The 288,358-nt window shown below is 35.4% G+C and overlaps 1 protein-coding gene and 1 non-coding gene across 2 annotated transcripts; one reads left to right on the top strand and one right to left on the bottom strand.

The window, feature by feature from the left end:
• Positions 1–58,092: 58,092 nt before the first annotated feature.
• LOC145681868 (uncharacterized) lies at positions 58,093–255,911 on the bottom strand. Its single transcript, XM_081753474.1, has 20 exons — positions 255,576–255,911; positions 215,274–215,384; positions 210,173–210,370; positions 203,290–203,440; positions 181,321–181,445; positions 152,371–152,473; positions 130,107–130,392; positions 126,406–126,459; positions 120,905–120,989; positions 115,380–115,471; positions 109,070–109,325; positions 106,719–106,838; positions 104,480–104,662; positions 92,057–92,179; positions 89,437–89,524; positions 85,603–85,900; positions 78,388–78,441; positions 67,219–67,324; positions 61,723–61,838; positions 58,093–59,249 (listed from the first exon to the last, which is right to left on the bottom strand). Exons 2-20 carry the CDS (start codon positions 215,360–215,362, stop codon positions 59,134–59,136), a joined length of 2,643 nt encoding a protein of 880 aa, XP_081609600.1. The 5' UTR covers positions 215,363–215,384; positions 255,576–255,911; the 3' UTR covers positions 58,093–59,133.
• On the top strand, positions 142,725–142,798 carry TRNAR-CCG (transfer RNA arginine (anticodon CCG)). The gene has a single exon. It is a non-coding gene; the product is annotated as a tRNA-Arg (tRNA).
• Positions 255,912–288,358: the final 32,447 nt, after the last annotated feature.

Below are 288,358 nucleotides of genomic sequence, written 5' to 3'. Positions count from 1 at the left end.
TCAATAGTTACTGTAGATCGCTACCGGTAACATCTACTCGATTTGAAATTAGCTTTGAAGGAAAATTGCATAGAATTAGGCAATAGAGATGACAGAGTCGTGTTCTTTTATGACAATCCTCAACAACATGCACTTAGCCTGTCCGGTAAACGTTGAGAGCACTGGGTTGGGCTGCAGCATAAACTCTCAAGAAACCGCTTCGATTCTTATGAAGGAGTGAAAAGTTTGCTAGTTAGCTAGATTGCCGCAAAGGATGAAGAATACTTGCAGCAAGAAATCCGTAATTTTATCTTAAAGACGTACAAATGTTGTAGCCAACGTTTGGCAATATCTTAAATATTATTTTCATTTTATAAATTAACTAAGTGTTCCACATGTCGATAAAGTCCGCAAGTCCTCTATATAAACCAATTTTTCGGAGAGAATTTAAAATATAATTATATTCCTGCTACTTTTAAACGCTACGTTCCACTAGTCTCGTGGAATATGTGTTCACAAGTACACAACATGTACAGAATATGTACAAGATAAAGGGAATGATTTTAAAGAAAGACACAGTGGGTAGTGGATTAACTTAGCTGGATATAAACAGGGGCGGACTGGCAACCATAGGGCCCACCCTGCTAAACTGAAATGAGGGCCCACTGTAAAAAAAATGTAAAAAATGTACTTGGCATTCTTCATATGTATTACATATAAAAGTCCATCTTCAAACCCATAAATAGTATCCCATATATTCATACAAAAACAAAACATTAATTACAAAATGTAATTGGCATTATCATTTTTTATTGTAAACACACGCAATACCGGAATTGGTGCTTTTCTGTTATTTATATAGTGCTATTGTTTTTTTTATGTAATGAATTTAAACCATTTATTTAAATAAATGAGTGTCATGTTTTAGAAAACCCAAAATATATACATGTGCAATAAGTAAAAACTAATCTCAAGTCAACTTTGAAACACTAAATAATTAAAGCACTGACAGAAAGTTTCTTTCCTCATAACTCAGTTCTAATATCAAATTGGTTGAAATTTTCTACTGAATTGCATACTGTAACCTAATATAATATAATATTAATATGAATGCCAGAAATGTATCCTAATATTAATATCCTCATTATGCCCCAGCTACACTCACAATTTCAAATATCTACCTAATTCTTTGGAGCTAGATATAAGATCGTCATGAGTCGGGTCGGGTCGACGTTCAACTAGACCCGACCCTCTCGACCCGAGAAGGATTTAGCCGAAACGGCGCATAAGAAAGTTGACCCGAGCCGAACCGTGGCTAGAGCAGCCCTGACCCTAGCGTAGGTGACCTGACCCGACCCGTGTCTCAAGCAGGCTTGACTCGACCCCTGACCCATGAAAGCCTGATCTGACCCGTTTGAAAGCACTACGCGGCAGCAAACAGTTCAGTTAATTTCGTGTTCGCCTATTAAAGTTGTGTAATTTCAAGTAAAAATAGACATAAAAGATAAGCTAAAATTGACTGAAATCATCCAAAGACGTGGTGTATACATTATAATTTTTAAACACTTTAGACAAAAAAACAAAAAAATACCTGGCAACTGTCCTGTAGTACTCGAATGAGTCACATCACGCGCATTTGTTTCTTGGGGCTTCACATATTCAAATAGCCTACATTGTTTTGGGCCAGATGCAGCTTTTTGTAAATAACATCTTCGTTTGTGTTCTCGCTTTTTAGCACCACTTTTATATTTTTTATTTACAGTAATCTTACAATCACTCTTACCGTCCATAATGACACAACAACATCTGTCTTCCACGACAAACGACACGTAACTGGTGTTCCAATAATTGAATTGCTGCTATCGGATTTGCTCTTGTATACAAATAAAACACGAGCCGAGTTGAGGTTTGTATAAAACTATCGTTGATAGTGGCGATTAATTTATTTTTGCTTTACCACACTGAAAAAAAAAACGAAACCTGATCCGATTTCTTTCTTCGAAGCTTGGCCTGAGGACAATGCAGTTCAAAAGCGTTCCGGCTCCACCTCCACTTTCCACAATAACAATATCTACGAAACTATTGTTTCTTTAAAACATCGCCACTCGCCGGCTTGTAAAAGGACCGGAGTAGGCAATGGTATCCAAATCCAATAACAGCCTGAAATCTACTGTGTTTCTTATATTTTAAAAAGTAGTAGTTAACGTGCTCGTTTTTAACAGCTGCTGTATCACAAACCCCGTAATGTTTTAGGGCCTGATTGTCTCATAGACGGAAACTTTTCAAGTCGATAAACGTGAAGAAGAATAAGGTCTGTTCATGAAAGTTTAACTTTACGTCTTTTTATGCAAAACACAAGTTTGCGGGAGTTACCCTCCCATATTTTTGATGCTGGTAGGTTTAATTGAGTAGATCTTTTTAAAATTGGTGCAGGGGGCCACCTGTTTGGGGGGCCCACCCTGCATTTGCAGGGTAGCAGGGTGGGCCAGTCCGCCCCTGGATATAAATATTATTATTGTGCTGTAAGTGGGGCACGGGAAGATAGTTAGGATGTGACATTTTTTCGTGGGTTTGGAAACAAAGTAAAAAAGAATGTACAGAAGTTTTTTTTAAGAAAATTGATATGAGAAACATAACAGTGGTAGTATAACAAGAATTTGAGGCAAATTCATAGAAATGAGAAAAGAGTTGTAGATAATTATTATTAATTATTATTTCTGATGTGCGCCAATATATGCGTCTCTCTCAATTTGAAAGTTTAAAGAAACAATGAAATACACGATTACTTCAATAGACGCAGATGTTCGAAATAACGAATTGACTATATCAATTAATAGTTAAATATATCAAGTAACACTATTGTGGGAAAGGAATAGTAATGGACGTAGAGGTTTATTTATTTAATTTATATAAAGTGAATCTTCCAAAGTTCATAGTGTTAGATGAATCTATAATATAGGATAGATTAAATTTTTACTGTACGAAAAATACTGAGAATACCAACACTTAACCTCTTCACGGATACGGCATCAAATGATGCCACGTATTTATCGGGAAAATAATCCGAATTTTTGTCACGAAGAAGAATGCAAACTGAAGGTAAGTAAAAGTAATATTCTGAAGCACTTGTTTTACTTACCTTCAGTTTGCAGTCTTCTACGTTAAAAAAAAATCGGATTATTTTCCCGATAAATATGTGGCATCATTTGATGCCATATCCGTGATGGGGTTAAGAATCATATTCTTAGAAAGAGCAAGGACACCGATAGTAAGATTTCAGAAACGTATCAATGGCCAGAACAATTTGAAGTTACTGTTCTCATTTTATTTTGAAGCATATGCCATGAGTATAGAGCTTAATCCTAAGAAAAGCAAAAATTTTGTAGTTAAAAGGAAACAGAAAAGTGTGTATATACTGGAAACGTGGAAACGTTCTCTGAGAACCTTAAAGTGTATTTTAATTAAAAACAAATTTTTGGAAGCTATGTATTAAGTCTGATTTTTTTAAAAAAAATGTGTTGATTTCTGTCAAAAAGAATGAAGTATCTTGATAGATTTGCGTCTGTTACCCTTTCTAAGAATATAATTAACATTTATATAAATTTCGAACGCACAAATGTAATATAAATATGTTATTTGTTTTATTCAGCATCGAAAATCTAAAAAACACGCAACAATTTGAAGAAATCAAGTAAGGTATTATTCTCTCTCAAATTAGTCAGTTTCTTTTTCCTATGGAGCGTGGTGCTTTACGATCAGAGACGTGGATATTGAAAAAAATTAAAATATACTAGATGGAAGCATTTGAAATGTGGTGTTAATGTAGAATGCTGTGCATATCATGGATCGAAAGGAAAAGGAATGAAAACATACTAAAGGAAGCTAATGAAGGACGACAGATCATGAAGATAATAGGAAAAAGAAGAAACTGCGTACTTGGCAATCTTATTCGGCACTCCGATTGGATCACCGTACTGATAGAGAGAAAAGCGGAAGGAAAGCCAGGAAGAGGAAGACCAAGGATAGAATATCTAGATGCAAATACGAAGAAGAGACCTTATGAAAGTGTAAAACAGCTCTTTAAAAGGAGAGAAAAGTTTTAAAATATCCATATTGCCCACCACCCTATGGTTGAGGTGAACAAGAAGAGAAGACATTCCCCATGAAAATTATATTCCATAAACATTCGCTTTAGATACATAACATGATTCTGATACCACCAAAAATAATTTCTGGTCAATTACCCAGAAGAAATCATTTTCCTCATCAATTTATGTAAATTGAGTATTCCGAGTACACATTTCATTGTAATCACTTTGATTTTTTTAGTTTGTATCATTGCTTATTTTTAGTCGCACACACATATTTGTTAAGAACTAAAGAAAGATAAAACTATGTAAATTAATTTTCTTCTGATATTTAACAGTATTTCTGAGTTGGTAATGACTTTTCACTTACCATAGTTATAAAACAGAGGAGGTGAGCAATTACAGGATTCGATTGCTTCCTTATATTTACATTCCATTAGACAGGCCATTCGTGTATAAATAGGGCTTACACTTAGACTTTTTTCGTCCCTGAAATAGCACTTTCTTTGATATGGATAAAGGCGTCTTAAACTCGGAGAGCTTACTGTCTGAATGACTGCAAAGTCCAGTACGTAAGCATTTATTTGTTCTGATTTCTCATACAGAAAACCTTTACGTATCTTCTGAGGATAATCATATGGAGACGTTACGTGTACCTGTATTAATAAAGTAAATATGACATAACTATTAGTAATTTGAAATGGGAAATAAGATGTTTAAATGAAAAGATCGCGAATAACTATTTTATTTTATTTTCTATGTGAATAACATATTTTTGAATAATAATTTTAAGTCAAATGCTATGTTATCAGTATAATGTTTGTTGTTTATATACAAACCTGCAGTAAGTAATACCAATTCTTGGTTTAAATATCTCTGCTTTCAAAACTTACACCGATATTCTGATTAAGGAGGTCTAATATAACGTTAAATTTGAATATACATAAAGACTTGTTTTCTCTCTGAGAACAACTTTTGATTTGTACTTTTAAACTATTCAATTTGCATATGCAAAACAGTTTAGTGAAAAGCTGTGTGATTTGTATTTATTCGTTAAGACGTGCTTTGATAGATTAGTTTAATAAATTCGAGAGAACACTATAAATAATTGATAAATGCATTTAACGATCGTGAAGGTTAGAGTCACGAAGCATAGTGATTTAAGTCCGTGAATATATAGAACCCAAAACAGCATGCGGATTATTTCATGACATAGCAGTTAACCCTATGTTTCTGCCATCATGAGCGTTTGAAAATGTAGTTTGTAAATGTCTAGCGGATTATTAGATATGAGGCTCACTAAACATGTAAGGCGCTACGGAGAACGCCTATTTCTTGTCTGTATCTGTGGCAGTAGTGCAAAAGTTCCATTAATAACTCGGCAAAGGAAACAACAGAAAAGTGAACCTGTTATATTGTTGATCGTCCCCCAGAGTAACAAAACGCTAGCTTAAACGTGAGATAACAGCCACGCAGTACAAATACGTACAATATAATCGCAAGAATGAGTCAAGCATGACGTACTTCTACCAGTTCTATTACTTGTTTTCGATGGGTTTCAAAATTATGAGTTACATATGGTACTTGCAATGGTTATATTTTGATTGATGTATAAACAATATAATGAAAGAGAGAATTGCAATTTTTAATTACATATCCGAAAGAATAAGCTTTAAAGAGCAAGCTTATCAAAGATAAAGAAGGTTGGTAAACATAATACATGAAAATAAAGTAAAATAGATACCGGTCTGTACTTTCTTTACTTATAGATGTATTGTTTGGAATAGACAGTGCAAGTTCTGGAACCTTGCATTTAGAGCGAATGTATCGAAATTACTAGACTGAATTATGCATCACATATCTGAATTATACATTGTAGATATATAAGAGATGTATAAATAACATATAGATTACGTATAGTAGACGTGTAATAAACTAAAATGTCACCCTTAGATATGGAGCCAAGCGTATAATAAGCACCTACCTACATGTTTCCTATAGGATAATTTAGGAACATTTCGACACGTTGAGAAACAACTCAACACTACTCTGAAAGTTACGATAATTTTATTCTGCAAAAGCGATAATACTTGGCAATAATCCTTGCCCTAGCTATAAAACACAAAATACCCTTGAATGCAGCACTTGAAAATGCAGGAACACATAAACGGAATGGTGCGGATTTTGAAAGTCTTGCGGGAGAAGTTGACACTTACTATGGAAGGTGTCAACACTATATAAACAATGGAATCCTTCACATCTTTGAAACCAATGTCTTTTACAACAAATATAAAACGCAATGAAATACATGTAAGTTTTCTACTACCTACATATGACTTATTTCCAAACTTTGCTGCAATTCATTACAACTAAGTTGTAATAAAATATGACTCAAACAATGTAGGCTCGTTAATAACAAACTTTGTTTTCAATCTGTTTTGCAACATATTCCTGCTTTCAATATTTTACTATGCATAATAATCAATAATCGGAAATCACTATTTAACACAATCATTTTCGGAATCCATATACTCAGAATTCAACTGAGGCTGATTTCTTCCAACTGAAACTGACTTTCTCATAGCCTTCTTCCACACTATTTTGCCAGGATTCCTACGAACAAAGTTGCCGTAAGATAAGTTGAAATTGTTTTTCAAACTACAAAAGAAAGATACATTAAAGATTGACAATTTTGAGTACTGTGTAGTGGGAGCAATAGAGGTTTCCTTTAATACATCGGAATTTTTGACACATGTAGTCTGCTAATCTAAACCAAAGATACTTTACCATTAGGCTTATACTGGACTAAATGACCTAGAAGCTGAGAAAGCGTGTTTGTTATGTAACTGAAACCTATGATGTATACACTAAGATGAGCAAGACGGTAGTCTTTTGGTCTGGTGACCTTCCTTATAACCAAAGAACTACATGTCGAAATCTCCCTACAATCACTGTCGATTTATCTCCTAAATGCATTGATTAACAAAAGCTAGCACGAGTTGTTACTGTAACAAGCAATGTGTGTTAGACTGACACACGTGCATACAGAGTGTATACTCTATCATAATACCAATCCTTTGCCTCCTTTCATCAACATACTTTACTTCTGTGTCTTATTTTTCACTTTCTAAAACTTATAAGATGGATATTTTTTTCTTAAATAAAGCTTTATGTACCTAGTTTAGAGGCTTCTGCTTTCTTTGCATCAGGCATAATTAACTTCTCTGCATATGCAACTTGTCACTGAGAACCGACACTAACCTTAGACGTACTGAATGTTTCTTCTCGTGTGCGCGTATGATCACTAGCTTTGCCAGACATTAAAAGTGTTGAGATCTCCTGAGAGTCGAGACCACCCTAAATGACCAAGCGTGTGTTAGGTATTCGTGGAATAAATCCGTATGTGTATTAAAGTACATCATGCACATCATTTATATCTACTTTACAAGCTCTTCAGTTGTGTGTTGATATACATGCGTTTCTGAAAATATTTCGTAAAGAACTGCCGATATCAACTTATTTTTAGTGGTAAGTGTATTTTTATTGTTAATTATTATTTTATTATTTATTTAATGACCATAAAATGCAAGGCTTCAAACATTAAGTAGACGTGGAAGCTGTGAATGTTCATTGTAAAAGGTCACTTCTCTGCACAGGAAATAGTTTACAAACGGGACGCACTACAGCATAGATTTATGCCGATTCCAAGAGCTTCAGTATTCGCGTGCTACTTTATTATTTTTCGCGCGCTACCCTGGCCAGCTGTTTGAAGTTGGTCATGTAAAATGTACAGAAAATTTTGGGCAAAAGATTAGAATCCAACCTACCACTGCGGGGCTTCTAACCCGTTCCTACTACTACTACTACTACTACTATTATCATTATTTTATTATTATTATTATAATATTATTATTATTATTATTATTACTAGGGGTCTACTACTACTACTATTGCTTCTGCTACTACTACTTTTACTTTGGATCCGTATAGTAAAACTGCAAGGTTATTTTAATGAAAAAAGTATTATGAAAATTTAAAAAAAATCGGTAAATAACTTTTTTGAGTACTAATTTTATCTTATTTTAATGAAAAAAATGTTACGAAAATTTAAATAAATAAAAAAAGTTGGGCAGGGTTCGAACCCACGCCAAAAACGCCTTTCATTACTAGTTCGTTGCGCTAGCACACTCGGCTACGAGGGCCGACAGCCGTTGACGTTTACCTTTTTACTATATGTAGGTCATGACTTTTGATTTATTAACTGTATCGGGCAATAAGATCAGAGGATATCTGAAACTCTTGGGATCCGCGAAAATGCCTACAGTATCAGATTGAAAATAATTAAATGAAATATTTTAGTTTAACGTTCGACGATTATGACTTTAGGCAAATGGAAACGGATTTGCAATTAAAATGGCGGCAATTACAAATAACATTTGTCATTTGGTGTCTGTGTTTCTCCACATAACCTATACCAAAAACATTAGTAAGTTTCTATGTAGCCAAAAACAGCTTTCCATTGATATTTATCAGTACAGCTTTCACTTACAAATTCTTAATAGGTTGGCAAATCCAAAGCTAACTTTAGTGACACATAAATCGAGAATCAAAGTTCTCTACTTGACCGAATTGAAAATATTGATAGATATTGATAACCTTAATACGCGTATGAAATATTGTTGTATGCGTACCATTGGCTGTCGTGCTACTAGCCTTCAAATTTGAGATTTAGATTAAAGTCCAAACCTCAAATGTGATGGCAAATAACTCAACAAACAAATATTACCATATCACAACATTTCGTATACAATAAAGTGGTAAAAATCATAGGATAACCCTAATAAACTAGTAAACGTTGCAGTAAGATTACAAAAAGCAGGCCGAATGTCACAAAGGAATTTCAGCGCTGTCAGTCGGACTTAAGTGACATCGGCGTTTCAGTATAAGAAACTATGCGCGCGACTTTCATGCTGGCTAGTGGAATATTCGATTTCGGAAGTCGTTCGAACATTGGGCTTTTCTCCGTCCACGGTGACATGGATGGGAGGTGAAAATCGCATTGAAGGCATTACCATCCATCGGAGCAACGCAGTAGCTGTCCACTTATGTTGAACAACCGTAACCGGAGACGTTTCGGTAGATTCATTCACGAGAACATACTAGGGAGGCCAAAAATTTTCGGATCCGGATATCCCGGACCCAATGAGATCCATCCAAAATTCGGATCTCGGAGCTGAATCCGAAATTCGGATCCGAAATTCGAATCTCAGATCTTGATTTGCATCCAAACCTACATCTGAAATTGTGATGATTGAATATCTAAAATTCGTCAAAACTTTTTTTTTGGATTCTAGTATGTTGCTGTGTTTTTAAATGTTTCCATAACATGTTTGTGCTACCTTTGTTCTTTATTTTATTTTAACCTTGCAATATTTTTATGTTGCACTTTCTGCCGAAGTCTCTTTAGTAAAATGTTTCCAAGTTTGACTTCTTCCCATTTCAGAGTATAGTGAACTGTCTGAAAACTGATGTAAAGGGTAACAAATTCTTCTGGTTAGCTCTTCTTCAAAACTTAATGTTATCTTCACATTGAAAATATTTATTTTATTCTTAGAAAATAAACTTTACTATTTTCTCATATACAAATGAAATATCTTTTAGATAAGGCTATTCCATTCGAGGAATACTAGACAAAACAAACTCTTTATTAAGTGTAGTTTCTGTCTCACTAGAGCACTGGCGGTATATAAACTGGTTGGCGTGGGAGAACAGTAGATTTTTAAACATACACACGAGAATTTCAGGAGAACGATATGGTTGTGTAGTATTATTATTAATAATAAAAGTGTTCGTTGTATGACTTTATCACCTAACTTATGGCTTGCTCTTCTGAGGTGGGGGTTTGTTGAAGGAGTAAATGAAAAAGAGATTTCTATTATTTTTCTTCACCCTCCAGGTTTCTTTAATCATACATTGCAGGACGTAACCAAAACATATTCATGCATCGTATCATTGAAGCGTTTTGTGTTTTGTATATTAAAGTGTTCAAAAATATTTAACATATTCGCACTTGTTCATGTGATCTAAGGTTCAATTCTCGGTGGGAATATACATGAGACAATTGAAAGCTAAAACAATATGAAAATACTAAAACTGGAATTCAGGAAGCGGGGATGAAGAGATTAATGAAGATGAGGAAACTATGTACGATGCAAAAGCTGAGTAATTATGACTTCATTACAGATATATTAATTTACATATGTCAATTAATATTTCTCTGATACAGGGCACCCTCACTTTCTATAGTGGCAGGAGAAAGGCCCGCTTCTGTAAACCAACACATTAAGCAGTGCCTATACGTGCAATGTCCGTGCAAAGAAACATAGGTAAAACTACAAAAAATAAGGAAAACTAGGAGAAAATTATAAAATGCCCTTCAACTTAATAAAAAAGAAGCTAAAAATAATTAAACAGAGCCACGAAAGACGCAAAACGAATTTTATTGAAAAGTTTGTTTTTCCTTAGTGACTAGTTGTGCTGACTATGAACATGAATTACAAAGAAAACAAGCAGCTAGCTCGGAGTTTCGCAAACCAGTTGAAAAGAAAATATTGGATAAAATATAATAATGAAGAAGGCATTTATGATAATTAAAACAAACTAAACCCTTGGCACGACAATCTTTTGGTTCCTACCAGCGGGCATACGTTCAAAGTGGGGATGTGTAGTCAACGCATCGACAACCGAAGTCCCTAATACCGGCTTTTTAGACTGGAATCCGCTACCTCTTACTTCAGATAACTCCACAATTGTCCTCACGATGCTGGGTCAGCACGAAATTTTTGAGTGCCTCTAAGGAAATTGAACCCATGACCATGGGCACCGAAGGCACGCGCTAACCACTTTATATATGAAAAGGTAACAGCTTTTCATCAAGTTATTTAACCTGCTGAACGCTTTGCAGGATTACACTGTAACCATTACGACACAACACAGACATAGAAGTAAACGAGAACAGTTAAAAGCACCTATGCCTGAAGCGGGATTCGAATCCAAGACATTCACAGCAAACGATCCACAGCCTAATGCCGCAGACCACCCGATTATGGCTGTCGGGTATTCTCGGCTAAGCGGTAGCATATTTAAGGTAACTGATTATTTTAAAAGTTGCTCCTAAATACTAACAATCTAAGTCTTATGTATCAAATATTTTCTGCGATATTACCATACACTCACCGTCTTCTACGGACGAAAAGCTATGTTTACCCACATTATCTAGCATAGATATAAGTTTTGATTCTCTAATAGCTGTTGATGGTGATAGTCAAGATTCATTGAAGCATGATCCCCAAACCCAAACTGAGATATTGATGATGTTACTGGAACGGCTGAAAAGTCATCGTGGGCAAGTGAATTGCCCACTTGTCAGGATGAAGTGCGATGGTGATGTGAAATGCGGGGCTGTCAGAGGTACTACTTATAATAATTTGATTTATAATTTTCTATGCTGCCGTAAACTCTCTTCAAGAAGATAACTGTTAATCTTAGCTTTGAAAATGTTGCATAAGGAATTTTATTGCTATCTTTAGGTTGCATATAAATCTCTACATTCCGGATTAATTTTAACGCTTAACTTTCATATCTCTTCTGATTTACGAGTATGTAAATAAGGATTTTCCCCTTAAGGTCAATTAGTGATATTTTAAATCATTTCGTACCAACTTTATATATGGTTAGTCTTGTTATATGGAAATAATTGAGACCAGAAGCAGTCCAAGGACTAAGCCCAAAAGAATCTTGGCCGACCTCCTGATAAACCACGTCTTTCAGCAAGGTGAATTGTGGCAATCCGATACCCACATGAGGAAATCTTCCCGTTCAAGTGAAAGCTTCCATAAGAATCAGCACCCTAATCGGTGGAATGTACCATGCTGATTTTTCCCCAATGTGAAAGTACCTAACTTTATTGTTAAAAATCAAAAGGTCTTTATTTCAAACAAGTCGCCATTACAGTTTTTGTATTTGAACAGAACACTCATGAAAAGTCATGTTAAAGCGCTACTTACCCCTGAAAAAGAATATTTATCTTTTTTAGTTTCTCGTGTTCCTCAAAGTACACGCGGAATTAGTGCAAGTGCTTTTCGCTCGCATTACAACGGCTACGATCTTGATATTAGCACATGTTTCGGTTTCGAGATCTCAAATATTTATCTTTCAGCCTGATTCTATGTATGAATCCGAAATTTCAAATCCAGATAAGGAGCACCAAAATTGATACTTTATGCTTGGTGCTCATATTGTGATTTACTAAATAAATATTAAATCTAATTTAAGGTATATATTTGATATTTTGAGCAGACTGAGCAAGATAAATATACGTGAAAACTAGTCAATACTTGTCTTAACTGTTCATGTTTTCTTAATTGTAAATGAAATAGGTCTGTTTAGGAATTTTAAATATTCGAGTTTTGTATTCCGGTTTCAAATGTATTGTGTTTTCAGATGTTCCCAATCCCAGGTGTGTATCTCGATCTTGGAACCGGGCGGACCTAGATTCGACATTCGAACTCTCATTCGGATTAAATCAGATTTTTTTTTTAGTATGGCAAGCATTTGATCTTTAGAGTAGAATGAAGGAGACAAATAGTCTTCTCAATATTCGTCTTAATTTTCTGATTTCTTCTTCACTGTCAGGACTTCGTGAAATTACTTTCGGCGAATTTTAGATATTCAAGTTTATCACAATGTGGGTGGGATGTGGGTTTGGATAAAAATCAAGATCTGAGATCCGGATTTCGGATCCAGATCCGAATTTCGGACCCATATCCGAGATTAGAATTTCGGATCCAGATTCAAGATCCGTATCCAGATCCGAGATCCGGATCTTCGGATCCGGCCAGATCCGGATCTGGCCATCCCTAGAGCATACAAGCAACAGTGCGTTAACTAACAACACAAATTAACCCAGGACGTCCCAGCAATGTGTCTGAGAGGTCAGTGAAGCCCAGTTTGAACTTCAAGGGGTATCGCTGCCTTATACTGACACGAGCGTTTCTACTAACAACTAACCATCGGCTGCTGCGACTCACGTGGTGTCGGGAACACGCGTTTGGATCTCAGGAGACAGGTAATATGTAGGTCGGTCAAATGAGTCGTATTTCCAATTGGTAGGAGTGAATGGTAGGATGGGGTATGTAGCATACTGCACGGACCCAAATTGTGAAGAAGGTGGTAGTGACCTCTTAATGTTCCTGTATATGTGTTTATACCTCCCGGTTTGTGTTCTCTGGCCCGGCTGAACCGAACGTTGATCGATCAATGCTGTGTTCAGCTGCTTGCAAACCATCTTTTGGACTTGATAGACTTCACCTACTCTACCAACAAGGGGATTATCTAGCATGACAATGCGGCATGTCACCAGGTTCCAGTGGTGCGTGGCTGGCTTGAAGAACCTTTTGTCCTCTTTCAACGAATTATTTAGATTCCTAGGCATCTGAATATGAAGTCTATTAGGAACATATGAAAATAACATTCATGCCCAAGATCCTCTGTTTGCAATAACCAAGGAATTGTGAACCGGAATTGATTTTATATGGCTGCATATGAGTTCAACGGACTACCAGTGATGTGTCGCAGCTCTAGCACGCTTCGTTGCTGCATTTCGCCGTCCTTGAGTAGGTTCCACGCATTATTAGATAGGCATTCAATGAATTTTGGTAGATACTTGTACGTACTAAGCTTGTAACGATACACCACGATTCCAAATTTGGTCCAGATTGGATGACTTCCATCGACCGCGTCTAGTAGCTTTTAATAGAAAACTTGACTTCGTCAAAACTCGAACTTCGAAAGTCAACAAGTGAGGACCAAATGTCTCGAGTTAACCATGTAGCAGGCAGTATGCTTCTTGAGTCTAGTTCTAATATGAAATATGGTTTTGTGAATGCGTTTGGTTCATTACTTACTGAGCATCAAAATATAGCTTTGGACTTCGACGTAAAATTAGTCCGAACTCCGAATTTCATGAACAATAACTTAGAAATAAAAGTTTTGCACACAATATGTCCTATGCAAATTATTGTTATTAGGCTTTACCACCACGCCAATTACGGTGAGGATTTAGTTACAGAGCTTACGATATGTAAAATTCTTTCACAGAATCCAAATCTAATTCATGGTCAAAAACTAGGGGAACAAAAATTTGCTTTATATTATTTTACATGTAAGTAAACCTCGTCAAGGTCTACTATTACATCGATTCTGGCCAATATCGGATGCGCATCATCGATTACATACAACATATACTACATTTGTAATTGATTTTTTTAACAAATAAATGAAATGAAGAACGTTGATCATTATGAGGATGAATATTGGACTAATTTAAGTTTATATGGAATGTGAATGAACATAAAGCATTCACTCAATTTTTGTAAAATATACTGAAATGATGGATTTGAAACAATAAATTATCCAGCTAGAATTCTCAAGAGACAGAATATACTTCACCTTTGTTCCGGGTTTAGTTGTTAATCCAGGTGTCGATCGATAGTTAATAACATCAATTGAATTGTTGTGGATAAACTGTTCAATCCCTTTGTAGCCGTGACTGAAAAGAAAGAACAAGTAATAATACAAGAAATTGTTTCTTATTTCTTTTATCCTATTCCAGAAAATTTAACTATTAATTGATTGATGTAGGGTTGTAAACCATGAAATCCCTGCCACATGTAATTTGAAGTTTTAAGTAGGAGATATCTTTGAATTTTTATGAAATCTGAATGTAAAGGAAAGTCACGTATTCCCATTTCTCTCAGTAGCATCCTATTTTGTAGCAGCAAATCACTCCAAAGAACAAACAATTAACATTGAATATTGCCAGACAAAAATATACAGACAATTGGAACAATATTTACCGTTATATATTATTTTATTTCGTAATTAGAACATATTATAAATAAAATGTAACCTTATACACTAGAATAATCACAAAATATTAATTTATTTCGAATTGTACGTACATTAACTAAATAAATTTCACTTTCTTAAAAAGTCAAATGATTGAAATTTAAAACTGAATACACATAACCCATGTTAATACTGGAAAGAAAAGAAAGATGTGTATGTTCTAAAGTAAATTCAACAGATGACTGTATGAGACTTCAACATAATTTACAGACAGTTCAAATGTGATATGATAAAGACAAACTAATTTGTCCTTAACGTGTCCAAATGCCTTCAGAAACGATTATTTCACAATTCCATAAAAAGGCAATAACAATTTACAAAGATTAATACTAAGAGTCAAGCAGCTGGGAGTTCGGATTAAAAAAGAAAAGTAAATCGTTATAATCTTCATAATTACAATTTGCCCATTTTCTGGATTCTATTTCCACTGGTAGTACGTTTGATTTGCGATGGGTATCCATTATGAATACAGTGTTAATCTTCAGAAAACAATACAAATAAGAATACTTTCAGAGAATGGAAAATTAGGAATTTGGTATGTGAAGATTACATTCATTAAAAAAAGTTTCGTTTGTAATCTTTTAAGTGACTATGTATGCTTTAGTTTCATTTTGTTTGATACATTTAAGTCCATTTGTTGCCTGTTGCTTTTCTGCCATAAGATTACCTTGTAAGGAATTTAATTGGGTTTAAGAACAAGAAAGCATTAACTGAAAACTTCATTTATATTACCACGTTCATTCACTGCAATAACAACTCTTTCTAACAACTTATCTCTGAATTGTAATTGGGAGAAATTTAAGTATGCTGTTCTAGAATTATTTGTGGTCTAACGATTTGAAGTACTATGGAAATAATAATGGCGGATAAGCATACGCATAGTCGATTATCCAACATAATCCTTAACTAGCTGAAACGCCTTGACTTGTGAATCTTTTGTTTTACTTAAATCATTGCCTATACGGGAAAAAGCCTCATCAGCATCTTCCAGTCTGTTTTGCAGTCCTGCATCTATATACTATCCTGCAAGATTATTTTTCAGGGAAATATATGTTTCAGAACGAAATATATTCAAAATGTAGGATACCAGTTAATAAATTTTATGGAATTATTTAAACAAAATTGTACACTCATGTCTAAATTATTGTCACAAGTCTATAAATATGTTGTTGTAGGAATATAATTTGAAAACGAATTCGCCCGGTATTTCTTATAATGTTGGTATGTGTATAATCGGTAAATTTCATGTCAAAATAGCAGTATACAAGAACAATAAAACGAAAATAATACTTTCTTGTTCATTTAGCAACATTTAGTTTTACTCATTCTAATGTTCCGATTTATAATTATTTTCCTATGGAATTTACCACAAATATACATTTACCGATTATACACATAATATCAGTACTAAAAGTAGCCTGTAAAAACATTTTCAAATTATATTCTTACAAGAAGACAGTTATAGATATGCGACAATCATTTTGGATATGAATGTACATGTATTGCATATCCTCTAGAATTTAGGAACATCATAGTATAGTTTACACATTAATTTTCAGCTTTTACCAACATTCTTGTATTGCATTTATTATCGTTTGTTATTTTCCTATATAAGTTGGCTGGAATTTATATTTTGATATTTTTAGTTTCCTTTAAGTATTATCGTACCCTCATTACTCAAGTGCAGAAATACATTTATGTTTTACAAGAAAAAGCTTGAAGTAACAAATAAATTAACTTTACGCTTCAAACCAAATTTTGTTAGCTATATTTCTACGTATATTAAAGGTGTACATAATTATTTGTCACGTAAACTTTAAACTAAACAACACCATGCCTAAATTATAATTTACAAGAGTTATGCAAACTCAAAGAAATAAACATACCTAGCAATATGAGTTAAAGCTGATTTATAAGCTATACATGGTTCGTCTGGTGTGTCCAGAATATGTCCTTCATATTCAATACCACGGAAGTGATCCGTAAGATTGGTCGAAGAATAATCACGGAGCTGGAAGTTAATTTAATTACAGTTATAATAATGTAAGTATATAAATATATCTTGTTAGATTTTGTAATTTCAGGAATTGTTATCACAGTATTAGAAATATCTAAAGGAAAAATATCTTACCATATTGAAATGCAATAGGACCACCGCAAGCTTGCAGAACAACTGGGATTCATCAGGAATGAAGACACATAAGTCATAATGGTTACAGAAAACTAATAATTCACTAATAATAAGGCAGTACTTCACCCAGTAAAGTACTACAGTTCACGATAGAGAGGTAGTAGGAAACTTCGAATTCCTTACCCTTTATACTAACATACGAAAAGTGTACTTATGGAAACGTAGTTTAAAATTTGGTTCGGGTCCAAGTTAATGGATGGACTCTAGACAATTGAGCAAAAACGATATGCAGACATCGAAAACTTTTTCCTCAGTTCGAAGTAGGTTTTCCTCACAATTACTGTACTTTCTTCTGTTCTTTCGTCGATAAATGTGGGAAAGGAAAATAGCAGCCTTTTTTAAGATAAACCTCAGGATATCCATTTAAAGCAGATTAATATAGAATCAAATATAGTATTTACTTGTTAGCTCAATTAACCTACCTTCTGTTATATATCCGTTATCTTTAGAAACTAAGTTATCTGTAATCTGCTTAGTACTTGTTAAAGTGTATAACTAAATGAATATTTATATAGGATAGTATAAAACATTCAACTTAATCTAACTTAGATTTAATGAGATAATATTCGGATTTAGTTTATGCATATATTAACGATGTTAAAATACGAATTCACAAACTTAGTACATTCCACCTTAACCAGTATGAACATTAACAACACTATCTTTAAAAGTTATTCACATAACACTACATATCACTGTATCATTCTCTACATAAAGTCACTCCGGGAGTATTATATTTTAAATATCATTTCATCTATCATTTTCAAACAACACACTTGGTTTTCAGAATAAGAAAAATGTTTAAATATCTTCATTCTATATCTATATTCTGTAACTGGAATCTAGTAACCTCGTCCTCAATGACGCTAAGTTCAGTTTCTCAACTTCGCATGACGTTTTGTACTAACGTAGTAATGTATAGAATCTCTTTATGGTCTAATTGAACTCTCATCATAAGTACTACAGGGGCTTACCTTTTTCTGTAGTTCTTTTATATTCATGTGGTTTACTTTTGCATCTCTCTCATAGGGAACGATTAACTTCAAAATTGACTCATTCATATTTGCGATGAATGAAACGAAGTTCAGGTAGTAATCTTCTTTCCCATCAAGCTCTCCGAAAACACTGGAAGAGAATGCATTATATTACGATATACACAATCATTTTAATGTATTTTATCATCTGGTTTATTCCTCCAAATGTATGTCGTAGAAAAGTGTATAATATATTTTTTGAATAGATGTGTTATCACCAAACGTAAAAGAGTGGCTAATAATTACGCGAAAAAAATATATTAGTAAACGATTATTTTGATCTTGGTGATAATGACAGCAATTGACAAAAACATACACAATGAATCAAAATACTCCTATTTTTATCTTTGATCTCTACCTTATTTCCAAGACCATAATCAAATATAGAACTACAGAGTGGTTACAAGTTACTCCATGATTTCAGACGGCTATATTTTCACAAATACTGAACTGAAAAACATGATCTAGCTGCCATTAAAACGAGGGAGGCTTGAAGGTTTATACTGTTCTCGACGTGAACCCCAGCTCTAATGCGATAGACGTGATCTTATGTTATATTCTGTTATTTGCACTGTTCTCATGTTACTGCAAGATGCCATTTTTTATGTGATTTTACCTTGTTTATTCGATTATCATTTTTCAGAGAATCACCGCTGTCATTAAGATAGAACGCGACATCCCTAAGCTGAAAGTGCTTTGTGGCCTTTATGAGAGACATGTGTTTGGCATTTCTTTTGCCGAAAACACTATCATGGGAAACGGGTACCTCGATATGTTAGAAAGTTGATCAGCGACACTGCTCACAAAATAAGGATTATTTTCTCAACAAGACGAAGCACCTTCACAGTGACATACTCATCTTCGCAAGTATTTAAATCGACACTTGCAGGAAGATGGATTAGTCGTGCAACAGTCCCAAAAAACCACTCTGCACATGGCCACCACTTTTATCAGACCTCACAATATGTGATGTCTTCCTGTGGGATTTGGTCAAGGCTAATGCTTATATCCCTCAATTTTCGGTTATATTGTCAGAATTAAGAAGGCGCATTGCCAGAGTATCGAGATCATGCTGAGAACATAGCGACAACATAGATACTGTCGACCATACAAGATATGATGAGAATGTTTGACAAGAATGAGATCACCAATTGGACATTTGACATATTTAAGTGGAGCTCACATGGAGCACATCTAATATCACAATAAAACTTCAAAAATTCATCTTTCCAATTGCACAAGGTCATATATTTATGTTTAGTATTAGTGAAATTAGCCTTTTGAAATAATCCAATAGTTTGTAATTACACTATACAAACAATGCTAGAGATAGTGAAATCGCAAAGTGATAAAGTTATACGAGGGCGAGTCAAATTTATCTACAATTTTGCGCACTTACATTGCGCACTTTGGCTTCTGTACTCACATATTTTATTGTTATACTATTGTGAGAATGCTGTGAGAGTGTGATCTTAATTTCTCCATATTTCTTCCTTCTGTTGCAGATATATCATGGCTGCTCCATTAGAAGTTTGCACCAAAGAGGATCAACGAGCAGTGATTCGATTCCTCTGGTCGGAGGGTGTCAAAGGGCCAGATATTCATCGCAGACTATCATCGCAATATGGGAGAAGTGCACTATCACGTAAAACTGTGCTTTTGTAGCTCGAGAAATTTAAAAGTGATCGAACAAGTGCACCACATAAAAAGGGAGCAGGACAGCCATCAACCTCCACTACAGATGACAATATTCAGCAAGCTCGAGAGATGGTTCTGGCGAATAGGCGAATCACTATCGATCCTGACTTTCACTTGTTTGGGCCACTCAAGGATGCTTTGCGTGGTCGCCGATTTCCCTCAGATTTAGACGTGCAAAATGTGGTGCAAAAGTTGCTTCACCACCAACCGAAAACCTTTTATTTGGAAGGAATACGTAATCTCGTCGACCGTCGGGCCAAGTGCATTGATAAGGAGGGAGGTTACGTAGAAAAATGGTGTGCATTGTATAACCCTAGTTTCATGTAAACAAACTGTAGAATGAAAAGTGTAGATAATTTTTGACTTGCCCTCGTACATTATTATATAATAAAGTTTGGTGTAATTTCCATCTACGAGGTATAATTCAAAATATTGTGATTTGTATGCATTATTAATCAATTGCAAGTTTAAATCTGGCAAGATAATAACATGCACAGTAATAGAGTCTTATTTTATTTTTTATTATTTATTTATTTATTGTTGTCTGAAGTCTTAATTTCTGGTTGTCGAATGATTATAGTGCATTCTGTTTTCTCATTTGAATTGTGCTGCTCTTGTTTCCTTCACTGACAATCCAGAAATTTTCAATGCATTTTACTATTTGAAATCCATCTAAAATGGGCACTTTTACTAGTAAGGCCAGGATAAATATATATGCTCGTATTCTAGTAAAATTAAGATAGAGCAAATTTTGTTATTGATACGCAAGAATGTAATTCTTTTAAGTTGTTTTACTTGAGTGCAATTACTATGACTACTGTAAACTAAGATCTAGGAGTAAGTTTTCAAACAATATCAAATTATTATGTGCTTCTCTATCGCAAACAAATCAATGGTTTTAAATACGTCAAACGTTGTTTGGGTAATTTATTTAGCTACAGTCCCATCGTTGAATTGAATAAATTAAAGTAGTAGCGATATATGTGAATGAGATCCAACATCAAACTGAGGAACAGATGTCATCCAAACGATATCTCAAGTCAGAGGATCCCAAACTAGCGACATATGTTCCAAATAACAGTAAAACAATACTTCTTTTTGTATGAGTAGAATTTTAAACCCCAGCTTGATTGTAGATTTGGATTTAAAATTCAACTTCAGATCAGTTTCAATTTCATCAAGCCACGTGACATGTAGACATATAGCTTAACGTTAAACCGAAAACACACGAACCCCACCGGAAATTAAAGATATATATCTCTCAATGAATGCTGATATATAATCTATTTTGATGTATCATATTTTGGATCATCCTGAATGTGGTCTTCCATGAGCTGTAGTTACGTTAAAAACCGTCTCAACAATTCGTAAAAATTAACTTCTAAATTTTTTATTTAATTCTTTATAGTTGTTTTCTAACTAGGTTTTATTCAAATGTGTTATATAAAGTCATCTAACAGTTTTTGCTAATTTTGGTTATAATATTTTTCAAAAATTATTAAAGTTTACAATCAGACAGTAGAATAAACTTTCTATGTAACATTAGCTTTTGATGAGTTAACGCGTTTATTGGTTGTAACCTTCCTGGTAATTATTAGCCGATTTCATTCTTACCGCTCTAATCAGTGTCATCTCGTTGCCTTGAAGTTAGTATATATCTGGCAGACATATAATGAGGTGGACCTGACTTCGTCAATAACAAATTTTGGTTAACGTCTAGAATATCAATCATTATAAAATTTGCAACTGCTCTAGTAACTTGGAAAGTTAGAAATCTATGTACGATGAATCGACTGGTGCGAAGAATTTAAACAGTGCATGTTTATTTCTGATTTTTCTGTCATTAGAAGGTTATGAAAAACACCTATTATACGAATTAGTTGCACATGTGACGATTTTTTTAGAGGCATATCATTTCCATTGTTTAAATGTAAACACCAGTCTTTTCATGAACTATAGCTTGTATTTGGAAAAGAACCCTGAAGTAAATCTCTCTTATATATAATAGTTAAACACATGTAGACATGTAGACATGAAGAAACTACTTACTCTTTCAAAATTGTATCAACATTTTCCGTCAAAATGTTCGCCGGGCAGGCAATTATAGCAGGAGAAAGAAGTTTCCAGTCATTGTAATTCCTTTGAATTGTCACTACTGTTGGACTTTCTTGGTATTTATGCCAAGATTCCAGAAGCAGATAGCAACTACAAAATATTCCAATTACAAACAGTACTATCCACAGTAGCCTGCAATGAAAATGTGCATAAATAAGTATGTAATATCTAATCACATAAATCATTATAATCGTTGATGCTTTTGCTAAATGCGCTTTAGATTCGTGGATCCCGTAACTTGACTGAAGAAAAACTTACAAAGATTTCTATAAGAATATAGGAAATGGATCTTGTGGCTAGAATAGTAGTAGGGAGAGTAATATGTTGTTTGTGGGTTGTCGATAGATTTAAAAGATACGTAATTAGGAAACATCAAACTGCTGAACAATAAGAGTAATTTCAAAAATGAAACCATTCTTTGTAAAAGTGTACATTTTGTTAGTTTTTGACGTAATCTCCATAGTATTATATCATTTCTCGAGTACAGTAAATATTAGTCTCAATTTGCAATACGCACATAACGGTTACCTTGTGCAATACGCACATAAAGGTTGTAAATACAATGTGTTAATTAATTATTTTTAAAGGGGCTTGTGTTCCTTATAATTTATTTCAGCCCTTTTGACTATAGGATACATTCAGATAAGATTTAACATCTTGTGAAAACACTAAAAGTATATTCCTTCCCACATTTTTAAACTATCATTAAATATGAGCAAAAAAATCTTAAGTTCTGAATTAACAAACAGCTTATGGACATCACATTGAAGAGGATTTACCTGTATATAGTGTTTTAATACAAGAAGTGTAGATTCAAGATTTGTTTCTTTGTTTGACGGTCTTAAACACTCATTTTCTTTGTATATTATGCTGGAAGTTTTCGAGGAAGAATAAGACATCAACGATATAATTTATAGGTAAATACTTAGAGCTCTGCTGATGTTGGTTATTCTTCCGAAGTTAGCTAACAAAATGTAATCTACAGAAGCTATAAATGCATTAGATCTCATCGTTCTGGTCTGATTTATTAACTTCATACTAAACTGAGAATATTTTTTATGCCCCTAGATTAAACATAGCTTCCGATGACCTTCACTTCTGTCATACCAAGACTACTACTTACTTCCAGATACGTGGAGGATAATAAAATAAAGATTGTCAATAACTTAACTGGACAATAAATCTCTTCCGATTCTAAGTTATGAAAGTAAACAACTTAATAACGCTGATATCCTCTTATGAATGGTAATGGTAAGTATTCCTTTTGGGACAGGCAAATAAAATTCATGAGTAGCGCTGAGGTAAATGTTCTAACTAATTCGAACTTAACACATGTAGTTCACCACACTCCAGCCTGGTTTGCTGATGGGTCTTGGGGGAACTAGTCTTACAGATCCTTGGTATATGCCTGAGGGAAGTTAGTACAAGGAATTCTGAAAAAGGTGCTAGTACTAAAATAAATCCCTCCACAACGAGAATCATGTACAATAGGCACAAATAGAAAAAAGAACAATATATACTTCAAAATGTTTGGACAATATACTTTCTCTTTTAAAAAATCACAGTTGTAAACAATACTCTGAAATTTTTGCAACAGATAAAAATTAATGTACAGTACATGCACAAGGGAATATTCAGTTACACAAATTTTCATACGAAGGTAAATTTAAAAAGTGAATACTTTTTAAACAAGATACAATTCAAAGATATACAGATTTCCAACTTTTAGTGTAGTAATTGGAGCCCGAATTTGTGTGTGCTAAAAAAGTGTAAAATATTTATTTTTATGTGCTAAAAATGAAAAATTTCCTAACGCTAAAAAATATTTAACAAAAATCTCAAGGAAAAGTATGGAAAAACGCCCAAAATAAGAAAAATAAATACTGGTTCTCATCGATAGCTCATATTCATCAGATGTCGAAATTTCATGAGCTCTGCAATGAATAACTAACGTCTTTTCCAAATTGACCATCGTAAAGCCATACTTATTTTTACGGAAAGTGCCTTATATTAAGAAAATGAACGTTGCACATCACATGATGTTCACCTTGCATATTTGAGAAGGGGCATATCACAAATATTCACACCACCAACTTCACTTGTGTTTTGGCCTTCCAATACTTCAGATATTTTACATAGGGTTTTATAGCCAAACTTTGTCTCAAACAAATCCTCAATTTTTTTCTTACGACTTCAACTTTCCTTCAACGCACTGCACTTCTTTAACCGAAGTACTAAATAAATCTATAGTAGTGTCTAGTTTCATTATAGAGTGAGTCAAGAAACCGAAATTGGCAGATATGAAAGCCAAGTCACATTTCAAGCCACTGTAATTTACTAAATTTTGAACAATTTCAATGGATAAAGCATTATCTGAATTTAATTTAGTTACTACAGATACAAATGCTTCACAATTCTCCGCACCCCACCGTGTGATTACGGGTGTTGGAGGAAGTGAAGGATCAGGATTTGTTTCTTTGAAAAGTTGAATTCTAGTTCGCAATTTTACGATTTTTTCTCATTTGACACTATCTACTTTTGGATAAAAGGTTAGGATTTTTTCACATAGTCGACGTAGGGCGTATACGACACATGTCACGTGAATCATGTTAGGGTAGCTTACAGGAAGAGCTTCACCAGCTTTCTTCATATAAGGAGCACCATGAGGCAGAAAAAAGCAAAATATTGTTATATTTCACATCATTCGGCCACAAAATGTGCACAGATTCATTGAACAGACTGACAATTGTCACGTGATTCGTAACCAAAAGTTCTTTAGATGCTAGCAAGAAATGTTGTTTGGAAATTATTTCATCATTATTCAGTACACCTAACATAACATTTCTCATTTTTTTTAACACTAACAGAATCAGCATTTGCAGCAATGCTCACACATTTTTTTTTTTTTTTTGTTTCCACATACGAAGCTAATGTGTGTTAGTATTTCTTCGTAGCATTTAGGTAAATAGTTTCTACGAAGCGCTGACTCATCTGGAGGATTTACGTTCGTATATTTGGTAAGAAAATTTCAATGCTGTTAGAGAAAATTTCGAGATTGTTTGTCATATATAGGGATACGTCAGCATCTCGTTATCTAGCCTATTCTTTTCCCGATGTTAATTTCTTTCGAGATAAAGAAAACAACAAACCGTTGTGAAATTTAGAATAAAATAACGGAAAATTATTAAAAATATGTATTTGTTACAAAAATGTCCAAAATATTTATTTACATAACTTTGTTCAAAAAATGTGGTTTTTTATATGAAATAAAATTTGTAATATTTCACTTGCAGACTCTTAATTGAGATAATAAACTTTCTTTTTGGCTTGTTCGTGTTTGGGAAAAAATATTTTTTTTTACATATAAATTCGGGCCTTAATAATGATAAATACACCGTTCATGAAAACTGTGTTTTAGAAGTCTAAGAACTAGAAAGTAGTACAAAAGGTAGAACAAATTATCACCTAATACTGTGAAAGAATCAAGTGAAAACATATTGACCATTCGGAAAGTATTTGTCTTACAACGTGCTTATTGAGCATGCTGCTAAATGTAGTATTTAAACATGAAATGTGATTTTAGCTACGTTGATACTTCAACGTTTAGAATTCATATATCTAGACCTAAAAGCAGTCATATAGACCAACTAAGACCAACTATTGCAAAAAAAAAAAAAAAAAAAAAAAAGGAAAACCAAAAAAGGAAAACAAATACATATGGTGTAGCACTCAATATATTGTTGTGTAGTATATCTTGGCACTTCATAAAAGGGAAATGCTTGTCAGTAACTATACATTATGCTGCTACATCTAAAGAAACAAAAATGTTAATCAAAATTGCTGTAATAAATGAAAAGAGCTTGCAGCAACTTTCCAAGTGTGCAGCAAGTATTGCGAGTTTTTCTAGAAACAGGTGGTGGATATTTTGTTATATTGAATAGCATGGATATGTTTTTCATGAAACAAGCTGAACTTTATTTTTATTTTGTGGATATGGATGCGAGAAGTTTGCGCCCGGGAAATTTGCGCTCTACTACAGAAAAGAGGGGAAATGCGCCCGCTATATATTTGCACCGGGATGTTTGCACCCTACAATTCAACTTGTTTTTGTATCGTGTAACGTAGCTTCCCCTCACACTTGAACCGTGCTTGGGATTATGAGAAAAGTGAAACAAACCTGTTGTTCCCTTGTCAGGTGTAATAGAACCTCAAGCAGGAAATTCTTTCCCTTGTCTTTTTTTTTAATTTATTTATTTATTGTGCCTTGATAATATTACCAAGGGAGCTTTTCCCCTTGTCATTTACTTGTATTGTGCCTTGATGATATTACGTAGGAAACTCTGTCCTTTGTTATCGTTTGTTATTCTGCAGCGAGAAATTATTATTTCCATTGTTATCTTCGTTACTCCGTGTTTATATTGCTTCCTCTTTTTCACTCAAATGTTTGGATGTAGATAAAACCTTTTCGGACATTGAACAATATCTTTGGGCGAACTTTTTTGTACTTCTGCAGTATTTTCTCAATTCTGTTGTCAAGTCGTATATATGCCTTTTTCCTTTTTCTGCCTTTCACACCGAGAAAAATCCTATCATAATGCAAAGATCAAGTTTCAATCCAAAAAGAAGTTTGTTTCCATGCTCCAACGCTTCTTGACCTTTCCTACTCGAGAAAACAAAAATTCTCTCTTTATGTCCTTTATCCAGCAAAAGAAAGCTTGAGTTATCGTCCATCCTAAGGTTTTCCTCCATTAACACGATATTTCGTCTTGAATCTGGGTATCAAAGATCTCCTCGATCTTGTTGTCTCCCATAGTTCAGGTTTCTCTTGAAACTGTTGTTCTCGGGAACTTCCGTCACGAAATCCAATCCACGATTATCCATTTCTTCGTAGTACATCTTCGATAGGAGCTCGTCACTTTCTCTAGAGCTCTTCTGAGGGGGGCGCGGTGGCTCAGTGGTAGAGCGTTCACCTCTGGTGCTTGGGGTCCAGGGTTCGATCCCAGCCCACGCCAAGTGAACTTTGTGGTGGACAAACACCGTGCTCGTGGGTTTTCTCGGGGTTCTCCCGTTTCCTCCCACTTTCTTCATTCCACCATTTCACTCATCTCTCATTATCACCGTCTCCTTTAGCCTAACCGGCATAACCGTGGGACGTAAAACTCAAAGATTTCATTTTCTAGAGCTCTTCTTTGCTGCCATCTGTTGAACTTGAACTTCTGCTTTAACGTCGCCTGATTGGGATTTGTCTGCACTTATCTTTCCTCTCTCTCACACATAGCCAACTTGTAATCTCAGTAGTCTGTTTCTTCACACGGTACTGGAATCCTTCATACATTGCACAGGGCTTGGCTTTCGTCGTCTCAGTGATTGTTACTTTATCCATTACAATATCGTAAACTGAACGAAACTTCGACAATTTTAGTTAACTAAAAGACAATCCATACGAATATATTTTTTTTCATTATATTGCAATATATACAATAAAAGTGTAAATTACTTATGTATATATATTAATATAATTAACTAAACTAACTATAACTTATCCATCTTACTCTGGAACTATTACTTAAATAATTAATACTTTTCTGGCCAGACTGTACTTAGGCTATTTATTAAACTTAAAATAAGTCGTAACAGTTTCAGTAACTTAACGTTATCTTCATCCTTATCTAAGATGAAGATAACGTTAAGTTACTGAAATTGATGTGGCTTATTTTAATTTTAATAAATAGCCTAAGTACAGTCTGGCCAGAAAAGTATTAACTGTTTAAGCTAATTATGAGAGTATGATTTAATCTACATAAGGCTGTTTGGCTCTTCCCAGATATCTCTGTCCACAATCCTTGCGAGCTGTTTTTCTTTTCAGGACACAAAATATACAAAAGTAAATGTAAAGTGAATGTAAAATCATTTCAGTAATATTATCAAGAAAAATCACCTATGTACAATATATTTACTTACTGAAGGTACACTTCAAACACACTGTTACGTTGATTCATTGTGTTCGTTTGGTTTATAATTAAAGTTTGTTCTCCCCTTAATTAGTCCCAAGCAATCATAATCAGCCAATGAAAATAAATCAGAGGAGGCACAGCTGTGGGGAAGGATTGTTCACTCTGTAATGTCTGCCCCTTCCGAGTATGTGTGTGAGCTCGAAAAGGTTCTTTCATCTTGCAAGGGCGTAAACATGCCGGTGCAGGGGCACATTTTCCCACTTTTTGGGGTAGAGCGCAAATTTCTCAGGCGCAAAATTCTCGACACAGCGGATATAAGTCACAACGTTTCGGATTTTCCATTTACCAGAACAATGTATAGACAGAAGTATTTACTATTTCTAAACTAAAAATTAATGTATTCATACCTTTCTCCGACCCATCTTTTCTCTCTAACGATTTCCGGAAGACCATGAAATCCTGTTGCTAAAAATATTGGTTCAAGAAATTTAAACATTGTTCCTGTAAAAAATGAAAAGATTTTGTAATGGATACAGTCGTAATTTTTAGTACTTTTTATAGCATATAATTAATATCTTTTCAGGTAACAATTATTAAAGATTGAAGTTGAACTCGAGAAATTTATTTCACACTCTATATATTGAATTATTATGAGAGTGTATGCAAGCTTACATTTCGTCAATATGTAAAATTACACTGTGCAACAGTGAATATTTTACAGAAATGTAAATGGTCATTCTTTATTGATTTTTGGGCGCTGAACACGAAACTGACAATAAAAATGTGCTCCTGATTAAGATTTACTTGTAATTACACAATTTACATGTTCCATATAACACTCTAACAATGAAATTGTAAAGGTAAAAGTCACAAAACATCGAAATGATTACGGAAATAAAAAGAGCTATTCTTTATAATTTCTTGGACGCTGAAAAATAAAATGACAATGATAATATGCTTCTAGCTCAGATTTAGTAGTAATTGCATAATTTATCTTTTGCATATAATGCTATTATAATGAAATTGTAAAGGTAAAAGTCACCAAACTCTGAAATGATTACGTAAATAGAAATATCCATCCTTTTAATTTTTTTTGGCGGTGAACGGGAAAAACACAATAAATACGTGTTTCGAATTCAGATAGTACTAATTACACAATTTACGTTTTGCATATAACGCTATGATAATGAAACTGTAAAGGTAAAAGAAGCAAACATTAACATAATTACGGAAATAAAACTAGCTGTCTCTTATAAATGTTTGGACACTGAATATGAATATCAAAAATATAATGTCCTCCTTGCACAGTATCGGTGTAATAGCTTTCTTAGCATTTTGCATCTAGCGCTACAGGACAAGAACTGTATTGGTAAAAGTTACTTAAAGTATCTGTTTTAAACACGCTGTTTCTTTGCTTGTTTCTTGCAAGGAACATCTGGAGCATCTCTTGGGATCATCCAGCGGAATTCCGTTAATATTGAAACTGACCACTTTCCTTTGTAATGTTGTTCCATCGCAGAAATGCCCTGGAGAAATCGCTCTAATTGCTCGCCACTGAAAGATCCACAATTCACTGGAAAGACATCAAGATGGGAATGAATGAAGTGCATTTTGAGTGGTATATTGCACCCAAGTTTCTCGTAGGCGGGTGGCAATTCTTCTACTAATTCTTTGTAATTTTCCGCTTGGTGGTTACCCAAGAATCTGGTACAAACATTGCGGAAACAATGGAGCTCATCAGCACTGAGAATAGATTCAAACACCTCGTCTTGCAATAGCTTGCCTATTTGCGGACCAATAAGACTTCCTGTTTAATCTTTTCTGTACTTAGACGCGGAAACTTTCGGCACAAGTATGCCAATGCAGGTTCATTTCTGTTCAAATATCTTCACAAATGCCTTCATGAGTCCAAGTTGGTAGCACAATGCTTTGTTGGTTCACGAGAGGTACATTTGAAATGTTTTTTTTTTTTTTTTCGTCTGGCAACAAAGCTGTTCGTCGTAGCCATTCCTTTTGAATGTAATAGACATTCTTTGTACGTTTATCTCACTCACATATGTAACAGCTGTACTTTGTATAGCCAGGCTGTAGACCAAGCAAAATCGCGATCACCTTAAAAATCAGCACAAACTAACCACTTGTGTTCACGATATTTTATAAGGTCCAGAACGCGTTCCAACATTGAATAACTTTCTTTACCTAGGGGTGCATAAGCAACAGAGATTTATGCTGATATCCCTTACTGTTGTAAAGGAGCACAGCCTTAAGGCTTGTTTTGGAGGCGTCTACAAATAGTCTCTAATCTTCTACTTTGTACGGAATCTTCAGTTACTGCATCAAACTTGGAACATCATTGCAAAATAATAACTCATCGGTGCAGCAGAATTATTTTGCAAGATTTTTTGACGATCGCGTACAGTTTATACCCTAACTGTATCCTCCAGAAGGTTCCACTATTGTAATCTAGATGCTAAGAGCGCAACTTTATTCTTTGGCAGTTCCAAATCTCTAATCAGGTCATGAAGCTCCGCTTGTATGAGTCGGTGTTGTTCAGAATAGTTGGCTTTTGGCTCAAATAAGGGATCAGTGTCACTGGTATGTTGAGTAGGTTCACCTTCACTTTCATTCTCTGTATCACTTTCCGTCGGAATGGTAGCCGGGGATCGGGAACAGGCAATACTTCTCCATGGGCCACTGTACGAATGGCAGATGCTATCACTGGATATTCGACCTTCCTCTTCTTCTTCGTATTTATACCTTTCTTCAAACATGGTAGCATGCAAAAGTAGAAGTCTGTACTACGGTTTGTTGGTTCACGCCAAATGGCGGGCACAGCAAAGCACATGGAAAGGTTCTTCCCATGCATCCAGGCATTGAAAGTAGATTAACAACTCGTACAATAACCGTGGGGAGCCCATAGTTTATCCTGGTCTCCAACACGACACCCAAAGTATAGGAAATATTTTGCTCTTCGCACTGTAGCAGTCAATGGCCACTTCCTGTACTCACAAATCACGTCCGCATATATGTAGCACACACTGTCTACCGAATTTTTACAAACGTGGGGCATTGCTGCACTTTCCTTGAATCACTGACACTTCGCAATGAAAACAATATGTACAACAGCGATAATGTGTTCACTCACTACTTTCAAACTACTGGTTCACCAGTATCACAGTCTGCCAAACTACTGCTTGAAGCACGCCACGAATACGATTAGAGACATTAACTGGAGCTAGTTGCAACTTGCAATCATTGCCTCACGTGACTCATGAGACGCTCGCACTAGCTGTTGATAACGTACAACCTTGCCAAATCGAATATGCAGCAAATACTTGTCGACAAGAACGACACTTTGTACTGTGTAAAACAATAATTTCAAATCATGTACTTATAATGTCCCTTAGCGTTATATGCAAAATATAAAACCCTAAATTATTCAGAAACCTGAGCCAGGAGAGAATTTTAAGTGCGATTTTCGCGTTCTGTGGCCAAAAATCAATAAAGAAGAGCTACTTTTGTTTCTGTAAAAAATAAAACGTGAAAAATGTTGAACACTGTTTATTATTATTATTATTATTATTATTATTATTATTATTATTATTATTATTATTATTATTAGTAGTAGTAGTAGTAGTAGTAGTAGTATTGTTATTATTATTATTATTATTATTATTATTATTATTATTATTATTATTATTTTATTGTAGTTTCAGAGTCGTCATTTGTTGTTATGTGCAAATTAATAAGTGAAGAAGATATTCTGCACATTCGGATTTTACTTTTCAAATACAAACTTAAAATTAGATTTGTAGACAATAAGAGTGAATTCAGTTGTTATCCTGAACTATTGTAAACATTGAAAAGTGTATTATTTTGAAGTACTATGAATTTATGCCTGCAACCCTAATTGATGATAGCAAGTACGTATTAGGCACTACCATGAAATCTTAAGGAAAGTACAAACCATTTTATTATTGGTGGATAATTACTTTTAGGAAAATTAACATTAAACATGATTTTTAGATTCAAGCTGACTTCACATCATATCTCATAGTTATTTTTCTAGCAAAGAATAGAAGTAAGTCCTAATGTCTGTATCATAAAGAGAGTGAAATTTTGACGAAATTTATCCTCCAATATTTTCTTTTTAGGAGTCCGGACTAGTAGAAACGGTAACGTTTCATTGAGTTAAGTAATTAAGTGCGGTGAAGTAGAAGTAGATCTTTCAAGCATCCTAATGGTAGTTCAACGTCTATGTAAATGAAATCTTTGAGTTTTATGTCCCACGGTTATGCCGGTTAGGCTAAAGGAGACGGTGATGATGAAATAGTGAATGAAATGAGGGAATGAAGTAAGTGGGAGGAAACAGGAGAACCCCAAGAAACCCCACGCACATGATGTTTGTCCACCACACTTGGCGCGAGCTGGGATCGAACCAGGGACCCCAAGCACCAGAGGTGAACGCTCTACCATTGAGCAACCGCGGCCCGGCACATAGTGGAGTGCACATTTTTGTTTTGAGGGACATCATGATGTATGAACCAGCCTTGAATCGGTAATCGAATCAGCAGGTGTAACACTGGATTAAAAACAGCGTGTACTGGAAAAGTTTTCGTGTGAATATGATATTCATTACAGTATACCACATCCATTGTATAATCTACGAAATGGGCACACAATCATCGCTGCTTCGTATAACAACATTTTTGCAACAGTACTCAGGAGAATAACAATTGGCACTTTCTGACAAAAAACTACCAATCTCCTTCCGTTATAATGCTACATGTCACACAGTTGAATATCACTATATTGGATATGAAAGCATACTCCATGCAAGCGTACTCTCGTAATCTATACATACCTATTTAATATGAGAGGCTTACTTTCCGTATTGTGAAGACAGTATCATCTCATTGCATATTAGAAGTATTCTTGTACAATTCCCAAAATACTCACGTCAAACCTCAGAGAACGTTTAGGAATATCTGAATGTTTTCTAAGATAATGAGTTCTTTAATGACCTCATTCTCACTTAATTTGTAAATTTGAAAGAGGTAATGTGCTTTTATGTTTTTCTTATTAAATTTTTCGTGCTATATGCTATCGATATTGCTACGTGTTCACTCATTCTACCCTTACATTTTTTGTATTTTGATTTTAATTCTTTTTAAAATTTTGTTTTAAGTTTTATGTTTTATTTTCTTATTTTGCAATACTGTATTTAAACTGTACTTTATAAAACCAAGTTTTATTTTGAACTTTTGATGTACAATATGCGTCAACCATTTGGCTTACTTCGACTAGGGCAAATATTCACACTGCTGACCCGCCCCCATTAACTCATCATCATTAATTCATTCGTTTCAGCGTTGGAATTGTGTCTAAGTTGAGTTATATAAGTAATTTTTTGATTCGCTTTTGAAAAAGGTGTCTCACCAGAGTAACATATTAGGTAATCTTGTAAAGTAAATATTATAGGACACCAGAAAGTTTTCTGTTTAGAACAGTTAAATAGAGCCGTTAGTGAAGTGGCTGTGAAAAATGGTATCGGTTATACAGCAAGTACTTTTTTTTCTATTACAATAGCTCCTCAAATTACCACTCATACAAGTAAGTTAAATTAGTCTAGATTCAGACTTGTATAACAGTAAAGACTGAATTAAAAGTACAGACTCTACAAATTTATTGAAAAGAACTGGGATCAGTATATTTTTGCTGTGTCTCTATTTCCGCACTTACAACTATAAGTAGCAATTTATATATAATTCGTATATATTTTACGGGAACATTACCTTTCTCCATAAGCAAGTATTTAAAAGATCTTTAACTTTCAATTTAGGGTTATAAAACTCTGCTACTAGAAATAAAAATAAATAAAAAAAGCTTTAACCCTTATCCGGGCAACCGGAGCCTCCCAGGCCCAGTAGCTTCATTTTTCAAAAATTTCTCAATAACCATACATATTTCGAAGACATAAAATACTGAATTCTTCTATCTTTCGTCGAAGTTAAAATCATGAACATATCGAGTTGGTAAAGCTAATGCATTTTTTTTAAATTTGAAAATCTTTTCCTGATGTAACCGGGCAACCGAGGCCTAGGAGGCCCCGTATAACTTTAGTGAAATTCCTGTCAAATATTAGATCAAATTGTCACATAATTATATATTGAACACGTGACAATTGTAACCTTTAGTCGGAACAGTATGCGGCAACAGACATTGAATTTTGAGTGTTCTGCACTTAAAATATATACTGGGCCTGACAGGCCCCGGTTGCCCGTTTACGTTACAAAAATGTCTGGACCGGATTTGCTATTCTGCTTGGCTTACAAAAGCGTGACACGAAGTTTCGCTACTTGACAAAAATATATACCGGTACATTCTAGACTAGTCTAAACAGTAAGTGACAATAGGCATTGATTTTCGTGTATTCTGCACTTAAAATATATACTGGGCCTCACAGGCCCCGGTTGCCCGTTTACGTTACAAAAATGTCTTGCCTGGATAAGGGTTAATATAAGTATATTAGGTTTCTATCAATTCCAGCTTTAATAATTTACTCAAAAATTGTTAGCTTCAAGATACTTACCAAATTCATACATGATGTATATAGCTGAATTATTTGTCAGAAAGTATTACTTCAGCTTTTTCTTTCTTTTTGCACAGAATAATATATATCCATTTGCAATAGTTATAAAAGGTTTTAGAAATGACTCTTAAAAGTATCACGAAAATCCATTTGTAATAAATATTGAATGGTACGTAAGTTGTTAAGTAGACACTATGTCTGAAGCCTGCGATACAGATTGAAGTAACCAATATTCGTCCATTATTGTTGAAAATAATGAAACTATACAATGCACGCAAAGTAACCATTAGATTGCATATATATGCTGAAAGATTATAGATAACGGTTTGATATAAAGCTTTAATATAAGTATATTAGGTTTCTATCAACTCCAGCTCTAATAATTTACTAAAAAATTGTTAGCTTCAAGATACTTACCAAATTCATACATGATGTATGTAACTGAATTATTTCTCAGAAAGTATTACTTCAGCTTTTTCTTTCTTTGTGCACAGAATAATATATATCCATTTGCAATATTTATAAAAGGTTTTAGAAATGACTCTTAAAAGTACCTCGAAAATTCATTTGTAATAAATATTCAATAGTACCTAAGTTGTTAAGTAGGCACTATGTCTGAAGCCTGTGATACAGATTGAAGTAACCAATATTCGTCCATTATTGTTGAAAAGAATGGAACTATATAATGTACGCAAAGTAACCATTAGATTTCATATATATGCTGAAAGATTATAGATAACAGTATAAGATTATGGATTGTGTACATATGTATACATAATACGTTCCCCAAGTTTCTTTGATAGAAACACCAGTAGAATGAGAAATTGTTTATTTCTTTAAGTTAAACAATGATAGAAAAAATGCATTGGAGCACCCTCGCCCCCAGTACAGAAATAGTTGTCTATTTCAAAGGCTAGATCTTAAGAGATTGGTAATACAACTAAAAGTTAATGAATTTCATCGAAATTACTTGTAATTAGCAGATCCCATATTAAGAGAACTATTTTAAAAGAGAACTATTCCCATACCTTTCTTAGATAGGATGCTCCGTTTCCCATAATTTTCTTAGATAAGATGCTCTATTATTTCAATTTTTTTAACCACCTCTTCAATGTTTTAAATTTAAAGCCTGATTATAACAACGACGCTATATTACGTAGATTTATAGACTTAAATCCTGGAAAGAAAACCTGAAATTTAACCAGGCTCTTGCATGCTTAAGGTATGAACTCTAACCATCTAGGCAATAGCTAACAAATCATTTATACATTTATACTATAGCTCATGACAGGACGCTTTACACCAAAATTGTATACTTTTACCTACAGTGTTGTGAACACTTTTAGATTTAGGACAAAAATCCTAAGAAACTTCGGATTTATCACCAATGTAATCTCATTTAGAGCTACCTCAATATCTATGGTTACCAATGGCATACTTGTTGTAATAATAATGATAAGAAAAACTTTGAGTGCTGCAAACAACTCACATGTAAAAATATTAGATATTAACACCTGATACAATAGGCTATAACTAAATTAGTAATTATAATGAATTGTAAGTCAATTGTAAAGTTAGCAAGAAAGTAAAAATGTACAAATTCTTTAATTCAAAATGCTTTATAAAATCAAGATGTAATATAATATGCTCAATGTGCTAAAATGATATTATGTAAACAATGTAGTTAAATTTCATTTAAAATAAGTTAAAACATCTTTCTAAATTTTCATGCAAATCAAGCTAAAATATATATATATATATATATCTAGTTGTCACCTTGGTTGAAATATACTGAGATAAAATGTAACATTGTTTAAAAAGATTAGAATATACGAGGAAGGATCAAAAAGTAGTGCCTCACTCATTATATTTTTTTATTACAGCTACTGACTTATTTATACATGACGTTATAGAGGTAGCCTTTTTCCACTAAAGTAACCTTTTCTTTTTCAGATTGAGTTATTAGAACCATAGATCTGAAGCTAAAAGAAAGAGTCGTCATCAAATTTTTGTCGAAAGAAAGTTGTAAACCTAAGGAAATCCATATGCGCTTGAATAATGTTTATGGGGATGCGGTAATGGACATTAGCTATGTTCGGCGCTGGTTGAAGAAGTTTAGCAACGGAGAAACAGAAATCGCTGATAAACCAAGAAGCGACCGGCCGACAACATCGATCACAGGTGCAAATCGAGAACGTGCTGAGGAATTGATTCGAGGAGACAGGCGCATTACAGTTCAGAGTGTTGCTGATGCATTGAACATCTCGTATGGCTCTGCCCAAGGAATAATTGCTGAATTGGGATATCACAAAGTGTGTGCTAAGTGGGTACCTAAGCAATTGACTGTTGAGGCGAGTGGACACTTGTCAAGAGCTCCTGGACGCATTTGCAGTTGAAAATAAAGACTTCTTCAAAAATGTGGTCACTGGAGATGAGACATGGGCATACCTGTATGACCCTGAGAGCAAAGTCCAATCAAAGGAATGGCGCCACAGTGATTCTCCCCGTCCCAAGAAATCCAAGTCTTAAAGATCAGCCCAGAAGATTATGGCAACAGTCTTTTGGGATATACAGGGTGTTATCCTGCAAGATCGTGCCACAATTGACAGAGAAACCTACGTAAACACACTTCGGAAACTTAAGGACGTGCTACGAAAGAAGAGACCACTGAAAGACATTCATTCCATGAAGCTCCTTCTCGATAATGCACACCCACACACATCATTTTTCACAACTCACGCGATTGCGAACATGGGATGGTCAGTTGTGCCTCACTCACTCTACAGCCCTGATTTGGCGCCTTCTGACTTTTATCTGTTTGGTTCTTTAAAAGAACACCTACGTGGCTGCCGATTCAATGATTTGGATGAATTTAAAACAGCTGTAAAATCATGGATCAAAAAGCAACCTCCTGAATTTTTCCAAAAAGGAATTGACGCCTGGGCTCAAAGATGGCGTAAATGTGTTCAAATTCATGGAAATATGTTGAAGGGTAGGGTTCTGTAGAGGACAGTTCAGGCTATGCTCTGCAATAGCTTGTCTTGTTCTATGTTCATTAACACATTTTTGTAACAGAGAAAGCTTTACTTTTTGACCTCCCTCGTATTTTGTCATATATTTAATATGTGTAAAGTTAAGTTGCCAAGAAATTGAAAATTTGGACGTTTTTTTACTTAATTTATCACTTTTGATGATTTACCACGTTTTATGATTACATAGTAGAGTATAGGAGTCCATTTTCTTTTATGTTATTTGTATATGGGTGCACTTTTCTAAAATTTTGGAAGGGTTACATTGACCTACTCTTTATATTCGAGAATTGTCACAAAACTAAATTTGGTAAATGTTCTCCAGGACTCGACTATGGGACATTCCATGTCAAATCAACAAGTCATGAGACTTGACCATCTCAGATTTGTGTAAAAATTGGTGTACAGCTTTATTGCAGTGGGAGATGAAAAAATCCCAAATATTACCTCTCCCCACAGTGTCTCTATACAGGAAGTTCAATACTGTCAAAAAAATGCATTTTTGTTACAGGGATTATTAAAAATTGTTATAAAATCGTTAATATGTGCACTAGAGACGTGGAACAAACAACATTGGAAAGCTTAAAGATTGCTCTACAAGTTGTACTATATTAAAAAGAAAAAACCTGTAAGATAAAAAATAACACTTCAAAAATTCAAATTAAGATTTGAATTTGAATTTAGCATAGAAATGTCCCTCTGAATTTGTTCAAAATTGTTCAAATTGTAGTCTCATATGTGTACTAAAACACAACAAAGTTGCATTTTGGGCATCCAGTGGGATCCGATTCAAAATTCAGCATAAACCAAGCATTGCACGATGTTGACCATGTGAATAGCTGGGTTCAGACCGTTAACCATTTGCCTGGAGTTATTTACCTGCAGCATCAAAGCAATTTATATTCAGTTTCATTTGTTTCTTGATGTATTCATTTGAATTTACGCAATTATCCACCTTTTGAGTTATTTAGAAAAGTATTATGTTTCCTAACAGTACTTAATAGAAGTCATTATTCTTGTTAGTCAGTATGGATGTTTCTAAACTTATATTGGCTAAATTCAATATAAATTCAATTTATGGCCAGAATAAAATGCTGCATATTACATTGTTTTATGTAAGAAATAACACTACTTAAAATTTTCAACATCGTTTTTCTCCAACTCCATGTTTCAGACTTACATATTGCATCAAACTCCACAATTATATGCTGGGCAATTGACTTGATTCATTTTCTTAGATGAGGCTTTACAACAACATCTGTTTATGTGATTCTGAACACAAGTCGAATCTCTTTTCATAGGACATGCGACAGGAGTCAATTCTCTTTACATTGATTCACTCCTCATGAATTTTGCAGCATGTACATTGGCCCGCCCTCAAATTTTGTTCTTTTGAGAAAAAAAGAAATTTACTGAATGTTCTCTAGGGCTCGGATATATAGGATGAGGCAAAAGTCCTTGGACACCTGCATAAGTTTGAAAATCGATGGGAAAAGTAAAAAGTGATTATGGGAACAGAGGTTTGATGAGGGGCCGCAACTTTTGGAGTGAATGTTATTCATGGCCGCCATCTTGAAATCCGCCATTTTGGATTCAAGTCATTTTTTTTAAATGGAAGGAGGGCGTATGACACATCAAATAACACTAGCTTGAGCTAAGGAATTTACTGGTGTAATTTGTTTTTTTCCCTATCTTGTTCAGTTTAGAAGTTATTAATGTTCAAATGTGGGCAATTACCTTGATACTGAATGCTACAACACGTGTTCTACGTGTTGTCCATCCCGTACAATGCACAACTGTAGTCGCCGCAACCACTCTGACTGCACACAGAGGAGAATGTTTCCTGAAATTTGGTCACAGGCTTGTTGGATGCGTTCCTCCAGGTGTCTCAAATCACGTATTGTCTCAGCATACACTATCTGATTAAGATGTCTCCATAGATAAAAATCAAGGGGCGTTAAGCATGGGGATCTGGGCGGCCACTCCACGGGAACACGGCGACCAATCCACTTCCCTGGCAGTTGTTCATCCAACCATTCACGGACACCAAGTCCATAGTGTGGAGGGGCTCCATCGTGCTGAAAATAAGATGGGAAAATGCCGTCAGAATTCAGTGTGGCAGTGAACACAAGGTCCTGCAGCAGCATCTGATACTGTGGTGCAATTAAGGTGTTGTAAATGAAAAATGGCCCAATGATGCGAGTGTCTCATATGCCACACCACACCATCACCTTCGGTGGACTATGTTCTCGACTCGGGTACACACAGTTTGGATTTGCGTCACACCAGTATCGACAATTATATCGATTAACCTTCCCGTTCAAAGTGAAATACGCCTCGTCGCTGAACAGTATGCCCTTGGCAAACGGAGGATCCAGTTCGTGTTGTTCAGTAGCCCACATGCAGAACTCCAACCGGCGATCAGGGTCATCCTCGTTCAGTTTATGTTGCATGTGCAGCTTGTAAGGATGCTACTCATTGGCGTGCAATATCCAAACAAAGGAGAATTGGCTTATTGCGCATGCTAGGGAAACACGACGGGTACTTCGTTTAGGACTTTTTCACAAACGACGCAACAACCACCGTTGCAGTTTCCTCATTGGTGGTAATCTTTGGTTCCTACTACGTGCCCTATCTTGAACAGAGCCCGTCTCCCGTAATTTGGTGATCACGTGAGCCACCGTGCTGTACGATATCGGTTCTCTGTCTGGGTGCCGCTGTTGTAGTCAGCTGCTATTGCTCGGTAGCTGCGTTTCCCTGATATAAGGATGATTTCGATCTTCTGTTCACGTGTCAGACCCATTTTAGATCACCTAGAACAAAGAGAGAACTGGGTCAGTATCAAGGTAATTTCCCACCTTTGAACATTAATAACTTCTAAACTGTACAAGATAGAAAAAACAAATTACACTACTAAATTCCTGAGCTCAAGCTAGTGTTATTTGATGTGTCATACACCCCTTCCGATTAAAAAAAAATTGACTTGAATCCAAAATGACGGAGTTCAAGATGGCAGCCATGAATGACATACACTCCAAAAGTTGCGGCCCCTCATCAAACCTCTGTTCCCATCATCACTTTTTACTTTTTCCGTCGACTTTCAAACTTATGCATGAGTCCAAGGGCTTTTGACTAGTGTTTTCTCGATAATTAAAATGTATTTTACAGTATATATAGTTGCACGTAAGAAGATACATAATATGAATTTTGTAATTTAAAATTTAAAAATACAGTATGATAATTAATTATAAAGTACTAATTTTATTTCATCACTTTCAGCCCAACAAATGAAATTCAAACAATTCGCTCCCTGGGTCTTAGTCATCAATACTGCGTCTTATTCTTTGTCTTGCAGTCAAGTCTTGGTCCTGCATTTCGTAGTCTTGGTGGTCTTTCATGCTATACAAGAGCCAAGAATGCTCGCCTCATCGGTACAATTGAAGACCAAGTGTGATTTTTATTATGGTCTTTCATACCATACGGAAAGCAAGAAAATACGCTCATCGCTACTTGGTGATCACCAAAACAAGGCCAAGAGCAAGATTACTATCCAATCTTTATCTTGTTCTTGTATCGATGTCCTTGGGCTTGGTGAAATAAATTGAAATATTCAGTTTAAGGTCCCTCGATTCTGCACCGAGGCTAAGGCATATGGTGATCATGAGAAATGAATGAAATGGTGGAATGAAGAAAGTGGGAGGAAACAGGAGAACCCCGAGAAAACCCACTACACGGCGTTTCTCCACCGCAAAGCCCACTTAACACAAGCTGGGATCGAACCATGGACACCATGCATCCGAGATAAATTCTCTACCACTGAGCCACCGCAGCCCTGCTTGAGCTTGGTCGTCCATATCCAATCTTTCTTTTGGCCTTGCTTAAACAACTTCTAGTTTTGTTCTAAATCCAGACTCCGTATTGGCGTAGATATTAATATTACAGTCGAGTGGTAAAATCAATCTTCCACATTTAAAAATTAAAGTTCACACAAGTACAAAAATAAGCATTTACCATAAAAACACTAGTTGCAAGTGTTCAAAATAGATTTATGGTTTCTATAAAACTAATTGAAAATTGCTATTTTTAATTAGGCAGCTAGTGAAAAACAGCAGCTTTCGACTCCAGCCGAGTTTAAGCTCAACCTAAACTCAGTTGAACAAAGTGAACTGACCCGACTGACCCGACCCGACTGACCCGACCCGACAACACGACCCGAATAACCCGACCCGAGTGATCCGACCCGACAACCCGACCTGAGCTGACCCGATTGACCCGACCCGACCCGAGTTGACCTGACCCGACCCGTTTGAGAGCACTACTTTTGGCTCAACCTGTATATAATTCTGTAAATTCTGCTCGTGTTGCTTTCTCCCTTTTATGAGTAAGAAATTAAAAAATCAAAATTAGAAGTATTTAGCCTATATATACACTTCGATGAAGTTTTGATGAATTATATGATTATACAGATGAGTACAGCAACAATTCTATTTCATAGGATGTGAGTACATTCATGCTCTCCTTTTAAAATTTGGAGAGGAACCTCTTATGTTTAAAAAGCTTTAACAATATGTATTGGTAAATGTTCTCTAGAATTTCAATATACTTTTTGCTCTCACATTCCCACTTTTATGGATACACAATTGTACAAAATATATTGTCACAAATAAATTTGATATTTGACAGGAATTTTAAATTTTAAAATTGAATTAGCATGAGGCGTAAATTTAGAATGTTTAGCTCATATGTTTACAAAAACAGGTTGTATCACATAATCGTATGGATGAATACAAAATCCCATAATTTTTCATTGAACACGAGTACCTTGCGACACTTGTTAAATTTCGATAGTAGAACATTTGGGCCACTCCAATTTCGAAATTGTCAAAAAAAGTAAGATTAATTCATTATGACACTATTCAATTTGGACGGTCTAAATTATGTTCTTTCATGGCTAAAAAATTATGAAACCTCAAATTTGATTATGTTGACTAAATCTAGTATATTAACATTTTGAAACTTAGGGACACTATTAGTCTAAGGTCATTGGTGTAAAAACTTCGGATATTGAACTTCAAAGGTAATTATTAAAACCAATTGATATGAAACTAACATTTTTACACTTTGAACTTTATTTGCAACTAATATTCTAAAGGAAGTGGTGGTAAGTTGTTCTTGATTTAATCTGATTTAGTAATTACTTTCAAACCATTGTTTATTTTTCCAAACGGTTTACATAAACATTGTTTATTCTTTTAGTTCGAAATTTTTCAATCACTATTTGATTTTTAAATATTAGCTTCAAAATTGTTGAAGCCTAGTGTTATAGTTATGACTCATAGTATAAGATCATTGGTGCGAAATATTTTTGATGTAATCTGATTGGCTGATTACTTTCAAATCTTTGTTTAAAGATTTAAAAAGGTTTTGTGTAAAGTATAAGATCATTGGTGCGAAATATTTTTGATGTAATCTGATTGGCTGATTACTTTCAAATCTTTGTTTAAAGATTTAAAAAGATTTTGTGTAAACTTTTAGTTTGAAAAATATTAACCTTAGTATTGTACAGCTCACAGTTTAATGTCATTTGTGGAAAATTGTTCTTGATGCAATCTGATTGGCCTATCACTTTCAAATCTTTGTTAGTTTTTTTTTTTTTTTTTTAAGTTTCAAGATCTTTACTTAAAATTGATAACACTGGTCAACAAAGGTTTTGAATCAGAGCTGGCTGAAGCTGAAACTACACTCGAAATTTATCCATCACCCACAGTTTGTCAGAGTCAGTATATATATATATATATATATATATATATATATATATATATATATATATATATATATATATATATATATATAGATAGATAGATAGATAGATAGATAGATAGATAGATAGATAGATAGATAGATATAGATAGATAGATAGATAGATAGATAGATAGATAGATAGATAATACAACTAACCCAGTAAACCCGCTGCAGGTTAATAAGGAAGTAATTACTACTGCAGGACTATCCATCCGAGTATCATGGTTCGTATGTCATTGTCTTCAGAATGAAACAAGCATTCCAAGGGTGCCATGTGCATATGTGCATGATGTAAGCAAAAAGGAAAATTAAGGATAATCCGGGAAATCTGCTATTTAAAAAACCCTATTGGTAAAGTGTGTACATATGGATCTGCCCCTGCTACAGATATGTAAATATGTTAAATATTGGAAAATACTCTAAGGTAGAGGTAATTTGTGTACCAAGTTGCACTGCAATTTTTTGAGTCGTTATGATGGAAAAACTCTTTCACAATCCTCGTCGACAATAGAAAATATCATATATAAATAAGGAATAAATATGACAGAAACATTTCCAAATACTGCACTATCCATCGAAAAATCTTGGTTCGTACGTCATTCTCTGTAGTATGGAACAAACATTGAACTGGCACCATGCGCACTCGGTCTGATTAAGAACTTCATCAAAAGCATGAACAGAACTGACAATGGTTTCCAATATATTAGAAGTAAATTTCCCAGAAAGAGTGATGCTAAAAATCAAAGAGGAATTTTTACAGGCCCTCAGATCAGGGAACTGTTCCGTGATGTGCAGCTCATTGACGAACTTAATGAGCTCTAGAGAAAAGCATGGCTGGCATTTAGAACAATATGCAGAGATTTTGAAGGTAATCATAGGTCTGACAATTTCCGCAGCGTTGTGTCCGACCTCGTAACTGCCTATCAGGCATTGGAGTGCAACATGAGCCTCAAAATTCACTTCTTGGACTCCCACACAAACTTCTTAACCCCAAACCTTGGAGCTGTGAGTGACGAGGATGGTTAGAGGTTTCATCAGGCTATTGCAGAAGTGGAGAAACGTTACCAGGGAAAATTGACCCCTTCTATGTTATATAATTGGACTTTGCATAGTGAGGGGAGCGAGCGGGGCAACGGCCCCGGACGCCGAAGTAAGAGGAGCGCAAAATTCGGGAGGAAAAAGGAAAAAAGGGAAAGTAATAAAAGTACTGAAAATCAAGGAAAAGCAGGAATTATTTTTGAAAATTTTCTTACGCTCCGCACCAGCCATGGTGGCGCTTCGCGGTTGGTATAGCGACCTCACTCATATGTACGGGGGCGCCGTCGTATGCTCTCGCCCCGGGCGCTGATTTTGTGCGGAACGGCAATACACAGCGATATTTCTGACGTCAAATACAGGTGAAAATCATGCATCCAAACATTTTAAAGGGAAGTTTTCAACATGTTTTCATTGAAAAAGCACCATCTTCCATGCATAAGTTACATTAACCGCAGTACACATTTCTTTCCGCTGTCTGATGATCGCTGTCAATACTATTAGATTCACCTATTGGAGTTCTGAAGACAGAGAAAAACTTTTCTTTTGTTAGCCAGTGTAATTTATGAACCTTAGGATCATAGCTAAAGCCTTGGTGGAGAAATTTAGGACTAGAAAATAAATTGAGTTGAGTTGAGTTGAATTTGAGTTTAATGTCCCGTTCAGCAGCGAGGCAATATGAGACGTGGACTTACTGATTAGTGTGGAATCCGAACCACATGAGCTCCCGCCGGGAATCGAACCCGGGCCTCCCATGCCAAAGGTGCGTACAGAAAACAAATTATTAAAACCGATTAACATGTAACAATAACATTCGGTTACTACTTTAAATTTTAGTTACAAGTCATAGTCTACTTCTTTAGCAAAGTCGACGTAACTGTGAGACACAACACTCAAAACTTAAACTCATAATCTTTGTAAGTCATTAATAGGGAACTATTATTAACGCAATTTGTTTCCCTGATCACTTTGAAATTTTAATTTTAAAATTTTGATATGTTTTGAATGTTTAATATTCTTTAGATCAGTTACAAATTTTAGTTTGAAAATTTTGTTGAGGCTTAGAATCGCAGTTACGACTCGTAATCTAAGGTCATTAGTAGAAGAAAATAAGACTTGAAACCTGATAAGTTATTAATAACACCTTTTGATACGTAACAACAATTGCTCAGTTTGAACTTCAGTCCCAATCATAGTCTAAAGCAGAGATGAAAATAAGGAACAAAATTTTACTAATCCAAGATAAAAGCCACTAGCCCACATCCCACAACAGAAATGATTTACGTACCTTTGAAATAAATAATAGTGATATTAATAACTCGCCAGCACCAATGAAGCATTCGCCCCGGGGGAGTAGGCGAGTGGTTATTTGCATCCCTGGTCTAAAGTCATTGGTAGAATGTTATAATGAATGTAGTTTGATTGGTTGAGAATTTCAAAAGTGTTTGCTATTTTATGTTTATTTTATATTATTATTTCAATTTTTTGTTTGAACATCTTTGTTTAAAAATTTTCAGGTTAAAAGATGTTGAATTCAAAAGTTTTAGAAAAAAGATTAAAATGTTTTAAATCTCTTTAAACTTGTTGAAAGGGTTCTGAAAAAATAATTACCACTTTCAACTTTAAGTTGTTTTTTTTTTTAAGTTTTTCAAAATTCTTGTTTAAAAGTTTTTGAGCAGTGTTTATAAATTTGGTTTCAACTTCTTTGTTTAAAATTTCTTTAGTTTCAAAATATTTACACTCATGAAAAGTATTCAAAAATTGATTAAATGTTTTAGTTTTAAAAAATTCCGCTCTTGATGAAAATTTATTTAGAAACTTTACTTTGAATATCATATTTAATTTTTTTCACACTAGCAAATTTGCAACTCAATAAAAAAGTTTGCATATCGAAGAAATCAATCGTTTCTAAAAAATCGGACCCGTTTAGAACAAGAGGATCTGACAAAACTGTACCGAAGAATTGCATAATTGTTTACAGAAACGGATTTGAGAAATGGGTATATATTTGAAATCTAAGTCTAAATCTCAATTATTAGTTTCCCGCACTCAATTGTTTTCTGTTATAATTACAAAAGCACTGTAACTTGAATTTATTCCAATCAGTAAAATTAGTTTATATATAAACAAAACTATGTTATATGGTTTCTTCCAAACTTTTTTCGAATAGTGAATATCTTGGGCTTCTATAAATTTCAATCCTTGAAATTTTCATTTGAACAAAATAATAATGGTCGACGTACTTACCTAATCCATATATTACTAAATACGTATGTTTTAGTGAGTTATTCATCGGGAAGCATTTATTCAGCTTTTCTTTTCTGTTTCTACAGATCAATATATACAAATTGTGTAATAGTTCAAGTTACTAATGTACCTTAGTACTTATAAAAGGTTTTAGAAACGAATCTTGTTAGTATTGTGAAACTCAATTTGCTATCCTTTAATAGCACGCAAGTTCTAATGTACGTAGATTATTTGTCTGAAATTTATGATGAATAACAAACTAATCAATATTCGACCATTATCGTTGAACAGAAAGAAACTATATACATATGGGAACTTTATTAGGCATGCGCATACAAACCATTAAGCTCCATATGTACTGAAAGACTTTGGATGTTTAAATGTGTATATGAGTATATTTAATGGAATTTTCATGCTTCTATTTATCGCAATATCAGTACAATGAGAAATAGAATTGCTTTCATTACAAAACATTATAATGGATTGCATCCTTGTGTCCCTGTGTAGATGTATGCTGTAAAAATGCACATTGCTGTAATAATGCGCAGTTATAATAGTCTGGAGGATACGACTAAAATGTAATCAATTCCGTTTAAAATATTTAGAGAGAGCAAGATAATTAAATGAATAACATTAAGGAAAGAACTAGATATTTAAAAGAATCACGTTCAACTGAACTAATTATTTTGCAGCTTATAAAGACAATAAATACTATACACCAGTTCTTCCACTGATTTTCCCATCTCTCGATTTTTTAAAGATTTAAGATCCCATTTTAACAACACTATATAAGGCATTGAATACCCATTTAACATAGCAACGGCACATTTGAATAAGAAAACAGATTGATTACTTGTGTGTTCAAAATTAACAACTTACATATTGAGACTGACACACTGTCTAAGGACCTTAGTGTGATATTTGAAAGTAAGCTAGCATTTAATAATCATATGGTTACTGTTATTAGTTCAACATACAGAGCCTTAGGTTTGTTCTAAGAAACACATTTTTTACAATCGTTCGTAATCATTAGATTATACTGAACTCATTCAAGGAGCAAACTTGAGTACCCTTCAGTAGTCTGGAATCCTTATGTTTAGAAAGATATGCCATCCATTGAAATAGTTCAAAACAAACCAGAAGAATGCAACCTAGCTAACTCGAAATATATCAGTAAACTTCAGATAACAGTAATGGGTAAAAAGATCACCCCACACCAGCCAACATCGTAACAATTACAACACAAAGATCATGTCGTTCTTGCACGTGGTCTTCTGTATGTTGACGACCTTCGCGGTATCACATGTCAGGTTGAACTCACATTAAATAGTCTTGTTATTCGAACTAGGTGGGATTACCTTTTTTGACGTGGAAAAAACTAAATACTTACACTTTTACCACGAACGAATTTAACTTTTCAAATCACCCTTATGCCTAGTAGCAATCATTCCTCATTTGATGACAAAATCTAATTTCTTGGTTAAACTTCTAATTGCCAAATAATGTGCGCATCACACATTCGTAATCATAAGTACTTTGGACTCCTAACTACAAATTACTTTCATGTTGTTTCCCAATGTGCCTGAAATGATTGTATTGGACTGTAACTATTATGCTTTAGGTTTGCCATAATTCTGTCCATTTACAATATATTCAGTGGCGGCTTTAGCGGGTAGGCCGGGTAGGCACGAGCCTATCCAAATATTTTTAAAAAGTACATAAAAAGATACAATAAAGAGAAAATATATTTTCACTATACACAGGGGGAGACAAAAAATCTAAAAACACTTCATATAGGACACGTAAGTTTGGTCCTTCACTGTACAACACGTGTTGGGGTTGCCGATCGTTTGTTGTTTTCAGTGTGTCATGCGGACCTTCCTCTTCCATCAGCAGTAACCAGTTCACCTGTGAGTGTCGTGGTGTGAAAGTGGTGCGGTAAAATGGGCGACCTGACAGACTTCCAAAGAGGCATAATCGTTGGTGTTCGTCTGGTTGGAGCTTCAGTGGCAACAGTGGCGAACATTGTGGGAGTATCAAAAGGCACTGTGTCCAATGTCACGAGGGCATACACAATTCATGGGCAAACGACGTCTGCAAAGCAGAACAGTATTCGAAAGACAATCCTCTCAGATAGGAACTGGAGGGCATTAAAAGGGATTGTAGCAGCTGAAATAACCACTGCAATGAAAATTACGTCTGAACTCAATTCCGGCCTACAAAACCCAGTTTCATCGAAAACAGTGAGACAGGAACTTCATAAAATGAAAATTCATGGCAGGGCCTCTATGGCCAAACCAATGGTCACAGCAGTAAATGCGAAGAGGCGTATCCAGTGGTGTAAGGACCACAAGGCGTGGACTCATGATCATTGGAAACACGTATTGTGGTCCGATGAATCGACCTTCACCTTGTTTCCAAGAACCGGTCGCGTTTATATATGGGGAACACCATCGCAGGCCTATGATACTGACAGTCTTCTAATAACTGTAAAGCATGGGGTTGTCCTGTTACAGTATGGGCAGTGATGTAGTTTTCAGCAGGTCCCATTATAGCCCTGCGTGGAATGATGAATGTTAAGGCTTATGAGGCCACTTTGGGGGACCAGGTTCTACCCATGGCCCAAATATTGTTCCCTGATGATGATGGCATCTACCAAGATGATTTGGCACCCTGTCACGCTGCAAAAACGGTGATATCATGGTTTGAGGAGCATGACCGGGAGCTATCACACCTCCCCTGGGTCCCACAATCACCAGATCTGAACATCATTGAGCCATTGTGGTCTGAGTTAGAAAGGCGTGTTCGGTCTCATTACCCTCTACCAACATCCCGTAAGGAACTGGAGCATGTTTTGGAGGCAAAATGGTACAAAATTCCACACACCATGATTCAGGAGCTGTATACGTCCGTTCCATGTCGGATCCAAGCTCTTTTGGACACAAAAGGAGGCCCCACACCATATTAGGTATGATTTTCACAATTTGCAAACGTTTTAGATTTTTTTGTCTAACCCTGCATATTAATGGTAGATTATTACTTAACAACTAGTATCAACACTGCTGTAAAATAATTTTCTACTGTCATTATTAAATCAAATGTGTATATGTATCTATAAGCGAGGGAGCGGGCCTACCCAAAATCAAAATCCTGAAGCTGCCCTTGAGTATAGTTTACTCACTGGTTCTGTTTCTTGTTTAACCAAATTGAAACGGTTTATCTGGACAACCGGCTAATTATTGATTTTGCAGTTGTCCTGTTGCTGGCCCCTATGTTGAATAAACAAACCATTTTCATCTTATCGTGATTAAAATTATACCGTACATTTTCATTGTATTAGTGGCAAATGCTTGCCATTCTCTCTGATTTGGGGCAAGATATGCAACTGAAATGCAGCACATCATAGGGCTATATAGGCCTACCCGTTATACAAGTGTCTTGTGCGTACAAGTGTCTTACTATGAAAGGATCCGTATGGCCGTTTCCTTGTTTCCTACTGTTCCACTATGACTGTTATGCCTGAAAGAAACGATCTTCCATTCCCTAAACCACACACCAATAGCAGGAATAAAGCAAGAATTCGAATCAGTTCTAAAATAGCAGCTTAATTTTAATGTATTATAATCAGATAGTTCCAAAGTCGAGAATTATTTTGGCAATATCAGACAAGGATAGCTCAGGATGTAGTCTGAATCACGTGTTTAGTATTTACTGCTGGACAAACATCAGTTAAACTTGCTTCTGTCCACGTGCTTCAGTTACTGTCGAGTCGTTATCTGAATTGTTATGCAAAGCGTTGTTAGAGCCTGCATAATGAGTTTCCTGTGCAAGACATTTTTATAAGATACAATGAGCTAAATGAACAAAGCTATATCGTCGTTTGCTGGGTCGGGGATATATCGGTATTGGAGGAAAGGAGTGCTGGAACCACGAACTACGTATTTCCATTTGTGAAGATTATTTGGTATCCTAAGCATTTGGCTGTATTTCTGTAATACTCAGACCTCAGGGAATGTTTAGTACTACCTGGCAAGATTAGCCACATTTAGAAGGATAATACCTTTTTTCAGCGATTGTATTCTCGTCTTAATTTGTGGTATTGAAGAACTAAATATTCTTTGCGTTTGCTTTTAAAACACTTATATGTGTTATTTTATTAATGTTTCAATAGATTCGTTTTTTCTCGTAACATGATTACATTACTTTCATTTCTTATCTTCATCACTACCTATATTTTGTTCTAGATGTCTTCGTGATACTATTCTGTTGAGCTTATATAACATTGACGGATTTCTTTTTTATCTTTCGGAGGGAGTTTTCTTATCAGCGTACGTCGGCCAATGACCTCTTCGGGATGGCAAGAAATAGTCTTCTTGCTGACGTCCTATTTTATCACAACTTTCAATCAATTTACAATTCAATGCATTGCATTACCGAATATTTCTTATCCATTTTATATTTCAAGAAAACTTTGTAAGCTTTTTATGTCGAATTTTATTATAAATTTATTTAGTTTAACTTGTTTCAAAGGTGAAACGATCAGAAATGTCTATGAGGATTTAGATTTACTGGACAGTTCAGACCTGAGGCTCACACTGATTTTGTTTGGCAGCTAGGTTTCGACAGTATGGTTACACCAGAGCACTAAGTGTTTACAGTGTTTATTGAAAATGCATCCAGATAAACGAAACCTATATATATAGTGCATGAAAAATTATTTGAAAGGTCTGTTTCATGTTAATTTTTCAGCAGCATCAAGGTTCGTGATTAGTTAGCTGTTACTCGACGTAGTGTTTTTGTTCTTCATTACATTTGTATGGATAATATTTCATGAATAAGTTTGATAATAATTAAGCCTCGTTTGGTAAATAACAACCTTGTATGAAGCATTTTGTACCATTCTTGCAACCTTAAAAGGGTATAACTCTGCTTGCGCTATGACTTTATAGGATAAGTTATCATGCCACTTTTTGAAATTTGACAACTAGAAACAATTGGTATGGAGAGAGAATTGTACACACAAAGAAATGGATATTTTCCATTTTAAAATATGTTTGGCAACATTGCACATGTCGAAGTGTAAGAGCTTCAAAAGATACTGCAAGATAGGTGATGTATTGGTTAGGCTTTATGCATTTCCTTTCCATCTACGGAGGCTATGTACGACAAGGTGTACACATCTTTTGTATCACTTCCTCTCTGCCTCCGGCTGTATTTGCGAAAATATTGTTATTTCCTGTTTTACATTGAATTTAATATATTGCAATATCCAAGAACCAGTTTGTTCAAGTAGCTATAAAGTACGATAACACAAAAAAATATAGTTAGTTAACGAATCACAGAAAATAATAAAGCAATTTTTCCTTGTATGATTGAAAAGATAGATGAACAAGGAAAATATGAGTAGGTGGTAGTGAGGGATGGACAAGAAAAATAAAACACAAACACAGTATCTACAATGTAACCAGAGAAGTATTTTTAGAACAGTAAAGCCAATTTACGATGTTATGTGAAGACAATCGTCTGTGTGTGCTAGCTACGGATAATTGTAAGAACGTTATCATTCAACAGGAGCATACATTAGAAATTTTAGAACATTGAGTCATATTGATGGATCTTCTTTCTTCCTTTCTCTTAGTCCTACACATACAAACACAAGCGCAATTTTCAAGTCTGCTGGCGAGAGTACCTAGGTATGTTAGGCCAAAGTCAGTAACACGTAAGGAATCGTAGCACGTTAGTTTGCAGTGACCAGACGGTGATAGTGCAAAACGGGTAACCTCACAAATTTCCAACGTCATCTGGTAGATCTAGAAATCCATTTCCATTTGTTTATGTGCTGACCGCATATTACTGAAATAAAAGCAATCTAATAGGTCTACAGAGACCACTAATAAATGAATACGGATTAATATAACGACCACACATAACTTAAACAATTATCATATGCCTAGAAATCCAGTAAAAATCGTGTTGGATGTCGATGTGATAACAACACATATCACTTAACCACAAGTGACTGGTAGGACTGCAAATCGAGTAACAATATGCTGATAAGACATGACTGAACTAAAACCCGTTAACTAGGCCTAGAAACTTCAGTAACAACTGCGTTTCAGTCGATGTATTGACCACACATTATTCAGCTGAAAGCCGTTTGGTTAGCTTAGAAATCCAGTGACAAACAGACTGGGATCAATTCACTGTGAACTCAACTGAAACCGTTCTGGTAGGCGTAGAAAATCACTAAAAATGTGTCCACACAAAACTCAACTGGATTCAGTTTGGGTGGTCTAGAAATCCAGAAAAAAACACATTGGATTCAGGTGCTAACCACACATCATTCAGCTAAAAGCAGTTTGATAGACCATATATCGAGGCTGTAATGTCACGTAATTTTATTATTATTATTATTATTATTATTATTATTATTATTATTATTATTATTATTATTATTATTATTATTGCAACGTAATAGCTTTACGAATTGGATTCTCAAGAATGACCCAAAACTTCAAACCAACAAACTTACCTTCTCACAGGGAGTCGAATGTAGAAACATGTGCATATAAAGCATGGATTGCACTTGGATCCGAAGATGTAAATGCACTTTCTTGTCTATATTGTTACAAAATTGGTCACTAACATTACGAACGTGTGATATATAATTTGTACTTAATGTAGAAAGAACAAGTACCAGTGTCACGTGTACACCACGTGAAGGAGTATGGTTGGTGTAGTGTGATATTATATCCATCATAATTTAAACCAAAAGTAGTAGGGCATTTATACCATTTCTAGTTTTGGTAGAATTATTAGATGTGGAGATGAAATATATTTTGGGATGCTTAATTGATTACAAGAAACGCTTCTTGCTATCTGTCACCGTCTTCACTCTTATAACAATCAACGTTAAAACGCAGTGGTTTCTTTATAGAACTTCCACTTTGAGTAAGAGGTTAAAGAAAGAAGATGTTATCTATTCTTAGAACGTTAAAACGATTCTACAAAACCGCGTCTTGCTATATTTCGGAGTGTTTACTCTATGTAGTACATATCAATACTGAAACCAAAAATCGTAGTGGATTTTTACTATTTCCGGTTATAGTTAAAACTTGAGGATGGAAATACAACATATTGTTGCGACGTGTAATCGTATGCAGGAAAAATACTTCTCTCTATGAGCGTTTCTACTCTATAGATCAACGTTTAAACTGAAAGTGTTGATTTTCTACCACTTTTAATTTTAATAGAAATATTAGAGGGGGGATGGAAACGCTAAATCGATTCAAAAGAAAGAAAACTTCTCACTATATGTTATCATTTTACTTCTATATAAATCAAATCTTATTAAAATTGGAAGTTGTAGTTAATTTCTACAAGTTCCAGTTTTAGTAGAGAGTTAATGGTGGAGATGTAATGCACTTTTGGAATGGTTATCTGACTGGAGAACACCGTATCTCTCTACTATTACTATTGTACTCTATAGCGATCAACGTTAAAACCGAACATTTTAAATTTCTATTACTTCCAGTTTAAGTAACGGTATCCGAAAAAAGAAAAAAGCACTTGCTTTGAAAATTTGGTTCTTGACATTTTCACGAATTTGGTGATTATTGGTCTAGTACTTCTTGAGGGTTTGTCTCCCGGATGGAAGAAGGCCGCAAATAAAGTTTTGGTAAACCAAATCCCTTAAAAACATGTTTAAAGCAGTTTTCTTACAAATAATAATTTGTAAAAACAAACACCGAAAGTTGTCTTTCCTCCCTTTACACTTTCTGTTGAGTAGCTCTTTATATAGTATTTATAGCAGAGCCGGATTTAGTTTGATGGGGCCCTAAGCTATTGAAAGGGGCCCTTTATACATCAAGCTTTATGGGCCCTTTATACGTCAAGCTTTCTTTTTCAGTGACAAAATGTCACCGTAGTTTAGGTTTGAATATATACTATATGCTGATTTATGGGCCTAATGTATATCTAAATGGAAACAAGGGTCCCTTACAAGTAGGGCTCGGAAACGGGAACTCTATTATAAGAGGGAATGGATAAAAGGGGCCTCATTACAAGTGGAGCCAAGAAATGAACCCTATTACTCGTTTCATGAAGGCTAGTACATAATACAAAATACCATTGTTGTATCTGCGTTTTATCTTATTTATATTTTCTTGTTATTTGGAATTTACATTACAATCATTTTTCTTTAATTTTTTTAGGCCTCCAAGCGAGTGGAGCCCGAAGCTATAGCTTGTTTAGCTTATACATAAATCCGGCACTGTTTTTCAGCCGGCACAAAATATGCTTTTAAAAACTACTGCTTTAAAACACTCTTCACTTGTTGATCCTCCGTTGGTCTGGGTAAAATTATCCATGGTTTGTGTGGTAGACAAAGGAGGGGGAGCATAAAAGATCATTTAATAAAAGATGTGTTTTCAATAGTAGATTTGGTATTCTTAGCAGATATGTGAAGGCCAAAGGGAGAATTACAAATTCCGCCAGAGTACCGTAAATATGTATCAATAATGAAGTACGTATGTATATTAATATTATTATATCGCTTATGAGCTCAATTTCGAATTAAGCATTCAGGTATGTTATATTTACAAAACTAAGATGTCGGATACACAAAAGAATGAAAAAAAATTACAATTAAATTAAATCATTTATTTAATCTACAGTGTTGGCAATAATATATTCATGATGTACTGTACATATATTCACTATATAGTTGTTGAGTGCTTTTAATATTTTTTAAAAATACACCGGATGTTTAGGATCCGAATAATTCAGGTTATGAGTTTTTGTTGTATTTATTATGTTTCATGGCTATGTAGATTTTGTAGTGTTGTTTATAATAACAAGCCTTTAAACGCAAGTAAAAATCACTTTCGTAAAATTTAATCAATTTGTTACACACATATACACACTTATATATATATACCAGTTTTTAGATGTTGCACTTGCATAGCAAACTGCAAAAATATGAAATGATAAATATTTCTTTTGGATCACAAAGCAGAAGTAAAATAGTGGTAAAGTCATAACAATTATAATTTTTAAAATGTTGCAGCTCTGAATTGTACAATTTGTGTAGCCTGGTAAGTGGTTTGAATGTGTCAATCTCAAGCTTTTAATCAAGTTTTAAGTTCACAATAGGGCAACTTCAAGAAAGGGGAAATTGTAATTATGGATGCACGAAAAAAAACATTTATACGATAAATCAATAGAGCTTAATTCACACAAGTGTTCATTTTCTAACACAGATTGTAGCCAATTGCTACTTGCAACCAGTTTGCTTTTTCATTTTTTTAAACGTTTTTAACTGAACATTAATTTTCTAGTCATTACAATGCATAACAGGAGAGCGTAGGAAAACTCTATTTCTTGGCCAATGGCATGTAACGACTATAAAAAAATAGAACAGGGGAGTCTCATGTTTTAACTAGTAATCTAGTTTCCGGAAAGCAAGCTCGGACCTTGGAGTTAAAGAGCTTATTGAACTGCTTCCTTTACAGATAGAATATAGTGTCGATGAGAAAATAATCTCTGTTCTTAGTTGCTGCGATGATCATAGAAGCATCGCATCTTGCAATATAATATTTCGTTTCCATCGCATACTTATTTTTGTGTAGCAAACTGCGAAGCGATACCGCTTAAATAAATCTCTGAAATTTTTATGCAAGTAGTATTAAGTATTATGAAAACAGATTGGTTAATTATATATAGAACATGTTTCCGGTTACGAATGATCTTTTATATGTGCATGTATTGTTTCTTTCCTTAAAAAATAATAATTATTTTTTTTATTATGTGTGCATTTTATTTTTTTATTTATATGTGCATTTTAATCTTTAAAACTTTCAAATGGATTCTAAGATCTAATTGAACCTGTAATGGTCATCCTTTGTTGAAAACAGAAGACTTCCACCACTACTAATAGCTAGTAAATAAAAGGTAAAATATAAAAAACATGTTTGTAAAACAGTACTATGACCTCAAATTATAATTAGTTTGTCAAGTTTTAATCATTATTTTTAATACTTTGAAGTTTTGCAAAACGAGGTATAAAAAAGTAAAATTGCTTCTAAAACAATATATATTTTATACTTGAAGAGACCTTTCATTGCCACATTACAGTCCTTTAGTTTCCTTCTGTTTGTCCTTCCAAGCCATTACCACTTTGATTGGTCAACGTGCTCTTAGAAGGTAGTCACTCAAAGGATGTGTGGTTTGAGAGGGGGATAGTACGAATCGCGATAGGTTATGAGCGAGAAGTTGTGTAATATATGAAAGTCATTAGCTTCTTTTTCTTGTGCGTTCATTGCGTGTGAACCAGGTAAAAATATAAACGGAAAGGAACAGAACGACTTGTAATAATCGAATATATTTGATGATTTTTCTCGGAAATTTTCCTTTTAATAAAAAAAACGGAAGTCAAAGGAAGCTCGGATTAGCAAGTAAATTGTGATAGATTTTGCGTTTGTTAAGAGGAACATAAAAAAGAAGGGAAAAAAAGAAAATCACAGTAACTTGCTCGAATTATATTTAAATTCATCACGATTTGAGCATTGTTGCATTCATTTGTCGCTGTAGAAATCTACTACCTTATTCCCATTTTCCATTTTAGGCGTTGGATTGTAGCAGATTGTAGAAATAACATCTTAATTCAGTGCAAAAAGTTCACGTTGCTTCTGGAAACTATCGCTGAATGACTATTAAAACAGGTTGACTGCCATGAGCATCATATGTGGTGCTCACCCTATTTCTCTGTGGGGCCATGAGTACTATATATGATACTCATGTTTGATATCACAAATTACTAACCTATCCAGGTTCTTGAGCATCATATATGATGCTCATTGTTACAAATTACTGTGAGAGACCATGACTATCACATATGGTGCTCTGCTCCCATTGGTACATTTTCGGGAGAAAAAAAATATCGCAACAAAAATGTCATATAACTATCCATAGTCGAGCCAAAGGTAAGAAGAAATTTATGTCCCCCTGGAACCAGTACCTTCAAATCTCCTTGGCAGTCAACTTGTTTAATGGTTAAATTTTGAAGTAAAAAGTTTGTTGGAAGGTCATGTATAAGCTTTGACGCATTTGGAGTTTGTTCATTATTTTTTAAGTCTACTTTATATATAAGAGGATTGATCTAATTATTATTTAAATTTTTGGATGAGAAATAAATTGTAAAGAAAACATCAAGATATTTGTGTTGTTATTTCTAATTCCACACTGTACATAATAACGAAAAATCTATTGAAATAAATAGAATATTGTTTTGTTTTGTAAATAGCTATTGAAATGTTGCTCGACTATTTTTCAATCTTCTCCAAACCATTATTGCTCACTGAATGACTGTCTTCTGATACTACGGTACGAATGAATCGTCAGAACAACATATTTTGTCCTTTCTATTTTTTTTAAAAAAAATCTCACTTATAGATCTTCGACAAAATCTCATTTGAGCGAGGATGTTACGAAAACACGAAGTATTACCTTTTTCTCACAGCACTCGGAATTTAAAACTTATTGGCATATCTGAAGTAACTGTACATGAATAAAAGAGAATATCAAAGTATACGGCCCGTTATAACATAAAAATCAAAGTTTTTACTGTGGGCCACCTATGGAAGAATTTAGTTTCTTTAAGAAGAACTTAATATCGTGTTTTGTTATGAGTTTTAGATCATTCGGAAAAAAGATACAACTGAGCAAATCGAAACATGAAGTTGCTAAGAAATGGTATTATATACGTCACACATACCACATATTTTGCCCCTCTCAACATGAATATGTCACCAGTAATCTAGAGTACTTAATCTAAAATTAAAGATAATTAATTTACTTACGATAATGTACCTTTGTTTACATACTCTGTCGAACAATTTGAGAATGTTGGTATATTTAAGACTGGCTTAACGATTGCTATTATTGTTCCTTGTTTAGAGCTGCCTTGTTGTTTAGGATTCCTTCGGGTTTGTAATGTAGTACTTTAACATGATCACTAATCGTTAGATAATAGCGTTGAAATGCAACAATATTTATCCGCAGATCATTGATTTAATTTTCTGTCTGCTTCATATGAAAGTATCATGAATTGGATACATTAAGTATCACTATCAAAACTGCAAAACAACTACTACAGTTAGTAGTAGCAATAACAATAATGATACTAGTGCCACAGCAAAAAGAGTACAGTAATATCACATTTACATATATGATATTGATTTAATCAATATTAACATCTTGGTAAACACTGGCATCATATTATGTATTGAGGTTAGTATTTAATACTTAGGTTTCAAACTAACATATGCATTTAAACCCCTTAAATAAATGTTCAATTGGCAAATCTCTTAATTTTCTTTCACTCAGCTTTGGTTTGACTAACATCAACCTTCCCTTCTTCTCAGCAGGAACCATGGTCTTATCAGAAGGAAATAAATGAATTCGACTACACTCATGAGGCTAACTCCAAGGAAGAATCCACTTACACCACCCACAGAAACTGCAAATTAAGAATCAAGGGTAGTTTTACTATAATCCACAATCCATTTTATTACACCTAAAAGACTGTATGCACGATAAGAAATTTTAAACTATGCTTACAACCTATAACCTGATTATAATTGAAAAAGATGTGTTTTGACTCAGTGGTAGAGCGATCACCTCTGATGTAAGAAGTCCATGGTTCGATCGTGACCATGTAAGTTTGTGGTGGATAACATAATATTCGGGGATTTTCTCCGTGCTTTCCCGCTTCCAAACATATTTTATATTCCATCGATTATTTCGTGATCATTCACTTTCAATAATCAACCGTCTCCTGTAGCATTACGGCAATAAAAGTAGAATGTGAAACTAAAATATTTCATTTTTATATTTAAAATATAATGATTTATATGTCCGTGTCATGCCAGCTCGCCGCTGTGTGTTTGAGAAAGCGTTGAACCATATCTTTCCCCTTGTCGTTCATTGGAAATGACGATCTTTCGCTCCTTTCTTCGTCTTGAATTTCAGTACGACCAGCGTCCATACAGTAGTTGTGGACGCTTTTTTTTCATCCATTCACAACTAGGCATAACCTTCCATCAATTGGTGATGACTTTCAACGACGATTTATTTAACACCTTTTGAGTTTAAAAATCGAATATCTGCGCGAACTTTGCTTTTGGCGATAATGTCAACCTGAGGCTCATTTACAAACAGCTGCCAAGCCAAGACTGAATATCCCAGCAAGCTGTGCGCAGGATTGTTTATGGATGGGAGAAACGATATATACAACAATGTTGGCAACAGCCGCACGAACAGTTATCTTGCGTTTCCAGCGCTTTAGAGACCTTACTTTTTGGTTTACCTTCGTATCATATTATAATATACATGCTCTAACTAGTACTCTCAAATAAGATATGTCACTTAGAGGCGTTGTCATATAGAAAAAGGACAGTTATCAGTGATAATGCAAGTTCAATATATAGGGAATCATATAGACCGTATATGTTACATTCGAGGACGCAATCAGTTTTCTACTACTACCGAATTACTGTACTTGTAGAGCTATTAAAGTAATACTCTATGACTAAAGCACTTTAGTGAAAACTTAAGAGTGTATAAAATAATTGTTCTGAAAACTGTAGGAGTTAGAGTTAGATGAAGAAAATTATGTTTTAAAAATTATGCATAATCTAAACCTTTAGCTTTATGAAACTGAAGACACTTTAGGAGGTTACGCGGAACAAGTGTAATTATATATATACTAAGTACCACTTATTCAAGCTGTAAAAGTTTGAGCAATAGAAAATGAAAATGCTACAACCAAGTTTCCTATCTCAAATATTGACACGACATAAAGATATAATTAAAGAAAGAATAAATTATAAAGTAAGGATCTTGTACTGCCATTAAGCTAACATCTTTCTCAAAATGAGCATTTATGGCTTTAATGTTGTGAACTGAACTTATATTGGGCTCTAATAGAATATCTAAACCTTACATTAAAGTGTTTCCCGAACGGAGAAAGAAGTCCAACCGGAATCCTATACCAAAACAAATATAGATTTGCATTTCTTTCTTCTCTGTCAATGTGAATTTAGGAAACGTGTACAACATCCATGACGAAAAGTATAACTCTCCGTAACTTGAAAAGGTTGTTAGGCAACCAACATTGTTTAAGTGAAGCGTGGAACTGAACATACGACTCGTAAGTAACGAATATTGTAAAGACATTTTTTTTCGTTGTGCCATCTACTAAAAGAACACAAAGGTGGTTCTTGAATAACAAAACTATTTTTAAAAAGTCAAAAACAGAAAATTGCCGTTTTCCTTCCAAAAAGTTGTTTTTTGGGGAAAATATCCATCCAAAAAGCCGATCAGTTTTACATCTCTGGTTTTTGGAGATTTTGAGCAAAAGAAAAGTAAATAAATAAACACAATAAAATATAAAGGAAAAATTCCAGAAGTCAGATGAAACTGATTCTAAATTTCATATTAAGTATGATTTAGTTTGAGGCCTGTATAAGGCACATATTATCTTATACCGTGATTATGACAGAAGTTACGTTCATAAACTTAAAAAAAAAAACATTTAAGTTAAAGCATCTTAACTCAAGAGATTTTAAGTGTACATATTACCTAGGTATTACACCACGTAAGTTTAAACATAATACAATGTCCAGTCTTGATTGGTGTCTGTTCTTGGTGGATGTGTAAGCAAGATCCAATGTGCATAACGAGAAGGAATACTGGAATGACTTAAATGTATATGTGATTATAATTTTAAATTTTACTAATTGTAAATTATTAACTCTGATTTTCTAAATGTTATTTTTCTTTTAATGGATTAAACAAATGTGCTTAAATCTACGTCATAAATTAATATACACTCAAAATATTATATGTAAATCACAAATAATTATTTTTTAAAAAATATAATTTGTAAATATTTATATACTTTACAAATAGTATATGTATGTACTTGTTACCTATGATGTCAATCATTCCTCTGATAACTCTCATCCGAGTTCGAGTCTTCGATATAATTATATTGCTCTCGACAAGTTGGTATCTGCCACTCTTCGTCTGATTCTTGCTTATAGGTCTGTAATACATTTGGTTAAATATTGAATGAATTTTGTACTGGTACGTGTTTGTATTACATAAAAAAAGATACAATTTTAGACTTTTAAAACATGTTTCTAGTATCAATTTAGTATATTAAACCTGATATATCACAATATTCAATACTTTTCCAGATCGCATTTCAAATTAGAAATAAAACTTAAACCTAAAGCCTTCTTAACAACATTCTGCTCTAATTTAAACTTTTTAGGAGCTTACTTATAATTGACAGTGATGAAAATTTTTAGGCGATTGCACATCCTGAAATTGATACCTGGAGATTTTCTGGAATGTCATGTTATGTAAGGGAGCTAAATTACTAGTTTCTAATTTTGTTTTAGAAATATATTATTTAAATTTTTGCAGGAAGAATTCATAACGGGACTTATAAAATCGGTTTTCATGTCTGAAACATTAATGAAATGATTCTTTTATTCAAAGACTATAAAATACGATTGAAAGAGTTTACAATATATATTCTACATATCGACTATGAAGTATTAACCAAAAGTATAAAGTATACAATGTGTTTAAAATTTAACTATTCAAATTAACAAGTAAAAAATTTATTTAAACTAAAATGCACCAGGCATATTTTCAGGAGTTGATTTGAATAACTGCATTGTCAACAATATTATTCAAATATGAATAACTTAAGTTTTATTTATATCAGTGTTACTCCTTAGATTATGATTTCACATTCAGATACTACTTCTAGTATCCGTTTTAACCATTTTGTGTAGAATGTTTTAACTTTCAACTACATACAAACAGTGTGTATTTTTAATGAAATAATCAAAATTAAATTAGTACAGATAGTATATGAATGAAGATACAAAATATTTGAAATTTTACAGATGAAATTTATTAATTTAGAAAGGGAAAGTAATATAAGTAAGTAATTTTTACTTAATACATATTGAAGAGTAAACTTCTAATGTAAAATTAGTGTACTATAAGAGTTTGACTGCACCATGGCGGGACAAATGCACAGATGTATAGTTGTATACAAAAAGGATACTCCTTATTTGACACTAAATATTTTAACTACTAGTGTCAAAAAATTTCATAATGATAAAAATACAAATATACATATATTTTCTTGTTGTCTACATAGATAGCATAATCCACATTGCTTAAGTTATTTTCAGGCTATATAGCACGTTCTCCTCATGTTGCAGCATAAGTAGTGCTAACAACTTTGATTTTCTGTAGTTAGTTTACTGCAATTATTATTTGTTGAGATGGACAATCTGTTTATCTTTTATTTTCACCGGTTCATTTGCATTTCTTTTAAGTTTTGAGCAGTCATGTAGGACTCGTGCGTAGGTGATTGGAGATTTGTATAAGGATGACCAATGGACATGTTCCTCTGTTTGAGGTGGACTTACACCATTCCAACTCGGTTATGCCTAAGTTTAGTGTTTTAAGATTTAAAAAGAAATAAAAAACATAATAAAGTATAAAGTAAAAAATTCACATCATTTTACTGCTCTTCACAATATTTGATTTGGATGCTGTTTTTGATCAAACTGATTTTCATTTTCCTTTCCTTTCTACTTTTACTGCGAGGCCATGTGCATTTCTCGATCAGCATAGTGTTTTGATTTCCATTCTTATTGAGTAAATTGGTCCCATGCTGATCTTTCGGTGAAGGTGTCCCAAGGGATTGCTACGAAATTAGCATTAATTCTCTTTGCTAACGATTTAGCGTGGTATTGAGGCGATGGCATTTGTTTTCACTTTTAAAATGTTTTAAAGAAAGACAATTTTTATGGATAAAAACTCATTAATTTCAGGTATAAGGACACCTTCTCCTGAAATCCTCTAATCTGATGTTGGCGACACTGAAACAGTACCTAGTGTAGAAGTATGGCGTTTCCTCTAATTCAATATCATCTGATCAAAGAAAAAATGAGTTAAGTACAAGTGATGGATGGAACTGACAGAGTGGTATTAAGAACCTGTCTCCTTTTGTTGTAGACAAAGTAATTGCATATATGTGCGGACAAGTTCAGGATATTAAAAATTACGAATTGGCACGTTGCTCGTGATAAGAAATGAGAAAAAACAAACAGTAAAGCTATCCAAGTTAGGTAAGACTGAACTCCTCGCATTTAATTGCATCCTCACGGACGACTGTATGTTAATTGCGGAGTAATATTCTATCAGGTTCGAATCTATTGAACGAAAACGACATGACTAAACCTAAGTTAACAGAGCAACATGTAGTTGAAGAAGTTTGATTACAAATTTTGCATGGTTCAGGCACCGTGAACAGGATTTCTTGCCCTTCTTTTCAGCGTCAGACTGTATGGCATACAGTTCAAACGTACATGGTAAATGGATAACCTTGGTATAGAATACAATGCTGCTGATTGGAGATTCATTATAATTCCAATAAAACAAGTCTAAAAGGAGCTATTGTTTACAACGGAAACACATTCCCATCTATCTCTGTAACGCATTCAATAGTAATGAAGAAAAACTATGAGAGTATGCAGTGTTTGTTGGAGAATGTGAAATATGGTGAACACAAATGGCTTTTGTTTGGGGAATTCAAAGTTATTGGTCTGTTGCTTGAGTTACAGACTGGTTACTCAAAAATGCCTTGCTTTCTATGTGAATTGGACAGCAGGGCAAAATTCCTTCACTGGGAACAACAACTATGCCAAGCCAGAACTACATTCGTCCCTGGTGAGAAAAATATTTTGCATTTATCATTAGTCGAACCTTCTAGTCTTACTTCGGCCTTTACACATAAAGCTGTTGGGTTATTTAGGATTTAGGATTTAGATTTCTGGACTTTCACCATCTATGACCATTTAGCCCGTCACATTTGAAGGACGACGTCCCTCGGTGAGCACACTATCCGGGGAAAGGGAAGGAAGAAAGGATTGGGGAAGGAAGGAAGTGGCCTTGGACCTATAAGTTAGGTACTGGCCAAGAATTTGCCTGGTGTGAATGAGGAAAATCCAGGAAAACCACATTCACGGTAGTTGGCCTGAAAAATTGTTTTAAACTTTTTTGAACGAGTGTCCGAAGACGAGAACTGTTGTGGAGTTATGAAACAATTAGTGAAGGCTTTGGTCAAAATAAGACATGCTTCAAATACATCAGTGACAAGTTTCCAAAACTAACACAGGAGAAACTGAATGAATGAATATTTACAGGGCCACAAATACGGAAGTTGATGCTGAATCCAGGTTTTGAGAATACGATGGGTGTAGTTGAACTACTTGCGTGGACAAGTTTGGAAAATGTAGTCAATAACTTCTAGGATAATAACAAGGCTGAGAACTACAAAGAGATGGACAGTGATATGTCACTACATTTCCGACAATTGAAATGTAACATGAGTTTGAAGCTACACTTTCTGCATAGTCACTTCAGATACTTCCCAAGTAACTTGGGACAGTTCAATGAGGAACACAGGCACAGGGAGAGATTCCATCAGATAATTAAACTCATGGAGAAAAGATATAAGGGAAGGTGGAATATTAACATGCTTATTTATTCTCTGAGCTACCTTCATTTATTGGTTTGTGTTTCATGTATATGTTTGAGTAGCTATTGTTATTGCTTCTAAGGTGTTACAAACCAAGGAATTACTTCATGTATGCGTGTGTTACATGTATATTTGCTACTACAGTAATTACCTAGTGTTTTAACGTATTTGGTATAAAACGTTAGTACAAACAATAATAATGGATATTAAAGCTTGCAGATATATGTTTAGATATTTAACATAAAAATATAAATATCTATGGGTAAAATTGAAGTATTGATACGTACGGGTTTCCAGTTTAGTTTTTGCAATACATATGTGTATGTAGATGTTAACACTTATGTGTCTAATTCAGCTGTAGATTAAAAGATAAATGCGCTACAGAAAAGGTAATTGTATTTTGGAAACGTATGCAAATTTCCGATTTCAAATCACACAGAACATCCTATTTATCCCGAGTTTCAAATTTTCTATATATATTTTAAAATACACAAATTTCATAATTTCCCGTGATTGAGCGCTTTTTCTGATGAAACCTGATATGTTAGCGTAAAAGGAAGTTAATTTTCGTAATCATCATCTTTGAATTATATAGAAACAGAAGAAGATTCGACGTCATCGGAAACTTCCTCTCAAAATGTCGGATTGTGTTCTTTATAGACTTCCAGTCCAAAATATGCCAAATTAAACTATATCTGTAATTTTTTGAGAAAAAAATCAGGACCACGTCGAGTCAATGGGTTTTCTCGGGGTACTGAAGTTTCCTCCCACATTTTCTTTTCACCAATTCTTCCATAATAATTCACTTGCCTTAATCATATCTCCCTTAGCCTAAACGGCATAATCTAAAACTGAAAGATTTTATTTTAATTTCAAAAATCAGGACCATGTAGTTAGGGGAATTTCCATGAATGTTTCACTAAACATGTATATTTTCATTATTGAAGTTTTACTAACCATACACCCAGCTGTGAACGACGGACCGAACTCAGTAACGACCCCAAAAAAGGGAAAGGAGTGAGTATTCCCCTGGTAGATACTTGTGCCCCCAATCCAAGTTGTATTTTGTAATTTATGCCAAACAATTTAAAACTATCCTTTTCGATATCAAACAACTCCCCAATGCAAATTATCTCTACCTGCCCAGCAAAATATATATATATATATATATATATATATATATATATATATATATATATATATATATATATATATATATATATAATAAAAATAAAATAAAATAAAGCTTCCGTCATCACTAATTGAAATTCTCTGAATGAAACAATAGTTGACTGCACATGACACGTTTCAGGGGATCAAATAAAAGAAAATCTTAGAGATAAATATATTCTCCGTAATAACTATCGAAAACCCTGTCACCAAATTAAGCATTTTTACGAACGTAATGAACAATACGCTGTTAACATAGGTTGTGAATACACCATTTTATAATACAGATTTTTGGTCACCAATTGTTCGCTATATTTCTCCATCACGGTGAGGAAAGGATCGTTTAAATCAGCGAGAATATTTAACTAGAAATCTGTCCATTTAGAACCTGCTGCTCGCACATTGGAAAAGAAAAAGAGACGCGTTACTTTTTGACCGCTCCTCATGCATACGGTAGTTCAATTTATGTTAATGTAGAAATACATTGGTTCATGCGTGGATCTTTCTAATTTTGGAAACATCAAAATGTACTAGTAGAGAAAGAACTGATAAAGTAGGTTTGTTGAACTTTATAAAAATTCAAACACTGTGAACATCAAACAGTTTAATAATTAAATATATATACCGTGTAAATAAATTTTGTTAAAGTTTTCTTGAGAATAAAATTTCTTCTCTAACTTACGCATCAATATAAATATCCTCTGTTGATGGATGAACACAAGACAATTGGCATTTACAATTGATCCCAATATCTTTCTCTTCATATGTATTCACAGGTTCCAATTGATCTGTAATGAATTTTGTTTTGTCAATTTACGCCCAGTTACTCAAGATTGTGTAAGATTATCAAACATTGTTTAAGACACAAAATATTGTATTCGTGATTACAATTGTCAAGATTGAAAGTATCTGAATGTACTACTTCCATTGGCTACCAAATTCTAATTGTTAAAGTAGACTTTGATGATTGGTCGTATTTATGTTCTAACATTATTAGGTAGCGTCGTTGCACAATATTGAATATTAGCATCAGTTCCCTTTTAAACTGATACACAATCATAGTCATACGTCTTGCAAATAAAATCAGAAAAATAAACACACTGCTGAACAAGACTGTACTTATTTAATATAAAAATACATTTACACCTGACGTTTTAATCTTCTAGCCAAGATCCTCATCAGACGTACACTGAGTGATACAAAAAACTATTCAAGTATATATACACAATTTATCTCCCTATCTGTTCTCTCATTGGCCCGTTGAAACAGCCAATCAGAAGAGTGGAAATCTATCTGAACTGACCAATGGGAAAACATAACATTCTACCAGAAAGAAACAACAAGGAGCAAGCAACCATTGAATACAATAATTCACATACATTTTTCTGTATTTATCCTTCTCCATTCTCCATTCTTTATTAATGCTGATACCTTTGGTCTAATTCATTAAATTTACATCCCCTTCCTTTTCTATCCACCAGGCCTCTTTCCATTTTCTCGGTCACAACCTTTCTTCCCGTTCCAGCACAATAACTTCTTCCCAGTTAACATCATGTCTTTTTCTTTTACGTGTTCAAAGATTGCGTTAGTGTCTCTGCCATAATTCACATCACTTTTATGTTAATTCTTTCTTTCAATAATTTCCCCCGTCTCCCCAATATAGGTGATCCTAAGTGAAAGACGTCCTACAAAAGAAGAAGTAGTGGGCCCGGTATGGACAGGAAAAGAGGTATGTAAACAAAGTCTGTCTGAGTATGATGACTTTCATCTTAGGCCAATAGACTGATTTGTCAATAGGAAGGGAATAAATTCGTATATTAAAAAGTATAAACTTGAATCTGTTCATTTAATTCGCTCAAACGTTAGTTCATCAGTGCATCCCCAATTTCTTACTACTCTCGCATAAGACTTGCTGCGATCCCAATTAAGCAATATATATATATATACATGGTGGTCGTGCATGAATGTCAGAAAATTCGAGAGATGAATCTACAGGTAAAAACAAGCAAAAAATGTCATATGAACATTGGGTGAATGCGGCTTCGTTTGGACGCTAGAGGCGTCTGAAATGTCACCTTCCGAGGCGGCAATTTGCAATATTTCAAGAACGGAGAGAAATACGAATGTCGGGTCAAAACATATCAAAGGAAACCCCATCCGAAGAATCCAATTACGCATAAGTAATGGCGAAACAGTGGCGTCGCTAGAGAGGGGCACAAAGAAAATGAATGAAACATGGCGAAAAGTGAACAATTTACACTGAAAAATTGTAGGAGGGGATGTTACTTGGAACATACAACAACAAATGTTAATGAACAAAAGAACAACGGCTAGTCTGTAGGGACATTATGGGAGACGCATTGTAGGAATACAGTATCTTTGTAATGGTGAGAAATAGGAATGTCGGGTCAAAAGATATCAAAGGAAATCCCATCCGAAGAATCCAATTATGTATATGTGATGGCGAAACAATGGCGGCGCCAGGGGAAGCATAAAGAAAGTGAATGAAATGCGGAGAAAGGTGAATAATTTACACTGAAAAACTGTAGGAGCGGATGTTATATGGAACATGCAGCAACAAATGTTAATGAACAAAGACAATAATGGCTACGCTGTAGAGACACTATGAGAGGTGGAATGTTGAAATACAGTATCATTTTAACGGAGAGAAATAGAAATGTCGGGTGAAAAGATATCAAAGGAAATCCCACCCGAAGAATCCAATTATGCACACATACTGTGGAACAGTGGCGGCGCCTGGGAGCTGCAAAGATACTGTTAAACACTCTTAGTGATGAAACGTGCAGATCGTGAAAAACACGTATGGAAGATGAGACCCAGTGTACTGTAAAAGCATGAGGTATTGTACTTATCATGGTCAACATAAAGCCATACTATAGCAGCTGTTCAATATGTCCTCCTTGTTCTTCGAGGCAGACAACTACACGATGGCGTAAGGATACTCTGACTGGTGCCAGTATCGCTGGCGTTTGCCGTAATGCAGCACATACACGCTCGCGAAGATCTTTAACATTATGCAGGGGCCGTGTATTCACTAGACTCTTCACGTTACCCCACAGGAAAAAATCTAGGGGATTCAGGTCGGGTGAACGTGGGAGCCATGCTTGTCTTCCACCACGACCTATCCACTAGGGCGGAGCGAAAAATCACTTTTTTATATATCGAAGACGCAATAGAGCGGAAAAGTTGTCAATTGATGTTGATAAAATACTGTAAAAATTTCGTCGCTGAAATCAAATATCTTCCGGTGGCGAATCACCAAAAAAGATTTTGTGTCTTTATAGGGTATGCAAACCCGCAGTACACATCACTTTTTTTGTGTTTCTACAATAAATGAACACTTTATTACTTATATTTCTTAACGTAAGCAGTCTATAAAATTGAAAAAAACATTTCTAGATGATTTAGGCAGATTTAGAACCATAAAATAGCCCATTTTAGCAAAAGAAAGTATTGCATATCATATACTGTACTTGTGGTTTCTTATAAGGTTCTAGCATTAAATTAATAAGCCGATAAATGTGTTCATTGTTCATTATAATTTTTCCTTCAACACTCTTTTTCCTTTTAAAAATTTTCGTACTGCTTTATAGAATTTAACTTCTTCCCCTGAATATGAATTCAATTTGGACTAGTCCAATTGATAGTAGCAGTATTAAAAAGAAACAACGTTAGTATTCGATAACTTTGTTCGAGTGTGGAAGACGATCTTTTCAAGGTAATTTTACGGTGTTAACATTGCGTTTCAGTGTTTACTTCGTTGTGCGTAGTTGGTACGTGTATAAACAGTTTGTTTTTGTACTGTGAATTAAACTTTATGTAATGTGTGTGAGATCTGTATTTTATATCAATATAGAAACTCTAACCATACCGAAGATAAGAACAAGATCAAGAACGACTCACCCCGTGCTTGGACATTCAGCTGAACTTTCGGGTGTGTAGTTGCTCACAAAATTAGATGTAATGAAGCATTATTTTCAATTGGTAGAGCTGGAAAAGTGTGAGAAAGGGTATGATCGATCTGTAAAGAAGTTTGCGAGAGACGTTGCTCAATGTGTGAAATCTGTTTAGGGCAAAGCTTCCATCCCTACTTTGTCGTTAGAACGTGTAGTTCAGTTTCTACTTGCTTTGCACGGAAAGTATATAAGAAGTTTGTTAAATTTGTGAAGAAAACGAACGCTTCTGCTACTTTCCAGAAAAACTGGGTATATTTAAACAAGATTACATGAAGTCTTTTGATATATGCTCCTGGACTTTCCATGTGCTCATGTGAATTAAGAAAGAAAATACCTAGAAAGGAGTGGACATTTCTGCAAGATCAGAACAACACGAGTAGCCAGAATAGAGAGAGTTGACTACGAGGAGACTTTAAAATTAATCATACTCACTAAAAGTAAATCACGAGAGACTACCTGGCAACAGTCTTCTTACACATCACAAACGAGTACTTCTAATGAACTCCAGACATGACTTCTGATGGCAATGAGTCAGGTGTTGATGATTACTTTGCAAAAGAGCAGAATATTAGAGAGAAAAGAAGCAAGCAGCAACGACATGTCCTTATAATTCTCGGTATGCTGGCTTCGAACATCTGATCGTGCAACTGCTTTGATAGCAACTGCTACATTGCAATCTTTTGGAATAATTGATCTACAAAATGCTGGCTAGATGACAGACTGCCCAAAAGTCCGGCGAGAAAGGGAAAATATAGGACAAAAGAAAGTGCTAATGGCCAAAGGAAAGGATCTTAGAGGCTTGTACTTTGATGGTCTTAAAGATCAAACTCTATGCAGGAAAGAGACTGGAGGTCGCTGATTTTCAGTAAAGAGATACGCTACTTGTAAAGATGGAGCTAAACACGTGTGGTTAATGAGAACTTCTTCAAGGTACATACCACAAAAGGAGCGGCAATTGATTCAAGAAGTCCGTAATCCAAAATAACTGCTATTTCGCACACCCGGAGAAAATATTCCCTTCTATGGTTGACGATGAAAGACTTCACGTCAGAAAAAAGGCATAGAGTAAGATAGTCAACGTAATGGGAAAAGCTAGCAATGAGAAGAGTAGATATTATGACAGTAGTATCAGTAGGAAGACGAAACGAGGAAGACCAGCTAAAGAAGACAATGAGTCACATGTAAAAAATGTATGCTACTAAAGCTCAATTTGAATGCAAACGATTACACAGACCTTATTAATTAGGAATCAGTTGAAGTGAGGCATCCTCAAGCGTTGTCTTGTTTTCCAACAAAGAACTTGAAATCTACAATAATAACCGTGAACATCCAGTCATAAAAAGAGCTTTAAAATATTCCTGTCGCATTACGAGTACAGAACGCTGCGTGAAACTTGTAACAGAAGCATCTGCAGCAATTTGTGGCAGAAATGGTTTTATCAGACAAACTAAAAATATCGATTTGTAAACACAAAAGTAGAAACAAAGGCAAACTATGCTCTGCAAATAACCAAAGATCTAAATTTGAACATACGTGTATGAGTGGTAGGGTGGGCATGGGAGGGGCCTGACCGGCACCCACGTCCTCGTTGTGGGTCCTGGGTCATTTCGCTAAAATAAGCAAAGAGGTGCAGAAAAAATATGTATTTTGTATTAAGTAGATTGTTATTTTGATCAAATTGACTAGTGTGTGACCCAAAATGCGCCTATATCATGCAGAAAATATTTCTTAAGTTTTATATAGTACTTAACTTAAGAAATGTAGGTAATACTTTTGTTCATTTACCGTAGAAACGCAAAATAGTGCTGTGTACGGCAGGTTTGCATACCTTATAAAGACACAAAATCTTTTTTGGCGATTCGCCACCCGAAGATATTCGATTTCAGCGACGAAATTTTTACATTATTTTATCAACATCAATTGACAACTTTTCCGCACTATTGCGTTTTCAATATATAAAAAAGTGATTTTTCGCTCCGCCCTACTATCCACCTGCGTGGAAATGTTTTGTTCAGATATGCACAAATGGTGTGACATGAGTGGGCAGGGGCGCCATCATGCATAAACCACATACACTGTCGTGTCCTCAGTGGCACATCTTCAAACAGAGTAGGTATGTTCTGAGTCAGAAACTGGAGATACGGTATTGCGTTCAATCGCTGTGGTAAGAAGTGTGGTCCCACAACGTTGTAGCCAATAATATCAGCCCACACATGCAATTGGAAACGCTGTTGATGCTTCGTCTCTACAATTGCATGCGGGTTGTTGAGTGCCCATCGATGGTCATTGTGGAAATTTGTGATGCCATCCCGTGTGAATAATGCCTCATCCGAGAACAATACCTGTGTTAGAAAGGCTGGTGATACACGGCTGCGGCGGTATAACCAACGACAGAAACGTCGTCGGGTTTCATAGTCACCATCGTATAACGCATGCGTTCGTTGTACGTGGTATGGTCTGAGATTATTACTATGCAAGATGCTTAGCAGTACTTGATGCGAAGCGTGTTCCTGCCTTGCTATTCGTCGGGTACTGATACTCGGGTTCCGGGTCACATGTCGGAGTGCCCTCTCTTCCAGTGGGGGTGTTCGAACGCATCGTCGTCTCGGAATGTCTGTGTTGGGAAGGAATGACCCAGTGTCCCGCAATCGCTGATGAATACGAATAAACATCTCCGGTGCTGGAATTTGTCGATCTGGGTAGCGTTCCGCATATAACCTACGTACTTCTTCTGCATTACCTTCCGCTAAGCCGTACATCAAATGCATATCTGCCATTTCGGCGTTAGTGTATACTACCCTATTCATTGTGGTGCATTACACATAGCACTTGTGCGTCCCGCGATTGTCAACATCAACACTGTTTTACGACACAAAGTAAACCATATTCACATACACATGGATCACTGCCCTGCCTGTAGAGTTTAGCACTAAAACGCTTGTGCTATTACTGTTATTGCCCCATTCAGTACGAATGAACTGTGCACTGTCCTCTGCACCTTCGATGCGAACGCTCTCGTTACCCACGCTTTCACTACTCCTATAACCAACTCTACTACGCGACGCTCTGCACGCCCCCTTGTTCCACCTACTGTAGCTATGCGCCCTCTGTCATCGGACATGTATCATACAGTACACCTAGAGTTGTATTCCTTGTTTCCTGATTGCTTTTAAATAGTTGTGTTTTCACCAATTTCAACTTTTCTCCGCGTTTCATCCACTTTCTTTGTGCTTCCCCTGGCGCCGCCACTGTTTCGCCATCACTTATACATAATTGGATTCTTCGGATGGGATTTCCTTTGATATCTTTTGACCCGACATTCCTATTTCTCACCGTTACAAAGATACTGTATTCCTACAATCCGCCTCCCATAATGTCCCTACAGACTAGCCGTTGTTCTTTTGTTCATTAACATTTGTTGTTGTATGTTCCAAGTAACATCCCCTCCTACAATTTTTCAGTGCAAATTGTTCACTTTCCTCCATGTTTCATTCATTTTCTTTCTGCCCCCCTCTAGCGCAGCCACTGTTTCGCCATCACTTATGCATAATTGGATTCTTCGGATGGGGTTTCCTTTGATATGTTTTGACCCGACATTCGTATTTCTCTCCGTTCTTGAGACATTGCAAGTTGCCGCCTCGGAAGGTGACATTTCAGACGCCTCTAGCGTCCAAACGAAGCCGCATTCACCCAATGTTCATATGACATTTTTTGCTTGTTTTTACCTGTAGATTCATCTCCCGAATTTTCCGACATTCATGCACGACCACCATGTATATATATATCGGGTGTTGCAAAATAAGTGTTACAACTCTTGGGAGGTGACTCCTACCACTGAGACAAGAAAAAAAGTTCCCTTCAACGTTCGTCTATCGGACATAGTTTCAGATCTACACGGAGCCGAAAGCGTGGGAAAATGATTTTCGGACACCAATAGTTCGGAAACTATTCAACATAAAGAGGGCGGGTAAAAAATTCACTGAAGAAGTCATACCTGCTGCATTGAATTTTGCATGTTTCACAATCCTACCATGCACGCGCAAGGGATTCCCCAAAGGAACGTAGGGTGTCCTGGATAATCCGCCAAATGAAAATTGGTCTAAATGGATATGAATTGATAGTGTTTCTACCAAGTAACAATAATTCGTTTGTATTAAATCGATATCTGGAACAAATACAAAATGGCGGACACCTTCATGCAAGTTGTGTGTGGTTGCATAATCGCCAGGTACGGATGCTGGCCAACAGTGACGTTCTGAGTATTAAGTGTAGCGAATTTGTACTCAAATGCTCTAGAAAGACATCTGGAGTGTCGGTAGAGCACAACAGATGAAGCAGGGTGGTTCACATGTGTGGAAACACGTAACGAAAAATGCCCAGAAATCCACTCATATTAAGTAGACGTGAGTTCAAAGCGTCGGAAATGTAAGGAATAGCATCAAGAACATGAAAGCCATTGCCGATTCACCAATAATATTCCATCAATCAGACGCAATATGATGTGCACGGTTGCATACCAATAAGGATGCAACAACTGAGACCAAGTTGAAATTGTGGAAGGGGACTCACTAAGAAACTCGGTAAACTAAATGAATGTCTCTAGTGGGATCGCATGATCGATATTGAAATGTGGTTAATGTGTGTGTTGATATGGACATGTAGCTAATGGACAAATGTGAACATGTGCCACTACTACTGGGACACCGTCCCATGTGGGAAAAATAGGAAAATAACTACTCGGGTCTTGATGCTGAGGCCGTGGGCTCCCAGTAGGATTGGAAACTGCCACCACACGAGCGAAAGCGAGCACTCTAGCCCTGAAGATCGAGGGAGCCTGACTTTCTCTGTATTCATTTCTTTAAGGAGTACCCACTTTGTTTAGCAAGCGCTCTTGTACAGCCTCCCGACATGCTTGTGTGTTTCATTTTGTTACTCCTGCTGCACAGTTGTAAACAATCAGAGGTTTAAGACGTTTCTTCCTATTTCTCATGTCGTATTGTTTTCCATATGTATGGTGTTCCAGCTGTAGTGTTAAATGAGCCAAATTGGTTCATTTTCGTCTTTGTCTTGGCATGTGCACTGTGTGTAAGATACATATTTCTGGAGGTATTTTCCTATATTTTGAGTACGTCATATGTCCCAGAAGACGTGGGACATGATACAAGTTTGTTATTTTCACGCTCTTTCAGAATTTGAACCATGGATTATTACTTTTCATATGTCTCGACTGTGGGACAATGTCCCAAACAAAGAGGGCCATTGATACAATCGTGTTGTAGTTACGTTCTACCAAAAAGTGCACCAGATGTAATAGCAGAATGTACAACGTTATTTTCCTAGTTTTCGCAAGTGAGACGGTGTCCCAGCATTAGTGGAACATGTTCAAAAAAATGAAATGAATTTTTTGAGTTTTACGTCCCATGGTTATGCCGGTTAGGCTAAAGAAGACGGTGATTATGAGAAATGAATGAAATGGTGGAATGAAGAAAGTGGGAGAAAACGGGAGAACCACATTTCAATATCGATCATGCGATCCCACTAGAGACATTCATTTAGTTTACCGAGTTTCTTAGTGAGTCCCCTTCCACAATTTCAACTTGGTTTCAATTGTTGCATCCTTATTGGTATGCAACCGTGTACATCATATTGCGTCTGATTGATGGAATATTATTGGTGAATCGGCAATGGCTTTCATGTTCTTGATGCTATTCCTTACATTTCCGACGCTTTGAACTCACGTCTACTTAATATGAGTGGATTTCTGGGCATTTTTCGTTACGTGTTTCCACACATGTGAACCACCCTGCTTCATCTGTTGTGCTCTACCGACACTCCAGATGTCTTTCTAGAGCATTTGAGTACAAATTCGCTACACTTAATACTCAGAACGTCACTGTTGGCCAGCATCCGTACCTGGCGATTATGCAACCACACACAACTTGCATGAAGGTGTCCGCCATTTTGTATTTGTTCCAGATATCGACTTAATACAAACGAATTATTGTTACTTGGTAGAAACACTATCAATTCATATCCATTTAGACCAATTTTCATTTGGCGGATTATCCAGGACACCCTACGTTCCTTTGGGGAATCCAAAATTCAATGCAGCAGGTATGACTTCTTCAGTGAATTTTTTACCCGCCCTCTTTACGTTGGATAGTTTCCGAACTATTGGCGTCCGAAAGTCATTTTCCCACGCTTTCGGCTCCGTGTAGATCTGAAACTATGTCCGATACACGAACGTTGAAGGGAACTTTTTTTCTTGTCTCAGTGGTAGGAGTCACCTCCCAAGAGTTGTAACACTTATTTTGCAACACCCGATATATATATATATATATATATATATATATATATATATATATATATATATATATATATATATATATGAGCTTGAGACCTATATATATTATATATACATATATATATTAATTCACATATTTAAATGGAATAAACAAAATGATATGATTGAAAGGAAAACTTCATGCGTAGTTTCTCAGAAAATAGAGAAAAATGAATTTCATTGTCGACTTAAAAATGGATGTTGCATGAGATTATTGAGATGCAAGTCATATCAAAACATACCTTTATTAAACTCCTCATTATTGCACTATCAAGACCACAGTGCGTAGCGTGTTTAATGAAATATAGCCTTAAAATATCTTTCATTCTTGAATAATAATTTCTGTTTAACTAAAACACTGTTCAAATATGAGTCATACATTATTCGATAGGTTATAACCAGCAAAATGAAATAATATACTGAAGTCTAAATGTAAAGTTTTTGAGAAATTGTATGAGTAATTTTTAGTCACAGATTAGACAACTTTTTTCTACAAATTACACATTCCACAGATTATATAATATTTCTTTTTCTTCTAGAAGGAAGAAGGCGAACTGCATCATTTACTAACAATTACAGATAAATAATAGATGTAGCAGTAAAACACTTTTGTTGCACATGATATTTTCATGTAAGAATCAGTACAATTCTTATGTTAAGTATGAAATAATGAAGAATATATAGAGACTTAAAATCGAGAATATCAATTTTCAATCATGATCAAACCTAAATAATTTAGTGTAAATAATGTCCTAAATTGTTCTATGGGTGTAGGTTTCTCATCATTAGAACATTTAATTATCGTATGTAGCATTATGTGTAATATGAAATAATGTATTAGATTCACTAATAAGGGGAAATTATACATTAATTTAAACATGCTGATGCAATTGTAGTTAACAAACACGGACTCACAACTCTTTATTGTCATAATTCACTTTTTAAGTAATGAAACGTTTCAATTGCGTCCATTTGATACAGAAGAAAACAAACATATTCTAAGCTGAAATATTTGGATTTTTTTTCTGAGAAATGTCCTAAATATACACATGTGTAGATGATCGACCCGTATTTGACTCGTATAATCTTTGTGGTGAAAATTACTGGAACATTTAAAGGAATGATTAAATCTTTATCTGAGATCGCCCTTTGGCAATATGTAATTGGAGAATTAATACTACTCAAATTGATATATAGTTGTGTAATCGTTGATGAGCGTTAATTCTGTGCTTCTAGACCTAGTTAGGTACTTTCAAATATAGTCGTACCAGTTATGCCTTACGATTCTGGACCAACTCCAAAATTGTATGTTCTTGATTGAGTTTCTAATTTGACACCACGTGCTTCACCAAGACCCACGTAATATGTGACAGTTGATTAAAACAATACTTAGCTCTAAAATCTAAAATTCCGTTCTAGTTTTTTCTAGACTTGTATCTTATAAGAGAAGAAAATAAAACAACAGAATTTGGCACAGAGACTTTAGCTGCTTACATGTCTGGTAACACAAAATTTGATATGCGTTACTCACCTTCAATTTCTTTGATACATGTTATCTCCCTTTCACTACAAAGTCTTTGTTTTTCTGTGGAAACATATAAAAGCAATACATTAGTTGTTCGAAACAAAAACAATATAGGATACTTATATATTTGAATAGACAAGAAGAATAAATGGCAAATCAGATGCTTCACTCAGTATTAATGATATATATTCCGAGCTTGAGACCTATCCTTCTGAGTTTAAGACTAAAACGTAATACAATAAAAGGAAGGTAGTATAGTAGGTTAGTTGGTTGAATTGGAATTTAGCGTCCATTTCAGCACCGAGGCTATATGAGACATGAAAATACAGCATAAAGTGATATCCGAACCACACTAGTTCCCACTGGAAATCGAACTGGATCTGTAGCATCTGTAGCATCTGTGTACGTTAACCACATAACTACGACAATGTTCTTAAACCAATAATATAGAAAGTAGTTTTTAACAATATCTATGCTGTCATAATGAACCATATTTTTCTTATTTCAATTCATTTCACTCCAGTGTAAACACATAGCACTCACGTGACTCACAACTGCTACGAAACGAAAGTTTTGCAAGTGTTAATTACATTCAGAAGATAATAAATATACCCTATACTTTTATTCGCGCTGAGGTAAACTTATTATATAACTCCGTTGCAAATTATTTTTACTTTTAGCAACTTTGTAACGAAACAATAGCTTGTACTTCTGTTCTTTCTGTAAATAATAATGTCTGTCTCAGGAAAGGATTCCTGATTTGAAATAGTTACTAAAGATATTTCGATGTTATATTTTACCTGTTAGTGGAGTATCATAAATATATTTCTGTAAATTTGACATTACGTCCGAAAGAGTTATCGGAAATCAAACTACGGATAAGGAAAGAGATCATCAATTTACTTCGATGTTTTTAGTGCCATGACTTGTTTATATCTTTTGCCGCTAGAAATATATTTGGCAAATATTTCACATACAACTCGAGAACAAACAATGCTATCATAAAATAGAGTTTTGATTCACTATCTGTCAGGTTTATCATCCTGTTGTCTGTTATTCTGTGTAAACAAGTATCTTTTGTAAGGCTTCGACGGAAGATTACCCTCGCCAAAATTTAACCACTTTCCAACACACCCTCTGCCCTTTACTTGAACTCCTCGGTGCAAGAGAATGGTATGTCACGTTTTCTAAATTTCGAGTAAACTGGAAAAGGCGGTTGAGCATTCCGATGCAATTCTATGTATGATACATGCCAAACAAGATTTCCTTGTAACCTGCTGGCACACTTTAAAAATTAAAACTCCTACATACTCTTCTATGTTTTAATTTTAACACATTCTACTTAATAATTCAATTTCACCATGAGTTGCATTTACAATTCTGTTCGCCCAATCCACTTAATAGGGTATCACTGCTTAAGTGTCCCTAACTGTACAACCTAGAATACTGCATTCACGTTTGAAAATTTTGCAAATAATACATTTAATTGATATACACATACGTACAAGTCTTTTGCTATTTCGAGATTAAAATGTAAAAATATAATGAATCAGAATCTTGAGAAATTGTGTTTCAAGAAACTTGATGCAATTAATTTCACAGGAACGAGTACCATGGAGGGAATTAATCTGCGAATTGTCGAAACCACAAACATAACAAATTCCGCAATAAATCCCTCTTTCTGGCTCTAGAGTTCTGAAAAGGCTTTGATTATAACTCATTCATCTGTAAAAAAAAAAAAAAAAAAAAAAAAAAAAAAAATATGTTGATGCAATCCTCCCATGCTGTAAATTGGTTCCAAAATCTTACATGGGAACATTTCGATTTGGTGAATTCAATTGCTGAAAATGATTGCTAGCACTGGATTCAGCACCAAAAGAAACAGGGGAAAAGGGGGCGTTTAGTGGCATACCCTGTACATGATGGGAGATAAGTGAGGGCAAAGTGCGAAGATAGAGCATAACAAATGTCTAGAAATGCCATGTTAAATTTGAAACGAATAGATGGATTGAGGTTAAATGTTGCATATGAAGAATACCTGTAGAGCTACACTGAATTGACGCAATGTGAATCATGGGGGACATCTGAAAAACCGTCACGTTGGAATTAGCTCAAGAAGATTATACAGGAAAGGGGTCATGTGGCATATGGTTCTTGACGCACACCGTCTATTGAAATCAACAACGGACAATACAGTTTGAGACCTCTGTTTAATTGCAACTGTTATGGACTTTAAGAAAGATTGTGTGGTTGATACAAAAATGGAGAAAAGGGTAGTCACATTTGAAAAACGATAAAGACGGATAATTGGGCTTCCAACAACTGTCGCCGGTATTCAAATTGAAACAGTAGTCGACAGAGTCATGAATGCGCAAGGTGCACTTTGCAAATATCCAGTTTTGTAATATATATCCAATATATAACTGCAAATATCCAGTTCAAAGCTGTGATTATATATATATATATATATATATATATATATATATATATATATATATATATATATATATATATATATATATATATAATCACAGCTTTGAACTTTGGTGCTGTAAACTGAAAGTGAGTGAGTGATTGTTGCAAGTTAATGAAGTTGACCCTTTGCCATATTTTGAAATCAAATGACAGAAGAATGGTGTCTCTTATATGTTTTATAAAATTCTTATACGGCCAGAAGAAGAACAGATCCAACGGTTGTATGGGTCTTTACAAAATAAAAATAAATTAATTTAGTATGTAAAATTGTGTCTAAAGTAGTTATGTATGATGTTCACTTTCTTTAGCACAATGGATCGTGTTAATGTCTTCTGACTGGTGGTCGCGAACCTACTGGGCCCCGTGCAGGTATGCTATTAACAATCACCGATCCATTCCCCAAACCAATTGTCCCCGGAAAATAGAACTCAAATTTTGCCCAAAGAAGATAATTCCAGAGCCTCTTCCATCACAACTTACAGCTCGGCATACAGGCCTGCAGTCCGTCATCCGCAACCCCTCGTGAAAAAGGTTGCGAACCACAAACTACCGACACAGGATGTCGGTCTCCCAGTTATGCTGACAATGAGGGCTACGGAAATCTGATGTTTTGTCTGTAATGGTCCTAACAAAAAAAATCCCTATAACTTCCAAACAAAATATAGTGCAACGGAAAAATTAAACAAAAAATTCAAACTGAAAATTTTGAAAGAACTGAATCTATGAATCTCAGAATTCGGTTGTTCCCATTTCCGGTCACACACAGAAAAGGTTTTGGTTCCCTTCACAGCTGTGATCATCATTCTGACAAGTGAGAAACATTTTCATGTACTGCTTTACACCTAATCAATCTCGTACACACTGTAAACATCAAACTATATTCTTAATGATTTAAAACTAAAGTGGTATTTTTCATTTTCTATTTTGAAAGAAAACATTCAACTCAGGGCTTGTACACTTTATTTACATAACTTCAATCTTGACATACTTTGCTGAAGAAATTTTAAAATAAAATGAAAATGTTGATCCAATGTCACAAGAATTTTGTGTAAAGATTTCTCTAGCTCGACCAATCTTATTTGACATATTTACTGTTTGCCTCTCTAATATTTAAAAAAAAATAATATCTCTTTAGTTTAGAAGGTAAAAATAATAATAATTCTGACAAAACTCAACAGACGGGTTTAACAAACATTCTAATAATTAGCTTACATTAATTTTATTTTCCTATCCTCTCATATGTGGTAAGCTAGATTCATTTTCATTTACCTCGCTTGTCTTTTCTTTCATTTACCTTGCTTGAGGTGCTTCAATGTCAGTTCGACCTGGTGATGACCGGCTGGAGGGTTTACGCATTCTTAGCGACCTTACACATGTAGCACGGTACTTTCATTCTACCAAGGCCACTCTACTGACACTTTTTTCTTTCTTCAGACACAGCCACAACATACAAGTAAAACCATACGAATTATTCTTAACCTAAGATTCCTAACCTACACTAACCTAGCTAACTAAACTAACTTATCCTAAAGACACAATACATACATTGACATTTTTTAAAAAATAAAATAATCTCTTTCCTAGCTACCACATCTTTTTCCAAGAACGTTTCGCTATTAGACCCGCTGTCTTATTGCCATTAAAGAATTCAGATATAAATATTTCAAATTGTCCTATTATTACTATGAACTATGATGAAGCATTAAAATATAATAGTCGAGGTACGAGCTGTAGACGAGAATCTCACCTTACCGGTAATTAAACTTTTGCACCCATATACCTTACTTAAGCGGGGTATAGAAATTTATCCAATGGGATTTCACATACATATGTTCTAATTATTTCCAAAAACATGTCTTCTAACTGAACCTTTCTTAGAATGCAAGCAAAGAAAAGATGAAAGTTTAAATAACGAGCAATACTTTGGGTCTCCCAAAGAACAACTTCTATAAATACATGGTCTAAAGTCAACGTTCAAATTTGGGGGTAAACATATATATATATATATATATATATATATATATATATATATATATATATATATATATATATATATATATATATATATATATGTAGTACATACATTCGTGATTATTTTGACAACCAAAATTTATAACCTGTTTTCCCCCCCATTGAGTAGTTCTTACATTTCACATTATGAATGTATATATGTGTAATTTCTAGGGAAAACTCTAAGCTTAGCACATTATAGTAACTTCAACTAATTGTGTAGACAACACTATTTTCACTGTCACGACACTAAAAAATTTTGAAGGTTAGATTGTTACCGGTAGTTGAAACCTACGTTTCCACTACCGGTAACAAGATACCGAACTGAGTTTTTGCTTTACTCTTTCTACACCACTTACTTGATATAAAGCCAACAACTATTGATAGTTTGAAATATTCCTTTGAAATTATAAATCCAGTATATTTTACCAGAAAATCTGATCCGTGGCCTCAAAAAATCAATAAGTCTTTCATACAACAGACATGTCACGCCGTCATGGCTGACTAGTGAACTTCTTCTTTGTTGACGTCAGTCGTTACTCATAATTTTTATCGCCAATGTTCTAAAAGCCTTCAAGCAATTTCACTTATTTGTTCATTATCTGAAAGTTATGCAAGTCCAAAATGCCACTCTAAACTACTGTCACCATTAAATTTTTCACACTTTTACGTTTTATACACGATGATAAATTTTGACGTCTAACTTTTAACACTGTTTCAGGTAAAAGACAAAAGATAATGGGAAAAAGATCCCTAATTGGCTATTATTGATGACGTAACTATAGGACGATATTTTCTCTACTTAACATCAAAGACGCCGCAAATCCTCAAACAAAGCTGTGATTGCTGATGATCCAACAGGAGATAATTTTCACCGAAACAAAGAGATTCATCAAAAAGGCATTACGGCTGAATTTCAAAAGTTAAGAATTTTGAAGAAATTATGAAATAAAATTTTGAGGTTTTCTTAAGAAAACTTCCTACATCGAAATTCCATTGGAAATCAACTAAAACCCACTGAAAACTACGAAATATACTCTTATATCTTAAAGTAATTCAATATTTTTAATTAAATAAGCAAAATTCCGAATATAATATTATTACATATATTTGTCAAAGAATCTATACTTGAATATTATCGTTTTGACGGAATTATGAAAATTTTGCGACTTACCTACTCTATCACAATAAATTTCTACATGTTTTCTAAAATCTCTACTAGACAAAAAAATTGTAAATATATACAGGATGTTCAAAAATTTCTCGGACCATGTTACATTATACCAAGGTATAAGGTAAGAGGATGGCGTGGAACCATCAGGAATGAGGAGTCGGGTAAGTTTAACATTGTCTGGTTTCTGCACCAAGTCTTTATCTTTATTGGTTTTCCATAAAGCAACGAGGAGCAGCAGTAGAGTTATCTGCAACAACGAGGAGTAGAGTTATCTGCTCTATTGAAGGCCAGAAAACGTCAGTCATGAAGTCTTTCAGGTTGTCCTTGGTATATTTGCACTTTTACCAACATATGAACCAATATTAAGTGGACCAGAAAAATGGTCTCATTCGCGTTTTTGGTTGTTTCACGTCACATTTACGAAAGTATTGCTACATTGCCATAGCGTGAAACGCCTCGTGTTACAAAGATCTCAATCTGTGTTGATCATTATTGATTTCAATAGACAGTGTGCGTCAAGAGCCATATGCTACATGATCCCTTTCCTGTATATTCTTCTCGAGCTAATTCCAACATGGCGGCTTTCCAGATGTCCGCTATGATTTACATTGCACCTATTCAGTGGAACTCTACATGCATTCCTCATATTCAAGATTTGACTTTAATTCTTCTACTCGTTTCAAAATTAACAAGTCATTTCTAGGCATTTTCTACGTTCTATCTTCACACTTTGCTCTCATTTATACGGTCTGCCACTGAACACTCTTTTTTTCTGTATATTTTGGTGCTGAATCCAGTGCTAGCAATCATTTTCAGCAATTGGATTCACCAAATCGGAATGTTCTCTTGTTAGTTAATATAGAACATAAATTTTCTCTGTTAAGCATAGATATTAATATGATTGCTGACAGTTGAATGTTACTAAAATACACCGTTTATATATATGAACCGTTTACTGTAGGAAGTAAACATGTTCACATTTAGTAATGTTTGCAGGAAAGGCAAAAAACTGAAGAAAACTATCATTATGATATTTCCACCATAAGATGTATTTGTCCTTCTTAATGATAGAAATATACGTGATTTAAACTCGCATTCAAAATTTGTGTATGACGTAAGCTGATAGATGGGGCTTCATTATCGTCATAAAAAACGAAATGTGTAAATTTTAGACTTTCTGCAGTAAGCGGTTCATATATCAAATTTTGTAATATGGTGTAATAATAATTGAGGAAAACACCCAAAGTCACAATTTTTATATAACGTACGGTACTTTGCTTATACGTCACAGTTAAATAATCTCAAATGTTGTCTAATAAATTTATTAAATCCTGTCATTCTAAGTGTATCTTCAGTTCCTTTATATAATTAAATTGTCGGCGCTCATTGTAAGCAGACTAATATTTGCAGTTTATTAAAAAAAAACTACTACAAATATAGAAATAGTGCCGTAAAATTACTAGAACACCTTAAAGCTGACTTTACATTGAGAACTTACTTTTAAAATCATAAAACTTCACATGAATAGAACAAAATAAATAGATTTTAATTATAAATTTTACCTGTATTATAGCCTAATATTCCATCTGTGCAGTTGCATAATCTCATTTTTGCTTGATTCTTGCATTGTGCTATACAAACAGAGTAACTGTAGTACTTGAATGCCCATATGTCTTCCGTCTCCTCAGGGAACTTACATCTTCGAGACTCCGAAGGAAGAGTACGAACATCCTCATCTGCTACTTCCTCCTTTACGACAACATCAAAATGAACTATATCTCTCAGATCTCCTATTGGTACTTCTTTTGAGGTGCTAAAGCTTCTTTTTAATGGGATATCATACCGGGGCAATACGTAGAACTGTTAATGATAAATTGACAACAATTATATATATATATATATATATATATATATATATATATATATATATATATATATATATATATATATATATCGGGTATTCTAGAAATGGCTTGCACGGACCACAGATCACTATACTACAGGTCAAAATAAACCGAAAATGTTATATGCTGGAATGCCCTCCGGGACCCTTTCACTCGCTATGGGGAATCAAAATTTCATTATGTAGTAACATCGCACGTTAACTTGGAGCCATTAGTATTGCTCTACAAATCTATCAAACAGTTATATCGATTGTTAAGGTAACAAATTTTGCTAGTTTCAATGTCTATTGACTTTAGCTGCCATCGGGAAAGAATTGATATAATTATTTGATTGATTACTAGATCTAATCTTTGGTTCTTTATTTGCAACGTTGCCACATAGTGCAATAATGTGTCTCCAGACGAGGACTCAAATAAACAATATATATATATATATATATATATATATATATATATATATATATATATATATATATATATATATATAATAGTGAATTATGCATCTTTATATACCTGCGTAAGTTGTAAATACCACAACGTTAACAACCTTGTCAACACAACATAAATTTGTATTTTTTTTCCAGTAACACTAGGTCAGGTTATTACATATTTCAAAGTTATATATAAAACATACCTTAAAATATGACACTAGCCATACAGTTTTATAAACTACAGACGTTACAGTATCACAAACTTCGAAAAAAAAAACTAATTTTGGACGATTCGACAACAGCAATAACGCAAGTGATACGGACGGAGCAATACACATCCAAAATATCTTAACGTCGAATACTGCGGTCATTATATGTAATCTTTCGAACAAGTGGAAACAAAGTTATAAGGAATTGAAAATTTCAATTTTATCAAAAGACATTTTTCGAGAAAGTCTAAATAAGTATCACATCGAATCAGGTGTATCGTTTATAAAAGATATACATATCAAAAAGACATTTACAGCAATTTAATATCTCAAAGAATTTGCAAGATATGAAAAATGGTAACATTTGATATTCAGTTAAAATGGTGTACTTGTGAAAACTCTAAAACAATTTTTGATTTATTTTACTTTTATAATATTAAAATAAATAATTTACTTTACTTTTATAATATTAACAGTACTTTTTGGTAGGTGTAATTGCAATAAGTTATCGGAATTCATAATTTTAAGTGTAGTGCCAAACTTTAATAGTGTTTACCATATTTACAGAACGGTTTGATATATTAAATTGCTGTAAACAACATTGTGATTTTCATATCTATTGAAAACCATCTATGTAATTAAACGAGGTACTTGTCTTAGTAGGTTTTCGATATAAAAGCTTTTTTAAAGATATGAAATATTTAGTCCCTTAGAACTTTGCTCCTATTCATTAAAAATAAGTCATTATGATTATAGCATTAGAGAAAAAAAATACTTTGGATGTGTATTTCTCCGTTTCTCTCACTTGAGTTATTACTATCGTAGAAACCACTAAAATATGAACGTTATAACATATATGAACGTTTATGATGTAGTGTCTTTACGTTGCAACACTTTATAACAAGTGTGATTTTGTATGCTTTCCTTTCACATGTAGGCCTCAAATATGTAAGAACGTAACGTAGTGCAATTCCAAATACATAAATTTATGTTTTGTTGGCAACACTGTTAATATTGTAGCATTAGAGTACGCTACCCATTGTTGCCCTACCGATATCCGCAAGGTACAAAATTGAAGCATTTTCTCACAAATTTAAAAGTTACAAGAGTGTATCAAGATAAACGTCCCAATTTTACGCTCTTGTAACTTTTATATATTTTATAGACAGATAGAGAGAGAAAAATATATATGGAAATATGTATTATAGAATGGATTTTAGATTTAAAATCAACATTTCTCTAGGGAAACTGCATCTTTGTTGTAAGATCTCCGTACTCCAAATCAGTGTTTCTATTTACACACATACTTTGGTTTAATTAATAGAACGATACATCAGATTCATACGTATAAAATCTACAATTTTGATTAAATTAATTCTCTATTAAAGCATAGAGAGCAAATTGAAGGTATTATGAGGAATATGTTTGTGTTAATTAGATGATACTTTTTTTTTTAAACGAAAGTGATCAAATTTACTATGTAAACTAAATAATAAATGTTCAATTATAACATACAGTTATTCCCAAGTTGAACACAATAATTGATTTTTGCAAGCTACTAGAAAAAAATCTAATTCCAAATGCATCATGTAAGTTTGTAGGAAGTACAATGCTTTATGGAATAAGTGTATTCTATTGTTTTATAAACTCTTTATAGGAAGGAGAATATTGAGTCTTCAAAAAATATATGTTAATGTACAACTTTATGTACTGTCGTGATCAAAAGTAGTAACTTATATAATTATTCTTTTTTGACTATGTGTTGTACAACCTGAGACGAAATTGTTCTTCTTCAAGTTATCAATTGTTTTTGAAGAGTGTTGGTCTATAAATTTGAGAAAATATTTTTTACAGCCACGGTATCCAGATTTCCTGAAGCAACTTTTATATCAACATTGCTAAATCAAACGTAAATCGCATTGCAATGAGTTAATACGCCAAAATGTCAGAGCGGAAGACAATTTAGTCGAAAGTGAACCAACTGAACACTTTTGCGTATGTTGTCAGTGTAAAAGAGCTAAAGTATCAATAAGATAGAGCAATGTATGATGGTGAAAGATTGAACACTAGCATAATTCTTTACAATGTAGCTTATCATCTTCAGTTCTTAGATTTATCATCGTCTGTTGATATTTAAGTGGCTATTCTTGGATTAATCTTTCATGAAGTACCTGATGAAGACGCTGTCACATTGACAAAACTGTTACACAGATTTTATTAATATATATGTAGTGTTTGGGTCAGTTATGTTTTATAACTAACGTTGAATATTTTGAAAGCTAAAATTAACAGTACACAAACTTTTATAGAAGTACACAAAATGTGACGTACAAACATTAATCTCTTACTGCAAATTCAAAAAAATACGTGTAAATTTAAAATTTAACAAGCGTAAAATGTATTAAATTCTTTCTTACATGAAACTCTGGTTTACAATTTACATTTTCACAATATTATTTTTGTTGTCAGCAAACAAACCTTTGATGTTGAATATAAAATCAATTTGTGGAAGAAGCTGAGAAGACCTTTAATCACCATTAATCTGAAGCTTACACTTTATATAGACTTAAAACTGCAGATGAAAGTTAACTTACATACGAATACTGAAATCAATTATTAATAAACTGCAACTGATCATACTTTTCCCCGCAAGCTTTAAAGAGAAGATTACGAACCAATTTTATTTCAAATGCCGTTATTGGGCGCATCAAATATATGTTACGTATTATGTGTTATTCAAATTTAACAATAAACATATTAGTTAATATAAAGTGCAGATAATATGTAACTGGAAATAGCCTCTTCTTAACTGTAAAAGAGTATCAATAAATTATATTTTATTGTATTCTTACCTTCATAGACTTCGCAACCCATAGAAAAGAATATTGAATTTGAACAGCATAGTGAGATGAAAGAAGAATAACGTCTTGTTTCTCTGGTCTGAAAGAGTGTTAAACAATGAAGCTATTAAGGTAGATAAAGGTGATCATCGTATCGAATAAATTGTGGTAAACATATAACGAAATAGAAAAAACTATAATTATTTAAAATATTACCAATTCTTTCTTCAATAAACAATAATATAATGTGCCAACTCAATAGTGTTATATGTAACATGCAAAAACAGTTTTCAAATTAGAACTAACACCTTGGCAAGTGTCATACAGCTTAGTACCTCTCTCAAATCGGGGACTTTTATTCCAAGTATGTGATATAACGTTGAGTACATACAGTACTCAGAGTTGTAATACATTATAGTTTCACATCACACTGGACATTAATTTAATACCAATGATTCTCTAATCTCTTAATATTACAATTTTGCCTGTAGAACAGGCGTAATCTTCCACGTCCTGCTCATTTTGAGGGTTGAAAGCCCCTTTAAAAGCTATAACTATTTCTAAGTCATTAGTATATTCTGCCAATGACAGTTATTAGGCACCCAACTCATAATTACGTTTCAGTTGTTTTACTTTCGTTTTTGAGATAACAAGTAATTTTAGAAATCCCATAGACCGACCAACTTATACATGGTAAAACAATACTTCACTTTCATTGCAGAGAAAACGTTGTAACTAGCTGCATAAGGAAAAAGATCTAAATCTTCGGGCGAAGATTGAAATTCATAATTCTTCAGTTTAGCATCTTACGTGCTTAGAGGAACGTATCTTGAGTTCGTAATAACAGTTTTTGAGTCTATTACACCGTCTACCAACTAGTGCAGTATACTTCTCAATATTAGCCTTTAATCATGTTGTATACATTAAGTTTCATAATAATCACGTTTAGCGATTCTCATCATATACAGTATGTATTCATGAATGCACATCTAATATGAAATGAATTTACTGATCAGATCCATTGTTTCAATATGTTGTATGTTAATAAAGGGGGAAAAAGTCAGTCAAAAGTTTTGAATGTACAAGTGTTGGTAACACTGATAAATTGGTAACTATGCCATCTAGCGACTGAAGTTAGAAGTCTCAGCGTGATATTCTGTAGATACGGTTTACGTCAGAATTCAGGGAAAATTGAAACTGGCCGGACCTTTTGACCAAGTGTTATAAATGTTATAATATTATTGCAAGGTGTATTATGTTCATTCGTCGATATCCATTAATTATTGTGATTTCGAGAATGTACTCAGTGCAGAAACAGCTAAAATTGGGCGAGTCTGTTCTATGATTTTGGTAATTTTTGACTGAAATTAAATCTATAGAATCTGTTAAAAAAGGCCGTCATTCAATTTAATTTAACAAGTGTAAGCTGAAGGTTAAAATGGTATTAGGGATTACTATTTATATTCCAGCTTTTGATTCAAAATTTATACATTTCGAAATTAAGAAGATTTCATGAAGAGAATATGATTACTAGAATTTGTTGTAATTATTGATTCCTGAAATTACACCGATTATAGATTAAAAGCTCTCTGAGTAGTTGAATACTGTGAACGTTGTTTGATTGTTACATTTTCTTGTAATTTGTTGTACCGAATTGTAGTTCTATTCGAAAATAATAATTATTTAAATTTATATTCAAGCTACTTGTTATTCAACCTAACAATAAAATTGAAGTCGATACTAATGAATAATATTTTTGGTACGTGGAATTGAGAAGCTGGAATCAAATAATTTAAAATTGCCTTTGCAGATTAATAGCGTAATTTAATAGCTGAGTGCTATACCCGCTTAATTACTCATTATTTATTTTTTTATATGCTGATTACTCTCTACTATAATATTGGGGGTGGCGATTTGTGACCCTGACCAGTGACGATGCGCTATTACTATTTCAATATTTGATTTAAACACGCACGTTACAAATAACATCCACTCCTGGCTCTGACCCACTTCGGCATTTATCTTACAATCTTCCCACTGTTTTATAAAGATTTGAAATATATTTTTTAAAAACAAATATTAAAAATAAAATATAAAAATAACTCTTTCTTATAATTCGTAACATTAAGTGCATCTATTTTTATTTGTGAATTAGTCTCCAGCTTTTCATTCATATTTGTTTTAGTTTTCACCTCCTTGCTGCGAAAAATGTTCAGAATAGTTGCATCTCAAAGAACGTTTTGGGAATAACTTTGTTTTTAGTGACACAACACTTTAGTGGCATACTAATGTTTTAATTTATTACACTAAATAACAATAAATTGTTTCCTTATGGAGCCCTTCAATTGTTACTATAAAAAAATAAACTTTAACATAGCCATAAAACTTTCAGCAATACAGCTACATTAATCAATTTCTCGTTGAGTCACTGTGACATATAAAAATATCGTAGACCCAACATATACCTCATGTTATAAAAAAGGCTTATGATCCATGTTAAATCAAAGCTTTTGGTCCATTCTAGGTCTATCTAATCCTGCTCTTTTTAACTGATAGAAGATGAACAAGAACTCTCAATTAGGTTGTCATTACTGAGGGAATCTACAAATAATGTTTACAGTCATATACTTACTGTGTTTGCATGGAATTAATTACAAAGCAAAATGGATGGTCAGAAGGCAAGAAATCGAAATAGGAGCAGCAGTCAACCTCTTGTCTATCGTACGAACAGTCAGCGAATATTTCTTCACATGTCCTGTAGAACAAAAAATATTTGTTAGAATCCGGCAAGTATAACTTATAATATTTTAATGTATATATGTCCGTTACTCTAGGCGATAACTCTTGAACAAAAGCGAATTTTCTTCAATTATGTTTCTAGCTACAGATTGCTAGAGCAATTATATGGAGTTAATGGAGTAAATTCGTTAATATACTAAGGACAACGATGACTTACAATCTTCCTTTACTCCACATGATAAATCTTGAATAAAAGCTAAGTTCTGAAATCGTTTTTTTAAAATAGATAGCTAACACAGTGATCAAGGCCGAGTTCATTAATAAAGTCAATCCATTAACATATTTACGGTTAACGAGAACTTTAACGGTAGCTATCAATATACCATTCATACTATTGCAGACAAGGTAGTAGAAGTTACTCATCTCGCTGTTTGATGGCAGCGAACATCCTTCAACAACCGTTGACATGTACCGGATGAATTTGGAAATTATAATACGTGATTCCTTTTACAGTTTTCATAATTTATTCTGATTTGAATGAAAGTCAGTGGTATTAAATATACGGTAATATCTTGCGGAAAGTGTCCTACGCTCCAAATTTCAATTGAAAATTTCGTTATCCTTATAGAGATATTTTTCTAAAGATCTTTTCCTGGCAGTATTCTATCGAACATTCACTTCTACTGCTTGCCACTCATATACTACATACCCTTTCATGACCCAATATTTCTGTTATATACTCTTGCTATCTATACTGATTTCTATTGTAAATCACTCTTAACTTAAACACAAAAGAAAGAACCAAGAAAAGTAGAAGGAGAAATACTGCAAGCTTCATTAACTACTACGAAAATAAACAAATGAAAAAGCATTAACATATTTGTTTTACATTTGCTAGATAATATAGATTTTAACACTATAATAGATTCAATGGTCTGTAACTTTGACGTATCTTTGCAAGGATGCTACTCTCTATTGCTAGAAAAACTTTATTCCGAAAGAAATACTATAAATGGTTGGCACTGCAATAACGAATTTCCAAGTTGAATAGATAATAGTAGACGCCCACACATTTTCACATTTTATCGCGAAACTAATCGTCGACTGCTACACGTGCTGTGCACTGCTTCGAAAAATATCTTGATATAAAGATTCCGATCTTTATATGAGAGTAGACGAAATTAACACAATGAAAGGAAAATTAAAGTTCAGAAGTGGGGCCATCAAGGAACTGGAACTAGTAACGTAAGGGGAATTCATTAAAATGAAGGAGGCAAAGAGCCCATTAAACAGGCTTGCATAACTTTAATTGAAGGCGGCGCAGTAGTCCATTAAGTACTCCTATGTTCACTGGTGTTGAATCATAACCAAGCACAAGAACGCTGTTGAGACCTCCAGGCTCTTCTGCTGTGACATAGTTGATAGTACTTTCAGAAATGTTCAGACTGGATCCAGAAGTAGGTGTAACGTGTCCAACGTAAACAGAAATAGGTTCGTTCACAAGGAAATAATGTCCTTCCATTAATGTTATCTGATAGTACTTCCCGCTAAGCTTTTCTCTTGACAATGTGCTATTAAATCGTCCATTAAAATAAAGATCTAAAATATGACCACACTCATTTTCCAAACTCTCATTTCTAAGTTTTTTCACAGTTTGAGATCTTTCTCTTGATATTTTGCTCTTGTCGACCAATAGCGTTGTATCCAATGCACAGATTAGGCCTACGTCGTTCAAAACATCTGTGGCTATTGCAGCAGTGGCTTGAAGCGGTACTCCAAACCTTTGATTTAATATGAGATATTTGTAAGCTTCATTAGCATTTGGGACGACGGTGTTCGAGGCAAAGATCCAGCTCTTGCACCGACGTCCTCCTTCATTTTGTTGGCGTCTTCTTCCTCTAAGGATGTTGAATTTATTGTTCTGAACGGCATATCCTGCTCCGATAACGATAAGCCATGAAACGAGCTGGTTGATGCATTACTTTCACAAGTACGAAGAAGAGTATTTGACTTTCTCTTGAGATGCTTTTGAATTTTCCTCGTTTCTTGCATATCGGCCGGGTCGATACACATAAGTCCCTTTGTTCTTTGATCGGTCAGAAATGAGTGTTCCCTTACGGGAACTTTTGCTTCCTTCAGGCATGTGCAATCCTTAAAGGTGGAGCACTTACGAGCTGATATGTCAAAGACAAAGGGGGAATCTTCTTTAAACTTTTCAACTCTTGCTTTGGTTACTGCGATTTTCTCAATTCTTTTATATACCGCTTTGATGTCGATGTATTTCTTGTGATATGCGTTAATTGTATCCATCACTCGTTTTGTCGAAACAGATGGAATTGAGGCTTCAGAGTATAATTTCTACAGTTTTAAACATACCTCTTGAGAAATTACAGGAAACTGAGGTTGCTTGTTACCACTAGAAGTAGATCCAATACGCCACCTTTTGTAAATGCAACATCTTATTGCATCTTCGTATGTTGGCAGCATTGTAGAGAAATCTTTCGGTTGTCCAAAAAGTAAACACTGCAATGCACCTCGCTTCGAAGACTTTGTAACCCTAGCACATGAACAGTCTAAGCACAACAGGGGCAACACCAGCCAGTAATATATATCGCTCACACCAGTATGAACTTCTAAATGACATAAGAAACATTCAACTGATCGAGTTTACATTGTTAACAATCATTTATCAAGACTGTAACAAAATTAACTGCCTCTAACAAAATAAGACGTGGCACAGTTAAAACGTTATGTACACTAGAACTATGTGGCATGTCCTGTGCGTAAATAGAAGCAGTAAGAACTGAACTAAACCAGTTTACACTTGTTCTTATCATCCCAATCTTAAAATAACTAGAGCGAACCTATTACATACACTGCAAACTAGTAATATACTTCATTTCGGTTTGTCAGGACGGTATATATCCCACGGTTCTGAAACTTTGCACAATATGCAGCTGCAACTTTCTTCACTAAGGAAAAGGTACATTAATATGATAAATTAATATACTGTGATTAATATAATATATGAAGGCACTGAGATTAATATTAATATGAATGAAACATTTGAAGCCTACTAACTGTCTAGATATAAAATGTTGCTGCTGTATTTGAAAGAAACGTGTTATTGTGATTGAAAGAATATGGTTCATGTACTAGTAAGAACAAATATGTAAGTTCAGGGCAACTGCCAGAAGGGAAAATATTATCCCAGGCTTATGAAACTTTTTATAATAGTTAAATATATGCAAACTCAACTTTTCGTTACTATTATAAAAATACTGACAAATGTATAGCATTAAAAAATAAAAGATAAATGTTTTGAATTTTTCAACGAATTTTCAAAATTTTGCACCACTACCGGAACACATCATTCTAGGGTTTTGAAACTTCGCACAGGTAATACCTACATGTAGGTACAACATTTCCGCACTACCGAGGAAGGGCCTACGATTCCATTGAAAATTTACAAACTTTTAGATTTTGCCTATTTTTTACTAAATTACAATGGACAACAAATTTTAACTTTTTTCGTGCTTCGGAAAAGAAAAGTACATTTTCTTATGCAAATGAGGATGCTGAATACGAAAATAAAAATAAAAATGATGAATTGATTCAAGTTTAAGTGTAATCGATAGAAATGCATGTTATGTAGTGCTGACACTTAGATTCTTGAATTTTCTATTTGGTCTTTCACTTAAGTAGCTATTGCTTCAATTCTGTTTATCCGATTATCTTGGTTCATGTCATTCACTTCAGAATAAACCAAGTTTGCAAATGGTACTATGCGCATGTGTACATGATGTATAAGAATAGGGAAATTTAACCCTTTGGGGATCTTATGGTACATTTTGTACCATGCGCGTTTTTCATGGTACATTGCGTTATTTCTCTTCTATTTGAGCTTTTTTCGTCCGGTTTTTTTTTCAAGTCCAGAGACATTGTAGAAGACATTATGTATGGTTTCAGGCCGTCCTGCGTCCAGACATAGGAGGTGATGACGTCATAATTTTGAAATATAAATTTTCCCTTATGAAGCCTATGTTCATTATTATTTGGCGGGCTTATTTTTTCACGTAGAAGATTGGAATTTAGCACAAACATTCAGTCCACCGAGTAGTATTTACCAGATTTTTTGTTCCGATGTCAGTGTTAAAACAGGGGGGAACAAGAGAGACAAAGGGTTAAAAAAAAGGGATATTTTACCCCAAAAATTCCGTTTTTCGTCATTTTCCCGCCTCACATACATGATGCGGACACGTGAGTCATACCGCCTAAAAGGCAGTTCTATTCTGAACAGAATGACAGTCGAATTATAATCCTAGGGTAATTAGGAATGTCTCAGGGAATTTTTTAAAAAATATACTTCTATATAGGGAAAAATGGAAAAGGTCGGTATATTTTTGTTTTTGGCGGGCTTACTTTTGCACCTAGAAGATTGAAATTTTGCATAAACATTCAGCCCACCTATTAGTATTTACCAGATTTTTTCAGATCTCTGTATTAAAACATGGGGGTCCAGAGGGGAAAAAAGTTGAAAAAAGCGATTTTAGACCCAAAAAATCCCGTTTTTCGTGATTTTCCCGCCGAACATACAAGATGGAGACACTTGAGTCATACCGTCTGAAAGGCAGTCCCATTCTGAAGGGAATGACGGTCGAATTATTATTCTAGGGTAATTAGGGCCATCTCAGTGAAGTTTTATCAAAATATACTTCTGTATAGGGTAAAAATGGGGCATGGTCGGCACATTTTTTTTTTTTGGCGGGCCTATTTTTCACGTAGAAGATTGGAATTTTGCACAAACATTCAGTCCACCGAGTAGTATTTACCAGATTTTTTCCGTTTTCTGCGTAAACACAAGAGGGATCCAGAGGGGCAAAAGTTGAAAAAAGGGATTTTTAGACCAAAAAGTCCCTTTCTTCGTGATTTTCCCGCCTTACATACATGATAGACACACGTGAGTCATACCGTCTGAAAGGCAGTTCTATTCTGAAGATAATGATGGGCGAAACATGACCCTAGGCTAATTAGAAATGTCTCAGGAAATTTTTTCCCTGAGATCATGGTGTTTTGCGGTAATTTTGGGCATTGTGGGAATTCCTGATAAAATTTCTCCCACCCTTACTATTCAAGATAGAAACTTGAAATTTGGTACACGCAGTTAGTTTACTAAGTACTATTTATCAGATTTTTTGGAGGTCTCTACGTTCACACAGGGGGGGTAGGGGGGCCCAAAGTTGGACAAAAAAAATCCCCCCTCAAAATTTTCCCTTCGACATCAATTTTCCCTCTCCTGGTATATGGTATGGACATGCAAGTAATACCATTTGAAAGCCGGCTTTATTTTGAAGAGAATGAGGTATGAACCATGATTTTAGGATAAATAGTGACGATGCAGTAGCTGCTTGACTGAAAGTCTAAAAAATACCTCAAAAACCCAGGTACCAGAAAGGGTTAAGGTAAAATTGGGAATTTCCCGTCCAGAAATCCCTTTTTTCAAATGTAGCACCCCCTGGCACGGTCCCGACTAAAGGCACCCAAATATAATATACCTTTAAAACTACTGTAGTTTATAAGTAATACATGTGCCAAGTTTCATTGTGATACCTACATTAGTTGTGACGGAAAAATATTTCTCATAGACACAATACCAAATTTCATATAGGAAAAAGTGAGATAACTATAAAATCAATATTCTGAAGACAACGGATCCAACATTATACAGCAGAATCAAGAACAAGGTGCTGATCGACATATTTGGCAAACATGCGAAGTTGGAAGCACTCAACGCACCTCGACAAAAACAACCTCCGCCTCCGAGAAGACCAATACTACTTTCAGTGGTCATACGTGGAGTTGATCCATCATATACGGATGAAGAGATACAAGAAGAACTCACGCTTGAAGGACACACGATCACCAAAATAATTAGGATTCGAAATGACCGCGGCCCTACTTATATGGTCCGTGTGCTCACTTCACATCAAGACACGATTGATGAACTGTTAGAATCCGGAGCCTCCATCTATAATCACAAGCATCGTATAGAGCCTTCGCGGTCTACCGCTCCTATGCCAATACGCTGCGAACGTTGTCAGCTATATAATTCACATCATACGCAAGACTGCAAGAATACCAGTAAATATGGTTACTGTGCCGGACCTCACAATACACGCGCCTGTAATAATCTTGCACAACCTCCAAAATGTGCTACGTGTAGTGAGCAACACTCAGCATACAGCTACAGGTGTAAAGCGAAACCAGAACCTGCTCAGGAACGTCCTGAGTTGATCGTTTCATTGAGACCTCCGGCCCAACCGGATAACACACCACGTCCACTCGATTCTCCTGTCAATCTGGATCAGCTTCTTACTTTTTTAACATTGGCATTACAAAACAACCATCCATTTATCAGACCTCACATCCTTCAGCAAATTATAGTAGTCGCAAAAACTACCTTTCACGTTAGTTACACTGCCACCTATTCTGGTAATACTGTCCACTTTTATAAGTCCCATACTTCATCCGTCGATTAAATTCTTTCTTATTATGGCTCTCGTCTTTGTGTTTCTCAATATACGCTCTCTACGAAAAAAGCAAACTTTTATTTGAGCAACTTCTTCTTGAACAGCACGTCACGGCATTCTTACTCAACGAAACCTTTCTTTCTTCGTCTCACTCCTGCCGAATACCACATTATACAATGATCCATGCAGAAAACACTGTTCCGGCACTCCGAGTCAATGGAGGAGTAGTCATTGGTTTATCAGCTTCTTTACCTTTTCGGCAGCATCACTACAATGTAACACCTTTGCCAGAATACCTCCTGGCCACAGTTTACTTCAAAAGTATCGTCCTTACACTGGCTACTATATATGTTCGACTCGGCCACCACCTTTCATATCAATTTGTGCAATATATCTCGAACACCTACGGTTCATATCTCATCATGGCCGATTTCAATATGCACAGCCGCACCAATCAGGAAAGAACAACTCTTCAGAACTTCATCACGGCTAACACCACTGGCATTATTGTTCATCTCCCTCAAGCTACTCGCCCAATTTCAGATACCACACCTGACATTGTTATCGTTTCAAGTAATCTCATATCTCACTGCACCGTTGAAGTTCTTGATCTCCTTGGAAGCGACCACGCACCTATTAAATTAACATATCAATCACGTGCACAAAACGACACTCGTTCACCACTACCGCCACGGACTAGCTTACGTTTTGATAAAGCAAATTGGGACCAATATCGCTCTCACATCTCTCGCCGCACCATAAATCTCACGGAACTCACCACCGAAGATGAGTTACATACTACAATCGAGAAAATCACCAATGTCATTCAAGAAGCAAGTAACTTATACATCCCGACCTCTACATCTACTTCGTACACACCTCACCTTCCTCCACAATACCTCACAATGATGAAGCGATCACGCCAGCCATACTGGCAATTTCTCCATACTCGCAATCCAGAGGCATTACGTCACCACCGACAACTACAACATATGGTCCATAACTATATTAAGGCCTATAAACTACGTTGCTGGATTAATGCTTGCAATAATCTCTCAGACACTACCCATCCGAGCAAGTATTGGAAACGTTTCGATGCACTTTGCGGCAAGTTCTCCAAACCAAAATACCCTCTCTTACTCGGTGACATACCAGAAAATACTGATACTGACAAAGCAAACGCCATTGCTGATCATTTACAGACCATATTCACACCTACCATGATGGGCAACACCCCTCATGTAGTTGACCGACTTAACACTTCATCACCAGAATTCCAGCCCAGTAATAATCATGAGATTCACGCCAATACACCTGTAACGGCACCGATTACAGTACAGGATATTACTACAGTCGTTCACAACAAACACAATACAGCGCCTGGATTAGACACTATCACATATCGCCATATTAAGGAATGTCCTTTCACGCTTTTAATTTTACTTGCTCATATCTATACGTTTATCTTCCGTACTGGACACTTTCCGACCTCTTGGAAGACTTCTAAGATGCTCATGTTCCTCAAGCCTCATAAACCACCACAGGATGTTGCTTCATACCGGCCCATACAACTCACTTCCACATTCAGCAAAATCCTGGAACGTATTTTAGTTAAACGACTGCATACTTATTTGGGCGATCGTAATCTTCTTCCTTTCACAAAAGCCGGTATCCGGCCATCATTCGCTACAAATGATCAGCTTCTTCGACTTACTTCACTTATCACTCAGCACTTTAATTCCGTACAACCATCCTGTTTGGTACTCTTCGATCTAGAGAAAGCTTTCGATAAAGTCTGGCACAATGGTCTCCTATACAAACTCCTTACTCTACAGCTTCCCATAGTATACATTCGCTTCATTCACAGCTTCATTTCAAACCGCCTCGCATACATCTCTGTCAACTCCAGTCTATCACATCCTATTATTCTCCTCTCAGGCGTACCGCAAGGATCGGCCTTGTCCCCATTACTTTACCTGCTCTATGTTGCGGACATGCCTCGGCTTCCAGAGGGAATCCATTTATTTCAATATGCCGACGATACGGCGTTCCTTGCTCTGTGTAACACCATCCACCAAATTAATACAGTTCTACAGACTGCAATCGATCGCTTCACCTCATGGTGTACTCGTTGGAAACTCGGCCAACTCACCATAAATGCGGCTAAAACTCAAGCTATTGTATTTCTACCACAACGCCGAAGATCAAAAGTCCGTCGAAATCTTCGCAATATCGCACTCCATGTAGATGGCGAACCTATACGACTCAGTAACACAGTCACCTATCTTGGGATTACTTACGACCGTCACCTAACATGGAACAAACACTTAGCAACTATCACAGCAAAAGCCTACAATAGACTCAATTTGTTGAAACGCTTAACTGGTACGACATGGGGACTTAAGGCACAGACGATCCTAAATACATACAAAGTTTTCTTACGGCCAGTCTTAACGTATGGATTCACAGCGTGGATAGCCACCTCATCTAAATTCTATCAAAAACTTCTGATCCTAGAACGACATGCTTTCCGCATAGCCTTCCGTATCCGATTACCTAGCCCCATCCAGGAGCTATACCAACGCATCACTTTCCCTACATTACAGTATTACATCGAAAAACTACGTCTCACCTATATCAACAAACGTTTCCAAAACCAACACCCTTTACTTAATGACACTATGCGATACCTGGATTTACATCCCACACCACATGGTTATTATCATCCACCATTATCTCTCCTGTTTACGCTGTATCAATACACTTTACCCCCGAGAGATCCTTCGTTTTTCATCATCTCTGACTACATTATCCACGAACATCTTCCACTCATTCATCCATCATATCCTCTACAGTAATTACCTTTGTCTACTCACTTGGGCTTCCCCTGTTTTTCATCATTGCCTAGAGTTGCCCCTAGGTGGAAGATTATTTGTCTGACTAACAAAACCCACGTTTTGTCCTGTGCTTCGCACCTTGCCTCATTCTTCATCCTCATTATAAGCTTATCAAGTTTCAATTACATTTTCTTTTCCCCATTTTCTTGTATATCATTATTAAATTTTCCATTTACATTAATCTTTTTTGCTATAGTTAACACTTTCTATATATGTATGCATGTTTCATTCCTTTCATAATGGTAAGGATCAAAGTTCCTTACATCCAGTTTTGTTATTTCCATTTTATTGTTTTGCTATTTCATTTTGTTGTTTTGTTATTTATTGTAATATTTCATATTAATAATTTGAATAAAGCACATAGACCACCCACTGTCCTTTGCACCTGCAGTCCCTTTCTTCACTCAACTCACAGAGGGCGTAACCTCTTAAAGGTTGCTAGCCACTTTGCCTAGCGGGTAAAAAAATCAAATGAATCTGAAAAATATTATTTATTTGAGTATCATGAATTATACGTCATTCTCTTCAGAATAAAACAGGCTTTCAAATGGTATCATGATAATATGTGTATCTGTGTGTGTTTTACGAGAAAAGTGGAAATTGGGGTAAAATTGAGAATTTTCCGTCCAACAACAATCGGCAAGAGCAGAGTTGCTCCAGTAGCGCTGATATCGTTTCTCCATTGCTTGGTAGAAGGTATTAGGTGCACCTCTACTTCCTTATAGTTCTGAGAACGCTCGTTTCCCAAAACATTCGTCACCACTTTTCGGAGAGAATCTCATGCATTCCTCTCCTCATTTTCTAGCACTGCATCAAATTCAGGATCATTGAGGGGTTAGCAAATTTGATTGCCAATAAGGGTTCTTACTTGATTTTAGTTTCAGCAATTTGTCGAAGTTTACAAAAATATATTTGAATAGTTTTGATGCGTCTGTGAATAGCCGCCATCCATCGAGGTTATCATCTATGTTAAGTTTACTCATAAGACCAGTTAGGCGTACATTGTTACAACGTAATATGTCACTTTCCACTGAAAATACTGTTTAGGGATTCTGACGTGTTCAAAACACGAACAATTTTAGATCTTCAGAATAAGATCCCCACTTCTTGAGTTTGGATGCCAGCAGTTCTGCGCCACTTTTGACAGTCCCAGGTAACTTAATTCAGGTTGAATATCATATGGTGAATAGATAATGGTATTTTGGTTTTTGAAGTTAGGATCGGCGGAAGAGGATGAATCTGCAGAAGGATTTGAAAATGTGGGTCGACATTGTTCGCCTTTTGCTCTTCATCGGGTGAAATACTGGAGTAAGGTACAGGAAGTTGTGGAACCTTTAGTTCCTCAGAGTGTGGCACAATGACGAACGTTTCAAGAAATATTTGAATAAGTAGCAGTCCACTTTATTCTTTTTTGGATAGACTTTTAATTGGAAGAACTTTGCAAAAATAGCAGTTTGAAATATGATCTGTCGGTTCTCTCTATATCATTGGAACTACAAATGGCACGCGTGTCCTTTTTCCGTGTAGCCAGTCCCGCAAATTTGTAGAACAAGTATTACAACATACATGTGGTGCTCACTTCTTGTCCACATCTCCCACTTTACAGCCAAACCCTCTGGTGCTTGGGGTCCCGGGTTCGATCTCAGCCCCCGCCAAGTGAACTTTGTGGTGGACAAACACCGTGTGCGTGGGTTTTCTTGGGGTTCTCCCGTTTCCTCCCACTTTCTTCATTCCACCATTTCATTCATTACTCATCATCACCGTCTCCTTTAGCCTAACCGGCATAACCGTGGGACGTAAAACTCAAAGATTTCATTTCATTTTCATTTCATTTTTTTACAGCCAAAGTACAAGTGATAGGCTTTCTTTATGATAGGAGCGAAATTCCACTTTTCGCTTCACTTCGTTAAAAACAACAATTTGCTCTGCACTGCAAACACATTTATGCGACATGTTTCTATTTAGTATAGTCATAGAACGATAAATAATAATAATAATAATAATAATAATAATAATAATAATAATAATAATAACAGCACCCACCCAACATCTCACCACGACTACGTCCAAGATGGCAAATTCTAACTACAAAAGAACGTTACACAACATGTTTTCTCTGGCAAACTCTTCAATATAAACTAAACCGTAAAGTGATTGATATTTCTTTGTTAGCGATGAAGTACAGATAGCCAGAGACTACACAGGAATTTATGTTGGGAGGGGTCCTAAGCTTTTCGGGAGTCCAAATACAATTTGAAGCTAAATTATATTAAAATTTGTAAAATTAGACTAAATTTACAAACAAGGCGGGGTGTCGAGACCCGCAGAACCCACCTCTGCGTATGTCCTCGAAGATAGCATTGAAACTAACCGTCAAACAATACATTTTTTGAAATAAGTAGACAGCTCCTTAATTTGCCACGAGCCCTTAATTTGCCCAGCAAGGCACATCGGGTGATAAAGTATTTCTTTGAAATCCGAACCAATCTTCAAAAACTAATTTCATATTCGTTATCAGCACCCTAAAATTGGGAAGTATTGGTTACTTTTATCTCTGAAGCATTTTCACTGTTGACCAGTGTTATCGAAACTTCAGAGACCTTGCCAGAACAGAAGTTATCCTATTATCCTAAGGTTCTGAAATTTTGCAGGGGCAATACTTACATGAAGGCACAACTTTTCTGCACTGCCGCAAAGGGGTCCTCAAGCTTTCGACTTTTTCGACCCCCTTCCAGATAGTGTGCTTGCTAATGATTGTCAACCCTCATACGTGATGGATTTAATACTGTAGATGTCAGTAATGCCCACAAATATTGTAAATAAATAAACAAATCTAATACTGATACACCACTAGTACTCCTAAATTAAATTAATGACAAAAGAACTTACAAATTCATTCTAATTGGTTCAATAAAACATATTCCCAAAGCAATAGGCGATGACACATTCCACGAAGTATCTTCCGTTTCCATTTCGTAAGATGTAGCACTGTAGTAGTACTTAGTCCACAATGATTTAGTGACAAATGTTGCAAATACCAACAAAGCAATCCATATGCACACCCACAGACACCTGTAAAATAAGAAGAGTGATAACGTACAAAAACATACTGAACTCCATTACATCAGGAAGAGACATTCTTTCAAGCACATCAAAGTTTGAAAGAAGACAAACATTTTGTGATTCATTGCCACCGTGACAGCAGGAATATTAATATAATTACCATCAATAATTACTTTCTCAATTTTTAGTCAGCTTACTTGCAGAGCAATCGGACATTTTATAAAAGAAATATCACCAGAAATGACATCATTTCCAGATTAAAAGTTCGCTTTCAGTCTCATTAATCAATTGCTTTTTGTTTCTTGCTTAAACTTAAGCTGTTATTACATGCTTATGAATTCATTTTTGGTTCGAATATATCTCTACAGCGTTTCGGGTAAACGGCAATTTTCTGCAGCTGAAATTGTGATTACGAAGTTTTGAAGAGTATAATAAATTTAAAATGTCAGATCACATAGTTTAGTTGTCAGGTAAATTTACTGTAAGTTTCACAAAGTATAACTTAAATTTTTTTTAGGAACTCCTTTAGTTGACGGGGTGGCGCGGTGGCTCAGTGGTAGAGCGTTCACCTCTGGTGCTTGGGGTCCCGGGTTCGATCCCAGCCCCCGCCAAGTGAACTTTGTGGTGGACAAACGCCGTGCTTGTGGTTTTTTCTCGGGGTTCCTCCGTTTCCTCCCACTTTCTTCATTCCACCATTTCACTCATCTCTCATAATCACCGTCTCCTTTAGCCTAACCGGCATAACCGTGGGACGTAAAACTCAGAGATTTCATTTCATTTTCCTTTAGTTGACGGAACGTCAAGTCATTACTCATATTGTGAAGATAGCGAATACCTTCGGGTGTATCAAAGCTGTCTCTTAAACAGAGTTGGAGCTAATTTCCATATCACAGGAACCATGAATCAATGTATACGTATTTTCGATTAGATTTTATATTACTATTGTCATTCCATATTGTGCGAACAATAAAGTTATGTTGAATTTTGAAGTGAATTGGAAGACTTGACTTATATATGAAAGTTTAGTGCTTTAACGAATTTATAGAAGCCCACAATTGTTTGCGATTCTGCATTTTCACAAGATAATGGAGCTTAAAAGTAATGATAAAGTACGTAGCACTATTCAGTAACCAGAGAAATTTTGCATAAATCCATGTATATTTGTTAATGGCGTGAGTTTTCTTCAAACGACCTTCTTTAGTTTTATGAAGCATCTAATATCTTTATCTGAGTCACTGTGGTATTGTATTCCATAATGTGCGCCCACTGTTACAGAAATATGGTTTCTAACACGTTCGCTGCGTTACGAGTTACCGCTGGCTTGTGCGATATTTCATTTCTGTGCGGTGCCATTTTATGCACTGGATTACCTCTGTGCGTTAGTGGTATTTTCGTTTGTACAGATTTTTAACATAGCTAGCACCAACGGACAAACCAACGAGACACATCGGGACTCGAATAGCACTGTGATCCAAACTCAGTTTTATACTGCCGCAGCGAACGTGCTAATTAAAAGAATAGTTAACATTCTTCTTCAATCGAAAACATCCTGTTGTAACACTACAAATTTGGAGTATCATCTAACCAAAAATATACTAATATTGGTTACGAGAACTCTTACGAACATCAATGATAAAATACCAGAATATTAACTGAAAATTAAAACTGTAATGTCTAAGTACACGGCGAAACAAGTAATATAGAATAATGGCTAAAAAACAGACTAATATATTTCTTACATTTGATCTTGTGCAGCATGACATGTTTTTAAAGCAAGAACAATACTATTTTTCGCTACACCTAAGTAGCAGCTAATGTACTTGAGCTATTCACTGCGACAGTATTTGTCATAATGTAAGCAAAGATAGTATTTCTGAAAGTGATTTTGAAAACTTGTATTAAATACATAGAAGCCTCAAATTTATATATATATATATATATATATATATATATATATATATATATATATATATATATATATATATATATAACGTTAATTGTTTGTTACAAATAAATACAACTTTTAATAGTTTGAGCTCAGATCCGACATAAAAATTTACAATACCTAATTATCACACCTGGAGCGGTACGAAAATGCTTAACCCCGTCTACTGAAGATACTAACAGATACTCTTTAAGGGCTTCGACCAGTGCAGAGCAAATGTTCCGAAAAGTATTGTTATTTCTGAAAGAAATGAATATTGATCATTAATTTACACAAATTATTCATTAATTTGCATATCTATTATTTATAACAAGTTAATACGTAATCGGATTTAGTTCAGTCTGACAATAATTGCTCAGATTTTTAAGTGATATTTACATTGCGCTTCATTAACATTTTCTGTATGCACTAATTCAGACAAACAAAAATAACGGTCCAATTTAAAGATTTTAGTGAACTTTTCTATTTGCTAAGGAGAAGCTCAAATGATCACTCAGCATGACTTTCCACATACCTGTCTTATTTCTGAAATTATAATATTGGTTATTAGCATATATCCTATATAAAACATAGGGGTAAACACACACAAACAAACACACACACACACACATACATACACACACACACACATACATACATACATACACACACACACCACATACTACAGTGCATGCCGAGACGTACTTTATTTTAGTATACCTTAGAATCCGGAAAAGGTGAACACAGCCTTACTGGATCCTTATATTAAGCCATTCAGAGTACAAGGAAATCAAAACAAATTACCGAAGTTGTGAGAATAACAAACATAAGGCTTGTATGGCACATTAATGTTTATGGAAAAGTTAATGCTGTTTTTTTGACATAGGAGTTATTTACAATATCTAGACAAGCATTTTTAAACTCTGAAAGAAGCTTCAGATGAAGTTCATAACGATAAAATCGTACAAAATGATCAAAAAGTTATTTTGAAAGCACCAATTGTGAAATACGTGTTTGAAAAAATTCCTACGCACAATATGAAAATATATGTTTAAATGAGAATTCATTTCTTTAAGAAACCGATACTTGTAAGTCTTCAAGAAAATAACGATTTCTGTATTTTTATGTATACAAGACTTACATCTTGCATAAACGAATAATTATCAGTTAAGTAAGATTATCTTTCCATGGTTTTGTAAAATGCACTTTAAAATTTATTATTTATAATGCGCTAATACATTTAATGCATTTTGCCACTTAACTTCATATATATATGTTTGCAAATAACCTATTAGATCTGTGTGTGCACGCAGGTATAATAAAAAATAAAATGAAATTTTAATAATATATTTAGTGTATTAGATCAGGATTGGAACTACACTGGAATATAAACTAGGACATATAAATTCTAAATATAAAGTAAATGAATATTATAAGAACGTCACTAATTAATAGACTGAATAAATATTTGTTTTATCAAATAATTCCGTTTGTTTCATAAAGTAGATATTCAACATAGTAACACTAGTTTGAACTTAGTCTTGAAGTTTGATTGTTTGTGTCATTTTGTTTGTGAAACGTGAAGTGTGGTTCCTGTTGCAGAAATCAGCAATTTTAATCGAAATAAATGAATTTATAAAACAATGAGAGTCATAAAAATATTATCGAAAGATCTTTCACAAAACATTTTGAGTGTTATAATTTATATTTTAAGTATAAATAAAAATACTAAAGGATGCATTCTACATTATTTGATTTCCATGAGTTAATGCATACAATTTTGCAAGTTGCTTTAGTAACTTTGAATACTATTTGCCATACAATACCGCATACAAGCAAACGGTAGAATCCTTTGAACTTCTTTATGGTTCTAAATAGTTGAACCTTTCCTTTGAACTGATTTTTAACCTTGTTTGTAAATATATATTCAAAATAATATTTATTAAATTTTTATACTGGGTATACTGGGTATGTTGATTGCAGATAACAAAATCGTTTCTTCTTATATATTAACCTTTTCATCCTGTGTGAATCATATTTCAAATACCAATTCCGGCTTTTACAGGAAATATGGAAAGTTTAGCTGATCTCTTTTATTGAACATGAATCCATATTTTTAAGTAGTTTCGGCCAAATTAGATCGATAAAGACGCGTATATAAAGTAGTATAAGAACGCTAAATTCACATCGAAATGCATTTTGCAGCTCCCTATCACCGGTTTTGCTCTACGTCAATTTACACAGAAACTACAATTATTAGTTCAACATTAAATTTTGTTTTTCATACAGGAATATACGGGATTGTTCTCAAAACGCTAAATAATCCGTCTAAAATAATCATTTCTCGCATACTACTTTTTTCAAGTTTAAAAGTGAAATGTTTCCATAGAAATATTACTTTTGCAAAATATGCTTTGTGTTATTTTAAATAGCAAGTCGTAGATGCAATACAACATAAAATGAGAATGAAAAGTAACGAAGTAATCGCAAACCTTAAACTCATCAATGTGCCTCTGAATGCCACTCGGCTGTTTCCTCTCAACAATAATCTTCTCTGATAAATTTGCATCAACTCAGTATTTCTGTTGAAGTCTGATACTCTTCTGCGTCTTCTATTCATGACATGCCTTTGATTTCGCACCTTTGTTATTAATACGCAAATAATTTCTCTGACACAAAGATAAACAAACTCAATACAGGACATCAAACTGCATCCGAAGAAAAAACCTCCAATACCTCCAAATGATACTAGAAAAACAATATTTAATTCTCCATTACAGCTAAATACATTTTAGTAAATCTATCTAATATAAATCAAGCATATACAGTATAAATTAGTACCCATAAAAGTAAAAATAATTCTTGTTTACAATGAACGGGATAATTAGAACAAAAATAATGAAATAAATTGAAGAGAGTATCTTATCATCTTAGGAGGAACAAGCAGGAATGTCTTCATCTGAATACAACCCCGTGTATTTCAGTGTCTGGTGTTTCTCTCATTGATGTCAACCATTCGTGTTTAGTTAGTTTCTTACCTGCCATTCCTCCAAATAATCTACATCAGTGATCGTCACAAGATATGGGCTACTGGTATTGAACTTCCAAGCTTTATTCTGAACCACGTAAGTGATTAAGATTTTGGATCTGCCATTTAACTCACATGCACCAGTGCATCGAGTCACCGAGCAAATTCCCGATTTTCTAAACGAGTCATAAAAGAGATGCGCATTACTAATTTCAGTATAGTTGGTTGTGATAATCTAAACATGTTATACCCTTACTGTCGACACTTGTTATACAGCACTAAGCTTATGTTCCTGAAACCTTCAATGCATGTATTTCAATCTTTCTGTAGGCTTAGATTGGGCAAAAATTACTTATTTACTTTAATCTGAACAATTAGATAAATCCTAATAATTAGATCTTGAAGAACTGAAGCATATATATATATATATATATATATATATATATATATATATATATATATATATATATATATATATATATATATATATCGAAAAGAGTTTCCCGGTAAATAGTGAGCCTAGGTTATGTGCTAATAGAATAGGAAATCAACATCAAATTAATTCTTCTAACACTAACCATAGATTATCAATAAGGTTTGACACGAGACTTAAGTTTCTCAAGCTACGGATAAACAAGTTTAGTATGGTGCTTTGCCAAATTAAAAAATCTACTAGTTCTTATCCGTACCTTAGAGTGCGCCTGCTCACTCAACCATTTTTGGAACTATCCTTTCCGCCCTTCTTCGTTGATGACCGGTCATTAGATGTTTCGAAATTACAACCTGACAGTAAGTTTTGAGGTTATGCAGCTCACGTTGTACTCCGGTTCTAAAATAAAATCTTTACTGAAATTCATTGAGTTCTTCAGCCAGAATGACAGCACTTGCTTTACATTTCTTTGTGACAATTGTCTTTTATGTTCAGCGATCCATATCAATAAGGACTGCTTTCGATCACTACCATTGCTCTCGTATGATTACAAACTACTCTTTCACGAGTTCTGTTTGCCATCATTATCTTGCACGATACACCCAAAACACCAGGAGATTTTTATGAAGTTCTTCAGATTTACGTATAAGCTAAACAAGCTATTGCTTAGGGTTCCACTGGCTTGGAGGCTCCAATATTTAAAGAAAAAATGGTTGTAATGTAATTTTCAAATAAAGCAATAAGCAAGTAAATAAAACGCACAAACAATGGTATTTTGTATTGTTATGCACTAGGCTTTTACGAAGCAAGTTACAGTGTTCTATTTCTCAGCCCCACTTGTAATGAGGCCTCTGTTATGAAGCCCCGCTTATAATGGAGCCCCCGTTTCGCAGCTCTGCTTGCATTTGGTCCTTTTTTCCATTTAGATATCCATTAGGTTCATAAATTAGCATATATTCAAACTTAAAAAATGGGGATATTTTGTCACTGAAAAAGAAAGCGTGACACATAAAGGACCCCTAACGCTTGATATATATATAAAGGTCCCCTTTCAATAGCTTAGGGGACAATCAAACCTAAATCCGGCACTGATAGTGTAATATATATTTGCTTTTGCATTTTATAAACTATTTGTGGTTTGGATTTCAAAAGAAATAAATTCTAATAAATACTAAACCAAGTGATATTTGTATAATTTCCAACTTAAAGTTCTCTCTTTATGACAGGGCATTATTTGTAATTCATTTTACATAGGCTATTTCGCGAATATATAAAATGAATTCTAGTTCTAGACAACGAAATACACATTTTATGCTTCTATAGTGCTGAATTTACATTTGGGTTTGAAATCTTTTGATATATCAGTAAATTGATGCATTATAACACATTCATTTTTAATAAAATATTTATTTCGACATCAAACTAATTAGGTTACGAAGTTATTCACTTGTAAGAAGGCATTAACTTGAATAAAGAGAAATTAGGGGCACTGACTTCAGTAAAGCGAAATCAGACAATTAGCAATCACAAATATATAAACAAAGATTTCATTGTTAGCTGTGTTGAAATACCAACAGTCAAAGTCAACAGGTGCTCTAACTGGAATCTGTGTTTAAATCCCAACAGGTGTTCTACTCGCTCTCTTTCTAGAAAAGAATGTACTTTGTCAGATATACAACGCCAACAATGTACCCATTAAACCGGTTTCATTTCACAAAGATCTAGATGTTGTTTTTGACGAAATCCTCTCCTTTGTGGATCACATCATATCGATCTCATTCAGAGTTATAGAACTATTTGGTCTACTTTTTAGATTTTCTGAAATACAAAGTCTCATGCTCGTATGATGTTTTATAAGGCTTTTGTTTTCCCGATCATTGAATATTTTTCACCTGTATGAAATATGGCAGTACCTACTAATATATCTCGTATTGACTCCGTCTTAAACTTCTTTCTTGTCATGGTCAGGTTTAGAATTCCCGAGTTACGCAACCACACGAGACAAGAAGTAATATCTTTAATGAACTTACGTACGCCTGACAAAGGATGCCGTGCTGCTACTTACTTTACTATAAGGAATTATCATTGGCAAAGTTGATTGTTACTTAATACTATCGCAGATCAATATCCGTGTTCCTCCACGGCGAACTTACTTTTTTAATATGCTAACTTATGTGACCCCTAGGTTATCAAACGTTAAGCGCTCCTTGTTTTAACGACTAACGCACGATTGCAATACAGTTAGTGCAGGTTTTAACATTTTCAGTTATGAACGAACCTTTAGAACCTGTTTCTTGTTTCAACTTAATAGGATATTATAATCTGAGAGATGTCTCTTCCTTTTTGTATTTCTTTCTTTCTTATTGTTTTTGTCTTTTTTCCTTATGTTGTTTGGTTTCAGATAAATAGCCTTGTTCTGTATGAAACTAAGTGAATAAATAAATAAGTAAATATCATATTGTTAGAGAATAATATATGGAAGAAAGATTCTAACTCTCGTCCTGTAAACTTCGTTTTCTATATAAGTACCTTTCCACCTCACGTTATCTCGATTATTCGTTATATCTGTGGTTGGCATTAAATGGTTCTCGAAAAATTAATTATAGTTGTTATTTTACTTGTATGATTCAGGAAAACTAATTATTGTATTTCATTTAATAGTATGTCTGAAATTAATAGATACTTATATGTAAGGCAATGATGGGTATACTTAATTTGCCTCCAACTTATTAGGAAAATGTTAAACATTATATATATTAATATTATGATGGAAACTACACAATGTATTAACCAATACCTAATATTTAGTGTCACAAACTTCCATTATGAATACTAAAGCTGCATGCTATATGACAACAACATCAAACATAATGTTTTTGAGACGCTCACCCTTATCGAACAAATGATACCATACATAGACTACTACACTTAAAATTTTTGAAATACTAACATTGAATATACGTGCGCTATTTTGTTAGTGTAATGTTGGGTGGTTGTGAATAGTAAAGATGGCGAGTAATGTGGATTGGTATGATGAAAAGGGGAGATATTGATGGAATGAAATTAGTAATCTTTTCTATTTACAAAGAAAGATGAATTAGATGGTTAGAAGGAATAAGTGTATCCAAGATTACCATTTGATTGAGCAACAATGTCCAAAGTGATGGCGACATACAGGACAAGCAACAATCCATCCCGATATATGAAAGAAAGTAGACGAAAACAAGCCAAGGCAGGGTGGTTGACGAATATTTAAGAGGATTAACGCAATGAAACTTAAAGCTAATTTCTTTGACTGCAGAATTTAATCATTAGATAGGACGGTCTTGTTTTACAGTCACATTTGGGTGATAGCTACATAAGCGAAATATTCATGGTCAAGTTGCGATTTTGAAAAGCCACAGCATGAAAACGTTTATTTCCAAGAAAACAAAATATAAAAGTTCGAAGATTGGAAGAGATTAATGTCTGTTCCAGCCCTCAACATTACGGTATTCCTTTTAACTTATCATCACTCTCGAATATGAAATTAGCCAAAGATTATGTGAACGTTTAAAGTGTATTCTTCGTACAGTACAGATGTAGTTTTCCGGAAGCATTGCAGTTTTCGAAAATGGTAACGTCTTGATATACAGACAGTATTGTTCAGGCGTGGTTTAAGAATCATCAAGAAGTTTAAGGAACTTCTCTCTTGATCCCTTAGTGTGATATATATATATATATATATATATATATATATATATATATATATATATATATATATATATATATATATATATATATATATATATATGTATACTGTGTTCGTTCTTGTGTACGGAGAATATTATATGCGAATTTCGACACATTCTTTATAGATAAACATATTTATCTTTGACTTCTCAAATTTTATATTATATTTAATACAAGAATAATGCAAAACTTTAATTAAAATTAATAGAAACTCATCGCATACTCAATTAGAAATCGTGCAAAGTGAATTCCACACTACAAGCTAGCACCTGGTGACTTAATGTGTGTGCAGTTGTTATTACAACAAATGCCAAGATGAGCATTTTTGAGCTAACACAAACTAAAACGTATTATATTAGGACTTAAGCACTGTAATGCAGTACACAATCTAACGCTGATTTTAGCTTCAGATAAATTATTTAAAGAAAGAAATATTCGTTTATCTCTTTAGTAAGATATTTCCTTGAATATGTGTATACATGCAGCAATTATACCAGAAAGATCTAGTTTCCGACCAGGAAGTATGGGGCAAAATATTTCACTGTAATGGTCACTTTGAGAATCCTATCCATTTATTTCTGGTCAAATGGCTAACAATTTTGTTTTGAGATTATAATTTATTTTCTTTGTGTATTTAAAAACCAGTATTGGCAGTTACTTAACTTCCTGCTACATCATATATTACTATTTAATCAAGTAATTATTTTCTAATATTAAGGATAAATTTTTCCAAATTTCTTATTTTTTTAAAGAAAAGTTTACATCAAATATAAAAGTAAAATTTCTGTTGAGGTGAAATTAATTACTGCATTTACAATACCTGATTGTGATATGTTTCATACTATTGTTGCATAAAATAGTTATTCAGTATCAATGATAGTTTGCGGTTGATACTTATTTTACTCACAACAATAAAGCACAGTATGTGCCTCTTGTTTAGTTCTTGTGCAGTAAAACAGCCTGGTCGCCTTATTTTTCATATGGTATTCAAAGGAATCTCCTTTTGTCCAGGTAAACCTTTATAGGCTTATAATTGTTTTATCCATTCACTTGTTGGTGCATTATCGAAGAAAATAATTCATTCAAAATGTTTTTTCAGAAATTTTTCCAATGAATTTTTACTTTCCTACACCGTTCCACGTTTCTCTTCCTTGAAGCAAAACACTAAATCAAGCTTTCCATAATGTTAAATATTTTTGTTGTCCAACCGCAAAGATAAAATATTTTTTTCTCTCCAAGTACTAACACACAATTCAGCAATCATTCTACTTATATTTTTAGTCTTCGGTACCACTTAGTCATACTAATCATATCTACATTATATTATTATTATTATTATTATTATTATTATTATTATTATTATTATTATTATTATTATTATTATTATTAGAAATTAACATTTCTAGATTCTTCATTACATAAATATTCATTAACATCAAACTTCTAAATTGTGGACTTTGCATTGTTTATAAGACTCGCTTCTAATAACGTTTTTGGATAACAAAATATTCATTTATTTATTTTATCTATTTAGTCTTATTTTATGTACGTAAAACGTATCTACGTAAAATATGATCTACGTAAAGCCAATAACTAAACTCTGCCTGCTTACCTAACATTTCTACATCTCCAAATACAATGTCTCGTTTAAATCTGACCTTAGGAAAGTTCAGTATTGCATAGATAATAGAATCTTTTTTGTGCCTGAAAATAACAATAAAAAATTAGCAATATTGATTTTTAAATTATTACGTATTTTATTTTTGTAGCATTAGGTTGTATTTGAGATCGATGAATGAAAGTTGTATAAATACCCGCTATATATTGGGATGAATAACGATTTGTGCGTAAATGTATTACTCGGGGATGCAAGTAAAAGACCATATGATTGCAAATGTAAACTTATTTCTCCACTTTCATCTAAACTCTATAATTTTTTTCCGTTCTGATTTTTCCGGAATGTGTCGGTACATGTAACCATCTCATTTGATGGTGGTCAGTCCGAGTTTGCAAATTAATGTATTTTAAGAAATAATTATGATCAAATTATATTTTCCATCACTATTATATTATTAGAATCATCATTGATAAAATATATCCTAAACCAGATTATTGCTGGATCTAAAGTTATTACCTACAGATTACGAGTATTAACTTCATTATTGTTTTATATATATATATAGAAAATTATGTTATACTTTTGCCATGTTATTTCATTATTGATTGCTAGTGAAACGTTTATCTACATTAACATATCGTTGATATACTAAAAATGACATCAATAAAGTATTAAAATTTAAACACTATCAATACAAGAGTATTTTCTACAACTTAAGTGGTATCATAATACGAATGGAAATCCTTATTCTAGAACCAGATTGGAATAAGATACGCCACTTGAGATCCTCATAGGCAGACATAACAAAATATTTTGTTTACATTAGGATCAAATTTAAAACTTGTAATTTGATCATAAATATTTGTTAAAATGCGTTCATTTTTGAAATTAATTAAAGTAAGATATTAAGAGCCTTTTAAACACGCTATACCATTCGAGGGAAAAAGTGCAAAACCTCATAACTCATCAAAACCAAACTTTACAGGAGAGCAATAAAATCTGTCTAATTTTACCACTAGGTTTTCACTTTTTAATTGGGTTTTCGTTTACAAGCTTTTGCACACACGTAGATCCAGATGAGGGGAATTGAATGCAACCAAAATCTAAAATTTCATAAAAAGTGGAGATACGAGATTTTGCACTTTCGCCATCGATATACAAGTAGATAGTGAGAGAGTGTGTGAAAACTATAGATAAAACTTTAGTATTCATATATATTCCTGCCACTTTCCATTAGTTCACATTTAAACTGCTTTTGACTCTAATTTATGTCTACTCTTTAATTTCTTTAAAATGTGCTCATAACAACGTCGTCTACATAATTATATATGGTAAGAGATCTTAAAATGATTACATTTTCTATTAATATATTTACCTGTTCAGTTTCTTGGCTTTTCACGCCGTTACTCTTTCCATGACAGTTCCATTTACTTAACATAAAGGTTTTATTTGCTATGGTTCCTATTATTATCTTCCCTATTTGTCTTTTCGGAGTTCAAAAACCGAGTCACATTAACCCTAATACACGTTGTTACTAGTTGAAGTTGACACTTTAATAGGTCTATTCGAGTACAATCTAATCCTACGAAATTATATTTCATTCCTTAAATCATCAGTTTAGTTTTGATTGTGCTCAAAGAGCTTGAAGTACGTTATGAAGACTTTTGAAATATGTTATCAATACTAGTAAAACATCTCCCTTATTTGCTTATTAAAGTTGTTAATTTAGCTGTTCAGATTATTCCCTTAGGATTGAAACATGTCTTGAAGAAAGATAGGTACATTATGTGATGCAAATGTAAATTCACTGTCTTTATCGCGCAATATTACAACATAGCCACGTGCTTTCTACTTGCTGAGGTTTAGTTCATTATTATTATTTAGTTTATCATACATTATTATTTTTCCTCCAAAGTTAATGATAGTATATTAGATCGTATATGCTAATATTAAACAATCTCAAAGTATTGTAGGGAGGTACTATTACTGTCCTTTCAATTAGCACTTACGAATTGTGATCAAGTAACACGATTACGAAGGTTGTAATTTTAACCCATTACTGCCCCTTGGCAACTTAAGTTGCCACGGCAATTTTTCGTTAGAGCGCAGAAATTCATGGATTGACGTTGCAGGTTTTAGCTATGAAGTTACTTTGGAGTCTGCTTCGTCATAGCATCGTTGTATTTTCTTTCTATGATATATTGACGTCAGGTTAGCACTGTTTTTGGCTACAATGGGTTTTGAGGAGAAAGACTCAACTTGATTGATTTCAAAGACTCCAGAAGGAAGGATTGAAGGTCTGTAAAGGAAGGATTATCTCGATTTTAATAGTTATGTTTTCGCAGTGTATTTTCTCCCTAAAAATTGTAACTTTCCAAAATGTTCCCTTTTTTGAGTATGTATGTGCCATTGGGCAACTTACGTTGCCGTCCTAAAAAACAAGAAAAAAATAAATATTTTTCAAAAATATTCTAATTTCTATTTTAGAGTACTATTAAGACCAAATAGGCGAAAAGAAACTTTTCAAAATACCACTGGGGAATTCTGGGCACGAATGGGATAATACTGAAAGCACTGTCGGAAGATAAGTATTCCATAGTTTTGCGAGAGAAGAGTTCAGAAAATAGCAGTTTGAACTATTGTCGAGGTACACAGTGTCATCATCAATCGGTTAGTTGTTGTATTGTCTGTCTTAAAGTGGCCAGTTCTGAGTAAAGTACCGTAAAAAAACGTTAACAAAACTTACAAAACGATCTTGGAAAATGTTCAACTCGTTCATAGCAACAATGCACGTCAGTGTCGTGAAAGTTTGAAGGAAATGTGTGGAAACGATGGGCTGCAGTATTGGACAACTGCACGACAGGCAAAAGCCTTTTGTTTAACCTGGAAGTAGTCCGTTACAGAGAAGGTGGAATTAGTGCGAAGTCTGCTTGAAGTTGATCGCCACTGGACTGTTAGATAGGTAACCGCAGGAATTGATATAAGTATTTAAATTGAATGGATAACCGGCAACGCTCTTTGTCACATAAAAAGAACAGAAACAAAAGTGAATTCTATTGTGGACATATGGGTAATGCATGCTCCATTTGCGCAGGCGATCTGAGTTTAGTTACCAGTAAAAGCTCATGTGGTTCGGTTCCTGGTTCTAAAGCTGAATATCCACGTCTCTTGCTGCTAAAAGGGACGCTAAATTCATATCCATCCATCGAAGCTGTGAGCCTTGTGTTGAACAGATACATTGAGGATCTTGGGAAGTAGTAGTCAGATAAAACCTTGTTGTCCACTGTCGAAACAACGGGTCTAGGTCAAAACTCCCACAGTCAAAACTTCCATACTCAAGAAATGTCAAAACACCCACACAATCGGTCATAACTCCCACACAATCGGAAAAATCTCCCATACTTTGAAATGATCCTGGTTGCACGTCTTTTAAGTTTCACACGCTAAAAATAAGAAAAAGAAGTACAAGGGTGTTTTCATCGTTCGTGCATTTCTGAGATTTGTCCATTTGTGTGGGAATTATGACCGATTGTGCATTTCGGAGATTTGTCAATTTGTGTGGGAGTTATGACCGATTGTGTGGGCGTTTTGACATTTTCTGAGTGTGGGAGTATGGTTGTGGGACTTTTGACCTGCTCCCGAAAGAACCCTTTAATGGCATCGCCTTTCGATATATTAAATTCTGGCTAAGTTCAGTATAGTAGTGCATCGCTGAGATCAACAAACGCCAACATAAAACGACTGCAACCACGAATTAAGGTAAAGGTGTAGGCCCAGAAAGGAAATTGTAACAAAAGTCTGTATTATGATTGTTAGTGTACGCTCACTGTACTAACTGTATTGCTAGTATCTTAGAGCCTTTCCGTTGAATAAAATTAGTAAATGGTACTGCATTACGTACAAAAATCATTTTATTACAATCTGTAAGAATGACGAAAGATATCAAGTAATCTGATAGTTATCCATTTTGATATAATTGTTTCAGAGTTTCTATGGGAATTATATACTGACAGCAATTTATGGAATTCTCCAATGCCAAAAGATAATAATCTAATATGATAACTATTAGTTTTGGTAACTGGATAGTAATAGCATGTTCATGTTCATGAAATTCAAGAGATTTGACGGTACTTTAAGTTATTCGTGGTATGTTACACACAAAAGTTTATCAAAATACAATTAACAACCAGGTATTAGTCAGAAACAATTAATATATAACTAACACGACTCTACCCTAGGAATGACGAAAAATATATAATATAATACAAACTTGATGATTTCTTCGCTTTATTCTTTGTTTTCTGTTGTACTCAAAGTACAAAAGACTTCCAACAAAACTAAATTTTTACTCAAAATTATTTGTGTGTTTTGGTTACTTTTTGTACTAACTGACTAGTCTAGTGGCGTGTTAAAGTAGAGGCACAGACACTAGAAATTGAGTATCAAAAATGTAAACATTTTACGCAAACATACGTTTGTAAGAAAGGTTGATCTTTTTTAGACAGTTATTATAGAATGCATCCTATATAACGTAACTCATGAATAATTCAGTTAAAACGAGAACAGGTTGATCTTAGAGATATCAAAGAATACTTCATACAATATGTAAAACAGAATAATCCAAAACCTACTATATTTAGAAACAGTATCGTACTGTATATCCTACTCTATAAAATAACAATGGCAATCGTGAAGTTCTTCGATTAAAATTGTATAAGAGCAGAATGATAAAATATCTAGAATATTTACGCATAAAAATTGCCTAAGTTTCTCTTCTTTTAAAAAGTTAGTATTCAATTTACATACGTATATACATCTCACAAGTAATTGAATATATCGTAATAATATGCAGTATATAATATTGTAAATACGCTTAATACACTACAATCAATTATACAGTATGGCGCTAAATTCGTTGTACAAAAGCGGAGGAGTGATTCCTGGGAGTAACACAAAAAAGTTACAGTAAACATAGGGCGAAAACCTCATCGTTTACGTGTTATAGGCTGCCGAAATCATGAAAAAATGAATTTTAAAGGTTCATAGATCCAAAACTATGGGACCTACCTTGGTCGGATCAAGACTTCACTTAGGAACTAGTATGTGCCCTATCCAAAAATGCGTTTTTCAGAATCCTGACGTGCTTCTACAACAATTTTTATAGAGGGAGTTTGACTACGGGTTTATGATATAAAGCACTCTCCCACTACCTCCATAAAAATTGTTGCGTGAGTACCTTAGGATTCTAAAACATGTATTTTTGGATAGAGCACATACTAGTTCCTACGTGAAGTCTTAACCCGACTACAGTATGTCCCATAGTTTTGGAGCTATGGACCTTTAGAATTCATTTTTTCATGTTTTCGGCAACCTATAACACGTAAACGATGGGGTTTTCGCCCTATGTTTATTGGAACTTTTTTGTTTGTTTTACTCTCAGGAATCACTCCTCTGCTTTTGTACAACGAATTTAGCGCCATACTGTATATACAATAATACTATTTATAAAGAAAACTTACTTTTCAAATAGGTGAAGTACTGAGTCTACATTTTCTTCATTACATGCAGCATAACATTTGCAATTCCTCTTGCGCTGTAATAATTCTAATAGGAAAACAAATTTCTTTGTAAGTAAATGTTGATGCCTTTAGACTCATCAGAAAATATAGTCTTATTTTAAAAACGAAACCTTGTTTCTATCCAGATTTTCTAAGTGTACAAAGAATTAATATAATTAAAAGCTCTAAAATTGGTTTTCTCTTTCATTGGGTAAAGCAAGTTCATTGGTTCGTTACAAGTTCAACGTTTCATTTCAATAGGGTTGCTATATAAGACGTCAAAACGCAACGTAACTGCAGACCCTTATTCCATTAACTCGGGTTAGAAAATGAACGTGAATCTTCGCACCGAAGGTAGGTATTTATTTCTTGGTGGGTGGGTAGGGTGTGTGACTTTCTATTTAACCACGAGATGAGTCCAAGTAATTTAAGACTAAAAAATGCATTCAAATTATGAATAATCACGAATGAGACATGAACGTCATGAATTTTAAAGTATCATACTTTCTTCACTTAAAAGTTAAAAAAGTATGACTTTTGTTTGTCTTATGTACAAATTACGAAACTTTCTGACAAACATATGACGTTGAATAAGTAAAGATCCCAAACCTATATATTTACTTTTCCTAATTAATGGATGTACTGCAAACGTTGACCAAACTGATAGTGTTTCTAATATTAAACTATTAGGGCGATGACTGCATCTCTTCACTTTTTCTAAGAATTTAGAATTTAACGGCAAAAGCTATTATATAATAAAAAATTGAAGACTTATCTGTTTAGTACTTACAATCTGTACGTACAAATTTGTTTCTATTTATATTGATAGTTTGTAACATTTGTAAAGTTTGTAAACGTATTTGTAGCATTGTGTTCGCCTCTGCCGGGAAAAGTCCTGTAGCAGTTTACGGCTAATTTTAATGCTCAAGATCGATAACGTGAAATTGAAAGCAAGATACTTCCAGGAATCCGTTATGACCCACGTCTTTACGTTCGATATTCAAAAATTGTACGCTGCGAACACCAACCAAATCACAGTTCATTTGAACAAGGCTTCAAGTCATAGCTGCAAAATTTCTCTACATTTTTCAAGGAAGTGGAACGGAATTAGAAATCCATGTCATTCCGTTTCAAGATATTCCCATAAAAAGCCCTGAGCCCAGTCCAATGAATTCTGTGGCTTCACCTGTTGAGAAGACGACACCAGGAAGTGCACATCCTCTCTGGTGTATGAAAACTTCAGGGGAAAATAGCCATGCTCGGCCATTGTCCCAGATTCACCACAAGAAACTATGATTTCATGCAATAGTTGACAGGAGCTCGTTCGTGGCTAAGCAGCTAGCGCACGCGCCTTTGTCGTTGGAGACTAGAGAGACGCGTTCGATTCCCAGCGGCAGCTTATGAGATTCAGATTCCACGTTAATCACTAAGTCCCGTCTCATATAGCTCCGCTGCTGAAAGGGACGTTAAACTCAAAATCAACTCAACTCATGCAATAGTCGACAGTTCTGGGAGTTCAATAGAACTATATTGGTTGCAGGAATGAGAGTTCTCATAAAATGGATTCGACGAGCGTTGATATCTTGTTAGATAATATCTGACAGCGAGATAATCCCTAAACGGAACCTTTAAAATTCTACAGAAATTAACGCCGCTGGTATATACCCTTCTACCTACCCTTATTTCGATATAAAATGAAGAATCTACTATTGAAAACAGAAAAGAAAAGAAATAAGAAAGTATCGTCATTAAATCAGATAACTCTACAACCAATATAAAAAAACTTATAGCTGGACACTTAACCTTTCAATATGCTTAAAGATAACTTCTCTTCAAGGTACTACTATATAAATCTACCACTAAACAAACTTAAGTCCGATTATAGACACCCATTTGGAAATTAAGTAGGCATAGGAAACGCCATTAATTCGACTGGCATCGAACTAAGGAATTAGTGATCCAAGGATCTTACACCTACTCTTACAGTTAACCACTGTATTATTTTTATTCTCCTTATAAACTAAATTGATAGTATCAAAGACATGTTTCTGTCATAGTACATGGAAAGAAAGATTGAAAAGATTTGTGAAAGTTTTAAAACAGTTGTTCCAAACCACTCTAGATCTCGAGTTTCCAAGTTAACCCTTATCCGGGCAAGACATTTTTGTAACGTAGACGGGCAACCAGGGCCTGTCAGGCCCAGTATATATTTTAAGTGCAGGACACGTAAAATTCAATGTCTGTTGTCACATACTTTTCCGATTAAAGGTTACAATAGCCAAGTGTTCAATATATAATTATGTGACCATTTGATCTAGTATTTCACAGGAATTGCACTAAAGATATACGGGGCCTCCTAGGCCCCGGTTGCCCGGTTACATCAGGAAAAGGTTTTCAACTTTTTAAAAAATAGTCCATTACCTTTACCAACTCGATATATTCACGACTTTAGCTTCGACTAAGGTTAGAAGAATTCAGAATTTTATGTCATCGAAATAGGTGTGGTTGTTGAAAAATTCGCAAAAAAATAAAAATAATAATAACAATAATAATAATAATAATAATAATAATAATAATAAGTTACTGGGCCTGTGAGGTCCCGGTTGCCCGGATAAGGGTTAATTGATACGACATGATGCGAGTTCGGTCTTTCTTTTGGTAGCTTCGTATTATACCACTGAGCTACATGTTCTTCCGATGAAGCAGATACAGTAAAGTACTAGTTATATTGACAAGTTTGCTAACCATATTTAACTTTAAAGTACTTCGAAACTTAAATAATATTTCTGGACTCTTGACTTAATTTAAATAATTGCAAAATAACATCTTCTGTCTTTTCCTAAGCTGCAAAACTAACATTGAAACCTGAGCCTCAACCTGAAAACGTTTTGAGACATGTTCATCATTAAGAAATCTCTATTAGACCTGTTTCTGTGTTAAAGACAGAAATGATGAGTAACTCGACTAATGATGGTCTTTTCACATAGGCCTTAATATCTGGACTAGTTTTACATGAAAGTTTTCTTTAAACTAGTCAACAGTTTCAGTAGAGCAAGTAAATGGTCGATGTAGACATGTGATTCTCGAATTGATTTTATAAAAATGCAACCCAGGTTCGAATCTCCTCTTTTAATTTTTGACGTGCTTTAATTTTAATTTCAATCCATATTTTTTGATGTGTGAAATCTTCTCATATGGAGAAGGAAAGAGGTATTCGAATGGCAAGAATTACGGGAAAGTGAAGTATGTCATTGAACGGAAACTAAATTTTACAAATTTATTGCCTTCAATCGTTTCACATTTTATCCTTTCAGTTTGTTTCAATCATTTTCTAACTCATGTATTTCAGTGTTTTTTTCAATTTCGTCTCACATGCAGAATGTATTACATAATGCCATAGTGAATTATAATGCCATAGCTATATACCGCTCATTCCCCAGCGCGCTCTGAAAAGTAGAGATTAATACGAAAAGGGAGAAACTGCTTCGTGTATCAAATCCACGAAATGTTAAGTGTAAATTCAGTTGGATCTGTCCAGGTGTTTGTAACAGCAGAAGAAGTGCTGGACCTGATACAATGAGTTATATCCGCCGGGGTCAGATACTTTTGCTGCTGACTCCACCTACGTATGGGGCGCTCAGAGTGCAAGGGTATAAATCCCAATTACCAAAGCTGTGAGACTACATGGAAAAGTTACCACTATTTTTTTACATTATAAGAGTTATTTTCGGTATATAGATATGTACGTTTGAAGCTCTAAAAAGAGCTCCAGATGGAAATATTAAAAGATGCTCAAAACGACCACAAAAATGGACTATATTTAATTGCGTACTTAACGCACCATATATAAAAAATATTTAATTATGTGTTTCCGTTATAACTATTACACTTTCCTCTCAGAAGTTAGTAATAAAATGCGCATGTATTGACTCCATGGTTGTGAATAGAAATAATAGATTGCCATCTTTTCTTCTCCATCCTTCTTTTCTAACAAGGCTACAATGCCAGTGAGGTTGCTTAAGTATTTTGAAATAATATCTGTGTTCACACATACACACAAGAAAATGTTTATCTTTTAGTAATAGTTCTATTCCACTAGCCAAGTATATAATTGAAAATATATAAACAAATACGGAGTTTTTACCTACAATTTGCTATAGTACATAGATAACGCAGAAGTTTAGTTTATTTAAACCTCATCAAATACAAGTAACCTTGCCTAACTCTAATTCAAATCACGAGGCATCTTTCCCAAAATTCCAATAAGAAATTATAGACGACCAAAAATATCGAGTTTTTATGAAGGCTACATTTGCATGTAACGTCGCCACTGTCACGAACAATGGGATAATTAACAAGTCAATAAAACAAAATATACTCTACTTTATATGTAAATTTAAGGTGTAGTGGAAACTAGGTAATCTGAAAATGTGGGTCTCGTTTCGTATTTGGAAGTATTGTTTTCATGAAGCTATTTTGTTAATTATCATTACTTACATACTTCTTATTTTTAACTTGAGCCAACAGACCACATTGTTCATACGTAAAACTCAAGAAATACGTAGTTTGGGGTCTAGATAATTTTACATTCTGGTAACTGTTGGGAGATTGACAAGATGTGTTAAATGTGTTAGTATTGGCAATATGAAAACTGATTAAAAGAAGAAAGAGTTATATTGACTGTGTATGTATGTTCGTTTATATGTCTTTTACAAGAGTATATTAAGTATCCGTTTATATTACCAAATTATATATATGAGTTCATATTGATGTCATTTTCTGTGAAAATCATATTTGGTATTAAAGTACGTGTCCAGTGGTACATTTTGGTTAGTGATTCTTTTGCAGAATTGTTTTATAATTTATATATGATAATGCTAATGTGTAGTTAGGCCTATTTAGTAAGCCTAACGATAAATGCAAAGTTCTTGTTGAAATATCTACTGCAGCACATACACGAAATTTTGTACAGTAACCTCAATGACTATCCGTACTTTGCTTTCAATCTTCTTCATAAGGAAGTACTTTGGACTTGAAATGACTATCTACTCTGACATCATCAGTTTAGCACTCTTGTGTTCGAGTTTCGACCGAAATTTCTTTCATCCATATGTGTGAAAATTCAGTAAACTAAACAGCTTTTATATTTAGTCTCTGCTCAAGCCCCGTATGATAGTGTTCTGTTGTTTCTTCAATACTGCCATTTGACACCGAAAAGCTGAATTAAAGAAGAAAAGGAAGAAAGGAAATATAAACTTCTCTTAAGTTTTTATATACATGTGTGAGAGAAGGGTGAGAATAATTTTCAAAAGTGTTAAATCACGATGATGAGTCCATGCTGGCGCTAGAAATGTAATTTCTACACCAGAAAGTAATACATTTTAATTCATAAAATAGGAAAGTACTAATGTTAATATATCACTTGCGTCGTACATGATAAACCTACCAGTGTATAAACCTACCTCTATTGCGTGCTATACAAACAAGGCCTTTCAGGTCACAATATGGGTACGTTCCTATGAAACAAAAATTCGTTAAATATATTTAAATCAGAAACTGAACTATTAAATGCAACATGTTATTCATAGTTCATTCATCTAGACTTATATTTTAACTCATACAGCATAATACACCCTCCATTTCAAAAGAAACCGAACTTTTGAAAACAAATAGCACCACTAGTGCCATCTGTTGTAATATTTTACCGGTAGATGGCGTAGTCCCTCATTGACAACTGGTATAAATGTCATGACATTTGGATGCACGGCAACAAAGTTATTGCGTTTCAACTGTCAGTGTGTTGTGTACATCGGTCGGAAAATGAGTTTCAAACAACGAGCTGCAATTGAGTTTTGTGTTAAACTGGGTAAAACTTTTAGTGAAACGCACCAAATGCTACAAAATGCATATGGTGATGAGTGTCTATCCCGTACGCAAGTTTACGAGTGGTTCAGGCGATTCAAATCGGGTAGAGAGACGCTGGATGATGACGAAAGATCAGGCCGTCCCAGAACCGGATTATCGGAAGAAAACATCGAAAAAGTGCGTGAATTCATCAAACATAACAAAAAATCGTCGGTGAAAGTTATTGAAATGGAATTAGGCATTCCTCAAACAACCGCATACCGCATTTTGACCAAAGTTTTGGGCCTTAAGAAGGTTAATTCGCGGTTTGTACCACACAAACTCACCGAAGACCAAAAAGTTAATCGAATTGCGCATTGCAAAGACATCGTTAAAAGTGCTCGGCAGGATCGAAACTTCTTGAAATCGATTGTAACTGGTGACGAGACGTGGTGTTTTGAATATGAGCCCGAAACAAAGCGGCAAAGTGCTGAATGGAGAGCGCCGGATGAAGGAACACCCAAAAAAGTCGCTTGGTGAAGTCAAAAGTTAAGGTGATGCTGATTTGTTTTTACGATTCAAAAGGAATTATCCACAAAGAATTTGTTCAGCCCGGCCAGACAGTCACTGGAGAGTTTTACTTGGGCGTCATGAAGCGTTTGCTGGCAAGAATTCGTCGTATTCGGCCCGAATATCGCGAAATCGGCAGTTGGACTCTTTTGGACGATAATGCACCATCACATCGTTCGTGACTTGTAACTGAATTTTTGGTCAAAAATCACATTATTCGGTTGCATCATCCGCCCTATTCACCAGATCTCGCTCCGTGCGATTTCTATCTGTTCCCGAAACTGCATTTGGCGATGAAAGGAAAGTGGCACGCATCGATTGATGCCATTGAGAAGGCGACGACCGCCGTCGTAAAGACCATTCCAATAAAGGACATGGAGAAGTCGTTTGACAACTTGTTGGAGCGTGCAAATATGTGTATCGATGCAGAAGGGGAATACATTGATTAATAAAAATGATTTGTTCCAAAATGTACATTGCTTTTTTGTTTTTGTTTTTAAACGTTCGGTTTCTTTTGGAATGGAGGGTGTAATTTCATTAAAATTTAATGTTAGTGTGATCACCCATAAAATGCTCTTTACAACAATTCATGCAGGTGGCAATGTTAGGGATATACTTAATTAGTCAATATTTTATACATATACAGTAGTATATTGTTCATTATAGCTTTTGAAATATTCCACGCTATTGATAAAATTAAACTCACCAAGTATTAGTATATATTAATAATGTTTGTGCAATAGTTTCGGCAATATAACATACTCAAAACATTCAAGGACATAACAGAATGTACCAGACATAAAGATAGGAAAGTTATTATTTATCTATTTCTTCTTTCCATACAACTATTTTTTCATAAGAAAAACAAATAGCGAATGCTTTTCAGAAAATGAAATTAAATAAAACTTTAGTTTGACATCCCACCGTTATGACATATAGGCTAAGAGAGATGGATGATTATTAAAAGTGAATGATTTTGAAATTAAATGTTCGTGTCCTCTCACCGAGAATCGAATGCTGGACTAAGTGCAACAAATGTGTCTATACCAGCCACTAGACCAACAAGAATGGATAAATGTTTCTGAGAATATGTAAAAAATATACTTATTAGTTTGTCTAACATATAATTTTGTCAAAACATTTGTAGTAATCGTGAGAAAAAGATGGTAAACAATTTAACATTAAACATGAATTTAGTATGACTTGATAACAGAAAATTAAAAGTCAGAGACGTTGACATACTCCACCATATTGTTTGTATCGATACTAGTTTGCAAATAAATGTTCCAATTAGGATAAGCTAATGACCCCTAAATTTAACAATTCGATTCTAGTTAACATTTTAGTACATCAAACTTAGAAATGTACCATAATAATTTTATTCCTACATCTCCTTTACATTAGAAGTGTGCTTGTTACCATGAGGGATGTGTTCAAGCTCTAGGAATTGTGTTTTTACTTTTAATTGTTATATTTACTAAATTGCATTTTTCTACTTAAGTTGAGTCTAAGTCTATGTGCTTCCCCAAAGTGAAACTATCCCTTTTAGAGGAACTCCATAAAACTGATTTTAAAGTTGTCTGTTATTTAGTAGTCTACCGCACGATCTTATTTTACCTCTCAAATCACATACCACCCAAAACTGTCATCGACTCTGAAACAGATTATTGTCACTGACAGCTAGAGCAGGCAAATAAGATGAGTATAGGAATAATTCTAAGCCAAGTAATTTTAAAACTTACTTCGTTCGGAAAACAATATGTAATGCTGTATTGTCTGTATCTGTATCTTTAACCTCTGACAGAAATTGTCAATTGTAGTTGGTGCATTCGAGTTCTTTGGAGCAGTAGCAAATGTGTAGCCAACAGATCACTACAACGTTCATACTTATTGTGAAATTATCGTGGTGGAAATTTTCGTGTAGCATACAACAATATTCTGGTTTCTGATTACTAACCAAAGACTGTGATATGATACCAGTTTTGTGCAAGTTTTTCAATTGCGCATGAACTGCTTTAAAGAAAAATAGGAAGACAGTTTCTTTGTTTAACGTGTCCTTATTGATCGCAGGATATTTAGGACTTCGAACAAATGTCCAGTAAGTATGTTGCACTACATGAACTCAACCGAACACATACGAAACATTTATGTATACAAATTGAGAAGCACAAACTTGTAATTACAATTATCACGAATCATTATTCTTTAATACATTCCGCACAGAATTTTCTGAGTATTTGCAAAGTAAATACCGCTTCTAGTTGTTTCCGATGAAGGGCATTCCTACATATAAAGTATATATCGCACGACTCTTGGAAACGTTATTTTCAATACTCATGGAAAGACCGTCTGATTATTTTGTATCAGGAAACTGACAAGCAATGACTACGATCGAATAAATAAATGCAAGCCAGAAAATGACGAAACTCCAGATCACTGCTTTACCAAACTTGTAACTATTATTTTCACGTAAACACTAATAGTGTTAATGTTTATTAATCTTTTAGAACTTCCGAAGAAAATCGTTTCGTTTTATACTCTTTTTCTACTACATCTCTCTTTTGTAAATCTTTTAATTTTTTACTCATCCCATTATTTTTCTAATTTCAGAAGTTCAGAGAAACATAACAGCATTAGAGCTGTATCTACATATTCCTATTTAAAATTAAATCTATTGGGATACTACACTTAGAGGTATATGGTTTAAAACGCATGCATGAAGTATGTAGTAGTAACTTAATTAACTTACCGAGGTTCAGGAAAAAGTACGGTGTGCATTTACACTTGTCCATTATCTCTTCGTACCTGCACTGTATTTCACAAGCCTTTGAACCATAAACAGGACTCACATCTAATTTCCTTTCGGCTTTAAAGTAGCATTTCCTCTGGTTCACAGACAACCTTCTCACACTTGGGGAACTAACCGTAGGTGTTATCGTAAATGCAAGAATATAAACGTTTTTCCCGTGCTCCTTTACATAAAGCTGATAAGTGTCTCTTGAATCAGGATACTCATAAGTTGAAATCAGGAATGACTAAATAAAAATTATAATTGTATAAGTATTTATATGCAAGTTCTAGCAAATATACCATAATATCTAACCATAATCCTCTCCAACTTCCGAAATTATCCTTTCTTTTTCAGAAAAGTTGAAAATGTTAACACATTTAGAATTGTGAAACTATATCAAGTTTGCATAATTATTATCCTACAGTTCATAGCGTATAGATCGATATTGGTTTAAATCACTGTGATTGGCTGTTAAAAATCACCGAGCTCACGTGATATAAAATCACAAGTCATAGAGTTCCATTTTGGAACGGGTATGTACTTTTACCCCTCAAAATTTGTGAGGTGTGCATTGGTTCACATCGCTTAAATTTAGGAATTATTAGAAACTAAAGTTTTGGAGGGGTCTATGGGGTGTAAATATGATCTTTGAAAATTCTGATGTCCTATCTTGTTCCCTTGGATGGATAAAAACATTGACAGCAGTTTAAAATTTCGCCATTTTTGACGTTCTTTGTCCTTTAAAGTGTGTGTTTATGGTTCTATGGAGGGGTACTCACTCTCTCATAGGTTTTGATTACCAGAGTACGTACCTCTGGTCCGCATTGTTCCCATTGATGGGTGGGGTGCACCGACCATGTACCTCTTATGCTCTAATATGGGATTTATAGTCCTATGCTTAAATATGGCTGCACAAGATCCTAGGAAGGGGTGCCTCACTTTCTGCCATAGGTGTCTACGACACAGTGCTCAACGTTGTTCGTTTTGATAGGTGGGGTGTGTCAACCATCTACTCTTATACTCTACGATGGAAGCTTATGGTCCTCATGTAAAGATGCTAATTGTTATAAAGAAAGGTACCTGATTATCTTTCGTGGGCATTTAGGACCAGATATGTACTTATATGTTTCTCTTGAATAACTGTGAGTCGTTCTATTTGTTACGTAAAAAACTGTCAAAATCTCAAAATTTTATTGCCTGTTAGAGTTACATGACCTAGGTCGATTGAGCACATTCCAAATAGGCAAACCTCTCTGATTGGTTGTTTTGAGTCACATAACCAGGTCACGTGTTAATCATGCATCGTCATGTTTTTAAAATTGATTTTACCCTTTCATTTCATTCAGAAGAAAACATAAGTTTATGGTATTGTGGTACTCTCTCTCACGTAATGGCGACATTATGCTGCGTAGTCTGAAGGGTGATGTTTATGTGTTCAAACCAAGAGAATGAAAAATTATGCTTCTCTGGTTCTATCGTGTGTTAGCGTTAATATAGAGGTTCAGATCATTGTAGTTAATATAGACTTTGAAAGAAAATGGGTTCATTCTGATAATTTAATATGTCAAAACGTCAAAAACGAAGGTGGTTGCATTTGAATTAAGAATATGATTTATCATGGCTTACGGACCTTATTGATGTTTACAACTCCCCATTAAATAGAAAACGAGTTGTTATTTCCTATATGTGAATATTTTTACTCTTCTTATAGTAGTTGCTTCTCACAAGGATATCTAGCTCTTACTAACATTACGGCACATACATTTGAGTTTCTTTCCTCCGTAAATCACTAGTCATCTTTTCCAGGCACCACTCAACTCTCTACATATGTATACAGGTTACACTTCGCACCTAAAATGTGACATCGTTTATAATTCATTATTTTTCATTACATGTCCTCTCCTATCTTTCCTATCACGTAATATATTGTCCTGTGGCAGAGCACTTTACGAAAGGTGTAACTAATAAAATGTTTACTCTATAAACACACACGAATTCCATTGCATCTTTAGCAGGTAACTAAATTCATATCAGAAGATTAAAGAAGTATGAATGCACTTTTACAAGTAAAATATAATGAAAAAGTTTACGATAATGTTCAAGCAAAAGCTTCAGCGAACAAAATTTTCTTAGATCCAAAAGTTGAAATCTGATTTTCAACGAAGTTAAAAAGTTCGTTACTGAATTTTCTTGACTGTGTATGTGTATCTGTCTATTATTTGCATTTTTTTTTTAATTGTGAGCCATCCATTAACTATCTGAGCATCAAAAACTATCTGGAAAGTGAAGAAATTTTTCGTGTTACCCTTACATGCCCGAGATATTGGCCGAAAAGTTCAGATTTTTTAGTTTGTATTCTATACTTTGTCTTTCGAAGCGGAAAGACATAATTTTAGGTCTAAGAAATTGATATTGGTTTCAGTTTTCTGTTTGAGAAGTGAGATTTTGATTCCAATCAAAATTTTCACATGCATAATAAACAAGTGCTATAAAATGTTTAAAAAAAGTTAAAATTTTATGAACGTAAATGAGTGATTTATTATTATTATTATTATTATTAGTAAGTATAACCTATTGTTAGTGCGTGTGTGTTTAGTTATAATATCCTGTGTACGATGATACAATAGAATTTTCTGTTACTATTCAGAGCTGAGATGCAATTGTAAAGCTACTCCTGTAAAGAGCTGGCAGAGTTAGTTAAAAATCTTGTTGCAATCGCGTTGGGGTTCGATGTATTGACCACACACCACTCACTAGGTCTGGTAGGTCATAATTCTACTCTGTAGTATCTCGCAATATTATTATTAAGGTGTTACTGGTCATCATGTTGTTTAGTTCCTTTATCATATTTTTTTACAAGGAATATATTTTTCCCTATTTTATATAATAATTAGAACCTTATTTACATCTAATACATCCTTGTTTTACGACAGCAAAAGAAATGCATGGTCACCATAATTAGTTTCCATTCTTAAATAAAGAGAGTGAGGCGAATGTAATTATTCAAGCGCACATTTAAGATTTGGAGGAATGTTCAGCGAACCAGTCATGGTAAATTCCTGAACTGAAACAAGCACCATTAGACACTATACTGTGAAAGCAATCATTAGCTAATTCTGTAGAGCTCTGACTTTCAAACACTCAAATTACGAGTTCGAGTTTAGGTCTCGTAGAGAGTTTTCAACGAACTTAAGGAGTTTGTTACTGAATTCTATATGTCTCTGAGTGTGTGTGTATCTTTCTGTGTGTTATTAACGATTTTTTTTTTAATTTTGAGCCTTCCATTCGATAAAGCATCAAAAAACAATCTCAAAGAAGTGATGGAATTTTTCGCATTACTTGCCCTTCCCGAGATATTGACTAAAAAATTCCGGCTTCGGGAGATTTAAGGAGCCATATCTCGGGAACCGTAAGTCATAGAGAGATTGCATTGGTGTTCATCAACACCTAATAGAATGGTGAAGATTTTGGTACCAAATAGTTACCGATGGCTACTGGCCAACTGGCCATCGTTCCCCAGATATTGGCCAAGAACTTCCGATTTCGATTTTTTCAATTTTGAGCCCTCCATTTTGAGCATGTGTCTTCGTAAAACAACATGTCGTAGAATGTTTTAACAAAACTCTTAAAGAAAACATGTGAAGAAAATTTAGTACTCAAGGAAATTATAAATGGATAGCAATATTACGAGAACTGTTTAATGAGTATAATAATAAAATACATAGAATAATTGGTATAAAGAACGTAGAAGTTATTAAGGAAAATTAATTATTTTTAAGTTCGTTCTGGCAATGGTCTTGGAGCATTCTCTACTGCTTAATTTTGTGATTATCATAATATATTACATTTGACAAAGAACTTCAATTGACAGATGACATCTGTTTTGGTGTGGGCAGCTATTTTTATGAAGCGTTTCATGACATTTGCTAATTTCAGTGATAAGTCTTCTTTAATTAATCAGATTTCTTTTCACAATGAGGTCAGGATGGTATTATTCTTTGTGTGAAACATTAACTAATTCTCGTTGTTAGTAACTGACATATTTCCGACATCAGAAATGGTTTCTAAATTGGATCTCTCCTAGCAAGAAACATCCTTGGAAATTAAAGAATCCATGCAATCTCAAGTATCGTCAAGCATCTGCAAATCAGCCGCCACGTTGCCAAAAACAGTTGTGGATTGTTATTTTCCTCAAATGTCTTCATCTACCACTGGTGATGGTGGTCAAGAAAGAATTTTAATCATTTAAACATTAGAAAATTTTATTGTTGTGTTTAAAATGACAATTTAACCAATTGTACAGTTCGCAGCATAGAAATCGTTACACAACGTTCTAAGTCCAAATTAATGACAAACTCTTGCCCTGTTTTCTTATGCATCCTGAAATACATGTCTCAATCGATTAGTTGCTTCTAGTATTTGGTCCAATTCCTTCCACTTCTCTACTTCTCCTTATCTAAAGCAGTGTGTGTGACGTAATACACTTTCCATTCAGCTGAAAAAGAAACAGGAATCAAGTTTACAACTTTATAGCTTTAAGCCAGTCTTTTCCATTCGTTTGTTCTGAAATATTTTGAAGAGCCTAAAAAAGTCATACAATGTTCCCAGAGCTTCATAAATACATTTAGTTTCATTCTTTTCCTTCTTTAAAGACTGCAAGCTAGTAAGATGCTATCTAAGAAATCTATGGAAATTGCCAATAACTTCAGTAGGGTTTTTGCTTCCTAAAGTCTGTAATGTACGCACAAAGCTCTTAAATATCTACTGACAGAAATGAGAGTTATTCCATGATTCATTTCATTTATTGTCAGTAATTGCAAGCAAATGTTCCAGGGGCGTCATTTGGGCAGGACAGGAGGGTGTAATTTCCCCTCTCATGAGCTTCATAAATACGTATTGTTTGGTCAAATGTATAGTAATACACTAATAAAAAGTAAAAAACTTATGTCGGCGGGGAATCCACTCCTCCCCGAATAAAATCTAAGACACTGCTTTTAGCAACTAACCTATTAAGTTAAGATAGTACATTGCAAGAAAGCTTACATTTGGTTTCAAGAGACGAAGGTTTGATCTCACGCCATATGAGTTCCTGGGCGACATAGAGAGAGAGAGAGAGAGAGAGAGAGAGATTCAAGTATGGAAACTGAGAGGAATGATTTATATACACAGACATAGAATTGGGGGAACAATGATCGGACAACATTCGTATTATGACGAAAATTGTGATTTTGTGAAACAGAAGAAGGGAATATTCGAACTGCGAGGATCACACCAGGCAGTTGTCGAATTAAGATAGAGAACTCTTTTTAGACCATAAGATGATTACGAAAGGAGAGAAAAATCTTGAGAACTGAGGAATTAAGAATTTAAAAAATCTGCAGCTTCCGAGACAGGTGTTGAACCACGAACCTTGTAATTATCGAACCATGACTTTATCCACTCTCCTACGGAGAAGTCTATGTACTCGTTCACATACGTTACCTTTATCTACGTTGAAAGGTAACTTAATGGGAAATTCCAAAAGTTGACTAAGTGGATGCGCCGTTCAAATATGACATAAACCGCTTGTAACTTAGTTACAATGTGCATAGTGAACTTCCCCTTCTTCAGGACACTTTTTAAAGCAGTAAAATTTGTTACTATTGTGCTAATTAAGTTACATTTGACAGAACCATCTGATAAAGTAGTGCCATACCACTTGCGTCATTCTCTGTTAGGTGAATGGTTAATGTAAGTTACTCCTACGTGGATGGTCCAAGCTTCGAATCAAACACATTCTTATTGATTTTTTTGTGCTACGCTCATACTGTGCATTCCACAAGTTCAATTTCGAAGTAATGTAGTCACAGCTAGTTTAATTCGAAATTATTTTCAAATATGATATTTGTTATTACATGGAACTCGTCACTTGTTTGTAACTCTGCCTAAATGCAAAATTGTTTTAAAAGTATATTTTACTTTCAAGTATGATTGTTTTAAAAAACTTGCCCTTCAACTTTATTTTACAATTATTTTCTATTCCTTAGTTATAATAACATATTTTCTATTTATATTTTTTTCTATTTATTTCTAACGTATTCTATGTTATACGTTTATTATTTACATTTTATGCCTTACATTTGAAGAGGAGCTTATGACAATTCTGAGCACCAAAGACATACTCAGGATGCAAGCCTTGGCAATCCAAAACTCTTGCCCCCACGAAATCACTACTTTCCTGTAAATTATATCTAAATTTTTAGAGATGATTATAGACATTTTAGTAAAATATGCCTTCAATCGCTGAAATAAATTCCTGTCTACTCCCCTGCAAAGCAGTGACGATTTTAGGGAGTGATCAGTTAGTAATGCTTGCCTGGAGCAACGACACTTCCCGAGAATTCATATCTCCGATAATTCCGAATGTGATATCAGTATTTGTGCATTATCATTTTTCACTCTCAGTGTATTGAAATGCACCAAAAATGAACTGTTATTAAGTCTTCACTGGTTCTCTCTGTGACCAGATACCAATAGGGCCAACCTTGGATATATGCACATCTGAAATATCACCTTTTATGTCAGTGATCCTGGAAACTATCCATTCGACATAAATATAGGATATTTTCGATTCTTTTTTCCTGTCACCATTCCATTGTCAACTCCATGCCAACCAAGGCTTAATTTTAGATTTATGCAGCATCCACAGTGTCACTATTCACCTTGGCACATGAAATCGACACTAATATCGTTCGTATTTGACTACTTTTACATGTCATCTTCACCTCTTGGTAGAGATGGTTTCAGTGTCTCGCCCCCACAACTATGGAGGAATTTCAACCAACGTAAAAAAAATTATAAATTACTATCTGAAAAACAACTGTACGGGTGATCTTTTTCGGAGAGGAATTCGTTAACTACTTTTTCAATATCAATGTATTGCCTTTTTTGCTTTCAATGCTGAAGATTGCCAAAGGGCTAAACTTCATCTGCACTATTGTGCTTTGAATATAGTTTTTAGTGGTTTAATTCACTGAATACTCGCTTAGATGTTGCTCTCGTCACAGGAAAAGTGAGATACAGATATAAAAGAAAAATGAAACGAAATATTCAAGTTTAACGTCCCACGATTATGCCGACTAAGCTAATGGAGACAGCGATGGTAAGAAATTAATGAAATTATATAATGATGAAAGTGAGAGGAAACGGAAGAAACACGAGAAAACTTATGCACACGATGTTTGTCCATAATAAATTTCATTCGGCGCGAGCTTGGATCGAACCAAGGACCCCATGCACCATAGCTAAAGTTATAAAAGAATAGGCGTCTAAACAAATACGGAACACTACTATCAATGAAAGTTATATAAGATTAAATTTTTAGTTATTTCATTCTAAGTTAAAATTTAAGTAAATCTTGTTCTTCATTATTGTTCTAAAACTTACAGTTGCTGCTGCAAGGACGTAATAAATCTTCTCGGTAGACTTCACAGTCTATACCTCCTTCACAAATTCTTTTTCATCTAAGGCTAAAGTAGTTGCATTTTAGACATTGACGAAAATGTGTGAAATTATATAAAAACCTCCAAAGTGGAATTACGAATTTTCAATTGGCCCCTTTTTGCTGTGGGCCTTCCTCGCCGCACTCCCGTTAGTTACGCCACCGTTCAGGGTGCATGATGCAGTTTCCCCCTTTTTAGGAATATTTTCTAAGACAGTACCAGTTTTTTTTTTTTTTTTTTTTTTTTTACTGCTGTGTGAATTGAGTTGTATTGGCTAGAACAGTAGGTTAAAGGAAACAAAAGATTCTATACTCAAACACAAATAATCTCTTTCGAAGCCCTAATGGAAAACGAAACGAATCGTCGTAAATATGTTACGTTATTCAATGACACCCCTGAAATATTTGCTTGCTATTACTGAAAAGAAATGAAATGAATCATTGAATAACTCTCATTTTTGTCAGTAGATATTTTAGAGCTCTGTGTGTGTGCATTATAGACTTTAGTAAGAACAAAACCTACTGAAGTTATTGGCAATTTCCATAGATTTCTTAAGGAGCACCTTACTAGGTTGCGGTCTTTAAAGAAGGGAAAGAATGAAACTAAAGGTATTTATGAAGCTCTGGAAACATGTGACTCTCTTGTGTGACTCTTTTCTTTAACCCTTTGCGGATCCTATAGTACAATTTGTACCATACGCGTTTTTCATGGTACATTTCTCTTCTATTTGAGCTTTTTCGTTCGGTTTTTTTTTTTTTTTTTTTTTGTTTTCCAAGTCCAGAGTCCTTGTAAAAGACATTACGTATGGTTTCAGACCGTCCTGCGCCCATACATAGGAGGAGATGACGTCATAAGTCTAAAATTTCTTTTCTCATTTTCTAAGCCTATGTTCAATATTTTTTGGCGGGCTTAGTTTTCTACGTAGAAGATTGAAATTTTGCACAAACATTCAGTCCACCGAGTAATATTTACCAGATTTTTTGTTCCGATGTCAGTGCTAAAACAGGGGGGGAACCAGACGGGCAAAGGGGTAAAAGAAGGGATTTTTTACCCCCAAAATCCCGTTTTTCGTCATTTTCCCGCATCACATACATGATAGGACCACGTGAGTCATACCGTCTGAAAGGCAGTTCCATTCGGAAAAGAACGACGGTCGAATTATTATTCTAGGGTAATTAGGGCCGTCTCAGTGAATTTTTATCCAAATATACTTCTGTATAGGGTAAAAGTGGGGCATGGTAGGGAAACTTTTTGGGCGGGCTCATTTTTTTCACGTAGAAGATTGAAATTTTGCACAAACATTCAGTCCACCGAGTAGTATTTACCAGAAGTTTTTTTTTATTTCTGCCTAGAAACAGGGGGAGTCCAGAGGGGCAAAAGTTGATAAAAGGGAAATTTTGCCCCAAAAATCCCTTTTTTCAGGAAATTCCCGCCTTAGATACATGATGGAGACATGTGAATGGTACCGCCTGATAGACAGTTCTATTCTGAAGAGAATGATTGGCGGATTATAGTCCTAGGGTAATTAGGGATGTCTCAGGAATTTTTTTCCCTGAGATCATAGTGTTTTATGGTAATTTGGGGCATTGTGGGAATTTTTGATAAAAATTCTCCCGCCCTTACTATTCAAGATAGAAACTTGAAATTTGGCACACACATTCAGTATATCAAGTACTATTTATCAGATTTTTTTAGATTACTACGATCACACAGGGGGGGGCAGGGGGGCAAAGTTCGAGAAAAAAAATTTCCCTCCGAAATTTTTACTTTGACATTTTTTCCCGCTTCTGGTATATGGTATGAGCATGCAAGTGGTACCATTTGAAAGCCAGCTTTATTCTGAAGAGAATGAGGTATGAACCATGATCCTAGGATAAATAGTGACGATACAGTAGCTGCTTGACTGAAAGTCTAAAAAATAGCCCAAAAAGCCAGGATCCTTTAAGGGTTAAATTTAGGCTCTTAAAAATATTTCAGAACAAACGAATGGAAAAGACTGGCTTAAAGCTATAACGTTGTAAACTTGATTCCTGTTTCTTTTTCAGCTGAATGGATAGAGTGTACTACATCACACACACTGCTTTAGACAAGGAGAGGTGGAGGAGGGGAAGGAATTGGATCGAATACTAGAAGCAACTAATCGATTGGGACATGTATTTCAGGATGCATAAGAAAACAGGGCAAGAGTTTGTCATTAATTTGGACTTAGAATATTGTGTAACGATTTCTATGCCGCGAACTGTATAACGAATTGGATAGAAAATATATCATAAATCAAAGTTTACATCATAAAAACAATTCAATAGCGCGAGATATCGTTTGTAAAAAAGCACTTTTCTGGGAACGCCTCTCCTCCTGCCCATACTTACACACAGACATACTACTCGCAAACAACATACAGCACCTAATTAAACGAAAATTGCGGAGAAAACGTTATATGTATACTCACTCTTTTCAACAATCAATAACAACGGTTATACCTATTGTTGTTTATTTTTAAAGGTGACACAAATAATCCTAACAATGACATATATATTTCGAATAGTTACATGTTCGAATAGTTACTTGTAACCCTTAAAAAATGAGGCAGGAAAGAGAGAGTGAGGTAAAAATCATTAAAATGAACATCTTTTAATGAGTAATTTTTGCTATAGAAAATATGTTTCATAGAAGTAAATAAAATCGGGACGTTATAATGAACTGAAATTCAGCTGTTGTTTACATATCCACGTGACAAATCACAAATCTAGCACATGAGTTAGAAAATAATGTCTGAACATCCACGATTTCTACAGGAAAGTTACATCGATGCAACGAAAGACAAACATGGCTACTTGCTGATCGATCTCACACATATTACATAAATGCATTATCGCATAAAAAAGATCATGATCATCATCTTCAGATATTTTCGATTAATGGAAAGAAGAAGAAACAGTGGCTTTTGTACATAATCTTATGAATGTGTGTGTAAAGTAAATTGAATATTTTTCCCAACGTTACTATGACAAATATACAAGAAAATCGTATTATTGGGAAAAGAAAATTAGTTCAATAGCTGAATATTCACTAATAGAATGCATCGTGAGAGGAAGTAGAATTGACTATATTTATTTACCACAAACATTACTCTAGATGCAAGCACAAACTGTGAAACTAAATGGCTCATTCACTGCAACACATAAAGAAGTAGCGGAAAGAAGAAACGGAAACGATTTTTAAATGCTATGTTTAGTAAAGTAAACAACAAATTGATACAATTTCCATCGCATGAAATCTCCATTGTTAGTACTTTGAAAAACTCTTAAATTATAATGATACACTTAAAAATTTGTATCTACAATGTCCAATGTTTTTTTCAAGATAGTACTGGTCTTCTGAACGCAACGACCATTGGAAATAAAGGATTTGAAGAACTATCTGAAATGAGAAATAAACATAGTGTAAAATTCGAGATGAGAATACAACTTCATTCTGATATTTTTATTCAAAATGAAGTTTTATTCATGGAGTAGAATTACGTGAGAAATGCATTCCTGTCCAATGAAATTTTTATCTGATGGCCAGCGATAGTGATGTGAGTACCAAAAAATCTTTAATCTAACATTGTAAATGAAGAAAATCCGTCTTCGTTCTACTATAATGTTGGCTTACAGCAAGATTCTACAATCTACACCTGCAAATTATCCACTGCATAGAATTCAAGTGAAATCTTTACTACTTTGAAAGATACGCATTCCTGTTCGGATACGCATTTTAATAAACTATTGAAGACCTGTTTACGGAAACGTCAAATCGCATTTTTGTGAGATTTACTACAAACGGAACCACAAGTGGAACCATTACCAGCAATCCATTTGAATTTAAGTATTTGGGCATTAATTTCTTCAAATTGTATGTAGCTGGAATAGCTGCATATTTAAAACCATTACAACCACGGTTTGGAGAAAATCTTTACATTTCATCGTACTTCACTTTAATACAAATAAACAATAATGGAACTAAAATTTCAGGGAAGAAGTTTAAAAATGGATACATCCTGTTTATGCTCGACCTTAGAACTGATTCTTCTACTGGAGATCGTCACTTTTTTTAATTTAGAAAGACAAGGAACTGTCCGGTAGGAGGCAAATATCCAGGAAGCGTTAATGTGTGGCGTTGGTTAATGTGAGTTACCATCACTATTAGAAATCGACAATCAATGAAACGTTATTCTGGACTTTTTAAATGTCAAGGTATGTATTCATTATTTGTCACTTTTCTTCATGATGATATCACCTTACAGCTATTGGGTACCCTCGAAAAAAGATCCTTGTTTAGAAATCCCTTTATAGGAATGCTTGATTGTAATGAATTATCGTTACGTATTTCTCATTGGCAATCATTGTTAACACTGATCCATCTACGAAATTTGGCAGTCATTGCATTGCAATTTATATTGATACTGAAAATCACGAAGAATAGTTTGACAGTTCTCGTGTTGCCTCTGTGTAGCACAACATACTGATTTCTTAAAACATTACTGAATGCAGTATAGATATAATAATACACAAATGCAAAGTTTATGTTCGATAATGCGTGGGAATTCTGCTTGTTATTATCTATGTTGCTCACCTCAAGGCTAAATACTCTTTGAACACACAAAGCGCCGCATGGTAATGACCTAGATTGCACAAGTTTACATTACAGAAAATTTTGTTATCTTATATAGTTGCATTTTTTTAGCAAAATATCACATAAACGCCCATATCCTTTCTAAACAAAATCGTTTATTTTCTTTTCGTTGCAGAGCTTCGAAATGAAATGAAATGAAATTTTTGAGTTTTACGTCCCACGGTTATGCCGGTTAGGCTAAAGGAGACGGTGATGATGAGTAATGAATGAAAATGGTAAAATGAAGAAAGTGGGAGGAAACGGGAGAACCCCGAGAAAACCCACGCACACGGTGTTTGTCCACCACAAAGTGCAGAGCTTCGAGTAACGGACATTAGAAAGCAACGAAATGATACACAACCTAGAGACAAATCACCATCACTTCAAAGATGAGGAAATAGAACTATATCTCTATAAATGGAATTGCAAACACACTTTCGTGACCCCGCGTGGCGTAGTCGCTAACGCTCTCGCCTCCGGTGCGAGCGGTCCCGGGTTCGATTCCCGGTGGGGGCACTCGGTCGAAAAAGTGTAAAACGCTTTTCCAGGCCAGCCACCCTGAATGAGGTTTTCCCGGGTTTTCCTCATTCACACCAGGCAAATGCCGGGGTGGTACCTAACTTATAGGTCCCAGGCCGCTTCCTTCCTTCCCCAATCCTTTCTTCCTTCCCTTTCCCCGGATTGTGTGCTCGCCGAGGGACGTCATCCCTCAAAACGTGAAGCCGAAAGCCCAGAAATCTAAATCCCCCCCCCCCCGCAAACACTTTCATCTTAAAGTGATATAGACCAACACCACTTCCGGGTAATTTTATATTCAGTTATATTTGTAAATATTAAAAAAACTAAATATTTCATTTACTAATTAAACATAAAATTCCAGCTGCTGAAATCAACTCATGTTCTATCATGTTTCCACTATGAATTTGAGGTCGAACAGGACAACAGAATAATAAAACATCTTCAGGTGCTAGACACCAACCGTGAGAACTAAAATTATTTATATAATTGACTTTTTGTAAGTACTTTGTTTAATTAAAATTACTCTCTATATAATATTGTTTCAAACATCAATTTCTGTGTTTCAGCTTTTTAGACGTCTTGTCCTAAAATATTGCAATCAACAAGAAATTTTAACAAAGTAGACTAATTTAGTTAACTTATAAATATTTTTATTCATCACCATTTTTACATTTTAAAGATTCCACAATACATTATAGTTTGGAAATCTTTTTGCAAAATAAATTTATAATATTGAAAATGTTTGTGTAAAAGTTTTAGTTCCTAAATTTTGCTAATAAATTTCAAATCCAACGAAAGCACTGTTTTAGAGAATCGATACGATTTGGAATACAAAAGTTTCGGCAACAACTTGTATTAATATCTTAAGTGTTTATTATCTCACTAAACTTTTACTTGATCCAATAAAGCGCTGAGCTTAAATCGCTTACGTTGTTAATGAAAAATCGCTCAAACCGCTATGAAATTTAAATCATTCTTATTCTCTCGTTCTGTTAGTATGATTAAGTTAAATTTAACTAAAACATATTTAATTTTAATCATTGTTACAACCTTAATATTTCAGAACTCAATCATTATTACAACCAATCAATCAAAAGTTCCCACAATTGTTACTGCAAATAATTGAAGGGACCTCTTCAATAACAAGCCGAGTTACCTCGATTCCTGCTAAAACATAGATAAAGAAGGCGTGTGGATCTATTTTCCTTTTCCGTCACCTCTAGTGCATATTCAAAGCGTCTGTTGTGAGATAAACACAATTCATCTGGATCGTTTCGCCGTTTCCCGATGCGGATAACAAAGGGCGCCATTGTTTGAGGCTAGTGAAGCAAGCACTGGTAGATGCGAGCAACCAGACGACGTGTCTGTAACTTAGTTCTCAAAGGTGGGTTGCAGTGAATATACTGGTACGGAGACATACTTGAACATTTTGTTCCGAAAAAAACAAAATCCAAGCAGAATGATAGAAGCGGAAGGGATTAAAGAGAAAGAAAAATCGTGAACTCTGGCAAAAAAATCAGAGAGAAATGCAATATTTTGTTTCTTTCCTCGATGTTAATAAGGAAATTCAAACAGTACTATCAGAAATCTGGATATTGGGATATTCGGATTTTGAAAAATTCGAATTCTGGATATCCGGATTCAGATTTAAATCCGGATTTCAGATGTCAGATTTCAAACATCAAAAGTTATGATTTGTAATTTGGATATCTAATTCGAATCCGGTTTTCACATTTACTAGTAGGAGAAGGGGTGAATCTCCCCACATGGATCTGTGTCAGTTCCGGAAACGTATATTAGTGTAGGAGAAAAAGTTTATTCCGTGCAGGCACCACCCCTGGGCACCATTCTGTTCTTCCTCAAGAAACCAGCCAAACCGGTAACCAAGAAATCAAGGAAGAAGGATGTATAAGCTCTGCTACTATTTGTTACTCAGTGGCCACACGACCTTTTTGGTCTTCGATTTCAAACGTCCGTATATCTTTGTTAGCTTTTCCTTGTAATTCTTGTGTTGTCTGATACACCAGATCATATCTGCCGTCGAAGTTCCATTATTTCTTCACATGCCAGCTGTATGTACTTTTCTTTGGTTTTGTCCGTCTCTCTTCTCAATTCATTATTCAGACTTCTGTATTCATTGATGTCCGTGTTTCTTACCTTTCTGCGTTCCTCCATCTTCTTAAGCATCGCTTCAGTTATTCATTGTTTTCTCTGTTCTCTTACCATCCTGTCAATGTTATTGTGGAGTGTGCCTAGTAGAATCTCTTAACCTTTTACCCAGCTATTTTCTACATTGCCGACCTTATTTCCTGGACTTTTCCTGGTTTTTCTTTTCATAAACCACATGTTCATCACAACCAGATCATGTTGCCTTCAGACATCGATAAGCATTTGACCCCGTTCGTTTCTTTTACCTAGTCCAAATGGTCCCACTGTCCTATTCCCAGCTCCTTCTCCTACTACGCTGTTGAAGACTCCCATTACAATGGAGTTGACCGTTTCTCTTCCGTCCTGATGCAAAATATCGCTAATCTCATCATACATTACTTCTACTTCATTGTCATCATGGTTGGTTGTTGGCACATACACTTGTATTGTCACAATACCCACTGGCTTTGCACTTAGTTTTACAAACATCAAGTGGTCACTGCAGCATTCCCCTTTGAATACACTTCTTGCTACTTCGTTCTTCATTGCAGTCGCTACACCACTTCGGCCTTATCGCCACCCGAAAAGAATATTCTATAATTTCTTGGTACTGTTTTTCTTTTTCCTGGCAATCTAACTTCACTCAAACTCACTATTTCCATTTTACATTTCTTCATTTACATTTTTAAATTTTCAAGTTTACCCGCACGTCGTAGAGTTCGTACGTTCCAGGTACATATGCTGAAATGAAATTTATATTGTACGAGTTCAAACTAGGGCCAAACGCCGCTGCAGCAAGACAGAAGATAGGCCAAGCCTTTGGGAAGGGTGTCTTGCCTACGCGGAGAATGCAAGGTTGGTTTAAGAAGTTTAAGGACGGTAACGAAACACTCGAAGATGCACCACCTGCCGGAAGATTAACATATGTTCAAAATGGAGATCTTCAGGCAGCAATTGAGGTGAAGAGTGGCTAGACATGTGAGGACGTGGGACTATAATTCAGTGTGAGTCGAGAAACTATTCGGTAGCACCTCCATCAACTTCGGAAATACTATAAGTAGGGTCGAATAGTCCCACATGATTTGATTCCGAGCCAGAAGACAACACGAAAGGACACCTGCGTTTCTTTGCTGTCTCGCTGGTCAGTCATCAATGCAGCTGTATACAGTCAGTAATTAAGCCATGTTCAAGAAAAACTCAAATCTCAGAAGCCAGTACTCCTCAATCGCGAAGGGTGTCCTCCTGTTACAGCGCAACGCTAAGCTCCACGTGGCTAGGATGACCCAGGACACGATTCTACGCCTTGAGCAGAAAACACTATTCCATCCGCTATACTTCCCGAACATTGCACTGTAGGCTTTTAACTTGTCCATGCCTTGAACAATCACTTTACAGGACGCCAGTTCAAATCCCTAATAGAAGTGGAAAATGAACTTGAAATCTTCTTTGCTATAAGACCCACCACGTTCTACCACAATGGAATCCATGGAATTCTAGAAAGTTGGCAGAAGGTCGTCCATGTTGACAGGGACTATTTTTGATCGTCTTAGGTGACATATCGGTGTTCGAAGGTGTTCAAAGCTGAAAAAGCGACATAACTTTCTTGATTACCTTTATATATATATTGTTACGTGCGTAAGTTTTATCCACACACAAAAAAATCTTGGAAAGTATTGCCTGAGGAGTATGCAACCTGAAATAAAGATGTATTTTCCAGCGCCTCTGGCGGAAGGTTGTGAATTACGTACAAACGAAAGTGCTTGGAGAGAATGGCTTAGCAATTCGATCACTACTGTGAAAGTGGGCACTATCTATTCTATTGTAGTCAATTTCGTATAACGTAATTACATATTACGAGTATCAGAATTAGTCAGTTCAACAGTTTCTTCAAGGAAAGAAATATATATATATATATATATATATATATATATATATATATATATATATATATATATATTAAATATATTAATTTATTAAATATAGGCCTATATATATATATATTTCGAAGCATTGTCACATAATTACCGTAAAGTTTTATTCTGGTTTACGATATTGTGTGGTTAAATATTACGGTGGTGCTGCACAAAATAATTAAGTCGGAAGTGAATATAATTATATACCAGTTTTGTCCATAGGTGAGTTGTACTTCTTTGTTATTATCTATGATGTAAAGTGTTCATCCATTGAGGAGTATATATATATATATATATATATATATATATATATATATATATATATATATATATATATATATATATATATATATGTGTGTGTGTGTGTGTGTGTGTGTGTGTGTGTTTAGATTAGTTACCAAAGCCCTATCAGAAAAATTTTAAATATAATTTTATTGGAAGAAAAGTAATGTTGTTGCATTGTATTAAGGTATATTTTGCCGATGTATTAAACTTTTCAATTAGACTTCCTGGAAGAACCGTTTTGGAATATATATATATATATATATATATATATATATATATATATATATATGTATCAGCTTTTATTTCTATATCCTAATATTACCTCTTTGATTATAAAAATACAGGTTTCTGTTCTGCTAGCCTAAAATACGCGTTGCTACGATAGATAGGAATTATTATAGAAAATGTATCTAATATTTGAGACAGAAGGAACTTCAATTATTTTTCCTCAGTTGTTAACAATTATCCTTGCAAGGCTTGTATCCCTCTATAGATACTTGTCCTGGTCATTAAAGGCCAGTGGCCCACGACGGTGCTATACAAAGGCACGTTACAATATATATATATCTATATATATATATATTCAGGGTGTCCGTAAAGTCCGTTGCCAATCAGTGTATCTTCGAAAGACTGCGAATATGAGAAAACGCAAAACATAACCAACATTATTTTAAGGGGCTTGAATTTTGAGCTATAAAAGGTCCGTCCCAGACACCACCATACAGCGGTACTCCGGGTCAACTTGAAAATTTAAATGGCAAAAGGAGTCGAGTGATATGTCGTTGAAAAGGTCTGGACAAGAAAAATATTTTGCTGAAAGTTTGAAGTTCTTATGTTGACTATGACATATTTGAAAATGGTGGCGTTCATTTTTCGTGTCCATAAAGTCCGTTGCCACCCACTGTATCTTCGAAACGACTGGGAATATGAGAAAATGCAAAAACACGGCCATTACTTTGTGGGGCTTGAAGTTTGAGCTATAAAAAGTCCATCCCAGACATCTCAAATAGGGATACGGCAGTAACCTTGAAGATTTCAAATGGCAAAGGGGGTCGAGTAGTTTGAACAGGCTCGACAAATGAAGTTTTTGGTGTAAGTTTTGAATTTGCTAGTTTGCCGAAATCTAAAATGTCTGTGAAATCAATTTCGGATTGAAGTACTTGATGACTTTTAGATATCTATGGATTGTGAATGTGGTGCTTCTACCTTTTTGTTTTCCTTTTTTAATTTATTTTAAGCAGGGTGTAAGTATCGTAAATACTTTTGTAAAACGAGAAAATGGTAAGTTATTGGGTTGAGACTATTTTTCTGTTCGTCTTGCTCCTAGTTTCGTAAACGGAGACGACTGTTTGTGTTATACTGTATTGCCATGAGAGTAAGGTTTTAAGATATGGTTAGATCAAAAGTAGGAATAAAGAGTTGCGAAAATATGGACATCTGAAACAGGGATCAGTACTACCAGGGTGTAGAGAATTGGTATTCACAACAGGTTTTAGACACGTAGGACTACGTAGTTTTGCTGATTGAAAATTAAACAACCCGCATACACAGTACCAAATTACCTTCAAATTAGTTACATCGGCTTGAATCAATCTTTGCATTAACATCTTAATGTGTCACTTGTTCGTTCTGAGATTTGCCTCTAGGCGCACCAGTTTAAGCAGAATTGACTACACCGGTTGAGTGTTCGGCCAGGCAAGTTATCCATTTTACATAGTTAAGTTGAATTGATTTTGAGCTTAGCATCCGTTTCAGCAGGGAAGCTACATGAGACGGAATCTACTGATAAATGTGGAATGCGGAGCTCCCGCAGCGAATCGAACCCGGGTCTCCCACGCAAAAAGGCGTGCACCCATTTCACAGAGACAGGCTTAAGAACAAGATAAATTAGGCTATCGCAAGCAATTAAAAGTACAATTGCCTATCGTATTTGTACATTTGAATCTTATTTTGCTTAGCAACTTCTACACTTCTCACATACAATATTGCGTCATGCGTTACAGTGCTCATAAACTTTAATATTGTTGTAGTTCTGTCTATCTTCGCGTCGAATCCAATCTTCATACAAACGAAAGTAATTGGATGAAGTCTTCCAATCAGTACTGAAATGAAGTAGTGAATGCTGTGTTGTTCTAAGACATTTTATCGAGGATAGTTTGATTAAGCTTGTGTGTGACTGTTCAAGTTTTGCTGCAGATTTTCTTATGACATTCATAATCAATCGTGTCGAAGGAGCACGTTCTGCTGAAGATATATTTGAACTTACTTTTCTTTTCGGAGAATCTGGACGAAACTATCGTGTGACTACTAGAAGATTTAATGAATTGTATCCCGACTTTATAGCACATAATTTCAATTCCTTATAATAATGAGGAATGTGTTTTTGCGTTTTATCATATTCGCAGTCGTTTCTTAGACACATAGGTGGCAACGGACTTTATGGACATGAAATGTAAATCCCTGCCATTTTAGATGAGATCAACATAGGGACTTGAAACTTTCGGCAAAATATTGGTGGTCTATGGAGAGATGTTATGTCGCAGAAAAAAGTGTATGTGTGGTGCAACGTATTTGCAAGTAGTGAGAGGACTGGGTCAGATGATAACAGAAGTAGCATACGAACAACGCCCATCACTAACAGGAATGTGTGTGATGTTGATGCGATGATTCGCGAAGACAGAAGAATGAGGTTGAATGACTGCAGATGCATTGCAAAATGGCATATGGTTCAGAGAGAACTCTCATCCATGACCAACTTGGGTTCGGAAAAGTGCGTGTGCACTGGGGAATTAGTCCCACAAACGACAGTCCTATTAGCAACAGGAACTGTTATCTGTTCTATGAGCGACCGATTCATTTACATTGAGATGATGGAAGATGATATGATTCCCTCTCGTAAAAGATGTTTGCCTCTGGCGTTATTAGCATGCGAATAACCTCGGTATGAAAAATGTACGTGCCAGTGATATTGTTTGCCTCTACTGTAAGTGCAAATAAAACTTACCTTAATTTTGAGTTAGATTTGACATACAACATATCAAATAACTTACCGAGACAACAGAAATGTTTCCATGAAACTATGTAATTAATTATTGAAAATCCAGTTGTAACATCCTCTTTCTTGCAAAGTACTGTTTTCTATTCTTAATTTAATTCAAATATAATTAATCACTAAGCAAAGCAATATAGTTTATTTTGGAAAACTTAAACGTGTAACAGTTTCGCCAAGTATCCAGTTTTCAGACTTCCTAAAACTCTATGAATAAATAAAAACAAAAACATTTCAATAATAAAAGACAGCTTTTGAGATCCCTTACATCTGATTGCCTATTCCCAACCAATCCCACCAATTACAATGCAATACACTCTAAACAATGCAAAAGGTAAACAAACCCTTTAAATTACCTTCTCCCCTTGTTGTAAGCTACCAAAACTTAAACTAATTGCTTAATTCGCCTTCCCCCTTGTTTCGACTTATACATAAAAGCTTGTCGTATAGCATTCTGATATAGCTAATTCCTTATAGTAAGATGAGCTGTTAAGTCCTGCGAAAGATTTATAATTTGTATAATAATTTCTTCGGATACACCGTGTTTTTGAAATACGACTTCTAGGAACGTAAATTTTTCATAGTACATTTTGTTAGGTTCTAAATCACACTAGCATGAAAGAAGTTTAAGAAAAGGGAAACTTATATTCTTTCATTATGTTATTATGAACGAATCGGTGACTCATAGGCCAGTCAACAAATCGAATCGGTCGCTCATAGGACAGTTATCAGCTCGTGTCGCACATAAGACTGTCGCAAGTAGGACGACACCTGCACTGCATGGCAAAACATCTGGATGAGGACCAAAAATACCTTCGAATCGTCATTTCCTTGATCCACCTCACACGATATGTCCATGAAAAAAAAATTCGTTCTTTCTATATGTCACAACGGGTCATGAAACCTCAACACCCTATGGACACCTAAATCAAAACTCTATAGCTATTTTGAAATACTGGAATAGGCACAACAAACTACGGGTACCTAGTTAGGAAACTTAAAGAAATTGAATTAAAACCAGAAATTTAAAAAAGTGTAGATATAATCAAACGAACCTAAATTAACTAAATTATATATATATATATATATATATATATATATATATATATATATATATATAGGGTGGACAATTTATCTGGATCATCCGTGATAACGGAGAAACCAGAAGCGGGAGAAAAGCGAAAATTTGATTGATGCAACTATAAGGAGGGGGACATCGTTTTACGTATTAAACAAAACCACGCGGTGAACAATGTTGCCATCCCAGTATAAAATTTTATTTTCAAATGGCATTACGTCAGATTATTACATATTTCAATTTAGCATGTTAAATGAAAACTAAAAATATTGCATTTATTATTCAGTGTTGCAAACTAAGGATGTTATAATATCACAAACATCCTAAGTTTGGAAGCCTTTATCACACATACAGCACAATGCAGATGGACAAGACAATGCACATCGGAAGTATCTCAGCGTTGGATACTATGGCAATGGTATTACTTGTTTTGAATGAACACAACCGAAGTTACAAGGGCTTGAAATTTTGATTTTTTAAAAAGTTTTATTTCGAAGAAATGCTTAGTTAAGTATGATATCTAGTTACTTGTGTGTTTTACAATTGACGAACAAATCATTTTGCCGTCTTACAGCACTTCAATATCTCAAACCGTTCCGGAGATATGTGATAAACATTGATGAAGTTAGCAACACTGCTGAAAATGACGTATTTCTGGACAATATTTAAACTGATTGTTGTTTCCCTGCTCTTTTATAGGATTGCAGGAATAGCTTTTGGTAGGTGTTATTACAACAAGTCCTCACAATTACATGATTTAAGCAGTGTTGCAAACTTGCAGTGACAGAATTTTGCATGACCTCAAGTTCTGTCATTTTTTGCTTGTCAAACTCAGAGAATGTAACGTATTGTTCTTCTGCAGTATTGTTTTCTTAAAGAGCATACATCACAGCATATTTTAGCATAAAACTCGTTATTGCAAGATCATTCATATCTTCTGTATTATTGAAAATAAAAGCAGTATTCCACAATACCTGATTTTCATATATATATATATATATATATATATATATATATATATATATACCTGTGTGTGTGAGAGAGTTTTTGTACTTATATTTTTGTGCGTTTACATTACTGGAAACTCAATACTTGCCTTCATATCTGGCATAGGAGAGCGAATAAGCAAATAGTTCTGGTCATCGCTGCTCTCCATAGCGAATTTTGCAATCATTTCCTTGGTGTAATTGTACCCATATCTAGCAAGAAAAGAAAACATTCCAATTTTATAAATTCAAAATAGGCTATATTACACCAAAGTCAGTGCGATCAGATTAATTAATTATTTAATATAACGTGCATTATAGTGGCACACACACAACCCAAAAAGGAAAACGTGTCATGGCCTGAATTACTATAACATTAAAGAAAAAATGTAATACTTAAAGCATTTACTCCTTATGACACATAAAATTGAAAATGTGTTTCAATGTAAAATGAGACCATACTGGTGTGAAATTTGAAACGTGACGTTTTCGTTACGCTCGGCATTTACAGGATTAAATATATGAAAGAATCTAATAATAAGCAAGACGAAATTGTGAATATTTATTTTACACTCGTACCCTAATACACTAGGAAATCATTTTCATTTATATTAATGCTTGTTTTCTATGAATACATTTTTAGATACTTTACAATACGTGAAAAAATAAGGTAAAATACAAGAAATAGAATGAGATACTAAATTTTGATCTTTTACTAACTATTGGAAATGTTTCTTCATTGGTGTATCAGTGTCAATGAAACTCAGAGAAACGTTTCTTTCGCTTGTTGAAACACAGGAATACGTTGCACTTCTGACACATAGTAATGGGACATCCATTGAAAGTAGGATTCCTACATCTGCCTCTTTTCTTTGCAGTTTCAAGCCAGTGCCCTAGGTTATCTCTACGGATGTCCTTCTTCTTTTCCTCTGATAGTCGAAGTCAACAAAATTGCTTGGGCATTCTGATATTTTTCTTTCACCTTTTCTCTGTTTGGATAAGACATCTGCTACATCTCCTCGGAACTCATACAGTTGACGCTCATTTTTCTCCGGTAGTCCAAATTTGTTACAATCTTGTCTGTATAATAACTAACTACTAACTACTAACCATATCGATGATGTGGAAAAATAATATATGGTAGTACTTCTTCGGCCTTATAGATATTCTATATAGTGCCATCAAAGAATCAAATAAATCAACTGCACCTATGAATTATTGTAAGAATCGTCACATTCCTCATTTAGAACATATTCATCATCTGACCCAGAATCACTCAGCATTTCATCTTCATTTTCGCCATCTGTTGGTCGTGTAGCAATCTTTTGCCTTGCCCTCCGACCGTAAATCATAGCAGGATTCATCTTGATGTAAGAAATGAAAACTGGAGATTTAGTGCCGGATGTTACGAAAACGTTACGTTAAGTGACAATAACATAACAAAATCCAGATTGAAGCAAAAAGTTTCATTCCAACCGTAAAAAAGTTTACAAGCGTATGCGTTTTAGAAAATAGTTCTTCGACGTTATCACTTAATTGACCATCTACTTCTAATCCGACGAAAACAATGTTTCGAACACAGCAACAACAACAGCGACCCCGCCAGTAAAACTTCTCAGATAAACTTCCAATAGATTCCACCCGGGACATCCACCCATAGGAACAACACAGTGAAATGTGACGAAAACGACACTATCGTCTCTTTTCACAGCAACTCCTTTCCTCCGTGAAACGTTACGTTTTCGTTACACCTGACCATATAGGGTTAGACTACCACACCAAAGACCGAGATTTTGTATCAGCTACCAACTGAATAAAAATTTCCTGTTTCCATTATGGGATTATCATAGCTTGAACGTGTGAGTACAACTTGTATATTCAAACCGAATGGGCACATAGCGCATTTCTTTCTTTAAAAGTTCGTATAATATACTACACACTACCAAGTAAACGTTCCTTTCCAACAATCTGGGAACTGCACATATAAGTAGATAGAAAAGGGTAAGGAGGGAATGTAGGCAGAGGCTGCAAGACAGAGTAAAATGTTGGTGAATAAGGACCTTTCAACTTGTGATCGGAAAGCAGGTGAGAGGCCAAAGAAAGACAAGGGAATAGAACTCATACAGTCAGAGCAGACAAGCAGAAAATACGCGAGGACACGTGTATGTGTGTGCATATGTGTATCTGTACATTTCAGGCCCGGATTAAGGGAGAGGCTTAGGGAGTCTGTAGCCCCAGGCCTCCAGGTGAACGGGGATATCCACTCAAATCAAAATCTCAGCTATCTGTCTAAAAACAATCATACAAGATACAATCATCATAAGATATAATATGACAAAAAAAAAAAAAAAACATGAAACATGTTCCCTTTAGTTTCCTATTGTAGTCTCACAGAAATGTATTAGGCGAAGTGAGCAGGGGTCACACGTTTTTTCTAGGCCCGGGCCTCCAAATAGATTAATCCGTCCTGATAAATTTCCTCCTTTATCTTTCTGATCATCTCTTTGCTATTCTATCTCATGGTCTCGCGACCCTTCGGAAGATAACTTTACTTCTCTGTTCTCACTCTATCTCACTCTCCTTTACATGCCTGAATAGATATTCCTTTATGTATGTATGTTTTTCATCGTTTCTCTCCTCCACTCCCGTTTGAACCCCACAACCTTAGTCCTGCGTCTTTTCGACTGAACCTCCAGTTTAACCACTCTCTCCTACATCCTGATATGCGCACAAAACCGAGTTCCGAGCAGCGTGTTTTCCAGTGAGTTGACCTTAGAACGCCACTAGGTAAACATCGTAGTGCGAATTCCAGTCTTGCCAGGTGAGTTTAGCGAAAAAAAAAAGTGGCTGATAAAAAGAAAGGGTGGTAGTAGATATTAATGTTCTATTGTCAATTTATAATATCTTTGAGATAAATTGTAAAACAAAATCTGGCAGGGTGTGGAGAAATCCATATGTAATCATATTTTGCGTTTGTTACGTCATTAAACAATAAACATGTTACGAGCAAAACGTAAACTTATTGTAATATATTGCAACTGTTTGCGAATGTGGTAATTGATACAATGTAAGTGTAGTAATAATACCAAAAGTTTGGCTGTAGTACACAAGGATTGAATATCCAATGTTTTGCGTTTCCTCTCTCGTTTGTTTGCTTACAGATCGCTCCCAGTATATCTTTCCCGTGAAATAGGAGCAACGAAAGTGAATTCTTTCTTACATAATTGTGTATTAAGTAGTTTGTATAAAGGTAACCAAGAAAGATCTGTCGCTTTTTGTGGAGTGTTGTGTTAAATTGGCCCTCACACCGTGAGTTGAATGCGAATGGAGATAAGTCGAAGGTCAATTCTTGGTGTGAGTACATCGAGCATACTACGTGGTTATGGCAGTTGAGTTACACCGTGAACTTGCGTAAGGACAAAGTGAACATGGGACCTCCACAGAGCGTCATAACAGCGTGTATGCTGGCGTCATAAGGGCGTGTACGAGTTCAAACTGGGGTCAAGAGCCGCTGCAGCGAGGTGGAAAATATGCCAGGTCTTTAGTGAGGGTGTCGTGATTAAGCGAGCAGTGCAGCGATGGTTTAACAAATTTAACCCTTGTACGTCCCTCGATTTTTGCATGCATCAAAATGGACCCATTCATTTTTTTATGCTTCAATTTGTAGTTTACACGACATTCGTACATGCAATAGTGTTGTGACTGGTTTCTATCAAACATAACAAAAAATGAGTCAAATCTAGACAAGCATCACTGGTGGGGGATGTCCTCGGCTCCCAATATTTTTCAAAAACATGATATGTTCCCCAGTCTTCCTCAAATATTTAGAAATAATTGTACAATTGTTTTATTACTCACCAAAATTTAACATGTCAGAGATGCCCTTGCATCTAGAACACTAAAATATAACACATACACACACATATATTATATATACAGGGTGACCGCGTGACTATGTTACAAAATTTAAGAGATGATTCCTGACACGGAAACAAGAAAAAAAGTTCAAATAAACTTTTGTCCAACGTACATAATTTCGGAGCTACGAGGTGCCGAAAGCGTGGGAAAATGACATTCAAAGCTCTATAGCTCGACTATGGTGAATGATAGAGCTAATGCGGTATGGTCACGTCAAAGACACCGAAGCTGCTGTATTCAAAAATGCTTAGGTCGAGATCGTGCAATCCGTGCACAAGGGATTCCCCAAAGGAGCGTAGGGATTCCCGGATAATCTGTCAAGAAAGATGGGTCGAAAAGGATACGGATGAATAGCTGTCCCAACTGCTAGCAATAATGCGTCTGTACTAAGTCGATATCTCGCACAAGCACAAAATGGCGAACAATTTTATACGTGCCATGTGTGGTTGCATAAAGCGCACTAAATAATAGTGGGAAAATATGAAAGGAAAATGTGAATAATTTGGTACAAATGGTAAATACATGATAGTACACTGTCCTGTTCATTGTACGTATAGACGCGTTTAATAAAGGGAATAATCATGAAACGTACTAAAATGTGCAAACATCACACTAACATTGTTTTCTTCCATGTAGTTTTGTCATTGAAAGCAAGTAAAACTAAGGGGAAAAACCGGGGGTATAGATGCTTTCTTCCAGGCGGAAATCTTATTTTATTTGATGATACGAGCCGAGGATACTTTTTACGAGAGGGGGATTTTTCCGCCATCCCATGTTAGTGTGACCACTGCCAGAGAACAATAGTAAAATATCCGTTTCTTATCATTAGCCGTAATGTGCGTTACCCGAACATTGAAAAAGAACAAGGAAAAACAATTTATCAGGACGTTTGGTTTAGTCGCTGCTTCCGATATTTTGCAGGACTGATTCCGAGATTTTGTCTAGAATGCTTAACATGTCGTCATATTGTTATCGTTTAGAAGATATTTTGTTTTCACAGACGGTATTATCACCTGAAATACGCCACAGTTTGCAGGTTCGATCACAAGCATTTGTTCTTCCTTCTGTCGTAGAAAACAATCGAAGGTAAGGAAAGTATAAGACAACCCTACTAGAAGGCGTTGTGGACGATGGAAGGTCATTCTTCATGTGGTTTGTTCGTAGCGTACGAGTTCCTTAGTGCAGTTTGTGCTTTGTTTGTTCGAATGTGCAATCAAATGGAGTATTCGATAGCAGAACTTGCGGACATGATATTTGTATACGGTCAAGCAAATGGCAACAGTCGAGAAGCTGATAGGTTATATCGACTGAAGTATCCACAAAGAAGACATCCAGCCCATACTATGTTTGCCAGACTTTTTCAACGCTTACGAGACACGGGGAATTTACAACCTCAATACTACGACCAAGGAAGACGAAGAACCACAAGGACTCCGGACTTTGAAGAACACGTGCTTGTTCGTTTCGCCCAAGACCCAACAGTAACTACCCGGAAAGTAGCACGTGACAGGGGAGTAGCACAAGATACTGTGTGGAAAGTACTACACGAGCAACAGTACCCCTATCATCCGCAGAGGGTTCAGGCCTTACGTCCAACTGACTTTCAACCTCGCGTTCGGTTTTGTGAGTGGTTTCTCCAACGCTCTGTAATTGATCCGCAGTTTGCTTCCTACGTGCTTTTCACCGACGAAGCTTGTTTTACGAAAGACAGGATATTTAATAGTCACAATAGTCATGTAGGGGCAGACGAAAATTCTTATGCAATTGTGGAAAGGGGCCACCAAGACCGATTCGCCATAAATATGTGGGCGGGTATTATCAGTGATCAGATAATAGGTCCATATTTACTACCACCACAATTAACTGCAACACTGTATACGAGATTTTTGCGAGACATACTTCCAGAGTTATTAGAGGATGTCCCTCTCGGTGTTCGTCAACGGATGTGGTTTCAACATGATGGCGCCCCAGCCCACTTTTCAGCTAATGCTCGAGAGTATTTTAATTAAACGTTTTGTGACAGATGGATTGGAAGAGGCGGTCCTTGTGATTAGCCTGCACGTTCCCCAGATTTGACTCTACTTGATTTTTTCTTGTGGGGCCATGTCAAAACACTTGTCTATGAAACGCCTATAGACAACGCAGAAGAACTATTAGCACGAATACTCGCTGCCTGTGATACTATAAGAACAGCTCTTGGGTTGTTACAGCGGATGCGTCAGAACTTACTGCGACGCTGTAACGCCTGTGTTGAAGTAGAGGGACGCCATGTCCATCACCTATTGTAAGATAACTGGGAGATTTGTCTCGTTTACAGGTAATTGATGATGTTCTTGACTGCATTCAATCCTGCTGTAAAATGTTGATTAAAGACATTATTCACATTTTTGTGACTTTTTTTAAGGAAACAACCTCTTTTACATTATGGTTGTTTCGCTCAGTTTTGTTTATTTGTTTTCAATGACAATACATGGAAGAAACACTTTAACAGTGTGATCCTTTTACAACATTTTAATACGTTTCATGACTATTACCTTTTATTAAAAGCATCTGTTCAATGATAGGACGGCGTAATATCATTTATTTACCATTTGTACCTAATTATTCACATTTTCCTTTCATGTTTCCCACTCTTATTTAGTGCGCGTTATGCAACCACACATGGCACGTATAAAATTGTTCGCCATTTTGTGCTTGTGCGAGATATCGACTTAGTACAGACGCATTATTGCTAGCAGTTGGGACAGCTATTCATCCGTATCCTTTTCGACTCATCTTTCTTGACAGATTATCCGGGAACCCTACGCTCCTTTGGGGAATTCCTTGTGCACGAATTGCACGATCTCGACCTAAGCATTTTTGAATACAGCAGCTTCGGTGTCTTTGACGTGACCATACCGCATTAGCTCTATCATTCACCATAGTCGAGCTATAGAGCTTTGAATGTCATTTTCCCACGCTTTCGGCACCTCGTAGCTCCGAAATTATGTACGTTGGACAAAAGTTTATTTGAACTTTCTCCGTATTTTTTTTCTTGTTTCCGTGTTAGGAATCATCCCTTAAATTTTGTAACATAGTCACGCGGTCACCCTGTATATATACTGTATATGTATATAATATGGTTTGACTAACGATGTTCTGCTGCAAGCAGGTTTTATTTAGGTTAGTTTTGGTTAGGATAGGTCATATATTCCTGTTAACTTTTATTGAAAATCTCGGAGTACAAAATCCACGTAAGTGATAACTTCAAAATTGTTTTTACGTTACTTCAAGCATGTGAACATCCATTTTACTACTGTTGACATTCCAAATCTGATTGGAATGTCTTTTACAGATAAATTTGTTACACAAACTACATTTGATTGTACTCTTGTTGTCTGTTCCCTTTCACGTGTGGCATATACCTCTTTTCCTGAGAACATCAGGGCTACTCGTCGTTGAAAGAACACTCTCCTTTTGTGTCTCTCCAGGGAGCGATCGTACGATTTCTTGGGCTGCACTTGTTTCTGTTATTATTATTATTATTGAGCTGAGCGAAGCGAAGTTCTTATACTCGGGTTAGCCGTTTGGTTGTCCGCGAACTCCTCCTAGACCGTTTGGCCGATCTCAACCAAACTTAGCACGCTGATAGAGAATGTCGTGCTGAGTGACAACATAAGTCGAAATCAAAAATCCGATGTACCATCGAGGAATAATCACCGAAAAACGCTTCCTCCTAGACCGTTTGGCCGATCTCAACCAAACTTAGCACGCTGATAAAGTATGTCGTGCTGAGTGAGAACTAGGTCGAAATCAAAAATCTGATGTACCATCGAGGAATAATCACCGAAAAACGCTTCCTGATTACGTAGTTTAAGCTCGCTCAGCTCATTTCATTGCAATCGGGCATATACATTGCATTCCTAGTTATTATTATTATTATTATTATTATTATTATTATTATTATTATTATTACTAGCAGCGTTCACCCCGCTTCGCTGCGGTCACCCCGGAACGCAATAAACTTTGTTACTTAGATAATTTTTACTTTTTCGCTTTCAAGTGATATGATAAAAACCATAGAAGATTGCAGTAAATGTTAACATTATATCGCCTGTCATTTATGTTAACCCGCCCCGCTTCGCTGCGGTCACCCCGGAACGCAATAAACTTTGTTACTTAGATAATTTTTACTTTTTCGCTTTCAAGTGATATGATAAAAACCATAGTAGATTGCAGTAAATGTTAACATTATATCGCCTGTCATTTATGTTAACCCGCCGAGTGACACGGTCATGCGGGTTGCATATAAATACGTTTATTTTTACCTATGATGAACTAACAAAGGATTTGTACGTTATGGACACTTGAATGGTCAATTATCTCAAGACACTGGTAATTAAAAATTAAAGTGATATGATAAAAACCATCTAGGGTCCAAATCCTAATAACCCCCCAAAAATGAAAGAAATTGGTTCAGCCGTATTAGCGTGATGAGGGAACAAAGGATTTGTGCGTTCTCTTTTATATATAAGATTATTATTATTATTATTATTATTATTATTATTATTATTATTATTATTATTATTATTATTATTATTATTATTTATATTTATTATTATTGAATTGTTTTGTGGAGGAATTATCATCAGAAATACATTCAATAATGATTTTTCAGTCACTTAAATGATAATTCCTCCACAAAACAATTCAATAATAATAATAATAATAATAATAATAATAACTAGGAATGCAATGTATATACCCGATTGCAATTAAATGAGCTGAGCGAGCTTAAACTACGTAATCAGGAAGCGTTTTTCGGTGATTATTCCTCGATGGTACATCGGACTTTTTATTTCGACCTAGTTCTCACTTAGCACGACATACTCTATCAGCGTGCTAAGTTTGGTTGAGATCGGCCAAACGGTCTAGGAGGAAGCGTTTTTCGGTGATTATTCCTCGATGGTACATCGGATTTTTGATTTCAACCTATGTTGTCACTCAGCACGACATACTCTATCAACGTGCTAAGTTTGGTTGAGATCGGCCAAACGGTCTAGGAGGAGTTCGCGGACAACCAAACGGCTAACCCGAGTATATGAACTTCGCTTCGCTCAGCTCAATTATTATTATTATTATTATTATTATTATTATTATTATTATTATTATTATTATTATTATTATTATTATTATTATTATAATTATTATTATTATTATTATTGAATTGTTTTGTGGAGGAATTATCATCAGACTTACATTCAATAATGATTTTTCAGTCACTTAAATATTCATTGAACTAATGGGTCTAAATGGACCCGAGGAACTTATGTGTTACTTTTTCTACTGTGACGTAACAGGACGGACTTTTGAATCGAAATTTTTATAAAACACACATTTAGTAAAATAACTAAAAGTCACGAAGTATGATTATCACAGCTCACATGGTGTCCGAGATAATCAAGTTGAAAAATCGTTTTGGGTCAAAATGGACCCGAGGGACGTAAGAAGGTGACGATGATGAGACACTCGAAGACGCAACACGTATCAGAAGACCAACACAGGTACAAAATGAAGATCTTCAGGTAACAATTAAGGCGAAGAGTTTCCAGACATGTTGATAGGAAACACTATTGAATCCGCCATACTCTCTGGGTGTTGCACGGTCCGATTATCACCTGCTCCGTTCCTTGAACAATCACTTTAGAGGACGCCAGTTCAAATCCCTAGTAGAGGTGCAAAATGCACTTGATACCTTCTTCGCTTCATGGCCCACCAAGTGCTACCGCGATGGAGTCCATGGCCTTCCATAATGTTGTCAGAAGTTCATCGATGCTGATCGGAACTATTTTTGATCTTCCATGTGTGTCTTAGGTGGCATATGGATATTCAAAGTTTGTGGGTGAAAAAGCAATAGAACGTTCTTGGTTACCTTTATAGGTAGAGAGAAGCTTATTGTTTATAATAGTTACAATAAGTTTATAATAGTTACAATAATTATCTATGCAGTAATGAACCATACTGAACCTTACGGTTACCCGTAGTTTCCACAATATTAATACAAATTGAAAGATAAGAGAAATATCCTTTTTGTTTAGTGACACGCTTTTCTCATTCTTTTTGTGGTCTCCTATGTTTGTTTGTCGAAGTGATAGCGGAGTAATGCGACTCTTCTTATGGTTTGCTGCAGAAAATCTGTTCATGGTCCGGTCTGAGTCACTTATAACCCATTCATTAGACTGATGAAAATTGAGTCCTTTGTCCGGTTATTTGAGTGTTGCACTTTTTCGTTAAGTCAGATGAGTTTAGGATAAAACCGACTGTTTTTGTTTCTTCTGCGTCATTTGTCTCTATAATTGTTTCATGAATTATTCTTGACTCAATTGCTCTGTTTCTGTTTCTATATTACTTACAGGTAAAGAAGTGGATTCAAGTGTTGTGATTTCAGCTGTGATAAAGAAGTATGAGTCAACTGAATGGAATATGAACAGGCAGGACATTGCAATATTCAATAAGATTATTTCTTCTCTCAGGCCACATAAATGTAGTTGTGCAGGTCAATTTTAATTTCTTACCAAACATAAGCATAAGTAATACGTCGTACTACGTATTCCGCTCCTGACGTAATTTGTTTTGTTCTTGGAACATATGACCGAAAATTTGTTATAAATTTCAGTAACGTGATTTTTGTATATTATCAATTTTTCAAATTAGAAAATTTTACTCTTTGCAAAAACTACTCATGGATAAGATATTGTTTTGATCTCGAAAGCTGTGAATGATAATTTGGTAAACTAACTGGATACTATAGACTATCAACTTTTAGATTTATAAAATAGGCGCATGAGATTTCAGTGCTCTTTTCTCTCGAAAATTACACGTGAGAGGGAACACCTGTGGAAAATATTGTTTGATGCTGATCGTAAAGTTTACTAGCTATTCATTTCAAAGTCCAGTGTAATCATAAATAGAAAATTGATTATTACAATTATTCTCTGTCACATATTACATTCCAGGACAGTTAGAAAACAAAATTAATGAATTTTGTATTACTTATGTATGCAAACAAATCCTTAGGTTAATTAGAAGTAAATGTAACCCTTAATGTAATATGTAAACCTTTCATAAACAGGGTTCCGGATTATGATTTTAATTATGAAAGTAATAAACATTTTGATTTGACTTTTAAGTTTAGCGTCCGTTTCAGTGGCGGATCTATTTGAGACATGGACTTCTAAACATATGAGCTCGACGGGAATCGAACCCATGTCTTGACACTAATCGCTTAGTCAGGAAGAGGCTCAAAGAATGTTTGTATAACGTTTTAAGATTCGAAATCAAGAGTTAGGATTTGCTGTTTATGACTAGGTTATTATATTAATTTCGGAATTCTCATTTCTCTCTTTGTAGAAAACAAATCAACGCTGTTAAATTCCTTTTCAACTTTTCCCCGTTGCAATTTTATTGTAATTATTCCGTTTACTTTTCGTCTTACCATGGCCGAATCGGGTTTTACTGTTGTAAATGAAGTGGCTCGTCACTACAGACATTTTAATATTGAAGGTGATATGCTCGAAGTCCAGTTTAATGCACCACCTGTATGAACCAATATCAACAACTGGATACATAATTGTTTTCAAGCTATGTCCGTATACTTATTGGAAAAAGTGAGAGGAGAAGCTATGGTTGGATTATCAGTGACATCTCTTCGTAACACGAACATACCGTTCTGGACTAGTTTCCATCAAGGCCGTAACCTGACACTGGAGACGATAGACGATTTGAAAAGGTACTTCAGAGCAATGATTCGTTTTTCTTTCACGAACCATTCACAGCCTATTTTCATCGAGGTACTATGGCGGTGGTCTGAAGCAAGGAGTACTACAAAATTAAGAACTATTACAAAGAATGCTAAGGATTTACGAGTAAAGAACCATGATTCAAGATGAATTAGATACATCCTTGTAATTATCATTAGACTGAAGGAATACAAGCATTATGTGTGAATCGTTATAACAAGTATCAACGGCAATCTAAATGTATCGTGAATATAGAAGTAGATCATTTTTGTACCGACACTGGAGTAAACGTAGACCATAGCGCGAGTATTAATGAAATTCTTGAGCTGCGAAGTCACCTTAAAGGTTACAAAATTATCGTTTACACCTGCTTCTCCGGGCCAGATATCATGCACGAAGGACAATGATTGAAATCGCACTCCCACAAATTTGATTTGTTTAGCTGAACGTTTTGACTGCTTGCTTCGCCTCCAATTTCTATAGCAAAGCGTACCATAAAAGTCTAATGAACGTAACAGACATGTACAAATTTCCTTGTAATATGTCCTAAGTGCTTACAAAGACCTCCATGCACACAACATTCAAACTTTCATGTTATGCAGTACTCGTCAATTTGATGGAGAACTATGTTTCAACAATCACCTGAATATATTATCACAAAGTAGAATCAAATTCAAGATTTTCTCTTGTAGTTGCGAACGTCCGAACATCAATAGGATCATGTGTCTTGCATACAATGAAAAAGGTTATGATGGACATTTTATACTACAGGCCATAGTGGAACAGCTTCAATGGAAATTTTCTGTTATTTTAAATGGAACAAAAATATTAAGTTTGACATTAAATAGTCTGACATTTATTGAGTCCTTCAAATTTCTACCTATGGATCTAAGTAAATTGTCGAAAGCGTTTAATTTACATGCAACCACGGGCTACTTCTCGCGTTTCTTTAAAATCATAGAAAATCAAACCTATATTTGACCAGTTCCTGAAACGAAGTATTAAGTTGGAAATGAAGTGTCCATCGAAGACAGGAGCAAGTTAATGCTATGGTACAATACACATCTTAACGACATCTGTTATTTTCAGGAGGAAACTAAAAAATATTGCGTTCAAAATGTCAATGTACTTTGAGATGAAATGAAATCTTTAAGTTTTACGTCCCATGGTTATGCCGGTTAGACTAAAGGAGACGGTGATTATGAGAGATGAGTGAAATGGTGGAACGAAGAAAGTTAAGGAAAACGGGAGAACCCACGAGCATGGTGTTTGTCCACCACAAAGACCACATGGCGCGAGCTGGGATCAAACCAGGGACTCCAAACACCGGAGGTGAACGCCCTACCACTGAGCCACCGCGACCTCCTCAATGTGCTTTGACAAGCATGTTTCCTTTAGGGCGACATTGGAAACAAGAAGAAAAGTAAATCCGTTCTTGAAGAGCATAACTCTTGCAAGTGCTTGTAACCGTCAAATTTCTCAAGCCCAACATTTTTGAAATTATACTGGCAAATGGTTATTGATTTTAGGAGTACATAATCGATTGCCGCAATTCGATGGATGGCCTACATTGAGAAGACGAAGGGCAAGGAAATCCCATATGCAGCTCGACAGAACTAGGTGTTTGTTGAAGGATTCCAAATTGATAGGTACTACTGAGATTCCGAGATGTAACAAGGGCACATCAATGAATTTTTAGGCTGTCAGTTCCACGGTAGCAAGATTTGTAACATTACAGGATCTGATTAACTTATCTACGGGAATCGTGAAGACACGATAGATATGAGCACACACAACGAACAATTGCAACACTGCATGTATTAGGATACATTGTTTATGAAACAAGGGAGTGGGAACTTGAACAAATCTTGAATAAGGATCCAGCAATTGTGATGTACCTTAAGGAAAACCCATGCATAAATCGCACACCGTTACACCTCAGAGATAGCGTTTTTGGGGCCACTACCTATTGTGCGAAAACCCATAATAAATCGACGAAATGAAAGGAAAAATAAAATATTTAGATATTGCTACTTTGTACCCTTATATCAACAAGTGTGGTAAATGTCTTATTTCTCACTCTAGAATTTACCCTAAAGGAATGAGAACACGGCACCTACAAATCAACCTAAACGATCTGATAAAAACGACGATCATCCCATCCTACAACATCTATCATGCCGTCCTCCCATACCAATGTAATAAGAACCTACTGATTCCAGTATGTGACACTTGTGCTGAAGAAATGAATCCGGCACCTACAACAACGTGCAAGCACAACGATCATGAAAGATGCGTCATACGAAAATCGGTGTCGTACGAGTTACAAAATGCTATAGCGCTGGGTTATCAAATTGTGGAATATTTGACATTTGGAACTATGACATTGAGCGATATAATCCAATCACTAGAAAAACTGCCTGTTCGCCGAATACCTTAATACTTTTCTCAACTCAAAAATGGAAGTTTCCGGATGGCCAGAAAGAAGATAAAAAGTTTATACAAGCCATTCTTGAGCGTGAAGCCATAGCTTTGGATCTCGACAAAATTGAAACCAATCCTGCTCGACGAAGTTTGTCAAAGCTCTGTTTGAATTCCTTATGGGGTAAGCTAACGAAACCTTCCAAGTTTAGTTCACCAGTATTATTGATAAACCAAAAGAATTCTATGAGAAACAAACATCCCCCGGTATTAAAGTTCATAATATCATTCCAATAAATGATATTACGTTCTATACATTCTGGGAATATGCTGAACATATACCTGTTCAGAATCGGAATACCCATCTTGTTCTCGGAGCGTTTACATCGTGTAAGGAACGACTGAAACAGTACAAGTACCTGGAAATGTTGCAGGAACGTGTGTTGTACTTTGACACGGATTCTGTAATATTGACAGAAAAGCCAGATCAAACATTGAACCTGCAACCGATTTAAGATCTATATCGGATGTGATGTTACTTTACAGTGAAAGGGCCTACATGAAAACATATGCTAGTGGTAAACCAATCACGATTCCACACAAAGTATGTCACACGAAAGACCATAGCATCATTACCAGGAAAGCAGAAAAATCAACACCATTATGTATACAAAGCGGCGCTTCATATACATAAAGATACCGAATCTTATGATACGGTTCCTCATTGTTACGCAAAAAAAAAAAAAAAAAAAAAAACTAGAGCACGAAGAAGAAGATGAAAACAGCAAATATCCGGTGAGACCACATTCTTTGTAGAATAATCATATTTTCCTTTCCGTCTGTCCGTTTTCATAAGACAACATGGGAAAATGTATGCAGTCATCTCGCTCATCATTGGAAGTACGTTCAAAGTAAGGATGTAACAAGAACTGACCAGAGAACGACGGCAAGGATTCAATCGCATCTCTCTTCTATTCGTAATTTCAGCATTTTATTTATTTCTTTTATGTGATAAGATCAATGACAATTTAATTTTTCATTCAGGAAAACAAAATTGTGATCAATATGTAAAATAATATTTTATTTTTCTCTTTCTTACAGGGCAAGTCTACAAGACTAAATTACCATACTCCAGCTCCCTCGTTTCTCAAGATTTCATGCGTGCCATCTTTACAAATATACATATGGTACATAAAACAAATATTGTATGAGAAAGCAAATCCTATAAAGCAATACGCAGTTTCCACAGAACAACGACAAGAATTTCATCACATCTCTGTTCTATACTTAAGTTTTCATCATTCTATTTATCTCTTTCTTGTAATAAGATCAATTACAACTTTTTATTTGTTTCAAGAAAACAAACTCGTGATGAAGATGTAGAGTAAAAAATTGCTTTTTTTTCTTAGAGGGTGCCTCTGGAAGACTTAAAGATCATACGTCCAGCTCTCTCGTTCTTCAAGATTTCACACTTAGCCTCTTATCAAATATACATATTATATAAGAAAAGCAATATTTTTCGTTAAATATAGAGGTAACCAAGAATGTTCTGTCACTCTTTCACCATCACCTTCCAACATTGATATGTCACCTAAGGTGTACCTGGAAGATCAAAACTAGTCCCCATCAGATATCGATGACCTACTGTCAACGTTCTTGAAGACCATAGATTCCATTGTGGTATTACTTGGTGGATCGTGAAGCGAAGAAAGTATCACGTGCATTTAGCATCTCTATTACCAATTTGAACTGACGCCCTCTAATGTGATTGTCCAAGGAATGGAACAGGCGATAATCGCACGGTGCAATGTCTGGGGAGTATGGCATATGCATAGTCTTTTCCATCCAAGAAGCAGAATGGGTCCTGGGTCCTCCTAACCACGTGCAGCTTAGCTTAGTCCTGTAACAGGAAGACCCCCTTTGCGATCCAGGATGTACGACGCCGCCAGCAGCCCACCAAACACACAGGACTGTCTTCTTCTAGTGCAGTGCTGGCTTCGGCTTTTTTGGAACCTGTTCGTGGGATGCTAACCAATGATGGCGGCGCCGTGAACCTTTGCACAAGGCCCAACTCCCATTACATGTCAACATCCTGTCCAGAAATAGCTCCTTCCTCAGACGTGACAGCAAAGAAACATAGGTGTCTGTTCGTGTTGTCTTCTGGATCGGAATCAAATCATGTGAAACCCATCGACCCTACTTATAGTGCTTCCAAAGATGATGGAGGTGCTACCGAATGGTTTCTCGACTCACACTGAATTGTAGTCCCAGTTCCTCACATGTCTGGCCACTGCTAATCTCATTTGCTACTTGAAGATCTTCATTTTGTACAAGAGTTGGTCTTCCGACACGCGTTGTGTCTTCGAGTATTTCGTCACCGTCCTCAAACTTTCTAAATCACCGCTGCACCTTCACGGAACGCCTGGCATGTCTTCTGCGCCGCTGCAGCGGCATTTGACTCCAATTTGAACTCGTACAGCATACACGCCCTTATGACACTCTGTGGAGGTCCCATGTTCACTCGTACTCAAGTTCACGCTGTAACTGCACTGCCATAACCAGGTAGTATGTAGGATATACCCACACCAACAATTGACTTTCGCCTTGTCTCCATTCGCATTCAACTCATGGTTCGAAGGCTGATTGAACATGTACCTCAACAAATAGACACATCTAGTTGAAAAAATCAATATATTCTATTATTTCTTGAAATGGTTTTTCCCGTACGCTTACTGATTATTCTTTCTTTTCAAATAATTTTAGTTTGAAAACTCTTGTTCGAAAATTGTGGTTTCCAAGTTTTCAGTTTGAAGTTTATTTGATTTGAGACTATTTAGTTCGAGAATTTTAAGTTTTAAAATCTGGGTTTGAAAATTCTCAGTTTGGAAACTTTTAGTTTGAAAATCGTTAGTTTGGATATTATGACTTAAAAATTTTCATTTCAAAACTTTTGATTTGAGAATTTTAGTTCGGAAATTTGTAGTTCGAAAATATTATTTTTTTTTCAAAATTTGTTTTGAAAATTTTTAGTTTTGAATTTTAGAATGGAAAACGTTTTAGTTTGAAACACTCTTGCACTCACTGAGAAAAAGGAGTATAGAAAAGAATCGAAATAGTTTAAATAAAGATATGGCAAAACTGTTTAAATAAAGATATGGCAAAACTAACTACTGAATTGAAATAAACAACTTAACGCAGAGCGTTTTAAAAAAATCGCTCGAACAGATAACAATGTTTCGTATTAAATATCAGATCATTGTTGTCTCGTTGAATTAGTATGATTAGTCATTGGTACAATAAACCAATCAGATTTGAACAAAGAGTCAATATGACATTATTTTTTAGTTTAATCACACACGAACGGAAATGATATGAACTGTTGTGATTATTAAGAGGTACTAACCGAGCCCGGTGTCACCATCTCCCCTTCCCCGCTTTACCATTTCCTAAAGAATGAATATATCCTTTGAAGGGGGAACATTACACACTATATTTTCTTCTTTTGACAATTAGGCACCATGGTTCTGGTCCTGTAAAACTCACCAATCAAAACTGAACATTCACCCTTTGATCTCAAAAGTTAAGTATCACTCTCTAAAGTTAGGTTACTTTTTGGAAAGTTTGTATTTATCCATGGTAAGGAAATGGATCACATACCGAAATTTGAGAGGAATTAACATTGAACAATCATCCTGGATCTGCCAAAAAATTAAGCCTGGCCTTTGAACCCTAAAATTAGGTACCCCTTCCGAAATTTTAGAAGGTTTGTTCATGTACCTTTGTCCCATGATGTGTCTATGCGCACCCATAAACCGTCATCAGAGATCAATAACCTTCTACTTTTTTCAATGTTATACTTATGGAAGGGAATGAGATAAATCCTCAAATCTTACTAGGAAAATACGTATCTATACTATCATACCATGGCGATTTCCAAAATTTAATGGGGATGGTCCTAAGTACACGTTCCAACATTTAGGGATTAAGCCAAGGTACCCATAACTTATAATATGAAATGGACCCCTGCCTCCCAAAATCTAAGGGTAAGCCAAGGTACCCATATATTGCAAAACGGTATGGACTCCTGTACACACGCATATAACCATATAAGGTAATAAGTTTTAATGAAGGTTGAAGTAGAAAAACTTCCGAAATGTACAGTTTTAGCAATAAAACTGAATGAGATGAAGCACCCGTGTTTTCAATGGGTCCTAGGAAACATTTACCAATTACTGTTTTCTTGAAACATTTCAAATTTAAGAGGTGGTTCTAAGTACTCCTCCCAAAATTTAAGAGGGGCATTAATGAATTGTATATACAAACCCATATGATCATATAAGATAATGAGAACTCATCAATTTATATTTTTGGCAATTTTATACCCATGAAAGGAAATGAAATAAGCCTAAGGTGGGTCAAAGTACCTAGGTGGTTCTATACACCCCTGGGCACAGACCAACCTGTCAAAAGATGACCTTGACCTTTGACCTCCAAAGTTTCAAATCAATAGCTCAATATTTAGAGGTTGCGCAATCGACTTGAAGTCAAGAAAATTAGTGCTTTCTTGTCGCTGTATTGACAATGCGATACACTCTGGTTTTGTGCATTTTTTCCTCTGTAGGAGATGTTATTCCAACAATGATCAAGAAAGGCTGTCTTATCATGTTATATTGGTATAGCATTTCCTTTGCTACGTCCATTGTATTTTGAATTTATCATGTCATTAGAAACAATGTAAACGTTACACATTTTAAACAATATTCACTGCAATGACGAATTTTTTCCTATCTACGTTACAAATTCAGCAAAAATAACTTGGTTTCGTCTGAATTGATAAGTTGCAGTCGGGCACTTTATTTCTTTTCCGGTGGCGGAACTCGTATTTCATTTGCTTGACCCTTATACGTATAACATGGGTCTGAGAGACCCAGTCTCTTGAAGGAAGTGCACTAATTTGGTCATTTTTCAGATTTGAATGCTAAATGTCTCTGAAATCTTTCAAAATATATTCAGGACTAGCATCATACAAAAGATGTACTTAGAAATAATACATATATTGTAGTCATTTATACCCCGTTATTACGTACTATGGGTCTCAGAGGCCTGCTAAAACTTTTACCCTAGTTTGTCTAGCATCTATCACGAAAATGTTGTGTTTTTCCTTTCTTAAATTATACTTAAGTACTTTCCTGCTTTACAAGTGAATGATGTCTTAGAAGGGGAAGCTCCTGTGGTTATGGTGCACCGGTGTTACTGTCTGGAGGATAGTTCAATAAGAAATTACCATATTTTATGTACATTATTTTCTGTCATTTTCAGTTACATATATCAAAAGGTTAGCAGTTGAAAATAAAATTACTTGGATGGATGTAAGTATGAAAGAACTCAAAGGTTTCATTGAAATATTAATACTAGCGGGAGTTGAAAATAACAGAGACACTTCAGTCCGTGAGTTATCTTGTTCTTCAGATAGTAATCTACACTATCGAGCATGCATATCTGTGAATCAACTTGAAACAATAAGACTGGTTTACAGTTTGACGATAAAAGTACCAGGAACGAAAGGGTAAAAACAGATCGATACGTTAGACACTTTTCTTAAATAAATGTAGAACAAAATACGTTCCGAGTGAATGCATGACTCTAGACGAACAGCTTATTTCTTGTAGAGGACGATGCCAATTCGTTCAATACGAGCCAACTAAACCAGCCAGGTGTGGACTTAAATATTTGGTTGTGTGATACGAAAAATAGCTATGCATTGGACAGAATAATATACACGGGAAGAGAGGCAAATAACTCTGTAGCAAAAGATTTGGCCGAAAAACGTAGTTCTTGAGTTAGTAAAACGCATCGATAACTCAGGAAGAAATGTTACTTTTAATAATTATTTTCCGTTAGTTTCTTTAGCAAAGGAACTTCTTGCGAGAAAGTTGACATTTGTTGGAATTATAAAACAAAATAAGAAAGAAGTTTCACCAATCATGAAAACAAATAAGGAACGTAAAGACCAGTCGTCTGAATTTGGCTTTTGTGAAAATAAGACAATGGTAAGTTATGTCCCCAAACGACACAAAAGCGTAGTTCCTTTCACCACAACACTTAGAGACAAAAATATTATTCTAGAAATTTAAAACAAAACCGGACCTAATCATATATTACAATAAAACAAAAGGAGCAGTAGATTGTATGCATCAGATAACAAGAAACTACATCACAAAACAAAAATCAAAAAGATGGCCATGTATTTTATTGTTCAACATACTAGACGTAGCATGTGTAAACGCTTTTTTTGTGTATGAGTCACGTGTGAATTTCTTTTCCAAGAATTCGTTCAAGAGAAGAATTTTCCTTATAAAGGTGGCAAAAGGACTCATCCTACATGTAAGAAGGAAATAGAAATACCCATCTTCCGAAAACAATAAGAACTGCACTGCAATTCTAAGGATAAATTCCCCTTAATACAGACGCAAACCAAAACGAAAGAGATGCTATAAGTGTCCAGCAAGTAGAGAGAGAAAAAGTAAAATGGTCTGCGAGCAAACTGTATATGGTGAGCACAATGTAATTATGTACAGTGAATACAAGCACTAATAGCTTAGCTTCAAAAGGAGATATTTACTGGAGATGTGTCACTAAGAAAATTAAACAAGTTTTATTATATAAGTTGAATGTAAAAGAACCGCAAAGTTTACTGTGGACGGTAATGAGTATTTTAACGCAAAAATATTCCGTATTATAGTTATTAGAAAACTTTCAACCAAATTTGTTATATACTAATACAACTATATATTATGTTAATATAATATACTGCTATATACTAATACAGTTTGCAATATATATATATATATATATATATATATATATATATATATATATATATATATATGTGTGTGTGTGTGTGTGTGTGTGTGTGTGTGTGTTTGTGGCAAGAAACAAAAAACAGTCATTTGATTTTTAGCTATGTTAACTTTGGTTGTAGCTCTGCAATATAATAAAGATTATAGGATAAACGCATATTTTTCATTGTTCGAAATGTGGGCCTAAGAGACCAATGTTAGCATTTGTGTAGGAAAAATTGACCATGCGTTAGGGGGTTAACGATTATAATCCAGGAACACAGTAGTCGATGAAACATAATGTGGCAGTAAGCTGATAACACCAAATTGTAGCGATTGATTATTCCCGTTTATTTAGCAGAACAAAAGCAAGAAGTGTACTGTGCACTGTTGACTTGGAATGTGGTGTTATAGTGAGTTTGGGATAAAGTTGATATCCTTCGTTACTCTCATGATACATTAGACTCTGTTTACTAGGATCAGATAAGGAAACTCTGACCGGAATTAAGCTACCTTCTAATACCGATGTTTTACGTGTATTTTTTCACAATCATCTAACCTTTAAAACATTCCAGGATGGTGCTAGATATGTTATACGAGAAAACGTACAGTTTTGGGAAAGAGCTCGTATTCTAATTCGTGAAGAAAATCATGCAACTGTGTAGCTCGAAATATTCAGGGATCAAAGGGCAAGTTTAAAAAAAAAACAAGAACCGAAAATATACCAAACAGAAAGAAAACGGAGCTAGATTTGTTGCAAGCTTGAACAATCTATTTGATATAGCACGATATACCACATGGGGAGGTCCTTAGACTAATCAAAAATGAGAAAGACAAGGACTTTTTCATTGTTTATATGGAAGAGGAACGACGTCGTTGTATGTTGTCAGTGGATAGAACTCTTGATCAAAAGAAAGCCAAGAAAAAAACAACGAAAACATGAATTGATGGAGGCAAGTATTAGTGGTAATACTGGCACTAACGCTGTTATGCTGTTTATTTCGAGTGATAGTGACAGTGGCAGAAATTTGGAATCAAGTAAAACCAACCCTGATGACGAATAGAAACCCACGCAGAAGCATATTCTTCAGAAGTCCTCAGACACAAAACGAAAGCACAAAACCTAGAAGATAGTTGTTACTCCCGAACTTGTTTCTATGTTAGATAGATCGAAATTAACTGACAGAGAAGAAATAGCAGCAACGGCTAAAGCTTTGGGCTACAATCTGGACGACGCTACCTTCCTTCCTTCCTTTCTCCAATCCTTCATTCAGCAAACGAGCTTGCGAATGCTATCATCTTGAGTCAGATGCCATCAGAAAGAGCAAGTTCCAACCAACAAGCGCCTTCGTTGTCCATCGAGATATCAAAATTCTACCAGACATAACAGAAAACGAAACCATCGATACCCTACCTGTAATAGTATGTGGCATGGGAAAAACTCAATTGCTAGGAGTCCTAAACTGAAATTTGGAACTGGACAAACTCAAGCAGACGCCGTTCTATGTGCGTTAAGTCATGAAATATTATTGACCAGGCAAATGCAATGTTTTTCGATACAACTGCCAGAAATACTGGCTGCTACAGCAGCATTTGTGTCATAATAGCAGAAAATTAAGAAAAGTCTTTCGTATTTAGCTTGTCGTCACCACATACTGGAGAAAGTTTTGGCAGCAGTTTTTAAGGACTGCATGCGTGGAGGTGTATCTTCCGGTGCAGCAATATTCAAGAGTTGTAAAGAAGCTTGGAACTTCTTAGATCACACAGACCATGACTCAGCAGAAAAAAATATAGATTTGGCCAATGTAAAGGATGAAATTCTAGATTTCGCACTTAGCCGTTTTCACGTAGCCGTAGATGAGTATCGTAAATTATTGGAACTTACTACTACCTTTCTTAGAGGAATCTTGCCTCATGGAGTGCGATTTGGGGCACCCGAAACTATTCAACATGATGGATGGCAAAGGCACTGTACGAATTCAAAATATGGCTTTTTAGAGACCAATTCAACCTTACTTATCAAGAAGAAAAAGGTTTGATTACTTTGTGTACTTTCCTTGTTAAAGTTTACATGAAAGCGTGGTTCTTATCACCAGCTGCTGCATCTGCTTCAAGAAACGATCTCAAATTCCTGAAAAACCTTCTTAAAACGAAGCAGATAATGTAGCCGTGAACAAAGCCCAGGAAAAAATTGTGGTCATCTCTGGTACTTGAGCGAAGAACTCATTGGCTTGGCGTTCTTCGACGAAGAACTATCCTCAGAAGCAAGGCAAGAAATGGTGAAAACATTACCATGTCAGCAATGATGAATCTCCAAAACGCCTACAAATAACTCGAGATGCTCTTGTTTCACTACAGGATGCCAAGATCAAGAATTTCGTAACGGAGAACACGATGCCGTTTATTGAACTTCTGAGTATTCGAACAACATTTTTTGCAGAAAATCCTGAAAGATGGAAATCCAACACTGACCATTTAGCTGGTTATGAACTAGTTAAACACTCCCAACTAGTTAATGATCATGCAGAACGCGAAGTTGCCCTTATATATGAGTATAACGGTATTTTCACAAAGGACGAGGAGCAGAAACAAATTGTTGCAGAACACAGGAAGCAATATCGACAATGTTCAAAGAATACCATATTTAGGAAAAACAGTACGTGAAAGTAAAGTGAAAGTGAACAAACTTTAAAACAACACAAATATAATCAGCAATACTGGTAATGTGCTCTTACGTATAATTGCGTAATACGTATAAGAAAATATATAACAATATATACGCAACTCGTATGTATAACAATGTGTATGCACCAATCGCAGAGTCAAGTCCTCAAAATCGGACCACTTTCAAAAGGAAAAACTGAGACTAGGAAGAAAACAATATAAATGCCGACATTTCACAGTGATATGATAGAAAGGTACATTATTTATTGAAAAAAGAAGTTTTGTTTATTTCTAATTAAACATAAATGTATAATAAACAAAGCATGGAACATGTGCAAAAACTAGGTGTTAAGCAATTTGTCTTCTAAAGTGGATCATATGTCCTTCTAAGTGAATCATAGCCCATTTCTAACAGCACAAAAACACGAGAAAATCTAAATGAATAATAAATGGAAGAAAGCAAGGTGTAATAACTACCTTATTCTATAATGGTATAATTTCCAAGTATCTGAAATAATTTCTTCTTATGTGTTTCTGAAACGAAACACTGTCCAGAAAGGAATGTCTTTTTTTCCTGTGATACTAACACAGTCTTCTTGGAACCACGTGTTACACGAGCTGCATTAGATCATTTCTTCTTAAGATTTTCCAAAGTAAAGCACTTTCCACAAAGGAATGTCTTTTCCCTCGGGCACCAAAATAGTATTCTTCGGGTACCATGAATTTCTGGCCAGGGATCTCCCTAGGCCGTGTCCAGAACTATTGGTAGGCGGAAGGGTAAATATGAAATTAAATACGTTATCCATTTGTTATCCAGCATGTAGTGCGAAAATGTCTTTATGTGTTGTAAAATTGGTCCACGTTTATAAGGAAGAGAAGGAGGTTTGCAAAGTCCTTACGTATTTAATTACAAATCCATACAACTGATCAAAATTGCACAAATATTTTTTTTAAAACGAAAATATTTTTGTTTCACAATACAAGCAAATGCTTTCTAGGAATCCATTTTATGGGATGTTTCTATAAACTATCCTGTTCACAAGACAATTCAAAATCCGGTTTACAAGACATAACCTTACGCATAACGCTCAGCTGTAAGCAGCTAACGAGAAAGACAAGGCGTCACTGAATTCCATCAATTTTTGTAAAATGATTACCTTAATGAACAATAAAAATATGGTTCAATTTCAGCTAAAAATACTTCCGCAGAACCTTACGTTGTTTTATACTGCTCTTTTGGAATCAACTTATGTTCCAACAATGGATCCCGAAACTTTGTTTCCGATTTTCTATGACACAGACGCCACCACACACACACTTCCAACGGAGGTATTCATTCAACTGCCATTGAACGCTTGGATGCGGCTAGAAACGGAAACACTAACTAACTAACTTTATGGCCTATGGAACCCTCACGCACGGTAACACAGGAGTTCCAACGTTTGGTCACGCATCTCGCTTTTCTTACCTTGTTCCTCTTTATAAGCCGGGGTGGTTTTCAGAACTTGACTATATTCAAAATTTCAATCTCCTTGTGTTGAGCAACCATTAAAAATTGTTGTAAACTTTTAAAATTTAACCAGTGTATCTATTTTCAGTTGTGTAATAAATGTTAGGGGTGTCGCAAGTGAGATTCAGAGAAAAATTATTTTCCCCTAATTTCCACCCTAATTCCCTCAGAACTACCATTTTTCTACTATATATATATATATATATATATATATATAGTAGAAAAATGGCAGTTCTGAGTCACTGAGCTCACACCGAAGCACACATATAACTTTCGGCTACAATATAGGGATAATGTGAAAGATGAAACCTTCTATCCGACGCTGAATCCACACAAAAAATACTTTTTTGCTGTTTCTTATAATTATTATTGTATAAAGATTATTGTGTTTAGTGTTGAAATTATTTTAAATATTTGTTAAAGGATTTCATTGTATTGGATATTTAGATATATTGTCACAGTGTGCTTGTCTGTCTTTAGAGTTATTGTAATTAATTTATTCATCAAATATATATATATATATATATCTATATATATATATATATAGTAGAATAATGGTAGTTCTGGGACACTGACCTTACACCTATTTCGTCAGTTCCGACTGATGCAGAGAACAACTTTCACAGTGACGCCTGATACGCGATGTCAGACGACCCAGGTACGAGTCGAGATATTGAGTCCCCCGGGTTTGGGGTGTATTCGTTCCCCTTCTCGACTCCTTATTAGGAGGTGTATTCGTTTCCTTTTATGGGCACTTTTTATAGGTTTGTATTCGTTCTCTTTTATGAGCACTTTTTTCAACCCGTATATAAGATAGTGGGGAATACCTAAGGCCCGTACGTCCATGACCCGCGTACCATACAGCTATGGAAAACTGAACAGCCCGAAAACTCGTTCTCTTTTATGACCACATTTTAAGGGTGTATTCGTTCCCTTTAATGAACACTTTTTTCAACCCCTATTAACATAGCAGAAATTGCACATACTCTACGAACACAACTACGTAACATAGGAGAGCTGATAAAAGAGTGTAGCTTACTTATACCACTATATAACATAGCAGAAATTGCATGAGTATGAACACATAGCCGAGAATAATAGGGGTATATTCGTTCTCTTTTATCAACCCCTATTTTAACATAGCAGAAATTACATAACACTATGAACACAGACACTTCGAACACTTATTTTTTCGCAGCTAACATAGCAGAGAATAATGGGGTGTATTCGATCTCTTTCTCAACTCCTATGTAACATAGCAGTGCTAATAAAAGACTATGACCACATGTTCAAATCCCTATGTAACATAGCAGAAATTACATAAGACTATGAACACGTAACAGAGATAGTGAAAGAGTTTGACTTATTTTTCCACCCCTATTTTAACATAGCAAAAGTTACGTAAGACAATGAACACAGAGACTACGATCGCATATTTTAACAGCGATCGTGATTTTATGTGGATGATTCTCCTCGAAAGTATTCTTTTAAGGTTGATTTTTATTTTTTTGTAAAGGTCGAGATTCTTACTTCTTCTTTCGATATAACCAATGTTATAAGACACTGTCCGAAAATCAGTTACGGGGCATAATCAATCTTTATAAATTTTCGAATTTTCAGAACGTTTTTCTTTTACCATTCCATGGAGTGGACGCAGTTAGCCATGGAGCTGACATGCTTCGCCATGGTTCTGACCACTTTCAGCACCGAGCTGAATGATGTCTATGCCCTAAATATAATAAAAGTATGTTTGATAATTAATTAATAATATACATAAAAACATGTATAATCTTCAAGCATGTGTTTAAAGATTCTGATGCATCTGTACATTTTTCATATTATTTTATCAAACATGGACTGAATAAAAAGCTTTTTCGGTAAATGTTTTTTCGACCGACATTTTTGAAAGTTTGAACAACATTCTGCTCTCAATGCTTCACCAGTAAATAAGTGTTTCCTAACTAAACTACTTCCCAAACACTAGACCCGTGCAACATGTTTGTAACAATTGTAGGTGTGTCGTTGACTTGATTTCTCTTCTTCATCTCTCGAAAATATAGTGTTTTCCGTTTCATATACTTCTTTCTGTAAGTATCTCTCTCTTTTTCCAAAACTTTATTTTCTCTATAAACCATCTTCTCCATTTTTTCTCCTTCCAGTAGCTTCCCTAAGCTACACTCTTTAATCAGCTCTGCTATGTTACATAGTTGTGTTCGTAGTCTATGTGTAATTTCTGCTATGTTAAAATAGGGGTTTAAAAATGTGGTCATAAAAGAAAACGAGGTTTCGGGTTGTTCATTTTTCCATAGCTGGATGGTACGCGCATCATGAACGTAGGGCCTTATGTATTCTCCACAATGTTATATAGGGGTTCAAAAAAGTGCTCATAAAAGATAACGAATACAAACCCCTAAAAAGTGCTTATAAAAGGAAACGAATACACCCCCTAAAAAGAGTTGTAAAAGGGAACGAATACATCCTAATAACGGGACACTCAATTTCTCGACTTGGGAGCGCCGTGGCTCAGTGGTAGAGCGTTCACCTCCCGTGCTTGGTGTCGCTTTTCGATCCCAGCTCGCGCCGTGTGAACTTTGTGGTGGACAAACACCGTACTCGTGGGATTTCTCGGGGTTCTCCTGTTTCCTCACACTTTTTTCATTCCACCATTTTCATTCATTTCTCATCATCACTGTCTCCTTTAGCCTATCCGGCGTAAACGTGGAACGTAAAATTTAAAGATTTCATTTCATTTTTTAATTTCTCGTCTCGTACCTGGGTCGTCTGACATCGCGTATCAGGTGGCATTGTGAAATTCATTCTCTGCAGCAGTCGGGACTGACGATATATATACTAGAGGAATAAATTGATTACACTAACTCTAAACACAAACAAGCACTTTGTGATAATATATCTAAAAATCCAATACAATGAAATTCTTTAACAAATACTTAAAATAATTTCAACATTAAACATAATAATTTTTTATCAATAATAATTATTAGAAACAGTAGAAACGTATTTTTTGTATGGATCCAGCGTCAGATGGAGGGTTTCATGTTTCACATTATCGCTATATTGTAGCCGGAAGTTATACATGTGTTTCAATTTTGATTTCAGAGTTTTACAGACAAAATGTTCAAACTATGCCGCTTCTTTATAAACAGTGGAGTACACAAGGACGGTTTGGGGTATAAATATCTTCTTAAGCGAAATATAGAAAAATAAACATTTAGTATGTGTATTAATATATATATATATATATATATATATATATATATATATATATATATATATATATATGAATACAAAAATCACGCTTGTCCTTAAAAGATGTAAGATTCAGTGCTTCTTTCTCCTAATGATTTTTTGCGTACGCCACTACTTAGAAATCTGCAGATTTGCATATATCAATAGAAATCTAAGTATGTATTATTGTATACCTTAATTTCATCTTGGGCTCGCGCTGAGTCAGAGGTAGATCGTTCTCCTCTGGTACGTAGGGTCTCTGCTTCGATCTCAACACGTACCAAGTGGAATTCGTGGTAGGGAATCACCATTTCGTTCATTCTTATTATCCTGCCTTCTTTAGCCTGCACGCCATAACTGTGTATCTAAGTTACACATGTATCTACAAGTGTAGATAAAGTACAAGTAATTGTATTACTTTAATGGGCAGTATTTCAAAATACATTACTTTGTCTGGAACATTTTTACAACACTGAGAAATGCAAGTAAACATTATAAGGAATTCGTTTTTCTTTAAATAGAGGTAACGGGAAATCCCCCCCAAAAAACAAATTTCATTATGATCTATTCTTAATGGCTTGGAATCATGCCAGAGACGTTGGGTTAGAAACGTGTTCTAACTTCATATGTCTCAGACAGAGTACACTCGTTTAACTTTGGAGAAAGGAAATATTTTATTCTTACCTTACAATATGCGTGAGAGCAGAGTAACAAATGATAGATGGTCCAAGTGGAGTGTCGAGAAAATGTTTTTCAAGAATATTGCGTGGCTGGTAATCAATAACTATATGTTTAGGCATTCCTTTAACCTGAAATAAAGTATGGAAAATTTTGACGTTCTATTATTATACTACATTCAAAAGTAATAAATAATTATTTCAATTCCAGTTTAAGGTATTATTATACATTTTTGAAACATGAAATATTTTAAAATATTACACCTTCTAAATGGTTTATATAAAAGTAGGGTAACTCAAAAATAACTTTAGGTAATACTACCATCTTAAAATCATCAATCGCATACTTGAATAACAAATGTATCTCCTTCTTGGCTGCTAGAACTCCATTAGATCTGATCCAGTACTTTTGCTGGTATTGTAATCGCCTGGACAGATACTAGTAAACTTACACCTAATATTTCAACCAGGAGACGGCAGTTTGTATGCCTGTGTATTACTGATACAGACTTTTTAATCTCGAGTTGATACACGAAGAAATTTCTCCATTTTAAGATCTATCTCTATCTTTTTTTTTTTTTTTTTTTTTTTTTGCCGTATTGTCGTATGAGTGTTATATATCAATGATATTATATAATTCGTTCTGTTTAATGTCTAATTTAATGTTTAATGTCATTTCACTACATACTGTATGTGAGAAGAAAGGAAAAAATGTTCGTAGTAAATGGTTGAAATTAACTGCAAATATCAAATCTGCAACAATTGAACGAAATAGATAAATTAACATTTGTATCTATTCATTGACCTACTTCAATTCTCCGTCATTCTTGTCATTGGAACACAGGAGAAGATGTTGCTTGGATTATCATTGAAATTTAAGCATGTTAAAAAGTTCAAAGCTACAGAGATTCGAATATTGGCAAGCTTGATAGAATTACAATCCATTAACCACTTACCTACAACGACCACTTACTTGATATTGCTCGAAAACTGTTAGATAGTTAAAAATCTTTAATTAAAAGTTTAGACAAAGCACTAAGTCTAGTTAATTAATTTTCTTCATGAAATGTTATTGTTCATGAATTTAACTGATATTATAATTATATTATTCTTTATTATGATTACTATCATGTCATACCAACAATTTTACAGATTGAACATGTTTTACATCGGTTATTGTGGTGCAAAAGAAAATATGACTTGTCCGAAAAATACATGTATACTTAGAAAAGACTTAACTTCTAATATTGTTCGCTGCAAAACCAGTAGACAGTATCTAGGGTAAGCAACATCTAGTGTAGAACAGGAAAAAACTATATAAAGCGGACTAAAGGTAAGCCTAGAAACAATCGAGCGGTTAGAAACAGCGGTTTGTTAGTCATACGTTATTCTGCTTATTTCCTCGAATCGATCAAGCTTTCTCTCTTTCTCCTACTCCTCATCTAACCCTGAGACTAATTACTTTTTTTAATAACTTTTAGCAACTTCTTTCTTTTCAAACACGATAAGGAAACACTATTACGCGAGTTGTAAATGTAAAATGACATAGGTGAAAACAAGGTGTTGCAATATGTTCATTACTCTATTATTATTCTCTCAAGTATGACAGACCAAGTTTCAATTCTTGGCAAATGTTCATTTGATTCGGGTTGCACGTTTCAAATAGGTTCACTGATGAATGTAACACTAAACTCTAATTAACAAACTATTATTCTTTAAGTCGTAATATAAAATTATTCGTAAGGTCTCCTTAACAAATAGAAGAGTTCGTTTGTTTCTTGTTGTAATTTTGAAATGGTATAATCAAAAATTTTTCTGGATATTAATAAATAAATATTTACGCGATACTTATTAAAATTCCTGTATATATAGTACCGATTCCCATGAGAAAGCCTTAATTCAAATTTAATCTCGAGTATTGTTTTGCATTACACTTTAAAATACTGTACACTCTAATTTAACAATAGCGCTGGAAAGCGTATAAAATCCCATTAAGTTAATTAAACAAATATAGCTCAGTGTGTCGTAGAGAATTAAGAGTAGTATTTAGTATATATATATATATATATATATATATATATATATATATATATATAGGGTGACTCACGTAACCTTGCGACCTCAAATATTTCCAAAATGACAAAAAATTTGACAAATCTAGTTACGCAAGAATGTACCCATGATAGGCGCCTAAAACATTCTGTAAACAACGAGTGCCCCCAGGGGTCCCATTATAGGGCCCCAGGACCCAAACTGAAAATTTTAAATGGAAACACCCTAGTTTTGTTGCAGATTGTAATTCTGCGATCAAAACTAGGCAACTTTTACTTGAAGCACTTTTCCATTATTCTAATAGATGGCGCTGTAATCGCAAAAATTTATTATCATCTTACGTACGTCCCTTAACTTTGCGACCTCAAATATTTCCAAAATGACAAAAAAATGGAACAAATCTATTCACGTAAAAATGTACACATGTCAGAGGCCTATAAAATTCTGTAAACAAAAAGTGTCATCAGGAGTCTCATCACAGGAGCCAACTTGAAAATTTCAAATAGAAACTCCCTATCTTTATTGCAGATTCTGATGTTGGGATCAAAACTAAGCAAGTTTTACTTGAAGCACTTTTTCGTTATTCTAATAGCTTGCCCTGTAATAGCAAAAAATGAATATCATCTTACTTACGTCCCTTAACTTTGCGACCTAAAATATTTCCGAAATGATAAAAATGTGACAAATCTATTTACGTACGAATCTACACATGTCAGAGGCCTATAAAATTATGTAAACAAAAAGTGTCCCCAGAGGTCACCATAGGAGCCAACTTGAAAATTTCCAATAAAAACTCCCTATCTTTATTGCAGATTCTGATTTTGCTATCAAAACTAAGCAACTTTTACCTGAAGCCCTTTTTGTTATTCTAATAGATGGCGCTGTAATAGCAAAAAATGAATATCATCTTGCGTACGTCCAATAACTTTGCAACCTCAAATATTTCGGAAATAATAGAAAATATGACAAATCTAGCTACGTAAGAGTGTACAAATGTCAGAGGACTACAAAATGCTGTAAACAATAACTACTCCTAGGGGTCCTATCATAGGGACCCAGGGATAGTGATGTGAGGTGAAAAATTTTCCGCTATATTTTTCCGGAAAATTTTTCGTGCGAAAAAAAAATCAGTAATCAAGTAACAGTTCCTCAGCAATCATAAAATTGGATGAATTCATGTATAGAAAATTAAAAAGTGAAAGATCGTTTAACGAATCTGAAAATTTTCATGGGTAAGGAAAGTTTTAGCACTATGTGGGATCAAGTTAAACAATTTTTCATGAATCGAAATATTTTCTGTCTTACATGGAAAAATTCGAGAACTTTTTATGAGTCGGAAAATTTTCATCATTTTGAAGCAAAAAGTAAAACAACTTTTTGTGAATCGGGAATTTTATTGCTCTGTAGAGACAAGTGAGAGGAATTTTCATACATCGAAAAATTTTCATCACGATGTAGAAACAAGTGGAAAAAATACTTTTCATAAGCAGGACAATTTTGGATATTATTTGCAGTGATGTTAGGTGGAAAACTGCACATAGAGCTAAAAAAATTGAATTTCTGTAGAGGAAAGTTAGTCAGCAAATTTTCCAATTAGCTTTGGGGAACCGGAAAATTTTCTAATATTTCAAGTTGGGAAGTAAAATTTTACACAGTGTTTCTCTCTCTCTCTCTTCCTCTGCGAACTCCTTCGTTGCTAAGTGGTGAGCATATGCGCCTTGGCATGAAAACCTGGCTTCGACTCCCAGTGGGAGCTCATGTAGTTCGGATTCCACGTTAATTAGCTGGTCCCGTCTTACATAGTCTCGCTGCTGAAAGGGATGTTAAACTCAAACTCAACTCAATTCAACTCCTCTCTCTCTCTCTCTCTCTCTCTCTCTCTCTCTCTCTCTCTCTCTCTCTCTCTCTGTGTGTGTGTGTGTGTGTATGCAAAGTGCAGAGAACATACATCGGGTTCGTAGAGTACGAATATCCAATTCTATTATTTAAAATTTCAATTTATTAAAAGTCATGAATAATTTCCGATTCATAAAATCATACTCCACTTACTCCTACATCGTTGTTTAGCCGTAAAATTTATTGGTAATAAATAATGTCTTAAAAAGTTTCATGAAGTGAAAATCGATTCTCCATTCTCGATTCTTCATTTCAAGAATGTTTCAAAACCTTCAATGCGTTCTTCCCTCAGAATCCACCTTTGATCTTACAATATTAGATTTCGTCAGTTTAATACGCATAAGACGGTTTTCTCATACTTTTATAGATTTACATACTGCAACTTTTATAAATAAGTAGATATAATATAAAGTGCCTACTGTAAATTTTTGACTATTCAAAATTCGAGTTTAAGTAACTCATGAAAAAAATACAGACCATTTTTCTGGAAATAAACATTTATTTATTCAAATGTATTCATTCAGAAGAGAAAGTGAAATATAACTAATAAGGAAGCTGATTTGTGTAGTTGATTTTCCAATAAAATAATAAAAGAAACATAAAAAGCTGCAAAATTAGTGCTCCGTTCTAAAAGCAACAAGTAATTTAATTTTAATTTACAAAATAAAAAACATTCCTTATATATATATATATATATATATATATATATATATATATATATATATATATATATATATATATATATATATATATATATATATACATAATAATGGCAGTTTTACAATACAAATATCTGCTCTAAGATTTGTTGATTATACAAAATTCCAATATTGAAATTATGATATACGAGTGTTAAACACAATAAAATCATTTTTCCTTATTTTATGTTACAAAAATTATCTTCACAAGGTACTTTTAGGTAGTTATTTCATTACATAAGCAGGACTACATGTGAAGTAATAGTAAAGTTTTCTTTCTGAAATTGATAAATTGACAAAGAATTCTTTTCAATTTCTTGTTACATTTTTAATATTGGAATGGGATATTTGTTCTCTAGGAACTCGATGTATGTTCCCTGCACTTTACACACACAGAGAGAGAAAGAGAGAGAGAGAGAGAGAGAGAGAGAGAGAGAAACACTGTGTAAAATTTTACTTCCAAGCTTGAAATATTAGAACATTTTCTCGTTTCCGAAAGCTAATTGGAAAATGATAATTTGTTGCTCTCTAACTTTCCTCTACAGAAATTGAATTTTATATCTGAATGTGCAGTTAAATATAGTGGAAATTTTCCCATCAAACATCACTATACATAATATCCAAAATTGTCCGTATTACGAAAAGTTTTTTCACTTGTTTCTACATCGTGATGAAAATTTTCCGATTCAAAAAAAAATCCTTTCATTTGTTTTACAGAGCAGTAAAACTTTTCGATTCACAAAAAGTTGATTTTCTTTTTGCTTCCAAATGAAAATTTTCCGACTGCTAAAAAGTTCTTCAATTTTTCCATACAAGACAGAAGATATTTCGATTAATGAAAAATTATTTCACTTGTTCCTACATAGTACTGAAAATTGAGCCATGAAAGTTTTCAGATTCTTTAAACGATCTTTCACTTTTTCACATTTCTGTACATGATTTCAATCAATTTTATGAATACTGAGGAACTGTTACTTGCCCAGTGATATTTGTTAAGAACGGAAAGTTTACCGGAAAAATATAGAAGAAAATTTTCCACCTCACACCATGGCTAAACAACGATGTAGGAATAAGTGGAGTATGTTTTCATGAATCGGAAAATTTTCCGCAAAATTTTTATCACTGCCCAGAGACCAACTTGAAATTGTTAAATGGAGACCCCCTATTTTTATTGCAGATCCTGATTCTGCGATCAAACTAAACAACTTTTAGTTGAAGCACTTTTTCGTTATTCTAATAAATGGCGCTGTAATTGCAAAAAAGAAAATGAAAAATGAATATGTCCGCTATTTTTGCGACCTCAAATATTTCCGAAATAACAAAAATGCGACAAATCTAATTACGTAAGAATGTGCACATGTCAGGGGCCTAAATAATTCTGTAAACAACAAGTGCCCTCAGGTGTCCCATCATAGGGCCCCAGGGGCCAACATGAAAGTTTTACATGGAAACTCCGTATTTTTGTTGCAAATTCGAATTTTGCGATCCAAAATGCGAAAATTGTACTTGAAATACTTTTCGCTATTCGCCCAGATGGCGCTGTAATCACAAGAAAAGAAATATCGTAGTACCCTACCTGGGATTGATAATAAACTAAATATCTCGGGAAATAGACGTGCAATTAAAAAGCACGAAATACGTTATAAATATTTCAGAAAAGCTTAGTATAAAACAAAATTGGTTTCATTTACAATTCAATGCGACCATGGTAGACCATTACGATATGGAAAGGAAAGTTTTTCTGTTTTGCAACAAGAAACACCTTCCGTAGCATTGTAAAGGTCAAGTAGACGAATATGTTTGTTAAATATCACGTGACACGGACAGGTTAACTAAAAGCATTATTTCACACTAGTAAGTAAAAGCACAAATGGCAAAGGAGATTTCACAGGAGAACAAATTTACAAAATCTGGATAAAGCGCAAAGAAACTTAATTGATATTCAGGGCTATTGTAAATGATCTTCCTGATTTTAAAGGTTAATAACTAACGTTTGTTTAGTCACAATGACATGCAACATATGTTAAATGAGAGAAAACTCAAAATTATTTTTTATTTATAAATACATGCAGAGTGGGGTGTTTCAGCTTAGGCACGCTAGGCACGTGTCTAGGGCGCAAAAGATTTGGGAGCGCAAAAACTGGAGGGCGGTAAAAGAGAAAAATTAAAATACGCTGGTGCAGAAAACGTCATTTCCGTTCCGGTTGAGCTACCTGGTTACAAACAAACCAACTAGTTCTTGGCGGCTAATGTAAATGTGAGACTTATAAATTTACTTTTGTTAATTGAAAATAGAAATTTATACTACTTGATAAATAAGAATACTTAAGGACAGTTGTCTGAGGATAACTTGGGGTAAAACAAAAAACAAAATATTAACTGTACTAATATTAGGAAAAATTATAACTCGCTGAGTCAGCAAAAACTTTGAGACGTCATAGGTCAAAGGTCAATGCCCTTGGCCTGTGGTCAATGACCTGGGGTACCTAGGACCACCCTCTCTAGATTGTGGCAGAGGTACCTTAGCCCACCCCCTAAATTTTGACAGGGTTACCTAGGACCACCCCCTTAAATTTTGGAAAATGCCAAATCAAAAAATTTGGTATGATAACGTAGGGCCATACTATGTACCTCTATCTGTATTGGGGGTCCATCTCGTTTTCTTCCATGGGTAAAAAATTGCCAAAAAGTCAAATTTCGGAGATTTTTCACGTAATTTATCCCCTTTGATGAGGTCTTATTACCTTATATAGTTGTATGGGTGTATACAGAGGTCCATTCCCTTTTATAAGATATGGGTATATTGATGCACTCCTTTAAATTTTTGGAAGGGGTACCTTGGTCCATGCCTTAAATTTTGGATGTTGCACAATTTAAACATTTGGTATCATAGTATAGGACCCTAATATAGATCACTATAAATTTGACTGGTCCACCACGTTCTCTTTTAGGGGTAAAAAATGCCAAAATATAAACGTAAGCAATACGTTGTACCACGTGTTTCGTTTTTGACCCAATTGATTCCCTTTGATGAGGTTCTATTACCTTATGTGATTATGTGGGCATGTATAAGGGTCCATAGGTACATTTGTGCACCCGTTTCAAATTTTAGGAGGGGTACATTTACACACCACTTCAATTTTGGAAATTGTCCAATTTAATCTTTCGGTATCATAGTACAGGACCTCAATACGTATTATGATAAATTTTGGTGGTCCATCTCGTTCCTTTTCATGGGTACAAAATTGTCAAATTTTAGTACAACCACGTGTTCGGTTATTGGCTCAATTTATCCTCTTTGATGAGACCATATAGGGTTATAAGGTGTGGACGGGCATCTCCTTTCAATTTGGTAGAACCCTTAGGGTGTCAAATGCCAGTATGGTCAAGTGATCGATGACTTGTATTTGATGCGCGAGTCTTTGATACGACGACAGGTCGCTGGTCAATGTTCTCTGTGAGTTAGGTGGATATTTTGAACAAGATTCATGACCAGGGTTCTAGTCTTATATCGCACACTTCTTTAGGAGACAATTACTTGGAATCTTATAACGTTGTATGTACCATATTGATAGAATGAAAAATAAAAGGACATATATAAGAATATGTTGTATTTTATTCATTTTTCTGGTTCCTTCTTTTCTCTTTTTTGGTACACTAAGATATTGATAATGTTTCTATATTGAGCTGGGTTTCTTCATTAGACCTCCTCCTCTTCTTGATTATGATGATTTTTTTAATGTTTTGCAGCATAGCACCGGTTTGCAAAGCTTCGTATTGTGAATTCTGTAAAACAACGAGAAAAAGATGATTAGTATAGAAATAGATTATGATAAAGCAAAACATGTAAAATGCACTCTCAATGATAAATATGATAAAATTACCTGGAAGGTATATTGCAGCAGTCTATGATCATTAACCGAGGGTATTGTTGTGAACAAGTATTGAATTTCACGCAGAGATTTTCCTTTGGCTTTACAGCACAAATAGAAATAAGTATAATAGCCACATACGGATGAACCAAGACTCTGCATTTGGCTATTATTATATATGTAATACATACAATGAAGTTTTAGGAATGCAACATGTTGTAGTACATAAGGAGGAAGGCCATAGCTGTCAAAATATTCTCCAACACCGCGATTATTAATATAAATTGCAATCCAATCGCTTTATAATTTTGTGGATGGATCTGTGTTCACAATGGTTGCCAGAGGAAGTGAAACCCGTGAGGGTAACTCATCGCTTGCAAATACCCCGGTAAAATGATTTCTAAATAATGGACTACAATTTAAAGCGCTAGCTAATTGTAATGTATTTAACATCGTGAATGGAAATGATACATAACGTATACGTACCTTGCAATTTAAAAGTCCAGGATAATGTTGCGCTGGTGGTCGACCTCTAGGAGTGAGGAAAACTCCCCATACACAATATAGTTTGAAGATTCTGCTAGTTTCTCTTGGAAATGAACTTCCGATCGGATGGCTCCATGTCATTGTAAATTCCAATAGTGACAATCTCCAGGAGAAGAATCGGGAGTTAGGTCAAATACAAACAGTGTATATCCATTCTTGTAGTCGACTCTTGAAATTGTATTTCCAGTATTGGTAAAATGTATGCCAGAGCCTGAGATCAATGTGTGGTACGACGAAATGTAGAGATTCTCTTCAAAGCTGGGTTGCAATTGCTTGGAAGATACAGGTTTTCCATCCACATACAATGTAAAGAAATTAATGTTTAGATGTTGAAATTCAAATGAATTGCTGATAATAGTTCCACTGGATGCTTCATTCGATGTAAATCCTACAATAATACGATTTGGCAATGTTCCCATAAACAGGTTATCAATAGTTTTGGATTGTATATTCTTCGGAATGGTAAATGATTTCATTTGAACTCTTGTTAGAGGATACTTTTATTGTATGCTTTTACGAGTAAAGGCAATACTATGATGTAATTGTATGTTTGATATTTGGTATGATGTTTCAATGTCTGATTAAGTCTTTCTGCGATGCTGGCTTTAATATGTGTATCCTTTGTTGTAACATGTTGCACGTTGTGTTTCCTGAGAAACTTTTGTATTGTCTTGTTGGTAAATTCAGTTCCTTGATCACTACGTAGCACAATTGGTTTCCTGTCCTGGAAAATCATTTCAAATGCATTCACTATATCCTCGGCACTTTTTGATTTTAGTGGTACAGCCCACCCGTACCGACTAAACACATCAATCACTGTAAAAATATAGTTTTGAAGGTGATTTTCATAGTTTTGAAGTGATTGTAAATGATTTGAATCACATTCCCATTGATCATCAATATTGTTGACAAGATATAAATCTCTACAGAAACGACGACGTACAGGACAATGTAACGTGTAAGTAGGTTGTTTCTTTAACCAAAGTTTTATTTTGGCTTGAAGTATAGATTTTCCTGTGGCTTGCCATAATTTCTTTGCAGTAGAAAACGATGCAGGATGTACTGCATTATAATAAACGGAATTCAACTTTTTGTTCATGGTTTGTACGTTGACCATTGTGGAATAATACGTTTTCTTTTTGGTCTGACTTCTAAAACATCATTATCATCATTATCTTCCTCTTCTTTTCCAGAAGAAAATAATTCTTGTGCAGGTTTTGATGGTGCTGATCCTTTAGATGCTGTTGTACTATTATGCTTGACAATATAGTATAATCTTCGTGGATTACCAATCAATTCTTGAGGTGTGTTTGACGATGCAAGGTAGTTGCAAAACAATTTATGATGTGTTTGACGATTCGTATGTTTCCTCTCCCGAGTCACATCACACATAAAATCTACAATATTGGATCCATGTAGTTTATTATCGTTGATATACACTGTTCCTTTATGATCCCACGTAATTACATCATGTTTTAAACGATGGAATAGTAATTCGGCTTTCTTACGATACATTTGTCGTATTGCGGATAAAATTCCTTGCTTCGTGCTATCATCAACATTCGAACCGTCACCATCAGGTTTCATTGATGTAATTGTAAGTGGTATTGGTTCTTCTTGTTTGCGTATCACATAAAGATATTTCTGTAATATTCTATTGTACTGATTCCATTTTTCTTCATCACTTGGATACGATGTATTCAATATAGATTGCATTTCACGATCGAATCTTGTTTTTCACTCACACTAGATGATGATGCATGCATTCGTTGAAGCATTTCTGGTGCAACTAAAACAATCTTCTTGCTATGTTCCATGACGTTTATTGTTTAAACAAAACAGTGGATAACACACTTCCTACAATAGGTGCAAATAGTGCAGGTAAGAATCCTCCTTCTTGTACGGCTAAATGTTCCTTCTTTTTATCCAATGATTGTGTATTGCCCATGAGATAGCGGAGCGTGTTTTTGTAACGCTTCTGCGCACTTAACAGTGGAACATTGCCTTTTAAGACATTATAACAAGATACTATGAATTACTGAAGCATCTGCATTGGCAACAATAGCTTTACGCAATCTCAGTTCAGCTTTGTGCAGAGAGCGTAGCAGATCATCGTGTTTCACTGTAGGAGACATCGTGATAGACTAAGTCATCCTTCTCAGGCGCACAATAATTTAAACATGTTTTGTTGGTACATAAACGTAATTATGCAAATCGTGGGGAAAAATATTTATACGAAATCGCATTTCATCGGGTATATCTTGTTTAAGAACCATCAGTTAATAGCCATGTGGATTTCTTGTTGTGTCAGCATAACTTTCTTGTAGAAACAGTGAATGCTCAGGCATGATTTGATAACTCATATGCTTGATTTGTGACTTGTCACGTGGATTTTTAAACAACATCAAAAACGAGCAATTTAAACTCATATTTCTATTTGCTTTACTTTGATGAAATACAGGTTGTGTTATAAAAATCACACTAATATTTCGATGATGTGATCCTTTCGTGAACAAATCAACAATATCACTATTCACTTCTAGCATATGATCATCAATAATAATCAAATGTGGTCCATCTTCAGACTGAAAATCTTTCATTCGTGGAAGTCCTTCGTGAAATTCTACTGGAACCGGCATTGTTGCATACACGTCTTGCCATTCTGCATAATACCAGTATATCTTACGAAGTTTCGTATTGATCATGATTGGGAGATGTGACAGTAATCGCTAGACAAAATACGTTTATCCACACCCACTAGGTCCTGCGAGAATACATGTAAATGGATGTTTCCATTGTTTATCCATGATGAACACTACCACCTTGTTTCAAATATGATGCGTATTTAAAGTGACTTCAAGTTTTTTGTTTTAGTTTGTAAATTCTTGCTCTCACTTTTAAATGTTGGCGAGAAACGGAAAACCATTTATCTGTTAATCGAATAGTTGAAAACCGTTTATTTGTTAATCGAATAGTTGAAAACCGTTTATTTGTTAATCGAATAGTTAAAACCGGATCAAGTTTAACCGTTAACCGTGAAAGTTGATCACTGTTTGATCTTAAATGCTATTTAAAATTGTATTTGTTTGAAAAACTTTTGAAACTTTTTTGTTTCGAAATTTTTGTTTGATTATTTTTGTTTCAAAATTTTGTTTTAATTTTTTTCGTTTCAAAATTTTGTTTGAAAAATTTTTGTTTCAAAAATCTTGTTTAAAACTTTTTGTTTTGAAAATATTTTAGTTTGAAATTTTTGTTTGAAAGTTTTCGTTTCAGAGTTTTTGTCTTGAAAATATTTTGTTGCAAATTTTTTGTTTATTTTTTTGTTTATAATCCCTTTTGAAAATATTTCGTTTCAAACTCTTATTTGAATTTTTTGCTTTAAAAATTTTGTTGTGAATTTTTTATTTGAAAATTTTTGTTTAAAAGTTTTCGTTTCAAACTTTTTTGTTTTGAAAACTTTAGTTTCATTTTTTTAGTTTGAAAGCCTTTTTTAAAAATGCCATGAATCTTGTTCAAAATTTCCACCTACCTCATAGAGAACTTTGACCAAGACTCGCGCATCAAAACCAAATCATCGATCACGTGACCGTACTAGCATTTGCACCCTAAGGGTCTTACCAAATTGAAAGGGGATACCCATCCTCACCTTATAACCCTATATGATCTCATCAAAGAGGATAAATTAAGTCAATAAGCGAACACGTGGTTGTACTAAAATTTGGCAATTGTGTACCCATGAAAAGAAACGAGATGGACCACCGAAATTTATCATGATACATATTGAGGTCCTGTACTATGATACCGAATGCTTAAATTGGACAATTTCTGAAATTGAAGGGGTAAGTTAATATACCCCTCCCAAATTCTTAAAGGGGTGCATCAATATGCCCATGTCTTATGAAAGGGAATGGACCCTGTACACTCCCATGTGATCACATAGGGTAATAACACCTCATCAAAGGGAATAAATTAGGTCAAAAAATCCGAAATTTGCTTTTTGGCAATTTTTTACCCATAAAAGGGAAGGAGATAGACCCCAATACTGATAGATGTACGTACTATCGTCCTAGGCTACCATACCAAATGTTTAGATTTGGCAATTTCCAAAATTTAGGGGGTGGGCCAAGGTACCCCTGCCAAAATCTAGAGGGGTGATTCTAAGTACCCCTAAGTCATTGACCCTGGGCCAAGGTCATTGACCTTTGACCTATGACGTCACAAAAAAATTTGCTGACTCGGGTCGCTATAGAGGGGCCCCTACTACTCCTACCCCTGTAGTGAAACTATAACCTAAGGTATGCTCACGCCGGAAGTAAAAAAATCGTACTATTGATATCACAAACAGAACATACCCCATGTAAGCAGATTCCACCTCCAATATCACTGCAGTAGTGATGGGCTTGTTCCGGTTCAATCACTTCCTTCACTACAGTACTGCCCTAGATTTACCAAACTTGTCACATTTAAGGAGAAAATTAAAGAACAAAACCTTCCATATCACTTCTTTAAACTCTTATCGGTTTTAAAATGTTACACGTCTTTCATTATTTTATGAAAAATAAGAAGGTAAGAAACCTGAATAGTACTCACTCCGAGATGAAAACCTTGTTTTGGGCTTCTTTTGTAACTATCAGCTACACCGCATGAACTCCGCCGAATTAACCGTTACTTCTCTCTATACGTTCAGGTTTTCAAGCCAAAGGACCTTGATTCGAGTATTAGGAAAAGAGTTTCTTCGTTCTGTTTTTATACTTTTGTATACGAAATATTAATTCCAGAAGCTAATATATGCTTTCCAGAAAATATAGACACTATGTTTAAGCCAAGAAATGCAAAAATAAATTATACGTTGTTAAGAAATTTGAAAGGAGACAGTATTTCTGTCAGCGATTTTCCTGGCGAGTTTCTTCGTTGTTACGTAGTATGAACATTTTCCAACATAAAATAAACTTGTACCTAGGTAGATATGAAATGTATGTGTGTGGGTGGGTGTCTTTGTGTATGTTTCTATGTTTCTATGTCTGTATACGAAAGACATACTATCAGAAAGTAACAGCCAAATTATGGTTTTAGCATATAATTTACTCGATCGAGTTTTTATCTATGAATCTCTACTTGAACGTAACTAATTCGAGACATTTCTGAAGTGGTTGATCATCAGTGATGAAGTGTATAACCTACAACAATGTGCGGAAGCGAACGTGGTCCAAATGAAGAGAAACTCCACAGTTTGTGGCAAAATCCATATTAACGTCCAGGAAAGTTATACTGTGCGTTCGGTGGGATTGAAAGGTTAACGTGCATCACGATCTTCTGTCGCCGGGCAAAATAACATTCTCGTACCTTTACTGTTGATAATTACCTTTACTGCACGTAGCAAATTTGAAAGAAATGGCCGGAACTTGTCAAGAGAAAGGATGTCGTATTTCACGCTCACAGACCTCATATGTCTTTAACGACCAACAGAAATTGTGAATTGCTGGGACGTTTCAGCATTAATCCTGTAATCGGGCAACACACAATCAGATTATCTTCTATTTGCAGCTCTGCTAAGTTCACTGAATGATGTTAAGTTAGCTTGGAACGAATCTGGTAAAAATCACGGATCACAATTTTCAATAGAGCCAACAATAGTTATGTAGCTACACATTTATGTGTTGCCGAAACAATGGCACAAGGTCATCGAACAAAATGTTGTATATATTGTTTCATGGTGCTATTTTTAAATAAGATAAATGTCTCCTCAACTATGATCTCCAAATGGTCAATACTTTATTTTTGACAGCCTATAGTACCAAACTCTAACTTACTTATAGATGATATTGCTCTTATTTTCTACGACTACTGTGCCTATTTGAGTACACAACTCAACGTGGAATCTGAATCACCTGAGCTCATACCGAGAACGAACCTTCGTGTCTGGCGCTCGAGAGGATGAAATAAAACAATGAAAATACGTAATACCCTATTTTCAGCTTTGATATTCTACATATCTAATCGATTTTGAAAAGGAAAAAGTTGAGAAAGGGATCATTCAAAGAAATGTTTGCATTCTTCGGATAGGTTAGAAGCAAAGAAAATGATCTACTTCAGAATTTAAATATACAAACACATGTATAATAAACAATTCGCCTAAATCACTCGACTGTTCCGTGACTACTTCACATTTGTTTCGTGTAAAGTAGTTTTCTGTTCAACACTAGGATTTGTTTATAATCACATACGACTGAGTATGCGGTCAATAATTAGAAATCATGGCTCTTGCAAAGTATAAATGTAATTTTTCCTCGCAAGTCATATTTTCCTTTGCGCCACAATAAATGGCGCAAAACAAGTTGAAACTGTGAAATTGTAGATTTGGAATGGAAGTAATAATATTAAAGCAATTATAGAATTACAATAACAATTACATGAATAATAAAATTTGATGAAGAACATGAATTATTTCGATTAATGATCGTCTCTTCACACATGCTTTTGTAGCTCGTGGAATTTTCATGTAACGTTTTTAAGTAGCTAACGGCTTAGGTTATTGGTTAAAGTATCACAATTCTATCGAGGTAATGCAGGTTCGAACTCCTGCAGGTCCGAACATATTAAGATGCTTAAATTTTAATTTCAATCCATAGTCAGTGTTATAAACAAGATATTCTCAGTGCGATTGTTTTGCGGAATCACTGTTGTTGAGTTTGCACAATTGTTATTGGTTGAAGAGGTCGAGAAGGAAGTATGAATGGTCTTGGGCATTACTTTACGAGGAGGCAAGAACATACAGTTCATTGATTGGATCCATTAGTTATAACCTAACAAAATCCATAATTAAAGTGATTATTTTGATTTGATGTAAAATATAGAAACTAAAAATGTGAAATACAAAGAAAGGCATTTGCTATTAGAAGAGGTGCATACAAAGTATTAAAACTTTCTGGGGAAGAAAGATAAAAATGAATTCATATTGCATTTAATGAAATAACAGAAAGTGTGCTTGTGTGGTAGACAGAAGTGGGAGAACGGTAATTAAAATCGGTATATATTATTCAATCATACTAATTTAGAGTATATATACAAACTTACACTGCACGCCAGTAGCGTGGACAAAAGACTGACGCTCTCAAGCCTACCCGTCTTACGTAAGTATTAGTAATAACATTTAGTAGATTCTGCTAACATGCAATATATTCCATTTGTTACTCCCTATAACGCGACTTTCCTGATTTTACCATAAGTATTCTATATCCACGTTTTAAAAAAATTACTTCCCAGAAACTCTCTTTAACCCTTACATAAGATTGTTTTTGGGGAGAGAGAGTTCAAGTTTTAAAAAGAAATTATTGAGCTTCTGCTTAACACAAATGTTAGATCACGCGATTCCGTAGTGCGTGGTCCCTGGTTCTACTCCCGGTTGTATCACTAATTTTTTCTGGTGTTTACCTATCATCATGAAGGGCTGCGATGACCCAGCAGCAGAGCGTTCTCCTCTATTACATGGCTTCCCGGTTCGATCCCAGATCGCGTCAAGTGAACTTTATAGACAACACCCACAATTGCATCGGTTCTCTCCGGTTCTCCTGTTTCTTCCCACTTTTTGAATTCCAGCATTATTATAATCGTCTCCTTTGGACCCCAAGGCATAATAGTAAGAGAAACAGATTTTATTTCATGTATTCATCTTAAGGCAATGGAAAAGTTACTTGAATTTTAGGTAACGAACATTTCAGAGCCTATGTGTTGCATACACAGCATCCAGTTCAACGCTATACATCTGGCTAGCCCTTCATGAATTGTAACTGAAGGCAGTTTAGAAGTTCTTTATCTGTTAACTAATTTCATCAGTATTTCAAATTCGTATGAGTACATGAAAGTATGGCCGGCCGTGCCGTGCCGTGAACATTTCAGCTGATGATGAATGATAAGTGTATCAGCTGATAATGTTTGTGAGCTTCTTCGACATGGCAGTTTGTTATCCCCATAATTATTTTCTCGTTCCGCCGCTGATGTACACGTTTCAATTAATACTTTTCAAAATGTCATTTAATATTATTTTAGTTATATTTTGATATGGGAGGATTAAGTTATCAGCCATCTACATATTTTATTGTTTGATCCCATCTTAAATAGTTTTGTGTATTTAGCAGAAAACGACTTAAATTGTCTACTATATACACGACTGCTTTCATCAAATTTGATTTTGTTCATTCTATTATTTTCCTGAAAACCTGGATTTGAAAGAAATCTCACGTAAAATCAGTACCTCTGGCAGCTCTGCCATGAAACGGACGTCACTTGTAAACAAGAAAATTAGTTCATAACTTTGCCGCATGCACAGAGACATCAAACGAGTAATATTTAAGGTATAAAATATGATAATGATCATCTATTATATACGTAAAATCAAATATTCTTTCTATCTGGTAACATCATGCAATAACTACTAAATTAGATATACTTGGTATGATTACCAACCTCAGGCCTCCCAAAGATCATATTGTATTAACCTTCCTACCCTAAAAAATGCACACCCTAAAACGGGACAGAGAGTTCATGATTGATGTATATTAAATTGAGTATGGGAAGACGAAACTTGGTTATGAACTCGTCATTAGAAATAAACGAGCCCATGTCTCAGCATGAAATTTTTCGTTTTAATAAGGGAAAGATATATATATATATATATATATATATATATATATATATACAAATGGACGAAGATATGTGTGTATGTTACAGCACAACCTTGAATGTTTGGAGCAATTTCAACCAAATTTGATACGCATGTAATTTACAATCTGAAAGTATACTGTAGGAGTTGGAAGGAGAGCACGTTTAAAAATAATAGAAGGTGATCGATATTAATATTGAATTCATATTTTCAGGAGTTTGCTGAGATGATTTGCGACACACCTCATGATTTTAGAACGTCAGTTTAAGCAAAGACACCTTTAGCATCCCGGGCTGACAAGAGGACACGTGAAAAGAAATTTAGAAAACCTCCTATATTAGTGTCGAACCCACAATTTTGGGGTTGATAAGAGATTGGTGACACTAACGTGAGCATTTAAGACCAAGTTTAGGCTAGAAGGGTCATCACAGATGGCCAGAGAGTTGGTGGGTTTCATGTATATCTTTATTTCCGATATTCACGGAAATATCAAGGCGTTGATCATTTAACTCATTTCATTATTTTTAAAGAAGTAATGTCAAAGGTTCTTCACTATTAATTCCACAGCGCATTGCCCGGAAATTGACAAGGGCAATAGGGTGGATCGTAAAAACATTTTTACGAAATTGATTTTGCGGTAGGGCTATTTTTCTGTGTCTTTACCTGAATGTTACGTAAACAAAATCTTAAGTCAATTGCTGACGTCCTTCAGGTGACGACTTGGCTCTCATTTTTTTTTTAAATAATTGATAATTTGTTTTGTAGCTTTTTCACATTTTTTTTTAAAAAAAATAAAAATTGTAATATTGGTTTAGCAGTAGGAATATTTGTTTTTGTTTCCTTCCTCCCTTAGCACATATTAAACATCCAGTTCGATAGGCCATATCGTTCAGGTAATGACTTGGCTAAAAACGTGTTAAAATTTGAGAAAATTCGATAATATACCAAAAATTCATGTAAATGATTTCCTCTTGTTTTCTTGTACATATTTAGAAATAAGCCAGAACTCACCACTAGAAGGTGGCTGCAAGGAGAGTTCTGACTGCCCACCTGCTTGCCTTTATCAAGCTGGTAGGTCACTGTTTACAAGTGTCTAGTGTCTACTGCTGATTAGCCTTGTAATCAGACTTTGATGAGAAGTTTCGCATGTGCTGCCTTTATTTTAAAGTAGCCGGAACGAACTTGTGTCGTGCCTGCGGTCCACACAGAGAAAATGCCTCCTCAGTCACTAATTTTATCATTCTCTCCACGTTCTGTGTGTGACAAGGAAAATACTTCATGTCGTCAAATGCACTGCTGCAGTTTTAATATTCTCCCTTATCTCCTTCAAGCTCAAATGTTTGGTAAGAATGGACTGTGTTAAATTTACTGTTGACCAATTAACCATATCAACGTAGGACGTGGCGTCTAAGTTCATATTCTTTGGGACTTCAAATTCTCGAACAGTTGTTGCAGCGCTACATGTTCGAGTCTTCAAAATTCTTCGCTTCTCCAATCGTCGCTTGTCAGCTTCGTCGTCACTAATCAAAGCAAGTTCGAAGTTTTCCGAATGACTGAAGTGTGCATTATTACTTATAACTGGATCGGTTATTTCTTTCCTTGAGTTGACCATTGCTCGAGATAGTGAAATTAGTGTCCAGAGGTGTCGTGATCCGTCTGTGCAAGATGGTTTTCTTTTAATGGAAAACCACGTGGGAGCATAAACTTTCCTAATGTAGAGAGCTAGGGACGTGATATTGTCCTTGTTTATATCGATGTCGTCTGCGGCTAAGCAAAGGTGCAGGAATCGGGCGGCTGTTGTCAAACACCAGTCTTTGTGTATCTTTCCATTTTTTTTTTCTTTCTAGGTCTGTAGAATGCTGTCCTGTTGAGATTGGTCTGCAAATGCTGAGTAGGTACTGTTGGTAGTGCTCAAGTTGTCCAGATCTTGAAACTCGTCTATCCAATCAACTACAGTTTACTATTATTTTTTTAACATTTAGACTATAGCAGGATTCCAGTAATTTTCTAGTAGGTCCAGAATATGTACTTGGAGTGGTGCTATACCCATCCAAGCTTTCAAACAGATGTCTAAGGGACAACTGATTGGCGCGTAGCATACAAACAAATCTCTGTAGTGCTCTTCCCAGAGTATGTTACAAGTGGGCAAAAGTTCCATTTTTACGCCCTGTATTCTACACACTAGTTGACAGTGATCTACAACCTTGATAAACGCACGCGAGTGGGCGGCCGGAACTTGCTTTGCAGCCTCCTCCTCGTGGTGAGTTCTGGGCTATTTCTAAATATGCTACAGTTTAGAAACAAGCAAAGAGCTGCAAAATTATTTCCTTCTTGAAAATTTAATGCCAAAAAATATTAAAACGACAAATTCAAAACAAACAAACAAATGAATATTATGATTTGCATAAGCTTTGCGTACACTTTAACCTTTAACTTTATTACATCACTTCCTTCCTTCCTGCCAGTGAATTATTGGTGGTTTCTCATGCGTGATGCAGGCATTGATACTTTAAAAAAACCTTTTCACTGTCTTGTTTTGTAATTGTTACCGTAAAACAAGAGGAAAACATTGACATGAATTTTTGGCATATTATTGATTTTCTCAAATGTTAACACGTTTAACCATATTTTTAGAGTCAAGTCGTAACCTGAACGATGTGACCTATCGAACTGAATTTTGTGTACGTGCTAAGGGAGCAAGAAAACAAAAACAAATATTCCTACTGCTAAACTAATATCATATTTTTATTTTTAAAAAAAGTGTGAAAAAGTGAAAATTGAGAATTATTACTTCTTTTAAAAACATGAGAGCCAAGTCGTCACCTGAAGGATGTCAGCAATCGACTTAAGATTTTCTTTACATGATATTGAGGTAAAGACACAAAAATATCCCTACCGCAAAATCAATTTCAAGATAAGTGTTTTTTCGATCCACCTTGACGGCCAACATCGAAAGGGTTTCTCTATGTTATTTACTTTAATTATTACGTTACTGTTAAAGAAGGCGTCTGAACGGAAATGCCGAAGGCGTTGCTGTTAACCTTATCCTTCCAGTGCATGTCAGCTAGCCTTAGAATCGACAGTGGCAACAATGCTTTTGGCGTTCCTCTTCGTTATTTAATCCACACAATCCTTTACTTTCAACGAAGGCAAGGGGACAGCAACACCGAAGACATGAGGAGCAAGGCTTGCAGTGACATTACTGATTTTTATCATTATATTTTCATTGAAATGCGTATCCTAAGGAAGGAAGAAATCCATATACTTTCCATATACTTACCCTCCTCCTGAAAAGGCAGAACATTTCAGCTAGTAGACTTATACAATGTATGGCATTATTTTTGTTGCTTTTAAGTGTTATCATAAACGTCCCCTTTAGTCCCCTTTAGTTAGGTATAATCTAAAACTGACAGATTCCATTTCATGTTTTCATCGTAAGACAATGGAAAAACCTACTTTAATTAAAAGGTAGTGAACTGATGTCCTGAAAGTCAGAAATAATGAAACTTGAGAGCCTATGGACTGAACACGCATCGTCCGCTTGAACATGCAACATCCGGCTAGCCATAGCCCTTCATGGATTGTAGCGGAAGGCAGTTGAATAGTTCTTTATCTGTTAACTAATTTTATCAGTATTTCATTTCGGATAAAACTGAGAAGAATGTGACTTGTTTGTTATCCAGCTTCCCTGATATCACACTTATCTCTCTCTATACTGAAATAATATACTTAATGTGATGTGGCAAAGCACGTGAAAGTATGGATGCTGACCATGTCGTGAACATTTCAGCTGATGAATGATCAGTGCATCAGCTGATAATGTATGTGAGCTACTTCGACATGACGGTTTATTAGCCCCATAATTATTTCCTCGATCCGCCACTCATATCTACGTATGAAATTAATGTTCTTTAAAATATTTTTAAGTGATCCGTTCTTTCTTAATCTCAATTGGAATTTTATATCAAATACTGACCGCGGTCTTAGTCATCTATACCACTGAGTTCTGTCATAAAAAATATTTTGTAAACAATACTTTTAATGTAGAAGTTGATTTTAAGTGATGAATGATAATGTAAGAATGATGAATCCCTCTTGTCCCTTGAAGTGCTTATAAGATAATAATTGTTATGGAATCAAAGTAGTTTGGTAATTATCATAAGACATTACTGTTATTAAATACGTCAATCAGTTATTGGTTTCGTGTTAATAAAACCTACTGTATATGAAACTACGTATGTTTTCTTACTTACCTGGTGTAGGAATTCAGTGAGATTTAATTCTGTTAGATGTTCATCGTTTTCATATTGAATAATGCTCTCCATGTTAGATTCTTTCAAATTAGCAATAGTTGACGCAAAAGATTTGTAATATTTCTTTCTTTGGCCGTAGTCGCTTATCAACCTTAAAAATTAATTTAATTACGAAATTTAATTTTTTTAAAAAAATAAAATAGTTTACAAGTTATAGCAAAATATTGACTAAGAATCATTATGTATTTGAATTTGGGTCGAGTAACCTATCAATAATACCAAAATAATTATGGAGATCTGTATGTTTCTACTTTACTTAAATTCACGTCGTGTGTTTCAGTATCTTCATATCTTCAAAGGATTTATGAGTAACTCATCATAAGTTCCATTTTACAGATAAAGCGCCATTTACGTCATTTGTGCAATAATTAAATTTTCAAAAGAAAATTCAGGGTTTGTAGTTGGACACAGTTCTAAAAGAAAAACATGTACTCAAACGTTATCTTCTATTCAATACTAAAACGTTTTGAACACAATCCTACTTACATTAGAAAATATTTTTTCGTAGTTTTAGTTCTAGTTTTACAAACTATACTATGCAAAGTATTACAAATCGGATCCGTGGACAGGTATTACAGTAAAACCGGTAATATATATATATCGAAAGGTGCTTTATTAATCAATTCAGCAACCTAAGAATAGGCTCCATCTCATAGGTTAACTTTTAATTGAAATCAGAAGTAGAAATTAATAATTTCTTGTTTCAATATGCACATTTTAAGATATACTGACTTTTGTTCTTGGAACTGATTCATTGTCTATAGAAAAGATATCGTTTTAACCCGCAAATTTTTACTAAAGCCAGAGGTGAAAGAAATCTACTACTACTTTCGGTTTTTAATATAAATCTCTAGAGATCAGATGTATTAAGTAATACTGGAAAGCGGTTTTCTACATTAAGCACTTTGAGCATTAGAATAATATGTTTCATCTTAAGCACTGTTGTCATCTTAAATTTTATAAAGTGAAAACCGTAACAGATAGCGAGAATCGGGGTTTGGAATCGAGTCGTCTCTCAAAAATAAGTCGTGCTACCTCTCTTAACTTCCTATTTAAACCGGAAGTAGTAGAAATGAGCCATTTTTTGTTTTAAGATTGATCCCCATAGAGCAAATAGAGTAATAGGTAAATGAGAAGATTTTAAGGTGAATTTAGCAGCGCAAAAATGTGTTCTATCTCCGAATTTCTAGAAATCTACTAACACTTTCGATTTGAATATTAATTTTCATAAAGCTAAAACGGTACCAGATAACAAAAGAATTGGCTTTTCGAAATAGTCCTAACAATAAATTCCTCACCCTATTACAACATTGTTCCCTTATTACAATTAGAGATCATAGATCTATGTCTAGTTGACTTCGCACAGTTTGAAAGCTTACAGTTTCAGAAAGATATTGTAAATTCACAATATGATACGAAACAAAATTGTGTGATAATTTAATTCAAAGTTGGGCAAATCAAAGCAAACGTTATAGATACAATAGTGATAATAACCGTCCTCAATTGATTTTGTTATCAAATGATATGCTCAGTATTCAGTCTTTAGTTAGTCACCTTCATAAGCATAACAAGTAACTGAGCAATGGAACCATATTTGACTGAATACTTTGAATAAAGTAATGCAAATTAAGAGCAGTGTAACAAAATATCTATCAACGCATTCCTTCGGCTCTTGTAGCATTGAGTAGCAGTTGGAAGAGCGTCTGAAAAGGAGATTTTCAAAGCGTATGCAGTTGCAATTTCGATATTAGTTCCTTGCATTAAAGAAGACATATACCTGACATAATATTAGTACATATTACCTGTAGAGTTATGATATTGGTAGTTAGTCAATATTATATTCTTAAACTAATATTTGTGGACAGTCGAACATGGAATAATATATTAAGAATTACTATTTTTAAATTTAAGGACGAAGCACCCCGGAACAAGTACTCCCCTTTGCTCAAATAAGTAAATGCACTGCTGTTTATGAGTCTTCTATTCCTACAGCGTCAAATGTTGGAGAATATGATAATTAAATTTGGTAAGCCATGGGTTTGTGAAGAAAGGTAATGAAAGTCAGAAATGCATAACGTAAGAGGGCAAAAGTCCTAAATGGACGAATAATGCACAGTTTAAATAATTTACGATAACATAAGAGAAATGCGAAAGAGCTTATGAAAGAAAGAAAAATATTAATAGATGATTCAAAGTGCGTACATTGACTGTGATTGCAGTAAAGACATCAATGAATTACTTAGGACGAAGTGGCCGTGGTCTAAGGGATAAGATAGCCGACTTGGTATCTTGAGGGCTATAATTTGAAAATACTGAAAGCGTTTCTTCATTTTTCTTATTTTGATGATTCCACATTGGCCAAACATTTTAATAATTCATTCTAATCTAAGGTAGAAAACGTCATTGTCGTTAACATGAAAACTAAGTTTGTAATGATCATAGAAAGTGAGAAAAGTTTTAAAATTTTTGTGAAAATTTTGTGAATTTTTTTTTAAATTTACAAAGAATGTGAAATTTATTAGAAATATACTTCTGAAAAATTATAATTATGAATTATATATTGACTAGCTTTATCTTTTTAATATGTTATACAGTTATACATTTTCATGTAATTTATTAATGTAACATAAATCTCAAATTTAACTACAAAACCTACGTATGTTTAAACTATAATGTGAGACCTTTTTGAGAAATGAGCATTATTAATGTAGCCTTTGAAACAAAAAAATAAAGGTTTTCCATCCCTGATTTAGAAGATAAAAGCACACAATTATTGCCGAGACGCATATGCAGTAACTTTATGCATGTCGCTTACTGCATATCGTCCAAAACATTCATTCTGAGAAGCAAACCCATGCTGCGTCCACATGGACGTTAAAGTAAACAGTAGTTCAACGTGGTGAAATTGTAGGTCGTGCATCCCAAGGCGAGAATACATCTCGAATTACCAGAGCACTTGATTGTGACCGACTAGCTTTTCACAACTCTTTCGAATTAAATTAGCTAAATCTTCGTCCAGATTAAGTAGACCTAGGGGTTCAACTGCAGCTCAGGGTGAAGCGTTGATAGAAGACAACAAGAATAATCCAATACGCAATAGATTCGTCTTGTGGGTCAGGACTGTAGATTACAGTTGTTTCACGAAACCATAGGGCAATGACTAAAGGCATCCTGCATAAAAACTGTTGTCCTCTTAAATATACCCTTCTCACAGAGGTGCGCAAGGCAAGACCATTAGAATGGGCGAAGTGGAACATTGACTCTCACATGCATACTACGATCAAACTACATAGACTGATGAAAGGATATTACTGTCCAATTAATGATGAAGACTTATTATCTATATATGACAAGGAACAAGATATGTCTCAATATGGAGTGCAGTCAATGCAATACGGATGAAACGTGGCATATTTCTAGGGCTACAGAACGTCCACTGGCCCAGCTGAACTGATTTTAGTGCCAGTGCATACGTCCAGTCAATCCAGGTGTGTATAGAAGAGTAGCCAAAACCCATCTACATAAACTGAGTTCCACGGTCTCCTTATCTTAACCCAATGAAATATCTATGTTGTTTAATGGTGCAAGAATGTGAAAAGTCGAGAGGATAGGAACTACATAATTCTAGAAGACCCAATTCTAGAAGTATGGCAGTACTATTGCAATAACCCTAGCCACTTTTCTTCAATCATGTGATTTATATTCATTTAAAATATTCCCTTCAGTCCATCTTAAATGAACATACTTATAGAGACTAACACAAGTCCCAGGAATCATGTTGTAACATTCCAAACTTCCTCAGGTGTCTCTTCAGAGAAATGTATTTTCACTACCTTATATGAGCGACAATAACATGAATATTACATGTATCAAAAACATAATTAGTATGTTGGGAACAGACGTATGAAATGGATTAAAAAGAAATTAAAGGTTAAAATGTTGCGTATTTCACGAAGATGATATAACCATTTAGTGGGTGTATTATCATCAAGCCAATACGCGAACGCAGCAGGTGTAACATAGAACGTGTCGGACTTACACGCATACGTTCCTTTTTATCCCATCTACGAGTTCATTTTTGTAAACTTTCTGCGTTTTCTGCAAAATGAGACATCAAAATTGTAAAATATATGGAACAATATGCGACTTTCATCACAGTAAATTAAATCGTAAATATTGCTTAAGAATTTAAGCGCATCTATTACTTAACTTCTGGCTCTATGTGATTGCGAAACTTAAATCTTTGGTAGCTTGATTCATTGTTACTCACTACAAAGTGTGCCTAAGAAAAACTTCATCTTTCTTCAATAATTGAAAAGTTAGAGCTTTCTGAAAACTAAAATTTAAAAACTGAATATTTTCCTTGTTTAAAGTTATTTTCTTCAAAAACAAAGGAAGAACTAAATAATTACATTTTTATCACACGTAATTCAGCACAACTTAAAGTAAGGGGCGTGTTGTGTCCGTGGTGTAAATTCTTACTACGTTGGTCTACGAACATAATTAATGGTTAAATTCTTTGATGCTAGTGGCCTATTGGTCCACGCTGTTGCATGCATGGGGAGCATGCCCCCGACCGTTCGGTCTATTTGATGGACGGGTTCCGCGAGAACGTAACGCACCCCGCCCGTAGTTCCTCTATACGATATGGTATGCGCGTGCACATGGTGCTCCGTCAGAATTTGTCCCCTAATTCTGACTCGCCTAAGCGATGTAACCCCCATTCTCTGAGGGACGGGGATACGCCCACTGCGCGGCCAGACCGAAGTCCTGAGTGCCTACCAGTTGACTTACTGATTGAGGCAAACTCCTAGCGAGTCAGGCTTACCATGCTCTGCACGCATAGCACCAGAGCGTTATATGGCAAGCTCGCCTCCTGCCCGTGTTCACCGTTACCCAGATTCCTGGGATTGGTTCCCACAAACAACCGAATCCCACGGTATGACTACAGCCCGGCAGAAGTACAACCCAATTCCGGGGCCCCAGGCAATGCCCGAGGGGGCTTGTTCAATCCCGGCCCTGCCTACCTCTATCGTTCAACTGACAACCGCCTTGTCGTGTAGAGATACCACACACACGTCGAGATACTCCCGTATCTCATCCCGGACCCAATGGTACGTGTTAAGTCACCATTTGAGTTTGGTGCCGGCCCATATCCTCCAGAGTTTCCTCCCTTTAGCAAGATCAGAACCGTTACCCCGATTCCTGGGATTGGCCCCTCCCGCACCTCCGTTTGGTCCCCCCACAGGCAGGAATCCGACCCCCCCCCCGTAGGGTCATCCAAGCAATACGGGACTACCTCTAATTACGGTAGAGGTACACTGTACATTACCAGAGCCAATGACTGATGTAGACCGTTTGCTCAAAGGCAGACATTGCATTTGGGAGCCGTGTCTCCACTGGTGGGCCCGCCCAAACAAGACGGAGCTACCTATCTTTAATGTGTTTAGGTGCCACGTACATATTCTAGCTAAGCTACTTGTCCAAATCTCAATGGTACGTGTAAGCCACCATTAGAAGGGACACCCATACCCTTCCTTCGGTAGGGCCGTTCAAACAATACGGAACTACCTCTTCTTACATGAGAGGTCAACCGTACATTACCAGACCCAATGGCTGATGTAGACTGTCTACCTTTAAAGACAATGGCCATTTGGGAGCGGCGGCTCCCCTGGTAGGGTCGTGGCTCCTGCACCCAGCTCACACTACCGGGACGAAGGAGTGACCCACTTCCTCAGGTACGAGTATGCATTAGGATACTAGGTATCCCATCCCGGAGCGAAGAGAACGCATTACACTCTCTTTGATGGCAGTACCTACATCATCCGGTAGGGCGCTGGATCCGCCCACACTCTTGGACACACTAGCTACCCACTCCTTTTATCGTGTTGGGGTACCACGCAGCCTTATCTCCCGGACCCAAGGGCAGGCCTAGTTGCCCATTTCGGGGGATACCAGAAGGCTCACCCCCGCCTATAGGTATGGCAGCCGAGGCTATCTACTCCACTGAGGACGTGATGGGGTCACACGTACTCTCCCGGATCCAGACCCGCATAACATCATTTTACAGCTACAAATGTCTCTATTGATGAAGCTGATGTCCATAGACTGAAATCCCTGGAATCACCTCTGACACTTCTGCACATCCACGTAACCCTGACCATATACGGCTTTGATGTTTCATGTCACTGTCCCGGCAGAATATCTCTGATTAAATTCATACAGTATGGTATGCTGTATGTGGTGCTCCAACACTGCCATAATCAAATATAATCCAAAATGTAAAGTTGTCCGTTCTCCTGCGCACTGCAACACAACGAAGTGCACTATATGACACAACTATGGCCGGTACTGTCTATTCACGATTCGATCACGAGATGTAGTCATTGCAGTCACTGCAGTCATCGAGAAGATATTATATATATAGAATGAATTTATATATTCAGTAAGGGTGTACAATATATTCAAACTAAATTTTTGATAGTTATGTGCCTGTTTCAAACTTGTGCTGGAGTGCTTTTATCACTACTTGTACTCCCAAAATTTAAAAAGTTGTGCGTTGAGAAATACGTCAATCCGTACTACTTCCTTTAGTGCTGCAAAGATTAAAAATCACTATGCTTTCACAAGTGCTTGTGTATATTTACAATAGTATGTATGTCACAGAATATCCATACATAATGTGGGATTAACGCATTTAAGTGGTCCTGGCCCTATGTTCCAGTGATAGTTACTTGCTTCTCTGTGTTAAAGAAACGAAGTCCTGAAAGTATGTAGCAACAAGGCAATATTCATTTCTATTGAACATGATTTGAACACCTACCTTTTAAGAATACCATTTATTCCTCTTGGTAGAATATCTTTTTTATACACGGCAATGGCAGGTTGAGGAATTTTCCATTCGTTATAATTCCTCTCGATTATTAAGACAATTGGATTTTCTTGAAACTTATGCCATGATTGTAAGATAAGGAAACATGTACTGGCAACGCAAATTGAAAACAAAATACTCCACAGTATCCTATTGAGAAACAAATATATCTTAATACATGACAAGAAAAATATAAACAACTTTACTCAGTAATTATAATGAACTTTGAAAAACATTGGGCAGTTCAATTTCTACTATAAGATAACAAGAAGTGTAACTCAATCACTGCCGTATCCCTATGTATATTTGTCCGATTGCACCTCATATTCAAAAAATGTAGTCTTACATATGTCTTGCCTACATTGGGTTGGGTGACAAAAGGAAGACGTGATAAAGTTAAGATACAGACATGGATTGTTCACTATATATACCAACTATGATCTTATTCCTTCATATATTATGAAAAAAATTGTATTTCCCCAACTGAATAAATGCCAAGTTATTCATAAATGATTCATTATCTTAAAAATAAAGGTACATATGACTATTGCACAAATCTAATGCAACCATTCGATTGTCTGATTGAACATGAAAATAAATGTTGATTTAGGCTATTATGGACCTTAGGAAGCGGAGATAGGGAAGAGGAAACTGAATGTCACCGAAATGAAAGAAAGTCAGTAATGACAGTGAAACTGATATCTTGCAAAGAGTGAAAGTAAACAGACCAAAATTAATCTACCAACCAGAAGAAGGACAAACAATTTAATATAACCTGTATGGAATGATGTACTAAACGGAAATAGTGAAGGGAACCGAAACAATGATATTCAATGGTAAAGATTCCATTGTGTGTAACATATGACTGAAAAATAGGACCCGCGTAGTCGGCACAGAAGCAGTTGACGTGAGTACTGAGGTGTATTGTAAAGTGCCATGTTATAGACCACAGTGGAAAAAAGTGGAGGGGGCATGCGCTTATAGAAAGCGCTAGCAGAGCGTAGGGTATAAAGACAAAAGATGGAACCAATTGTAGTAGTCGTGGTGGTAGGAGAAGTGCGTACGAGATTGCTCTTTCTGTGTGAACATTCGATCACGAAAGCCAAGCAATGTCAATAGAAGCAAATTGCGGCTGATACTTTGAGGGCTGATATGCAAACGTGCATCATGCGTACAAAATGTGACATGCCATAGGCATGGCGCTGTTAGCGGATGCGTTCGTTATATCGCAGGAAACTCCAATGCGGGCAGAACGTTTCGTTGCAGAACAGATTAAGCCGAAGCTATATGAGAAGGGGGTTGTTCTGGATGAGTTTCACACACTAATCATGAACATCAATGACACAGAGAATGAGGACATTGAAAATGATTTTCGGTGATAATCTAACGTTACCAGGAGGAAGAATGTTGCTGTCACAGCGAAGTTCACTAGTGGTTGAACATCATGAAAGCAGTAGTTCAATCATATGCTCCATCAGCAACAAAGAAAACGTGCACAAAATTCCCGAACAGTTATTTGACCGAAACATACCAAGCAGCCCACAGGAACAGAACCTTTGCAGCTATGTCCTCCTTGATTACCAATAGACATATCGCCGCGTCTGAAAATTACTACTATTATGGCACAAAAAGTAAAAAACAAAAAAGAAAGACTGTCTTACAAAAACTTGAAACGATTCTCATATTCCTTCCAAATCCAGGCATTACTTACAACCCCGACGTAATGATGCCCTACATGAGCATTTCACCGCAATGAGACAATACTATGGAACTATTCAGGTGGGCCCAATTCGCGTCTGGGTGATAAATATTTTTAAAAATCGAATGTAATTCACACAACACCTTATTATTCACAACTCAAAAACATGGGTTAAACGCTTCAAACGAAGAAACAAAATAATTTTGCGCAACACTACACAAAAATAGTAGCGATTCGAAGTTGATGCAGCAACTGTCCAAACAACCGCTGCAAATTTTGTTAGTGAAATAAAGTATTTCATTACAGAGTACAAATTTTAAATATATAGCAGATTATAAAGCTAACCATGAAAGCTCTGTCGCTTTTTTACCCACCTACTTCGAACATCGATATGTCACCTAAGACGTACCTCGAAGATCAGAAAGATTCCCCATCAGCACCGACGACTTTCTGCCAACGTTCTAGAAAGCCATGGATTCCGTCCCGGTAGAACTTGGTGGGCCGTGAAGCGAAGAAGGTATCAAGTGCATTTTGCACCTCTACTAGCGATTATAACTGGCGTCCTCGAAGGTGATTGTACAAGGAATGGAACAGGTGATAATCGGTCGATGCAATGTCTGGAGAGTATGGCGGATGTAATAGTGTTTCACATCCAAGGTGTACAATGGTTTTCCTGGGTCATCCTAGCCACGTAGGGCTTAGCGTTGTTCTGTAATAGGAGAACCCCTTTACGATTCAGAAGTGCTGGCTCCAGGATTTTGAGTTTTTCTTGAACACGGCTCAACTGCTGATAATACATAGTTGCATTTATGTTCTGGCCAGCTGGTAGCAGTTAATGATGCACGGTGCCGCCAGGAGTCCACCAAACACACAGAATAATCTTCTTCTGACACAGTACTGGTTTTGGCTCTTTCGGAATCGGTTCAGGGGCGCTAGCTAATGATGACTGCGCCGTACAAGACCCACTTATTATCACATGTCAACACCCTGTCCAGAAATGGCTCCTTCCTCAGACAAAATAGCAAAGAAACACAGGTGTCTGCTCGCTTCGCCTTCTAACCTGGAGCCAAGTCATGTGGGACTCATTGACCCAACATGTAGTACTTTCCAAGTAGATGGAGGGGCTGTCGAATGGTTTCTCCACTCACACTGAATTGAACTCTCAGTTCCGTACATGTTTGGGTACTGTTCTCAATTGCTGCCTGAAAATCTTCATTTTGTACATGTCTTGCTCTCCCGGAACGTGATGCGTCTTCGAGGCATATTTTCCGCCCGCTGCAGCGGCGTTTGACTCCAGTTTGAATTCGTACAGCATACACACCCTTATGACGTTCTGTGGAGGTCTCCTGTTCAATTTGTCCTTATGCAAGTTTACAGTGTAACTTAACTGCCACAACCAAGTAGTATATTGGATATACCCACACCAACATCTGACACTTGCCTTCTGCAATTCAGGGTATTTGTGAAAATTGAACACAGAACTCCACAAAAAGCGAGAAAACTTTCTTGATTACATTTATATTAATGCAAACCTACTCAGATTTTATAAAGAGTTACGTTCTGGCAGAACCCTTTCCATTAAGGACAGCAAAACGATCTTTGGGGTACCACATGTTAAATAGCTACCACGACGAATTCATATGTGATTAGGCCGTATTGGAATGGATGGCTTCCAAATAAGTCGATGTTTTGGAACTCAGAGGTTACTTCCCAGCGAGCATGGACGCTGAATTCCCTAATGTGAAAGCATATGCAGGTAGGTAAGGGAATACGATCTAACGCGATTTTCAAATCTTCTGGAATTAGTCTTAGTCCGATTGTATTTTGCTTTTAGTTGACTTATGGGAAGCAAACAAGCTTCATGATTTTTACAACGAGAGAGTTCAGTTGAGATGAATTTGAGTTTAATGTCCCTTTCAACAGCGGAGCTAGATGAGACGAGACCTACTGATTAACGTCGAATCCGAAGCAGATGTGCCGGGAATCGAACCAGGGTCTCCACACCAAAGGCGCGAACGTTTTAGAACGAAAAAGTTCCTGACGGTGTTTAGTTCTACAGGGTGTCCCAAAAGTCACCGAACCCGATGTTTAGAACCGTATATCTAAAAAACTAATGAGAAGGAACGCTCTTTGCAACAGAAAGCCCTATATATTGAGAAAATTTTCAGACACAAACATGTTTCTTGCCATGCATGATTTAATAATAAACATCACAAATGCTGCCAGAGTCGGATATTTTTTTTTTTTTTTGCAAATCAATTATACTGAATCACAGAAGCCATACCCGAAAATTTTTTCAATATTTCTCAATGCTACCGAACAATCTGGATGCCCATATATTGAATTTGACAGAAAAAGTACGTTGATGAAGTCCTACAAACATTGCACACGTGTATTATTGAGCTATTCACAAAGTCCATGTTTTTACAATAATATGAACCACGCTGGCAACACTGCTGCTCTCAAGTATCACTGACAGAAGGGTTCGGAGAAAATTTCAGGTACAGAATGTATTGAATTAAACATGAAGTAGAATTAGAATTAAATATATAGTACTACGTTGTTTCTTTATGAAATGGTAGGAAAAGGTATACATATATTCATACTAATTAAGCTTGAACGGGTTTTCTATATACTATGTATAGTAAATGTGCTTACTTCCATAACAAAGCTATACCGACTACGTATGTAATATATGCGTATGTATGATTTTAGGATATGGGTGTATTAATAACAGAATTCAAAAGTCTGGTTCCTTAAGGTCTGATGTTGTGAATAGAAATATATTCCTTTGTTTTAGCACCAAAAATTTCTAAAATAGTCAATTTACATTTGCATGATCTTTTGAAAGGGAGGAAGGGAGTTGTAATACAAAATAGGTATTCCTTCAATAGTTGTTGCCTTACTTGAAGATCTCGATTTAGCATTAATAAAATAAGAGACGTTAACAGAAACTTGAAATATGAGTAAATCAGTACTTAATAGACACAAGTGTGATATTTAACGAATATTAAATATTCCCACACAGAAAAGTTCATCTGGAACAATTTGGCTCATACTTTATAAAAAAGTTATGTAGATGACAAATGTAATTTAACTAGACTAAGCAAATAGATTTGTTATAATTTAATTAAATATATACCTAGGAAGTACTATATTGTTTCTATGAAATGACAGGAAGAATTATTCATGTATTCATTCTAATAAAGCTTTAGCGAGTTTTCTATATACTACTGTATGTCTGTAGTAAATTTGCTTACTTTCATAACAAAACAATATCAAGTACGTATATAATATATATTTATAAGTAATTCAGAATATGGATATATTATTAACAGAATTCAAAACTCTTACTTTTCTCCTACGGATCTTCGTGGCCTGGCAATTTCGCCAAGACCGTGTACTGATGTTTCTAAGAATACTCGTTCCATACAACGCATCATTTTATGTTAGTGTCTTCTTAATCTGAAATATTATAAAAATAATTAGTACAGTCTATTTTGACAAGATGTCATTTTATCACTATGCTTTGAATTAATACGAAGGTATAAAAGACGGTACTGTATTCGTACCTGTATTATTGTTTATATTCGTTACATATAGTCTAAGCCCCGCAGATCGATAGACACAAGACATCATATGGAAACATTCTTTTATTAAACTTAATTACACTAAACGTAATGAACAGTTCAAACTTAAATTGAAGCGAATACTTCAATGGTAGGAAAGTATTGAAGTACACACTCTTGAGTTTTTTTCCTTTTTTTAATTTTTAATATGTTTTAATTATCCTTCTTAAAAGTTTGTCAGATATTTAACGCATACAACCCTAATAGCATGCGATACTTTCAACAGCCTTACTCAGGCCTTCAGGTTAAGTTCCCAAGCTTGCTTTTACAAGGCTGCAGACCTAACCAAGCCTATTAGCTAACTTGCTAGTTCCTAGATTGCAAGCCTGCTTTAAGGTTTAAAGTAATATGTAACATAACGGCTAACCTTAAAACTCCTTTAAATTACCACACCTATTAAGAATTTCTTAAAATTTATATTTAGCAAAGCCATACACAGAGAGAATTTCTAAAGCTACGTCTAATACACACAGGGTTTTTTTTCGCAACCTTCATTCTTACACACGTGAATATGTTAAGACTATCTGAACAAGACGCATGTGTTACACTTGGCACACTTGTCAAAACCACACACAGAGAGAATCTCTAAGGTTAAGCCTATCAAGGGAAATTAACCCTTGTCCGGGCAAGACATTTTTGTAACGTAGATGGGCAATCGGGGCCTGTCAAGTCCAGTAAATATTTTAAGTGCAGAACACTCAAAATTCAATGTCTATTGTCACATACTTTTCCGACTAAAGGTTACAATAGCCACGTGTTCAATATATAATTATGTGATCATTTGATCTAGTATTTCACAGGAATTGCACTAAAGATATACGGGGCCCCGGTTGCCCGGTTACGTCAAGAAAAGATTTTCAAGTTTTTAAAAAATAATCCATTAGCTTTACCAACTCAATGTATTCATGATTTTGACTTAGACTAAAGATAGAAGAATTCAGAATTTTATGTCATTAAAATATGTATGGTTATTGTGAAATTCGAATAAAAAATGAAGTTACTGGGCCTGGGAGGCCTCAATTGTCCGGATAAGGGTTAAGGGTAAACTTAGACTTACCGTAGATGTGCCTGCTTACTAGGAATATTCTTTTAAAACTTACAATAAACTGTGTGTGTGTGTGTTTTTTTTTTTTATCTCCGCGTAATTTATCCTTAGAATTAAAATTGGAATAAATTGCCTACCGTAGTACGTGAAAATAACATAATTTGATGCTATCATTCAAACGTCATTTTATCATATATACCAAGTAACTTGCGTTACTAAACAAAATATATTATGTAACTTGTTTATAAGTCCCTCTTGTGTCACACTATTCAGTATTAGCAAGGACTTAACACAATTTTAACAGTAGTACAGGTATATTTTATTCTGAAATTCATGATTTGTTGCAATTTGACACGACAATGATATTTGACTTGAAACTGAAGATCTATGGGTAAACGAGAAAAGTACAGAGAAATAAATAATATAAAATTATTATGTTGTTGCATTTATTACTTGCTATTAGAGATCAGTTAACAGCAGTTTAGAGGCTACTTTTTATTTATTTATTTACACTGTTTCAAGGAAGCTGTCAAAAGTGGACATTTTTATTTCTTTACTTTTTTCTTTTATATCCTCCCCTTCTCTCTCTCACTCTCTCTTTCGGGACTGCTATTTATGAGCTACCTATCTTACGGTTGATACAACTGTTTCAGCGGTTGTGTTTGTTTATTTTTAACTGTTAGAACTTGGGCTCGGAAGTTGAAGACCTAAAAATTGCCTAAAAAGGACCGATAAAAAGACCTAAAAATATCTTTTAAAAAAGGCCCTAAAAACTGAGAAAAAAGGGCATAAAATGGAAATAAAACCTGATTTAATGAGAATTACATATTTAATGAATATAATGCTCAAGAAATACAAGCTTCTGGTAGTATAAAATATACAGTTGAAAGAAACTATATCAATGAAATGCTTTGCTTTGTCGTTCAACTTGCATTTTTGTTATATTGTTCCTATTGTCCAAATTAAATCCTACAGTTCGAACACTTTCGGGGGACAACTAGAACTGGACACTTTTAGAAAAGGCCAGGACACCACATAGGCTCGTAACACGCTGAAATTATAATTGATCTGTGTATCAATTGGCACTTTACGAAAAAATATTTGTAATCCAAACTGAAATAAGAAGACTCCCCCCTCCCCCCCCCTCCCTGTGAAGGACATCGTTACGCCTCCTTATCTGACGTGATTGTTGCAGATCTTGTCTTACCACTCCAGTCGTTGAAAAATGTCTTTTGCATTTTCTTTACTAAAAAAAAGAAAAAGGATGTTCAAGAAGTGGTGATGATTCGAGTTAATGGTCAGTAAATTTATTGTCGAAAGATGAAGTGCAAAAAAAAAAAAAGACTTCAAGACCTATAAAAAGCTTTAGAAAAGAACAGTAAACAAAACAATCACCGAAAAGACAAAAAGGACAAATAAAATCCACCATTTTCTGGCTTACAATGACCCAAAATGAACATATATTAGGTTGGGCACTCGTAAAAAAGAGGGTTTTTCCTCAACTTCCGGGCCCTAGCTATAACATTTAAGTCTTTGTCTCTCTTACTTTCATACAGTAAACCATAATGCTATATAACGCAAGGGGTTTTACATAAAATCTTTTAAACGCACAGTATTTACTCGTTTATTAGGTCAAGCTGAAAGGACACACAAAGAATCGATTAATAACATCACAAAATGTTATTTATTCAGATTAATCTTCCTATTTTTATATAGTCAGCGTAGGTGCCCTTGGCGTGGAAGAGTCCGGTTCGATTCCCCGTGAAAACACATCTAATTCGGTTCTACTTTAAGGCGTGAGTCCATGTTTCATATGGTCTTGCTACTGAAAGGAACGCTAACTTCTAATCCAAAACCAACCATTAATTTAGATTATCAATACAATAGGATTATTATTATTATTATTATTATTATTATTATTATTATTATTATTATTATTATTATTATTATTATTATTATTATTACTGTATATGTATGTCTTGGGCTTTTACCGCCAAGAACACTGATATCGTAATGCATTTCTTCGTTCTATTTCAATAATGTTTCCATTTGCCGTGAAATTTTCTGTCAACTGGCAAGTCCAGAATATTAGTGGATTTTTTAAATTAGCGAAAAGCAGTTTAATCTGACACTCTTAACTTCTCTGGCAGTATTTCCTTCATTCTTACTTCTTTCATTTAGCCTCAACTATGACAAACAACCATACATTCTCATCTATCAGAAGGTTGAGATGCTGTCCTTTTATCTAAATAATCATGACCAGCAACCAAATGGAATAGGAAATATATTAAATTAAAATCTCCAAATACAAGGGAAAACTAGAAGGGACTAATAATGTGATAATGCGAAATAACGTAGGTAAAAAGACATATCTACGATTCAATAACTACAAGAAATATCAATTGCAGTTGGCAGAGAATTTTGAACCTTATCCGGTAAGTTCCTGGCTTTGGGTGAGAAAACTACTTTTACGAAACTGACAACACGGTTTTAACCTCAGAAATGTGCTGTTTCTATTCCCCGCTCTCTTCTTTCGTCAAGTGGCTAGGACACGTATCTTTGATGTTTCGAGTCTCAGTTCGACTTCCGTTGAGAAAACATTAAAATCTGAACTCATTATGGTAGTTACTTCACATATAACTTAGCAGCTGAAAATTGACGCTTAATTTCAACAAATAATTTGTTACTGTTGGAAATATTCACAATATTGATACTTTTTTACAATTAAAAGTCCTTAACGACGTGAGAAATAGTTTCAGAATATTTTCCCACTCAGGGGAAGGGGGATATATTCAATGTAACGAATGCAGTACTGTCAAAATACTAGTAATACACGTAAAGCATTGTCGAAAATATGTTCCGGGAGATATTTTCGTGCTCTGGTGAATTTCCCACGAAGCCACTTCCTGAAATAATCACAAGTTTTGAGTTCCTAAATTGTTTGTATTTTCTTAGTTTATTGATTTACATTTATATATTTTTTTCCTGTTTTTCTTGAGCTAAACTGGAATTTCAATGATACTTTACTGGTTTCTTCCTCATTTCGAGTTCTTTCCATTTCGTAACTGGAGTCAAATTTCTTGTTATTTTTACAGAAAATTTGTTATATGTAATGAATTTCTCTGTTCAACATTTTTTTTCACTTTTTATTTTTTACAGAAACGAAAGTAGTGGCCACAGAACGCGAAAATCACACTTAAAATACTGGCTCAGGTTTTGGAGTAATTTAGTGTTTTATATTTTGCATATAACACGATGGGATTTCATGAGTACATGATTTGAAATTATTGTTTTACACGGTAAAAAGTGTCGTTCATGACAAGTATTTGCTGCATATTCGACTTGGCAACGTTACGTTATCAACAGCTAGTGCGATGTAGGGATTTGTTCAATAAGGCTGAGGACCTATCGAACTTCGGGAGTAAAAATTTATCGAGTTGTCATCGGTTACTCGAAACCGTTCGAGTATTTGAAATTATCAAAGTTTCGGGAATTATCGAAATTTCGAGTATTATCGAAGTTCGGGTATTATCAAAAGTACGAATATTATGAAAGTTTCTTACAGCCGGGTGCACTGAAATTGCGCAAACTTTCACTCCCTTATCTGTTTACACAGATAAAGCCTTAATGGGTAGGCAAGAAAATTGGAAATTGCGCAGAAAATATTGTGCAGCGTTGCCATTATTACTATAAGAATTTCGATCAACAAAAACAGTCACCAAAACGCGAGTCATTTTAGGGAAAAAGTACAAAGTAAGAGATGACAATAGCATTTTCAGTTATCGCTATTATGTGTGTGCACGGGCATCGTCAGAGAGGAGGGACGGGGGAACATGTCTCAGTCAATAATTTTCTGTATCATGTCTAACTGTAACATTACCTGTAAGATTAAAAGTGCAATAACATAGTTTTGGAAGCAAATAGTTATTGGAAAACTGTAAGGAAAACAAAGTTATATAAAATAAACAAAAGATATAAATATTTCCAGAGGTTCCCTTTAAATATCGTGGACAGACGTTTGACCAATCACAAGCAAGCATTTGTTTACATATTTCAAAGTGTGTCTACCACATATCTTAGTAACTGTCCTTTCAGAATTCTATAAATGATCCTTATATTTGCATTTGCATCTTAGTTACTGTTCTTAGATGATTAGGAAGATTTGTTATATATTATTATCGTATAAATTGTTACAAGAACAAGCAGTCAGTTTGCTGGTTGCTGATATAATAAGACACTAATATAACAAACCAATGAGGAACGAGAATAACAACGAGTCAATCAGGATCGAGAATTAATAGCAAATTTTAGTGAGGAATTTCAAGGGTCCAAAGACCAGCAGAAGTCAAAAGGAGCAAGTTCGTCATGAGGAAATACGCTGAGTTTAGAAATTTACAGATAAACCATGAGAAGGCACGTATCACATTTTTAAAAGCTGTAGGATTTAAATTCCAAGGATTCAATCTGTAAACGTGAAATGTTCTGTAAATATATATGCTGCTTTGTAAATATTAGAATGCTATACAAGTATATCTCACAAAGGAACGGCATTATACATTTTATTTTGGTGCAAAATTTGATACAATTTCCTTTATCCTGTTGTTGGCAACATCGCGGTGGAAATTTGCGCAATTTCAGCACTTTCTGCTCCTCGTTAATAAGTCATAGATTATTGAGATTATCAACGATCTAATCGTTAGAAAAATTTGCGCAATGTCGTTGCACCGTTACAGCCAGTTATTCCTTCTTGCATGCAAACCAGTCAGACAACTTTTATCATCTGATAAGTTATTGCAAAGTTGTATTTGCGAGGAGTAAGGAGAGCGTGCAGAAAGGGACTGTTTTTCGACAGACACGCGCACAGGAAGTTTAATTTCTTTCTGGATTCTAACTTTTGTTTTTTATTTGCTGTTCACTTATTGTATCAGTGTTGCCAGACATACGGTCGTAAACGTGCAGAGCGGTATTTTTCCTCTTCGTACGATATAGTATACGGTCCAACCCCTCACCCACATTAATCATGTGAGGTGTTGCTAAAATTTTGTGGCAAAATTCTATTTTTAAGCCAAATGTGTTATCTTCTGTCATTCTTTTTTCTTTCTCAATGGCCTCTAGTTCACACATTGCCGCAATCAGATATGATGATGCTTTGTGCGCAAACTCCCCCTTTTGCCTTTCAGTAAACTAAATGTTAATGAAATAAGTGGTGATATCAGGGGGTTGCTCAGAAGGGATATTCCCCCACAAACATATTTCTGATCGTATTCACCGTGGGTTACTAGTATTTTTGGTACTTTCACATTCCGTGTATTCAAAATCTCCGGGGGTAGGATTACCATAATATCTGGACACCAATCCCGGACATTTTTTAGATTGTTGTGCTTTTATTGAGAAGTTAAAAAAGTCTAACCTTAAGATCCAAAAATGCTTATGCTCACTTTCTTTACTAAAAATATATTTTTATATCATTGTCTTCATTATTTTCTAAATTATGTTTCTGAGTAAAGTATCCTTCCGAAGAACACCTTATCGCTATTGTTTTTTTTTTTTTTTTCATAAATATCAGCACAAGACAGATTTGCATGCCAACCACTTGACCAAACACAATGAAATTTCCCGGCCTTCCATTTTCCCTAAGATTTCAGACTAGTTAATTTCAGACAATTTTCCGGACACAGGCTTGAATCCCTGACGACTGGTAAGCCTATCCGTGGGGAACTTTGAAATCATCACTAAGTTTAATGAAGATGAAAAACGGAAATAAACTTACTAACTTGACAGTAAATATACAGCGTATGTTCTAAACTGTCCGTCTGTACATTATGATGAATCCACACATTAGCGGATCCAGAAGCGTCGTTTGGTGGGGGAAAATTGCTTCCTGGATGTATAATGTAGGCTTAAAATACGTAACAGTTTCACATCAATTCAAAATAACGTGGTGCATTATTTTATATATATAGGTCTATTATATCTATAAACCTATACGCATTATACATATAAGCCTGTGTCCGGAAAAGGTAGTCTTTGAGGAAGGCAAAGTCGCCTGGAGCCTCAGCCCTCCCAGTAGATGCGTCAGTGGATCAGCATGCGATAGTTTCATGCCATTCCAAAGTAAGTTGAACTCTAGTTGTCTCCTGTATAGTTCGAGCCAGTAGCATATGCAGAATTTCATCAAGGGGTGTTCATCCAGTCAATTTTATTCTTTTACGACAAGTGTGATTTTTGTATATAGATATAAACTTTTACTATGTTATATATATATATATATATATATATATATATATATATATATATATATATATATATATATATATATATATATATATATATATATATATATATTTTCAAGCTCCTTGCGTGTGCCTATATAGCAAAGACGTAGCTCAACGTCTCAAGGAGATTGTCTTCCGAACATTTTCCAGAATGCCCGGGAATAACACAACTATTTTATTTATACAAACGAAGGTTATAAATTAATTAAGAGCATGAACATTTAACTTTAATTATGCATTTATTATCTTTACTTTAGTAGAGTTAGGTGTATTATGTTGTGATGTTGAGCTAAGTGAAATTGCTTGATCACATTAATAAAGCTGTTGGCGATTCAGTCAATTGAGAATAACAAGAGATGCATTACTACATACCTTCGATGTTTGCTGGAGTCGAACTCCTGGACACGGAGTTCGAAGTCGATGACAACCACAGTGGATGGGTTTCCACTGGAACTCGATGTGGCTTCTCTATAGAGACAAGAACTGATCCTAAGAACTGATCTCCTAACGGATCCCTGCAACTCATCTTTATTCCGTCCGACATAACCTTTTTATGTCAAATTTCATTATGACGAATTTGTTGTTTCTCTCTTACCAAATTTCGTAGTTCATACATCTCTGTGCTGAAACCGCAGTTTCTGCATTTTCTCTCATTGACCAAAACTCCAGACAGTTTACGTCTGCGATTTTCACAATTTTACCTAATTTTGAGAATGTGTTATTGTGAACACAAATTTATACAGAGTTTACATTTTTCTTCTTGCTTCAGTATTTGTTTATACTCTTGTGACACGTGCAGACTCGTGTCTGTTACTTAATGAAAACAACAATCATAAGCACAATGTAATCTGGTGTGATAATCTGTTTGTTTGCAAGATAACTTATTTCTTACTGCAAGTCAATTTATAAACAATACATTAATTTTCCTCTTTTTAGCCAATTAATAAAAATAAATGAATTTTGATATTGAATTCGATTACTGAATTTTGGCGTACCGTGACAATATATATATATATATATATATATATATATATATATATATATATATATATATATATATATATATATATATATGTGTGTGTGTGTGTGTGTGTGTGTGTGTGTGTTTGTGTGTGTGTGTGTGTGTGTGTGTGTGTGTGTTAACATAGTAAAAGTTTATTATACCATAATATCTTGCTCAAGGGAATTTAAACCTCAAACTTCTTGTATACCCCACTGGTTCGATCTAAGGTATTTAAACTAACTAATTATTTAAATAATTCTTTAACTTTTATTTTATTGTGTACAATTTCAAAGCCAAACAAACATATCAGGATACAGTTTTTTTTTAAAATATAACTTCCCACGTTTATGCTTCGAGGCTAAGAAAAATGGTGATGATGGTAATGAAAGAAAAATTGGAATGAAGAAAGCGGGAAGAAACAGATGAACCTCGAGAAAAAAACTACTTACATGGTCAAGGTCGGCCCTAAGCCGATTGGACCGATTGCTTCCAATCGGGCCCCAAGCCTAAGGGGGCTACGCACTAGTGCCGTAGCATACTAAGCCCCAGAGGAAACAAGTATGTTGTTGTTCCTATGCCCAAATTTCGCTCGTAATATATGTAATTATTAATGCCATTGTGTTCACGTTCCCCGCAAGCTGGTACCGTTAAGATGGTTCTGCTACTCTCGGTTGCGAAGTACACACAACAACATATTGCAATACAGGTATATCTATGGAATCCACAAGGGAGTGTATGGCCTTTCCCTAACAAGTAAATGAATAGTTTTTATTAAGTTTACGGGCATAAGCAAATATTTTCTGAATCTAATGTTGCAGTAGTTTCTTAACTTTTGTACGTTTACAACTTCTGTTTTAAAAATAGATATTATGTCCAGAGTGTATTCTGTACACGCCCAATACCCGTAAAACTTTCCAAATTTCCTTACACATACCCCTGGGCGTAAAAATAGTGTTTTCTTTGTGTTTGTGTAAAAGTTATATCATTATTCTGGGTGCACACACCCTCTTTTGTTTTTGAACACCCACTATGTAAAAATTCCTGGCGTTTTTACTGATTATGTCATGTGATACTACCGTGAATACCGAGATGGTATCAAATAAATCAATATCAGTGCGACTTCTTTATATATCCTTTCTCTTATTATAGCCACATTAAAAATACAAAACCAGAGGACAACCTTTTCGCTCTCCTGCGAAAAATCCGTGGATGTATTTTTTTATTATTATTATTATTAATTCAAGTCACGAAACCCGAATGTATACTAGTGCTTACTGAATAGGTGGCTGCTTTGAAGGTTTGTTTTATGGTTCGAATAATCCAATGGAAAATATTTCATATATCTTCCATCAGTTCCTTAAGGTTTGTGATCGTCTCATCATCATTTCATTTTGTCTGCAGTCAATAACTATTTCAAGCTGATTATACCTTTCATAAATAGCTACCTACGACGTTTCCACTAGCGTACATTAGGTTTTCCTGACCTGATTTTTTTTTTCAAAAAGATACAGCTGTTAAGAAATCTTTGAATCAACGAATCCATATCAATATGCATTTCATTCTGTCTTACAAATAGAAACCTATGGAAACATGAAATTCACCATTGCATTTCGCATAAAATTCTAGCCCAATTTGATATTTACATGACCCATTTCCTATTTATTAAAAAAAAAAACCGAGCAAGATATAAAATGGCCGATTTCAAGGTGGCGACCATGATAAACATACCCTGAAATAGATGTCTACTTCCTCCTGGTGTCAGTTAATGTGTTTTGTTTCTCGTCCTTTTACCCGTTTTACAAATAAAATGAAATTTTCGAACTTGAAGCACGTTGTTATAGCTTATTCTGATCAATCGGGATTTGGCCACTACGGCCGTCTTTATGGACGGAAGCAATTTAAATTTTACTCACGTTTGTTTTTTGATATTCCACACTTCTCTGACGAGTTTGGTTAAGAAACTAGATTTCGACATCGATAGGTTTACTCGTAAGAGAGAAAACTATAAAATACTGGTACACCGCCTTCTTGAAAAATTGCGAGGCATAAGGGAGAAATATATATTTTAAAATTCATTCCTGTTTGCATTTCCGCATTTAATTTATTTCTCTGAAAAATAAGCAATGAACAGGGTGAGCGTTCACCAGAACATTTTGCAGATGGAAAAACGCTATAAAGGGAAATGGGTATAACCACTAGACCCAGGGGGGAGAGCGCAGGGTGTCCACATGAAACCTCCCTGATTACAAGTATTAATTTCATGGAGACTGTTAGTGCCAGAGAATAATTGTTTGCGGCATCTTGAAGAACAACTCAAATATTTTTGTTGTTGTTGTTGTTGTTGTTGTTGATTGTTAATTGTTGTTATTTGTTGCAGGTGTTCATGAACAAAGATGACAACAGCACAAAAGAGAGCGCAGTGTATGATGTGATTGGCTGAGACTAAATCACCAATTACTGTGCAAAGGAACTTCAAACGAAAGTAACAACGGGATCCACCTGATGTCAAGACCATTAAAATATGATTTGAGAAGATTTTAGCCATGTGGTGTGACAACCGACAACCTGGCTCAGGCAAAGAACGAACGTCTGAGGAAACTGTGTATGAGGTCAGAGAGGCCATCAATAGAAGCTCAACGAAGTCAGTTCGCAGAGCGTCACATGAACTGAACATCCCACGTTCAACTGTAGATAAGGTGCTCCATAAAAGACTGCGTTTGTATGCATGTAAGGTGCAAATCGTTCAGGCGCTACAGTCCGATGACATACCAAAACGAATCAAGTTTGCAACGGAGATTCTGGAATGGATCGAGGATGATTCAGATTACTTGGGGAGAATGATTTTCAGTGATGAGACAACCTTCCATACATCAGGCAAGGTGAATCGTCACAATGTGCGCATTTGCGGTTCCGAACTCCCATACGTTATTCGTGAACATGTCAGAGGTAGCGTGAAAGTGAATGTGTGGTGTGCTTTGTGACGCGACAGAATTATCGGACCATTTTTCTTCATGGAGCACACAACAACTGGTCCTGTTTATCCTTACATGCTTGAATACTTTGCTTTTCCACAGCTACTCCTTTGCAACTAAAACTATCTACTCCGTGATATTCCAACAGGATGTTGCCCCACCGCACTGGCGTTCAGATGTTCGTAGGGTTTTAGACCAAACGTTTCCGCAGCGATGGATTGGACACGATGGACCCACTTGGACCCACTCCTTGGTCACCGCGATCTCCCGACATAACCCCTATGGATTTTTTTCTATGGAGATATGTCAAAGATAGAGTCTACTCCACACGTGTACGTGATATTCCTGCTCTTCGTCAAGACATCAACTCGATCCCACCAGACATGCTACTCTACACATGGCGGGAGATTAAATATCGACTGGATATTCTGAGAGCTACTAACGGGGCCTATATAGAAGCACATATATAGACAAAAAAACTATTTGAGTTTCTCGTCAAGATGCCGCAAACCGTTATTCTCTGGCATTAACAGTATCCATGCAATTAATATTTGTAATCAAGGAGGTTTCATGTGGACACCCTGTGTGTGTATATATATGTGTTCTACAGACTTTAGTGCAAGTTAGTTGTAAGCCTGGGTCCCCGCAAAATGTTTCCAATTGGGCTCCGCACCACCTAAGGCCGGCCCTGCACCTCAAAATTTTACTTGACGCGAGCTGAAACGAACCATGGATCCCACGCACTAAAGATGTCTGAATACAACCAATAAATTATTATGTACATATATAAAGTACTTACTTACGTAAGAAATTTTATTCTTGGGTCCTCCGGAAAATGAAACAATCCATTCGTATCTTTATTACGGTTTTTGCTTTTCTTAAGTCTAGAAACGTTGTAGCGTTAATGCTGGTTGTAAAACAACTTTTAGGGCCTACACACGCTTTTCGACAACATAGAATACTAAGTACTTTTTCTAAGTAATAAAGAAATTAAAAAATAAATTTTAATGTTAGGTCGTGCTAGGTGTAATAGAGCGCTCAGCACTAGTGCGTGGGGTTCTTGGTTCAATCTAATCTATCATCTTGCTCTCTATCTTCGGGGTTACCCAGTTTGTTCCCAATTTAGTCATTCCTCTATTATCACCTATCTCACCATTGTCTCTCTTAGCGTCGATGCAGAACAGTGGAACTTCAAACTAAAAGAAATAAGAAGAATGTCATTTGATTTCCATAGTATTTTGAGAAACGTGAAAATGGAGAAGCACCAATGAGCACCCCTCAAGGAGTAACTCTACCATGTAACTGAGAGCGACAAGAAATGAAATGTCCTGAGCAACTCAAAGCAAATAGATTACTTATTATTATTTGCTTAACCGCTAGTTATCGCTTGTGGTTGCCCGATGTAGTTCGGCAGTGATGTCTTTTATCGGCTGTACTAATTATAATTATTGGTAGAGGAGAGGAGTCGCGATGTCACAGTCGCAGTGTCACCTCTGGTGCGAACCCATACCATGAGAATTCCTGGTGGACAACATTGTTTTATCGGGTATTTCTTTTGGTTCTCCTGCTTCCTTACATTTTCAAACCGTCAAATTCTGTTAATTCCTTTCATAATTATTTACTTTCGTTAGGATCGTAACAACGGGACATTTAACTGAAGGTTTTTTGTTAAATATTGGTAATTTCAGGTGTTCGTATATATAGAGAGAAGAGGGGGAGCAAGAGTACGCAAATTTCAATTAAACTTATATATTTTGGTAAAAAAAAAAAAGTAATTACAACAGAAAACTTTTACATGGAACACAAAACTTGAACTCTGCTTTACGAAATGTAAACTTGACTTTTATATACCTCTGTCCTTGGAGGAACTATAATTCGTAAAATGACAACATTCAAATTCGTACTTTTGTCCCTGTATGTGGGGAAGACTACGAAATGAAAGGGGCAAGAGTACGTACCTAAACGAGCATTAACAATTATCACCGATGAAGGTGACTACTCCTTCATATGATGTGCATTGTTCATGCCACCATTCATTGCATCTTAAGAACTTGGTCCAGTCTTCTATTGGGGTATCACTGTAGATGATATTGCATAATGGACACTGGCACACTACTTTCTCACTGACCTGAGTAGTTGCCTTTGGTTATAGCTTTCTTGGTGCAAGTTGATGTTTGCCTTTGCTCTTTGGAGGGCGCTGTTTCACAAGTAAGTTCTGCTTGAAAGGAGAGGATGTTAGAATCTCTGATTAACCTCGAGAAGATCAAGATTTACTGGTTGAGGGCTTGGTGGCAGTCGGAGGAGGACTACCAATCACCAAACAAGTACTAGATGCGGATGATTTGCATGGGCTCCTGCTTACCTCCAGTGAAGATCCAGCTTACTGGTTCAATGTTTGGTAACCGATGAGCAAGCAACCGGCAGAGATGTGTTTGATGCTGACAATCCGCATGAGCTCTTGCTTGCTTTTAGTGAGAATCCAGCGTTACTAATTGAAGATTTGGTAACAGATAGAGGAGAATGTGTAACTGGCAAAGAAGTGTTCGAAGTGGATAGTCCGCATAAACTCTTGCTTGCTTCTAGTAAGAATCCAGCATTACTAGTTGAAGGTTTGGTAATAGATGAATAAGAACGAGTAAAGGAACCAGATGCACTCCCGCAGGAAACAGCTGTGATATTAACTCCAAAATCACTAGATATAGTTTTATTCACAATTGAGTTTTAGAGTCGACTTTTGGAACTTTGTGAGGAACCGTATTTATGACAGTTTCGTACATGTTATAGATATCCCGTAGAGGAAAACCATTTTCTCTTACAAGATCTTGTAGACAATTAAAAATCATTCAACTTGTGGCTTGGTAAAACCATGAGCTCTCCCCAGACCAGTCTTTGAAGGCTGTCGCAAGGCAATAGTCATATGTCTACGACGGAAAGACTCTGTCCAATCTCTTCCTGCCATTCGATTCACATAGCTAAAGGGATGGGGCAACTGGTTACGTTCAGCAAAATTGTGTACCGTTCTTCTTAGATCTTTTAAAGTTAAGTCATAGGGAATTGATCCAGAAATGTGATATATTCCACTAATTCTTTCTCCATTTCTGCGGTAAATAGGCCTATTGGCTTTATTATACCTAAAGACGTTGGAGATTCTCTCGAAAAAAGGAAAGAAAAATCCTTAATTCTCCTCATATCAGTAATGGGAATACATAGGATACTAAAAATCAGATAATATTTAGACAATTTATATAAATATATTTCCAACTTCAGCTTATTCCATCAGTTACAGAATGCTTGTCACCTACGAGGGTAACTTAAAATCTTCTCGGCCTACCCTTGATGAAGGTACATATTGTCAAATGTTAGGTTAGGGTAGCTTCATATATCTTTATAGGATCCCATATCAAACATTGGACTAATACCGCCTTATGCAGAGTCGTTTTGACATATGATTAACGTCATACTAAAGGTCTGATTACTACATGAAACATATGGTAGTCGAACTTTATACTATGGCACTAATCACGCGTCAGAACAACTCTGCAGAAGGCCCATTTAATTTTATTACTGAAGACCACTGACATTTAAGATAAAAGAGGACAATGTGTAGCATTTCTGAAACCTGAATAAAATGCAAAATCTGTTATTCAATAACTGTAGATTTAACTACCTCAGACGGTTATCTGTTTCGAAAACTCAAACATCACAATAGATACTGTTCTGTAAGGAGCGGTATTTAGGATCGATTTATCCCTCGTATATAAGAAAAATATCAGGATTCTTCAGAATTCTTAACGTTAGAGGCTATAAATGGGAACAAGTATTCGTAAAGTTTGCCATTACTGTCTAGTACAATGGTATCAATATTCGTTTTTGATTGTTAGATCCAGGCCCGTGCTGGGATACTAACGAGGGCGGTGGACGTGTCTACTAAAAGGGCGCTCATCCAAACGTGAATATATATATATATATATATATATATATATATATAATATATATATGAGGGTGTGTAAATTAATGAATGTAATAAACGTCTGGAGGTGATTCCACCCCTGAGATAAAACGAAAAGTATAGATCAAGCTGGATCTAGAAATTTCTCGAAGCTATAACCACTCAAATATTTTCAGAAAAATGCGAAAACAGCCATACTAGAGAACAAAATGTCGGATAGAAATCTAACAAACGGAATGACCATTATTTTTTGTCGTCGATCCGATTAGTGTGCAATCGGATATAGTACAGTGGCGCTGCAAGGATGACTCCCAAAGAAATTGGAGTATTCCATCGACTATTTTATCACATTGAATAAGAAAAATGAATTACAATGAAGTACAAGATTTCAACAAATCAAAAGTAGACTAATAATACATCGTTCAAATTAGAACACCTAGAATTCGAAAGAAAGTGAGAACACATGTGTGATTGATCTATTTTTGTCTCTGCACAGAATAAACTCTCGGAAGGAGAATTTAAATAAAAAGAAGGCTTTAACGCATAACAATTATATTTTCTAGGCTAATGGCAATGGATGATAAAAACTTTCAAAAAAACTTTCGTAGTGACCCTCGTTGTCATCATCTGACCGAAAAGGATAGGTGTGACCTCCTTGGGAAACGACAGTATTATTACCATCCTACCATTTTCTAATACGTACCGGTACTTTGATTTATTAGTGAAATATACTACAAATATATTCAGAAAAAGAGCATTTTGTAATAAAATTTCTGCTATTAAAAATAGTTTTTATTATAATAACTCCCAAAGTAAGGAAAATTGGTGAGAAAACAAAAATCCGAAAGTGTTACGTAACGAACGGGGGAGGGGTTCAGCCTTGCATTACGAAGTGTGACAAGGGGGAGGGAGAGGATAAAAATTGGTCAAAAGTAGCGTTACGTAATATGTGGACGGCCCCTTAAGACTAATCATTGTGTGTATTGGTAGGTAGCCGTAGCCAGCCCAAAAATATGAGGGGGCGGTAGAAGTTAGGGGGCCGATCCAACCATATTAAAGTTCATCATTATAGTATAGCAGTTCATTTGCAAGCCTACCGTGAATATTTTAGGGGGCATACGCAGGGTGGGTCCTGGGGTCCGCCCCCCGAAATCCCGGCTTTAAAAAAATGTAATCTACTTTTAGGGGCAATTTTAGAAATTTTCATATAATTTAGCCTCAAATTGTATTTGAACCCCTCCAAAACGCTTTACGCCCCTCCCGAAATAAATTTCTGGGTACGTCCCTATTAGGGGGAACAATAAAACTTTAGGGGGGGCCGGCACCCTAGTTCCCCTGTTGATACGGGCCTGTAGCCAAGCAACTAATCAAACACAAAAGCATCAATTGTCAGCTTTTTGAATGACAAGTTACATTTTCTCAGCACGAATAATTGAATGCTTTTTTACATAAAAATAAGTTTATTTTCATACTTTATTTTCGGATAACAAAAAACTTTATTTCATTTAAGTATGTTCTTTCGCTTCGTAATAATCTATTACCAAAAGACCATTAGTCAAAAATATTTTGAAAATATCTTTTGTCCCCAATTCTAGTTAAGTCCATTAAAGTACAGCACTAGTAAACGGTCCACAATCAACTGCCAATGGTAACACGTATTAACATATTTTAATTTCAAAACAAATAATGGTGTTAAATCTGACCTCACGATAGTACTTATGCAGTATAAAAATAAGGATATTAGTAAAGAGTTAATATGAATTATGTTAATAGGAAATTAAATTAAAAATAGTTTACTCTACATAATCTAATTTAAGAAAAATAATGATAATAATAAAATAAAATAATGCAATAATAAAAAGATGGTAATAAAAAGTTTTTTATTGTAATCCTGGATTCCCTCGTGTTGAACAACATGGCTTTCCTCAATGCAGCCTCCAGAGGGGCGATAAATACGTATTATGAAGCACTCCAGTTCACATTTTTGGTTAGCCACATATCAAGAAATGTCTCAAATTTATTTTTCAGACCTGCCCCCCCCCCCCCCTCAAAACTTCCTGGATCTGTCCGTGATATCGGTTGTTGCCAATTTACTGATAATAGTCATAGCGTACCTTTTGAAATGTTTTCAAACGCTCTTTGCATAAGGAACAGTTTTCCGTATTCTTTATTTTTTCTTTTCTTTTCTTTTCTTTATCTCGCCCTTTTACTGTGCTGGAAAGGGACTCCATGAGCAGTGTTTGGCACACGACCCACTCGGGAGAGTAATGCTCCCAGAAGTACTTTTTTTTTCGCGCGCTAATCTAGCCAGCTGTTCTAAACGCTATCCTAGCCAGTTGTTTTAAGTTGGTCACAAAATTTATATCATGGAGTACAAGGGGAACAAAACGAGCCCTGCGGTGTTTCTAACCCGTTCCTACTACTACTACTACTTATCTGCACAAAAGTAAGTAAATCACTTTTTTGAATATTATTTTCATATTATTTTAATTTAAAAAGTGTTATAAAAATATTTTAAAAATGTAAAAAAAAAGTCCTCGAGCCGGGTTTGAACTCACGCCAAAAGTGACTTTCATTAGTAGTATATAGCGCTAGCACACTCGGCCACGAAGACTGACAACAACAATTATTTGGTTTCTGCTATTTAAAGGCAACGTGGCAAGAAATTGATAACACCAACCAATCAGAACTGTGTTTCTCGTTCGTACTTCCGAGAGCATTACTCTCCTGAGCTAGTCCTTTTGGCACAAGCTATGTGCGAGCAGCTCTGAAGTTGAATGTTTTCAAGGCCAAGGCCACCAACACGTTTTGATAAGTACACTGTCGCGTGATTCACCCTTAGTAGTCCAGTAAAGATAGCCCATTTTTCTGCCAAGAAAGGAACAAATTAGTAACAAGCTGAAAATTGGTATGGAAGTAGGGGGATGTGTCAGGAATAACATACTAAAAGTCCCCTAAAATCCCACTGTAGCTTTTCCCGCAATTTTGAAAAATGTCCGCCATCTTTAGATGACGACAAGGAATTTATGGAAATCGTCACCCTTTATGTTTATTCTTCTAGCCACCGTTCTAATTATCACAAAGCCATGAATCATATATGATTGGAAAGCTTGAAAGACAGAGAATCTAAGTAAATAACATATATGCCCATCGTGCTAAATTTCTAGAAAAAGAGGAAGAAGAAAACAGCTTTTTTATTTTAAAAAAGATATTTTCAGATATCATGAGAAGTTTGCAACACTGACAGTTATTGCACACCAACGAAACACCACCAAACGATATTCTTGATATTTATCTCAATCATAGCCAACAATGACACAAATCGATGCAATACAAGCCGAGAAAAAATATAACTTTTGTTACTTTCTGACCTCTTTGTACAAAAGTGCATAAGGTGACATACACTTTCACGGTTCTTGTCAGCTTCTTTTATCACATAGGACCAAGAGTTATATATCATTGGAAATCTTAAGAAACGTAAATTCGAACGAGGTAACACTTATACTAATCAACCCCAATTTGTGGAAGAAGCGCAAAACCCAAAATTTCGGGACAAAACGTGATTTTCGCATAAATTCTTCAGACCTTGCAACACTGACAATTATCGTATGTTAACAAAACTCAGCCACCGTTTTCACTATCATCATTATTAATTTACTTTTAAAATGGCCAACGTTTTTCCCAATGGAGTAAGCTTTTATGATATATAGTTTTACATCACTTAAATATAGCACAAAAATCATTTATTGACAGCATTAGAAAGTAGCAGAAATTGGTAGTCTCCTATTCATAGGAAAATCCTAATTCACACACTTAAACTCACTCTCAACTACAATAGTCATTTGAATGTAATTTTTTTTAAAATGCCTTGTTTAAACTAGAATGCAATTTTCCTCCTAGTATCCTTCAAATCAAATTAATATTTATATTAGACGTTAGTATGCACTTTAAGAACATTTTTGTAACTAGTCCATTCGGACTTCTTTTTATTAGAAATCAATGAGGTTATCATTATCTCTTTCATCTCCATGGTTTTCAACATTTGATTTTGCATTCACACATCCAATTCCTCGACACTGACATAAATTAGAGCACACAATTCCTGCTTTCCGACAACCGTACATACTTTCACAGCCCTTTTTACAGTTACAGGATATTACACGGAGCGGGTTCCTTGGTGATTCTTGCTGGTACGAGGATACCTCCTAATGTTGTCCATCCATATTCAGTCGCTCGCAAATCATTTCCACGGTACTATTGAACCTGATGATATGGTGTTTCGCAGCATCACTGGTGGGTGGCAGTTTTGCCAATTGTATTTTGTTCTGAATTGGGAGCGACTTACTGCAAGGATGTATGAATGATACTGGAATTCATCCAGTAAGGTTACTATTGCTGGAGAATCGTAGTGTGTTAGTAGAAATGATGTGCCAGCTTCATAGATTGTACACTAGCATTATCATGGTTCAAAACTTCAAGTGATCGGCATAAATCTTCCCGTTTTTGAAGTAATCGCAATGTTGTTGTTTTTTCTGTCGATACAAACCACATGATGTGTCGCATCCAGTTAAAGCATGGTAACTGAGCAAAACCGTTAGTATATTTGTCTGTGTATCTTACAACTAATTAGTACTAAATTCTTTACTCACGTCTTGTACACGTCCAATGTCGTACTGATTATTTCGAAATGTGATGTCATACTGATTATTACCTTGTTCAAGCAAAATGATTAAAATGTCAACATCCTCGCCATTACTACGACGTGCCTACAAGGATTTCAAGACTTGGCTACAGCAGTTTTAGCTATAAGTGCGTCAGCATCACTCCTTCCTTGCTGGGTTTGAATTCCAGCTTGTGTCAAATGAACCATCAACTCACGGGCGAAACAATCCTTATTTTTGAAATTACCTAAGAATTTATCTTTTTTTGTTAATAATATGGTTTCATCCAAAGCTGATTGAACCTTTGACTCACGTTGCTCCCGCTCAGCGGCTTTTGTATAGTTTTCAGTGCAATACCCATTAAAAAATAATTGTTGCTTTCCTTCCTGAGTTTGTGAGTACATAGGACACATACGAGTTGTGCAGGTCAAGGTATGTTCCATGTTGTGGCCAAAAGCAAGCCTCCATCTATAACGCACACAGTGTTTTTAATTTGAGTTTTAAAATTTGTCCGATATTCAAACATGTCGTACAAAGCGGACTTTTTCGTTTTTCTCATAGACATTTGTGTGAAGAGAGAAAGTGAATAGGGTGCAAGCTCGTAAGCAAAACACTGCTGGAGTTCTTTTTCGGACTTTTACTCATATGATTCAGTTGACGTATGGTGTTTACAGCCAGTAGCTCATCACGAAAAAAATACGCACTACATTGTGCATTACGGATAGTGGGATGACTTTATCTTTTTGTTTAAGTTTCACATTTCCCAAAGTCTGTCCAAACATTCCTTCCATAGCAGCCAATCAGATTTCCTTAGATTTATCAGTTGACCATTTCATTACCTACCATGCCAGTGCTTAGAGACGCGAGCTCCGGATATTAAGGGAATGGAGAATGCTGGCAAAACCAACGCAAGAACTTCTTTAGATGTAATATATCACGCGATTGACTGCTTTGGTACAGGTCCACAGTGTGAAGTTCATGCCTATCTTTGTTTAATAATTTTTCAAGACATTCTCGTAAGTGGCACGCTGCTGGCACACTTGACACACGCCTAGATATTATCTTTTCAGTCATGCCTCTCCCATGGGTCAGTCCACCGCTGCTCTTCATTGCTCTCGCTAAAACCTGCTCAATCATCATATTAGACCATGTACCACTCCAAAATATATCTTTTCTACGAATAGTGAAGTAACCGGCTCCTGCAAATAGCTGGAACTGATGAAGATCCATTTCATCCTCCAACCGCAACATTTCTTGTAAATACAGATGTGCGTATTTGGCATACAAAAGATGCTCAGCTGCATAGAAGTATGGTATTTCTTACATGCAGTGAAGATGAAGATTCAAGTCTCCAGTTCTTTCGAATTAAAAGACGCATAATTTCTACAAGCTGAAAGTACAGAGCGAATAACTTAGAGATATGGCTTGTTTCTGCAGCAGCGTCAATGAATAACTTCAGGTCATTTGCAATCTTGATAGACTATGAATGTTGAACAACTACATCAGTATCGATATCTTCTTCAGTTATCAGAGGAATACAAACATCTCACAATTGACGCACAAACTCCTCAGTGCCGTTTGATTCATTAATTAAACAGTATATATTGCAATTGCTAAGGGCTGTGTTGTGTTAAAAAAAAATGAGCTCACAAAGCACGAGCAATAAGAATGGCCTGGCTTTATCTGTGGCATGGAGTTACTAGCGTACACACAAGACCAAAGTTCTTCAATGCCACTACCTTTCATTATATACGCAACTGTTTCCATAAATGACATTATAGAACGAAAAACACCGAAGTCTAACTACCACTGACGGTAATTCACCAGAATTTCTACATGCTGCTACTATGTCACATGCTTTAGAGTACAAAGGTTGATCCAACGTGACTAAGCACGCTTTTTCGCTTATTTCCTGCACATTCTTTGCTGGCAAACATAAGCACCGAGTATACAGCATCCATGCTTATTGGTTGAAGATTGATGAGAGGTTGAATTACTACTTAATATGCTTGCTACTTATGGTTGTTGCTTGTCACCAGCTGCATAAATCCATTCCAATTCGGGCAAGTTAGTGTCTTCAACCACTTGAGAATCATCCATGTTACATCGTGCAGAAGGTGGATTTCAGTTTGGATATTCAGAACACGAAGGTATCTTATATCTTCAATGATTAAATCCGAAAGGCCATTACCTTTGCGTGTGTACGTTAAAAGTGGTATATTCCATTCATTCTTTGACAGTGTACGTTTTTTGAACCCGGGTTTTGCTCAATGATATGCGAGCGACTGAATATGAATGGACAACATTAGGAGGTATCCTCGTACCAGCAAGAATCACCAAGGAACCCGCTCCGTGTAATATCCTGTAACTGTAAAAAGGGCTGTGAAAGTATGTACGGTTGTCGGAAAGCAGGAATTGTGTGCTCTAATTTATGTCAGTGTCGAGGAATTGGATGTGTGAATGCAAAATCAAATGTTGAAAACCATGGAGATGAAAGAGATAATGATAACCTCATTGATTTCTAATAAAAAGAAATCCGAATGGACTAGTTACAAAAATGTTCTTAAAGTGCATACTAACGTCTAATATAAATATTAATTTGATTTGAAGGATACTAGGAGGAAAATTGCATTCTAGTTTAAACAAGGCATTTAAAAAAAATTACATTCAAATGACTATTGTAGTTGAGAGTGAGTTTAAGTGTGTGAATTAGGATTTTCCTATGAATAGGAGACTACCAATTTCTGCTACTTTCTAATGCTGTCAATAAATGATTTTTGTGCTATATTTAAGTGATGTAAAACTATATATCATAAAAGCTTACTCCATTGGGAAAAACGTTGGCCATTTTAAAAGTAAATTAATAATGATGATAGTGAAAACGGTGGCTGAGTTTTGTTAACATACGATAATTGTCAGTGTTGCAAGGTTTGAAGAATTTATGCGAAAATCACGTTTTGTCCCGAAATTTTGGGTTTTGCGCTTCTTCCACAAATTGGGGTTGATTAGTATAAGTGTTACCTCGTTCGAATTTACGTTTCTTAAGATTTCCAATGATATATAACTCTTGGTCCTATGTGATAAAAGAAGCTGACTAGAACCGTGAAAGTGTATGTCACCTTATGCACTTTTGTACAAAGAGGTCAGAAAGTAACAAAAGTTATATTTTTTCTCGGCTTGTATTTAACCGATTTGTGTCATTGTTGGCTATGATTGAGATAAATATCAAGAATATCGTTTGGTGGTGTTTCGTTGGTGTGCAATAACTGTCAGTGTTGCAAACTTCTCATGATATCTGAAAATATCTTTTTTTAAATAAAAAAGTTGTTTTCTTCTTCCTCTTCTTCTAGAAATTTAGCACGATGGGCATATATGTTATTTACTTAGATTCTCTGTCTTTCAAGCTTTCCAACCATATATGATTCATGGCTTTGTGATAATTAGAACGGTGGCTAGAAGAATAAACATAAAGGGTGACGATTTCCATAAATTCCTTGTCGTCATCTAAAGATGGCGGACATTTTTCAAAATTGCGGGAAAAGCTACAGTGGGATTTTAGAGGACTTTTAGTATGTTATTCCTGACACATCCCCCTACTTCCATACCAATTTTCAGCTTGTTACTAATTTGTTCCTTTCTCAATCCTATCTTTACTGGACTATAGGGAGTGAGTATGCCACAGCAGTTGCATTGTGTGTTTCCGTATGATACTGAGATATTTCTTTGGCAGGAAAATAGTTTTGTATGGAACCAAAGACGACTGAATATAAAAACATTTAAAAGGTATACTCGGCCTGCCAGACTTACATGGCGGGCTTTACTTTGATGAATAAGGACAACCACTACCACAGTGCATGTTGTGGCACGAAAGTTGTAGTCTACGTGTCTGCCATGAGTTGGTCAGCTGTGTTTGCACACATCAGGCTTGACTTTCGTTTGTTGAGTACAGCACCTGAAATCCATTCATAATTCGATATGAAGGTCTCAACAAGTGACAGTTCTTGTGGATTGTTAATATGTTTTAGCTACTAAATGAATGTCTTCATTATTCGATTTAAAAAGAACAAATAAAGCTTTTTACTTTGGGTTTTCTGTTTTCCAAGCCTAGAAGCATTGTAGAACACGTTAAGTATGGTTTCACGCCTTTCTGCGTCGAGACATAGGAGGTGATGACGTCAAAACTTTAAAAAATATTTTTTACTAGGCAGATATCTATTTCTTTTTTATTTTTTGGCGGATTTACTTTTGCAACTAGAAGATTGAAATTTTGCACAAACATGCAGTCCACCGAACAAAATTTATCAGATTTTTTCAGGTGATCTCTGCGTTAACACTGGGGGTCCATAGGGGCAAAAAGGTAAAAAAATATTTTTAACTAAAAAATCTCTTTTTTTCTCGATTTTCACGCCTTAGATACACGATGGAGACATGTGAATGATATCGTTTGAAAGCTAGTTCTGAAGAGAATTATGTACGACCCACGATTCTAGGATAAATAGGGATGTCTCAAGGAAACTTCTACACAAGGTCCTGTTTTATACGGGAATCCGGGGTATTATGGATATATATATATATATATATATATATATATATATATATATATATATATATATATGTGTGTGTGTGTGTGTGTGTGTGTGTGTGTGTGTGTGTGTGTGGCAGGCTTAGTTTTGCACTTAGAAGATTAAAATTTGGACAAATATTCACTCCACCCAATAGTATTTATCAGGTTTCTTTCAGATCTCTGCGTTAAAACAGAGGGGTCCAGAGGGGCAAAATTTTAAAAGGATATTTTGATGAAAAATTTCTTTCTTCGCGATTTTCCCGCGTTAGATACATGATAGAGACATGTGAATAATACCGTTTGAAAGGTAGTTCTATTCTCAAGAGAATGATGGCAAACCATGATCCTAGAATAAACACGGATGTCTCAGGAAATTTTTTACCTGCCATCAGGGTCTTTTGCGGTAGTCTGGGGCACTGTGGGGATTACTGATAAATGAAATACTTTTCCTGCCCTTACTATTTAAGATAGAAACTTGAAATTTTGTACACACATATAGTATTTTGCAGTTGATTTTAAGATGTCTACGTTTACACGGGGCTCCAAAGGGACTAAAAAAATTTTAAAATCAGAAAAAATTCTGATTTCTCTCAAAATTTCTCACTTCAGGGACAAAATAGGGAAGTGTAAATGGTACACTCCGATTCAAAAACATTGCGACAGCTAACGCCGTGCAAACTTTGTTTAACAAATGGTGTAGTGTTTCTTTCTGAGAACGAGAACACGAAAAGTTCATACTGCAGATCAATGATGTCTTTGGAATGTCCTGGTAATTCCCTTGCCCTTTCCCTACCAACATTCGTAAATCGTCTCTATCATGATACAGGTGTTTGCTTTCATATTCTTACGTAATGCTTGTCCAGTATGATAAGTCGATTCTTCACAATCACATTGTAAAAATATTAACTTTGACGTGAATAAGATTTGAACCTATGTTAGATAGCTGTATTATGCATAAAGCCACTGCGTTACCCGAACACTTTCATGCCACCTGAAATTAGAAGCCAAATATTACTTACTTTAGGTGTGATCTTTGGAACGAATCAAAGTGCACAACGAAATTGATTTATTCGACGGCCTAGAGAGAAATTAGTGCCCACTAATAAATGAAGGAAATGCATACAATCCAGGAAAAATTACAGAAATAAAACATATTTTCAGTAATTTCGTCGTGCAAGTTCAAAAGTACGGGAATAATAATAATAATAATAATAATAATAATAATAAATGTGTACATTTACACTACAGTAGTCTATTATTATTATTATTATTATTATTATTATTATTATTATTATTATTATTATTATTATTATTAGCATCAATTACCCGCTTCATTGGGTTAAATTGAGAAAAAAATATTAATATTGTCCGTTACTCAGTCACTGTTTCGTGTTACTAAAGCCCTCTTTGATATCGCCCATTTTCGTTGTGTTTTTTATATCCTCTCCCATCCCTATGTTGTGGGGCACGGCATCTGCAGTGTCATTGTTGATCTCAGCGAGCCGGAAAACTGTGAATTCGACACTGATATTGGTTATTTCGATCATTTTTATATGTCTCTCCCTCCTCCCACTAGAGGGACTGAATTTGGATTTAAACAGCATCAGATGTGTCACTATTAATCTCAGCGAATCCAAAAATTACAGATACACCACTTATATCAGTAATTTTTCGTTCTTTGTTAAATGTCGCTCCCCCTCTTCATCTCTTTAGTTCCAACGTCCAAGTGATATGACAGAAACCATCTCAGGTTCGAACTTCATCTAGGTTGAAAATTTGATCGTGATGGATCATTTGTTTCGCGAGTTATCAACTTTTATTTACACATTTAACTTCTCCCTCTCCTCAACCCTAAGCTATATCGTCAAAGTAAATAGATAAATGCTATCTTAGGCCCGAACCTGATCTGTGTTGAAAATTTAGTTGAGATCGGTCGGGTGGTTCAAGAGTGATGAAGTCACAAAGACAGCCACTTTCATTTTCAATTTTTTTTTTTTTACATGTTCCTCCCTCTCACCGGCCCCTACGTTGCACCGTCAAACTGAAATGACAAAAGTAGTCCCAGATCCGAACCTTATCTATGTTGAAAGCTTTATAGAGATCAGTTGGGTGGTTCAAGAGATTAGGAGCCACACACATAGTTACTTTCAATTTTATAATATAGGTTATTATTATTATTATTATTATTATTATTATTATTATTATTTATTATTATTATTATTATTATTATTATTATTATTATTATTATTATTATTTGCCTACTTTTGAACTTGCAGGGAGAACTTACTGCAAAATATGTTTTAATTTCACATTCTTTCCTCGATTGCTCGATTCTAAGTTTTTTTTATCAGTGGGCACTTATTTCTCTCTAGGCCGTCGAACAAATCAATTTTGTTGTGCACTTTGTTGCAAATAACGTTACAGGAAGAAGCCGATTCGTTCCAAAGATCAGGGCTTAAGAAAGTAATATTCGGCTTGAAATTTTAGATGGCATGATAGTGTAGGGGTAACGCAATGGCCTTATGAATAATATTGCTATCTACGAGAGCCATCCAGAAAGTGATACCCGTTTGCGCCGCTTGAAGCGCTGACGACTCGGAAAGCCGCTGGGCAAGGTCATAACGCGTCAGAGGCTTGTCTGCCTGCTCTTTGCGAGGTTGCGTGATGCTAGCAGTGCCTGTGTTATGTTTGTGCTCATTTATAATGATTAAACGAATTGAGAACTCCGCCAGTTGTGAAGTGAGGGCCGTGATTAAATTTCTTAATGAACGAAACGTTCGACCTTGTGAAATTCATCCCCAATTAAAGGAGGTGTATGGAGACAATGCGATGGACGAGTCGTCTGTTCGGCGCTGGTGTCGCAACTTCAACCTGGGGAGGGGGAGTACACACGACGAGGAGCGTTCAGGGAGACCATCTGTCATTACAGACGAACTGCTGAGGTCAGTAGACGAATGAGTGAGGAACGATCGGCGCGTCACAATTGATGAACTCTGTGAACATTTTCCTAATGTGTCTCGACTTTCTGGCGGGAAAAAGATTTGACAGTGATGACGAACTTAAAGGAGGCGTGACTACGTATCTCAATACGCTGGTGGTGGAGAACTATGACGCTGGAATACAAAAACTCGTCACACGATATGACAAATGCCTAAATTTGCTTGGTGATTATGTGGAGAAGTAGTGTAAAGTATGTTCTTTCCAATAAAAATCTGTATATTTGTTAATATGTACTGCTGTGTCTTTATTGCACAAACGGGTACCAATTTCCGGATGACCCTCGTAGCATAGTGATTGTGAAGAATCGACTTATCATACTGGACAAGCAATACATAACAATGTGAAAGCAAACACCTGTATCATGATAGAGACGATTTACGAATGTTGGATGGGAAAGAGGACAAGAATTACCAGGACATTCCAAAGACATCATTGATTTGCAGTATGCAATTTTCGTGTTATCGTTCTCAGAAAGAAACATTACACCATTTGTTAAACAAAGTTTGGCTAAAGCAATCGGTGATGTAGTGGTAACGTGTCAGACTTCCAAATGAAAAATCTTGGTTCGATACTCCATCAGGTAGTATGATTTTTTGGCATAAAATAATGGCTGCAAACAGAGACTCATCTCCTGATGGAGAACTTACAAGGCATCACTAGCGATAGTTCGAGTAAATAGTGTGTGCGTTCTATATCATACACTGCAATAGTAAGTATGCTTCATATTTATATTCGTCCCGTCCCTCTCTCTTTCTTTCTTGACGTTTCTCTATCTGTCTTTGCATCTTTCACTTCTCTAGCTCTCTCCCTCTCACACATACATGCAGTTCATATTCCAAAGTTAAAACGGAGCAGAAGCCTGGTCCGGGGAATCTAATTAACTGTTAACTTCGGCGTCGTGTTTTTCGTGCTCTGGGGATAACATCAACGGCCTTAGTCATATCTGACAGAAATACTGTTTAAACGCAAGGGAATAAGTAAAATCTCTTTTTTATCCTCTGGGTTACCGAATCTCAGTCGAATTACTGGTTCACTACGGATTTAAATTCCTCGATCCAGTGGTGGTCTATAACCTAACCAACATCATACGACTGACACGATGATGCGTATGAGCTCTTAGCGTGTTCTTTCTCTCTGTGCAAATTACGTTATATTCGGAAGAGATGAAATCAATGCTGGATGTTCGGAACAGATAACTCTTCGGAAAAGACTAGAAAATGGTACCTCTCTGGTTATTTGAAAACAAAATTTTATTTTACTAGTTCGACACAATATTTGTTCCCGTCCTATAATTCAATGTGTTTTATTAACGTTGAAATTTGAAAGATGCTACATCTATGAGAAACATGAACTTTTCCTTTCCAACATTTGTAGCTTTCCATTACGATACAGTTTGGACTTTTAATATAGGTTATATCTGATAGATATTTAGCAATAAAATAGCACTCTTCAATTTTCTCTTTTTTCTTTCTTTCTCTTTTCTTTTCGTTTCGTTTTTTTCGTTCAGTTCGGATTAGTAGTCTGAAATGGAAGATATGACCAACTCTGTCTACTGGGTATATTAGAATGTATTTTGGATCATTACGTCCAACGAAAACTACCGAATTTGCAGTCGAATCACGCGGAAACAAAGCATGTGTGTTAAACCTTTGACATTTTCCTAGATGTGTCTCGGAGGTCTACAGTTCTACTTGAAATTGAGTATGCTATCCATTATGAAAGTAACATAATAAATATTTAAAGGATCGTCTATATATTCGAATAGTTCTGAAAAACTATGTAAAAACAAACATTATTTCTATATTACTGGTGGATTTCTGGAAACGGAACTTTATAATGTTAGGTTATTTTCTTACTACGTTTGAATTCCGCAGTTTTATCTTTTCTCCCGTTACTTTTTCTTCTTCTCCTCTCCTTTTCTCTTCTCTCTCTCTCTGCTCATTTCTGAATCTCTGTGTAATAGACATTCATTGGTTTCAATTTTTCATTGTGGGTGTTTAAGTTTTTCCCTACATCAACCTATGAATCTTGTTTCGTCTCTTTTTTGTTATTTCTTTTTATCTATACTAATACATGTATAGTTTGAAATAAGAATTGCGCTCATGTTGTTAGCTAATTTTAGTATGGAAGAGAAGAAAGGAGGTGAGAGAGGGGTCTCTTTACCTGACACGACTATGTGATAAGAAGATGTATATTTGGTGGCCTAACTGCACGGTGTTAGCTGTCGCAATGTTTTATGCAAAGTTTACCATTTAAAAGGCTGCTGTATTGTGATAAAACGAGACCTGAAGTATGATCATACGATAAATAGGGATGATGCTGATGTCGCTTTACTGAATGTCTTTAATTTACTTTTAAACATCGGACACCCTGTAAAACAGAGCATACTCTGTCCCAAACAGATGATGTGTCACAAACGAGTTCCCATTCTCATTTGTAGGAATATTAAGATATAAGTTAGTCTAAAAACATAACCTTTTATATTTAATAATATTGTGTGATATGCAATATGGCGGAATTCAAGATCGGTTCGAAGGTGACCCCACTCCAAGTCAATGCAATAATGCCAATTGTAACATTTTTTGCCTCCATCCACGCACGTCGTTGTTATTGTTCTGTCCCAATACTTTTCACTAATCCTGTATACAGCTCCACATGTGCCTTCTGACTGCAAAATTAAACTAATCGCCTTCACAGAATATTTTTCATACTATACTTTGATCTAGGGCTAGAAATCGAATTTTAGAACTAAGGGGAAAATGAATAATACATAAAGTAACGAGAATACAAACTCCGAGGGACGGGAGTGCAACCTTACTTTAATGGAGAATGACTTAAGTAATAGCATTTGTTGAAGAACAATCAACAACCAAACAAAACTTATATCACCATTCAAATTTCATATTTGCTACTAATAACTACAGATATTTTCCCTTCTTTTGCACAAAACCATCAACTTACCAAAGGGACAATATATACTTGTGCATGCTCGATTTCCTCTCGTACTTTGATCTCAGCCTTTTTAGCCGTGGAACCGGGCCCTTTTGACGCGGGGCCTTTTTCAGTCGGGACTATTTTACGCGTGGCACTTTCGACTCGAACGGTATTGGTGCGCGGCCGTTTTGACTCCAGACCTTTTGACCAGGGCACTTTTGAAACAGCGCCCTTTTGACGCGGGCTCATTTGGCGCCGACTCCTTACCCGGGCTCTTTCTACTCGGGGCCGTTTTGACTTGGACCCTTTTGACTCGGCCCCTTTGGTCGCCGAGCCCTTTAGGCGCGGGACCGTTTTTGACTAGCGCAGGTTTGTCATGGGGCCCTTTCGCCCGGGGCTCTTTTGACTCGGGCATTTCGGTCCTCGCCCTTCTGGCATAGAATATATATTCACCAGCTGAAATGCGTTGGGCAGGGGGAAGTTATGAGTAAATAGATGTTCAACGATCCAGGGCACAGTAAAAATACTTACGTAAGTGGTCATATATCTTTCTTTCTCCTCATTTCCACTCTTGATCTCAGGCTCTTTAGCCGTGGAATTGTATTTACCGGGCCTTTTATCCCGGGGTCTTTTTGACGCGGGGCTTCTTTGACATGGCCTCTTTTAACGCGGGGCCTCTTTTGACTGGGGACAATTTGTAGCGTGTCCCTTTCGACTCGGGAACTTTTGACACGGGACAGTCTTCACCCGTGCCCTTTTGATGCGGTGTCCTTTTTCACCGGGCATTTTTAGATAGGACCCTTTTGTCACGACGACCTTTTGACTTTGGCACTTTTGACAGCGGGGCCCTTTTGACTTGGACCCTTTTGTCGCCGGTTCCCTTTGACCGGGGTCCAGTTTACTTGGGCATTTCTGTCTTCGCCTTTTTGTCCATGTCCTTCTGACATAACTATATATATATATATATATATATATATATATATATATATATATATATATATATATATATATATATATATATATCAACTCTGTGTGGGACAGGGCAGGAGCAGGTATGATTAAATACATGATCAATGACCAGGGCGCAGTAAAATTTGTTACACCACTGATCATATCTCTTTCTTTCTCCTGATTTCCAGTCCTGATCTCAGGCTTTTTCGCCGTGAAATTATATTGCCGGGCCCTTTTGATGAGGAGCCTTTTGAGTCGGTCCTTTTTGACGCAGGGGTCTTTTGACTCGTCCCGTTTTAACGGAGGCCTTTTTGACTCGGGCTTCCTTTCGCGGTGCCCTTTCGCCTGTAACCCTTTTGACCCGGGACCGTTTTGACCCGTGTCCTTTTTGAGGTGAGATCCCTTTTGACTCGGACATTTTTGATAGGGGCTTTTTGTCGCGACGTCCTTTTGATTCCGGCCCTTTTGACAGCGGGGCTGTTTAGATTCGGATCCTTTTGTCGCAGGGCTCTTTCGACCCTTTTTATTCGGGCATTTCTATTCTTGTCTTTTGTCCGTGCCCTTCTGACATAGAAATATATATATATATACCAGCTGAAATGCGGGCGGCAGAGGGAAGGTATGAGTTGGATGAACGACCAGGGCACAATAAAATTAGTTACGCCACTGGTCATATGTATCTTTCTACTGGTTTTCACTCCTGATCTCAGGTTTTTTAGCCGTGGAATTGTATTTGCCGACCCCTTTGACGCGGGGCACTTTTGACTTGGCTCCTTTTGACGCGGGGCCTTTTTGACTCGGGGCTTTTTGCCGCGGGGTCTTTTTGACTCGGGACATTTTGACACGGGACCGTCTTGATCTGTCCCCTTTTGAAACGGGGTCCTTTTTGACCCGGCTTTTTTGACATAAGGCCTTTTTGACTCGGCCTCTTTACTCGCAAGGATCTTTTGACCCGTGTCTTTTTGAGGCGGTGTCCACTTTCTCCGTTTTTTTTACATAGGGCCCTTTTGTCTCGGACTCTCTTCTCGCGATGATCTTTGACCCGGGCCCCTTTGACGACGGGAACATTTTCACGCTGTGCATTTTCGACTCGGGCATTTTTGTCGCGGGGCCACTTTTGAACTTGCTCTTTTGACGCGGGGCCTTTTAAAACCGAGCCCCGTTTTGACTCGGGCCTTTCTATCCTAGCCCTTTTTCGGGCCCTTCTGACATGGAACCATATATATATAACGCAGCAGTTGAAATGCGTGGGACAGGGGGGGGTATGAGTAATGGATTATCCAGAGTGCAGTAAAATTACTTACGCCACTTTTCATATCTCTTTCCTTCTTTTCCCTCTACATTATATCTGGAGATGTATGTTCTGACTAATAGGTTAAACTGGCGATTTTAAAAAGTAAGAGGATATACGCTATCAATGATAAACTATGACTTTTAATATATATATAGGGCAATAAATAAAAAAAAAACTCTATATCGGTCTTTTGCCCCTCCCCCCCGTTCGAAAAAAATCCTGCGGGCGTTAGTGATTATCGTGTTGGTTAATTACTGTATTATATTGTGCTATACATGGAATAGATACTTCTGTGTTTTATTTAATAATAAGAACCTTATTTACATTTATTACAACCCTTGCTTGACGACAGCGAAACATACGTTCAGCATAAGGACAGTGAGACGAATGAAATAATTCACGCATACATTTAGGACTTAGAAAAGTGTCCTGCGAACATGTCGTAGTAAATTCCTGAAGAGTGAAAAGCGCTAGTAGCAGTTGTCAGCAGTTATTAACTTAACATATAAGAGAATAAAATGAAAAACTGAGAATACGAATCTTTTCAGAGATGATAGTGTACTGATGCTTCAAATCTTTTCCTTTGCTCCCTATATCTACGTTATTTCTCTAGTCAAAATAAAAACTGTTCAAAATTAATCACAATTTCTTATGCAACCATCCCTTCCTTGGAGTACTGCGCGGTCACATACCCGTCACGGCGATGTAAAGGCACTTTTGGCGACGAGGATACACTAATGGATTTTATTGTACACTGTAAAATTGAAGTGAAGAAAACATCTCAGTACCGAACCTTATCTATATTGAAAGTTTGATCGAGATTGGTGAGGAGGTTCAAGAGTTATTAAGTTTTATTCATTTTCATATATTTTCCCTCCTCCCCTCTCCCTCCCCTAAGATCTACTGTCAAAATGAAATGATAAAAGACTTCTCAGGTTTGAACTTCATATATGTTGAAAATCCGAATGAGATCGATCAGATGGTTCAAAAGTTATTAATTCAGGAACATAGTAATTTTTGTTTTTTATATTTATTGATTTTTGTATATCTCCCCCTCTAACTCCTCCCCTACGTTGCTCCGTCAAAGTGAAATGATAAAAATCATGCCAGTCTTGAACCTAATCTACATTGAAAATTTGATCAAGATGGGTCTGGTGGTTCAAGAGTTATTAAGTTTTATTTATTTTTTCTATGTCTTCGTCCTCCCCGGCCCCTAAGTTCTACCGTCAAAGTAAATAGCTAAAAACACTCCCACGGCAGAACCGCATCCACGTTGGAAATTTGATCGAGATCGGTTGGGCGGTTCAAGAGATTAAGAGTCACAATCACAGTCACTTTTAATTTTATAATATAGAGTGGCACTGATTATTTGAACACTGACTGCTCTAAAACAGTCAGGAACAATTAAAGTTATAAATAAAAAGGCTTTAAAATCTTGAATTGTTTAAATTGCGCTATATCGATTGTACGTAACTTCTGCAATTTTTTTTTTTTTTTGGCAATAAATGAGTACCAGCACGAAAAATATATATTATCTTACCAAATAGACCAATATATTAATTGCTTTACTGGCTTTATACATATTTTCTTGAAAAACTGGTATACAGAAAAATTATATATATATATATAATATGATATTTTCTGGGGCTCCTTTTATAAGGGCTCACTGTACCCTTCTTTAATATGGTTTCGCAAGGGCGCCTTATGAAAAGAGGACACTCCACTTATCACGGGTTCTTTATCAATAACAACTATAAGAATTTATTATTTTAAAAAGGTACCTTTATTTATAATGTGATGTTACAGAGCGCGCACTGGGACATGTCCCGGTGGGCCAGCACGGGCCTGGTCAGGTCTAAATCAAATTGGGTTGTTTTTTGATATAAAAGAAGGTGCAAGAGTACGCACGCGTACTCTTGGCCTGTCGGTATCTGTGTGCACTTGCCCACTCACTACACAATGGACTTTCCCGTGATGTTGCACAGACAACGGTTGGAAAAATATCAATTTACTCCATCGTGTCAAACAATGGATATGTTAGAAACTAACGCTTTATAGTACTTTGAAATCGTTAAAAAATTGTGTAAGTTATTCCTAACAACTTATTTCCCATTATTATATCAAACTACTAGAAAAACATAAATATTTGCCTAGATAGCTTGTAATTTTCCGCAGCACACTCAAACTTCTTTAGGTTATAGTCGCCATTAACATCAAACTCCACGTGGCGCATTATTTTCATACGTGAATATATTCCCCTGATTTTAGGGAATCGTATTCTTGCCCCCCACGAACTCTTGCCCCCAGTACTCTCTCTCTCTCTCTCTCTCTATATATATATATATATATATATATATATAGATAGATAGATAGATATATATATATATATATATATGTGTGTGTGTGTGTGTGTGTGTGTGTGTGTGAGTGTGTGATCATCGTGTTATACTTTAACTTACTGTCGTAATTGTAAGATTGTAATTGTAACTCATTTTCTGAATTGAAATACAAATAAATCAGTAGCAGTAAAAAAATTCAGTTAATCAGTTCCTGGTAACCTTGAACATCTGTGGAAGGGAAAAAATCAATATACATTCTGGTAAGACTATTTGCCACCCACCCCACTGCCGTCATTGGCAGGGGAGTTTCGTGATCAGAATATTCTTAGAAGGGATACAAAATTCACATACAGTAGGCTTGGTTGTTTGTAGGCTTGCGCAGTAGGCCGTTTTCTCATACTCTGTCATACATTATCCATCTGTTTTGCAGTATTGCTTTTATCTCATTCCATCTATATCAATTCACCAACTGGGTCTACTCTTGAACTTGTGTTGTTTGGTTCTGTCCTCTAGTTCCATTAACCGAATCCACTATCTCAATCCGTCCCTTCCTTCCGCTGACCGAATCCGTCTTTTGATTCCGCCAGTCAATCCGATTCCTTTCAGAGATTCGATCCTTTCATTTCACTAAAGGATTCATTCTTCTGGAACGAATCGTTCTCGAACTACCCATCACTAATTGAAAGCACGAATGTTATCGAATTTTCGGGTATTATCGAAAGTTTGAATATTATCAAAGTTTCGGATATTTGAAAGTTCTAGTGTTATCAAAATTTCCGGAAATTTTAAAAATTTCATTATTAATGAAATTTCAGGTATACCCGAAACTTCGAATATTAACATTTCTCGTATTCTCTAAACTTTAGGTATTATCAAAATTTCGAACATTATCCAAACGTTCAATTTATACTAACATTTCGACTATTGTCGAACCATTACGAAACTTCATTAGTCGAGTGTTCAAAAGTTTTCAAATGTCATCAATTTTTGTCAATCATGAATTCTGTTTTTGATGTGGTTTAATGCCCGTCTCTTATGTGTGAGGCTAATGGTGGCAAAAGAAATATACATGCCTGACTGACATTCAAATTAAGAATCCCTAGCTTCGGTATGCAGGAAGCTAACACGCTTTGCTAGCAAGGTTGCCATGAAATCTTAACTTCCGATAACAATGCAGATATTAAGAATAATTGTCAGGTATGAAGGAAAACGTGCTTATTGATACTTCATATTTTACCTATAATTTGAAAGGTTTAGAATTTATCAATATAACCCCATAGGAGAGGGGATGGATACTACTAGATGTTAGCATGGCTTTCCAAGAAATTTTGATTCGGAACTTATACTAGCTGTCCGGCAGTCCACTCTGACTCATTTTCTCTCCTTTTTAGCCTACCCTATAAGAGGGGACGGGCTAAAGTAACGGCTCGAGCCGTGAATGTGTGTGTCTGCGCCATGCAAAGGTCACCAGATAGAGCAATATGGTTTTACAAGCACTAACATTGTACCACAGACAACAAAACCGGCTGTGAAAGTTGTCAGTAGCACCATTTTATTTCAACATGGTGGCTAATAGAAAATGGAGGCAACAGGAAAGTGACGAAGTATAATCACGCTAATATTATAAACTGGTGAACCGAACCGAATCGAGTGATTCTTTGCACGAGTCACCTAGAGGTTACAGGCTTATAATTTCATGGGAGGCGGGCTCCTGCGGGTGCGAAAAGGAATGTTCGAAAACGGCAAAAATGAGAGTTTTTCGGCGAACCTTCTTATCAGAAAACGGAATAGGTCCCACTGCGGTACGTGGTCAAAGGCATTTCAAGATGGCAGCAAACCAAATTTTGATCATAAAAAGGCGCGCTAAAAATAGAAGGGCGGTCTCAAGTCCCGATTTCTAATCGTTACGTATTACTGCAGTACGTGATCATAAGCATTTCAAAATGGCAACAGAGAAGAAAATGGAGGACAAGACGATAGTGGTAAAAAAAAAAAAGCGAACACTGGCAGAAGTGCAAGTCTACCTTGTTTTTCATTCACATGTAGCAAGTATTTGACGGAAAGAGATCTTTAGTAATGTAATGTAATTTAGTTTTCTATTACCATTGCAGTATTCGCTTTTTTGGATTGTAGTTAAAATTTAATTGGGTTGTATAACTTTAAACTATGCTAAAACATAGAGCTCCCTTGTGGCTAAGCGGTTACCGTATACGCCTTTTGGGTTGAAGACCCGGGTTTGAATCCCAGCGGGAGCACAGTACCACGTTAATCAGTAGGTCCACGTCTCATATAGCCTCGCTGCTCAAAGGGACGCTAAACTAAAATGAAAAATGAAAAATATTCTAAAACATACCAGTAATTTGGTGTAAAATCTACTTACTTCACATAACCTACATAATACCATGACTCTACTATGAAGGAAGGGAAAAGGCTGAAATATACTACTGAAAGGTACTAAATCAGATCCAGAAATGACAGTAAAAGATTATAGTACTAATAGTAATAGAATTAGAAGTAATATTAATAGTGAGGAAATAGTAATATTAATAATAGTCATAAAATCACAATTACGCCCAAAGTAAGAACAAATACTCGAACTCAAGGGAGTTCTCCTTGTTGTAAGGCAACGGAAAACAATAAGTGTATGATGAAAGCAAAGAGGAACATTTTAAAGTAAGGTTGATCAAATTCATACAATCTGTTCGAAAGTTATCGTCGGACATCACATACAAACAGATAGCGCGATCAATAGGGAGCTTCGCACCCGAAATTCCCAAAGTTGGTTTCAATGATACCCGAAGTTCAGATATTACACGAAATTTAGAGAATCTCAAATACTTCAAGGGTTTCAAGTACGTCTTCCGCCTTATCGAACTTCTTTACCTCTACCTATATCAGAACCTGTCCCCATCCAGAATTTTACTTTAAATCGTCGGAACCAAATACAAAATTTTCATTTTTCAGCCTTCTCTGTTGTTGACGCAATCGGTAAAGTGACAGTTCGTAGACTAATGGGGCCTCATGTGGAGTCGTTTTGACGTATGATTAGCGTCATAATAAAAACCTGACTTCTACAGGAAACATATGTTGGTCGAACTCTTTACTATGGTACTACTCACAGCGACTCTGCATAAGGCCCATGGTTACTCGAATTCCAATCCTGTTCGGGTGATGCATGCTTTTTCTTCCTTTCTCTGTCTCTGTCTGTCCCCCTCTCTCTCGCTCCCTCCCTCTCTTCCCTGACAGACTACTTAATCCTTATATCGTGGCGGACGAAGGTCTTTGACCAGGTAAAGGCGACTGCTTTGAAACAAATGCAGAGTATGGGAACTAAATCTTTTCTATCTGTAGTTTCGTGTGGAGAAGAAACAAACTTGTGAATCAAAGGTTTAAGAACAACTCATGTTATTAATATGAACTTTGGCGAAAATAATTTAACTTATATAATCATAAAAGAAATACGAAAGACTTTTTGAAACGAAAAAAAAATAACATAAAACTTTGCAAGCAGAGGCAAAGATACCTAACGTAATGACAATAGAGATGGATCATTTACAGCGTAGTAATTGGGTTTAGTGGTCAAAGCGCTTGCCCAGTAATCTGGAGATTCTTGGATCGAACCCACGTCAGGCATTTTTTACTTTAGGAGTTTTGATGGCATAGTCTTCCTCAACTTAACAGGCATAATCGTGGGACATTAAACGTAAATATTTCATTTTCAAGATTTTAACCCAAACCAATCCGAATAGATAACAGTTGTATTTTCTATTTCTCATTAATGTGTTTTCACAAACGATATATAGAAAAAAATATGGGGAATCATAATTCCATTCAAAAATGCAACAGCAAACTTATAATACCTTAACCTAAAACGAAACCAATACATACCGTTTGGAAATTTTCCAAAATATGTACGGATATTCTGAAAAGTGCCAATCCGAGTTGGAGTGGATCAGTTAGTCGGTTGGTCAGGGGGGCGAGTTTTCTGAGTGTTAGTGAGTCGTGGGTCAACAGCATGTGACCTACTGCGGACCACCAGAAACCGTACCCACTGCGACCCATCACCCACCATGACCCACTGCGACCCACCACTCACCATGTCCCACTCTACTCACTGCATTGTAGACGTAAATTCTAAACAGCACATTTCTTTTAACACTCGACCCTAGCCATAGAAACTATGTAACGTTTACTTTTCACGCCATAAAAAAAGAAAATATACCAGGCAAATCCTGGATTGGATCTTCACTTTGTTACGTACCTCTCCCTTCTTACAAAATAGGAGAAAGAAGACTTGCGCAGTTACTTAAACTCGATGTTTAATTGTTTACAACTTAAGTTGCACTAAAGGAAAACCGAAAAGGAAATAAAAAATCTATATCAAAAATTATTTAACCCAGAACGCAATTAATTTATTAAATAATTACAGGTTGTTTCTAGAATTGTATACCAGCCGTAAGATCTGTAAGAAATTATTTATCTTGTTTTTATAGTTCTGTATTTCCATTGGTACATATGAAGAAATAAAAAATATATGTATGCATTAATGCAGTAACACACTTATTTGATAAATAAGGTCAATTTAAACAAATTACTTTTATTGTTTCAGACAATATCAATGCTACAAGCCATAAATACAACAAAGAATGGCAATAGCTTCGACAGAAATAAATACGATTGCATCGACGACTTCAGTTCATATAAGTCCGTACTTCCATAATAATTCTGATAATATTCAAATTTTGAATGTATCACTCGATTGTATTCCACAAATTAATAAATTTAGAAACATTACAATATTTTGTTTTCATTCTTTCAGCTAGATCGTTCACATTAAGAGACTTTGTTAGTTACAATATAATAGGTAGCTATCTACGGAATATTACTAAGACTGACTAACACACTACATAGATATTACATGACATGGGCTGATACAATCCAATGAATATAATTATTGTAATATGCGTTTCTAGGTAATGATCCAAACCTAACCACTAGGAACTTCAATCTTGAACGACTAAAAATAATAAATTAGGTTACCTGAATGGCAGCAAATTCTTTTAAAAACAGACACCAGATTCCGACTACAAAGAGTTTTTACTTCTGAGATTCACAGACTCAGCTATTGAATCTCTTCGCACTCCGACTCCAGTCACTGCATGATTTTCTAAGATGGCAGACCGTACAAGCAATGTTTATTGGGTGGCAGCCTAACAGTATTTTACTAAATTTTGATGGAGTCCTGTTTTAACACTAAATCATATAATATTAAGGGTTGATCTAAAAGTCACTTTTCGATAAGGTTACAGTCCGATGTCATGAATTTTGCTACATTTACTTTTCGAATTACAGGAGGCTCCGCCACCAGTAGTCTGCTGTCTATAACTTTTCCTTCTTCTTCTTCTTCTTCTTCTTCCATTACTAACATAACTACTTGCATACGATGCTCTTTTACGATGATTATTTTGAAACACCTATAAATTATTCGTTACTTTGCACATATATATCTTAGTATTATTGTTTACTTTAAACAATTACTTTTCTACTAAAGATTTGGACTCACGAGGACTTCTGAAATAATTTCCTATCACTCGATTATTTAGGTCAGGTATCAGCAAACAAAGCAGTATATCCGACAACTACAAATTTTCAAACTTTTGAGATGGTACGTAATTAAATTTAAGAACTAATTACACTAGTTAACAAATTTAAACTTTTTGTTTGTTACATGAGAAAAATCACCTGATCTTAAAGGAACTTTTTGCGCTGAATTCGAATATGCACTCGGTTTCTCTCCATCACGTACAGTTTTCCCGTAACAGAGGGATTTTCGGGAAATTCCCTCAAAAATTTCCCTTTTTCAGATATTTTATTCCCCTAGCTCCTGTCCCCTTACATATAGTAACATAGAAATTATACCTAAGTATACCTTGATTTATATTTAATAAACCCTAAAAGTTTCGTAAAAATCGCTTTGTTCTTTCTAGAGAAATAAATATATTTGTATGTATACTGTGTGCACTGTTTATTGCACCTGATAGTAATGCTTTCAGATCTCCTGAGTTGGGGTAAAAACGATTTGCTTTATTACTACAAACACAGACATAAAAAAGAATATTTACAATAGTCAACAACACACTTGTATTGCTCTCTGTAAATTAGAAACGTGTATAAAAATAGAATGTACTTCCAACGTATATTTTTTTTTAAACAAACAGTAAATGTATATCTTAATACATATATATATACAATTCTCCAAGTTTTTTCGTTTTGTTCATGAAATGGTTATCAATATTTGTTATCAAATGTTATGTTATGTTATCAAACATAATTTGTACGTCGTGCTACGTCACTTTACTTGCATGGGCCAAAGGGAAACGGAGGTTCATGAAATTTGCTGTACCAATGGTGTGGAGAGAACCCACCAACCATCTGGATGATTGTTATTTTTGTCTCACAGTAGTTAAGGGACATTCTAAAAAAAGCAATACACAATAAGTTATCCAAAGGTGCCCACAAGGGGGGGCTATGACGCAAACTGCGTCATTGAAATATTTGGGGGGGTTAAAAATCCATATAAATATGTTTGAGGGGGGGTAAAAATTAATCAAAAGATTTTTTTTTCATGGAAGAACACCTACGGATAGACAATTGAGGGGGGTGCGTCATGGACATGAGGGGGGGGCACCACTGAGTTATCCCAACGTTAAATCCGCAATTAGACCTATTCCGCACGGGGGTGAACTTCCACTTCCCGAGCCCCCTACCAACTGTAAAGAAATATGGCCAAAATACTCTGATGATGATCATGACCTTGATGAACCATCGACATCAACATGTACATCCAAGGATGCAACGTTCATCCCTGACTGTGTTCGCGAGCCACATTTCATCCGGCAATGTGAACTTAATGACCTAGTCCGTGATTTGCACCTGACAAAACAAGAGGCGGAACTTCTGGGATCAAGGCTCCAGCAGTGGAACTTATTGGATGCAGAAACGAACATATCAGTGTACAGGAAAAGGTATGTTCAATTTTCAAGCTATTTCTCAATGCAAGATAATGTGTGCGTATGTACGGATATAAATGGGTTGATGGCGAAGCTAGGAATTCCTTACGTTCCAGAAGAATGGAGGTTATTTATCGACGCGTCAAAGGTCAGCCTTAAAGCTGTCCTTTTACATAATGGAAATAAAAAACCTTCTATACCACTTGCGCACTCAGTGAAGATTAAGGAATCCTATGACACCATTTGAACTTTGCTAAATCTTATAAATTACAAGGACCATTGTTGGCAAATATGTTGTGATCTCAAGGTAGTTGGTGTTTTATTAGGACTGCAGTGCGGTTACCCGAAGTACCAATGTTTTTATGTTTATGGGATAGCCGAGCTGATGACAAACATTATGAAGTGAAGGAATGGGAACCTAGAGTGAATTACGTACCTGGAGAATACAACGTCAAATACGCTCCTTTGGTAGATCCTAATAAGATATTACTACCGCCACTTCATATCAAGTTAGGACTTATGAAAAACTTTGTCAAAGCCATGGACACATCTGGTGAAGGTTTCAAGTATTTGCGAGATAAGTTCCCTAACCTGAGTGATGCTAAGATTTCAGCGGGAGTGTTTATTGGTCCCCAAATTAGGAAATTAATGCTTGATGATAGCTTTGACAGCAAGTTAAACAGTGCTGAGCTAGCTGTCTGGACAGCATTTAAGTGTGTTGTGCGCAACTTTCTGGGCAATAACAAAGCTGAGAGTTACACAGAAATCGTACAGGACATGATACAGAAATACAAAGAGTTGGGTTGTAGGATGTCTTTAAAAATCCACTTTTTGCACTCCCACCTCAGCTTCTTTCCTGCTAACCTAGGTGCTCTCAGCGACGAACAGGGGGAAAGATACCACCAAGATATAATGGCAATGGAGAAAAGGTACCAGGGACGATGGGATCCTTCAATGATGGGGGACTATTGTTGGGGTCTTGTTAGAGAATGCAACATTTCTTACAAAAGAAGGAAGTAGTGTACGTTTTTGTAACCCAATGGAAGTTTCATATATTGTGATAGTTTTGATTGTCTTTTCATGACCTTTTGGTACATTTGTATTATTGTTTATTGTAAATTGTCACACTTGTAAATTATATTGTATTATATTTTATATATGTGTTTGTGGTAGTAAAGCAAAACGTTTTACCTCAACTTAAGAGATCTGAAAGCATTACTATAAGGTGCAATAAACAGTACACACAGTATACATACAAACATATTTATTTCTCTAGAAAGAATAAAGCGATTATTACGAAACTTGGAGGGTTTGTTAAATATGAATCAAAGTATACTTAGGTATAATTTCTATGTTAGTATATGCAAGGGGACAAGATCTTGGGGTGTAAAATAAACGAAAAGGGAAATTTTTGAGGGATTTTCCCGAAAATCCCTCTGTTACGGGAAAATCGTACGTGATGGAAAAAACCGAGTGCATATTCGAATTCAGCGCAAAAAGTTCCTTTAAGAACAGGTATTTCCTTTTATGTAACAAAACCTTTGTTAACTAGTGTTATTTGAATGTATATGGTTCCTAAATTAGTAATTTATGTTATTCTGGTATTTAAATTTAATATAACTGGTGATATTCAATAGTATCAAAGTAATAGTATTACGGTACGTTACAACTAAAAAACACGTTTCTGATTGGTTGCAGCTTGCGATGGTCCAAACCAGGCCCGCAACCAGAGGGGCTAGGGGCCTGGATCCCCCTAATCTTTTCGTGGGCTCTCCAGACCTCAAAACAAAAAATACAATTCAGAATTCAGATATGTGTAAGAGAATTTTTAAATACTTGTCCCCCCCTAACATATTTATGGTCCCTTCAAATCTCTATGGCTGGTTGCGGGCCTGGTCCAAACCTGCAGGTGTATGTATTGTATATTATAGTTCTAATAGAAGAAAATTGTCACTTTATTAGAATTGAAGAAGCAGTTGAGGCAAAATGTATATTATGGAAGTCAAGGTGGAGCAAAATGAGCCCTGCAGGGCTTCTAATACGTTCCTTGAGCAGGTACTTCTCTCCCCTTTAGATCCTTTAACGAAGCAGAGTTATTGTGTATTTTTGTTACTACATAAGGGCCCGTGTAAACAGGCATATACTTATGTGGAATCTTCTTAAAAGCATCAGAAAGGAAGTGTGTTTGGACCATTATTTAATTTCTTTCCTTAATTTCTACCAAATGATTCGAACTCTTTTGTAAATTTCTTTTTCTTTTTGAGAATAGTCGAGGTTCCACTTGTATATAACGCCTCGAATTCTCCACACTCTGCAATTCTGGTACCTAGGAAATTGTTCTCGAAGTCTATCAGATGCTGAGAAAGAAATAAATAATTCCGCAGGCGTACATTTAACAGCACTATTATACAAATAATAAGTAAGTCCTGCGCAGGTTTTTTTACAGAGAAGAATTACCCATAAACGCAGAATTGCGATTATTAGTGGTTCAGCTCGCAACAGTGACTGAAGGATAGGGTGGATTCAATGTGGATGTAACCGAAGTTACAACTGGCATATTGAGAAAGAAATGAGAACTAACTAGTGGCACCGAAAGATATTACCCAAATGCTGGTTTCAGATTATACATCCCAGCCACCACATAAGGAATTGGTCCACTCTCATACATCATAGGGAAGTGTTGAGCTTCTATCATAGGTCTGATTTTATTATCTTCATTCGCCCCCCAATTATATTTGAAATTCCTACTCTTTCTCCAATTTCTACGTTGTCTTCCAATAAAAGTTTTAAAATTTTGATGGTTTAACATATTCTCCTTCCCGGAAATTTCTTTGTTCATAGGTTCGGTTTGAACTACATTATCAATCCGGGTTTGTTTAGGTTGGTCTATAAAAGTTTTTCTTATATATGGTTTTCTATTCTGAAACTTCACGCCACTGAAATTTTCCTGATTACTATTAGGGTTGCACTCTAGCTCAGTTATTCTAAGTATTAGGTCTTGAACTGTGCTAACAGATTCTAATTTGAGAATTTTTGATTCTTCGCTCGGAAGGCAGTCTGAAACTAAATCTTTCAACTCTTGGTCAGACGGCGATGTAGCTATGGAATTGTATGTTTCGACAATATACCGAACAAAAGCTAATAAAGAGGCATATTTGTTTTTGTCATATCTTAAAGAAGAGAGGCGGCGCTTTTGTGCCCTCTCCATGCGTTCCGATAGGTATTGTAAATTGAATAAGGTTACAAAATCTTGAAAAGTTTTAATCCGACCTACCACACTTCTGTACCAAATCTTCGCCGACTTTTCTAAACAACGAGCAATTATATACATTCGATCTTGGTCCGTTAATATATACATGTTCATGGTATGTATTAAATCGTCGAGGAAAATCTGTGCAACAGCTTGAGTGATTTGTCCATCGAATCGCGGGAAATTGTGTAATTCTCGCAAATAAGATCTGGCGCACATTTTATGTGATGGACTGTTTTGCCAATTCATATCTTCTTTACTTTGAGCTGAAATTTCTCTACCTACTCTATCATCTACAACCGTTCCAATTTTTGACAATGATGGACACCTGTTTCTCGACATGAAGTTCTCTTTTTAACATTGTTAGTTCTCATACGCGTATGTTTAATCTGAGGGGTGTTCTTTCCTTCATCCGTATCTGAAGAAGAGAGGTTCAATTGCGCGTATTCTCTTTCGGGGCTCGCTCGAGTTTCATCTAATTCAAATTCTCGGTTTTCATTACTCTCATTGAATATATTACATTCAATTCCGTTTATTTCGGACGCAATTCCTAAAGGATTTTGATTATCGTTATTTGCCTGATTATTTCCTACTTGTTCGAACTGTTCGCAAGACAAACTTTCGTAGTCAACCTCCTCAACCATTGCTTTATTAATAGTTGTTTTAATATTTCTGTATTCTGTTTGCACTGTTCCCGTCCATGTCTATAAGCGTCAATCACGTCCCTTTCCAAAACTTTTATTCTGTTTACCGTTTTTTCGTTCAATTCACGATATATGCGGTTCTCTTCAGCTTGCTGCTCCCTTACACAAATTTTAATTTCTAGGTTAGATAAGGCCAACACAAAAGAAATTTATAAATCAAGTTACATCCTACCCTCTTTTCATCGCATATATAATCCTTTACATCCTACAATAACTATAGAACATCACAAAACGTAACTTAATAAACTATTAAAATTACAACAAGAACAAAACAAGCAAAAAATCCACGTCTACAATTTCACATTGGAGAAGGTAATACAGGCGGTGAGATTTTAGCCTGTCTAATCCGACGAAGTGCTTCTAGCCACTTCCAGCAGTGTTTTACAGTTAGCATATGCCTTTGACCCTGGTTAGAGCAGTTTCCTATCAACCACATAAACACTATCAATCTCTTTAAGTTGAAATCCCTACTCGTTATTCGGTTAGGTTTCTCTATCCCTTTTCTCTGTTTTCTAAATTCGATCATTCTTCTTTTAGCACAAATACAGGAGAAAAACTCAATGTCATCATTTATTATACGAAGTTCTACCATATCTATTTTACTAAAATTCATATGGATCTTTTTCATAATAAGCATACATTAAAGAGCTATCGTTTATCATTTGGGGTTCTTTTAACAAATATTTATCAACCCCTATCAACTTACATCTACTACTACAAACTAAATCTATCACTACTTCTACATCATTGTAATAATCAGCCTCACCAGTTAAATTATTATTAACAACATTGATATGAGACCTATACTCTGGCGCTTCTAACGCAGCCATGTCATTTGTTTGCAAATTATTATTTGTTTCATCTAAGACACCACAGAAATTTTTGACTACTTGAGTATCTGTGTGTCCAATACTATCAGTTAATTGCGACCCCATAGCTTTTATTTCTGTCCCGTTAGTAGCGAGCTCAGTTACAACTTTATTCTTTAATTCAACTTTCATAGAAGAAAACGATTCCTTTAGAAATATGTCATTGCTCATCCTTGACATATCAGATTTTAAATCACCTCTTAACGCAGACACATCATTCCTAATCTCAGTACTTAATGAAGACATTTTATTGTCTATTTTTATTTCTAATCCTGTAATAAGAGATTTTATAGTTTCCAGAAGAGGTTCCCCATCTATTTCAATTCTCGGTACTGATTGTACAGACTTTGGATTCTTATTACTAATCGAATTTTGATCTCCATCGGAATTAACCATATCACCAGCACATTCATTATTACTTAAGTTCTTTTCTCCTAGAATCTGACATTCAGCACAATACCAATCCTTCTTAGTTTGTTTCATAATTTCTAACTCAATAGAGGTTAATCCAATACAACTTACATGAAAACATTTCTGACATCGTTCACAACTAATGAATAATCTGTCTTTTGAGTTATCTCTGTTACCACAATACAAACATTTTTCTAGTTCGTGTTAACTGATTTCCCCTTCACTCATCTTTACATATTATTTGAGTCACGCATCTCCAACATCTCCTATAAAAATCTCCACTAGTCCTAACTACAAGATCTTACCCAAGTAATACATATTCCAGTTTTTTTTCAAAAAAACTATTATTTATCCTGAAACTGAGAGGTCGCCACTTTGTAACGTTTACTTTTCACGACATAAAAAAAGAAAATATACCAGGCAAATCCTCGATTGGATCTTCACTTTGTTACGTACCTCTCCCTCCTTAAAAAACAGGAGAAAGAAGACTTGCGCAGTTACTTAAACTCGATGTTTAATTGTTACACTAAATCATATAAATCATCCTGTATTAACACTAAATCATATAATATTAAGGGTTGATCTAAAAGTCACTTTTCGATAAGGTTACAGTCCGATGTCACGAATTTTGCTACGTTTACTTTTCGAATTACAGGAGGCTCCGCCACCAGTAGTCTGCTGTTTGTAACTTTTCCTTCTTCTTCTTCTTCCACTACTAACATAACTACTTGCATACGATGCTCTTTTACGATGATTATTTTGAAACACCTATAAATTATTCGTTACTTTGCACATATATATCTTAGTATTATTGTTTACTTTAAACAATTACTTTTCTACTAAAGATTTGGACTCACGAGGACTTCTGAAATAATTTCCTATCACTCGATTATTTAGGTCAGGTATCAGCAAACAAAGCAGTATATCCGACAACTACAAATCTTTAAACTTTTGAGATGGTACGTAATTAAATTTAAGAACTAATTATTTGAATGTATATGGTTCCTAAATTAGTAATTTATGTTATTCTGGTATTTAAATTTAATGTAACTGGTGATATTCAATAGTATCAAAGTAATAGTATTATATGGGAAGTTTACAAAAATGACAAATTGGCTTGTTTAGTTTCACCCAAACAATAATATGTTATCAGTTACTTACAAAAACAAACATAATAAAAGGGAAAATTAATGAAGGGAAAATTAATGAAAACTCAACCTAACAAAATATCACTGTTATGACATATTGACTATATCAAAAGTGACAGATTAACTATACGAGTGCTACCAAACAATAGCACAGATAACAAAATAATCAATGTATCGTTACCTGCACAGATTAATTATACGAGTGTCTCCAAGTAATAAAATAAACAAAACTGAAGTAATAGAACAAACAAAAGTGGCAGATTAACTATACGACTGCTACCAAACAATAGCGCCGGTAACATAATAATCAATGTACCGTTACCGGTAAACCGGTACGTTACAACTAAAAACACGTTTCTGATTGGTTGCAGCTTGCGATTGTCCAAACCAGGCCCGCAACCAGAGGGGCTAGGGGCCTGGATCCCCCTAATCTTTTCGTGGCCTCTCCAGACCTCAAAACAAAAAATACAATTCAGAATTCAGATATGTGTAAGAGAATTTTTAAATACTTGCCCCCCTATCATATTCATGGTCCCTTCAAATCTCTATGGCTGGTTGCGGGCCTGGTCCAAACCTGCTGCTGTATGTATTGTATATTATAGTTCTATTAGAAGAAAATTGTCACTTTGTTAGAATTGAAGAAGCAGTTGAGGCAAAATGTATATTATGGCATTCAAGGTGGAACAAAATGAGCTCTGCAGGGCTTCTAACCCGTTCCTACTACTACTACTACTAATAATAATAATAATAACAATAATAATCCTACTACTATTACTAATCTTAGAGCTACTACTACTTATACAGTGTACTTTTATAGCAGAACTGCACCCACGGTAAAAGCAATAATAATTACTAGCGCATTGCGCTAGTATGCTTAACCACTAAGACCGCGAAAACCAGACATTTGATTTCTGCTGTATTTATATTGGCTACGTGGGGAGAAACAGATAACTCCAACTAACCAGAACTGCCTATTTAACTAAAATATGGAAACTTCATTTACAGGCCGTTCAAAAATGTTGTATTACCAAATCCAAAAAATTGAATATATTTCATTGAATCAAACATTTTCTTGTATGCCTCATATTATAAGATCTAGATATAATGTAGCCAAATCCAAACTCTCAATCAACTCAGTATGATATGCGTATTCCGTAAAAAATACGAAAACTCGAATTAGGAGCCTTTCCAAACTTTCGCGGCCCCTAATCCAAAAACTAATTCTTGGACAAGATCGCAATCTTTTGATGCACTTTTTTGATCAATCGGAAAATACTTGGCCAAGATCGGAATCTTTTGATCCATTTTTTGGATCATTCTCAAATTGCTTGTTTAAACTTCTCTTTTATGGGGAAAGGCGGCACTTTCTATATGTGGTAAATTGATAGTGGGTTAGTTTGTAAAAATAATCGAAAACGATCGATATTATTTGAGAAACAAACAATACCGTGCTTCGCATCATATATCCATATACGCTTACCATCAGGGCAGGATCCAGGACCCACTTCTTGGAACCCGGTGGGTTGTAATACTGCTACTTATAACTACCTTTAAGATATCCGAACTGTGGATTATATTTATATTTAAATAAGAAGGTTTCCTCTTATGGGGAACGATCACCTCCCCTGGATCTGCCCCTGCTAGCCATGCGCTTTCTACTATAATAATACTGTAATAATTCTACTATAATAATTGCTGAACCTTGTTTATTATATGGAGCGCTTAGAGCACAGAGCAATAAACCCATAAAGTTGTGAGAAAAATGGACATAAAATTTGTAATGTAAGCTTCTGTACGTTGGTGTACTTACCTTGATTTGGGACTTTAAAAATTTCATCCGTTTTCCACCGACAATTCGATAATTCGACAACGAAATAATTAGACCATTATAATTGAATTGAAATTCATTGTAATTTTACCCATGTCGAACATTTTAGCATTTTAAATCGTAGAGGTCAGTTCCATCGTTATTGTAACAGAGCGGCGCTTGAGCGATTGATTAGTTAGAATTTCACAACCTGATTGTATTACAACTTTAAACTCTAGTCGGTAGAGAAGAGGCGATGAATCATATGTCTGAGATGATGACGATGTGTTTTTGTGAGTCAGTGGTTCACGGTGGATGGTGGGCTGAAGTGGGCCATAGAAGGTGGTGGATAAGAGTGAGTCACGGTTTGGAGTAGATCAGGTTGGGTCTCGGGTCAGTGGGTCGCGGTGGATGGTGAGTCAGTGGGTCGTGGGTGCTGGGTCAGCGAGTCGTGGGTCAAGTTTTCATTGCCCCACGGCATCTCTGGGTTAACTGATTCGGGTTCGGTTTAAACTTGAAGCAGAATGTGTCCGTGTATTTCAGAAAACGAACCGTAATTTGGTTCAGTTAGCTTTGAAAACAGGCAATGTATTGCGGCTTTTCAGAATATCTGTATATATTTTGGAAAGGTTCCGAACGATATGTAATGGTTTCGTTTTAGGTTAAGGTATTATGATTCTGCTGTTCACTTTTGAATGGAATTACGATTCCAGATGTTTTTTCTCTATATATTTTTCTGTGAAAACACCTTAATGAGCAATAGAAAATACAACTGTTTTTCGGCTCGGATTGGTTTCCGTTAACAGCTTGCAAATACGTTTAATATCATACGAATATGCCTCTTAGGTTGAGGAAGACTGATTAAAGCAAGTGAAAGATGATGGACGAATCTTTGGAATGAGAAAGTGGGAGTGTCCCGAGAAAACCCACGAGTACGATGCTGTCAGTCTCAAGCTTACTTGCCTTGAGAACGAACGAGGTACCGCATCCATCAGATAGTTCGGTAGGCGGGGTCTCAGTTTCGATACCCGGTGGGAGAGCATTTGAAATACTAAATGTCCTCGATGTATCTTTGTTCGTGTTCCTGTCGTTCAAGGTTACTGGAAATAACTGTAGAACGAGAATAACCCGAATATAATATAGATACGTTACAGAGATACTTTCGGTCTTCTTTTTTAAATTTAAACTTGAATTCTATGAACTATAGTATTTTATCGTGACCGAAAGCAGTGTTTCAGCGTTAATAAAACATTGGAATCGTAAACGCTTGCAATCTGCTACATACCGGAGTGTTTCTTGACTCTTACTTAAAAAAGCTGTCTTAGGGTAGTAGCTTGAGCATTCGTTTCGTGAGTTAGGGGTCCACGCTTGGATTCCGTCCGAGGAAATTCAGAAATATTTTATAATTTACAATGTTGATATTTCTTATGTATAATAACATTTAAAATAGTCAATTTCTCTCGTCCTTACAAGTTAGAGTTGAAACGACTTCCTCCACAAGGGAAAAACTATCAGCACCATGTCTAGTCTAAAATCTCGATTCCTATTGTCTGAAAACTTAGCATCTTTCGCAAACAATTCATGAATACAAAAGGCCTAGTATGAGTCATAAATTTGTCTAAACATTATTGTGAAATTGTTTTTAAGTTCTTCCACTGTTACTAGAAATAATAATAATATTTTTGTTCGCTATTTTAAACACATCTCATATATTCGTTCAACCAAAATGGGTAAATAGAAACTATTGTCTTTTATATTTGTATATATATTTTGTTAAAATACCAATATAACGCTTACATAATCCAATGTCTTTTACCCAAAGAAAGCGCGTTACTATGTATAGTGATGAAGACAAATCCTACTTAGTTTCTGTTAAGGCATCCGAAGGTTCGATTTCCATATTGTCAGGTAACTGACAACTTCCTTTCCCTTTCTTTTCCTTCCAAAAAATCTCTTCTAAGGCAATTCATCCATATACAGGGTCCAAAAAATTTCTTTTTATTTTTCTTAACTTCGGTATGCTTATTTGCATTGGAATAGGACGTAATATTAAGGTCCTAAATATTCAGTAATAATAATAATAATAATAATAATAATAATAATAATAATAATAATAATAATGTGAAGATATGTGTATTTGGACATATGGAAAAGTTTCTTATTTTGAACAATGGGACATTTTATTTTAAAAGAACATTTCAGTCAAAAGCATCATCATTCGTTTCAAATTAAATCACCTATCGACTTGTTTTTCTAAGTTCATTTGCCTTTGCTGTCTGTCATTCATTTCTTACGTTGTAAATTTTTCAATTAATAAAATAACAGATTGCTTCCTCGTCCGCTTTCCTATCATCACCTTACCTTGGTTAATCTACGAGCATGCACTTTTTCCATCGAAACACAAATCAAAGTGAATAACCGAGGATATGAACCCGGAAGGAACGCCAGACAAAATGGATTGAGAGACTATTGGAAGGGACAGTCGACATGGAGCGAGAGACGAGTTAGAATGTAGACCGCTAGCTTCATTTGAAATTTACGATTAATAGCCTTGCTCTGTCTTAGAGAGCACCTTTGATTCAACGACGATGTATTGCTTTTTAAGAAGAAGTTTTAAGTTTATCTAAAGTTGCGGACTTCGTGAAGTTGGTTACTCAGTCCGGGTTTCGCCAACTCTTAACCTTGGTTACTTGAACGACCAGCCAGCCAAACAGAGGGATGGACGGACGTCGGCCTGTAGGAGGAATCGTCGAGAGGACAACGACCAGATCAGCAAGTAAGTGCGAGTAGATTAACCTCTCCTGAAAGTTACTCCCTTCTTACCCCTTTTCACCCCCTTTAGCATCACAGTCTGTTTCTTTTGTATGTCTTGGATTTTAATTAAATGCAACCCAGGTTGGATCCCGTACCTCACATTTTGTTAAGTTGTATATTTGCAAATCCTGGGCGCAACTTGTCGGTTCTATCATCCCCAATCACGTCATTTATGAGTACATTATCTGAGCTCTCAGACCGACAAGGGGCGATTGCACATGGCGGAGATGTGGTTTTAACTTGTGTGAATGCACACATGTCTGCAACCCTCGATTCACTTTGCATTAATTTGTTTGCCGCCCACCGTTAGAATTTGATGAAATTCTATTTGGTTTACCACCCTCCCTCCACCCTCTCAATTTGTTGTGTTATTTTGTTTTATGGGCTTTTTAGTTACATTATTTAGATATATTTAGAGAAAATGGTGAATACTAGCATTATGGCACAAGCTCGTCTTACGTCTCTAGATTCTATTGTGCGCCCCACATTTTTTCACGGCAAGTATGGGGAAGACGTCATTCGTTTTTTTGAGTATTTCGAATCTTACTCCGTCATTTATGAGTTCAATGCAGTAAAGAAGCGTCATTTGCTTCCATATCTATTAAGGGACGGAGCCTTAGCGTGGTTTCTAGCCTTAACTAGGACAGACGAATTTGTGAACTTGTCGTATGTAGATATAAAGAGACGAATGATCACATTATTTGGTGGTTTTGTAGTTAAGAAGGTGACGGAACACACCATTCGTTCTAGAGATCAAAAAGAAGGGGAACCTATTATGACATACATTTATGAGAAGCTAGATCTCATACTTAGTTTTGATAAAGCCATGCCTATTCAACAACAAATTAATTTCCTTATTGAAGGGTTATTGCCTCAGTATTTTAAGCTTACATGCAACAAATCGTTTCCATCTGTTGATGCGTTATGTGAGTTTTTATTACAAGAACAGTCAGCTGAGTTAATAGTAAATTATAAGACGCTCATTAAATCTAATTCGAAAGAACAAATCTTGCTGTTTAGTACACCGGAATTTATCGCTAAGATAGCTGATGTTTCATTGCGCGATAATTCTCATGTTTCATTTCCTCTCGAAGAACAACGGAAAAAAAAGAAATGCTTTCACGTTTGCATTATGATATCTCATCCGCTGAGAAAGAATGCGGTGATCAACAGTCTGTAGATTCTATTCCGTCTCATCAACAGAAATGTAACTCTTTTTCTTCTTTTTGGTCCTCTGAATGTAAGAGTGCCAAGAATAATAATAATATGCATGATAGAATGGGCTCTGCGACGAATACCTCTGTTATGGTTAAGAATGAACAGAACAAGTGCAAACAGAATCATAGTACGTCTCCCGCGAATAATAAAATACACTGTCCGGCCAAATCATTAGAGTGCAACATGGTGCAAGTCAGGAGAAGTAATAATTGTAATGTTTTACATAGCGGAAATAGTTCAGGGAATGGTGAAAGACCTGTTTTTAAGACTCACACGATAACTACGCCTATTGTTAGGGATAGGATTCTGCCTTGCATCAAAATTACTATTGGAAATAAAGAGTATAAAGCATTGTTGGACTCTGGGAGTCAAATTTCAATTTGCACAAGGGAACTCCTTCCTCCGAACACTAGACTTGTTAAAAGACGTACTATTATCCGTGGCATCTCGGGTAAAGGACTTGAAACTAACACGTTAGCTGTACTGAAGTTCAAAATTGACGGCTATTCATTTACGCATACTTTTAGAGTTGTTGACAAATTTGCATCTTCTGTTTTGTTGGGAAATGATTGGTTACTTCCTCAACATGTCACTATTAACCAGGATATTCACGTAGTTCATATAGTTAGGTTTGGGAAACCTACTGATCACGCTTTTCCTGAAAGTCATGCTATAGGCACAGTTTTCCAACAAACAGCGAACCTTATGCAAGCGTATTTCATAACGGCGAAATCTGTTACTTTGCCACCAAATTCCAGTGTTTCAGTACCTGTTCGTAAAATTAATGATTTAGTGGGAGTTAAAAATGTTTTGCAACCCAATGAGAAAATCTGTTCTAAAGCCGAAATTTTTGTTAATGAGTCTAGAGTGGATCCTGTTAATCCTGTCATTAGAGTAGTCAACCCAACCAACAAAAAGTTGTGTTTAGAGAAAAATCTTCATTTAGGTGAAGCCATTGATATTAGGCCGGGTGCACATTATTCAAATGATACAGATAGTGTTCAAAATCATGGTTTAGCCAGTAAACAAGACAACAATAACTTTCCTGCTGGTTTTGATGTCAAGCGTGTGGACATTAACCCTCAACTTTCGGACGATCAGAAGCAAATGTTTTATTCTGTTATAGAGGAGTATAAGGATTGTTTTTCTTGGTCAGAGGATGATTTTGGAGTGGCCAAGGGCTACGTACATGAAATTAAAATGCTAGATAACGTCCCAGTTCACACCAATCAGTTTCCTATCCCCTTCCACTTAAGAGAAGAAGTTAAAAACAGATTGATACTTTGCTTAAACAAAAGGTTATTAGGAGGTGCATCTCGAGTTATAACTCGCCTATTCTTCTCGTGAAAAAGAAGTCTGGATCTTATAGATTTTGTTTGGATTGTAGAGCGATCAATTTACACATTGCACCAGACAGTTTTCCTGTACCGTCGATAGAAGACATTCTTTCGCGTCTTAGTAAGTGTCGCAACCTGTGCTGCTCGGACTTGCTCAGTGTTTTTTTTCAAGTGAAAATCGCGGAAGAATACCAACACGTCACTGCCTTTTCAATCCCAGGAGCGGGTTCTTTTTGTTTTACAGCACTTCCTCAAGGCCTTATCACTAGTTCCGCTGGTTTAAACAGATTAGTGAAAATGACATTGGAAGGATTAGAATCTGAACAAATTTTCGGGTACCTTGATGATTTTTTTTGGGGTGGGAACACTTTTGAGGATGTTATCAACCTCACCAAGAAGTTATTTCAACGAATTAGAGGACGTGGTCTTAAACTTGCACCAGAAAAAACGAAATTGGCTTATTTTTCATTAACAGTTTTGGGACACGTTATTTCGTACGATGGCTTGCGAATTTCCAAGAAAATAACTGACTCCATTAGTAATTATGAACGTCCGAAGACGAAAAAACATGTGAAAAGTTTTCTAGGATTAGCTAGCTTTGTAAGACGACTCTTACCTAATTTTTCTGAAATTGCGGAACCTTTGAATTCACTTTTCAGAAAGGATGTACCGTTTAAGTGGACACAAAAACAACAAGATGCTTTTGAGAAAATTAAAGATCTTATCATAAAATCGCCATATTTGATGCATTATAATCCGAAACACCCTGTATACTTGTTCTGTGATGCATCAACTCGCGGTCTGGCTGCCGTGCTCAAACAACCTATATCCTCTCCAGATGACCCAGAGTTAGCACCCATTGCTTATTGTAGCCGTAGCTTAAATAAAAGCGAGAAGTCTAGACATCCCTATGAACTTGAACTTTTGAGTATTATATATGCCTTTCGATCCTTTCGTTACTTTTTACTAGGACGTCACTTTTTTTTGAAAACCGATTGTAAGAGTCTTTTGTTTTTAAAGCAGACAAAAAATGTAGGTAAATTTGCTAGGTGGCTTAGTTTTATTGAACAGTATAACTTTACTGTGACACACATATCTGGGGTATCTAACATAGAAGCCGATGCACTTTCACGTTTTTCTCGTGCCCCCAGGGACATTTCTGATGAGCAACAAAATGAGGAAGACCCTCGAGTATTTTCTTCCACTGTTACAGAGTGTAACAATATGCTAAGTGACGAGCCTTCTCTCAGAGATGAACAAATGAAGGACCCGTTTTATAAGGATATTTTTGATTGGTTAGAAAACAAGGAAAAGAAAAATCCCAAAATTGAAAGACAGGCATTTTATTTCACGGTTAAAGAAGGAATCTTGTATAGAAAACAAAAAACATCTAGTGGTATGAAATTTTTAGTTGCTGTACCTGTTTCATTACGCTATAAAGTTTTTGATGCGGCTCATACTTCTGCCATTGGTTCAAGTCACGGAGGTTTTTCCAAGACATATGATCTTTTAGTGAAATCTGTGTATTTTCCTAATATGAAACAATATATCTATCAGAAATGCAAAGAATGTTTAATTTGCCAGTCCAGCAAAAATAAACCTGGTTCTGCTTATGGTACATTGCAAACCTATCCTCAAGTGCCGCCCTTCTATCGCATTTTTGTAGACATTGGAGGGGTGTACTCCTCGAGTAATATTTTGAGACACAAGTATTTGATTGTCGTAGTCGATGCAGCTACTCGGTATAGTATTTGTGGTTCATTAGCAGATATAACAGCGTCTTCTGTAAGTAGTTTTCTTTATGAAAATGTAATTTTGAAATACGGTATTTTCAAAGAATTAGTCACAGACAAAGGTCCATGTTTTACAAGTAACCTATTGAAGGAGTTGTGTGCAATGATTGGAGCTAAGATTCGATTTGTTAATGTTCAAGCTCATTACGCTAACGGGACAGCTGAGATAGCTATCCGAAACATTGAACAGAGACTGAAATCTGCGTTGTGTAATAAAGATCAAGGAAAGTGGGTCGAACTGCTGCCATCCATTGTGTTAGCCCACAATTTAACTGTTAACTTATCATCTGGATACAGCCCCTTTGAACTTTTGCATGGATTCAGATGTAGAATGCTACAAGAAGCAATTTTGGACACCCCTTGTCAATTTCAGGACAATGCTGAACGTTTACAGCAACTTGGAGAAATACGAGACAAAGCCCATGATAAATGGTTCCAGAGACATAAGACAACAACGAAATTTTATGACAAACGTCATTCGAAACCCAATTTCAAAGTCGGAGACAAGGTATGGATTTTGGACAGCACCATGAAGAGAGGATCCACCAGAGCTTTCAGTGGACGTTATTTTGGTCCAGGAATCATTCAAGATATTGACCACCCAAATTCCTATTTTGTTAAGTTCAGGACTGCGCGAGGAAGATTTAAGGTTGATTCCATTGCAGTACAGAGATTGAAGAAGTACTATGAGAAACAGGAGAAGGAAAACGAGGAAGAGGAAGAAGAAGATAACGTTGATTTGGATATACAAGATGTTGAGGATGCTACTGCGAATGCCTGCTGTGCCGAAGAACAGGAAGAAAAACAGAAGAGAGGGAAAGAAAAAGAAGAACACTATGAGATTATTTTTAATCCTGCGGTGAACATGATAGAAAAAGAAGAAAATATTCCATCTGTGAATCTTCGTGAAGTTGTGATTGCCAACCAATTACCTACTTGGGCTGAAACAGGGAAGAATTGTTCTGGCTTGAAACCGAAGTTTGGTGCCAATTCTGCAATCAACAAGAAATTCAGTGTTTTTCGAGGAGATATCGCTATGATTAAAGCTGACGCCATTGTCAATCCCACGAATGAATTACTTATTCCATTAGGAGGAGCAGATAGAAGTATCCAAGAAGCTGCAGGAGAAGAATTTCGTAAAGATTGCGAGAAAATACGTTCTTTAAAACCAGGACAAGTGAAGATTGCTCCAGGCTATAATCTCCCCGCTGATCATGTATTATTGACGTGTGGTCCCAAAGATGCGAACAAGAAGACTTTGGAGAATTGTTATAACAATTGTTTTGATTTTGTGTTGAAAAATCAGTTTTCAACTGTGGCTTTTCCTTGCATCGCTGCTGGTGCATTTCATTTCCCTAAGGAACCTGCTGCGAGAATTGCATTGTTGAGTACACGAAAATTTTTAGAGGATCATGTGGACAACGTAGACCGTATTGTATTGTGTATTTTCGACAAGGAGAATTGGGATCTCTATCAGCGTCTTTTACCTGTGTATTTTCCCTTGGAAGAAGGAAAAGAAGTGGAAGCTGTTTCTCTGCAATGAAGTTTTTAAAAAAAAAAAGAGGAAAAAAGAAGACGGTTCTCAAAGGAAGATTTGATGGATTAGGAACATCTGTGAAGTTGGTGACGAATTTTGTTTTGACACTGGCCATGTCATTATGGAATTTGTTTTTGTTTGTTTGTATTTCTAAGTCTTGCCGGCAATAACAATTACAACGAAGATAAGGAGAAAAAGGAGTACTCATATAGACATCATTGTTTTTTAAGTTACTTAGAACTATTGGTTAACTTTGTAGAACACGTTCTTTTTCCTGGTCATCTTATCAACAGCTTATGAACTGAATAAATTAGTATCTAGGCGCCAGATCAACATCTTATTGATACATTTTGTTTTGCAGAAGAAAACTAGGGAGATAGACGCAACTATGAATTGATATGTGTTTACTATCTATGTTATGATAGTGATGAAGAAGGAATTCCTACGTTTTTTGCATTTTTCATGATGCATTTTATAACCCAAATGTGGATGTAAAGAAGAATGAAGTTTTTCTTTCCCTGGATTTTTGATTCGATACTACGATTTGTTATTAGTTATTGGGAACATACTCAGTCAATGTATTCTTTTCAAAGGAATATACACTGTTATAACCTCTTGTGTGATTTTAGTGATCTTTTGGAATGATCAATTTTTCATCGCCTGCAGTGTATATAGTAAACTTGCGTATTTCATCATGAAGATGACTTGGGATTTATGTATGACGAAGATTTGTACTTATTTGATATATACCTTTGTATATTTGTAGATTTGACTTAATTCCACATTTTCCTGTGGGTATACGTACTTTTACTTTCATATAAGAAGAAAGAAGTTTCTTTTCTTTTAGCGCATAATTAGTTAGGGATTTAGGAATATGTTTGGTGATAGTCTGTCATGTTGATTTCTTTTGAGGTTTTAATAGCCAGTGCAGAGGGCTATAACTCTGCCAATACGTCGGTCATTGTGGAACTAAATTCTCCACAATTCGTTTTTCTAAAACCTGAAATCAACATTCTTTTGTGTTGTTTTATCTATTCTTTCTATGGGTAGCTACATTAATTTTTCTTCTACCGCGTAATGATTATTTTGATTATAGAGTTACAATTTTATTGGAATTGGAGTTTTTATTTACTATATATAGATATATACGTATGGATTATGGTTTAGTTATTACTTTTGCTTTTTTCCCCTGATTTTTTGTCAATTTTATTCATTCCATTATTTTATCCAATTATTGTCCCTATTTTCGTATATTACGTGTTTTGGGCAGTCATTGACTGTATCCCCTAAATTTTGTGATGTCACTACTACATACCTGTCTACCCTACTCCTATAATCTACTTGTACTGAATGAACTTTCCAGTTATGTGATGTATAAGGACATTGTACCTGTGATTTCCAGACCTACATTTGTGCTTAGTGATGCTGTGTTTACAAGATCGACGTTGCTGTGCTTACGTCATTTGGCATTGACTGTTCTGCTGTCAACTGTGTTAGAGTGTGAACATTTCTGCTGTACTCATCATTTCTTATCATATGATTTTTTCCAGACTATATTTGCTGCTGTGTTTTTATCATGAACATTGAATGAAACTACAAAGATGCTTAAGCTTTTTTTTAAAACAGAAATTCTAAAAAGTGATTTTTTTTGTTTGTCTCCGAAATGTTGTCAATCGGGACTTTGATTTCAGGGGAGGATGTGAAGATATGTGTATTTGGACATATGGAAAAGTTTCTTATTTTGAACAATGGGACATTTTATTTTAAAAGAACATTTCAGTCAAAAGCATCATCATTCGTTTCAAATTAAATCACCTATCGACTTGTTTTTCTAAGTTCATTTGCCTTTGCTGTCTGTCATTCATTTCTTACGTTGTAAATTTTTCAATTAATAAAATAACAGATTGCTTCCTCGTCCGCATTCCTATCATCACCTTACCTTGGTTAATCTACGAGCATGCACTTTTTCCATCGAAACACAAATCAAAGTGAATAACCGAGGATATGAACCCGGAAGGAACGCCAGACAAAATGGATTGAGAGACTATTGGAAGGGACAGTCGACATGGAGCGAGAGACGAGTTAGAATGTAGACCGCTAGCTTCATTTGAAATTTACGATTAATAGCCTTGCTCTGTCTTAGAGAGCACCTTTGATTCAACGACGATGTATTGCTTTTTAAGAAGAAGTTTTAAGTTTATCTAAAGTTGCGGACTTCGTGAAGTTGGTTACTCAGTCCGGGTTTCGCCAACTCTTAACCTTGGTTACTTGAACGACCAGCCAGCCAAACAGAGGGATGGACGGACGTCGGCCTGTAGGAGGAATCGTCGAGAGGACAACGACCAGATCAGCAAGTAAGTGCGAGTAGATTAACCTCTCCTGAAAGTTACTCCCTTCTTACCCCTTTTCACCCCCTTTAGCATCACAGTCTGTTTCTTCTGTATGTCTTGGATTTTAATTAAATGCAACCCAGGTTGGATCCCGTACCTCACATTTTGTTAAGTTGTATATTTGCAAATCCTGGGCGCAACTTGTCGGTTCTATCATCCCCAATCACGCCATTTATGAGTACATTATCTGAGCTCTCAGATCGACAAGGGGCGATTGCACAATAATAATAATAATAATAATAATAATAATAATAATAATAATAATAATAATAATAATAATAATAATAATAATAATAATGGTTTTGAAAGTTTCGAAGATTTAAAATTTGTCAAAACTTAATTAAACGTAGGGATTTCGGAGAAGGGTTCCATACTTTCAAGACACACTTCTGCAACTACCCTAATTTAAACGAAAGCTTTCCACTAAAGTTTCTTGTAGAAAGAATTCTACTGTACATTTTAAGGAAAATAAATGTAATAAAAATAACTGTATAACATTGAACAGTAAGGCATATAATAAACTAACTTGTAGAATATACAGGTGGAATTATAAAAGCTTTGCTACAAAAATATATACACAGACCATAATTCAGTGAGCTCTGAAATACAAAGTAACAAAATAACATATAAGATTCAGTCTACAGAGCAATCGTTACTTAAAAAGTGGCATACACTATTTCGAGATAAGAGGAGAGATGCTTACGATACTTTTCACCTCGTCTCGATTCTCATCTCCAAAGCGAGACGATAATTTGAGTTAGCCTTGTCCCTACTCAAATGTAAAATGTTATGTCTCATCTCGATTTTGTTTGTTTTGTTTCAGAATCGAGATGATAAATGCCTCTTCTCATGAGCAACATTAAACAAAATCGAAATATTTTTTTGTCAAATGTCACGTTTCTGCTTGTAATGGTATGTCCTGAGCGATAATAAGTTTCTAATTTTTAATCTTCTACGAGATTATTATTATTATTATTATTACCATTATTCCTGACGATTTGATAGTTTAAGTATTGAACATCCGAGTATTCAAATATCTGAATATAATAAAACGTGTGTCATCGCCGATCAATCGGCATCAAAATTCCTAAATTTAAAAAATGCCGTACGTGGTATCGATTCAAGAACTTCCAGATTACTGGCCGAGCCCCTCGACCACTGAACCACAATCACTATGCTGTAAAAGATTCGTCTTTAGTCTGGTTACGTTAGATTTCTTTGCCTCCGCTTGCAAAGTTGTATGTTATTTTCATCGTTTCAAAAAGTCTTTCGTATTTCTTTTATGATTATATAAGTTAATAATCTTCGGCAAAGTTTATATTAATAACACGAGTTGTTTTTAAACCTTTGGTTCACACGTTTCTTTCTTCTCCACAGGAAACTACAGATAGAAAAAATTTAATTCTTATACTCTGCATTTGTTTCAAAGCAGTCGCCATTACTTGGTCAAACATTTATGTCCACCTCGATCACTGAACCACAATCACTACGCTGTAAAAGATTCGTCTTTAGTCTGGTTACGTTAGATTTCTTTGCCTCCGCTTGCAAAGTTGTATGTTATTTTCATCGTTTCAAAAAGTCTTTCGTATTTCTTTTATGATTATATAAGTTAATAATCTTCGGCAAAGTTTATATTAATAACACGAGTTGTTTTTAAACCTTTGGTTCACACGTTTCTTTCTTCTCCACAGGAAACTACAGATAGAAAAGATTTAATTCTCATACTCTGCATTTGTTTCAAAGCAGTCGCCATTACTTGGTCAAACATTTATGTCCACCACGATACATACATAAACATTGATCTTAAGGACATGTGGGTAGAAACTCTTCTTTAACTTTGTATCAAGGAAGGCAACTTTTAAAATGAATACCCTGCGTGTATGTAGTACATGTGTAGGCCTACACCTATGATAACGTTGATTGTATTTTTTCTTCCAGATCTTTTAGTATTTCCTGCTTTCAAAAAATTCGAGTCTCTCAAACTCACCAAATGTTTCCGATATTTCGAATGTATTAAACATTTCGAGTGTCTCAAATGGTTTCGAGAGTCTCGAACATTTCGTGAGTCTCAAACAATTCGAGAGTCTCAAATAAATCTAGCATCTCAAGCAATTGGAAAGTCTCGAACATAATTCGATAAAATTAAAATTCTTTATCGACGAAACTGTTTTGGAATTTTATCGAATTGTTATCGATTACTCGGATTATCGATATCGGAACAGTCCTAGTGCGAGCATTTCATGAGCCACCTGAGACAATAATTGCAAGCTGTAACTAGCTCCAGTTAACGTCTCTAATCGTATTCGTATCGTGCTTCAGCCAGTAGTTTGGCAGACTGTTTGTGTTACTGCTGAACCAGCAGCTTGAAAGTAGTGAGTGAACACATTATCGCTGTTGTACATATAGTTTTCATTGCCAGGTGTCAGTAATTCAAGAAAAGTGCAGGAATACCCAGCCTTTGTAAAAATTTGGTGGACAGTATGTGCTACATATGTGCGGACATGGTTTGTGGTGGCATTGACTGCTGCAGTACGAAGAGCATATTTACTATACTTTGAATGTCGTATTGGAGACCAGAATAAATCATGGGATCCCCACCATTGTTGTTCGAACTGTTCATCTACTCTCAGTGCCTGGATGTATGGGAAAAACCTTTCCATGTTCTTTGCTGTGCCCGCCATTTGGCGTGAACCAACAAACCATAGCACAGCCTGCTACTTTTACATGCTACCCTACTGAAATAACGGTATAAATACAAAGAAGAAAAAGAGGAAAATCGAATACTCAGTGATACCATCTGTCATTCGTCCAGTGACCCATGTAGAAGAAGTGCCTGTTCCCGATCCACGGCTATCATTCCGACGGAAAGTGATAGAGAAAATGAAAGTGAAGGTGAACTTGCTCCACATACCAGTGACATTGATCCTTCATTTGAGCAGAAAACTAACTATCCTGTACCACACCGACTCACGCAAGCGGAACTCCATTATCTAATTAGAGATTTGGACCTGCCAAAGAATAAAGATGCGCTCTTAGCATCTAAGTTACAGCAGTGAAACCTTCTACAGGATACAGTTAGGGTATCAATTCTACGCTATCGTCAATAAGATCTTGCCAATTATTTCTGCTGCACCGATGAATTGGTATTTTGCAATGATGTTCCAGGTTTGATGAAGAAACTGAAGATTCCGTACATAGTAGAAGATTGGAGACTGTTTATAGACGCCTCCAAAACAAGCCTTAAAGCTGTGCTTCTGTACAACAGTAAGGAGATATCAGCATCAATCCCTGTTACTTATGCACCACTAGGTAAAGAAAGTTATCCCATGTTGGAACGCGTTTTGGATCTTATAAAATGTCGTGAACACAAGTGGTTAGTTTGTGACGATTTTAAGGTGATCGCAATTTCATTTGGTCTACAGGGTGGCTAATCAAAGTACTTCTGTTACATACGTGATTGAGATAGTCGCGCAAATAATGTCCATTGCACACGAAAGGAATGGCCGTGACGTAGAGCTTTGTAGCCAGGCGAAAAATACATTTCAAATGTACCTCTCGTAAACCCACAAAGCATTGTGCTACCCTATTACACAACAAATTTGGACTGATGAAAGCATTTGTGAAGGCCATGAACATGAATGAATGTGCATTGGCACACTTGTGCCAAACGTTTCCGCGTCAAGGTACAGAAAAGATTAAGTAGGGAGTCTTATTGGTTCGCAAATAGGCAAGCTATTGCAAGACGAGATGTTTGAATATATTCTCAGTGCTGATGAGCTCCACGCTTGGCATTGTTTCCGCAATATTTGTACCAGACTCTTGGGAAACCACCAAGCCGAAAATTACAAAGAATTAATAAAAGAATTGCTATCTGCCTACGAGAAACTTGGGTGCAATATGCACACTCAAAATGCACTTCCTTCATACCCATCTTATGTCTTTCCAGTGAATTGTGGATCTTTCAGTGACGAGCAAGGAGAGCGATTTCACCAGGACATTTTTGCGATGGAACAACATTACAAAGGAAAGTGGCCAGTTTCGATGTTAGCGGATTTCTGCTGGATGATTCCAGGAGATACTCCAGTTATACTCACAAGGAACAAGCAAAGAGACGGCGTCTTTAAAACAGATACCTTAGGAACTTTTACCAATACAGTTTTTGTCCTGTAGCGCTATATGCAAAATGTTAAGAGTACTATTACACCGATAGTGTACCAGAAGGGCGTTATATTTTTAACATTCATATTCAGTATCCAAACATTTATGAGGTTAATTTTTTTTTATTTCCGTAATTATGTTAATATTTGTTACTTTTAACTTTACAGTTTCATTTTCATAGCGTTAAATGCAAAAAGTAAATTATGAAATTACCACTAAATCTCAGCTAGGAACATATTATCATTGTCATTTTATTGTTCAGCGTCCAAGAAATTATAAAGAATACATATTTTTATTTCCGTAATCATTTGGATGTTTTGTGACTTTTACCTAATTACAATTTTATTATTATACCGTTATATGTAACATGTTAAGTGTGTAATTACAAGTAAATCTTAGCCAGGAGCATATCTTTATTGTCGTTTTCGTGTTCAGAGCCCAAAACTCATAAAGGATGACCATTTACATTTTTGAAAAAAATCTCTGTTGTACACAGAGCCGTAGCTAGAGGGACCATTCAGGCAGCCGAATGTAAGAGACCAGCAGGAGCTTCCCCCGGGCGCTGATAGCAAGGGGCGCCGAACTAGCAAGAAGAAAGGAAAAGTGTTGAAAATGAATAAATGACGCTGCGCCCCGTAAAACTTCTGGTGCCCTATTAAATCAATATTGTAGGTTAGCTAAGAAGTGGATTTGTTAGAAATGTTCTTGCTCGCTCCGCTCGCAACTCAAACGTTTCAATAACAGTCACAAGTTTTTCACTTATTAAAGAAAGTTATTATATGCGACTTATTAATGACGATGTGATATCAAAATGCCGAGTAATGTCTTTTAGATTACGCAAGAGCATTTTCAAAGTCAAACGGTCAAAGTCTGAAATGTGTTTTAATGGTGATGACTTTGCTTAGTTAATCACGCCCTTCTACAAAGTCGGGTTAACCACGACGGTTTGAATGAAGGTATGAAAAGTAGAAGAGTTAAGAGATGCTGCTGTTTGCTCCGGAATATTAAAAATGAAAGTAAACAAGAATAATAATATTTTCGAACTTGAAGAAGTTGTAAAATAGGGGCTTATGACGTCAGAACTTAATCAACGATTTTGTCTTTTCCAAAGACTGATCACTACCAGTGATTTTTAAAAATTCAATTGACATACGAATTGCTTCCAATTTGAATGTTTTTATTGAAATCGTTTCTCCATGGATATTTTTTCTGCATATGTATCTAGTTGTGTAATATATTCACCTATCTACATATATACAAAATATACACACATTATATATCCTTATGTATTCCGTTATATTTTATGAAAATATTTTTTACCGTAAAAGATCCGAAATTAAAATACTATTCAAATAGAGAATAAAATTACGGAAGTTTACAATAATTACTGGAAATGAGGATTCGAGTCTCTTTTATTTGCCTATTTAACATGGTATTGTACTAGGATGTTGGCGTTAGAAAGGTCGGGGTCGATTAACGAAAGTGGTAATGTCAGAAATTGGACCCTGGCCTCAAAGGTCCAAAAATGAGGTTTCGAAATGTTGGGTTCGAGTCCAGTCTATTTCTCGTTTAAGCATGGATTCCTGCATGCAGATGGTGACGTTTCAAAGATCCGGTTCCCCTCAGCAGAGTGGTGGTCAGGAACCGGGCCCCCACCATGAGGTCCCAGAAATGGAGTCCCGATGTTTTGGGCATGAGCCGCTTCTATACGCCTATTAAACATGAATTGTTGTACGAGGGTGATGGCGTTGTAAAGGTTCGGGTTGTCTGTCAGAGATAATGTCAGAAATCGGGCCCTGGATTCAAGGTCCTGGAAATGAGGTCCCGAAATATTGGTTTCGGGTCTCTTACATTCGGCTATTAAACAATGTGTTTTTGGACGCATATTATGGCGTTGGATAAGTCCGGGTTCTGAAGTTTAATCTGTGCTTTAAACCTTTGCAATGGGTCAATCTCAATCCTTGATTGCGAGATAAAACCATGAATTCAGCTATTAATATGGTTTTATTTTGCACAATCAGGCATTGAGATCAAATTAGACAAAAGCTTTACGAAACAAAAAAATGGGTGCCCGGAACCAATTTCTCATCAACGTTTTGTTCACAGGATAAAGACGTCCAATGCCACCACTTTCATCCTACAGCTCCATGTTTAATAGGCAAATAAAAGGAACCCGAGCAAAAGACTGCTGCATTCCATTTCTGAGGCTTCAGGGCCCGATCCCCAGTTTCTGACATCCCCGCAGTGCTCAGAAGACCTAGACCTTTTGTACTTTACCATTCTCGTCCAACAACTCCATGTTTAATAGGCAAATAGAATGGACCCGAATCCAAAATTTCGGAACCCCACTTCTGAAGCTTTGAGATCAGAGCCCGATTTCTGCCGTCACAACTGTGTTCAAGGTACCAAAACCTTTCCAACGCTATTACCCTCATCCAGCAAATCCATGTTTAATAGGCAAACAGAACGGACCCGAATCCAAAATTTAGGAACCTCATTTCTCGGGCTTCGGCTTCCATTTCTGACATTACCAATGTGCTAATGAAATCCAGACCTTTCCATCGGCACCCCCCGCGTCCAAGAATCCCACGGTTTATAGTCGAATAGAATGTACGTGAGCCCAAAATTTATGACCCTATCTTCGTCGATACGGGGTCCGCATTAAATTTCTCGTATCACCGCTATGTTCAAGGGACCAAGACCTTTGCAATACCACTAGCTGAATCCAACAACTTCATGTTTAATAGTTGAATAGAAGGACCCAAGGCAAAAGTTTCAGGAACCCATTTCTGGGGCCTTGAGTGCTTCATTCCATTTCTGACATAATCGATGTGCTAAGGGGACAAACATCTTTCCAGCGCCATCACCCGCGTCCAAGAACTCCATGTTTAATAGTCGAATAAAAGAAACACGAGCTCAAAATCTGGCCATTTCTGGGGCCTCCGGGCCTGGGCTTGATTTCTGGCATTACTGCTATGTTTATGGAAACCATATATTTCCAACGCCACCACCCGCGTCTACCAACTAAATGTCTAATACGGTTTCCCTGGCGTAGGAGAATTGGCTGCATACTCTTTCCATAACTGTCCACAAATGGATTTGTGTACAATCAAAAATTGTTTTGTCAAATTAAACAGAAGTACAAAATAAGCATCTTGAAAGCATCAAAAGGACACATAATGATCACTTTTGGCTGTGTCAATGGACTGTCCAAGAAGCTTCATAAAAATTTTGGAATAACAACAAAAGCTGCTTCTCTTACATGTAAAAAAAAAAAAAGCAAGCTTGGTAAGGTGAGTGTAGAGGGGCACTGAATTCTACTTCGCCCCGGGCGCCAAAATCTCTAGCTACGGCTCTGGTTGTACAGTGATGACGGTAATTGTAATAAATAAAACTATTAAGAAATATAAGTATTCAAAATTTAATAAGTTAAAATATTGTCAAATATGAACAATGATCTAATAGGAAAATATAATCTTCAAACGTAGTGCCCATGGCCCGACTGCTGTTGTGAATTCGCAGTAGATGTAAGATTTCTTAAAGCAGTGTTACCATAGTTGGTACAATTGTAATAAATTCAGCCATTTTTGTCATTCATCGGCGCATTGGTACCACGCTGGCACTTTCAGCCCCTTTTGTGGAAACGTTAATACAATTCTACCCAATTCAGCACCGTGTAACAAATACTTGTCACATTTTCAAAAATATCAGTAAGACTTGGTGTGTTGTCGGTATTTTTTGTTACTGTATGTGTGTTATGTGTATGTGTACTGTCATACTGTACATGAGTTGTAATGTTACATGTTTTCTGTTTCTGTATGCGTATTGTGTATATGTGTGCTGCACTACTTAGAAATAATAGATACTGCTGTGACTTAAAATTATTAATAAATGTGAAGTGATGTCTTTCAGGGAAATTTCTAGGATCCTGGACCAGGTTTACATTTATATTCTTCTTACAATCTGTTATCTACCTTCGGTCGTGAAATAATCGTAAATAAAGGTGCAATAATTTATATTTTGATTTTTTGTTGTAACGTACTGTTTACACACGAACTCGAAGATGATTGTTTTGTTCCTCGCTTTATATATTTTCTTCATATATGCCCATAATACCGTTTAGGTTTTTTGGTCACTTTGAAATAGAGGAGCATTTGGTTTCCTTACCAGGCCCAAAACCAGCCAGAGAGGTTTAGGGGGGCAATATGTTAGGGGGCCATGCCATTAAAAATTCTCTTACAAGTATATTTTCTTTTTTTTTTGTATTAGTAACAGCATTTTGTATTAGTAACAGCATTAGTAACCCAGGCCCCTTAGCTCCCTCTGGTTGCGGGCCTGTTCCTTGCAATACATACCTAATATGATAACTGTTTTTCCTGTTAATTTACGGCCTCTTTTATACTTCCTGCGTGCGAGAAAAATTTCATCTACCTGTACGGTTATTCGGGGTCCTCCAATTTGTATGTTTTTTAAAAAGTAATTTTTAAAAAGAGCATTTTACTTCATTTGAACTCATCCAAGAGGGAAGATGAGTGTTCTAGAACATTTCCATTTTTAGTTTCGTGTTATGGATCCGTGTATTACACTGGTATAAAATTATGAACTCAGCCTTTTTTGTTTCAATTTGGTACTATTTTTCATCCCACTCCAGAGCTACGACTTAAAGTAGTGTTGGTGCTCTCTGAATTAAAATGTATTTCCAACGAGGGATTTTCGGTGTATATTTTAGAACCAATGTGTAAGAAGCACTAGTGCTGTTCCCAATACTGAACAACTATAATTTGGGAGACTAAAATACTGACTGTATCGCAGAGTACCATTGGACAATATCTTAAAATACGAATAAATTACTCTTTTCCTTCAATGTATAAAAATGCTTTTCGAATTAGATAAGAAATTTAAAATATATTTTACTGATGTTAGAAACAATGTGTAGACTATAAACAGATCTACGCAAACACATCACAGGCTTTCAGTGATGCAAATTGTTAATATTGTAACAAATATATCTATAAGCTTGACATCTAACAAATTAAGTGAAAATATATAGGTTGAAATTGAAATTACCTTGACAATTTAGAGTATCAGGAGATTGTTAGGAACAGATCTGTGACAGTCTGAACTTAATGTTGTGCGTTTTTTGGTGATTGGAAACAGCAACCTCCATTAATGGTTTTTATAATGTTTTATTCCGAAAAAGAACTAAAATAACACATTAATACTAACTAAAGTTAATACAGTGCATTAGAAGCTGAATAGGAAACACAAACAACTAGTATTTGTGTGACCTCTACTTCCATTTTACGACAATGATTGCTTTTATTTCACTGTACATTTCTGATAAATGCCTTTGATAAAGATTGTTAGAACTTAGACCTTTCAGACTCTTGTGATATGGAAAAACAATGGAATGCTGAATGTTTTAACGTAGAATTGGTCGGCGAACTTAGGCGCTATTTGTGTGTGTAGGAACACTATAGTTTAATAATATATAGGTCATCTATGATTCAAATGGAAAAAAAATCCATATTGTCACATGCAAGTTGAATTTGAGTAACATTCTTCCATGAATTTGCCCTTCTATGGTCCATTAACTGTACTTATAACCAGGGGTGCCCATCCCCCCCAAAGCTGATGGCACACTCCCCCAAAACTAATAATCTCTTCCCTCCTCAAAACTCAAGTCCTCTAAAAAAAATTGCCCAGTGTAGCAATAGTTTTTATAGTACTAGTAATTGTTATTTTTGTTGTTGTTTTTATTTCCTGTAGTAGTATTATAGAATGCTTGTAGTACTAGTAGGGGCAGTAATAATTATAAAAATGGCATTACTTTTATTAGTAGTCTTGGTAGTGTACAATACTAAATATGTTCTATAAGGATATTGAAGGGTATAAAAACTTCTATACACTGTGTATGGCACAGGTATTCTTTTTTTACAATTAGTAGTATTATTTTTTTTTTTTTACAAAATATTGATATAATTCCCTTGTACATGAAAAGTAAGACGCAAGTTACAAGTTATTGAGTTTAATACCAAAAGAAAATGTTTTCCTCGAAATTAGGCTACAAAAAGAAGTGATATCCAACAAAAAACATTCCTGTAAAAGAGCCAAGTACGATTTTCCTTAAAAAAAAATTGAAATCACAAAAATAGGCGCCAAGTTCTGGTGGACAACAGTTACAAACACTCACTGGCTCACTTCAAATTTAGATTTGAAACTTGGCTGTTGTCTGTATGGTTACCACTAGCTCACAATTAAGTCAAACTACTTTATAATTTTCAACAGACAACATAGGCAAGTTTCAAATCTAAATTTGAAAGTGATTCCTTGAGTGTTTGTAATTGTTGTTCATCAGCAGAACTTGGCGCTCAATTTTGTGATTTCAATTCTTTTTAAGGCCGCTCATGCTTGCTTTTTTTACAGGAATGATTTCGTTGGATTAAATTATAATTGGTCCGCGGTACTTCATTCATCGAGTATCGAAGCAGGGGGTACGGGGGATCACCCCGAAAAATTTTTAAAAATAAACTTCTCAAAATCGTGTTTTAATGCTATTCCGACAGTAAATTTGCTAGTTCGAAAGTAGAGTAAAATCCCCCCCAAAATATTTCTCAATGGCGCAGCTTGCGCCATACATCCCCGCTTTGGGCGGCCGTGCTTATAACAATATCCTCGTTATAATAATTGCTAGCTTTAAATATGGTTTTCTGTCTCGCTCGCACCCGAAATAATATATATCCATTAATTCTTATACAGTCATTTTTCTTCAATTCGAATTTAAGTTATTTCTTTAATTACTTCTCTCAAAGTCAAAAGATAAATTTCTTTTGCACGTTTGAAAGCAGAAAATAAAACTGAAAAAGTTAGGAAATTCTGAAAGAAAAATGAAAACTGATCTTCAAAATTTACATGGGTGAAGGTTTTGATAACTCTTACTTTCTCTTGGATAACACGTACAAAATTATCTTTCTTGAAATGTCTGTATTAAATGGCTTTTCATCGATTTTTATGGACACGAAGACATTATATTTATCTCATTTTAATGCATACGGTAAACAAAAATCTGTACTTTCAAACACGGAATGAATTAACTTTACCATATTAGGTAATATATGATTTCCATCAGGTCAAGATCAATTTAAATTATCACATTGGTCTAGTCGAATCTCTTCCTTTACCGAAAAATTACATGGTAATAATTTCTTCAAAAATCACAATGTTTCCAGTTTATTAAGAACGTTTCTAGCTTATATAGATCTGCTGTTCCAAAATGGGATCAGTTGGTTTTGTGAATGGGAGCAGGGTTGACACTAGTGATGACATTTGATCAGAGCAGGGGAAATTACTCCCGAAGTTTGGGAAACACATTTTAAT

Source organism: Thermobia domestica, chromosome 3, assembly GCF_964235325.1.
Source record: "Thermobia domestica chromosome 3, izTheDome1.hap1.1, whole genome shotgun sequence".
NCBI classification, from domain to species: domain Eukaryota; kingdom Metazoa; phylum Arthropoda; class Insecta; order Zygentoma; family Lepismatidae; genus Thermobia; species Thermobia domestica.
Note: the sequence above shows the minus strand (reverse complement) of the source record. Positions and strands in the feature narration are given on the sequence as shown.

Bases quoted from the DNA above. Each gene is read 5' to 3' on its own strand.
- LOC145681868 (XM_081753474.1), bottom strand. From the start codon at position 215,362: ATGATGCGTTGTATGGAACGAGTATTCTTAGAAACATCAGTACACGGT. The intron at 210,371-215,273 runs GTAAGAGTTTTG...GTTTCTCAATAG, and splicing joins CGAAGATCCGTAGGAGAAAA to GATACTGTGGAGTATTTTGT. The intron at 115,472-120,904 runs GTAAGTTTTCTT...TGTTATTTTCAG, and splicing joins GTACTTCACCTATTTGAAAA to GCACAAAAAAGATTCTATTA.